The 279,907-nt window shown below is 34.7% G+C and overlaps 41 protein-coding genes across 55 annotated transcripts in view; 25 read left to right on the top strand and 16 right to left on the bottom strand.

Annotated features, from left to right (window-relative positions):
• The window catches only part of LOC137827022 (brefeldin A-inhibited guanine nucleotide-exchange protein 1-like), a 15,838-nt gene extending 14,616 nt beyond the window's left edge, over positions 1-1,222 (top strand). For both annotated transcript variants that reach the window (XM_068633212.1, XM_068633213.1), the window contains exons 10-11: positions 1-193; positions 426-1,222. The exon at positions 1-193 is cut by the window's left edge and continues 490 nt beyond it. In XM_068633212.1, coding sequence (XP_068489313.1) covers positions 1-193; positions 426-1,034 — 802 coding nt within the window. In that variant the 3' untranslated portion in view covers positions 1,035-1,222. The remainder of the gene's footprint in view (positions 194-425) is intronic.
• Positions 1,223-2,756: 1,534 nt separating this feature from the next.
• Positions 2,757-8,254, top strand: LOC137824388 (protein FAR1-RELATED SEQUENCE 5). The gene is made up of 2 exons (XM_068630024.1): positions 2,757-5,296; positions 7,964-8,254. Exons 1-2 carry the CDS (start codon positions 3,119-3,121, stop codon positions 8,135-8,137), a joined length of 2,352 nt encoding a protein of 783 aa, XP_068486125.1. The 5' UTR covers positions 2,757-3,118; the 3' UTR covers positions 8,138-8,254.
• Positions 8,255-9,105: 851 nt separating this feature from the next.
• On the bottom strand, positions 9,106-15,579 carry LOC137824088 (chloride channel protein CLC-e). Of its 4 annotated transcripts, none has more exons than XM_068629542.1 (7): positions 14,884-15,579; positions 14,393-14,807; positions 14,097-14,297; positions 12,261-12,727; positions 11,463-12,014; positions 10,587-10,789; positions 9,106-9,436 (listed from the first exon to the last, which is right to left on the bottom strand). In XM_068629542.1, the coding sequence occupies exons 1-7, from the start codon at positions 15,232-15,234 to the stop codon at positions 9,400-9,402; spliced, it is 2,226 nt and encodes a 741-aa protein (XP_068485643.1). In that variant the 5' UTR covers positions 15,235-15,579; the 3' UTR covers positions 9,106-9,399. The 4 variants fall into 4 exon arrangements, with proteins under 4 accessions (XP_068485643.1, XP_068485641.1, XP_068485642.1 ...); XM_068629540.1 differs by having other exon boundaries at positions 11,463-12,026; positions 14,884-15,331; XM_068629541.1 differs by having other exon boundaries at positions 9,106-9,430; positions 11,463-12,026; positions 14,884-15,331.
• Positions 15,580-16,533: 954 nt separating this feature from the next.
• LOC137824366 (CMP-sialic acid transporter 2-like) lies at positions 16,534-25,137 on the bottom strand. Its single transcript, XM_068629998.1, has 15 exons — positions 24,873-25,137; positions 24,717-24,771; positions 24,564-24,639; positions 24,378-24,489; positions 24,157-24,236; positions 23,805-23,880; positions 23,581-23,681; positions 23,164-23,235; positions 21,393-21,441; positions 21,256-21,297; positions 20,789-20,910; positions 20,473-20,532; positions 19,267-19,315; positions 17,072-17,166; positions 16,534-16,762 (listed from the first exon to the last, which is right to left on the bottom strand). Exons 1-15 carry the CDS (start codon positions 24,897-24,899, stop codon positions 16,711-16,713), a joined length of 1,068 nt encoding a protein of 355 aa, XP_068486099.1. The 5' UTR covers positions 24,900-25,137; the 3' UTR covers positions 16,534-16,710.
• Positions 25,138-27,594: 2,457 nt separating this feature from the next.
• On the top strand, positions 27,595-28,454 carry LOC137825842 (uncharacterized). The gene has a single exon (XM_068631627.1). It carries the CDS (start codon positions 27,789-27,791, stop codon positions 28,239-28,241), a length of 453 nt encoding a protein of 150 aa, XP_068487728.1. The 5' UTR covers positions 27,595-27,788; the 3' UTR covers positions 28,242-28,454.
• Positions 28,455-45,325: 16,871 nt separating this feature from the next.
• LOC137825507 (calcium-dependent protein kinase 26) lies at positions 45,326-54,164 on the bottom strand. 2 transcript variants are annotated; one of them, XM_068631189.1, is made up of 9 exons: positions 53,867-54,164; positions 52,899-53,748; positions 52,493-52,636; positions 52,260-52,412; positions 51,725-51,840; positions 51,297-51,464; positions 49,816-50,040; positions 47,938-48,085; positions 45,326-45,737 (listed from the first exon to the last, which is right to left on the bottom strand). In XM_068631189.1, the coding sequence occupies exons 2-8, from the start codon at positions 53,656-53,658 to the stop codon at positions 47,963-47,965; spliced, it is 1,689 nt and encodes a 562-aa protein (XP_068487290.1). In that variant the 5' UTR covers positions 53,659-53,748; positions 53,867-54,164; the 3' UTR covers positions 45,326-45,737; positions 47,938-47,962. The 2 variants fall into 2 exon arrangements, with proteins under 2 accessions (XP_068487290.1, XP_068487291.1); XM_068631190.1 differs by having other exon boundaries at positions 52,899-53,743; positions 53,867-54,112.
• Positions 54,165-54,927: 763 nt separating this feature from the next.
• LOC137825506 (monosaccharide-sensing protein 2-like) lies at positions 54,928-59,255 on the top strand. Its single transcript, XM_068631186.1, has 6 exons — positions 54,928-55,297; positions 55,408-55,546; positions 55,636-56,202; positions 56,619-57,532; positions 57,902-58,089; positions 58,698-59,255. The coding sequence occupies exons 2-6, from the start codon at positions 55,468-55,470 to the stop codon at positions 59,146-59,148; spliced, it is 2,199 nt and encodes a 732-aa protein (XP_068487287.1). The 5' UTR covers positions 54,928-55,297; positions 55,408-55,467; the 3' UTR covers positions 59,149-59,255.
• Positions 59,256-60,626: 1,371 nt separating this feature from the next.
• LOC137824188 (homoserine kinase-like) lies at positions 60,627-63,159 on the bottom strand. Its single transcript, XM_068629673.1, has 2 exons — positions 61,758-63,159; positions 60,627-61,027 (listed from the first exon to the last, which is right to left on the bottom strand). Exon 1 carries the CDS (start codon positions 62,879-62,881, stop codon positions 61,787-61,789), a length of 1,095 nt encoding a protein of 364 aa, XP_068485774.1. The 5' UTR covers positions 62,882-63,159; the 3' UTR covers positions 60,627-61,027; positions 61,758-61,786.
• A 1,204-nt stretch (positions 63,160-64,363) lies between these two features.
• Positions 64,364-68,461, bottom strand: LOC137825738 (glutamate receptor 3.2-like). The gene is given in 7 exon segments (XM_068631494.1): positions 64,364-64,831; positions 64,833-64,865; positions 65,687-66,081; positions 66,180-66,211; positions 66,292-66,569; positions 66,653-67,998; positions 68,082-68,461. Coding segments are annotated over 7 exon segments (2,748 nt in total). The 5' UTR covers positions 68,344-68,461; the 3' UTR covers positions 64,364-64,429.
• Positions 68,462-70,268: 1,807 nt separating this feature from the next.
• LOC137826988 (uncharacterized) lies at positions 70,269-79,954 on the bottom strand. Its single transcript, XM_068633158.1, has 13 exons — positions 79,586-79,954; positions 78,257-79,406; positions 77,761-77,970; positions 77,395-77,621; positions 76,669-76,743; positions 74,988-75,059; positions 74,807-74,905; positions 74,619-74,690; positions 74,417-74,531; positions 73,395-73,463; positions 72,316-72,703; positions 71,619-71,748; positions 70,269-71,052 (listed from the first exon to the last, which is right to left on the bottom strand). The coding sequence occupies exons 1-13, from the start codon at positions 79,724-79,726 to the stop codon at positions 70,624-70,626; spliced, it is 3,177 nt and encodes a 1,058-aa protein (XP_068489259.1). The 5' UTR covers positions 79,727-79,954; the 3' UTR covers positions 70,269-70,623.
• A 2,257-nt stretch (positions 79,955-82,211) lies between these two features.
• LOC137823368 (probable serine/threonine-protein kinase PIX13) lies at positions 82,212-85,419 on the top strand. 2 transcript variants are annotated; one of them, XM_068628472.1, is made up of 6 exons: positions 82,212-82,801; positions 82,884-83,242; positions 83,715-83,880; positions 83,971-84,110; positions 84,483-84,606; positions 84,774-85,419. In XM_068628472.1, the coding sequence occupies exons 1-6, from the start codon at positions 82,732-82,734 to the stop codon at positions 85,193-85,195; spliced, it is 1,281 nt and encodes a 426-aa protein (XP_068484573.1). In that variant the 5' UTR covers positions 82,212-82,731; the 3' UTR covers positions 85,196-85,419. The 2 variants fall into 2 exon arrangements, with proteins under 2 accessions (XP_068484573.1, XP_068484574.1); XM_068628473.1 differs by having other exon boundaries at positions 82,215-82,801; positions 83,715-83,850.
• A 3,119-nt stretch (positions 85,420-88,538) lies between these two features.
• Positions 88,539-109,859, top strand: LOC137823310 (uncharacterized). Of its 2 annotated transcripts, none has more exons than XM_068628391.1 (39): positions 88,539-88,853; positions 88,942-88,997; positions 89,079-89,178; positions 89,264-89,371; positions 89,937-90,053; positions 91,358-91,508; positions 91,972-92,216; positions 92,407-92,598; positions 92,996-93,072; positions 93,139-93,256; positions 94,619-94,702; positions 96,023-96,118; positions 96,225-96,326; positions 96,521-96,589; positions 96,903-96,998; positions 97,071-97,178; positions 98,608-98,721; positions 98,865-98,951; positions 99,446-99,574; positions 100,853-101,051; positions 101,199-101,336; positions 102,695-102,738; positions 102,909-102,992; positions 103,091-103,159; positions 103,238-103,314; positions 103,589-103,658; positions 104,799-104,948; positions 105,194-105,259; positions 105,382-105,526; positions 105,630-105,694; positions 105,787-105,852; positions 106,972-107,065; positions 107,614-107,650; positions 107,749-107,806; positions 107,923-108,033; positions 108,294-108,361; positions 108,712-108,778; positions 108,858-108,926; positions 109,518-109,859. In XM_068628391.1, exons 1-39 carry the CDS (start codon positions 88,818-88,820, stop codon positions 109,620-109,622), a joined length of 3,867 nt encoding a protein of 1,288 aa, XP_068484492.1. In that variant the 5' UTR covers positions 88,539-88,817; the 3' UTR covers positions 109,623-109,859. The 2 variants fall into 2 exon arrangements, with proteins under 2 accessions (XP_068484492.1, XP_068484493.1); XM_068628392.1 differs by having other exon boundaries at positions 88,653-88,853; positions 89,264-89,375; positions 89,941-90,053.
• A 1,217-nt stretch (positions 109,860-111,076) lies between these two features.
• On the bottom strand, positions 111,077-113,899 carry LOC137826636 (protein NLP2-like). Of its 2 annotated transcripts, none has more exons than XM_068632691.1 (4): positions 113,679-113,899; positions 112,973-113,593; positions 111,910-112,894; positions 111,077-111,781 (listed from the first exon to the last, which is right to left on the bottom strand). In XM_068632691.1, the coding sequence occupies exons 2-4, from the start codon at positions 113,585-113,587 to the stop codon at positions 111,204-111,206; spliced, it is 2,178 nt and encodes a 725-aa protein (XP_068488792.1). In that variant the 5' UTR covers positions 113,588-113,593; positions 113,679-113,899; the 3' UTR covers positions 111,077-111,203. The 2 variants fall into 2 exon arrangements, with proteins under 2 accessions (XP_068488792.1, XP_068488793.1); XM_068632692.1 differs by having other exon boundaries at positions 112,973-113,590.
• Positions 113,900-119,159: 5,260 nt separating this feature from the next.
• On the top strand, positions 119,160-119,841 carry LOC137825461 (zinc finger protein ZAT3-like). Its single transcript, XM_068631125.1, has one exon. The coding sequence runs from the start codon at positions 119,160-119,162 to the stop codon at positions 119,754-119,756; it is 597 nt and encodes a 198-aa protein (XP_068487226.1). The 3' UTR covers positions 119,757-119,841.
• Positions 119,842-120,781: 940 nt separating this feature from the next.
• Positions 120,782-122,811, bottom strand: LOC137824451 (uncharacterized). Its single transcript, XM_068630100.1, has 6 exons — positions 122,635-122,811; positions 122,482-122,562; positions 122,238-122,366; positions 121,966-122,028; positions 121,572-121,696; positions 120,782-121,135 (listed from the first exon to the last, which is right to left on the bottom strand). The coding sequence occupies exons 1-6, from the start codon at positions 122,716-122,718 to the stop codon at positions 120,943-120,945; spliced, it is 675 nt and encodes a 224-aa protein (XP_068486201.1). The 5' UTR covers positions 122,719-122,811; the 3' UTR covers positions 120,782-120,942.
• Positions 122,812-122,881: 70 nt separating this feature from the next.
• Positions 122,882-124,439, top strand: LOC137824450 (isocitrate dehydrogenase [NAD] regulatory subunit 1, mitochondrial-like). The gene is made up of 4 exons (XM_068630099.1): positions 122,882-123,388; positions 123,470-123,709; positions 123,796-123,874; positions 123,959-124,439. The coding sequence occupies exons 1-4, from the start codon at positions 122,882-122,884 to the stop codon at positions 124,231-124,233; spliced, it is 1,101 nt and encodes a 366-aa protein (XP_068486200.1). The 3' UTR covers positions 124,234-124,439.
• A 486-nt stretch (positions 124,440-124,925) lies between these two features.
• On the bottom strand, positions 124,926-131,183 carry LOC137824449 (protein DETOXIFICATION 45, chloroplastic). Its single transcript, XM_068630098.1, is given in 16 exon segments — positions 124,926-125,187; positions 126,213-126,228; positions 126,231-126,270; positions 126,814-126,935; positions 127,016-127,111; positions 127,205-127,321; positions 127,475-127,546; positions 128,105-128,268; positions 128,500-128,600; positions 128,686-128,782; positions 129,650-129,785; positions 129,947-130,122; positions 130,204-130,350; positions 130,437-130,576; positions 130,660-130,954; positions 131,040-131,183. Coding segments are annotated over 15 exon segments (1,731 nt in total). The 5' UTR covers positions 130,908-130,954; positions 131,040-131,183; the 3' UTR covers positions 124,926-125,128.
• Positions 131,184-134,766: 3,583 nt separating this feature from the next.
• On the top strand, positions 134,767-139,955 carry LOC137824448 (protein ROOT HAIR SPECIFIC 17-like). The gene is made up of 10 exons (XM_068630096.1): positions 134,767-135,477; positions 135,579-135,656; positions 135,746-135,836; positions 135,970-136,046; positions 136,320-136,408; positions 136,529-136,712; positions 138,091-138,272; positions 138,497-138,599; positions 138,683-139,014; positions 139,258-139,955. Exons 1-10 carry the CDS (start codon positions 135,310-135,312, stop codon positions 139,706-139,708), a joined length of 1,755 nt encoding a protein of 584 aa, XP_068486197.1. The 5' UTR covers positions 134,767-135,309; the 3' UTR covers positions 139,709-139,955.
• Positions 139,956-145,235: 5,280 nt separating this feature from the next.
• On the top strand, positions 145,236-150,684 carry LOC137824447 (protein ALTERED PHOSPHATE STARVATION RESPONSE 1-like). The gene is made up of 4 exons (XM_068630095.1): positions 145,236-146,606; positions 146,688-146,878; positions 147,158-147,381; positions 149,280-150,684. Exons 1-4 carry the CDS (start codon positions 145,457-145,459, stop codon positions 150,019-150,021), a joined length of 2,307 nt encoding a protein of 768 aa, XP_068486196.1. The 5' UTR covers positions 145,236-145,456; the 3' UTR covers positions 150,022-150,684.
• A 3,247-nt stretch (positions 150,685-153,931) lies between these two features.
• LOC137824091 (serine/threonine-protein kinase BSK1) lies at positions 153,932-161,119 on the top strand. The gene is made up of 8 exons (XM_068629546.1): positions 153,932-154,152; positions 154,285-155,381; positions 155,470-155,709; positions 155,803-155,888; positions 156,543-156,731; positions 160,103-160,321; positions 160,404-160,517; positions 160,615-161,119. The coding sequence occupies exons 2-8, from the start codon at positions 154,865-154,867 to the stop codon at positions 160,864-160,866; spliced, it is 1,617 nt and encodes a 538-aa protein (XP_068485647.1). The 5' UTR covers positions 153,932-154,152; positions 154,285-154,864; the 3' UTR covers positions 160,867-161,119.
• LOC137824096 (AP-1 complex subunit sigma-1) lies at positions 154,961-198,816 on the top strand. The gene is made up of 8 exons (XM_068629551.1): positions 154,961-154,974; positions 196,559-196,623; positions 197,063-197,149; positions 197,658-197,749; positions 197,851-197,959; positions 198,075-198,110; positions 198,320-198,406; positions 198,502-198,816. Exons 2-8 carry the CDS (start codon positions 196,621-196,623, stop codon positions 198,571-198,573), a joined length of 486 nt encoding a protein of 161 aa, XP_068485652.1. The 5' UTR covers positions 154,961-154,974; positions 196,559-196,620; the 3' UTR covers positions 198,574-198,816.
• LOC137824093 (UDP-glycosyltransferase 82A1) lies at positions 165,407-168,312 on the top strand. Its single transcript, XM_068629547.1, has 2 exons — positions 165,407-165,946; positions 167,114-168,312. Exons 1-2 carry the CDS (start codon positions 165,481-165,483, stop codon positions 168,064-168,066), a joined length of 1,419 nt encoding a protein of 472 aa, XP_068485648.1. The 5' UTR covers positions 165,407-165,480; the 3' UTR covers positions 168,067-168,312.
• LOC137826091 (uncharacterized) lies at positions 171,913-177,141 on the bottom strand. 3 transcript variants are annotated; one of them, XR_011083408.1, is made up of 9 exons: positions 176,946-177,109; positions 176,632-176,725; positions 175,850-176,320; positions 175,549-175,720; positions 174,687-174,984; positions 173,934-174,006; positions 173,209-173,307; positions 172,448-172,527; positions 171,913-172,358 (listed from the first exon to the last, which is right to left on the bottom strand). XR_011083408.1 is itself a non-coding variant. In XM_068631940.1 (9 exons), exons 1-9 carry the CDS (start codon positions 176,966-176,968, stop codon positions 172,194-172,196), a joined length of 1,467 nt encoding a protein of 488 aa, XP_068488041.1. In that variant the 5' UTR covers positions 176,969-177,141; the 3' UTR covers positions 171,913-172,193. The 3 variants fall into 3 exon arrangements, 2 of the variants coding, with proteins under 2 accessions (XP_068488041.1, XP_068488043.1); XM_068631940.1 differs by having other exon boundaries at positions 173,209-173,299; positions 176,946-177,141; XM_068631942.1 differs by having other exon boundaries at positions 173,209-173,299; positions 176,937-177,084.
• On the top strand, positions 180,496-180,999 carry LOC137825460 (calmodulin-binding protein 25-like). The gene has a single exon (XM_068631123.1). It carries the CDS (start codon positions 180,496-180,498, stop codon positions 180,997-180,999), a length of 504 nt encoding a protein of 167 aa, XP_068487224.1.
• Positions 182,308-185,899, bottom strand: LOC137824082 (choline-phosphate cytidylyltransferase 2-like). Its single transcript, XM_068629535.1, has 8 exons — positions 185,563-185,899; positions 185,247-185,360; positions 185,048-185,143; positions 184,888-184,930; positions 184,643-184,798; positions 184,406-184,486; positions 182,881-182,991; positions 182,308-182,778 (listed from the first exon to the last, which is right to left on the bottom strand). Exons 1-8 carry the CDS (start codon positions 185,697-185,699, stop codon positions 182,560-182,562), a joined length of 957 nt encoding a protein of 318 aa, XP_068485636.1. The 5' UTR covers positions 185,700-185,899; the 3' UTR covers positions 182,308-182,559.
• LOC137824095 (zinc transporter 8-like) lies at positions 191,723-195,271 on the top strand. Its single transcript, XM_068629549.1, has 3 exons — positions 191,723-192,406; positions 192,927-193,076; positions 194,764-195,271. Exons 1-3 carry the CDS (start codon positions 191,789-191,791, stop codon positions 195,064-195,066), a joined length of 1,071 nt encoding a protein of 356 aa, XP_068485650.1. The 5' UTR covers positions 191,723-191,788; the 3' UTR covers positions 195,067-195,271.
• Positions 198,817-199,614: 798 nt separating the features above from the next.
• On the top strand, positions 199,615-201,439 carry LOC137824094 (anthocyanidin 3-O-glucosyltransferase 2-like). The gene has a single exon (XM_068629548.1). The coding sequence runs from the start codon at positions 200,045-200,047 to the stop codon at positions 201,434-201,436; it is 1,392 nt and encodes a 463-aa protein (XP_068485649.1). The 5' UTR covers positions 199,615-200,044; the 3' UTR covers positions 201,437-201,439.
• Positions 201,440-203,877: 2,438 nt separating this feature from the next.
• On the top strand, positions 203,878-205,723 carry LOC137824090 (anthocyanidin 3-O-glucosyltransferase 2-like). Its single transcript, XM_068629545.1, has one exon. The coding sequence runs from the start codon at positions 204,184-204,186 to the stop codon at positions 205,573-205,575; it is 1,392 nt and encodes a 463-aa protein (XP_068485646.1). The 5' UTR covers positions 203,878-204,183; the 3' UTR covers positions 205,576-205,723.
• A 1,002-nt stretch (positions 205,724-206,725) lies between these two features.
• LOC137825579 (pentatricopeptide repeat-containing protein At3g22150, chloroplastic) lies at positions 206,726-209,951 on the bottom strand. The gene has a single exon (XM_068631280.1). The coding sequence runs from the start codon at positions 209,811-209,813 to the stop codon at positions 207,405-207,407; it is 2,409 nt and encodes an 802-aa protein (XP_068487381.1). The 5' UTR covers positions 209,814-209,951; the 3' UTR covers positions 206,726-207,404.
• A 309-nt stretch (positions 209,952-210,260) lies between these two features.
• LOC137825580 (uncharacterized) lies at positions 210,261-212,259 on the top strand. Its single transcript, XM_068631281.1, has one exon. It carries the CDS (start codon positions 210,261-210,263, stop codon positions 212,046-212,048), a length of 1,788 nt encoding a protein of 595 aa, XP_068487382.1. The 3' UTR covers positions 212,049-212,259.
• A 98-nt stretch (positions 212,260-212,357) lies between these two features.
• Positions 212,358-215,928, bottom strand: LOC137825581 (oxygen-dependent coproporphyrinogen-III oxidase, chloroplastic). The gene is made up of 8 exons (XM_068631282.1): positions 215,192-215,928; positions 215,035-215,110; positions 214,459-214,553; positions 213,837-213,920; positions 213,278-213,365; positions 213,062-213,186; positions 212,870-212,968; positions 212,358-212,767 (listed from the first exon to the last, which is right to left on the bottom strand). Exons 1-8 carry the CDS (start codon positions 215,726-215,728, stop codon positions 212,699-212,701), a joined length of 1,173 nt encoding a protein of 390 aa, XP_068487383.1. The 5' UTR covers positions 215,729-215,928; the 3' UTR covers positions 212,358-212,698.
• A 1,845-nt stretch (positions 215,929-217,773) lies between these two features.
• Positions 217,774-221,236, top strand: LOC137825577 (uncharacterized). 2 transcript variants are annotated; one of them, XM_068631278.1, is made up of 4 exons: positions 217,774-217,905; positions 218,092-218,246; positions 220,425-220,550; positions 220,821-221,236. In XM_068631278.1, exons 2-4 carry the CDS (start codon positions 218,093-218,095, stop codon positions 221,036-221,038), a joined length of 498 nt encoding a protein of 165 aa, XP_068487379.1. In that variant the 5' UTR covers positions 217,774-217,905; position 218,092; the 3' UTR covers positions 221,039-221,236. The 2 variants fall into 2 exon arrangements, with proteins under 2 accessions (XP_068487379.1, XP_068487380.1); XM_068631279.1 differs by having other exon boundaries at positions 217,847-217,958.
• Positions 221,237-222,801: 1,565 nt separating this feature from the next.
• On the top strand, positions 222,802-224,546 carry LOC137825576 (chlorophyll a-b binding protein 8, chloroplastic). Its single transcript, XM_068631277.1, has 3 exons — positions 222,802-223,211; positions 223,306-223,367; positions 223,738-224,546. Exons 1-3 carry the CDS (start codon positions 223,059-223,061, stop codon positions 224,351-224,353), a joined length of 831 nt encoding a protein of 276 aa, XP_068487378.1. The 5' UTR covers positions 222,802-223,058; the 3' UTR covers positions 224,354-224,546.
• A 1,500-nt stretch (positions 224,547-226,046) lies between these two features.
• Positions 226,047-228,936, top strand: LOC137825575 (transmembrane 9 superfamily member 12). The gene is made up of 2 exons (XM_068631276.1): positions 226,047-226,168; positions 226,507-228,936. The coding sequence occupies exon 2, from the start codon at positions 226,563-226,565 to the stop codon at positions 228,546-228,548; it is 1,986 nt and encodes a 661-aa protein (XP_068487377.1). The 5' UTR covers positions 226,047-226,168; positions 226,507-226,562; the 3' UTR covers positions 228,549-228,936.
• Positions 228,937-229,706: 770 nt separating this feature from the next.
• LOC137825574 (phenylalanine ammonia-lyase class 3) lies at positions 229,707-232,754 on the bottom strand. The gene is made up of 2 exons (XM_068631275.1): positions 232,184-232,754; positions 229,707-231,736 (listed from the first exon to the last, which is right to left on the bottom strand). Exons 1-2 carry the CDS (start codon positions 232,570-232,572, stop codon positions 229,993-229,995), a joined length of 2,133 nt encoding a protein of 710 aa, XP_068487376.1. The 5' UTR covers positions 232,573-232,754; the 3' UTR covers positions 229,707-229,992.
• A 2,992-nt stretch (positions 232,755-235,746) lies between these two features.
• Positions 235,747-242,815, top strand: LOC137825573 (uncharacterized). 3 transcript variants are annotated; one of them, XM_068631273.1, is made up of 21 exons: positions 235,747-236,007; positions 236,148-236,896; positions 236,982-237,047; positions 237,184-237,324; positions 237,415-237,536; positions 237,737-237,901; positions 238,066-238,171; positions 238,511-238,616; positions 238,707-238,817; positions 239,146-239,309; positions 239,436-239,553; positions 239,887-240,111; positions 240,222-240,430; positions 240,642-240,809; positions 240,893-240,998; positions 241,086-241,223; positions 241,384-241,542; positions 241,722-241,928; positions 242,019-242,213; positions 242,305-242,376; positions 242,470-242,815. In XM_068631273.1, exons 1-21 carry the CDS (start codon positions 235,960-235,962, stop codon positions 242,626-242,628), a joined length of 3,534 nt encoding a protein of 1,177 aa, XP_068487374.1. In that variant the 5' UTR covers positions 235,747-235,959; the 3' UTR covers positions 242,629-242,815. The 3 variants fall into 3 exon arrangements, with proteins under 3 accessions (XP_068487374.1, XP_068487373.1, XP_068487375.1); XM_068631272.1 differs by having other exon boundaries at positions 237,181-237,324; XM_068631274.1 differs by having other exon boundaries at positions 235,836-236,007; positions 236,107-236,896; positions 237,181-237,324.
• Positions 242,816-251,659: 8,844 nt separating this feature from the next.
• LOC137824269 (E3 ubiquitin-protein ligase ORTHRUS 2-like) lies at positions 251,660-255,205 on the top strand. The gene is made up of 8 exons (XM_068629831.1): positions 251,660-252,323; positions 252,439-253,097; positions 253,579-253,678; positions 253,796-253,857; positions 253,925-254,027; positions 254,143-254,287; positions 254,409-254,623; positions 254,845-255,205. Exons 1-8 carry the CDS (start codon positions 251,922-251,924, stop codon positions 255,040-255,042), a joined length of 1,884 nt encoding a protein of 627 aa, XP_068485932.1. The 5' UTR covers positions 251,660-251,921; the 3' UTR covers positions 255,043-255,205.
• Positions 255,206-264,678: 9,473 nt separating this feature from the next.
• Positions 264,679-265,704, top strand: LOC137826598 (uncharacterized). The gene has a single exon (XM_068632621.1). The coding sequence runs from the start codon at positions 264,827-264,829 to the stop codon at positions 265,421-265,423; it is 597 nt and encodes a 198-aa protein (XP_068488722.1). The 5' UTR covers positions 264,679-264,826; the 3' UTR covers positions 265,424-265,704.
• A 1,145-nt stretch (positions 265,705-266,849) lies between these two features.
• On the bottom strand, positions 266,850-270,262 carry LOC137826415 (putative pentatricopeptide repeat-containing protein At5g09950). Its single transcript, XM_068632374.1, has one exon. It carries the CDS (start codon positions 270,013-270,015, stop codon positions 266,923-266,925), a length of 3,093 nt encoding a protein of 1,030 aa, XP_068488475.1. The 5' UTR covers positions 270,016-270,262; the 3' UTR covers positions 266,850-266,922.
• Positions 270,263-271,181: 919 nt separating this feature from the next.
• Positions 271,182-271,965, top strand: LOC137824407 (uncharacterized). Its single transcript, XM_068630045.1, has 3 exons — positions 271,182-271,369; positions 271,501-271,570; positions 271,671-271,965. The coding sequence occupies exons 1-3, from the start codon at positions 271,192-271,194 to the stop codon at positions 271,813-271,815; spliced, it is 393 nt and encodes a 130-aa protein (XP_068486146.1). The 5' UTR covers positions 271,182-271,191; the 3' UTR covers positions 271,816-271,965.
• Positions 271,966-272,322: 357 nt separating this feature from the next.
• Positions 272,323-275,267, bottom strand: LOC137824406 (SNF1-related protein kinase regulatory subunit beta-2-like). 2 transcript variants are annotated; one of them, XM_068630043.1, is made up of 5 exons: positions 274,967-275,267; positions 274,654-274,832; positions 273,814-273,980; positions 273,570-273,732; positions 272,323-272,808 (listed from the first exon to the last, which is right to left on the bottom strand). In XM_068630043.1, the coding sequence occupies exons 2-5, from the start codon at positions 274,828-274,830 to the stop codon at positions 272,482-272,484; spliced, it is 834 nt and encodes a 277-aa protein (XP_068486144.1). In that variant the 5' UTR covers positions 274,831-274,832; positions 274,967-275,267; the 3' UTR covers positions 272,323-272,481. The 2 variants fall into 2 exon arrangements, with proteins under 2 accessions (XP_068486144.1, XP_068486145.1); XM_068630044.1 differs by lacking the exon at positions 274,967-275,267 and having other exon boundaries at positions 274,654-274,960.
• Positions 275,268-279,907: the final 4,640 nt, after the last annotated feature.

Genomic DNA, 279,907 nt, shown 5'->3' with positions numbered 1-279,907 from the left:
GGGATTCATGAAGGTCTTGAGAACCATGAATAATATCGAGGTGGCTCACTTTTCACAGCCTTCCACTGACTTGGAAAGTTCTTCTGATCATGACTTGACAAATGATGAATTTGATGATGACAATCTGCAAACAGCCACCTATGTTGTGTCAAGAACGAAGAACCATATTGCTATGCAGCTACTTATTGTACAGGTTTACTTCTTGCTCTTGTTGGATGTATATAAGTTAACAATTAAAACACGAGCACTAGATTTCCTAATATTCAATCTATCTATGCATCCATGGAATTTAAATTGTAATTCACTCATTTTTTTTAGTTCTTTCCAGAATTTTGTTTTTGGAGACTTACGTAGTGCAAGCTTGATATGAGTTTCACCGCAGGACGAGTTCATCTTGATGGTATTTTTTGGTGTTCCATTTGCAGGTTGCAACTGATCTGTACAAAAAGCACCAGAAATCCTTGTCTGCAGCCAGCATCAAAGTCCTCAATGAATTATATTCATCTATTGCTTTACATGCTCGGGAGATGAACAGAGAGTCAATTCTGCTGAAGAAGTTGCAGAAAGCTTGCTCCGTCTTGGAAATATCTGGCCCTCCCATGGTTCATTTTGAAAATGAGTCCTTCCAGAATCACCTCAACTTCTTACAAAATTTACATCTCCGGGATCATTTTGTGTATAATGAGATAGACCTGGAAAAAGAGTTAGTTGCTGTGTGTAAAAACGTATTGGATATATACCTAAATTGTGCTGGTTCTTTTTCCACTCTTCACAAGTCTGATACCTTGCCTGCACCACACCGAAAACTGCCCCTAAGTTCAGCAAAGAAGGAAGAAATAGCTGCTAGGACGTCTTTAGTCATCTCAGCATTGCAAGGGTTGACTGGTCTGGAAAAGGATTCATTCAGGCGGTTCATTCCACAGTTCTTTCACTTACTGGTTGATCTTGTAAGGAGCGAACACGCCTCTGGAGAAGTTCAACATGCCCTGAGTAATATTTTCCGTTCATCTGTTGGCCAAATTATAATGGATTAGGTTTAGTTTTGGCATACTTTGTTTTTTGGATGTTGCTGAATATAAATCAGCATTTTCCGTACAAGCTACAGAACGAGCCAATACATGGTCATATCTTGATTTACTCACCATTGTTGTGTAGTTTTATTCTTGGTTTTTTGTGATTGTATGTGCCATTAATGTAAATGAGAAATTTATTTCACGCTGAATATTGAGGGACCAGGTTTACTCAACGAGCTGTCAAGGACCAAGACTTCAGCACCTTTTATCTTTGTCCAAGGTAATAATGACATAGGAGTTAAGATATATAATTAATATTCTGACTCTTTAGATTGTTATAGGATTTCTGATATATGTCATTTACTTAACTTATTGATTAATTTATCTACAATTTATTCTTCAATTTCTATTAGATTCCATGATAAATTTTTAAAATAATTAAAAGATAGACAAAGATATAGATACAATTTAAACAAAATAATATATATATATATGTAGTAAGATAGTTTTATTTGGAGAAAATTTGTACATGTGGAATCACCACGAAGTAAACTATCCTAATTAAATGCTATCTATTTACATAAAGATAATTTAATTTAAATTTAAATCTATACAGCTTAAATACATTAAGACTGATGTTAAGGTTTTTAATATTATGTTAACAAATTATTATTTGATATGACAAGCATTATTGAAAAAAAGTATAATTGTAATATAATATTTTACTCTCAAATTAAATAAATTATGACAAAAACTAGATTGTAATATAATAGTTTATTATTAAATTAGCATTTAATATAAAATATGCATGACAGAAATATAAATAACTTTCTTTAAGTTCAAATCAATCCATTTTCAATATTTTAATTTAATATAAAACAGATTATAATAAAAAAAATTGAAAAATGATGTAATTTCTATCAAATTAACATTTGATATAAAAAAAACTAATAAAATAAATAAACGTGGTTATAATATAATAGTTTGTTATCAAAATAACATTTAATATAAATATATTATAATAGAAAACTTGAACATCACTATAATATAATATTCTACTATTAATTTATCGTTTAATATAACACAAATTAATAAAAATTAATGTAATTGTAATATAATATTTTATTATCAAGTTATCCTTTAATATGAATAAATTATAATAAAAAATAAATATAATTATTTAATTACCATTCAATTAAAGTTATAGTTAGAATTTATTTTTTTGTCATTTTGAAGTCCTATTCTATAAATTGATTTTCTTTCTGCTTTATGATTTCTTATGAGATAATTTAAGGAGGAGAATATATCACTTTGAACCTTTCATTTCAATCTTTAGTGTCTTTTACTTCAGTAAAGTAAGATGGTCAATTCCAATCTCTAACTCTTTTAATTTGATATATGAATAATAATTTCTTTTATATAATTTTTTTTTATTAAATATCATTATACAACTTAATAATGCAATTTAAATCTTTATTATATATATAATTATAATTATTATAAATTTTGGACAATTTATACCTTACCGAACATCATTCCAAAAAATAATCAATATAAAGTATGTCATTTGAAATCCATTTATGTATAAATCGTGTAGTGTTTACACTACTTTACATAAATTTTGGGATTTATTTTTAATTTGACAGAACTTTATATTTTTGGTATTATATTAATTATAAATAACGATAATTATAAGAAAAATACTAAGAAAATGTTAAAAGTTTTAAAGTTACAAACAAATTTATGGAAATTAAAATGAGACAACGTAATATTTGCAAGTGATTCCAATAAATTGTTTTATATATATAATTAGAACTTTTTGTTAAAGATGATGATTGTGGAGTAAGCTTATATGGAAGAGAAAGCATTTCCTGGTTCTGCAATTGTTGAGTATAATTTCTGGTTAGCGTATTCTCCAATCCACTGGCGGAGCCCTTCTCAGTGTCTGTCACTCAAGTCGACGACGGTTAGTTTCTATGGTATGCTAAATTTGTAGTTGCTCTGATTTCGCTGTATATGAAATCCACATAATAGTCCTGATTCAGTGATTCCTGATCGCACAAGTTGTGAGTAGTGGTGATTGTGGTAATTGGGAGATTGAATTGATGATGGATAACGAGGTGTTAGAATTTGATATTGGGTTGGGAGGAGGCGAGGGAGAGTATGACGATGACGGAGGGGACATCGAACACCCAATTGAGGAGGATGAATTGGGGGATAGCAGTGGGGGTGGCGCTGTAGCCACTGGAATATATCTTCCCGAGGGAGACCTCTCAGATCTGGAACCTTCCGAGGGCATGGAATTCGAGTCTGAAGAGGCTGCTAAGGCCTTCTACAATTCCTATGCCCGTCGTGTTGGGTTTAGTACTCGTGTGAGCTCATCACGTCGTTCCAGGCGCGATGGAGCTATCATACAGAGGCAATTTGTTTGCGCTAAGGAGGGTTTTCGCAACTTGAATGAGAAGCGCACGAAGGATAGAGAGATCAAGCGCCCCCGAACCATTACTAGAGTCGGATGTAAGGCTTCTTTGTCTGTCAAAATGCAAGACTCTGGCAAGTGGGTCGTGTCTGGGTTTGTTAGAGAACATAATCACGAACTGGTTCCCCCTGACCAGGTTCATTGTCTTCGCTCTCACCGCCAAATATCAGGCGCTGCTAAGACTCTCATTGATACTTTGCAGGCTGCTGGGATGGGTCCTCGTAGAATTATGTCAGCACTTATTAAAGAGTATGGTGGGATTAGCAAAGTCGGCTTCACCGAGGTCGACTGTAGGAACTACATGAGGAATAATAGGCAGAGAAGTTTAGAAGGTGACATTCAACTTGTTCTCGATTATTTGAGACAAATGCACTCCGAAAACCCTAATTTCTTCTATGCTGTGCAAGGGGATGAGGATCAGTCCGTCAACAATGTTTTCTGGGCTGATCCCAAGGCAAGAATGAATTATACATTTTTTGGTGATACTGTTACTTTTGACACTACATACCGATCTAATAGGTATCGCTTACCATTTGCTCCCTTTACCGGTGTAAACCATCATGGGCAGCCTGTTCTTTTCGGTTGTGCCTTCCTAATTAATGAATCTGAAGCATCATTTGTGTGGCTTTTCAAGACTTGGCTTATGGCCATGTCTGGACGTCCACCAGTGTCAATAACAACTGATCATGATTCTGTTATTCGATCAGCCATTATACAAGTGTTCCCGGATACCCGGCACCGCTTCTGCAAGTGGCACATCTTTAAAAAATGCCAGGAGAAATTATCTCATATTTTCCTCAAATATCCAAATTTTGAAGCTGAATTTCACAAATGCGTTAACTTGACTGAGTCAATTGAGGAATTTGAGTCTTGTTGGTCAACACTTGTAGATAAATATGATCTCAGGGACCATGAATGGCTTCAAGCAATATATTCTGCTTGCAGGCAGTGGGTACCTGTATATTTGCGAGACACATTCTTTGCAGAAATGTCCATCACTCAGCGAAGTGATAGCATGAACTCTTACTTTGATGGATATATAAATGCTTCAACCAATTTAAATCAGTTCTTTAAGCTTTATGAGAAAGCACTTGAAAGTCGCAATGAGAAGGAAGTGAGAGCTGATTATGACACAATGAATACTTTGCCAGTATTGAGGACCCCATCTCCAATGGAGAAGCAAGCATCTGAGCTTTACACGAGAAAAATTTTCATGAGGTTCCAGGAGGAGTTAGTTGGTACACTAACATTCATGGCATCCAAAGCTGATGATGACGGGGAGGTCATTACATATAATGTAGCTAAATTTGGAGAGGAACATAAAGGGTACTATGTTAAATTTAATGTTTTGGAGATGAAAGCAACTTGTAGTTGCCAAATGTTTGAGTTTTCAGGCCTTCTTTGCAGACATGTTTTGGCAGTCTTTAGAGTTACCAATGTGCTTACTCTCCCATCTCATTATATATTGAAACGTTGGACAAGAAATGCAAAGAGTAATGTAATATTAGAAGAACATTCTTGTGATGTATATACTTACTATTTGGAATCTCATACAGTTAGATATAACACCCTTCGACATGAGGCCTTTAAATTTGTTGATGAAGGCGCTCAGTCTGCTGAAACTTATGATGTTGCAATGGATGCTTTACAAGGAGCTGCAAAAAGAGTTTCTCAGGCAATGCAAAATGAGGGAAGAATTCCTATCAGTAATGGAAAATTAAGGAGTCATGTGCTGAATGATGAAAGTCGTGTTAATTACACAAGTGCATGCCAGGAAGAATGCTTGAGCCAACATACGTCTAAGGTCAGATTTATTTTTTATGAATATTATTTAACCTCTTTAATGATGGAGGTATTGAGTGTGGTTTACTATTTTATCCACCCTTATATGAAACCAGTCTTGAACCTTCACCTAATATGAAGGTATTATGATATAAATCTTCATCTAACTAATCTTGTATATCGAAATGGTCTCACAGCTACTATGACCAAGTGATTAGGAGTTTGATCCCTGCCACTCCCATTCTTATAAATAAAGTTCAATTACATCACAAGATAGAAAAACATGTGTTGTGCGTTACCCTAAGGAATTGGTGTGATGGGTCCCATATTGATTAGAGATATGACTAAACTGTACTATACAAGTGAGTGCAAATCTTACCTTGCAAACCAATTTTGTAGTAAGTTTACTTTCTAAGATGATATTGGAACCTATCTTAGCAAGGCTTGTTGAGCCTATAGTGTTACCTGTTATTGGTCGTTATTGGACCACCCATATATATTATTCCCATACTCGAGATGTCCAGTTCTTGGTACAAGGGAATATGTTGGAGATCCTACATTATTAACTGGAGATAAGTTATATAAGTTGACTATTTAAGATTGAGTTAAGTTTAAATTTCACTTTTTAAGGATAAGTTGTCTTAAACCTTCTTCTAACACTACAATATTTTAAGAAAGTTGGTCCTTGACATAACCTTTTTAGCTCTCACAGCAAGGCTAGTTACTTTATACTCTTAATTCTTCAATCACCTTTTGTTATTATAAGTGATTTTGTGTGTTTTCTTATCCCGATATATAATCATTGCAGTATTTGGAAGGAAGCTCCACTATGAATTACAGGTCATATAAGTAACGAAGATAGTAAACAAATTTAGGAGCCTAAACTTGAAACGACTAAATCGAATAATCAAATAATCTGAACCGATTAGAATCTGGGGGGTTTACAAATAATCCTTTTAAGGAAGGTAAATAGACAATATTACAGCTAGTCCAACTTTAGAGAACCTGGGAAAAATAGAATCAGTCTATTATGGCTGATTGCTATATTCAAATTATAGGCAGTAGTCAACACTCCCCCTCAAGCTTGGTGATAAGTGCTTGGGAACCATACTCAATTTGGATCTTGGTTTCTCATAGTTTGATATTGGAAGAGCTTTAACGAAGACATCTTCTGTTTGAAGGGGTCAATAAACATGACCAAATGTATAGATCCTATTATGATCTTTTCTTAACATGGTCAGTCCCTTACATCATCATGTTGGATTAATGAAAAATGATGAGATGGTTTAAATGATTGAGTTGGGTAAGAGTGATTTTGTATATATTTGAATGGTTGGAAAATTAAGCATTAAAATGATTTGGAGTTTGTATTGAACAATAAAGGGAATAGCTTCTCGAGGTGTGCAAAAATAAGGTGTCCAAAACGGTAGGTACGTACATCATTTCTAGTTAGGGATGGGGCTACATTGGTGTATTTAGCTGCCTCATGTAGTCATAAACTTGAAGAAATAGAATGCTACACATTCTTCGACATTGATAGTCCTCCTCTTTGGATCAAAAACTTAACTTGGAGGAAGCACAATCCTACACATTCCTTGATATTGTTAATCCTCCTCCTTGAATCCGGAGCTTGAAATTCTCACATGAGGAGGGAATTTAATTATACAATTAAGGTCCTGTGTCAATTTATTTATGCACAATAAATTGCAATACAATGTACTTAGTCAACAAAACAGATTCTAAAAGGCCTATTTAAACCTAAGACCTAAAAGGGGCTCTAAGCCCATTACAATTAAAGCACAAAAGATGTAAAATAGAGTGCTACAGGGGCACCTTGATTGGGGGCTCCCCGTGGCCAAGCGGTGAACAATTCAACCAAAGTTCCTTAAAGATGTAGATAAATTTGTCTTCAAATTTTAGGCAATGATGCCGTTTTGATTCCCCCAACTCAATATATGTTCAATACACTGCACCTATGTCTAGGTATCTCGACTGAGTATCATCAGCTTTAACCTCAAGGTGTTCCGATGAAAAGTAAAACTTGTTCGTTTAAACTTTCGTAGACACTAAAATTACCTCAATCACATTATTTAAGCCCAAGTTATTATTAATCCATTTTCTCTTGCTTCAATTCATTCCACGAGTAATCTTTTTTCCAATATCACAAAACACAACCTAATTCAGTAGAAAGTTTTTAAAAAGAAAAGTTAAGCAAGTTATGATGGATTTAAGCCTAAACTAACACTAATGCATGTAAAACAACCCTAAAAATTAATGTGAAGGACACACCAAGATTCTATTTCCTCATAGACCAAGTCAATAAAGGTAAGCCAGTGTTAATTCGTCATGAACAGGTGGTTGATATTTTAACAAATCTTCTTAAGGCTAACTGATTCAAGTTGTTTGGAGAATTGATAACGGTACAATCTATTGCTGAAGTATGGTAGATAATTTCGTTAGTGGTTATATGTTAATTAGTTAGTTTGGAGAATTGATAGAAAATCATCCTGATTTTCTTAATATTCTTCCCCTAGATGTACTTTCTCTTATTTTTTTCAGATATTATATTATTTCTTGGGGGTGGGAGAGGTGGGAATCTTAACAGACTTTATAGTATCATTGGTTTAAATATCCATTCACGCTCAAGCATGCTTTGTTTATTATAATTCCATTGCTTTATGTCCTGCAGGATGATTTGGATACAAATATTAGAAAACTCCTGAATGAGCTTGAGTGTGCAAATCGAAAGTGTGAAATTTATCGGTCCAACCTGCTTTCAGTTTTGAAAGCCGTTGAGGATCACAAGTTACAGTTGTCTGTTAAGGTGGAAAATATCAAAATAAGCATGAAAGATGGCATCTAAAGGCTCTATGGAGAATTAACGTTGACCGTGAGCTGTAACTTTAATCAAGGAGGTATTTGTTAAAGGATAATTTTTTATATACCAATAATCATGATCGCTGAAAATCATAAATTTCAAGAGTCACGATTTCTAAGAATCATGGATCATGCTAATCATGATTTATGGGAATAACTAAAATCTATTAGTTAATCATAGACACTCCTGAGAATATTTATACTTGTTTCCTCGTAGATAAGATTCGCATGAATAAAACGTTTTCTTGTTTGTTTAAAACTCTTCTAGTTACTTATACATTTTTTCACAAAAATTCTTAGAGAAATTATTTTAGTTAAAGCACTTCTTAAAACCTTATTATTTAAAAAAAATACCTTTTGATTTATCATGAGATTATTTAGTATTAGAACAGTTTTTAAACAAGAACAAATATTGATTTTTTAACTCAACTGGAGTATTTTCTTAATCATACATATCTTCAAGTGTAATGATAAATCAAATTTATTTAATTTTTAGTTTTTTTTTTTGGGATTGACTAATTTTAGTTGCGATAATAATTTTATGAAAATGCCAATGAAAGCCATCTGTTTTATTTTAGAAATGATAAAATCTTACTAAGTTGTCATGTTCCAAGCATTCTCAAATAAGATTTCCCTAATAACCAACGAAGAAATGGATTCAAAATTATTACTAAAAGCCTGTATTTTGATATGCAAAATTAAGAGGATAGTAATAAACTGTTTTTGCGTGGACTGAGATAAATTTTATTTTCCTTACTAAATTATTTTAGTTCAATCTTAAATAATTTATATAAATACTTTAAGAAAATGTAGAAGTAATATTTATAAATAACTAGCTATAATTTTAATTTTAAAATCTAATTTATTCAAATTATACATTTGTACACATTTAGTTGTAAAAATATTTTTCATAAATTTTAAAATGATCAAATATATCCAAGACTCTTTAAAATGTATTATAATATGTTGCCGGACCAACTTGATCACTGTAAATTAAATATCGAATAATATGTGTAGCTTTATCAGATTACAAGAGTTCTTTCTTAGGGATCTACCTATTCTTTCATCCACCAATAACTAAACACAACTCAATTGAGCCCCTTTTGTTTTACGTATAAACACGGAGAATTGACGTGTTAAAGAAAGATAATCGAATTACCAAAAAGAATTTCATAATTGAAAACCAAAAAATATCAGAAGAGAGCAGTCTTCAGCCTCCTGAAGGTAATTAAGTGGTAGCGTGGAATATTAGCTGAGGGTTTGTCTGGTGGCCAAAGCACTGCAACTTGACAAAAATAAATAATTACGTAAAGGCGAAGTGGAATAACTCAACTCACATGTACAATTAAGAAATAATATTTATAAAAATAAATAAGTAAAAAGTGCTAACTTATAGAATTCGACAATAATCATAGAAAACACTATTAAACATGTCTTAAAAAAATCAAAATGTTAACCTACATAGTTAAAATTAATAAATAATTATAATAATAAAGATTTGTTGTTAAGAAGTCAATGATCAACCAACCTCCAATTTAGCTCAATTCCATTTAACCAATAAAGAATAGTGCTAACAATTTAGTTTCTATTTAAAAAAGAATTATATTTTTTCTAACCCAATCCAGTTTGAACTCGTGGTGAGCCAACAGGTTTGAACAATTTTGACATACCTACATGCACATGACATGTTACTTCCTGATTTTCTTATGTTTGTCAGATATACGCAACAAAAATGTAATATAATTAAAGTTAATATATAGTATTTAAATAATTTGTTCAACGCATTTAAATAACATTTATGTAACATTTTGAATTTCTTGATACTAAGGAGTAATCAAAAGTCCCTATACACATTTAAGGACTTGAAATGCTATTCAGCGTATTTGTAATGTTGTAACACATAAGTAAAACCTAACGAGCAACATAATTTATTTTTAATCATATCTCACATTTTGACTTAAAAGGAAAAGAGGACAAAACAAAAGAATAACTTTAACTTATTTCTATAAAATAATGATTTTTTTTATAAAATTATATATAAAAATAACATTTTATTCCCTTTTTTATTGTGGGTCTTTGGTAGTTACACTTGAGGATTATGTTGGAGGCTATATCAGTAAGGAATGTCAGAATAATGTCTTTCAGACAACCAAGAGATATTAGTGTGGAAATAGAAAATGTTTACGTAATTTCTCACTTTCAAGAATAGTTAGGACCTATTTGGAAAAAAAATCATAAACTAAAATTAGTTTATGTACGAGTCAGAAATTAGATTTTGGAAAAGCTTTTACAAAATTAGTTCATGCATTACTAATTTTAACTTATAAAACAACTGATTTCCCTTTTTTTCTATATTTTTTTCTCATCAATATGTTTATAGATATTCCTCCAAACAGGTCCTTAGTGAAATTTAATATTCGAGAAAGTAATAGAACCTGCATGTTAGACTGATACTCTCAGGGTCTATAATGCCAACTGGATATGTTCTTTCATAGATATTCCTCACGACTGGAACTTGATTGAATCCGCGCTCCTTCATAATCATTTGAGCATAAAGAAGTTCCATGTCAGGTGTAGCTGTCCATGGTACGTTGCATATTTCTCCATCTAAAAGGCATAATTCAGAAACTAAAAGCCCCTGTAAGAGGAAGAATCAAATAATCAGATTTGTGAAGCAACAACAAAGTAGTTTAGTTCAGCACTTGCTTTAGCCGTATCTACTGATTTTTGTAAAGCCAACACCAAATCCTACTGTAAGCATTCCTCCGACTGATTTAGCTTGAATCAAACATTCTTAAAATGGTCAAATTTTCATGCTTTATGGAGCGCAGATAGGTAGCTATTCTTTCCCCCCGCTAATATTTACTTGTGCTACCAATTATCTACAAATGAAACACAATAATGCAAAGCAGGGGCGGGGGCACATATAATACCTTCAAGCAATTCATCCACAAGGCACTTTTAAAACTATAGAACCTATATTTGTTCTTTCTACATTTGTGTAATGAATGCTGATTTTTAATCAGTGACTGGTTTTGTGGTAATAGAACTTAGTTCTCAACTAACGTATAATGATAATTGTCAATCAACTGCAATTGATGGCATAGAATTGCAAGCTCAAAATTAAGATACAACTTCAATAGCATATCCATCACCCGTTATCAAGGGATCTATAGATTCAACAAAATTTGGGACTATTTTATTCCTCATTGCGATATTTAGGTCGTAACTGAAAATAATCTAGATTACTTCAATTTGAAAGAAATATATAGATTTCACGACCAATTAATATTAAACTTGGATTCGTGTACCTTGTGTTTTTTGCTTCTTGCTTTTGCAAATTTACCATACTCTTGAATGTCTCTAAGTGTCAAGAAACCGATTAATGTATCATCAGTATCAACAATTACTGCACAGGACTGTTTCTCTGCAATCATGAGATCTATTACTTCTGTAAGTAGTGTGCACATTGAAACCGTCACGTATCTCGTCTTCATGGCTTCTGAAACAAATGTTTTCCTTACAATATATGTTGTTTCAACAGTATCATCCTCTACACAAAGAGAACTTTCCACTTGACAAAAATTAGTCATATATGGCGCAGCAAAGGTATTGCCAGCAGATGACTCAATTGAACTAGGAGAGGATATTTCAGAAAGTGAAGTAGAATTTGAATTTTCCAATTCAACCTTTTTTGCCCCTCTGTCATCTCTTTTTGTCTGTACAGATGAAATCCACGAAGACAACCCTACAGCTCCAAGCAGTGGCAGAACAATCCGATAGTCCTGTGTTAATTCAAACAGAAGCAAGACTGCAGTAAGTGGCACTTGACAAACTCCTGCAAGAGTTGCAGCCATTCCAACCTGCAAAAGAAACTTTAACAATCATCTTTGCAGTAAACCTTACTGTCCCTGTATCGAAATAAAATTCTGAAATGTTAAAAACTCGTGATTAGGTACAGACAGAAAAGAAAGTTCCACTGGAAGATGGCTCGTTTGTATACCCATGGAAATCATCTTGGAAAGATACAGTTCTTTCGCAAAATGAACATGGCAATCATAAATTACTAAATGGTAAATAACATATAGCCAAAAAGAAAAGAATAGTACCAGGCCATAAGCTTGTGGTGATGCCACTTCCAACACAGAGAGGTTAATCATGGGATTAGACTCAGCAAAAGCAAAATTAATTAATTTTCCATAAGCCATCCCAGTTGCACCACCAATAAAGAGAGACGGGGCATAATACCCCCCCACTAATCCAGAAGCCCTGCACAGAGAAGTTGCAACTATCTTGACGGCTATTAGCTGAAGCAATAGATCAGTGGAAAGGCCTTTAACAAATGGCCGAGATTCTAATAAAATGTCAACATTCTCAAAACCCCAGTAGAGGATTTCAGGATATATCAATGCTATCAACCCAACCGATAAGCCTCCCAATAAAGGGAATGAAGCTCTTGGAATGCCAGTGGCCTTGTGCAGATTGTCAACAATAGTCAACATATATGACGTACACCTAGATAGGGCCAATGACACCAGGCCACATAAAATACCCAGCAATAGATACAGCGGGAGCTCTGAAATCAAGTTCAATACTCTCACTTTAAATCTTACCCATCAGATTAAGAATAACAAGAAATGTTCACAAAGAGGCATTACTCAGTTTCTTTTGCAAAGAAATGTCAACATCAGCTTTTGCTTTCTTGAGTTTCAAAATAATAGAATGTATTACTCAGTTTCTTTTGCAAAGAGGCTTAAATATCACTAAAGAATATACAATACCAAACCTTAATTTCTATAAGCAGTAATTACAAACGAAATCACATTGAACCACACCAGTAACTTTTTTTTTCATTTTTAAGTTTAAAATCTTGCAAAAGTAGGATAAAGGTAATTCCATTAATATTTTGCTTGGCTTCCAAAATTTTGATTGCCAAACTAGGAGATTCTGGAGGAGTGAGACTATGCACCTGTGACTCTTGTAGATTTGGAAGCGGTACTAACAATTCTTTAACCAATTAGAACAAAAATAGCAGCAGTGGCAGCAGCAATGTTGGTAATAAAAGAATATTTTTAGCAGTCAAAATGGAGGAACTGTGAAGAAGCAATAGTATTGGCTTGGCTTACCTGGCAGAAGAATTGTCAACAACAATGACCATAGTAACAAGATGACTATAGTGAGAGACCATCAATTGATGACGAGCATAGTCCTTTCTAAGGAATTAATGCCAAGATGTTCAACAATCCAATATGACACCCTAAAAGGATAATTTACTTGTAATTGGTTGCATAAATTAGCATTGTAGGAGAAAATGACTACTTTCCTAGGGGCTTCCACTTATTATTAGTATTACACTTGACTAGATTTAACCAACTCTGTAAGGAAACACCCAGGTACTGCAATCCTTATATGTATGTTTGTAAGACAGGCTCAGTCAGTTAAGTCAAAAGTGATTTGACAAACCAATTCAGTAAACATATTACACATTAATGCCTTGTTTGGTTGAGGAGATGGGAGAGGATGAATGAAGATGGAAATAAAATAGTGGAGAGAAAGAGGCGAGAGATAATTTTAAAAATGGTGGTACACGCTGTATTTCACCTATTTCTATTCATCTTTCTATCTCTCTTCTTATTTCCTATCAAAACTTCCTCTTCATTTCTCAATTATTTCTACTCTACCAAACAACTAAACATTCAATTTTACTTTTGACCTATTTTTGTTTTCTCAACTCATTTCTTCTCTATTTCCATTTCATCTTTTTCCCTCCCAAAAATCAAACATGACATAAAAAATGGCCCAACTTCACGTCTTGAAATACTTTGGTAATCTACGGCAGGGAAGAAGGAGGAAAGCAATGAGCAAGTGCCACATATGGAAGCAGTGAAAACAGTAATCATGTGAAGTTATAAATTATTTCAAAGAAAAATCCCTTGATGACTTACCACCGGGAGACCGGAAGTCATAATCTGGAACTTTAAAGGCTGGTTGAGAGCCAAGGCCAATCTCAGAAACAACAGAAGCTATGACAGCACTTAGTATGACCATGGAAGTATTATTTGTAAGTGGTAAAGATGCATTTGCAGGCGATGGCCACAAGACAGACTCGACAGCAAAAAAGCAACCGGCAACAGCAGCATTGAAACCTGACAAAAAGTATAAACTAGAAATGAGAATAATGTGACTCACAGAAAAGTGATGGAATTGGTAAAAGCAACAGCATAGCATGTAAAATAGATACCGGCAGAGAGGCCAGCGGCAGATCCAGAAGCGAGAAGGGAGAGCATTCTGCCGGAACTCTTTCCATTGTTGTGAAAGAAAGGACCGAGGCCTTTGGCAATGGAAGTGCCAATGTCGACGCTGGGACCCTCCGGACCCAAGGAATTGCCGGTGCCTAAAGTAACAGAAGCTGCCATGGCCTTTAGAAAAGGGCGGGAAGCAGACTTGAGGTAGGCAGAAGGTGTTCGGAGTAAAGGATCTTGTTGGAGAGAGGAATCAAAACGTGTACGAAGGAGGTTCAGCACAGACACGGTGGCGCCTCCGAAAGCAGGCACTAGTACTACACGTGCCCATGTTGTCTCAATCGGCGCTTCTCTCAACCATGAGGCGCCTCGATTGGGAATCCCATCCCAGAACAAATCACGAATTTCATGGACCTTACATGAAAATAGGAATATGATTGAAGAGCATAGTAGGAATCAAGTATCTATCGCATTCGGCGAGTTAACTTACAGCATAATTGAAGAGCACGACAGCGACGCCGGTGAGGAGACCGACCAAACACGAAGAAAATATTCCGGAATCTCCAATCCTTCTGCTGAGGAGCTTCCACTCTAACTCTAGTCGCTCCCAAGTAGAGCTTCCCTCCTCCCCACCGTCTCTACTCTCAGGCAAACAACACGGGCGCCTGGGCCTGGGCCTGCACCGATGACGAGTCTCGTATCCAGAAACAGAGAACAAGGAGCACCACCGTTTTACTTTTACTGCTTCTTCTTCAGATTTAGAAGAGATAATTCGAATTCGATTATGCAGCCAGCTGGGGTGATAAACTCCTACTCCCGCCATGCATCCTATGCCAACCATTTCTCATGCTATTCCCACCTCTTCCCACCCCCACTAACTAATAACTCATTCCCCCCTCTAATTGAAAATTAAATTAAATATACAGGTGTCAAGCCTCAATGGAATGGATAAACACCAAAACAAAAGAAAGAAATAACTTTTTTTTTTAATTTTAAACTTTTTTTATTAACGGAATAGTATTTGAAAATTAAGTTCATGAATTCACCGCTTGCTCGTCCATCACACCTAAGTTCATAATTTGTTTCCCAAATGCAAACCTTTGATGTTGAATGCCACAGCCCCCGAAGTACTTTTTCACCAATATTCGCTTCCCCCAAATTCTCTATTCAAACACTCATTGTTCTTGAAAATGGAGTGAGAGTTTCAAGGTGAATAAAGAGATTATTTCTCTCTAAGTCAAGCTCTTTTGATACTGTCTCCTACAAAGAGAAACTGGTGATCTACTTGTAAAATATTATCTAACTCAAATTGGTATGGATATAAGATAATTGTCAGAAAATAAAAATTACCTTAAAAGAGTTAAAAATTTCTTTAATGCTCAAGTTGGTAAAAATATAAAATATAGGATATTTGTGAATATAAGAAGTATATAAAATTGAGTGAGAACACACTCCATGGAAGTTATCACCTATTTATAAATGTTATTGAGTTTATATAAATAGATTTTAGTAACTTATAACCAATTTGTAATCTAATTTATAAATTTTAAATATTATATTAAATGAGTATGAGCAATTATTGATGTTAATGTATTGCGGTTAATGTATTTTGAGTATGTACACATTTAAAAAATTGCTAAATTGGAAAAAAAAAAGGTACTTTGTGCTATTAACTTTATTTTTGTGAAACTTACATGAAAAAGTTTCAAGAGTAAATTCTCAACAGGTCGCCAAAATATCAAGAAATTCGGTGGACCAATTTAACATTGGAGGGAAGAAATGCACAATCACACTTGTCTCTATGCCAAAGACTCCCAGAAAGAAGATTCTGGAACAGATTTTAAACCTTTTCAGAAATGTCATTCGGGAACAATGAATTTATGTATTGTTTCCGGATGAATAATTCAAAGTAGCAAAATTTTAATTATGAATTATATGTTCCAAAACTTGTTTTAGATTCCTCATTCCATAATCAATTTTTTTGTAATGCGTAATCCAAAAGTTTTTTATTACACTTTAGATAGTATTTTTCAGAAAATGTTGGGATTTTAAATGGTTATTTTGATGATTCCAAAAAGCAGTAGCCATAGTTTTTTTTCCCGTTGGAGGATGGCAACATCTCACGCATCAAGAAGCACAATGAAGACAACGGAACCGAAGTCTGGTAACTTTCGCGTTAAGATACACACGAAAATAAATTTCAATGTATACACTATTACAATGAACTAATAGGTTCAACATGTATTCGCTTGCTCGAGGCTAAACAACAAAGAATAAAAAAATCCAGTGTAGGAAAAACAGAAGGCGGAAGTCATGCTTATCTTTGCGTCTTCCCAACAGAGTGTAGATAAATTGCAACAGAGACAACACTGTAAACATAAGTTAACACTCGTATTAAAGAGAAGGAAAAGGTTATAGAGCAATTTAGGTGAGACTACAGAATGAAGCATTAAATGCAACTGCCCGGTGGCATGCACATCAAAATGAAGCATTTCAAAATGTAACACGAGTTATCATTAAGTGCCAAAGCCATAAAAGAACTAAAAACTATTCAACATTTTAATTTCAGTTGCTGTACAATATGACGTATTCGTGTAAGTGCAATACTTGGGGTCATGGGAAGAAATACACGATAGAACATGGCAAACACATTCATGGTATAATAATAAGTAACTTACACTGTGCCCAGGAAGAAGGCGAGGGAGAGATGGAAGCCAAAAAGGAACACAGAAACAACTGCTGTAAGAAGCATTGCAACTGAAGTAGAATACACCTGTGTCAATGGGAAAGTTAACTATAAACTTGAATTCCACTTCAAAGGTTTGTGCTTGGGAAAATAAAAGGTGTCGTAACGTTTGAATTAACAATCAGAAGCACACATATAGACCACATTTGATGAAAGCATTATCAATCATCATAATGCAGCTCTGATTCTAAACAGTAGGTACAGAATAAAACCTTTGTGCAGTTAATTTAGTGAGCTCTAAAACTATACAATCATTATGTATGACAATGCGTTCAGATTTCCAACTCATCAAAGCTCTGATTGTATCCTATTGATATTAATTTTGTTTTGTAAAATTTCCGGAATAGATAAATGAAGCACCTAAAACTCCAATGAAGATGCTTTCAATGCAATCAAAAGTTAGAGAGAAAAGCAAAAGATGACTACAATTTATAGCTCCATGTTTTTGTCTGTTACACTAATGGAGCAAGTTTTCTAGATCCCGATTAGAACAAACTTAAGTCACTTTATTTCCAACAGCAATACTCAGATGGGAAATGAAACAAATTGACGTGGCCTGCAGAGCAATCAGGCCGGAGGCTCAAAATGAGCATTTTCAAAACCCATCATACATCTCCTACTCTTGTCCAGTCTCGATGGAATTACTTAGATATTAGTTTCAGTCTCCTAAGCCAAAATTAGTTGCAAATTCTGAAAGATTTAGAAAGGCAACCAATCCCCGCATAGTTAATGCACATTCAAGTACAGCAAAAAATATGTTAACACACTTTCTTACAGACTTCTTCTACCACATACTCTATTGGTTAAAACTTATTATAAACTATAAAATCGTGAGTGGAACTCACTAAATAAGAAGTGAGACCCACCAAATTTGTGAATTCAATAAATTTTATCTAATATTTAAGAATGTTTTAATGCGTCTGTCACTAAGATAACATCTTTCTTTTCAATTTGTATCACGAGTGTGTAGGCTCAGTCTTGTCATTGAGCTGAAACATTCTCATCATCGTTTTCTCTATCAAAGTTTATTCACGCTCCATCGGCAGAAATTTGAGCTATCTGCAACTTTACCACTTCCCTTTGTTTCATTAGAGGAGTGACCTAAAGTTATTTTATTCATACCTAAAAAGCCAAGGTGATATCTCAGCACAGTCCAAGATTGGACATCTAGGGCATGCAGATTTTATAACTGTTTTATTTATATAGCATTGGGAGAGACATGAAGCTAGGTAGATTATACTAGTAAAGTTGCAGGCGAAGTATATTTTTTGAAAATTGAGGGTGGTCCATTATCAGATCTATAAGAAGTTCTATAACATGAATTTGGATCCACGTAATTCAATCCAAAAAATTAGCTCAAGAGGTGAGGATTGTCCAATCCTTCATAATCTTGATTTTGGCCACATTATGAGATATCGTCACAGAAAACACAAAATTAATTGTCAGAAAGTATATTGCATTCAGGGATAAATATCTCTTATTTAGGGGCCACACTTTTGCTGTTAATGATTAGGATGTGATTTGTATATATTGATATTCTGATTTATTTTCTTGTATTTCTAGTTTCCTTAAATAAGAGTTTGTAAATCACATTATATACTCAGTCACACTGATAATTTCCTCATGTAATTCAGAAATCATTTCTTCCTTTTCAAGTATGATGTTTAGAAAAGTAATAAAATAATATCAGAGAGTACATGACGATTAAACAAGTTAGAAATTTTAATATTTTTTCATTTAACAACTTTAGAAACTGAGAGCAATTGTCTAAGGAACATCGCTAAAAGTGGGGGTCTGCAGTAAGTAATAACATTATCATACACTCTAGGCAACAAGAGATACCGCAAGAACGTGTAATTCTAATCTAACATAGTTGCACAATTTTAGTCATTTCACCATTTTTATATTCAGTACCTGTGACCATAAAATCCAGACACAAACAACAAAAAGTTTATCGAACAAACAAATAATAAAAACTTATTTTGGATGTAGCATGTTTAATCATATGAACAACTCCATTTATAAAAAAATCCCATAACTTAATTAAACTCATGAATGTTTAGAATTATATTGATGCAATTAAGTGGAAGAAGTATCATATAACATAGTCATAAACCCAAGTCTTACTTTGACAATGTTGTCAGCATACTTCATTACCATTGATACAGCAATTCCACTGCAAAAAGAAACAACCATATAAACTCACAACATTAACAAGAAAGTGAAAACTTCTGCTAGTGTTCACTTGGAAAGAGATATATTCGCATTTTTTTGTGCAGTTTATGAGGTAAGACATTTGAGACAGAAAAGTAGAGGACTAGATGAGTAAAAAGAAAATAGCTTAAAAATGACAACAGTTGAAAATAAAATCACCAAAGATAAAGTGGAAATAAGGACTGTTTCATGCAATTGGCAGATGACCCTTCCTGAGATTTGCTTGTTCACAGTTTTATCAACAGTCAAAATTTGTTGTTTCATCCTTTTGCCTCTCATACTCTGTGAGTGTACAACTCCTTTAGAGTGTTATCTTTTCTTATTGTATTTTTTATTGGCCATTATCACTTGTCATTAGTTATACTATAGCTGATGACAGTTGTCTCTGGAGGTGATTATAATGGTTTCAGTTTGAAAAGTGAGCTTTTGCGTATATGTATGTGTATGTAAACAAAAGCTCACTTGAGTTGTTCAATTTCCTCATATCACAGTTCTAGTTCTTTTAATCTCTCCATTTTTCTTCAATATGGTATTATTATTCATTTATTTCCATGGCTTCCCAAATTCCTCCTCCTCCTCAACCTCCACTTGTTCTGTCTTCTGCTCCTACAACATTCCCTCACCAAACTATAGAAAAACTAGATGATAAAAAATTTCTACATTGGAGGCAACTATTGAATGTAACAGGCTTAGCCCATAGTTTCTATTATTCTGTAATTGTTTCCATCTTTAAATAAACAACCCTATATGCATATTTTACACAAGAGATATTACTCCTATATTTATTTTCTTTATTCTTAATGTAGTATCTAGAGCATGGGGAAAGTGAGAAACAGTGGTAAATTTAAATGGTGATATACTCACATGGTATAGTCAATGCCTCAAGTCCTCGAGCCAGTTATGTATTTCTTTCACTCAAAAAGTATTAGTTATATATATTAAATTTACATGTTATGCATATTGAAATTTATTTATTTTTCACTAAAAGTTTTTATTTTGGGTCTGGGCCTCTCATAAGACAAACTCATGGCTCCGACCCAACCAACAACTAGCTACACAAGAATAGTTAGTAATTAGGAAAAAACTTCCAGCCCTCAACAAATTTCATGTCGTCATTACCTGAGTGCATGGTTGAAAATCATGAGAACTGTAATGAGTGAATATCCATGGAAGAATCCCCTGAACAAAGACAACATAGGGCATAAGTATATATTAATCATTTGACAGTTTATGCCTTATAACTACATTAACAATAAACATATGGTTTTGCAATGCTTGGTGCTGACATATGTGATCAAATCATCAAACAACATATATTACGCGTTACCCATTTGATGAGAAGATTTTCTTCGTATATGATCACAATAAAATAGGAGTAAAATAGTGAGCAATGATAAAAACAATGACAGCAAAATCAAAGAAAAGATCAAATTACTTGTTCATCACCGCATCAAAGTCTTGAACCAACATTGCAACACAATTGAAGCACATGCCAAAGATATACAACCAGAAGTTCTGAACATTTATGTTTCGTGAAGGACGCTTTTTAATAATTGCCTGCCAAGAATTATGTACAAAAATTACTAAGCCACGAATTGATCGCTAAGAAATATTACTCAATGCTATAGTAATAGAGCTCATATATCTTACTTTAAGCAGACTGGCAGATCCAGAAAGTCTAATAAAATTTAGCTCAAGCATTAATAAATTCAGATGGACTGATTAAATAATTTGAATTAATCCAAAAAGGTTTGAATGTGAAACAATTTTTAAGCAGCATATTCCACCAGTCAATAATGGTCAACAGTACAGAGTATAATTTTGGCTGTACATTGAGTGGAGTGGAGTGTCATTTCATGAAGCCTCTAGGGTATTAATGTAACTGCTCCAAATTAAAATTACCTCGGTATATACTCCTGCAAAACCACTCAAGAGAGCCATGACCTAAAAGGAAAATTTTCATGATCAGTTTCAAGCCATAAATTCAGCCTATATTTTATATTACTAACATGAGAGCACCACAAATCTTAACAACTCACGATTGCCATCACCCAACCTTGAAAGGGAGTTTGAAGAACATTATCAGAACTGAAAACACAATACAATTTTTTCTTCAGACAAATATAACATAATTATCAAAAAAATGTAAAACTTCTGTAATAATTCTTTTTCGTAGAAGTGTTCAAATAATAGAATTTAAGATAGCAGAAGAGGAGAGAAAAGAGACCCAGACTAAAAGGACACAACCTGACCTGGTTTATCATGATATGATACAAAAGACGAAGCACCACTTTAGTTTACAGTAAGAATTAGGTTATGTACTACAATAACATTAATAAACTAAGGGAACAAATAATTACTTTTATGAAGTAGTTAAGGCTTAACTCAATCCTACAAAACTGGCTTGTAAGGCGAAGATTCCCTTTACTTATATGTTACATTTTAACATTATCTCTAGTTTATGTGGGACTTGAGTTTTTTCCAATAACTAATAATGGGAAGATAAAATCCTTAAGAATAAGACAATGTTCCTAAACACATACCCAAGGTGAAATTAACACAATTGACCTTAAAATAACAAACTATCTGCTCTATCACAGATCATTATCTCCCCCTAAAGGTACTTTGCAGATATTCTACCACTCCCTCTCAAGCTATTAGCCTATTAAGTAGATTTAAGTCATAGTTATTTATCAATCCCAAATCTCAACAAAGAATGCCAGACCCCAAGTACTCTATAGCAAGATGGCAACTACAGGATAACTGCTATACCAAAGATTATAGATACAAGTAAAAGAATTTGTACAATAGACAAACAAATTCTAAAATATTATTAATAATCCAAAACTAAACATTTTCATAATTAACAAGTAATTCATACGTATACACAAAATCGTCATCAATATAAGGCACAATTCATAATGGACAAGTCAATAATAACTTAAGTCAGAGGGCATAAGGGGAAAAAAGAAAAGATGATGGAATTAATCATCTAAAAAAACCTCATTAGATGAAAATTTGTGGAATGAAGTAAGCAAAATTGAAAAAAAAATTAAGACTAGCAACAAACTCCAATCTTCTCTGCCAACGTATCTTTATGGAAAAATTCAATAATTGGAAAGTCGTATCAGCCACAAAAACCACTAACCAACCAAAGCACAGAGTTCTCAAAATTACTGCCTTTTGCAAACACCCCAACATACTATTGTTCTGGCAGCTTCTCCACACACACACATGAGAGGTATGAAGCCTCCTTCAGTTACCAGATTTCTCAAGTTAACTCATTGTCCCATCCTCTTTTCCAAGCTCACCTTCCTTCGCAAACCAAAACAACCCACCAACCCCAGCTCTCTTCTCTTTTGTCTATTATAGAAAAAAGACACCCTTCCCATTGAGACGTCAGAACCTCTCCTTTTTACCGTTTTCCACTTTGAAATGATAGAGACAAGGGAGAAGCATCCCAAAAAGAGAATGCCCCCCTATGAAACAGTCTTCTCAAAACCAAATGCCAAGAACCATAAACTTCTTGAAAAAATATATAAACAAAAAACCAAGTGTATGCTTTGATCCCTACAATTTATGCCTGATATTGATACAAGAAAGGAGCAGTAACTGTAAGAGTCACATTTTTTAGCAGTCAAACTTGCTAAATTACTAACCTATCATTTATGATTCATTTGTTCATTACATCATAACTTGTAAATAAAAACTTTATGACAATGTTTATTACTAGAGAAAATCTATACGACATTTATGGGAACATACAAATACCCAAGTGAAGGCCACATGTCAGGCTTGAATTATTCTTACTTTGAATTCAACTGAGCAGTAGTGCACCCAGCAGTGAGTAGAACAAAAGCAGCCCACTGAATCTCGCTTAACCTGAAATGTAACAAGAACACAGTGCCAAACAGATTGGAGAACCATGAATTTTGGTGAATTCAACTAGATGACATAAGTCATTAGGCTTAAAATAATTAAATATCTAAAATAAGGAATAACAGAAGTATGTTCATAGAACATTTCATAATACAATGAGCTATAAAACAAGCAAAAGTGAGATGGAAGGAGGGTGCTTTTTCCTGCTCATTTTTGCCCACTCAAAAGTTTGGCATACAGAGGATATGACTTGCATTGATCCTTCACTACAATTCTCATGGTGAAAGGATTAACAACAATTTTTCTTTTTTTTTTGTGCATTTTAAGAATAGAAAACAAAAGACTTACTTCTTCTTAAGTATAATTCTGTATAGGACACCAGTACTGATAATATTAAAGTTCTTTAATATTTGATAGCCTGGAGCATCTACATAAGCAAAGATGTAATACTGCATTAAAATTGAAAAGAAAGTACAATCAGATTTCAGAAAGGATTAATATATCAGTTGCAATAACAAAGCTGTAGAACATTCCGATTCCCACCATAACAAACATAACCATCCATCACCAACCTGAAGCAAATTTTTGACAAGGTATAGTACGGCTGGTATAGGATACACTATAACTTCATCCAAGGTTGAAGTCAACCTAGGTCCAAGGAAAAATACACATCAAGTTATTTAAAGGTTATTTCCTCAGGAAATAAAGAAGTCCGAGAGTTTACAAATGCAATTAACAATCGAATTAATCCAGTTCAAAAAGTGTCCAAAAGAATGGATTAAAAATCTTTACAAACATATATATAGAGACAATGCACTGTTAACTATTAATATACTCCCTGACTTGCTCCTCATTATTGCATAATAGTTTGGGCATAGTAGTACTTAAGAACTAAGAAAAAAAAAACTTGGGATCAAAGAGCACCTATTATCCTCATTGACACCATCTTTTTTCCATATTCTTCCCAGGGCCACCAGGGATATAGCACATTTTAAAGTCTCCACCTATAACCAAAAGAGTAATCAAATAAAAATAAATTAAAAAGTTCTAAACATTATCACTGTAAGAAAATAATAAAAGTAGAAAGAAGTAAAAGAGATTAACAGAAGGAGCGTTTGGGATATGAGGATGTTGTATATCCTCACCATAAAGTTAGCAGTAGTGACACTGTACTCATACTTGCCAGCTCTCTTGGACCAAACTATTAGAATGGCTTGTGAACTAGTAAGAACAGTGAGTGCAAGTGTAACAACGGACCTATACCAACAGGGGTAATTATTAATTAAGAAATCAAACAAGTATTCACTTATCATATATATCAATTCTTATACTTGCGCTTCCACTTTGCCTTGGTCCTGTGGATGTCAGTTTTGGTTTCTCTCCCGGAACTCGAGGTGTTATCTGGCACTGGAAGTGGAGAAAATGTTTACACAGACAGTGGAAAGCCGAAATGGATTTTACATTAGAGGAGCGACATAAGGTACCTGAAAGCAAAAATGATTTTTCAACGTCTTCAATGGCCCCATCCCTAACTTCATCCTGCAACAATACACCAAATCAAAATCACCATTAATGGAAGAAACCAATCTGTTGACGGAAGAAATATGCTAACGAAATCTTCATGAAAGCAGTCACCTCACCTCGTCTTTGATTTTCCTGTACTCCATTTATTTTGCCTATATCACAGAGATCTACGCTTTACTCTTGTGTGCATTGGAAAAACAGACTTCAAATTCTAAACTCTTACTTTCCCAATCCTGGATGCACCCCAACCCAACAGATCTCTCTCCACTGCTCACCAAGGCTTAATTGATAACCCAGCTGCTCTTTCTTATATCTGTATGCCACACATAAAATTCTAATTCAAAAACTGTATTGAATTTGGAATAAGACTTTATTACACGGAAAAAATTTATGAAAATGTTTACATTTTTATAAGAGTACAAGGGGAGTCCACTCTCTTTTTTTATTGTATTTTTTTATTAATTTTACAATATTATAGTTACATTATAAAAACACTTATAAATTTCTATTAGAATAAAGTATAAATTATAATAAAATATGTATAAGAAAATTAGTTATTAAATATTTTAGCTTTTCTTTAAAAATGATAATTATAATTATACAATAAAGACGCTTTCAATTTTTATGTGTAATAAATATAAATATACAAAGGGTAAAAGAGATAAAAAAATTACAAAATTCAATTCCCTTGTTAATTATTATAGATAATAATTTCTTAAATATTTCCTTAAAAGACTTTTATGATTGAGATTTTATAATATATATATATATATATATTCCAAATTGTACTAAAAAAAGATCATGACTTTTTTACAATTTTAATGTAGTGTTTTGAAAAGGTACAAAATAAATTCTTTAAGTAAGATGATTTTTTTAAATGGAAAAAATATTTAAAAGGACTCTTAACACGATAATAAATTTAGAGTAAAGTATTGTCAACACTTTAGAAGAAAATTTGGTCTTAAAAAAATATTTTAAAGATTAAAAATGTTTAAAATATGAAAATGTTAAGTTTAAGGTAATGTTAAAGCTTAAACTTCCTTAGTTACATATCTTAAAGGATTTTATTTGAGTGGTTGTGGATAGATTTATTTGCAAAAATGATAAATTTCATATTATGTTACTTATTTTTTTTTATAGTGTTAGTCATGCATTAATCTTAATGTCTTGCTTCTTGTAGGTTATTCTAATTTTAGTACAAATCCTCTTAAAAAAAATGTAAAAATGATATGATCATAAACCATTGAGAGTCAATTTAAAGAGGAGTTGTAATTAAAATCAAGATTGAATCAATAGTAAGGGAATAAAAAGTCCTAAAAACGACTTATAGGAAAACCATGACTTAAAAAACTAAAAAAGTTAGAGGAAGAACTCAAAGTTAAAAGCATTATTTTGATATCTTTAATATAATTTAGTTTGTAATAAATCTTTATTATATTCATACTTTGGTTTTATATAGACATTAACATTTTACTTGTATGTAGCTATCCTTATTTTATTTTTTATTTTTTTTTTATCACCAAGTATCCTTAGTTATTGTTTGTTTATTTATAATGTTAAAGAATACAAGTGTTTAACCCTTTTCCTCATAATGTATTTTTTTTTAATAAAGAAACTAAATGTGAACTTGACATTGCTAATAAGAATTCTAAGGTGGATGATATTGGGAAGAATGTGACAATTTTCTTTCCTTTGTTTATCTAAAGATTTCAAAGTTTATCATTGAAGTTTAAAGTGAAGCAAATATCTAAAGATAATATTTCTTCGTTCTCTAATTTCTTATCCTAACATTTCTTGGTTTCCTATTTTCTTGTTGCCTTAAGCTTTCACAGATCACATTCATCCTTAAACACCAATAACCACCTCATTAGAACAAAATACCATCATATTGTTGATCTATTATTTATCATTAGGTAAAAAATTATAACTTGTGATCAAAGTGCAACTATTTCTACTATCATAATTCGATAGTGATGTGACCCACCTAACTTCTATCATAGAAAGATCGATGTCATATGTAACAATCTATTCCTTAACAATTGTCATGTTGAAAATGGAACTCGTGCTTTAACTTTTAGTATGAGTTATTTGAATAAACACTCATCAATATGTCAAAAGTTATATAACTTATAGTTAGAGTCAAATTTTTTCTATTTAAAAACATAATAACTCAAACATCATAATTTAATTGTAATTTGATTCACCTAACTTCTAACACAAACAATTGGTATCATCCGCAACACAAGCCAACACATGCCTTACAATAAACAATTCAATTTTGCCATATTCCAAGAAAACATTTCTCATGAGTTTATGTTCCTACATCTAACTTCCTTGATTCATCACCACCAAACCTTATTCTTCCTTTACTTGAGCTTACACGTCCTTATGCTTGCTTTACTTTGGGTGAGACCCAATCCATGGTTCAAAAATCCTTCACTAATTAAAAAAAAAAAACCTAATCTCTTCTTTGTGTTTTCCAACCTATCTTTGTGCTTACCTCCAAAAACCAATAAAAAAATTCACCATAATCGTGACCAACCCAAATATTGTGGAAGAGAAAGATAGGTAAGAGTCTCAATCTTTCAAAAGTTATTAGGAAGGTAGAGAGAAAAGAAAGTGTTTTATAATACATATAATTAGTACAAATGATATTATATTAGGTACAATATGATATTTAAAATTCATAGTAATTGTTATATAGATTATAAGCGGTGTTTAAGTGGGAGAATGTCGAAAATAACCCTTGAAATAAAACAAAGAAAGAAACAGAGGAAGCATTTTTACTGGTGGTTTGATCTGGATCCAGTTGAGAATGAAAAGACCTGAGCAAAGCGTAATAAGAAGAGACAACTGGAAAGCGGAAGAAAGAAAGAAGAGAAGAGTAAAATAGCAACACATGACCCAATGCTGAGTGACCCCACCAAAGGAATAAAACAGGCTGTGGAAGAGCTGTGTGGTGTGAAGCTTCCATTTTACCTCTCTACACTTGTTATTGGGCTTTCATTGGGAAGCAAAGAGTTGTTGGAAGCATGGGTGTGGGTGAGAACCGGAGCTTCTTCGCCACTGGAAAGCCATCGCTTCCAGTCTCTAACTCAAACTCAAACCTAAATGAAGGAGGCATTCGCCGACGTCTTTCCTCTCTGTCTCTCAAGATCCAAGCCTCCACGGCGGCAGGCGGAGGCGCGTCGTATTGGTCGTTTCCCAGATCCAAGTCCCTTTCATCCATGGGCGACTATGCCGGCACCTCCATCAGGAAATGGTGGGACTGGACCTGGGCTTGGATCCTCTCCAGGAAGCCAATATTTGCTGTGGATCTCGAAATGAACCACCAGGAAACCAAGCTCCTTGGTTCCCACAACAAGGGCACTTTGAGACATGTTATCTATAAGATGCGCTCTGAGATCCGAAAATTCGTAGCTTCTTCTGATCACGCCACACTTCCTCAAACCTACTCCTCCTCAATTCCCTCCTACAACGCTTAATGAGCACCCTCGTCTTTCAGATCCACCATGCAAATCTATGTTTCTGCGATTCCTTTCTTCTTTCTTTTTCACTTAATGTGTACAATTTTAGTCTTCATCATGTTTCTTCATTATTCACACTAAGCCTGTACGAAATTACGTGCATGTATAATCTATCTATATTGTGCCTTCGCTTCCTATGTTATATATGTAATATCTTATTTTTGGCTGCAATTGCAGTTTGCCTAATGATTGGTGATGCAAGTTTCTGCTCCCAACTTCTTCTTTCTTTCCTTTCATTTTTTCTACCATTTCTGTGTAACTCCTCCTGTCGGTGTGTTGCGTGTTATGTGGCGGTTACGATTCAACAACACACTCACACGCTTCCATCCCCCACACCACCCTACCTTCTTCTGTCGGTGCACTATATTTGTACTCTTTTCACTTTTTTGCTAAATCTCTCACTTCTATTTTACATTCCTTTTAATAATAAAATATTATATTTAATTAATAAAAATAAAATTATAAAATAAAATAATAATATTATTGGTTCTTAAAGTGAGAGTTTTGAAAAAAATTAGAATGTCAAATATCATTTTCCTATTATTCATATGCTTCCAAGCTGTAGCCAGGACGAGAACGCTGTAAACAAAATAACAAGGAAAGAAATTAACTTTATTTTTATATTGTTTTTAAATATTATAGCACAGAATAAGGCACGTAATTTGGTACAGTAAGATATGCTTGACTTTTTACATAACTTTGTTAGAGTGAAGATAAACAAAAATAATATTTTTCTTAAAAGATACTTTTTTAAAAAAATATTAGAGTAAATATACGTAAGTACCGAATTTAGTAGAATAATACATAATACATTTAATATTTTTTTATAAAGAGTAACTTTTGAACAGATATCCTCCTCTTAGAAAAAACAAACATTTTTTCGTGTACATATAAAACCTTTATTCTGTAACTTCTTTTTTATGTTCTCTTAGAACCACTAATTTCCATTTTTTGTGGACCGTGTGAGTGTGATAGACAGACCAAACCAATCATTTAGTATGCTTTCAAATTTGACCAATGAACATACTCTGAAATGACTTGTTTGTTACTTCGTCCCTAAATGTAGATTTATCAAATATTAGAAAAGGTTAAATATGTTTGATGTGTATGCAATATAAAATTTGTTTTCCATTTCTAAGTCTAAATTAATAGGTATTTACAATAACCAAACTATTTGAATTAAACTTTCATTATTATTATTATTATAACATATTATTGCTCATGTTAAGATGAAAGTAGAAGAAATAAAATTAATTTTAACTTTATTTTTTTTATAAAAATGTTTTATTTATATTAAAATATGATCTTATAGTTATAATAAATAATATAATTAATATAAATAAGAATAATTACACCACACATTTCTTTAATATGAAAATATATATTTTTTCATTTGAAAAGAATTTTAAAGATAGAAATTTAAAAGATATCCTTAAAATTCAAATTCAAGAAAACAAATTTGCAAAATTATGAAAGGTAGAAAAAAATGTAATCAATTTTGGTATTTCATACTCTTAATAGCATTCATGAAAATATTTAATGGAATAAATACTTAACAAAAATGGATTAAGATTAAAAATTTGAAAAAATAGGTTGGAGATTTCATCCTATTTTAATTCTTATGATTTAATTATATTAATAATATTTTTTAAAGTAATGAAAAAAAATGGTGAAGTATTTGACCGGAAGAATGTATCCCTCTCCCTCCCTAAAACCTTGAGAGCGAATCAGGGGTGCAAAGGGCCAGATTTTGATTTGGTGAGGTCTTGGTTGTAGCGAATCTATTTAATGGCAGAGAAGATGAAGGATAGGAGAGAGTTGGACCCTGCGGGCGACGGGTAGTGGGAGGTAGCGACAGAGAACAAAAATGACATCGGTGGCTCTAAGGATGAGTAGGACGATGACTACAAAAAGACTGATGGTAGAGATTTGATGAACGTCCTGACTTTTCTTCCCTATATTTAATTTTGTGATTTGTTTATGGACGTGTCTCCTTAGTTGGGTGCATACAACATATGAAAGTACTTGTGTGAATTGTTTTGGAATTTTTCAACGCAATATGGACCAACAATAAAATTGCAGAAAGTAATGCAAAATTTCACAAATTTTGAAAGATGATAGCCTTAGTTTGCACAAAATTTTTGAAATTTTTTCCAGAAATAATTTTTTGTTGAAATTCCATGTAGAAATCTCGACTGAATTTGAGACAAAACGCGACAAATTTCAGGTCAAACGAATGAATATTCACCTAGGAAAAAAGATCAAACTCTACCACACACAACCTGACCTTCTTTTCAGCCCAACCAATGATGAGTAAAAAATTTATTGCAAATCTTGTGGGATGAATTTTGGGCTTAAATCTCAACCAAAACTCAATACACATAATAATGAATATCTGGTAAAAATTTCAGACCAAAAGGCCAAGGGATATAAGGCGTAATAAGTCCTAGACCAAGAGTAAACAAAATTGGTTTTCCGAAAAATAATGTCCTGACTTTTCTTCCCTATATCTAATTTTGTGATTTGTTTATGGTTGCAAACAACATATGAAAGTACTTGTGTGTTTTTTTTTTCGAAATTTTTCAACGTAATATGGACCAATAATAAAATTGCAGAAAGTAGAGCAAAATTCTAGAAATTATGAAAGAGGATAGCCTTCGTTTGCAAAAAATTTCTGAAATTTTTTCCAGAAAATTTTTTTTCCTTGAAATTTCATAAAGGAATCTCGACTGAATTTGGGACAACACGCAACAAATTTCAGGTTAAACGAATGAGTATTCACCTAGGAAAAAAAATGAAACTGTTTCACACATAAACTGACCTTCCTTTCAGGCCTGACAGTGATGAATAAAAAAATTATTGCAAATCTTGTGGGACAAATTTGGGGCTCAAATCTCAGCCAAAATGTCTGGTGAAAATTCCAGACCAAAAGGCCCAAGGATATAAGGCGTAATAAGTCTAAGACCGAGAGTGGACAAAACTGGTTTTCCGAAAAATAACGTCCTAACTTTTCTTCCCTATATATCATTTTGTAATTTGTTTATGAATGTTCTTCCTTAGCAGATAGCAGGTAGCAAGTAGCAGGTAGTAGGTAGCAGGTAGCAGGTAGCAGGTAGCATGTAGCAGGTAGCAGTTAGCAGGTTGCAGGTCGCAGGTAGCAGGTCGCAAGTCATAGGTTGCAGGTCGCAGGTAGCAGGTTGTAGGTAGCAGGTCGCAGCTAGCAGGTAGCAGGTCGCCGATAGTAGGTCGCAGGTAGTAGGTCGCAGGTAGTAGGTCGCAGGTAGCAGGTAGCAGGTCACAAGTAGCAGGTAGTAGGTCGGAGGTCATAGGTTGCAGGTAGCAGGTTGCAGGTCAGAGGTTGCAGGTCGCAGGTAGCAGGTTGCAGGTAGAAAGTAGCAGGTAGCAGGTAGAATGTCGCAGGTAGCAGGTTGCAGGTAGCAGGTAATAGGTCGCAGGTAGCAGGTAGCAGGTCGCATGTAGCAGGTCTCAGGTAGCAGGTAGCAGGTAGCAAGTCGCAGGTAGCAGGTTGCACGTCGCAGGTAGCAGGTTGCAGGTTGCAGGTCGCAAGTAGCAAGTCGCAGGTAGTAGGTCGCAGGTCGCAGGTCGCAGGTCATAGGTTGTAGGTCGCAGGTAGCAAGTTGCAGGTAGCAGGTTGCAGGTCGCAGGTTGCAGGTCATAGGTTGCAGGTCACAGGTTGCACGTTGCAGGTCAGAGGTTGCAGGTCGCAGGTAGTAGGTCAGAGGTTGCAGGAAAAAGGTTGCAGGTAGAAGGTAACAAGTTGCAGGTAGCAAGTACCAGGTCGCAGGTAGCAGGTTGCAGGTCGCAGGTAGCAGGTAGTTGCCTGATTGCAGGTAGCAGGTCGCAGGTAGCAGGTTGCAAGCAGCAGGTCGCAGGTAGCAGGTCACATGTAGAAGGTAGCGGGTCGCATGTAGGAGGTATAGCGGGTCGCTGGTAGCAGGTCGCAGGTAGCAGGTAGCAGGTCGCAGGTAGCAGGTAGCAAGTAGCAGGTAGCAGGTAGCAGGTTGCAGGTAGCAGGTCGCAGGTTGCAGGTAGCAGGTCGTAGGTCGCAGGTAGCAGGTAGCAGGTCGGAAGTAGCAAATAGCAGGTTGCAGGTTGCAGGTCGCCGGTTGCAGGTAGTAGGTAGCAGGTTGCAGGGCATAGGTTGCAGGTTGCAGGCTGCAGGTAGCAGGTTGCAGGTAGCAGGTTGCAGGTAGCAGGTTGCAGGTAGCAGGTTGCTGGTAGCAGGTTGTTGGTAGCTGGTAGCTGGTAGCAGGTTGCAGGTAGCAGGTTGCAGGTCGCAGGTAGCAGGTTGCAGGTTGCAGGTAGCAGGTTGCAGGTAGCAGGTTGCAGGTAGCAAATTGCAGGTAGCAGGTTGCAGGTAGCAGGTTGCAGGTAGCATGTTGCAGGTAGCAGGTAGCAGATTGCAGGTAACAGGTTGCAGATAGCAGGTTGCAGGTTGCAGGTAGCAATGAATCCTAGAAACCCTACAAATCGTAAACCTTTTAAAACCCTAAGGAACACTAAGAACCTTAAAACCCTACGAAACCCTTACGAACCCTAAGAACCTTAAAACCCAAGAAACCCTATAAACCTTAAAAAAACTCTAACGAACCCTATAAACCCTAAAATCCGTAGAAACTTCTAAAATCATAAAAACTATAAATTCTAGGAACCCTAAAACCTAATAAATCCTAAAAACTCTGGAAACTCTACGAAACCTTAAAATTTCCTAAAAGTCCCCAAACCCTAGAAATCGTAAGAACCCTAGAATCTGTGAGTATCCAAAAACCGTAAGAACCCTAAGTATGAGCTAGGGTTTAGGGTTTATTGCAAATCTCAACTACAACTCAATACACAATAAGGAATGACTGGTAAAAAATTCAGATCAAAACACCAAAGTAATAAGGCGTAATATGTCTCATCTGACTTCTTTGTAAAAGTTATAACAATTTGAAATTTTTCATGCTAAACTCTAAACCCCAAAGCCTAAATCCTATAATCCCTAAACCATAGAAACACTAAAAAACCTAAAACCCTAGAAACAATAAACACCCTAAAAGTTGTAAAACATCTAATAACCCTAAAAACCATAAAAAAAATCTAAAAACCCTTAAAAACCTAAAAACCCTTTAAACGCTAAAAACACTAACAAACCTAAAACCCTATAAACCCTAAACAAACTAAAAAACTCTAAACCTTTAACCTTAAAACCCTAAAAAACCTAAAAACCCTAACAAAACTGGTATTTCGAAAACAAAACGTCCTGACTTTTTTTCCCGTACCTTCTTTTTGTGATTTGTTTATGGACGTGTCTCTTTACCTGGGTGTAAACAACATATGAGTACTTGTGTGAATTTTTTCGGTGCAAAATATCAAAAAGTAAGGCGAAATTTCGTAAGTTTTGGTTTGCAAATTTTTTTTGAAGAATTGTCCCGAAATAGTTTCTTTCTGAAATTCCACGTAAGAATCTCCATTAAATTTGGGACAAAACGCAACAAATTTCACGTCAAATGGATGAGTATTCACCCATGAAAAAATCAAATAACTTCACACACAAACGAACCTTCCTTTCGGCCCTGGCAGTGATGAATAAAAAATTTATTGCAAATCCAGTGGGACGATTTTGGGGCTCAAATCTCTGCCAAAACTCAGTAGACACAATGACGAATGTCTGGTAAAATTTTCAGAACAAAATACCCAAGGAGAAAGGCGTAGTAAGTGTCAGACCGAGAGTGAACAAAACTAGTTTTCGAAAACAAAACGTCCTGGCTTTCCTACCTCGTATCTTCTTTTTGTTATTTGTTTATGGACGTGCCTCCTTACCTGGGCGCAAACAACATATGACAGTAATTGTGTGAATTTTTTCAACGCAATACGGACACAGGATAAAATTGCCGAAAGTGGGGCGAAATTTCACAAAATTCGGTAGTGGATTGCCTTTGTTTTCAATAAAAAATTGTGAAAATTTTTCCCGAAATAGTTTTTTCCTGATATTCGACGTAAGAATCTCCACTGATTTCTGTGATCTGTTTATGGATGTGCCTCCTTACCTGGGTGCAAACAACATACGAAAGTACTTGCGTGAATTTTTTCAGCGCAATACGGACCCGGAAAAAAATTGCAGAAAGTAGGGCGAAATTTCACAAGTTTTGCTAGAGGATAGCCTTGATGTTCACAAAATTTCTGAAAAATTCTCCCGAAATGGTTTTCTCCTGAAATTCCGCGTAAGAATCTCCACTGAATTTGGGACAAAACGCGACAGATTTCAGGTCAAACGGATGAGTATTCACCCAGGAAAAAAGTCAAACAGTTTCACACACGAACGAACCTTCCTTTCAGCCCGGGCAGTGATGAATAAAAAATTTATTGCGAATCTTGTGGGACGAGTCTAGGGCTCAAATCTCAGCCGAAACTCAATAGACACAGCGACGGATGTCTGGTAAAAATTTCAGACCAAAATACCCAAGGAGTAAGGCGCAGTAAGTCCCAGACCGAGAGTGAACAAAATCGGTTTTCCGAAAATAAAACGTCCTGGCTTTTCTTCCACGTATCTCCTTTCTGTGATCTGTTTATGGACGTGCCTCCTTACCTGGGTGCAAACAACACACGAAAGTACTTGCGTGAATTTTTTCCGCGCAATACGGACCCGGAAAAAAATTGCATAAAGCAGGGCGAAATTTCACAAGTTTTGCTAGAGGATAGCCTTGGTTTTCACAAAATTTCTGAAAAATTCTCCCGAAATCGTTTTCTCTTGAAATTCCGTGTAAGAATCTCCACTGAATTTGGGACAAAACGCGACAAATTTCAGGTCAAACGGATGAGTATTCACCCAGGAAAAAAATCAAACAGTTTCACACACGAACGAACCTTCCTTTAACCCCGGGCAGTGATGAATAAAAAATTTATTGCGAATCTTGTGGGACGAGTCTGGGGCTCAAATCTCAGCCAAAACTCAATAGACACAGCGACGGATGTCTGGTAAAAGTTTCAAACCAAAATAACCAAGGAGTAAGGCGCAGTAAGTCCCAGACCGAGAGTGAACAAAACCGGTTTTCCGAAAACAAAACGTCCTGGCTTTTCTTCCACGTATCTCCTTTCTGTGATCTGTTTATGGACGTGCCTCCTTACAAGGGTGCAAACAACACACGAAAGTACTTGCGTGAATTTTTTTAGGGCAATACGGACCCGGAAAAAAATTGCAGAAAGTAGGGCGAAATTTCAAGGTTTTGCTAGAGGATAGCCTTGGTTTTCGCAAAATTTCTGAAAAATTTCTTGAAATGGTTTTCTCCTGAAATTCCGTGTAAGAATCTCCACTGAATATGGGACAAAACGCGACAGATTTCAGGTGAAACAGATGAGTATTCACCCAGGAAAAAAATCAAACAGTTTCACACACGAACGAACCTTCCTTTCAGCCCGGGCAGTGATGAATAAAAAATTTATTGCGAATCTTGTGGGACGAGTCTGGGGCTCAAATCTCAGCCAAAACTCAATAGACACAGCGACGGATGTCTGGTAAAAATTCAGACCAAAATACCCAAGGAGTAAGGCGCAGTAAGTCCCAGACCGAGAGTGAACAAAACCGGTTTTCCGAAAAAAAACGTCCTGGCTTTTCTTCCCCGTATCTCCTTTCTGTGACTGTTTATGGACGTGCCTCCTTACCTGGGTGTAAATAACACACGAAAGGACTTGCGTGAATTTTTTCAGCGCAATACGGACCCGGAAAAAAATTGCAGAAAGTAGGGCGAAATTTCAGAAGTTTTGCTAGCCTTGGTTTTCGCAAAATTTCTGAAAAATTCTCCCGAAATGGTTTTCTCCTGAAATTCCGCGTAAGAATGTCCACTGAATTTGGGACAAAACGCGACAGATTTCAGGTCAAACGGATGAGTATTCACCCAGGAAAAAAATCAAACAGTTTCACACACGAACGAACCTTCCTTTCAGCCCGGGCAGTGATGAATAAAAAATTTATTGCGAATCTTGTGGGATGATTCTGGGGCTCAAATCTAAGCCAAAACTCAATAGACACAGCGACGGATGTCTGGTAAAAATATCAGACCAAAATACCCAAGGAGTAAGGCGCAGTAAGTCCCAGACCGAGAGTGAACAAAACCGGTTTTCCGAAAACAAAACGTCCTGGATTTTCTTCCCCGTATCTCCTTTCTGTGATCTGTTTATGGACGTGCCTCCTTACCTGGGTGCAAACAACACACGAAAGCACTTGCGTGAATTTTTTCAGCCAATACGGACCCGGAAAAAAATTGCAGAAAGCAGGGCGAAATTTCAAGGTTTTCTAAGGATAGCCTTGGTTTTCACAAAATTTCTGAAAAATTCTCCCGAAATGGTTTTCTCCTGAAATTCCGCGTAAGAATCTCCACTGAATTTGGGACAAAACGCGACAGATTTCAGGTCAAACGGATGAGTATTCACCCAGGAAAAAAATCAAACAGTTTCACACACGAACGAACCTTCCTTTCAGCCGGGCAGTGACGAATAAAAATTTATTGCGAATCTTGTGGGACGAGTCTGGGGCTCAAATCTCAGCCAAAACTCAATAGACACAGCGACGGATGTCTGGTAAAAATTTCAGACCAAAATACCCAAGAGTAAGGCGCAGTAAGTCCCAGACCGAGAGTGAACAAAACCGGTTTTCCAAAACAAAACGTCCTGGCTTTTCTTCCCCGTATCTCCTTTCTATGATCTGTTTATGGACGTGCCTCCTTACCTGGGTGCAAACAACACACGAAAGCACTTGCGTGAATTTTTTCAGCGCAATACGGACCCGGAAAAAAATTGCAGAAAGCAGGGCGAAATTTCACAAGTTTTGCTAGAGGATAGCCTTGGTTTTCACAAAATTTCTGAAAAATTCTCCCGAAATGGTTTTCTCCTGAAATTCCGCGTAAGAATCTCCACTGAATTTGGGACAAAACGCGACAGATTTCAGGTCAAACGGATGAGTATTCACCCAGGAAAAAAATCAAACAGTTTCACACACGAACGAACCTTCCTTTCAGCCCGGGCAGTGATGAATAAAAAATTTATTGCGAATCTTGTGGGACGAGTCTGGGGCTCAAATCTCAGCCAAAACTCAATAGACCAGCGACGGATGTCTGGTAAAAATTTCAGACCAAAATACCCAAGGAGTAAGGCGCAGTAAGTCCCAGACCGAGAGTAACAAAACCGGTTTTCCGAAAACAAAACGTCCTGGCTTTTCTTCCCCGTATCTCCTTTCTTGATCTGTTTATGGACGTGCCTCCTTACCTGGGTGCAAACAACACACGAAAGCACTTGCGTGAATTTTTTCAGCGCAATACGGACCCGGAAAAAAATTGCAGAAAGCAGGGCGAAATTTCACAAGTTTTGCTAGAGGATAGCCTTGGTTTTCACAAAATTTCTGAAAAATTCTCCCGAAATGGTTTTCTCCTGAAATTCCGCGTAAGAATCTCCACTGAATTTGGGACAAAACGCGACAGATTTCAGGTCAAACGGATGAGTATTCACCCAGGAAAAAAATCAAACAGTTTACACACGAACGAACCTTCCTTTCAGCCCGGGCAGTGAGAATAAAAAATTTATTGCGAATCTTGTGGGACGAGTCTGGGGCTCAAACTCAGCCAAAACTCAATAGACGCAGCGACGGATGTCTGGTAAAAATTTCAGACCAAAATACCCAAGGAGTAAGGCGCAGTAAGTCCCAGACCAGAGTGAACAAAACCGGTTTTCCGAAAACAAAACGTCCTGGCTTTTCTTCCCCGTATCTCCTTTCTCTGATCTGTTTATGGACGTGCCTCCTTACCTGGGTGCAACAACACACGAAAGCACTTGCGTGAATTTTTTCAGCGCAATACGGACCCGGAAAAAATTGCAGAAAGCAGGGCGAAATTTCACAAGTTTTGCTAGAGGATAGCCTTGGTTTTCACAAAATTTCTGAAAAATTCTCCCGAAATGGTTTTCTCTGAAATTCCGCGTAAGAATCTCCACTGAATTTGGGAAAAACGCGACAGATTTCAGGTCAAACGGATGAGTATTCACCCAGGAAAAAAATCAAACAGTTTCACACACGAACGAACCTTCCTTTCAGCCCGGGCACTGATGAATAAAAAATTTATTGCGAATCTTGTGGGACGAGTCTGGGGCTCAAATCTCAGCCAAAACTCAATAGACGCAGCGACGGATGTCTGGTAAAAATTTCAGACCAAAATACCCAAGGAGTAAGGCGCAGTAAGTCCCAGACCGAGAGTGAACAAAACCGGTTTTCCAAAACAAAACGTCCTGGCTTTTCTTCCCCGTATCTCCTTTCTTGATCTGTTTATGGACGTGCCTCCTTACCTGGGTGCAAACAACACACGAAAGCACTTGCGTGAATTTTTTCAGCGCAATACGGACCCGGAAAAAAATTGCAGAAAGCAGGGCGAAATTTCACAAGTTTTGCTAGAGGATAGCCTTGGCTTGGTTTTCACAAAATTTCTGAAAAATTCTCCCGAAATGGTTTTCTACTGAAATTCCGCGTAAGAATCTCCACTGAATTTGGGACAAAACGCGACAGATTTCAGGTCAAACGGATGAGTATTCACCCAGGAAAAAAATCAAACAGTTTCACACACGAACGAACCTTCCTTTCAGCCCGGGCAGTGATGAATAAAAATTTATTGCGAATCTTGTGGGACGAGTCTGGGGCTCAAATCTCAGCCAAAACTCAATAGACCAGCGACGGATGTCTGGTAAAAATTTCATACCAAAATACCCAAGGAGTAAGGCGCAGTAAGTCCCAGACCAGAGTAAACAAAACCGGTTTTCCGAAAACAAAACGTCCTGGCTTTTCTTCCCCGTATCTCCTTTCTGTGATCTGTTTATGGACGTGCCTCCTTACCTGGGTGCAAACAACACACGAAAGCACTTGCGTGAATTTTTTCAGCGCAATACGGACCCGGAAAAAAATTGCAGAAAGCAGGGCGAAATTTCACAAGTTTTGCTAGAGGATAGCCTTGGTTTTCACAAAATTTCTGAAAAATTCTCCCGAAATGGTTTTCTCCTGAATTCCGCGTAAGAATCTCCACTGAATTTGGGACAAAACGCGACAGATTTCAGGTCAAACGGATGAGTATTCACCCAGGAAAAAAATCAAACAGTTTCACACACGAACGAACCTTCCTTTCAGCCCGGGCAGTGATGAATAAAAAATTTATTGCGAATCTTGTGGGACGAGTCTGGGGCTCAAACTCAGCCAAAACTCAATAGACGCAGCGACGGATGTCTGGTAAAAATTTCAGACCAAAATACCCAAGGAGTAAGGCGCAGTAAGTCCCAGACCAAGAGTGAACAAAACCGGTTTTCCGAAAACAAAACGTCCTGGCTTTTCTTCCCCGTATCTCCTTTCTCTGATCTGTTTATGGACGTGCCTCCTTACCTGGGTGCACACAACACACGAAAGCACTTGCGTGAATTTTTTCAGCGCAATACGGACCCGGAAAAAAATTGCAGAAAGCAGGGCGAAATTTCACAAGTTTTGCTAGAGGATAGCCTTGGTTTTCACAAAATTTCTGAAAAATTCTCCCGAAATGGTTTTCTGCTGAAATTCCGCGTAAGAATCTCCACTGAATTTGGGACAAAACGCGACAGATTTCAGGTCAAACGGATGAGTATTCACCCAGGAAAAAAATCAAACAGTTTCACACACGAACGAACCTTCCTTTCAGCCCGGGCACTAATGAATAAAAAATTTATTGCGAATCTTGTGGGACGATTCTGGGGCTCAAATCTCAGCCAAAACTCAATAGACGTAGCGACGGATGTCTGGTAAAAATTTCAGACCAGAATACCCAAGGAGTAAGGCGCAGTAAGTCCCAGACCGAGAGTGAACAAAACCGGTTTTCCGAAAACAAAACGTCCTGGCTTTTCTTCCCCGTATCTCCTTTCTGTGATCTGTTTATGGACGTGCCTCCTTACCTGGGTGCAAACAACACACGAAAGCACTTGCGTGAATTTTTTCAGCGCAATACGGACCCGGAAAAAGATTGCAGAAAGCAGGGCGAAATTTCACAAGTTTTGCTAGAGGATAGCCTTGGTTTTCACAAAATTTCTGAAAAATTCTCCCGAAATGGTTTTCTCCTGAAATTCCGCGTAAGAATCTCCACTGAATTTGGGACAAAACGCGACAGATTTCAGGTCAAACGGATGAGTATTCACCCAGGAAAAAAATCAAACACTTTCACACACGAACAAACCTTCCTTTCAGCCCGGGCAGTGATGAATAAAAAATTTATTGCGAATCTTGTGGGACGATTCTGGGGCTCAACTCTCAGCCAAAACTCAATAGCCGCAGCGACGGATGTCTGGTAAAAATTTCATACCAAAATACCCAAGGAGTAAGGCGCAGTAAGTCCCAGACCGAGAGTGAACAAAACCGGTTTTCCGAAAACAAAACGTCCTGGCTTTTCTTCCCCGTATCTCCTTTCTGTGATCTGTTTATGGACGTGCCTCCTTACCTGGGTGCAAACAACACACGAAAGCACTTGCGTGAATTTTTTCAGCGCAATACGGACCCGGAAAAAAATTGCAGAAAGCAGGGCGAAATTTCACAAGTTTTGCTAGAGGATAGCCTTGGCTTGGTTTTCACAAAATTTCTGAAAAATTCTCCCGAAATGGTTTTCTACTGAAATTCCGCGTAAGAATCTCCACTGAATTTGGGACAAAACGCGACAGATTTCAGGTCAAACGGATGAGTATTCACCCAGGAAAAAAATCAAACAGTTTCACACACGAACGAACCTTCCTTTCAGCCCGGGCACTGATGAATAAAAAATTTATTGCGAATCTTGTGGGACGAGTCTGGGGCTCAAATCTCAGCCAAAACTCAATAGACGCAGCGACGGATGTCTGGTAAAAATTTCATACCAAAATACCCAAGGAGTAAGGCGCAGTAAGTCCCAGACCAAGAGTGAACAAAACCGGTTTTCCGAAAACAAAACGTCCTGGCTTTTCTTCCCCGTATCTCCTTTCTGTGATCTGTTTATGGACGTGCCTCCTTACCTGGGTGCAAACAACACACGAAAGCACTTGCGTGAATTTTTTCAGCGCAATACGGACCCGGAAAAAAATTTCAGAAAGCAGGGCGAAATTTCACAAGTTTTGCTAGAGGATAGCCTTGGTTTTCACAAAATTTCTGAAAAATTCTCCCGAAATGGTTTTCTCCTGAAATTCCGCGTAAGAATCTCCACTGAATTTGGGACAAAACGCGACAGATTTCAGGTCAAACGGATGAGTATTCACCCAGGAAAAAAATCAAACAGTTTCACACACGAACGAACCTTCCTTTCAGCTCGGGCAGTGATGAATAAAAATTTTATTGCGAATCTTGTGGGACGAGTCTGGGGCTCAAATCTTAGCCAAAACAAAATAGACACAGCGACGGATGTCTGGTTAAAATTTCAGACCAAAATACCCAAGGAGTTAGGCGTTGTAAGTCCCAGACCGAGAGTGAACAAAATTAGTTTTCTGAAAATTAAACGTCCTGGCTTTTCTTCCCCGTATCTTCTTTCTGTGATCTGTTTATGGACGTGTCTCCTTACCTGGGTGCAAACAACACACGAAAGTACTTGCGTGAATTTTTTTAGCGCAATACGGACCCGGAAAAAGATTGCAGAAAGCAGGGTGAAATTTCACAAGTTTTGCTAGAGGATAGCCTTGGTTTTCACAAAATTTCTGAAAAATTCTCCCGAAATGGTTTTCTCCTGAAATTCCGCGTAAGAATCTCCACTGAATTTGGGACAAAACGCGACAGATTTCAGGTCAAACGGATGAGTATTCACCCAGGAAAAAAATCAAGCAGTTTCACACACGAGCGAACCTTCCTTTCAGCCCGGGCAATGATGAATAAAAATTTATTGCGAATCTTGTGGGACGAGTCTGGGGCTCAAATCTCAGTCAAAACTCGATAGACACAGCGACGGATGTCTGGTAAAAATTCCAGACCAAAATACCCAAGGAGTAAGGCGCAGTAAGTCCCAGACCGAGAGTGAACAAAACCGGTTTTCCGAAAACAAAACGTCCTGGCTTTTCTTCCCCGTAACTCCTTTCTGTGATCTGTTTATGGACGTGCCTCCTTACCTGGGTGCAAACAGCACACGAAAGTACTTGCGTGAATTTTTTCAGCGCAATATGGACCCGGAAAAAAAATTGCAGAAAGTAAGGCGAAATTTCACAAGTTTTGCTAAAGGATAGCCTTGGTTTTCACAAAATTTCTGAAAAATTCTCCCGAAATGGTTTTCTCCTGAAATTCCGCGTAAGAATCTCCACTGAATTTGGGACAAAACGCGACAGATTTCAGGTCAAACGGATGAGTATTCACCCAGGAAAAAAATCAAACAGTTTCACACACGAGCGAACCTTCCTTTCAGCCCGGGCAGTGATGAATAAAAAATTTATTGCGAATCTTGTTGGACGAGTCTGGGGCTCAAATCTCAGCCAAAACTCAATAGACACAGCGACGGATGTCTGGTAAAAATTTCAGACTAAAATACCCAAGGAGTAAGGCGTAGTAAGTCCCAGACCGAGAGTGAACAAAACTTGTTTTCCAAAAACAAAACTTCTTGGTTTTTCTTTCCCGTATCTTCTTTTTGTGATTTGTTTATGGACGTGCCTCCTTACCTGGGGTCAAACAACATATGAAAGTAGTTGTGTGTATTTTTTCAACGCAATACGGACCCAGAATAAAATTTCCGAAAGTAGGGCGAAATTTCACAAGTTTCGGTAGAGGATAGCCTTGGTTTTGAATAAAAATTTTTGAAAAATTCTCCCGAAATAGTTTTTTCCTGAAATTTCACGTAAGAATCTCCACTGAATTTGGGACAAAATGCGACAAATTTCAGGTAAACGGAAGAGTATTAACCTAGGAAAAAAAATCAAACAGTTTCACACGCAAACGAACCTTCCTTTCGGCCCAGACAGTGATGAATAAAATATTTATTGCAAATCTTGTGGGACGAATTTTGATGTGATTCCAATAGCCACATAGAACAAGATTCTTGACACTTTGAGGAATCACCTTGAGCTGGAAAATATAGAGGCACTTTCTTAGAAGTTGGATCATGGTTCTAAAATCAAGAACTCACCAATAACAAGTACCAAATCCCAAACTCATTTGGATGAACCAAATATTGTCAAATTGAATCAACAAAGGAAAAAAATAAAAAGAAGAGACCGAACAGAATTGAATCAACAACAAAAGTACCGAACAGAATTAAGAAACAAACAGAAAATAGGTGCTGGAAAATTAGAGGAACCGAAACAACAACAACTCAAAACTCAAGGCAACATGAACAAATTGAAGAAGAAGAAAGGAAGGAGAAGAGAATGCTCATGAAGATGGAAGATAGGTTGGATGATCACGCCACTAGAAGTATGGATGCTCCTAGATGAGTGTGCAAGCCGCCACTTGAGGAAACCATGGTCCTTCAAGATAAGACTAGAGTAGAAGCTCAAAAGCTCTCCAAATGCTCACTCCAATTTTGAGTATAGTTTCTTTAGATGAATTCAAATCTGAATTTTACAAGGAAGGCACCTCTATTTATAGCCTAAGGTGCTGAAAAAGAAAGCTAAAACAATTCAAAATTCCCTCCCAAAACCATCTAGAACCGGCGCTAAAAAGCAAAGCAAGGAAGGTGTGATCCTTTCCTTCACTTTGGCACCCCCTATTCTACTCCTACACCTATCTACTAATACACCCCCCTAAAGCTCCTAACTAAAACCTAAAAGATGCTATAACAAAAGAGGTTTCTAAGGTTTCCCTCTAAGCACCTTCAACTAAAGACACTACAAAAAGAGAAAATAAATGTCCTCTAGCTCCCAAGGCTTTGAACATGCTTCTTGTAATCCTTTGAGGTGGACTTTGACCTCCATGGGCGTCTTCCATTTGTGCCTCCACCTCTTCTTGAGCTTGATGAGTGGTCTCCATGTTCTCTTGGGCTTGATCTCCATCAAATTTGGTGCTCAAATTTCAGCCAAAACTCAATAGACACAATGATGAATGTCTGGTAAAAAATTTAGATCAAAATATCCAAGGATTAAGGCGTAGTAAGTCCCAGACCGAGAGTGAACAAAACTGGTTTTCCGAAAACAAAACGTGTTGGCTTTTCTCCCGTATCTTCTTTTTGTGATTTGTTTATGGACGTGTCTCCTTACCTAGATGCAAACAACATATGAAAGTACTTGTGTGAATTTTTTCAACGTAATACAGACCCAGAATAAAATTACAGAAAATATGACGAAATTTCACAAGTTTCGGATAATACCCCCAAAATGCTTCGTGATTGTTTATTTCGAAAGGTATTTCCATAACCCAATTTTCTGAAAGCACTGCCTTAGTTATTTCATCTCAACCCATCTTCAATTACTCATTCTTATCTCAATCACCTATCTCAGAAAGCACCTTGGCCATTTCATCTCAAACTCATTCAATCACTCATTCTTATCCGAATCACCTAACTCAAGCTTTTAATCACAATCACAACCTCCATTGCACCTTGCCTCCACCTCCATTGTAATCCACCCATCACACTTCTTCTTTTCAAATCCAAATTTTAAGAATAATTTTGACATTTTAAAAAATAGTATATATCGCAAATGATTTTGTTGAGGAAGCAGAAGCCTTCTAACGCAAATGATAATATCTATATTTAGTGATGCTAAAATTGCGAAATATGTTTATTTGACTAAATGTTATTTTGTGAAGTATTTTACATCACAATTAAAATAAATTATATCTTAAATAGTTGATCACCTTTTCTACCTGTTTTTACTTTAAAAAAGAAAAGTTGGATCAAACACATTTATTTTGGTTGTGATTTTATTTCTTCTTTTCACATTAGTTCATGAGAATGCGAAAGGGACTAAAATATACAACTAACCTTCAAAAACTAATGCAAATGACTCTTTCAAAAGATAGTTCCCTCTTCTTTTATACAAAAAAATCTCCTTGACTTTTTAAGAATTCTACTTCAACCTTTTTATTTGGCGGTTATTTGTTTAGGAAAAGGGAAGCCAGCTGGAAAATAATATACTTCCAATGTTACTTTAACATAAGACATGTTCTCTGACATAATCCACAAAGGCTTCTTAGTTTGCCCAATACATCATGTCACGCGTGTGAAACTTTACATTCGTGAAATCAAGAACCTGAAAGGTCAAAATCCTTCTACTTAAACTATAGACAGAATGCCCCTACATGAAAGCACAGAAAAATAGACGACCAACTTGAAAGAGCTGCAACACCCAACACTGAGGTTTACAAAGAGAAATAATTTGCATTCATACAGGCACATAAATGTAACACTTGATGGATGCTCATGTGAAGCAACCACAATCCTGATTGTTCTTCGTGGATTGACCAGCCAGCAGGATATGAACAACTTAAGATTTATCCATTGTTTTTCTCTTTCTGGCTTCGCTGCATACAACCTGCCAAATTTGTATACCCGATTACAAGAGTGACGTTAACATTTAGAGCAACACAAAGTGAACAGCTATACACCTAATACTTGTCTTAACAAACTGCCAAGTTATAAACTATCATGCAAGACACACCTTGTTGGAAATTATACAAGAGACAACTCTGGATGCATCATTCAACAGAAGAATCTAATTTAAGACCTTTAACAAGAAGCAAAACCAAGATTTATGATCGGAACGATATTTATTTACAAATATGTATTTACATGTTCACTCCCACCCAAAGTTTGGCCTTGGGGTTACATCTTTTTATATAACTACTAATATAATATACTACTGCCATATATAAAATTGCTAAGGTTCGTTAGCCAGTTGGCTCACGTACACCTCCAAATGTATGCCAATATGCTGCCTTCTTCAATTTATACTTTCATGACTCAAGCCAACCTAAAACCTCAAAATAATTTATTTTTTTCATCGGGAACTTATACAAATATATATTGCATGGTATATACCCTATAGACAAGGCAGCCCCAGACTGCTTGGACATTCTATTTCCCACACAGGCACATTGATTATGCATGCTTGCACCTGCATCTTAGTTCCACCCCATTCTTCGACAGAAACAATACTTCGTAAATTTTCAAATTCAAATATCAAACACGTGTAACCTCACACACAAAATGTTAGAAATAAAACACTGCAAGAATGTCTGTTTTGTTTCATCATCGTCTACTTCAGAGCCTTACCAATACAGAATTATGTTTAGTTTTTCATCTCTAATGGAAGCAACGAGTGATAACTCTTTTATTAATAGATACTAAGATGGTAAATTCTTACGATTTGACTTCTCTAATGTAAAAAGTGCATGAAAAGAGGGGGAAGGTGAAGCTATAACCATTGAAAGACTTTAACTTTATAACTGTTATTCATGTATAACCATTGAAAGACTTTAACTTTATAACTGTTATTCATGTATAGATATTTTATCACAATATCAACCATTGATTTTCCAATAATGGTTATAATTCCATACTTCAGTCTTGGTGCAGCTGTAACTTAAGAGAAGCCAAAACTAAATTTTTACTTCAGTTCCTTCCTCCCCCTCATGCTCTTACCATACACAGAATGTGAATTCGTTTCTTCCATCTATATTCGTAATAACATCATTAACCTTTCATTCTTGGTCCGTATCTCTAAACACCAGCAACATAAAAGGTGCTATTGTAAGCAGCAGGTGCACTAGCTGAAGATTAACTGAAATAAAGTATTAATTTTGAGCCAGAGAAATTAAAGTTGTGGGACCAACCTAGCCAGTTCAATTAGAACTTGGTGGGCCAAGTTGATGATCAAACCAGAAATATGTTTCACTTGGTCTGAGTTTATTCTTTTATCTATTTTTAATATATATAGTCTTTGGAACTTGTTTATAAAGTTGCATCACTCATTCTTTATTTATGGATTTAACTAGTTATTAATAACTTTATTTTGGGTATTGGTTACTTTACCATGACAATGTTTTGAAATATGAACTATGTGATCACATTGTCTTGAACTTTATTTGTTATTTCATATATTAATACTTTATTATGATAAAAAATTTAAATTTAGACTAAAGTTATCAAATTATGTTAGACATGTATAATATTTTTTTATTGTAGATCAGTCAACTAGTGACCCAAACCCAACCATCTGATCATTGACCTAAACTTAGACTAGGTCAATAACCAAACCGATTTTCACAACACTGGACAACAGAATCCGGCATTTCAACTTCCAAAACTTCAAACTCAATTCAACAGCCATCTAAGCAGGATGCTTTATTGTGGTTGATGTTAGAATGAGAGCAGATCACAAGAAAATATTATGTACATGTACAAATAAGACTCAAAAGTGGGCAATAAGGCTTGAAATGTCATGAACCGATTAGTGAAGGTCACTCGGGTCCTTAAGGTTCATGACTTCTTGCTATCAAAGAGTCGAAAGTCTAACTTCAGAGCAAGAGACTAGCATCTATTGTCTATATGTATATTGCAACCACTAGAGATGGTCTACCACATAATATTAGAAGTATGCTGGTGGTTACAAGACGTACCATTTGTGAAGCCTTTGGACCTTTTAAAATCTTAAACATTCATAAGTGCATAAAATGGGCAAATAGAATTTTATAAAGGTGATGAAGCTCTATTTTACCCAAAGATACAAGTACCTGTACATAATGAGTACAATTGAAGCTATTGAGCACTTGATGCATCTCTCATGCTTAAATTCAGACTGTTGCGCATAGTCCTCCTACCAATTCCAACATTGCCTTTTTGCATCATGGCAGCAAATTCACCATAATCAATCCTTCCATCCTAAAACAAAAGATATAAACATAATAATGAAGCATAATTTCACAAGAGGATGCACGAACTTTAATTCAATTAATATTTATATGCAACAAAGAATCATACATGTCAAATAGTTAGAACTCAGGCATTTGATATTTAAAGAGTATTTAAGGTACTCCATTTTTCATAAATACAACATTTTCGATAAGAAAAACATTTAATGAATAGATCAAGCATAGGTTCTAACTGCCTAGTACATACTTCTGCATGGTGTGAAACCCTATTAGCCAAATAGGAACCTGAAGACATATTGAAGGAAAAGATCTAAAATTCCCTTTTCCACTGCCTATATCAAGATATCATAGCCCCAACAGAATACTCAAAACAATAAGCATATCCATAATGTTTAGAATATAAAATATTACTATAATTACTCCTATTTTTGTTTTGAAGTTATCTAGGACTCTGAAAACACAATTATGAAAACAGACATAGAAACTTCACTTACGTTGAAAAGGATTATTGACAAAAAGTATCAGAGGATTGTACCACTCTACTACCATATTAGAAGAGAGAAACTGAGAAAGAATATAATGAATTATTGTGTTGGGTACACACATGAGTATTCTATTTATAACAAAGAAGAGAAACGATAATAAGGAACAAAATCAATATTTAATAATGGGAAATATTTGGTAAGATATTTCCCTATCAGATCATATCATATCTCCCTATTTAATATAATTAAATCAAATCTCTAACACTGCCCCTCAAGCTAGACCATATGTACCATATGAGACAATTTTGATACAAAATGTCAACACAAGACCCCTTCCTTGAGAGACAGTAAACATGTTAGCTAGTTAATTGTCGAAGTTGCCAAGGTAAATAATGACAAAGCAAGTAATTTCCCGGACATGACTTTCTCTCTGTCAAAGTGACATTCAATCTTCAATATACTTTGTCCTTTCAAATAATATTTTTAACACTCCCTCTCAAGCTTAAACATATGTATCATGAGTCAAAACCTTCCACACCCCACGCGGGATTTACGGATTGTATCCTTCCAGTCAGTCCATAAGGATCAGACACCCATATTCCGGGACCATACAATCCTGTTACATGAAATGCGCCAAAACCAAAACAAGCTACTCCCGCAAGAAATAAATGAATTCCAAAAATTTTTGGCAAATCCAAAGAAGGTTTTCCAGTACGTTCATAACAAAAGATTTCTAGATCCCAATAAACCCAATGCCAAATAGCTGCTAAAAAGCACAAGCCTGAAAACACAATATGTGCTCTAGCCACACCTTCGTAACTCCAAATACCCGGATTCGTTATAGCCCCTCCTGTGATATTCCAACCGCCCCACGAATTAGTTATTCCTAAACGAGTCATGAAAGGAATAACGAACATACCCTGTCTCCACATTGGATCAAGAACAGGGTCAGAGGGATCAAAAACTGCTAATTCATATAGAGCCATCGAACCAGCCCAACCAGCAACTAGAGCTGTGTGCATTATATGAACAGAAAGCAAACGGCCCAGATCATTTAATACAACAGTATGAACACAGTGGTAGATGACATAGTGGCAGCCAGAATGCAAAAAATGCTCAGAGAACACAGTGGCTGCTTGAAAGCAAAAATGCTCAGAGGATGCAGCATTTGCCAAAAAAGAACTTGTGACAGTAACTTTTAACAGCCTACACTGATTTTCAATGTGGATATATAGCACGGGTCAAAACAACTTACATTATCTTGATCAACTTCTCTAATAATATCTTCAAGAAAAGCATCAGTCATGTTATGTTCTGCACAAGCTTGTTGAAGTTCATCAACTGTAATATAACCACTGCCATCCTTGTCAAAATATTGGAATGCTGCAATAAGATGTTCTTCACGTTCTAGTTTGTTGAGATGAACTGTGGCAGCAATAAACTCCCCATAATCTATGGTTCCACTTTTGTCCACATCAGCCTGAAAAAGCTCAAACATTTTAGCTGGATGGAACATGATCAAAGATTATTTATTTAACATGAATACAAGATGAGACTCAAGAAAAATGGCAGTAAAAATCTTTTCTCAGATCAATTGTATCTGTTTGTTATTTTATTTTTATTAAATAGGTGCGAAAAAATTCAGAAGGGGTAAGGATGAGGTCCCTCAAGAGTTGAGAAACACTAAACGAACAAAAAAAAAGTATAAAAAATATAACAAGGAAATTAAGAATGCATTAAAGAAGCCCAACCCTTTTGCATACCAGACACGGCTAAACACTTCAAAAAATCTTGGGCAGAGCACAACAGAGGTCAAGAACATTGCCCAGTCCAAAGAAAATTTTAAGGGCAAGGGGATGTCTATGTGCATTAAGCTCAAGGCAAATGCACCAATGAACAGAAAATCTCAGTACCATGGTATTTTAGCTTCCTGCCCTTACTTGCCTAAACTTTAAACCGTAAAAAAAATTCTCAAGCATAGTGGCATACACAGTGCTATTCAAAAATTCTAAAAATGATTTGCTGCAAAGAAAGGTTAATATATTGCAAAAAAAAATATCTAAAGCATTTTTTAACTTCAAATACAGATGAAACCTGTGTCAAGGGAATGAGTATGGGGTCTATGAACCTGTAGCAGATCAATCCTGTTAATAACTGCTGGCAAGACAAAGGAAATAGTCTTATGAGGGGATTGTGGATTTCCAGAAGGGCTTTTTCAGGAACTTTTTAAGCAGAGGTAGGAACACACCAAGCAGCCATTGCGGGGTCTACAACTTAACCTTTCTTTGGCCTAGTGGCAACCTAGTCTATTTATCAAACAAGGCTTGCTTAGGCTTCTAATCCTACTCAAGGAACTAGGTAACACTTATATGCCTTCAAGAATGTCATTTGACAAAATTTGGTAGACTATTTATTTGTCATTTACACATACAATAATAATAATGTATTATATAGTTTACCAATAATATATTGATATGAATTATTTATTTATTTTATACACTATAAAATATTTTTTAAGGTAAGTATTTTTCCAACTTTCTAAACCCCTTCGCAAGCCATGGTCTGGTCCTTTAAGAATATTTACAACAGAGTGGACGACAAAGAATACAATACAAACATACAAAGTACAAGGAAATTTAAAATATTATATTTGAAAAAGAGTATCTAAATAAAAGTGGATGCACAATCACAAGATACAAAAGGGAACTTTTTTCACAAACCAAACCAACAACCTACCGCTTCCATCAGATCACGTATTTCTATATCTTTAAGGGTAGACCCGTATCTTCTTAGACCAGCTTTGAGTTCATCAAAAGTGATTGCACCACTGTTATCGGTATCCATAGCCTGAAACATTTCTCTCAAACCAGCAATCTCCTCTTCGGATAGACTTTCAGCAATCACCTACAAAAATATTATAATAAGCAACTATAACTATTAACTACAGTTACTTAGTTTCCAACATCAAAAAGATAATCGATGAAGAAGTGAAAACAGAGTAAGTGTGGAAGCCCAATAAGGTAAGGTTCATTTGGCATTCAAGAAGTGCATAATAGTAACTTGACTCCACATATCATCAATTGAATGAGTTATCTATTTCATAGTAGTGTATGAGCTACATCCATACATAATCTAATATCCATTCATCGATCAGCTTCACTTACCCGCAATGCCATCTTCTTTAGCTTATTCATTGCAGAAAACTGTTTAAGACGAGAAAGAACAGCAGGGTCTATTGCCCTGTCAGGTGCAACTCCATTTTCACATATCCAAGGATGACCTAAACAGGCACATGAAATAACATTTTCAGACAAACACATTGAAACACAACGTTTGAATATTTGTAAAGTTTAACACCTAAGGAAGTTAAGCTGGAATTTGCTTTAGGAAACATCAGCATCCCAGTAACTTGTTTAGATAGGATGACTCTTTCCTCTTGGGCGAATCTGCTATGGATGTTGCAAGCCCAGTGAAACTTTAATCACCTAATGCATCTTTATAATGAAGATAACTTAAGAAGTTTAAGTAGCACTGGAAAAGCAACTTTTTAATGCCCACCCCCCTCAATTTACAACTAAAATAGCTTCCACTGAGTAATCATAGCAAGTTAGCGACTCCAAAAAGAAAAAATGACAGTTCTTTTGATGTATGGACGGTCCTCGATTATAGTAGAAATAGTAGAAAAAAGGATGAACATACATAACACTTGATGAGCACTCAACCGTTCTGAAGGCTGAGAACACAGCATCTTTCTGATCAGATCTTTTCCACTGTCGGATATTAGAGGCCAAGGTTCTGAGTCAAAATCTATATGTCCCTTCAATACTGCATCAAATATACCCTGCTGGGTCTCTGAACTCCAAAAGGACAAGGCATTCAGTGATTATACAGATGATGGGCAGGAAATCAAGAGTGTTGGCATTGAGATATACCTGCCCAAAATGGTGGCACACCACTAAGCAATATGTACAGTATGACACCTGCTGTCCACACATCTGCTTCAGGCCCATAATGCTTGAGGAGAACCTCAGGAGCAACATAGTATGGGCTGCCGACTACATCAGTGAAAACTTGACCTGAGGCAGATAGGTTAAATGAACAAACACTGATTAGTATTAAAATGTGTCCCCTAGACAATAAATACTAAACATCCTGAATGGGAATGACAGTAAAAGTTAAGGAAATTCTAATTGGAAAACAGGGATTTTCCCAAATTCAGAAGCAATAAAGATAAAAAAAAATGGAAAAGGCCATACAAATATATTCAACGAAACAAAAGTAATGGTGTTCTAAAAAAAAGAAAGTAGAGGGATAAAGCAAGTAAGGAATATTTGTTACCGGGTTTGAAGAAAACGGAGAGGCCAAAGTCAATTGCTTTAAGAGAGAAATCATCATCTTTATTGACCAACAGAAAGTTTTCAGGCTTGAGATCTCTATGCATGACCCCAAGGGAATGGCAAGCCTCAACAACCCCAACAATAATTTTGGTCAACTCCGCAGCCTTCCTCTCGGTATAGTGGCCCCTCTGGATGATGCGATCAAACAACTCACCCCCAGAACAGAGTTCCATGACAATATGCACATAGAGAGGATCCTCGTAAGCCCCCTTAATGGTGACAATGTTCCTGTGACCAGCTAAATGATGCATTATCTGAATTTCCCTCCTAACGTCCTCAACATCCTCCTTGGAAATCAACTTCCGTTTGGAGATGGATTTGCAGGCATATTCATTGGAAGTAGAATTCTCGGTGCATAAATAAGTGGTGCCGAATTGCCCCTGTCCCAATTTGCGGCCAAGAGTGTATAGATCACGAATGTTGGGAGTCTTATGGCCCAAGACATAGTAAGCTTGGTTGTCAAGGCCGCGGCGCATGATGGAGTCTTTCTTGGAGGCAAAGGGTGGATTATTGTTGTTGTTGTTGTTGACAACGATGTTGTTGGTGTTGTTTTCTGAAGAATTGATATTATTTTGTCTGGCTGAGGAGGGGTGGTCGGAGTCGGGGCGATCAGAAAGGGTGGTGCGCTTGGAGTGGTCTTCGGGCTGGCTGAAGCCCTGAATATATTTCCCTTTCAAAGATCCGCGGCATGTGTTGCCCATCAAACAAACCAATTAAGATATATTCATCAAACGATCTCTCTCATAAGCTTTCCCCTCCCCGTTTTCCCCTGTTCTGTGCTGTGCTCTGCACTGCCAAGAACAAATCAAACGTCAAATCCCATTCCCTATTCATTTCACATAACATCACATCGCCAAAACATTTAACAGCAGAAAACCGAATAAATAAGAGATAAAGAATTGAGCGTACCAGAAAGAAGCAGAAGGTGAACGTCAACGAATGGAAAGAGGATAATCGCTTTCCTTTCGCTTCTTTCTTTCTGTTCCCACAGATCTCCACAAATTTAGTTTCTCAAAAATATTTCTATTTTTTCTTTTCTTGTTAATTTTAGGATGTGATTGTATTGGTTCTTGCCGAGAAACATCGGAGGTCAGTGCTGACCAGCTACACCCACTTCTCTCTCAACATTTTTCAATTAAATATCACGCGGCTTTCTTTTTCTTTTTCCTTTCCTTCTCCAATTCAATGCACCAAAGCCCATTTCACCACCTTCCTTTTGCATCCCTCTTCTTATTAACTACACCCTCCATTCTAAATTCTTTATAAAAAATAAAAACATTTCTAACTTCTAAACAATACTTTCTCCCTTCATCCTTTTCCGTTAACATCAACTTCCAAAACTAATGTATGGAATGTATAATTATATTGTGAAAAATAGATTATCAAATATAAAAATAATTAAGAATGATAGATAAATATATATGCATTATTTTTTTAATTCTTAAAACAATTATAGTTTAGTTGGTATTCTATTTTTTTTTTTTGCTATTTATACAATTAAAGTTGTATTTTTTATTTGCAATGAGACTCGGACACTCCTATTAGATGGTGTATCTGTCAAATACACTAATCGGATACCGACACTCGTACAACACTCGTAGAACACGTATCGGTGAAGTGTCTAATTCAAAAAATATTTGTTGAATTTCTAACCATTATAGCACGATTTTAATATAATTTTAAAAAGAATAAATACATTGATTTTCTAAAGACTCAAATTTATTGTATAAATTCTTATTATAATTATAAAAATAATAAATAAACCATTTTGAATCAGTCATAAAAAAAACATCTTTCTGCAACAAAAATAGTGAAACATACATATACTTGTACATAAATTTTTATTATTAATTTATATAATTCATAAATATATAATATATAAATATGTCTCTATGTATTTTAGATTACATTATAAAATATTATACTTATTTTCGTGTTTATATTCGTGTCTATGGTTCATATATTAAAAAATTTTGAAGAAAGAGGTGTGGCTAGAGGAAAGAAGTGTAAAATTGAATTCCGCCAATTTTGCTGGTTTAAAATTGGGATAGAAATAGTAAAATATTAAAAGCATTTGTAAGATGGAGCAGTGGTGATGATAGAAACGGGTAGAGCAACGTGAGCTTTAGAATTTGGTGAGTGAACAGTGAGTGTTTGAAAGGAAAGGAAATTCTGATAGGGAAGAGAAGAAGAGTGGAGGAGATTGATTTGATTGTGTTGCAAAGAAAGAGGTGTTCTTCATACTGTTTCAGTATCAAACGCTTCTCTTCATCATTATTTTATTTACAGAACAAGAATACTTCCAAAAGCAAACAAAGAAAGAAAACCCTCCTCCACCTGGTCTGGCACCAACCTTCCTTTTTAATTATTATTATACTTTTCATGTCCTTTTATGCATTCAAGATTCATTTTTATACTCCAAGCCTGCAACTTCATTTTCAATATCTCAGCACCATTAGGGATCCCATCTGCCCAATTGTTTCATCTTTCTCTGCTTCAATCCTCTGCAAATGAGTGGAGCCGTTCTTGTTGCCCTCGCTGCTGCAATCGGCAACTTCCTGCAGGGATGGGATAATGCCACCATTGCAGGTTTTTTTTCTTTTCTTCTTTGGTTATCAATGGCATAAGCTTCAATTTCATTTTTATTGAACTGGGTTGGGTTTTGCCTTGTCATGCAGGATCTATTTTGTACATAAAGAGGGAGTTTCAGTTGGAGAGTGAACCCACCATAGAAGGTCTGATTGTGGCTATGTCTCTTATTGGAGCCACTGTGGTTACCACTTGCTCTGGGCCCATCTCGGACTGGCTTGGTCGGCGACCTATGTTGATCATCTCCTCCATGCTTTATTTTCTTAGTTCTCTGGTCATGCTGTGGTCTCCAAATGTTTATATTCTCCTCTTTGCAAGGCTTTTAGATGGATTTGGCATTGGTTTGGCAGTTACTTTGGTTCCTCTTTACATATCCGAGACCGCTCCAACTGAGATTAGGGGATTGCTCAATACCCTTCCGCAGTTCACTGGCTCTGCTGGAATGTTCTTTTCCTACTGTATGGTGTTTGCTATGTCCCTCACCCCCGCCCCTAGCTGGAGACTCATGTTGGGTGTTCTTTCAATTCCCTCTCTCGTTTATTTTGCACTCACACTGTTCTTCTTGCCCGAATCACCAAGATGGCTTGTCAGTAAAGGCCGGATGGTGGAGGCCAAGAAGGTTTTGCAGCGACTTCGTGGCAGAGAAGATGTCACTAGTTAGTTTTCTTATGCCCTTTTTCTTTATCAATTACCTATTTCCCTGACTCACCCTATTGTTTGTTTTACTACCTTGGAGTTCATTTCAGATCTTAAGTAACTGCCTTCATTCTAAGCCTGTAGGATTGTTTTAAACTCACTTAATCTCTGAACACAACCCTGCTTATTGGGGATGTTCTGTTGTTCATTTTCAGAACTTTATTTAGTGATTGTATCCTGTGAGCCTATCCTGCCGCATTTGGCAAAAACTATGTGCTACATTCATTTGTGTTTATGCAAACAGAGAACCAGATTTACTTAATGAGAATATTACTGTAGGTGCAAGTTCTTGTTGACTTGCTTTTGATTCAACTGTGGCAACTAATTTGTTATATGCATGATTTGGATGGTGATGTCTTTTGGTGGTACTGATCAGGTGAGATGGCTTTACTTGTCGAGGGTCTTGGAGTTGGGGGTGATACCGCTATAGAAGAGTACATAATTGGTCCAGCCAATGAATTCAGTAATGCAGAGGACCCCTCGGCCACAAAAGAGCAGATCAAATTGTATGGGACAGCAGAAGGTCTATCTTGGATTGCTAAACCTGTCACTGGTCAAAGTTCCATTGGCCTTGTATCTCGGAAGGGAAGTATGACAAATCCAAGTGGTCTGGTGGACCCTCTAGTTAAGCTCTTTGGTAGTGTCCACGAGAAGCTCACAGAAACAGGAAGCATGCGTGGAAGCACACTTTTTCCACACTTCGGAAGCATGTTTAGTGTGGGGGGAAACCAACTTAGGAATGAAGATTGGGATGAAGAAAGCGTTGCCAGGGAGGGTGATGATTATGACTCTGAAGCTGCTGCTGCCGATGATTCTGATGACAATTTGCAGAGTCCATTGATCTCACGGCAAGCAACAAGTGTGGATAGGGACGTGCCTGCTGCCACCCAGGGTAGCATGAGGCAAGGTAGTCTTGTGCAAGGAGAACCTGCTGGAAACACAGGGATTGGTGGTGGATGGCAGCTGGCATGGAAATGGTCTGAAGCAGATGGCGTTTTCAAGAGAATATATTTACACGAAGAAGGTGGTCCTGGATCTAGACGTGGGTCTCTCATTTCCCTTCCAGGTGGTGATCCACCAACACTAACGGATGGTGAGATTGTTCAGGCTGCCGCTCTGGTGAGTCAGTCAGCCCTTTATAACAAGGAGCTTATGCATCAGCACCCAGTTGGACCAGCTATGATCCATCCATCAGAAACAGCTGCAAAAGGGCCGAGTTGGAGTGATCTTTTTGAGCCTGGAGTGAAGCATGCACTGATTGTGGGGGTGGGGATTCAAATTCTTCAGCAGGTAATGAATCTTGTCAATATTTTTTATTTTATTATTTCTATGCGTTTACACTGTCCTTCTGTACTTTTACATTCATGCATTGCCTTGTTTCCAGATAAATTTGGAGTTAAGAAACTGAGTAGTAATGTCTCCAGATAAAATCTTTTTACTAAAAATGACAATTAAAATGTCATTTTTTGAAAGGATTATATACTTCCGTAAATCTAACTTCGATGAAATTGTCAGGAAACTATAGGCATAGGATATATTTTTATTTCTCAACTCATTGAGTAGGTGATTATTCATTAACCAATCACTGATCATCTTAACCAATTGTATCTGTTAAAAAGCTATACTGACTGTGATCTAACTACTCTATGAACATTGCAGTTCTCTGGTATAAATGGAGTGCTCTACTATACACCTCAAATTCTTGAGCAGGCAGGTGTTGGGTATCTTCTTTCAAACCTGGGCCTTGGTTCTACTTCTGCGTCTTTTCTTATTAGCTGTGTGACAACCTTGTTAATGTTACCTTGTATAGCTGTAGCCATGAGGCTCATGGATATATCTGGCAGAAGGTATGCATCTTTCTCTTTTCATTTTTTGTTGGTTACATAGGGCAGTAACTGTTGGATAATGATGTTTCAACGTCAGAAAAAGCGAAGTGTGTTAAAGATGAGAATGCTGGGGGTGAATGAACTGACATATATGAAAAGATAAGAATAGGAATCTTTTTATCCCGGAGAATGTTGAAGTTAGCATGCATAGATATGGAAACTCATACAAACTAGGTTGTTCGAAGTTCGATGAAGGAACTAGTGAGAAAAGTTAATCAAATCGAAGTGCTCTGATTAAAAGACAGTAAACTTAGGAAAACATAAGGAGTAGCCAATATATTTTTAAAAAAAAATTGCTCTAATTTTTTGTTTTAATTTTGGTTTTTGATTAAGCTCAGTGGTGTTCGAAGATCCATGTATATTGACTCAACCTAGTGAATAAGGCTTTGTTGTGGTGGAGGTGCTGTTTTGTTTTGTATTTTGCTTTTTGCATTTAAGTTCCTATATGAAAGTTCCTATAGAGATTGTTTCCTTTTATATTTGATATTTGCTGAGTTATTCTGCTTTGTTTTTTTAACGGATTCTGCATACTTCCCCATTACTTCTTTTTGGTTTTTTTCTTGATTCAGGACCTTGCTGCTGACTACAATCCCCGTCTTGGTAGCATCTCTTCTGATATTAGTAGTAGGGAGTCTTATAGATTTCAACAGTGGTGTGAATGCTTTCATCTCAACTTTGAGTGTCATTGTCTACTTCTGTTGTTTCGTCATGGGTTTTGGGCCAATTCCTAATATCCTTTGTTCAGAGATCTTCCCTACTCGAGTTCGTGGTCTATGCATAGCTATATGTGCTCTTACATTTTGGATATGTGACATCATCGTCACCTACACACTCCCAGTTATGCTTAATTCTGTGGGCCTTGGTGGTGTTTTTGGTATGTATGCGGTGGTATGCATCGTAGCTTGGGTGTTTGTCTTCTTAAAAGTTCCAGAAACCAAAGGCATGCCATTGGAAGTGATAACCGAGTTCTTCTCTGTCGGGGCAAAGGCAAAGCAAGCTGAAGCTGTCAGTAGTAGCTGAGTTAACATTATTGGAACTTTTCTTTTAATACAAAATTAATTTCAATCTATGGTTATCATGTTTTGCTCCTCTTTCGAAATTTATTTTATAACCCTTATTTCGTGATTTATAGAGTGTTATTTACTTTTTTTATTAAGCAAAATAATAATACTTAGTCTTTAGCAGTAGCGTGAAACATTGTGAAAATTTTAATTTTAGGAAGTGAAGCGAGTATTTATACATAGCAACGTCTTCATTTTTAAACACGGTGTTATGTGGAAGGGATGTTAGGGAAAGTAGGAATTTTGGGGATGATAAAAATAGGAATGGGATTTTTTGGGTAAGCAATTGCGTAGGTGTTATAAATGTTCCGAGAATGTTATTATTTTAAAGATGACGAAAATGCGGAATATAATTTATGATATATGGTCAATATTATTTTTTATAACATTATTGTCATAATAATAAACTTTATTTTTGACGACTAGTGAAATTTTCTAATTTGACTACAGACAACAATATATAAAAGGGTTTAGCTTTTCCTTAGTACAATTTTCTTTTTTAAATTATGATTTTCGATAAAAACAAATTTTTTTATAATAGTGGATAAGTTTTACATTATATGGATGACTTCAATGGGAAAGTCATACTTCATAAATATAATTTTAGATTGAAAATACCACATCAATATAACTTTGTCAAATCTGAAATTAACTTTAATTGAATCTAAAATTAGCTTTAACTGAAATCGCTTTAATGAAATTTGAAATTAACTTTAATCAAACCTGAAATTAGTTTTAAATTAATTTTAGAAAAAACCACCTTTTAGTAATTATGGGTTGCAGAACGCAATAGCTTTCTTTTTGTTATCAAATTAATTTATAGTATCAGGAAAGAGTTACTTAAGTTCCTTCAGAACAACTCTCCCTTATAAATAATAAATTTAATTACATATCACAGTTAAATATAAAATAATGAGTTGTTTGAAATAGTTTAAAAAAAATCACTGGAACGAAATTGAATAAGTTACTGCCATATGATATCACACTATCGGATTCACGTTTCACACGTAAAACTCATGATGAGACCTTGCCCCTAGTTCTTTCATTTTTCAAACAATTTATTACTTAAAAAACAAAATAGTAACAAAATTTATTGTTATCATTTTACCCATTTGAAAAGAATGAATAAAGTTATATTTTAAATTTTTATGTAATTAATTTAATAACTGTGTTGGGATGCAATAATACTATAATTTTGTAAAGGTCTAATTTAACAGCAAAATATTTTAAATGATTAATGTGATTACTACTTATTTTTTAAAAGATGATCTAGAGGGTTTAACAATTTATTTTATAACAGAAGCAAGTTTGGATATTTATATTAAAAAATGTTAAACAAGCACGCTTCAGCTCATCATAAAACAATCATTCCAAGAGCAGCCATACACATCTAGCTTGCAAAACCCCTGATAAAAGTCTCCACACATTCTTCAAGGGTTAACCAAGAAAAAGTAAAATTGGCATTGAAATGACAAATAAAATTGCTAAAGAACAATTAATGAAAAACATTTTACATGTTATGAAAAGCAAGATTAACACAATGATACGGGGAAGGACTAGAAAGACATGTTGAACGTTCTCAAGTAGCAAATAGAAAAAGAAAACACAAGCAAAGAAAATCCAAAACCTGCCTTTTAGCTCACTATACCACTGACCTGATCTAGTTCTTTCATAATTATTCATCTACTTTAATTTTCGCCACCCAAATGCAGCTCCCAGCTTGGTTTACGTTACTCTTTTTATTCAGCCATCCACACTAGATTGCTGTTTTTCTTTTATCATATACACTTGATGAGCCGGCACTTGTAGTGTCACCAATTTTTGAAATCTTCAAGATTCTGGTAAGCATATTAAGTTAGAATTCATTCAGTGCTAGATCAACTCGCTGGTTACAAATAACAAAAGCCGAGCCATACTCTATGGAATTTCAGTCATGCAATGCATTTAAAAAGGATACGCAATTCAAAGCCTGAAAAAAAAAATTAACTCGAGAATATCACAGCAATTTCAAGAAGCTTGGAACATAAATGGTGGGGTTGGGAACAAAGTGTGTCTGGACTTGTCCTGACACAGTATGAAGGATGATATGAATATCTCCAAAGGGAAAATAGATCAGCAAAAATCTGATCTGAAAAAGTCTTCATTTTATACAATATCATCATGGTTTTGACATGAAGGAGAAAAGTGGGGAGTTGTAGATTAAGGATGAGGCCAATGAAAAACATCAAACCGGTTTTTTATTTGACAAAGAGAATCAGTAGAGTGATTCATCAGAACAATTTTAGAAATGAAAACTGTGCAAGAGAGTAGTCCAACAATGCAAAAGGATGTGAGAAGCATAATGCTAAAATGGTGGTGTTAGAGAGTAATAGAAGCAATGATGGAAAATGGATGTTAGATAAGAAATGTTATTGGGGTAATCAAACATAGTAAAGTGCTTTATTTTTTCTTTTATTTTTAATAATATTTTTTCTTGTTGAATCGATATATCAAGTAGTTGCACAGTGAAACATAAAAGCTTGGAAAAAAAATAGAGTTGAGTGGAGCATGGAAGAAGAGTTAAGGTACCATAGAAAAGGAACGCATTGAGATAGAACTCAATCTAGAATGCGTCTAGCACCAAGGCGATCAAGCTGCAACACTTTTGCAGAAGCCTTCAAATTGCCATGGTGGAGGAATGCGTGAATCATGTGTTCAGCAATGGCATTTCCGGCGAGCTCATCATCAATGACAGCAACGGCGGTGGGGCCAGCGCCGCTGATGGTGCAGCCAAAGGCCCCAGCCTGAAGGGCAGCCTTCTTAACAGCCTCCATGCCGGGAATCAAGGGGGCACGCCGGGGCTCAACGATCTTATCAGAGGACAAAGCCTTCCCCAACCCAACCACGTCACCCTGCAACACCGCCGCCACCAGAGCGCCAGCCTGGCTGCAATTCCAAACGTGGTGCGCCATCGCAATCTCGCCGGGGAGCGCCGCCCGCATCTTCTTCGTTGGGGCTTCGAACTCAGGACTCACCAGCACGAAATACAGCTCCTTCTCCGCAGGAAACTTCAGCTCTATCAACCGCAGCGGCTCGTAGCTCTGAATCAGCACGAAACCCCCCATGATCGCTGGGGCCACGTTGTCCGCGTGATACCCCGACACCTTCTCTTCCGATTTCAGCGACGCCACAACAAGATCCTCCACGCTCAATCTCTTCCCAAACATCTCATTCACCGCTACGGCCGCCGCGGCGGCGCTGGCGGCGCTCGATCCCAGACCGCTTCCCAGAGGCAACCCCTTCTGCAGGGAGAGCGAGAGGCCGACGGACCGAATGGCGAGCATTTTCATGACTTCGATGGCGGCGATGCCAGCGCAGTTCCAGAGAGGGTTTGTGCTGAGCTTGTTGGGGGCGTGGCCGGTGATGTCGGAGATGCGTATCTCGCCGGGGCGAACCTCTGGGTCGACCCTGACGGAGACAATGTCCCCGATTCCGTCGACGGCGCAGCCTAAGAAGTCGAAGCCGGGACCGAGATTGGCGACGGTGGCAGGAGCGAACGCTTTGACGAAGGTGGTTACGGGTTGGGGCTCAGTTCGAGTATTGAGCGAGACGCTGTTGGTGTTGCTACTGCAGCATCTGAATCTTGCTATCGGCATTTCAGTGCCTTTGAAAGTCGCCGGAGACGGACAGAGGAAGGACATTGCCGTCGCCATCTCCACTTCCACTTCTTCTTCCCTCTTCCCACTACAATTCACACTTACAAACCTAAATTTAATAATAAATAATTACTATATCTGTGTCTGGCTCGCAGATTGAAATTATATTATCATTATTGTTATTATTATAAATGTATTTCAATTAAATTTCATTTTCCTTTTTCTCGTCATTCATAGATCAAAACAAAATACTCCTCTATTTTGAGATGGTACAAAATAATGGTAATTTGATTGGGAGCTCTTGGTGAGCATCATTGGACAATGTTTTTCACGTCAACGTTGCAACCATTAATTACCATTATATTAACCAAAATTCTCCATTCACCTCTATAGTAAGCCACAGAACCTAAAACTAAAAGAAAGAAAAAGCAGCAAGTACAAAAATAAGTATAAAATTCAACAAGAATTATCTTCAGCACTAAGAAACCTCTAATACTGAATATTGAATTGTTATTCATTGTGAGACTTAAATCAATACTTTATGCAATTATGGTTTCCACAGTTTCCAAAATTTTAAATTATCCTAGTAAATCTAGGGGTGGCAAAGCGGCCAGCCCGCCCCGCATTGGCCCGCAAAAATGTGGGGCGGGTTGGTCTGTCCCGCAAAGTTATTGTGGGTTAGACTTTCTGATCCGTCCCGCATAAGAGCTGGTCCACGGATTTGCGGGTCAATCTGCGTTTTTTTTTTAAATTAAATATTTTTTTTTTTTACATTATGTTTGTAAACTTAAACCTATATATTTGTTACTATCAAATCTAATTTTTTCTTTTCTTTTCAAACATAGTCAAACATCAAAAAATTAAACATTAAGATAAATATTAAATATCATTATTCTTCCACTTCCAAAACATTAAACATACCTAATTCCAAAACATTAAACATAAACATTAATTAAAAAACATTAAACATAAACATTATTGACATTCTTTCGTTTCAATAACATTGAATGTCGCCTTAGAAGAACTTTCATTCATTTTTTCATAATTATAATCTTTTCCGTCATCTGCACACATTAAAATAATGACATTTTTTTTTCTTACGGGTTAGCGGGCCAGCCCGCCCCGCCCCGCTGCTGGCCCGCGCGAGCCGCAGAGTAATGCGGGCAGACTAATACGGGTTAGCAGGTTGAAAAGGTTAGCCCGCCCCGCGTTTTTTACCTGTGGGCCGCGGGCCAGCCCGCATGGCCCGCCCCGCTTTGTCATCCCTAAGTAAATCCATAATAGATAATTGCGTTTGGAAATAAAATTTTCATAAAATCCCATTCTAAAAAAGCAATTAGATAAAAATATTCCGAAGATTCAAATCCAAAAATATTCTAAAGATACTTTTAACCCAAAACTTTTATTAAGGTATTTTTGTCATTTCAAGATGGAGCACATGATAAAGAAGTAATTTGCTTGTTGTATTTTTTTTTTTTTCTTGTAATGCGATTTTAATTTTATAGTTCTGATTGTTAAGCAATGTGCAATTTTGATGAGTTAGGAGAAGCAAATTAAGAAAGTTTGTATTTGTAGAGAGAATGAATGACATAAGGAAGCAGCTTATTAGGAAATCTCCACTTTCTGACTCCTGCTCTTTGAAATGCTCCTCAAACGATTTGATGAAATATATTCAAGTTTTCTCTTTAATTTCCTCGGAGATACGTCTTCTTTCTCGTCCACAAAATCTAGAAATGTTTGAATGCGTGCAGAACGCGAACTGTAACGATTCGAAGGACCAACTTTTTCAGGGGACTTTTTGCTGAATTGGTGTATCATTGATAGAAAGTATATGAGAAGTGCCACGAAACATGTTATTCCACATATTAGAAACAAGCCTCGGAAGCTATTTAATTGAAGCTGTTCATCCTCAGTGCTGTGATGAGCACAGGCCTTTTCTGAAAGCCACTTTTCATGGATCCTCTGAAGTTCACCGTTCTCAGATAAAGTTAGAATCGCCGTTGACAATATCAACTGCAAAAGGAGAGTCCCTCGGAAATGCCTGTCACCACACCAAACAAATTAACATTCAAATTCAATCCTTCAAATTTATTACCTGCATAAATTAATCAAGACAGCATAAAAATTTGTCTGTGCATGAATTGCAGTCGCGAATCGTCTAGTATTGAACTCGACCAAAAGTTGTGTTCAACTATTGTACCGCATGATCGAGTCCGAAACCCGATCCAGGCCGACCGACGTGATTAATAACGAAACTAATCTATGATCTAACATCAGTTAATATGTTTTTATTAGAAACTAATCTATGATCTAACATCAGTTAATATGTTTTTATTAGGTCCAATAACAATAAATGATACAGAATAATTATATAAATAAGCACAGATCTCAAATGATCATGTACGTTATCACCCAATACTAAATACTGAGTATTAAGTGTCGAAGTTTGACTTGAGTGTCAGAGTACCTTTTGCAAGTACCATCCGAGTTCGGAGTTCACAGATAGGAGAACTGGAAGATCAAGAGTGCAGGAGTTCATCCCAGAAGAAGAAGTGAGGTGGAGACGAAAGAGTGATTTAATAGTTCTTTTGATTATAACCCGATTTGAGAATAACTATATCAACATAATTTTCTATATTTCACCAAAAAAAGCTAAAGGAAGCCAATTAAACTAGCATGGATGTTTTTGTTTTGAAATTCTCAATTTGTGATTTCTTACCTCCCCTTTTATGAATTTTCACACCTTTTACCATTGTTCTGGCTTTTGCATTGGTGGTTATTATTGCAACAAATTACATAAAATATTACACCCTGAGAAAAGTACCAGTAAATTCACTTTATACCAATGCAGAAGATACTCACAAATCCCCATCCACTTTTGGTGAACTCTTGGCCCCTGATTGAGAATTTGCAGTGGTTTGAAAGGAAGAGTTCTACATATGGCCGTTCATCCACCACAGCTGCAACTATCCCTCTTTCAAGGGCAATGACATATTCTTCTGGCGAGCCAAGAGGAACAAGTCTATGTTTGGGGATGTTGAGTTGCTCAGTTAGATAGTTTGCAGCAAACGACCCTACTTGGAACCCTATACGTTCACTGCTGGACATCAAGCTATCAATTCCTGTTATGGGTGAAGACAGCTGCTGCACTGTCAGAATTGATGTCAAGCTTGCAGTGTAGCTTGAATTGATTATCAGAACCACAAAAAGCCAGATTATCAGCACAATTCGACCAAGTGGACTAACTGTGTTTTCTCCTGAAATAACAAAGAACCTTATTTGTTTCTACCAACAAAGATAAACCAGAACATGTTTCACAAATACGACAAGAACCTGCCAAAAGGGGTGGACTTACTGTGCGCAAAGAACATGGTTGAGAGACTAAACCTGCAACAGCATACGAAGATGATGAGTTATGTCAAGATATGTACACAAGCTACAAGATATGTACAAAGTTCAGTACTTACCAAAGAACTGTAACTAACTGTTCCTTTGGCAGCCCCCGAAACTCATCGTTCGTTCTATGTTCAAGAATCCACACCACTGCTCCAACAAAAAGGAAGAAAAAAGCAGTAACACCCCACATCATTGGAGTAAATGGTCGCAAGAAAGCCCAAGCATGTGACTTCAATTTTTTTACCGGAGCAACCACAACTAGCCCAGATTCTATATATGGTTGAGTAAAATCCGCAATCTTTGTTCGGTCAGTGACAATAGCAATGTCACCCACAGCAGCATCGAAAACCTGTAGATGCAAGCGAAATAAAATCAATAAAAGCAAGACAATTAGCATATTTGTAGTAAAAGGATTGTAATTTTGTTGGTTACATCAGAAGTAATCATGTTGACAAGATCATAGTAGCTTGGGTTGTTTTTTCCATCTCCAAACAGAACGAACTCATACTGAACTGCATATGGAAGAAGTTTTATGGCAGCTAGGAATATATCTATGCAATATCCTTGAACTGCATTGGAGCCATTTATCTGTGAGACTATGGCTCTATAACTGATCCTGTTTGGAACTCCAATTCTCAGTTGTCTCCCATTGTTTGGGAAAACCCATCCACGAGGCTTTTCTAGAGTATTTCCAGGCCATATCACATGCTTCAGATTCTGGCTTGAAATTGAACGATTTGCAGGCTTCAACTGAAGTTTCTCAGGAGTTATCACTGACAGACCAGAGTAATTAGACCAGTAACCAATGCTGCGAAAACCTGAAGCAATTACATTAATAATGTCATATGATGGATGTGGAGGAGATCTATCTGAAGCAAAGTGAATAGGCCCAGTTAATCCAGTGATGTTAATGCGCAAAATGGTATCAAGAAGTTGCTTCCCTCCATCAAAAACACTCAAAGCACCCAGATCCAGAGTCTCTTCCCCAGTACTGCTTAAATTTGTGTTGTTAGAAAATGAAACCGTTCCCTTCTGAGCAAAAAACAAGTTCAGTGCCTCAGCAATCATCCACACAGAATCATACGCATAGAGTCCGTATGGATTTAACCCAACTGAGCCATTGCTTATGTGTTTCCACCTTGAGATAAAAGCCTGTTTTTTAATGGATTGGGGGGTGTGAGGGCGAAGGGTAAGAACTCCTAGAACTGAGGTAGAAATGTTTGAAGGTAGTGGAGCAGAAGCTGAATCCAAAACAGTGGATAACCAAGTTGTAGATATCCAGACATACCCTTTGGTCATCATTCCTAGTTTCTGAGCCATGTCAAAAACCAAGAGACCAGTTTTGGCGAAGGTGTGTAGAACGATTATTCGAGACTCCATGCTCTTGATCTTCACTAACTGAGTGGTGACAAAGCTTGGAGTGGCAGTTTGATCAGGAGGCAGTGCTGCTTTGTAGGACAACTTACAGCTTCTCTCTGCAAGTTTATCTCCCAAAATAGTTACCCCATTTCGACTAGGATCATCATCACTGAATATTGCTATCACCTCTCTCCAACCATAATAGCTAATCATGTCTGCAATTGCTGACATCTGGAACTGATCGTTGGGTGCTGTTTGGACAAAATAAGGATACTGGAGAGGTGTTAGGGTGGGATCCAGAGCAGTGAAGGAGAGCAGGGGAACATGGAGCTCATTTGCGAGATGCGAAAGCACATGAGCCATTCCTGAAGTTTGTGGACCGATTATGGCTACTGTGTCGGTCATCAAGAACTTCAGAGCTGTGATCAAGTGCACCAGTTAGCACCAAGCAACAAGAAAAATAAGAATATCAAAGAAGCAAGAGATAGAACTGATACCATACCCCCAATGAAGCCAAGAAAACCACTGAAGTTGGAATCATGGAAGTTTATGGACAATTTACGTCCCCCCAGGATGCGAGGATCGGAATTTACATCCTTTTCAGCAGCTTGGATGGCAATTTTGGATACTTGTCCGTTTGTAGTTTTCAATGTGAATATGGCACCGATTTTGACGACACTATCGTCATGTCTGGAAGCTTCTTCTCTTGCTCTTGATCCATGCAATAGGAGGATCAATGTTAATGCAAGGCATAGCAGATTCATCAAGAACCTATAGCAAGCTGCACAATTATGTATTTATGAACTAATCAAAGGAGAGAGACTACCACTGCTGTTACTGAATTTAGTCTGTGATAGTCAAAGAGAGACATCTATTATTATAACTATAGCGGGGGACAGTGAAAGCAGAAACCCGGAGGTGGAGGTGTACCACCTCTCTGATATAGATATATGTGATAGAAACACGAATGTATATATTATATGATTATAAATTATATAAATTGATAACAAAAATTTATGTGTAATGTTTCAAATTTTGTTGAAAAAACATTTCTTACTTTTGTACGTGTTAAGCGTTACTTTTGTACGTGTTAAGCGTAGTACAAGTAGCGATGTTTTATACATGTGTCTGACATCAACACGATATTTAAGAGACAAGAAGTGTCGAATCTAACAACTGGACCACTATACCAGCAGTGTGTGCTTAGTACCAAGTGGGAGTCAGAGCACAGCACCATTTAGACATGAATGAGTCCAAATGGCAAAATGTGCGGATCAGATTGTGACGTTTCATCAATGGCAATTTAAACGTTAAAATGTTGCTGTGAGGATGTGAGAGTGTTTTGTATGGCATTGTCTTTGTCTGTCTAATCCATGATGCAGTGCTCATAAACTAACGCACTACACATGTAAATTATACGCTTTCTTCTACAATAATATCTCTCTCCTTCCTCACAAATCGCATATTTGTATCACGCATGCCAATGCCTTGGACCATGGCTTGTAAAGTGGATAACTTCATCATGCCAAGACGAATTTAGCAGTGGTCACAACAGGTCATGTAGTTATAATGAACTGAAATTGCAAATATAGACTACATCCATGCACTCTACAATTACTGATTCACCATGCTTATATTCTACTTTATTTTTTTTATTACTGATTCATCCTTCGATAATACTTCCATAAAATTAAATAGATTAAGATAAGTCTAGAATTTACATCATAATCCTGAGTTGAGAGTCAGTCGAATTTGTTTTTCTTAATCAGTAATTTGAAATTGAAAAATGACTTCCATTAAATTGTTGTAAAATCAATTTTTTTTTATAAAAATTATCATGTTAAACATTATTATAAAATTATTTGACATCTCAATTAGTTTGACACTTCAAATATTAATAATTATAAATATTATTAAAAAAATATAAAAAAAATTATAGAATAGTGTATACCCAAAACTCTTAAAAAAACCTAAAAATACAATACTAATTTATACCTATTAATAAATATAAGAAATTCTAAATTTTCTCCAGATATTTACAACACAAAGGCAAAACCACATTATTTGTTTTTACTTAATTCTTTTATGCTGATAAAATAACTCAATATATTTTAATGCTGATAAAAAAACTTACTATTGTTTTTATGCTTTTGTGTTTACTATATAATAACTCTACGATGATTGCGTTATGATAATCAAGGAATGTCATGAGCTGAAAAGGGTTGATTTCAAATAACCCATAGTTCTCCCACAAGATTTCTAGAAAGTTTTTATGAATATTTTTCCGGATAAAGCGTACAGAAAAATTTTAAATTTGACGTTCTAGAAATAAATTTTAAATTAAAGGAGCACTATTTCATAATCAAAATTATAATAGAATATTTTAAAATGATAGATATAGAATAACTATGCAAACAAACAAATCAATTCGATTCCACTTCCTATTAATTTGAAATTCTCTACCCAACTTCAACATAATTGGATAATTAATAAATAAACACTTGCCGCAAAATCAGAACCATCTCGAGTATTGCTATGCAATTAGATTGAGGAGGAATGTTAACAAATTTCAGACAAATAATTACGTGAATTTACATAAATGTGAGTTAACAAAAAAATAAATTGTGAGAAAGTATACTGTGTTTACATTTCTCTAAATTTAATTGGACAAATTAGGTTCCAGTTATAGTTGAGAAATGAAAAAAGAATTATAATAAAATTCCGGTGAGTAAACATCACTCAAATGTGATAGTCATGAATACCACAATCTCTTCTGGAGGAGTATGGAAAATTATGAACCAACAAACCAAAAATATAGACAGGCTTTGAGTTTGAATCAAGGGAAGTGAGATTGGTGGGAGTGGAGACGATGCCAAGCCCTTCCCCAACAAAAAAAGTGAGGAACAAGAACAAGAACAAGAACAAGGAATACACAGGATAAAATAAAGAAATACATTACAGATTATAACAGGTCCAAATAGTAAGACTGAGAGACAACCCACTCCACCAAAACTACAAATAATGCATTGGGTGAATTTGCTAAGCTAAAATGCACTCCAATTATCAGATCCTCTTTTTGGAGTTTGACTATCTGATGAAGTCCTAAACGGCCCAGAGCCGAAGGGATCCGAGTCATCAAATGCTGGAAATCCATGAACTTGATCAAAATCCACACTGTTGCGTACTGAATCAAATTGTTCTGTCGCATCCCGAGCAGGGAGAGGTACACTATCATGTGTTCTGAAAGAATCAAATCTTGAGAAGTCGAAAGCAGTTTCCAACCACTCTTTTGGCCTTTGTGGAGAGCTACTTGAGCTGAAAAGTGGCGTGCTTGGAACAGAATCATCAAAAGTGAATCTAGTGTTCCTCTGGAAGAGATCACCAACCCGTGGTGAACCTGTTTTGATGGGGTTTAAGCCCAGGTCTCCAGAATCAAAGAAATAATTGTCCCCACCTCCCTCAAAGTCTCTCTCCTGTAAACAATTTTCTAAAAGTAATTGGTAGATTGCTACATAAAAAATAACCATTGATCAAACACGCTAAAATCGTACATTAACAGAAGGTTGGGTTCAGAAGAATAGGGTGTAATTATGCTGTTTTTCATCATTCCTCGATTATATTCAATTTATGTACCTTAGGGCAGCATATCTAAGCTCATTAAGATTATATAATGCTTCCTCCTCTGATCCAATCAATCCTTTGCAAACTAGCTTCAATACTTTTTCAACGAACGACACGTTTATCCCTTTGATTTTATGACACAATCATAGAATTCGTACACCCGATCATCATATCATGGCTTCATATTCCCTCACAAGTAAAATGCAATGTAACTATTCACACCTCCTAACGTTAAGTGGGTTGACTGTTAACAAGATGAGGGCATACTCATCTTCAACTAGAGGGAGGTGTTACAGTATTAGGATGATCATTATTGTTACAGTATTACACAACACATATACAAAACTGGAAACGCATGTTTTGAAATAAAAAAATAATTTAGCCAAGATAATACTTTAAGGTAAGAGAATTGGCATACCTCCTTAGTGGTGTTATTGGCATTGAATGCCCAAACTGAATCAATATCATCATTAGTGTCAAATGTTCCCCAATTTGGTTCATCAAAACTTTTGTCTCCAGAAAACACAGACTTGACACCACCACGATCGCTACATATGCAAGAGTATATTTAAATTATGTTGCATTGCATCATCACAAATATATGCGTGAAAATTTCATGGAGCATATTTTGTGGTTGCATAATAAGAATGGGATATGAGAGGATTTCTGATTTCATGGCTTATTGTTTGTTTCTTAATTTAAAAACATTCTCACATGTTCTCTCTCAACCCTTGAATGGTATGGTGTATATCCCATTTTCATTATGTTTCCCTACCAGTTTTTGCAGACCTGCAATTAATTTCCCTTTATGATTACTTAAGTAAAAAAGAGTGATTTAACTAAAACCTTGATTTTCATGGTTGTTGAATCGATATCTAAATATTCAACTGTAGGATTAATAAAATTTAATATAAACCAAAAAAGTTATCAAAGAGAGTAACTTTACCAACTTGATCCCTTCAGAGATAAAAAAAATAATAAATTATAAGTACCATGACCTTTCAAAGGCACAGCGAATATTAATGAACAGCACAATAAGAGGACATCTAATCACGTGGCAAAATGGGCAATTGGCCAGCATTTGGGAAACTAATGTAAATATCTTAAAAACCAACCTTTGGGTTTCTTGAATGTTATGATCACGGGGTGAGCTATCTTCACCAGCAGTTTTTCTAAAGTCAGAATCAGCAAAGTCCCCATGTGGGCTTCCAATGGCACTGCCTGCAAATGGACTATTGGGAGCACTTTTTGCCGACCCATCTTCACTTTTATTATAAACAGATCCATTGCCAATTCCTTGTTCATTGGTGGTAGTCTGTGGCTTTTCTGACTTATCATCACTCTTAGGAGAAGCTGCAAATGCAGGACTGTCAGGGTTCACAGCTTCTGTGTTTACAGTTTCTGTGTTCGCAGCTTCTGTGTTCACAGCAGACGGCAACTTTTGCTTTGGAGGCGCTATAGTGTTTTGGACATCAAGAGTAAGTTCTTTGACAAATACAAATTCTGCAAGCATAGTGAATAACCAATTTATGTAGCCATTTCCAAAATATTATTTAAAAGTGAACAGGAGCAGTTAACCATTATTTTAATTAAAAAAATATCATAATATCTCTTAAATGTACACATAGTTTTTGGAATGTACTGTCTCCAGAACTACATAACTGTTCATAATCGACCCCTCACACTTAGATAAACAGCAGTGCTGACAAAATAATGGCACAACAAAATCAACTAATTACAGTTCATCCACTAACAAAGAACCAAGTGTAAGAGAAACATGGATACAAGGGAGGTGCAGGCAAGCAGAGAAAGTGACAGAAACTAAGTTCTCTGGGTACATACAAGAGAGCATTTTACAAATAGATAAAGACTGGCATATTCCTACAGGTTCTTTCAATGATGCACCCAAATGTAAAGCTAAACTGAGTACCCCCTTTCTTTATCCCTAGTCCATTAATTATTTAGTTGCTACAAGGTGTGTAAGACCTGACTTGGATCAGTTTGCTTGGTCTTCGAATATTATCATTTTATTACTGCTAATAAAAATGCCAGTGTTATGTAGGCATTCAGCTCTTACCTAAATGTCGTGATTTCTTCTCTAATCTGAACAGATGTCTGCATTTATTTCTTTAATTATCATCTATATATTCTTTCCTTATTTCTATTTGTGAAATCATCAAACAGGTTGAAATACCTTTATCTTCAAGCTTATCCCAATCTTCATCCCAGTCAGCAGCTCCTTCTTGGATTCCGGGTTGCCAGCCTTACAGGATAAAATTAAGTGAGGCCACAGAATAAAGAACAAACTCAATATGAATATAATTACTACATTATTCAATATTTATAAATATATATTAGACAGAAGCACCAGGGGTTTATTGGCAGGGCACCACAAAACCACAAAGCAAAGAGAAATAACAGAAGACACAAGCAAGAAAACTAGATAATTGTATCAAGAAGCCAAAAATGCAGTTAGCTAGAAAGTGAAAAAAACGAAGCAATTTAAGTTAAGAAAAATGAAGAGCCAACTTGTTGGCTATAAACAGTTTATTGAGCTACATTAAAATAATGGTAGACAAATGCAATCATACAGATACCAAAAACCAACAACTAAAGTTTTCTGTCAGAACAATCTAAAATATAAGCACTAATTTATAGAATGCTATCAACAGCAATAAAATAAATGTACTGAAACTGAATAGCATATCTTGCATACTGTTGTAAGAAACATCAGAGTTAAGGTTTCCCTCTTCATAAAATCAACATTAACCCAACATACGATAGCAAGTACAGTAGCAGCTATTACAAAGAACCATATAAATATAAGCATCATGATACTGTATTGTAAATTGATCTCCAAAAAAATTGCATATGAGAAAAGATGCATAATAAGAGACATGAGTTTTATAAATTATTGTATAGAGTCTGTCCAAACAGAGTTGTGCAACCAAATCAGTTATAAAGGTCACAAAAGCTGAATAAACTGAATATATTGATCAGGCAACCTGTATCAAGTTGCACTGGCTCAAATAATTTATTGCTGATTCAAAACCAGTAGTTCAGCAGCCGAAGGCCACTTCCTCAAACTAAAAAGCAAAGTTGATATCTAAACAAATGCACTAAATACCATATAAAGAAGTAATAGATTATAGACATGAAAAAGATTTGAGAACAACTGAAAGGATATCACAGAATCAAATACAAATTTGAATTTACCAAAGGGTAGTTCCAGTAATGTTGTGGGCTTAGCATGTAATCCATACTTCTTGCACCGCTCATTCAGAGATTTCACCAGCTCATCAAGGTCCGATTGGATATGATCAACATGAGCCTTAAAAATTAAGATGATAAATGAGATACAGAAGTTGATCACAATTTGTCAAGATGGATGCACCAACCTGGTAATATTAAAATATACCTGCAGAGTTGCATCACCTTTTCCATCCTGTTGAATCTTTACAATTGCTTGATACAATTCAATTTTTTTCTCCTACACACAAATAAACCATTTGACAGCAATGAAGCAAAACAGGCAAAAGAAAACAAACCATTTAGTATATATGCTAATAACCGATCAACTGAAGAAAAAGTCATATTTCATTGCACCTGTATGTCACGAAATGTGGCTTCCTCAGTAGTTAACTTGGATGACAAATCTCCTACTTGCTTATATTTAGCTTCATATTTCTTTGCTAGAATCTCAACCTGAAATTAATATATTGAGCAAATAATAAAGATTATGATTATTGAGGTAATAAAGAACACATTCAATTTTAAAGAAAGATACCTCATGTTTATCAGCTGATATTCTTTCTATGACCTCATTAAGCCGATTGTCACATCTGCTTTTGTACAGAACCTTTTATGGCAAAAGAACAAGAAATTTGTTGAAAAAGGGTAAAAGAAATAAAATAAAATTAACATGACACTATTAACCATAAGAAGAACATTAAAGCCGGCTTTTATAAGCTTTACTCTTTTCTACCTATTAAATATACAAAAGGTGAAAATAAAAAGAAAAAAATTCATAAAAAATTCTCATATTTGCCTTCATAAAAACCATTTATGCACAAAAAACAACAAATTTGTTAAGAAAGTTGAAAGTAAAAAGAAAAAGAAAATTCTAACATGATACTCATAGTTAACATTCCTGGGTAGCAAATGTGGAGCAGCCAGTTACAAAAACCGCTATAGCAAGATGGCGGATATTGAGATGACCTCTAATTTGAATTTATCATATGCCTTATTTATTTTTTTGGTATCATTCACTATAGTTTGGTCTGTATATTATATGCTATGGTTTATTTTATTTATTATATTAAATTAAATTAAACAATATTTTGTTATGCTTTAAGTAAAAAATATAAAAACAGAAACTAAGCTGGACTCAAATTCAAGCCCAACAAACCAAAACAAATGAAACACTAACTCTGTAGCACCCATCATGTGAAACCCTAACTCCTTGAGCAGCTAGCTAAATGCTGCACATGCTAAAAATTAAAAGGCAGCTTTGCATTTGGCAAAGAACGTGCATATGTAGTGGGTGGTCAGTGGCAATAAGAGGGAGGTGTGGCTGTCCAGCAATGGCGAATGCAGGAAACACCTTATGCTGCTATGTCTCCATGATTTAGCCAAAAAGGGGGTCATTTCTCCCATGACTGTATACCCATAAGGCACCAGTCTTTTGTGTTCCCTTCTTCCAATTCCACAACATTAACCAGTGAATCTCCGTTATAACTACATATATGAAGCTATTAACCATAACAACAAGAAAGGTAGCTTTTATATGCTTTACTCTTCTACACAATTAGTACAAAAGGCATTACAATAGAACATGTCTGTTTCAGATGTTTTTTAGAACCTTTTTCCCAGTAGTTTCTAGGTATCAGAAGAAGCAGAGAAAAGCTGAAAAGAGGCGTTGTAACATCTACTAATAAGTAACAATTAAATAAAAGACCTTTCCAGGTCCAAGAGCCTCTTTTTCACTTCCTTAAAATGAATAGGAGAGGAAACCCAACAGGTAGACATGTGATCATGCAATTATGTTTAGCAGACCTATAGTAAGAAATTATTAGTTTTGTTAAGTCAGTACTTCTGTATGGTGTATAGCTAAGCCTGCAAATCAACAAACAGTATGTAGACAAATCCAATATCAAACCAGAAAGGAGAGTTAAAACGGAGCAAAAATGAAATCCAATTAAACAGACTAGAGTTTTAAAGTTCTTTTATTTAAGCCTTGTTTATTGAAGAAAATTTGTTTTTTTATTCAAATGGCATGTTAAAAGAATTTATAATGATTATATAAGATTTTGGAAAAGGGAAAACTTTAAACATACTGCTCTAGTTGTTTTCTTAGAAGCAGAAAACAGTAAATCTGAAACAAAGCTCTAAAAAAATCCATCACATAACTACTTTCTATAAACAGACCTTAATAAGATAAAAAGGAAAAGAGCAAGGAAAACACTAACGAGTTCTTGCATTTTTGCGCGATAGAATTCTATTTTCTCTTTGGACTCCCCAATTTCTTTCTCAAGTTCTTCCACCTTCATTTAACAAAACAAATGAAAAGATGAGAATTGACTGTGTTCGTTGAAACAAGAATTTTATCAAGTATACATGGACTGCAGTAATGATGTGATTCACCCAAATGGCAATCTAGACCATGATATTTCCATGAATTTTCAAATATACCAGTAACAGCTAATAATTTTTGTATCGATAAGTTCCAATCATCAGCCAAAAACAGTGTGCATACTTCAGGGTTTAAACCAAAAATAGCTTACAATGTCATCTCAACAATTCTCAAATTAATTGAGCTTGAAAGATTACCATAGATGACACATTCCCTATAAATAGTTGCTTAATATGAAACTAAAAATCCAATGAAAATAAGCCATTGCAATTGATAAATATACAAGAAAATACAGCAGCATATACAAACGACAGGTAAACATATGCAAACATTTCAATCAAAATAAAAACAATAATCTGCAGCTATGGTGTATTCTTTATAAGGACATATTAATGCAATACCTATCAAGGATAAAATTATACAAAATTTTGTTAAGGTGTTTTAGACAAGTATAAAAAATTGCTGAAGGAACCAGAGAAAAGAGTAGATCGCATTTCTTTTAGCCCTATAGTACGTGTAACAATAGAAATGATGCAAAAAAATAAACAAAATAAAGAGGTACCTTCTTATCAGCTTCTGATGCTTCTTGAAACTTTGAATTAATTGAATTTTGCTCATCTGAACTCAGCTGATTTATGAGGTGCTTCTCCAATACTGGAATTTTAGATTTCTGTGGTTTGTTCTGAGGTCCTTCATCAGACTGAGAGACAGCAGCTGGCCTTGGCGGCCGACCTGCAGCAGGATTCACTTGTCGAGCCCCGGAACCAGTCACCCCTTGTTGTTGAAAACCTTCAAAAGACAAAATAGCAAAAAGACACAAAAACATAATTTTAATTTATATGAATGGTTATACTAGAAATGTCTGATAATAGTAGTACTGGGGTATTGGTAGCAGTAAAATAAAAGCTGCTAATTATTGGACACACACCTGATGGATTTCCCCAAGGTACGGCACTGTAGGGAGCAGCCGGTTGACCACTAGTTGGTAAATCAACCATGATATTACTAGGAAGTACTGCTGGAAGAGCACGTCCTTCTCTGTGTCGCTCCATTAGGTACAATGCAATACAAAACTCCCTGAGAGAAAGCATGCTATCATTATCTTGATCGGATAAGTCCCAGACCTTCTGTAAAACCTCTGAAAAAATATAAAACATGGCATACAGATAATGTTCAGGAAATTAGCTAGGCATTGACAAATAACACTCATGTAGGGTGTTAAAACTAAACAGACACCCCTCCCCTTCCAATAAACATGCATAAAAGCAAATGTCATCAAAAACAAAATAGTCCTTCAATTTGTGTAATTAATCATATTTAAGTTGATTTCCTATTGTATGTAGAGCTAGAGAACTAGAAAAATAAAGATAGCCTTTTAAGCAAGCTGTCCAAGAAAAAAGGGAGTGAAGTAAGAAGCAATATACCTCTTGGCAACCTCCAACTAAGAAACAAGTTCCGTGCTTGTTCCCCAGTGATTTTGCCGTCTCTATCTGTGTCTACTTCCATGAATACTCTCATATATTTCTGAACATCGGTTTGTGCCATCTTTGGCCATGGAGACTGGGGCTGACTGGAAGAAGAATCGTGCAATCTCCCAGGAAGTCCAGATGAATTCGGCATGTTATGTTTTTGAACTGGGACATACTGGTCCTGTTTTACCACAGGTTGAGCACCAACAGGCTGGGCTTGCTGAAGCTGAGCACTCACGGGCTGGGCTTGCTGAAGCTGAGCACCAACAGGCTGGCTTACAAGTGACCCCTGCAAAGAATCAGGGGCAGTAGTCCTAATAGAAGGCTGGTTTCCTCCGGGCACAGGTACAATAGCTGAAGAAAGCGTTGAACTGCCAGAAGAATATCCTTGTGGAGCAGAAACTTGCTTGGGCTGAAATGAACTAGCTGAAAACAAATCACCTCCAAAAAATGAATCGGGATTACCATTAACAGAAGGGCTGACTGGTTTAGAATCCTTAACCATTTGATCTGACGGCTTTATGCTGGAGGCAGGATATTGACCAGGGGGCCGTGCCACATTTGATCCAGAGGTTGCAAGCCCAAACCCCTCCTGCGTTGCTTGGGGACTACTTCCTCTGACTGCTATCTGAGAGGAAGCTGCTCCTGGAGATTCACCCATCTTACCAGCAGACCCGTAACCTGACATATTGAGGATTTCAGGTCGTGCTCCACCAACTGCCATTCCTTGAGTTGCAACACCAGGTGGTAGATTAGAAGCTGGAGGCCTCCCTAACTGACTTCCCAGAGAAGGAAGGTTTTGTTGGTTAACGCTCGGATTTGGAACTGCCCCCCTTGGTCCAAGATTTTGGTGGGATAAAAGATTAACAGGACCAGCCTGTGGTGCAGGTGCAGGTGCAGGTACAGATACAGGGGCTGCAGCTGTGGCACTGAAATTAATTTGAGGTGCAGGAATCTTAGATGCAGCAGGGCCATACAATGCTGCTTTTACCATTTCAGGAGTTAGTTCCCGCCTACTTTGTGCCACGGTAACAAGCTTGAGGGCATTGTAAAACTCTGCTCGGCCAAGGAAACCACTTTGGCTTTGGTTTGCAAATGCCCAAATCTGCAGCACAAGAAGACGGGTGAGTGTGATCTCTCATGTATTTAGCATTAGACTAACGAAATCATGAAGCAGCACCCAATTAACTCAAATGCTTAATCACACTTATAATGGCAGGATAACGAGTAAATGAAATCATGAGCAGAAATTGAGAATCAAGAGTGTGTGAGAGAGATAGTGACCTGCGCAAGGACCTGCTTGGGCAAACCGGAGCCTTGGAAGAAGGAGACGGCCTCGGCGCCGCTGATACGGCCGTCGCGATCCAAATCGGCGCGGCGAAAATAAGCATCGAAGAGATCGACGTTAGGTGCTGCAGATGCCATTGCAGAATTCAACAGCACCGCCTGATTTGAATTGATTGCACAGTTTTATAGATCACACCATCTAAACAATTAACCTCTGATTCACTCACCAAACCATCTCCACAACAGAAATTGATTAATCGCTTCTCTTCTCTCCGCCTCCACTCACCCAACAACAATATTACAGATCATCCCTCTTTCCTCATTTCTCTTTAATCCTCTCCACTTACCAAATTTCAAATATACCCCTCCCCTCAACATTTCATTTATATAATTCATTCATATTAAAATAATAATCCACACTTAATAATCACAATTATAATATAGTAACTAAAATTCTAACAATAAGCTATTAGTGAATAAATCATTCATATTTTAATTACATATTTTAATTCTTATAAATCATTCATATTGTGGAGTTTGACACTTGGTTATGATATTTCGGTCTGATGGCAAAAACCTCTTGTATGTCTTTGTTTGAGGGTGTGACATTTTTAGTGGGTTAATGTAATTGTATTTGTTGGGTTCTTATATTTTGTACTTATTGTTGGATCATTAGTTGGTATGGTACTAGAATATTTGTATTTGGAGTTTTGTATAAAGGTTGGGACACCTCTGAACTGTCTTTTTTTATTTTTTTTATTATTTGCTTATAAAAAAAAAGTTCTTATAATTCTATTAATTTTATTTTTTATTCACTAAATTTAAAGATCGTCATTTTGATTATCATCCATGCTATTTTAATTTCTTTTTAGTTTTTATACTTATAATATTTAATATATCTAGTCTTTGGTGTTTAAATTTATGAAGAGTAAAAAAATTAAAATTGATACTTATAAGAATTGAAATAAATAAATTTGAAATATAAAAACTAAAAGTTAAAGTGGATCCAAATACTTAATTAAACCTCTGATAAAGTTTATGTCATGTGTAAAGGAGCGGAATGAATGATGAGCCCGAAGAACAGCTTCAACCCGTTTCCACCAAAATCTCTGTGAACTACTTTTTAACCATGGCACTTCAAAAAAGAAACATTGTTGATAGTTTTTAGATAAGAACTTTCACAGACCATATCACCCATTAAAACCTCCTCACACACCTTGTTTCTGTCAACAATAATGGCGGAATCCATTTCCCACGCATCAGAAAAAAACAAAAAATTTCCTTCGAGACCAAATCAAATTGCTTTTGGTATCTAGATTCATGTGTCTCTCCCACTGCATACAAGTTATCTCAAATGATACGATGCATACATAACGCACAAGTTTTAAGGTTTAAAAGGTTTAGCTGGTGCCACGTGCATAAATGGTAATTTAAGGTGAATATTTATAAAGCGATTTCTCCGTCCACCATATCATTAGCCAATTTCTCCGTCCCCCATATCATTTAGACATCTACTCAATACAAAATTTAAAACACAATATTGTTATTAGTTTGTCGTAAAAGATTGTTATATGCTCCAGATTTTGATATTTGAAAGTTTATTTTCGTAATTCATTTAAGTTTTTGGATCACTATATCTAAAAGTGAGTTATGAGTTATGAATTTTCATATCTGAAATGGTGTGTTGTAGATGGTGTGAGGATCGAGATCCAGAACTCATTTATGTTTGCTTACAAATTTTGACATCTAAAAGATCATTTATACTTTCAAAGTAAGCTTCTGGATGGCAAAATCTAGAAGTGACATATTAGTTCTGAATTTGTATATCCAGAACTTTGTGATTTGACTTACGGATGTGAATTATGGAAGACAAATTTTTTAAAATCATTAAGGGGAAAACGAACATTTCACGTTAGTGTGTTGGATGCGTATTTGCATTGTTATGGTATGGGTAGAATCAACCTTTTATAAACATGTAAGAGAGAAACATTAACTTATGGGCTAGTTCTCCCTTTACCATATCATTTCAGATTGACACTCAATATCTCCATGTGAAATTATTATAATACTCTTAACGAAGTAGAAAGTAGGTTAAATTTAAGTGCACCCAACAACAAAGAATAGTGAGTTTTCATTCTTCTAGATGTAGCAATCCGTAACTCTAAAAATCATTTCGAATATTCATATTGGTTAACTTTAAACTTGTTGGAGATCCCACATCGACTAGAGATTAGAGCCTTTCATTGTATATAAGTGGGTGCAAACCTCAACCTCATGAGTTGGTTTTATGGAATTAAATTAAACTTAAAGTCCACTTCGTAATAAAACTGGAAATCAAATTACCTTCCGAATTCATGCATCTGTAAGTTTATATCCAGACAGACTTTTGAATATCGTCATTCGGAACAGCTGACTAAAAAAACACCAAACTCCTATGCAGCTTTTTTTCAAAATAAAGAAAACAATGACAAAATTGGATTTAAAAAATAGTGTAGGGAGAAATTGCCTAATTTATGTTACTTGTCTCATAATTACATTTTTCAAAGTAAAAAACAGATAATTAACGTGGTCAATAATAATATCAACAACACAGTTATATATCTGCAATCGCAAGTGTATATATGTCCACGGTGATATTCAAAGGCGCCACTGTGGTGGAAATTGGTGAAACCATTTCACACCGCAACACAACAAAGCAAGCGCGGAAGCGAATGGCGTGTGTTTCTAGAGTCAAACATTTGTTTGGTGGATGAAATGCGAGAAAAGATTGAATTTATAAGTTGGTTGTTTGAAATTGAAACGGGAGAATAGAGGCGTGTGCGTGTGCGATTTGTTTGAACAGAGGGTGTTTGTTGATTTGACTCAATATAATAAAAACTTTCCCTGTCACGATAGTTGACTTGAAGACTAAGGATGGAGCAGAGTTAGATAGAAATAGAGAGAGAGAAAGAGAGAGAGACTAAGTCTATGTGACTTAACTTGTCAATACCATAACAGTTAACAATTCATTACTTTTGCTTTTTTCATCGCACCCCATAGGCTCTGCCAAAGCTATTTTCAATTATTGGACCCAAAAGAAGTAACAAGAACACCATCATCGATCGGAGAAGGAGCCTCTGAATTCTTCTTTCTGCGCCGTTCTAATGGGAAACTGCTGGCCTTCTCAGCCTCACGGCGGCGTAACCCCAACAACCACCGGTAACCTTAGCACAGGTTTGCTCTTTACCTTTTCCTTTCGATTCCTGTCATTTTCCACATGTTTTCGTTTCATTTATGCTTCCCTCCTTTCGTTTAGCCACGGCGGATACATCTCAGACCATCAGCAGCAGCACCACCAGCTTTACCACTAGCACAACCACAACTACTACTTCTGGAAGTGTGAACAGCTCCATGAATAGCAAGTTCTCGGTGGCAAGCGGTGACCAACCTTATCCAACTGGGCAGATCTTACCCGCCTCCAATTTGAGGATTTTCTCCTTTGCTGACTTGAAGGCTGCAACTAGGAATTTCAGGCCTGATTTAGTTCTTGGAGAGGGAGGTTTTGGAAAAGTCTTCAAGGGTTGGCTTGAAGAGAAGGGCAATTCCAAGAGTGGAACAGTCATTGCCGTCAAAAAACTCAACTCTGAAAGCTCACAAGGAATGGAGGAGTGGCGGGTAATAATCCTTCATGCCATGTGGATAACAATCAAACCCCCTTTACCCTCTCTAACATATCTTTTATCTTTTATGTAATTTCTGCCCCAGAAGATGAAATTTTATGCATCTGCTGCTTGCTCCTAAAGTTTTTTGCTAGCTAGTGTCAGTGTCACCTTCTCCAGCCCAGATCCATGCAAACACATGCTCTATTTGGAACTATAATTAAAATAATGTTAAGTTTAACTAAACGATAACTGTATCATTCATGCAATTTTCCTTCCCTTTTAGGATAAAGTCTAAGTGTGGCAGAATCAGCATACTGTTTCTTACCTACTTGACAGTTAACTTCTTTACGAAACAAAACAAAAAGTCTAAGATCTCAAATTCGTATGGGTGCATTAAACTCTTGTTTTGCTACTTGTTTCATCAAACTGTTTAATCCTAGACTTGTAAATTGCTATTAAACTAATGGTTCATTCATTTGGTGCAGTCCGAAATAAACTTTCTAGGACGCCTTTCCCATCCTAATCTTGTTAAGCTATTGGGCTACTGTTTGGAGGAAACAGAGCTTCTTCTTGTCTATGAATTTATGCGAAAAGGAAGTTTGGAAAACCATCTATTTGGAAGTGAGTGCTTAAATAAATACCACTTTCTTGGCAAGTATATTATCGGCTCAAACATGAAATGAAATGGCAAAACAAATGTATATTTATTTACAACTAAAAGCTACGTTATTTTGATTGTAGGGGGTTCTGCCGTTCAACCACTTCCCTGGGATATCAGGCTTAAGATAGCAATTGGCGCAGCTCGTGGGCTTGCTTTCCTTCATACATCCCAGAAAGTAATTTACAGAGACTTCAAGGCCTCAAATATATTGCTTGATGGGGTGAGCTTCGCAACACTCTGACAAGTCTTAGCAAAATAAGTTTATATATATAGTAAAAATAAGATTGAAATTTCCATACGTTAAAATTAGCATATGCATAAATCAAATTTAGAAGCTCTCTTCTAGCTTCTTTAAATTTTTATTTTTTAACTTGTACATAAACTAATTTTAGCTTATGTAAGTATTTACCAGAGAAGTATGCTTAGGAAAGCATTTACCAGAGAAGTTTGTCTGAACACACGTATATATTTACTGCTGCCATGTTATCACATATTGACACAGTGAATGTTTCACTCATTTTTCTTCAGAAATCGTTTTAGTTTGGTATGTACCATTGGGTGCACAACTTAATTAGTTTCTGTAATGCTACAGTCCTATAACGCAAAGATATCAGATTTTGGCTTGGCAAAGTTGGGTCCTTCAGCTAGTCAATCTCATGTCACAACAAGGGTGATGGGCACATTCGGTTATGCAGCTCCTGAATATGTGGCCACAGGTAATGTAACTCTATTCTAATATTAGAGCATATTAGGTAAAACTTTTTTTTTTCTCTTTTCAAAACTCTTTGGGTAATGTGATGTTATTTTGTGCAACTGTATTGGGCTGAAAATGTAAATTGATCATTAAAGTACTGCACCTTGAAATCGTTTGTTTATGATACAGGGCATCTATATGTGAAGAGTGATGTATATGGGTTTGGAGTTGTTTTGGTGGAAATACTAACAGGGCTACGAGCACTTGATCCCAACCGTCCAAGTGGGCAACATAATCTAACAGACTGGGTGAAACCATACCTGCATGACAGAAGAAAGTTGAAGGGCGTTATGGATTCTCGATTGGAAGGAAAGTTTCCATCAAAAGCTGCATTTCGTATAGCTCAGCTTGCTTTGAAATGTCTTGCAACTGAGCCCAAACAGCGACCATCAATGAAGGAGGTATTGGAGAGTATGGAGCGAATTCAAGCTGCCAATGAGAAACCTGTGGAGCCTAAATCACGATCTACTAATACTCGTCAAGCCCACCAAGCTGTGCACCATCGTTCTCCGCTTAAAGACAGTAGTTACTTCACCAAGCTGCTGAAGTAACTAATCATTGTTTGTTTCCCCTTTGGTTGTGTTGTTTTGTTTCCATTCAAGAGTTTGCCACTTGTTCATTTATAATGTAATTCTTCAACTCAGAAATTTGTACGTGTAAAACAAACATATGTTAGTACTGTAAGTTGTAAATTATGGTTTGTGTTCTGCTTAAACAGATGTTGAGGTCCAGTATCGGAAAAGTGACTGCATTAAAATTTATGAGTTTCTTGATACCAATGTCTATCATTGTTTACACACAAATTATATATATATATATATATATGTGTGAACTGGGGAAACAAACAATGATTAGTTACTTCAGCAGCTTATACACAAGTAATTGTTGATGGAGAATCGGTAATAATTGAAAGTTATGTTACAATAATTATCTTTAAGTCATTCTTGCAGTAGTTGATAGTTGAAAGGGAAAATGATGTTTTGATAATCCTAAGAGTTATATATAATTTTTTATGTGACAAATTTGGAGTTTAAATATAAATATATATAATAAAAAGTAAATTTATAATTAAATAATATGATAAAATATTAAAATAATAGTATTAAGGATTGTCACTTAATATAAATTGTCAATTATCATGATCGAGTTGAAAAATGTAATTTTTAAAAGGTTATTAAGACTTCACGTTTTATACATTATTAAACTGTTAACTAATTAAAATGTATTATGAATAGAACTATTGGAGCAATTATTGTAAAACAAATTTTTATTCACATTGATTTATATAATATTTTTAATTACATGAACGATACACAAAAAATTTTAAGAAAAATCAACAGGGTTTAGTATGATTTACTTAATTACATAATAGATATTAATTTGCAAAATTTATGACGGAAGGAAACCACGCGTTAGTACACCAATATAAATCTTCATATTTATTTTTAATTCTTTATTTTCTTGTGTCAAATTTGTGGTTTCAATTGTTGCAAAATCAATACAATTAATTGGCAATTTAAGATGTGAAAGACTTTTTCTACGGCAAAGAATGAGTTACTTGTTAAGAGAGAGAAATATCATTTAAATTAAAGATAAAGTATGTCCTTAAATAAATTTTGACTAAACATTAAATAAAAATATTATTTAACAAAAATATTTTTTGAATAAGAGAAATTAGTGTAGGTGTTCACACAAAATTTATAACGTGTACCCTGTTACTTGTGACTATATAGAAAGAAATAATATTTTAACTATCTTTTAACACGCACACGTATCACATGATTGTAAGAATTAAACAACACTAATTCTAGTATATGAAAAATGAAGCTATTTAATTTAAATAGTTCAAATTTACTTTTTTGAAAATAAATGCATTGATGCATTAGCACATTGATGTTAAACTTTTTTTTGTATACATTTATCAATCAAAGTTGTGGTGTGTTTGGTACTGATGGTGGATGGTAGGACTGGGTTGGCGGTTGGTCATTGCTGGTGTATTTTAGTGAGTAACTATTTTTGCATTTTAAATTTCAATATCTGATTTTGCAATTTAAAGACATTTGAATTATAGAATTTGTAACTATAAGTATTTAAAACTCCCTAATATTGTATATATAATTATTATTTAAGTACAAATTAGGATTTTTTTTTTTTGAAAAAAAAGAAAAAAACCTGGGATTGGTTGAATTTCAAATATTCCAATTTACTAACAGAATAGACTTGATTAAAAGAGAATAATAATCATAACATAACCTTACATATCAATATTTTACATATTTATAATAATTATTATTAGAATATTAATAACTATATAAGTTTTGCACAATAATAAAAGTCTTTACATCGGAATATAAAACTACCTATATATTTAAAATATTCTAAATTTTTCATGAGTCATCATTATAGAAGATCTCTCAAAATCTTACTGAACAGTTTTTATTAAGCGGGTATGTCTCTATTTATACAACAGGTGCATATTAAAGAAAAACACAATAATGGATGAGGTCTTTGTAACCTTAAACATCAATCTTAATAAACTTAATATAAAAGGCAAACAAAGATGTCTAACCTATGACTTGATTAACAACCATAAGGCTTAATCTCACTTTATGACATATATTCCACTTTTTGTTGATACACTATGAACATTAAAAGTTACTTAAAAAGTGATTAGACACTCGAGTAGTTCTCATAAAAAATAATGGTATAATCATAATTATTTTTTTCTCAATAATTTTAGTCATCTGCCAATAAAATAAGATATGCACTAACTACCAAATATTGACGATGTTAAGTAGGTATCAACAATCCTAAATTTGCACCACTACATGTATCCAGCTGTACAAATATATGCATTATTCATATAGTAATATAAAAATAAAACAACCTCAACAAATTATGTACAATATTTTCCTGTAAAATCCTAACATAACTAATCAACTGCTTTTTTTGACAAAGCAAAATCTCCTAACTAGTCATACTATGTGTTAATGTAGCAGCTTCCCGCACATGCAAACTATTAAACTATTGCAAGCACAACAGACTAATTGATGTCGTACTTTTGTCAACAAATATTGTGCATCTCATAAGATGAAACATGTAAGTCCTCACAAAAGATTTCCATATTTGGTAGACACAACACTTCTCATATACCTCTTAGAGCAAGCTAAACCTCACATGTGGACCACGATAATGCCTCATATTTATTGTGACATCACCTAAATCCACCCTTAACAACTCAACTAACATTGTTGAAACTATTGTAAGATCTAACATTACATACATACAAAATTATCCTTTATAATATGCATCATCCAAAGTGATTGTCATCTCACTAACATGATATGGAGATAGTCTCATTAACAAATTTAACATAATTAACAAAAATAATTTTGCGTAATCAAAATTTTATGAATTAACTAAATATATTTTAGAACTCATTTTTTCTAGTACTCTTAGCTCTCGGTCTCTTGAAGCTATTTTATAGTATTTTAGATTATCCAATTGAGATGTAAGAGCCAAATTCCTATAAATAGAATTGATATTGGGTTAGAGATAACACTTAAACTCATTGACTAAAATTTACTCTAATCAAAATATTACCTAATTAATTAAAGAAGGAAAGAGAAGCAAAGAATGTAAAGAGAGAAGAAGATATTAATACACTGTGTTTAGTTACGTTACACATTTAAACATTGATTTTGGATTTTAGGAAAATTTGATATATTTTTGTTAAAAAAAAATTCGGGATGTTTTTGTTTCTCACAACATAGAAAAAGTGCTTTTGGATTTATAATTAATTATAAAATAAAATGAAACAATTTAAACTTTTTATATATTGAGTTCAGTGCTAATTTACTTTTAAATAATATTTAAATATATGATTTGTAATTCATTTCATAATTTTGTCACACACAACAGATCCCACACACGATACCACGAGGCGGAAAAAAAAAAGAAAACCAGAGAAAAATATTGGTGGAAAAACAGGGCCCACATAGAATAACTGGCCTTGTAGGTTCCGTTTGGAGGAAGAGGCAAGAAAGAAGGCACTAAGGAATGAAGTCACACAATTCTCGTGTACCGTGAGCGAGTACTCAGTAGCAGCAGGATCCTCGTGTGATATTCATCTGCGTGCGTTGCGTTTCTCTGCAATCTCCACTCAACCAGAATATGGATTTCATCTTTTCCGTTGCTTTTCTGTTACAGGCAAGTATTCATTCCTCTCTCTCTCTTTATCTCTCTCTTCGATCGCTTCGTTGACTTGAGCTTGGACTACGCTGCCATAACTACGTAGGTGTTCCTGCTCTCTTCGCCTTCGCTCTCAGCTGCTTCACAGCATGAAACGTACAGGTACGGCTAAATCTACCATTGGAGATGATCATTCACGCTTTCCGAGCTACTGATTTGTAATAATAATTTCATTTCTGTTAGGGCTAAGCATTCTGAAGAATACTGCGCAATGTATGGTATATGCGCGCAACGCAGTGATGGGAAGGCTCTTAATTGTCCCTATGGTTCCCCTTCGGTTAAGGTAAGTCATTCATCTCTTATTTACTACTTAATGCCGCACCAGCTCCACCATAACCGCTTTCTGCTGCTTTGGTTTCTAACTTCAGCCTGACGAGCTATTATCTGCCAAAATTCAAAGTCTGTGTCCCTCCATTACTGGAAATGTTTGCTGTACGGCGGATCAGTTTGACACGCTACGAGTGCAGGTTCAGCAGGCAAGTTCTCTTTCTCTATTATTGAAGTCTCTGGTTCTATGTGGTTGTCTTGATTAAATGTGAAATACAAGAGATGCATGTGCTTAGTGATTTTTAATGTGGACAGTTGCATTAGCTTGCTCTTGGTTAAATATGAGGTTGTGGTATAACCTGTTTATGTTGGAAACTGCTCTTTCCATTTTGTCTTGATTAAATGTGAAATACAAGAGATGCATGGGCTTAGTGATTTTGAATGTGGCCGGTTGCATTAGCTTGCTCTTGGTTAAATATGAGGTTGTGATATAACCTGTTTATGTTGGAAACTGCTCTTTCCATATATGATAAAGTACTTCATTTATTTATTCTTTGTCCGGGGTATCCCAAATACTTATTTAATATGCAGGGGTAATAAAGAGGAGACAAGGGAGGATATGTACAGCTTATGCTAATTATTTTGTGAATATTCTCTTACTACTCTCATTAATCATCTCACTGACATGACATATTCACCAAGCAACCTTTCCTTATATGTATTTTGTTTATTTGTGTGCGTTATGAAGTAACAGAAATGTATTCTATCTTGCAGGCAGTGCCAATTCTAGTGGGCTGTCCATCATGCTTGAGGAATTTTCTAAATCTTTTTTGTGAACTTTCTTGCTCTCCCAATCAGAGTTTATTCATCAATGTGACTTCTATTTCTGAGGTCAGGCATTTCCTTTCCAAACTTGTTTTTCCGTAACACTGTTTTCTTGACATTTAATGTTTTTGGATGGCACTTTTATGGTTACGAGAATGTTTTATAAATGACTAGTATGTTGACTTGTGCACTTTCATGGTTGTGTTGGTCTTTAAGTGTGTACAAGGTGTATGACTTGTGAATATAGTAATAATTTGCCATTGTATTGCTAGTGTGAATTTCCTTCTTTTTACTTAGCCAAAGTAATTTTCTTGTTTGCATAAGGTACAACATTTTTGTCTTTTAGTGCGAAACAAAGGGTTTAGGCATTATGAAGAAGACCATTGGAAATATTAGAGGAGAGTGGATTGCATGGTTTTTAGCCTATTATAAGGAGGAGAGGGGAGGCTAAAGACATTGGAGGAAGTCATTAAGAAGAAGGGATCTAATGGTTAATAATATCTGTGAAGATTTGGACTTTAATCAAACTGACCAGCATTGTGTGATCCATTTAGCAGACCTCACCGAATGGGTTAAGACTTTTGTTATCTATATTTTTAGAACAGAGAAACAAAATTTTTATGAACATGCTTTATTAATAATTCCATCCAACCAAATTAATTTGTTCACATACAACAGTCTAGAACCCAAGAGTCCTTACATGAAGTTTTAGAAACATTAAAAGAGGAATTGGGGTTCTTACTAGTCATGGTTAGAGAGCAAGTACTAGAAGATGGTTTACTAATAATAGACTCCATGAGAGCCTTTAGACGTTCAACTTCAACACGTAGAGCAAACATTCCTTCTTCAATTGAAGAGGATGAAGGAGTCTGCCAAAATTTTCAGGATCGGAAGTTACCTGATAAATCTTCCTGTACAATTGGCCTTTTAGTTCTGCCAGATGAATGAGAGTCTTCTCCTTTCCATGTAACATGAAGCAAGTCTCCTTGGTGTGACCAAATTTCTTACAATGAGAGCAACAACGATCCTCCTTCCCTTTTGAGTTGAGTTTTATATTCCCAGGGTTTGAGATCCCAGTTTGGAAGCCTTTCCAAAGAACGTGGCAGCTCCTTTAGTGGAATGATTTATCATGATCATTCGATGAGTGTCCTCACCTCGGATAATATAGAAGACTTACAAAAGGGAGGGAAGTCTTTCCTTGCTATGGATTTGTGCTCTAACTGCGTCATATTCAGAATTCAGGATTACTATATCTTCTTGTATATATTATAAAGTATTAGAAAAATCACTTTTTTTTTTCATGTGGTTTAGTCTTATAATTACACTCTAAACTATATAAACTGATATCAATCATCTTGTGTTCATTTCAGGTTAATGGTAATATGACTGTGGATGGCATTGATTTTTATGTAACTGAAACTTTTGGAGAAGGTCTATATGAGTCGTGCAAGGATGTAAAGTTTGGGACAATGAATACAAGGGCCATAGATTTTGTTGGGGCTGGAGCTAGCAATTTTAAAGGTGATCCATTATAATATGGGGGAATTTATTGTATGAAATTTATGAACTCTGTTATGTACCATCTTAATTAGAACAATTCCCCCATCTTGTATTCATAAGTTCACTGTGCACGGGTCTTTATTTGGGAGTGGATATTTAGTTTTGCACATCAATAAATGGGAAAATTGGGAGATTAAGTTAATGTTAGCAAATAATCCTCCTATATAGTGGACTTACTTTTGTCATGTCTGTAGTACTGAGGTAGACCGCAGTTGTACAGGTTTAGCCATGAAAAAATACACAAAAGATCCTCCTATGTAGATATGGACATATTTTCTTATTCATATTTTGGTACTTAGTTGCTGCTTCTGATACATTGTTTTGCTTATCATTGAATATTTCCCTTTCCCTTTATCTCAATTCTGAATGTATTATATTTTCTCTTTTTCTGCTAATGTGTTTTGTGTCTGATTATCATTGCCAGAGTGGTTTGAATTTCTTGGTCAGAAAGTTCCTCCTGGACTTCCTGGTTCTCCTTATTCTATACTTTTTAAGACAGCCACTCTTGATCCATCTCCAATGAAACTTATGAATGCATCTGTATATTCGTGTAATGATACTTCACTTGGTTGCTCTTGTGGTGATTGTCCTTCATCATCTGTTTGCTCGGCTCCTGAACCTTCTCCACCGAGCAAAGATCCCTGCGCCATTAGAATTTGGTCTTTAAAGGTTGAAACAGTAGAGACATATCCTTTTTTATGATTAACTTTCATTTGCTTTATGACTGAATAAATTCTGCCTTTTATTCTAAAAATTAATGTGTCACTGATCTAGTGCAACATTTAGTTGTCTACTGAAAAAGCTGTCATTCCTCTTTGATGCGTGTCATGAAACTGGTTTTTGTATAATGATACTACAGGTTAGGTGTGTGGATTTTTCATTGGCCATCTTGTACATTGTATTGGTCTTCGTGTTGTTTGGGTGGGCATTGCAGCAGGGGAGTAGAGGAAGGAGGAGACCTGAATCTAGTGTGGAACCACTGTTGAATGATATGGTTGGTGAAGGGAGTAGTCTTGCTGACCTCCAAAAGGATGGAAATCATCCTGTAGAGGTATGTGCAAAAGCTTGTTTGGTATCAGCCCATCTGTTTTGGAATTCAGAATGAATATTTCAATTGTTGTTGTTATTATTATTGTGGAAACCAACTGTCCAAAAACTAGTTGTTAGTTGAAGTGAAATGAATGATTTTTATACCTTAACAATCTACATATCTATTCATGCAAGACCTTATTGGGTTTAAATTGAAACATAGATAACGAGCGAAGTTTTTTTTTTCTTGGTTTACCTGTGAGACCTAATTTAATTTTTTAAATATTGTTTCTCAGTTTACCTCTTCCAGTTCTACTTCATAATGTGTGAAGAGTTAAAAGATTTATTGCACATCTATAATGAGCAGTTTTACTCATTACTCATTGGGATATTGTTGATTTTGTCTTTACAAATAAAAGGTGCAACAGCTAGATCCTCAAGGGCAGAATGTGGTGCAATTTTCTTTTGTTCAAGGATGGCTATCTAGCTTTTACAGGTCAGTGGTTCTAGTTGTTATTGTTAGGTTTATAATCCCATAAACTTTCTTTTGTTTTGCATCCAGGACATATGGAAGATGGGCTGCTAGAAATCCCACAATTGTGCTTTGTTCCTCATTGGCAATTGTTGTTTTGCTTTGTTTGGGTCTGCTTCGTTTTGAGGTGGAGACCCGGCCTGAGAAGGTACCATATTTTCAGCTGTAGCATCTGCACAGTTTGCTATTTTGGATTTGCTTCTGTAACTTTTATATGCAAAAATTCTTTATCTATTCCCTGCCTGAAAAATAATATTTGGGTTTGATCTTTTCTAATCTCCCCTTAAACATGTTTGGATGAACTGTTGGAAAAAATGTTAAGCCTGAATCCATTTTTTGGGTTGTATTGGGCAGATAGTCCAGCAATTTGCATAGGCCTAAAATTTGGAGAGTCTACACTAGGAGGAATAGAAGGGAAATTGGAGGGGATGGATAGGTGGCAGAGAGAGAAATGAAAGATGGGTAGGTAGTTACCAAATAGGTAAAGAGAATGAGAGTGGGATAATTTTGGAGGAAATTAGTTATGATTGGAATGAATATAGAGAAGAAGTAGTTCTCTGTAGGAGCACTGTTCGGAAGCAATAGAATCATCTTTCTGCTGTAATCCTTCTATATCAGAAATAATGCTCGTCTTTTCTTCTAATGGTTGAGTTCTGGTTTCTGGTTTGTTTCATTAAGTACATTTTCATAACAGCTAAGTAAATTAAAATTGTTTTACACTGCACATAGTATTTTTTGTTTAAAACTCATGTTAGGCATCATAATGAAACCTGTTATCTTAGCTAGACTGACACATGAGGTTCCAACTATCATATGCCATCACATGAAAGATAACATAAAACATAGGGGGACTAGGCCAAAACCTATGCTGAAAAACAAGAAACTCCCAAAAACTATACAAAGCGAAACATGGGGGGAGTGTAAACCTGTTATGAAAGAAGTCTAAAGAAATGCTGGGAGGCAAACTAATATACCAAACAAACACCACCCTATCATCAAGTAAACCTAAAGAGACAAGTTTATTAGCACAATGAATCTTTACTGATAAATAATGTGATGGAAAATATTTTCATGAGGGATTGTAGTACAACCAAAAAGTGCTCTAAACAAAAAAAAAAACCATCCAGGGGTTGATGTGATGTAAACAACCTTTCTTTCTGCTTGCACTTTTTGGAATATCTGGGCTTTAATTCTTGAACTTTTAAGAATTTGTGATTTTTTATTGAAATTTTGTGCTTGTTTTTCTTGTTCTTTTACTTGATGAAGGACATTTATTCTCTCAATGAGTTACTTGCCCTCACTGCCACTTTGAGAATAGGTTTTCTTTAATCCTCCCTCATCATAATTTAAAATATTTTCTAGTACTTAATCTAGAGTCACTAAATAATGGTAGTAGGTTTCAAAAGAGGTCATACTAATAATGAGTTTCAAATGAGTATATATACTCGTAATACTTATTTTCTTCTTGAACTTGAAGAGTATTGGCTTTGCTTTCTTCTTTGTGTTGCAGTTATGGGTTGGTCCTGGGAGTAAGGCAGCTGAAGAGAAAGATTTTTTTGATAATCAACTTGCTCCATTCTACAGAATTGAACAGGTTTCAGTTTTCTTATAGTTTGTTTTACTTTTTCTATTTGGTCTTGTAATTCAGTGCATGTTATCTATATTAGTACTTTTGTACTAGCATATTAAGAAGGGGTATCATAGTCAGCTAGATTCTATCCTAGCGAGATTTTGTTGGACTTATTAGACCACCTGCTATCAGGTTGCTATTGGACCACCCATAAATATGTAGTTCAATGCACGGGTTGGTAGGTCTCGGCGTGAGAGGGGTGTGTTGGAGATCTCATATCGACTAGAGATAAGGATATTTTATAGTATATAAGTGGGTGCAAACCTCATCTTATAAACTAGTTTTATAAATTGAATTAGGCTTAAAGTTCACTTCTTAATAGTAACATTAGCTGAGATTTCATATCGATGAAGGGAAGGTGAGAAACACTTATACCCTTTTGAGAGTAAGAGAAACATAAAAAGACACATTTGTGAGACTGAGCAAACAAGTTATCAAGCCAAGGAGCAAGAATATGGATAGAACATGTAAACTTGAAGACTTGACAGGGTAATGGGTGGAGAGGTTGAAGAGGAAATAAAATAGAATGAGGGACTTGGTTATCTAAAATCGAGGATGGCGATTGATGAGATAGCACGCGGTGAGAATAACATTACCCCAAAATTGTTGAGGAACTTGGCCATGAAGTGAAAAGGCTCAATTTATTTCATTAAGATGTCTATTCTTGCACTTAACAACCCCATTGTGTTGAGGCGCATATGTGCGGGAGGTCTGATGAAGAACATTGTGTGAAGAGATAAAAGTCTGACAAGAATGAGAAAGATACTCACAAACATTGTCATTATGAAATGTTTGAATAAAAACACCAAATTGATTTTTAATTTCTGTGTAAAAAGATTGAAAATAGAAAACAATTTAGAGTGATTTTTCATTAAGAACAAGCAAGTACATCAAGAATAATCAATAAAAGTTACAAAATATTGAAATCTTAAAAGTAGACTTAATATGACTTGGTTCCCAAATATGAGAGTAAGGCAAATTAAAAAGAGACAAAGCTACGTTGGAGATACTCTTTAGAAAAGGACTACGATTATGTTTGCCTAATTGACACCATTCACAAGATAAGGTGGACAACCTAGACAAATGCACGACATTTTGGGTTCTCATTCTGTTCAGTGTGTTTCAATTTCAAAGAAAGTTTTCCCTGTCTATCCAAACATACTACTTGGCAGAGAATATGAAGTCAACCATAGTTTCCTCTTAAATTTATTGTTATGTTTCCTTCTTATTTCCTACTATTATTCAGTTTGAAGTAAATGATATTTTATAATGTGTACATTTCAGCTCATAATAGCAACAATTCCAGAATCTAAGCATGGCAAGCCTCCAAGTATTATAACAGAAGAAAATATTCAATTGCTTTTCGAAATACAGGAAAAGGTGTAGTTTCAGTTCTTTTCACTTGCTAGAATTGAAATTTAGCCACTGTATGCTCAGTGGAACATTTTTATTAAAAAAATACTTTTATGTTTCAATATTCCAACAGGTTGATGGAATTCGTGCAAATTATTCTGGTTTGTTAGTATCTCTGAGTGACATTTGCTTGAAGCCTTTAGGCGAAGATTGTGCCACTCAAAGCATTTTGCAGGTCTAACCCACTACTTTCCAAACTATTTCTGTTGTACTTTTGAATTGTGTATTGCAAATAATAATTAATTGGCTTCTATTGTCTGTAAGTTGTACAACCAACTGGCTTTTTCTATTCAGTTCTATTTCAATTTACTATTCTTTTCTTAATCCTTAATTTGATTTGCCTTTTTGTCATTATTTTTATTCTATTAGTATTTTCAAATGGACCCTGACAATTATGACAACTATGGAGGTGTTGAACATGCTGAGTACTGTTTTGAGGTAAACTTCTAGAATCTGATTATGAGTTACCCTTGTTTTTCAGAAGAGTTTAATTTAAAGCAGTTTACTTATTTAGCAGACAAGAATTTTAAAGCAAAAGGATTAATGTTTTAAAAAGCAGTAAATTCCAATAGATATACTAATTCAAGTTAAAGTGCTTGTGTTTGTATGGATGGATTGCCTGCCATCTCAATTTATTTTCATAGGTTGTACGAAACATATCCTCCTCGCATGTGTATAATTAGACTTGAAAGGGTTGTTTGTCTCTATGTGATATATGTGGGCTCTAATTATATGATTTTGTCGTTTTCAGCATTACACTTCTACAGAAACATGCTTTAGTGCATTTAAGGCTCCTCTTGAGCCAACTACTGCCTTGGGAGGGTTTTCTGGAAACAATTATTCTGAAGTGAGAATCTTGGATTTTGCATAGATGCCTTTTTATGCATTACTTTCTGCTATGCTGATTATCCTATTCTAGGCTTCTGCATTTGTTATCACGTACCCTGTCAATAATGCAATTATGAAAGTTGGAGATGAGAATGGGAAGGCAATAGCTTGGGAAAAAGCTTTCATCCAATTAGCCAAGGTATGACTACTAAAATATATACATTGCAGTTATTAATTCTTGTGTATAGCTTATATGCACAGAATCTTTATTTTACATATAATTCTTGTGTATGCCTTATGTTGCAGTTGTGCTTTTGATTATTGAAAGAAATTTGGTTGTCTTTGGTGGTATATTTCACTTAAAAAGACAGTCCTTATAATTAACTGAGGAAAAATGGACATTTTGTTGAGGAGATTTTTGGCCACTTATTTTAAGCTAAGGATCAAATTACCAAAAATAATCTCTTAACAATTTTGATAGGTAAACTGTTCCCGGCAAACGAGGTACCGGATTAGTGTGACTCTCCCAAGAAGTAACCTTAGGATGATAAAGATCCTGGAGTTTTGTGCTGTTGTGACTAATATCTACTGTGCTTAATCAAAGGCTGATAAAATGCTTGAGAGCATGTGTAATTAGTTTATTAGGAAATAGAAATAACTGAATATTTTTGAAGAATTGTCCCTCATCAGCATGACTATCTATCATCCCAGAAAAATGACCCTATTTATCTCTTCATTCTTCCCACAGAAAACCTTGAGAAATGTTTTTCAGCTTTGGCTCCAAGAGTTTAGATCTTTCTCCACACACCAAACTTCTGTCAACACATGTTTGCTGGGATATTTATAGAGAATTTTTTTTGGACCCTACTCTATATCTCTCCCTGAATCGAGTCTTTTGGATAATAAGATGTTGCCTCTTTTGACTTTCTAGTTTAAGCAAGTAATTTGTATAACTTAAGTGAGCTAATAGCATAAGCAAGCAATTGGCCTAGCTTAAGAGTTGCTAGAATAAATGAGTAGTTGGCCTAGCTTAAGCAGCCTTCTTTTAGCAAATCTATGTTTTCCCTTGTCTAAAGGAGTAGTAAGCCTTGCTTAGGCAAAATTCTTTAATTTATTTACCTGACTCTAAGGAAACACTCACAAAACATATTAGAATGCTCAATTATTTATTTTCCTAAATAAATTCTTTGAAAACTCAATTTATTTAGCTTTTTAGGAGAATAGGTCCAAAAGCATAGGCTACGTGTTCGATTGTCATTGTTTATAACTTGATTGTCAACTTTCACCTTGCTAGTTAGCATTAATACAAGTTGTATATTATAATCCCAACAATCCCAATAAATATTGCTCTAAGGAAGTTTTTCAAAACCTAAATAAGATTTTACCAGAGATCAATATTGTCTTAAAAGTGAATAAATAGATTGAGCTTACTTTGGATTGTAGGCAATATATTGCTATGAAGATAATGTTGATCCATCCATTGTCAACTTTTGAAATAAGGAAAGTGCATGAGTGGTTTTGCATATTTTGAGCGAATGTGCTTTTCCATGTTGCGTAATATAGCACATTTATCTTTTCTTCTTTTTACTGATCCATACACATTTTTTGATCCAATTTACATCTGGAAGGAGGAATTGCTGCCAATGGTGCAAACTAGTAATCTTACCTTGTCATTTTCAACGGAAAGTTCAATTGAGGAAGAACTAAAGAGAGAAAGTACTGCAGATGTCATAACAATACTAGTAAGAAATTTTTGTTTCTCTCCTGAATGTAAAAACATGATTGTGTCATGTGTAAGCTAATGATTTTCTTAGTTTGATTGTGGCTTTATAAAGACATGCTTTATTGGAACATTCAATAAATTTCTTCTCCAACATATTGTTAGGTGAGCTATATTGTGATGTTTGCTTATATATCGGTGACCTTGGGAGATACACCTCGTCATCCATCTTCTTTCTTCCTCTCATCTAAGGTATATTTTTCTTGAAGCTTGCAATTGTCTTTTTTGCATGACTGCATCAAGTATATGTTCTGATATTGAATTGTTTGTGCATATTAATAAGTGCCAATATGTGCTAAATTGTACTTCTTGATATAAATATTCTCGGCTAATTCTCATTGGGATTCCCAGCATCTAAACTACACACTGGAGATGAAGTGTAGTCTATTAAGTGTGACGTGAGAGCTGAAGTGTTAAAATGACAAATATTATTAGTTTGTTTTGTAAGGTTGAGGTAGTCATAAATCTACATTCCATAAGGGACTAACGAATGAAGTTTAGGTATAGAGATTCATAGGTAAAATTTGCAGAATTATAGGGACTATAAAAGTAATTAACCCTTTTTATACTCTTTTTTTCTCATGTTGAAACGTGCTAGATATTCATTTTAACTTTTTCAAATGTTAGCAGCGTCTTCAAACTCTGATTATTTTATACTTCCCATTCTTCAACTTTATGTTTTTCAGGTATTGCTTGGTCTTTTGGGGGTTTTGCTTGTTATGCTTTCTGTCCTTGGATCAGTTGGATTCTTCAGTGCTATTGGAGTAAAATCAACACTAATCATAATGGAAGTTATACCTTTTCTGGTTTTAGCAGTAAGTCTTTATGTTTTTATCATTATCAAGTTTATTTTTTGTAGTATTATGCACATTCAATGATTAAGTGCAGGAGACATGAAGTGCCTGTTTGGTTGCCTCCAAACTCACATGAAGTTGGGGGTACCAAAATCAATTTGATAGTACCCATGCTTGTAAGAGAATATATGCAGATGCCAATTTCTTTATTTTTCATTTTGTTAGTTGACTGTTATTCTCGGTTAGGAAGTTATAGCTGTCATCATGACATTTATAAATGAAACATCTGTCACCTCATGGCTATAGTGTTTGGTTAGGATGTTTATAATTCTCTTTGTACACAGAAAGTTTAGCATCTTTTGCAATCTTTGAGTATTCAGTAGTACAATAATACAATATGACAATTTCTTCTTCTCATCTTTTTTGTCAGTATATTCAATATCGTATCAAGAATGTATAAGATCTTGGCTTTTTTTTTTGTCTTGGCAGACTCTTCGCCTTCCATTCTTAACAATGCCAAACTCTTGGTCGATACATGTACCTAAGTTACATGCATTGGAGTATACATTACCTGCCTACTGTTTTTCTTTCAGTTAGGAACTTTGTAACTAACTAGGAACTGCGTAGCCAACTCTCAATTAGTTACAATTTGTTAGGTTTTCCTTAGTTAGCTTTACTAATTGTAGTTATGTTATGTTATGTTACGGTAGTTAGATAGACCTATGTAAGGCTATATATTGCAGATTGAGGATTTCAAGTGAGGTGGCTTTTGTAATCTCTCTCATCCAATGAAATAATCTGTTGTCTAGATATCATAAATCTAATAACATGACATAATTATTCCTGTTTTAGTGAGCTACTTTTAACATTTTCACCAACATTCTTTGAGGTCCTTGAATTAGTTATGTATGGAAACAGCTTGTTGCATGACTCCTATGCAACAACTTTAGAGAGAGTAGGTAATGTTACTGTAATTATAATTATAAGTATTAGAGTGTTACAAAGTAAACATTAAGTTGTTATATTTGGTTCATGCATCCTTCAAGCAATAGTGTCATAGGAAATAGCTTGAATTCATTGTTATTGTCTTGAAAAATAGTTGTATTTACTATTTATGCTTTGAATGTATACAAATATCATATATGCTGACTACTATTTTCTTAAGCTAATTCAGAATCCTTCCTCTAAATTTGGGTCATTAACTAAATGAATGTTTTATTAACTTTTGTCACCTTCTTGCTTTCTTTTCTGCAAGTTTTGTGAGATTTTACTTCTTTTGGATTTTCATTTTTTGTTCAGGTTGGTGTTGATAACATGTGTATAATCGTAGATGCTGTGAAGAGACAACCCTCAAATTTATCAGTTGAAGAAAAAATAAGCAATGCAATGGGTGAAGTTGGACCTTCAATAACGCTAGCCAGCGTATCAGAGATTTTGGCATTTGCTGTAGGATCATTTGTTTCTATGCCAGCATGCCGTGTTTTCTCCATGATTGCAGGTTAAAGAATTTTCTCTTCTCACCTTTTATTTTGGACTAACAGAAAACTGAACTGGAAATTTTCACCCATACATAAGTAAAGCAGTTGAAAAAATACTTTAGGTTTTGGTAATGTTAGTGATTTCTGCTGACTTTTCTTTTCTATAGCTTTGGCGGTTCTACTGGACTTCCTTCTACAGATTACTGCTTTTGTAGCTTTGGTTACATTAGACTTTGTGAGAGCTAAGGACAACAGAATTGACTGTTTTCCATGCATAAAGTTGAATCGGTCCTCCGAGAATGAAGGTACATGCATAAAGTTAAGGCAGAAATACTTTGGTTTACTGCTAAGCTTGCATCTTACAATTTAGGCTCTTGGGTATGGTTGGTTTTCAAAATGGTATAGCCTTTATGATCATGTTGTCAATACTTTGATCATTTACGTTCCTATCTTTTTTGTTATAATTATAAAAGAAAGGAGGAGATCTGATGTAGTTAAAATTATATAAATAAATGTAGATCCTATATAATCAGAAATATTGTTATAATTATAGAAATAAAGAGCTGATTCTATATAATCATAAATATCTAAATTATATATGTATAAATTATTTGGAACTTTTTTATTTATTCCTGTATCATATGCTTGTTATTAGAGAATACCAAATCTCCTTTATTTATTGTATTGGTTCCTTTCTCTTGATATAAATAAAACATTCGTGCTGACTTAGAAACTCATGGTTTCAACTCAATGTTTCTCTCTTCCTTAGAGTTTAACACTTTTTATGCATCTATGATGGGTCCTTTTTCTTTGTCTGCTCTTTAAGCTCAAAGCTATTTTGCATGAGGGTTTTATTTAGACCTGTTGGAGATCCTACATCGACTAGAGATTAGAGCTTTTCATTGTATATAAGTGGGTGCAAACCTCAACCCTATGAGCCGGTTTTATGGGTTTGAGTTAGGCTTAAAGTCCACTTCTTAACATGGTATAAGAGCCATTTCGAGCCTATCCTAGCGAGTGTTTGTGTTGGGTCTATCGTGCCACCCGCTATCGGGCCGCTATCGGACCACCCAAAATATATAGTCCCACGCACGAGTTGGCAGTCTCGGCGTGAGGGGGGTGTGTAGGAGATCCCACATCGACTAGAGATTAGAGTCTTTCATTGTATATAAGTGGGTGCAAACCTCAACCCTATGAGCCGGTTTTATGGGGTTGAGTTAGGCTTAAAGTCCACTTCTTAACAACCTATAAATCACACTTGCTAATGTATAAAATACTAATAGGTTAAGCCATAAACTTATAGGATCAAGTGGTCTTTGACATGATATCAAAGGCTTCCTGTAGTGCTTACAAATTTGATCCTTTGTTGTTTGTTTAGTCTAGGTGAGATTTAATTTTGGAACAAGGCATGATTGTTATGTCCTTTGTCAATGCTTCAATTTGAAAGACCCTCATAATGAAACATCAAACATGTCAAGGATATAAGCTTTTACCTTGTGGATTAAAATTTTACCTTTAAATTGATCTCGATAATTGTTTATATATCTTATAGTTCTATTTGAGAATAATCATGAGTTATTTTCAGCTTCTGTTGGTAGTTTGCATGTTAGACTTTTTTTTCTTTCCTTGCTTATATGGTTCTAATCTATCTAATCAAGTGTAGGCAACAGGCAGGAAAAAGATGGATTACTGACGCAGTATATGAAGGTAAACTTATATTTAGTTCATGGGCTGATTATGTGTAAACTTAAATAAAATTCATCTTATTTCCCTTGTTTTAGAATTCAATTTTGTTGTTTCCTAGGTATTTTGATACTTATCACCTACCTGTCACTTTACTGATTAAAATTAAATCTTCTATCATTGTGTGAATGTAGGAGGTTCATGCACCATTTCTTGGACTACGGGTAGTTAAAATCTTGGTCATCGCCATCTTTGTTGGATTTACCTTAGCAAGCATTGTAAGTTTCCAGGGAAATGAGAAAATATTAACTTTCAGTAAGACCCTTTTGAGAACTGTCATTCTATTTGTGTTTTTTTTTTCATTTTATTTTGACAGGCATTATGCACTAGGATTGAACCTGGTCTTGAGCAACAGATTGCTCTTCCACGAGATTCCTATCTTCAGGTTTAATTTTCTATTTGTTTCTTTCGCATGTTCCATTCTGTACTGTCCAGTCTCACGTTCTTTCTTTTGTCTTTTCAGGGTTATTTCAGTAACATATCTGAGTACCTTAGAGTTGGACCACCATTATATTTTGTTGTAAAGGATTACAACTACAGGTTTATTAATTTTATTGTTCTAAGTGTACTTGTCTCTTTATTATCTAATTGTCTTTTAATAAGACAACTAAGTTTGTATTATTTACAAACTGAAATGATGTATTAAGCATGCAAGATGCAGTTGAATAAAATAGGACATAGAATTAGTGGGAAGAAAATTATGTATATTATTATTTTCCTCCACTGTACTGGCACGTCAAAAATCTCATACAGATGTACGATTGAGTGTATTATTTGAACTTTTGAACTGATTTCCTGTGAGTCTCTTGTGCAGTTTGGAATCCAAACACACAAACCAGTTATGTTCCATTAGCCACTGTGATTCAAATTCTCTTTTAAACGAGGTAATTCAATGGTCATGTTCATAAGTATTGCAGTATGATTTTACTCCTTGTTATTGTACCTTCTTGTCGAGTAGATTAGCTTATTCATATTTAACCAACTGACAATTAGTCAGATACTTGTTACTCAGATCTATATAACTGATAGTTAGTCAATTACTTAGATCTGGAAATATAAGAATGTGATGCAATTCAGTTGTACTTGGGTTGAATTCATTTTGCAAAACAAAATTTCCTATTCTACCCTAATATTTGAGATGGTATCAAAGTCTTTCAGAGCACATCATAGTCAAGTTCTTTGGATGCTATTATGCCACCATTATCGGGATCTTGTTAGACTACTCATAAATATCTAATCTCATGCTTGAGATATTTATTTCTCGAGGGTGTGTTAAAGATCTCACATCAACTAGGAATAAGGCCGAATTATAATATATGAATGATGTGTAATTTTCACCTTGCAAACCAGTTTTATGAGGTTAAGTTAAGCATAAACTCACATATTAAGAAGTAGACTTTAAGCCTAACTCAATCTCATAAAACCGGCTTACAGGTGAGGTTTGCAACACTATTTTTGGGGTTGTCATGAGACTGAAGAGAAATGGTTTTTTCTCAAACATGGTGGGGAAAAAATTGAAACAGATCTGCATTTGTAATAGCTGTAAAAGAGGAAGTTTAGGACAAATCAACCCCCAGAGACATAACAAAAAGTGTCCAGGGACCTGTTCTGTGGTGGCAGCAGTATGTGGTGTGCACACAATTGAAATGTGTAGCCACTGGTTGTACATGAGGTGGAATGGCAGATTTGACAGCTGGAACTTTGGTTTCCGGGGCATCAGCATTGCCTGGTTTTCTGAGGGGATATTTGCTGTAAAAATCCACTGGAAACATATTTCAGCAACAGCACTGTTGTCTGATGGCAGTAGTTTCTGGGCCCCTTTGGATCAAGAGTCTAATACCTAGTTGATAAATGTAAAAGATTTGAAAGGAAGTGGTTACATTCAGCTTATAACAAAGGAGGATTACTACTCCTATATATAGACTTTTAGTTTGTAATTGTAGAATTTGTACGTAACTACCCTTGTAATGTATTCTACATTTTTATGTTTGCATATATGAACATTTGGTTCTATAACATTGCAGATATCTAGAGCTTCATTAGTGCCAAAATCAAGCTACATAGCCAAACCAGCTGCGTCATGGCTTGATGATTTCCTTGTATGGATGTCACCTGAAGCTTTTAGCTGCTGTCGAAAATTCACAAATGGCTCTTATTGTCCACCTGATGATCAGGTATGTGGTTCTTTGTATGTTGTTGGATAAAATTGCATGCAGCGTGCTCAACTTCTCTTTTCTCCTACATGTTTTGAACTTATATTCATGCAACATGTATATGTTGTGATATTCTGGTTTCATTTTTTCTTCGGCCTTGTTTTTGTTTCTAAATCAATTGTTTATATGATTAATCTAATTAAATATTCCTTGATGTATCTTTGTGTATCTTTTCATTTGTAATAGTAAGTATCTGTATTTTTCAGCCACCTTGCTGTTTACCAGATGAAGGACCATGTGGGTTGGGTGGAGTGTGCCAAGACTGTACAACAGTAATATACTTTTCTCCCTAAGTTTTTTGTTTATTACATAGGATACTACTTGCCCAAAAATTGCAAATATAAACAAAAAGGTTGAATTGGTAAAACAACTGACCGCTGTGGTTGATTCCTAGTGTTTCCTCCACTCGGATTTGGTTAATGATCGTCCATCTGCGGCACAGTTCAGAGAGAAGCTTCCCTGGTTTCTTGATGCACTTCCATCAGCTGATTGTGCAAAGGGTGGTCATGGAGCTTACACGAACAGTGTAGATCTGAATGGTTTAAAAAAATACTCACTCCCCACCTTTTATTCTGTTCCCTTTGTATTTGCTAATATTCTTAAAATCTGATGTACAGATTTTGCTTATAACTGAGCTTGCAGGTTATGAGAGTGGTGTCATCCAAGCTTCTGAGTTCCGAACTTATCACACCCCACTTAATTCACAAGTAAGCAGAGTGATAAGTGATGATCTTATTTTCCAGGCTTTGGCAAAAATTTTCACACATTTCTCTGTTTGATCTAATCAAAATCTTGTTAGGGTGACTATGTTAATGCAATACAAGCTGCAAGGGATTTTTCGTCAAGAATTTCTACTTCTTTAAAGGTTTGAGATTCAATGGCATTGTGCATTTTTACCTGAGCTGTTTTTGCATTCAGGATCTAAGAATTGTTTGTAATATGGTCTTCACATACTTTATTCTCCTTGTAATTTTTATTTTTTTTAGAACTGCATTTATGAGCCTTTTGCTATGATTGACTCTATAACTATTATGACTTAATTCTTTCTCTTTTTGTTTGATTTGATCCCTCTTTCTTTTTTATTTTTTGCTTTTGGTTTCTGAAGTTAAATTCCTTGGTTAAACCTGACGGGGATGACATCATCATGAAGTCATGATGATGTCATCACCTGTCACATCAACAAAATGACCAAATTAGTGATGCTGTCGTTAGTCAACAAAAGTGTCACATAAACATATGATGTCAAAATAAAATAAAAATGTGATGTATCTGTGGAGAATAAAATAAAAAATTAACATATTTGTATCAACTAAAATAAAAAATTACATATTTGTAAGGACTAAAAACAATATTTAATCATATTCTTATTGTTAGATATTTCTATCTATGTAATGGGCTTAGCCCATATTTTTTGTATGTTTCTTTTTCTATATAAACATAACCCTACGTGTTCAATATACGCAAGGATTTATCCTATTTTTCTTTTCCTTTATTTTAATACTCGTAAGAATATTCAACTAAAAATTGACACTAATGACCAATAATTTAATGATGATAAAGGCTAACAATCATAGATAATTTTGTAATAGAAGACTTGACTATTTTGAGTTTTCAATAATAATGAACATTATTATAGTTGAATGAGATGAGAAGGGTAAATTATATTAATGCTAAAAGGGACTGATTTAGTGTTATTATTGTTATTGTTTTTGTTGTTGTTATTATTATTATTATTTCTGTCTTTTACCAATCTAATATTTTACATGGAAATGTTGTCCTTTTTTCTCTTGACCTTTAAGTACCATGTTTGTTGGTATTGTTAACTCATCACTTTTTCTTAGTATGTATTTTTGGTTATATTAAGTTTATAACAAAATAGAAGTTCATATGATTATAGATATAATTTCCATTTGCTCATCTTTATGGACCGTTTTGTGGATTCTTTTAACGATCTCCACTTGTTGACTAAGTTTATCTCATGCAGATGGATATTTTTCCGTACTCAGTGTTTTATATCTTCTTTGAACAATACCTGGATATATGGAAGTTATCTTTGATCAACATTACCATAGCACTAGGTTGGTATTCCAAAACCAATTAAATAATGCATATGCACGCAGAATGACATACTCATGTGTCAACCTTGTGTAAGCTGGACGGTCTGTTTTGATCCTTCATTTTTCCTTCATATGTACTTTTCACTTTATATGTTGAAATTTTAGCCTTTATTGAGAAGGCTTATACTCGTGTTCTTGGCTTCAAACTTCTAAGTTCTATGTATATCGTTTTTTGTGAAGTAGTTTTTGTCATCTTAACAATGTCAAACCACTTTATTTCTGTCTCTTGAAAGGATATAGAGCATCGTCTGTTGCTGTTTATGTTTAGTATTGGGATTTAAACTACATATCCATGGGTAATACATATTTTCTGTCCTCTTAGCATTTCTGATTGGACCAAAATTGGAAAGTAAAAATCTTATTCACGTCTACCTACCCATTTTGTCCACGTTTCGTTTGCCCTTTGTCCTTGACATAGATTCTTCAATTATTACTTGTGTGAAAATGTATCATATCAAGTCTATCTTTCCTTAATCAAATTCATTGAATAACTTAAGGTGATATCGCAGGTGCTATTTTTGTTGTTTGTCTGGTCATCACATCCAGGTATACTTAAGTCTTGCATATTTACAGTTAAAACTATAAATATATTCTCTCCATTACAGCTATAGGTATTTCTTTTCTGTGTTTTCTATTCAATGCAGCTTGTGGAGTTCAGCAATCGTATTACTTGTTCTTGTCATGATAATTTTGGACCTCATGGTATCATTTATCTTACAGCTGCAAATTTTGTTTCATCTTTCATTTGCTTTCCTTTTCATATCCTTTTTAATTCCTTAGTTACAGAGTGAAACAAACGACCTTTGTGACTCCTGCAGGGTGTAATGGCAATTTTGGGTATCCAACTCAATGCGGTGTCTGTTGTAAACCTTGTTATGTCACTAGGGATTGCTGTGGAATTTTGTGTGCATATAGTCCATGCCTTTACGGTTAGTATGATCCTCTGTTCTATAAATTGACAGGTCTTCCCTGTAGGGTATGATTGCCTTTTCAAGGAAACAATGATATCTGTCTACTTCCTGTTCGTTACGGACAAGATGTTATGGGGAATACTAAAGCATGTGAAATTCAACCTGCTTTGGCACTAGGGGAACATTGATCGTTTGATTAATTCAGAGACTTTATGCAATTGAACCAACTCTATTGGTGATTATGCACATTCTCTGATCTTGTATACATGTTTTCACAGGTAAGCTTGGGGGATAGGAGCCAACGAGCAAAGACAGCATTGTGTACCGTGGGGGCTTCTGTATTCAGGTTGACTAAATATTGTTGCATTTGGAAATGCCATGGATTGTAATATTTGTAGCCTTGTACCGAGTGTAGCTCTCTGCGTATATAGCAAAAATAACTAGTAAGAACTGCTGTTGTTTGGTACTTTGAGAACAACAAATTACTACAAATCATATATGGATCTATTAACCATTCATGTATGACTGTATGGTAAAAATTTGTTGGGATGATAACAATTGACGACAAATCTGAGCTGATATGCCCTCATTACTGAATTACAAAAATTATTTGGATGATGGTTGAATTATTAACGTGTCTGCACTATTATTTTGTTTGACACTTTTCTTTCTATATTATTTATCTTTGTTTGGCAGTGGAATCACACTTACAAAATTAGTCGGAGTTATAGTCCTTTGCTTCTCTACATCTGAACTTTTTGTGGTATGTGCATATTGCCCTTGGCTCCAATACTTGATTGTCTGATCAATAAATGTTAAAAGTAGTTTTTGGGCCTTTGCAGGTGTATTACTTCCAGATGTACCTGGCCTTGGTTATCATTGGCTTCTTGCATGGTCTTGTGTTTCTACCAGTAAGTCTGTGGTGTTTGGTGTTACTCTACAAATGACTAGCTTTTCTTGACGTCATGAAATAGATTTTACTCCGTTTCCATTTTTGAGTTTTATTGGTCACACTTGACTTTCAAGTGGCTTAATCATTAATCCATACAATCACCACTTGGATTAGTGATGCACTTTACCTTTACGGCTTTGGTTCAATTCCTACTTGCTAGCACTCACCACCACTGTAAGCCCTTGCTGAGGCTTGTGGTATGTTTTGACCTTAGGATAGCCTAACTTCCCCCTAAACCTTTCTGTACCCAAAAAATATATATGCACAAAGATTAATCATACATTCTGTTCTTATAATTATATACATTCTTCTTTTAGATCTTTATACTTAAAAATATTCATTTTAATCCTTACACGTATAATTTTAATTTTTCTAGTCTCTGTATGTACATACCTTTTTAATATCTTTTAGTTCCTACTGTCTAAATTTATAAAGATTAAAAATAGTATATATAAAAATTAAGACAATTTTTAAGTATAAGATTAAATGAGTAACTTATGCACAGTAACTAATTAGGACACATCTCACGTTTCCTGGCCTTTCTTTTCAGGTGTTATTGAGCTTGTTTGGTCCTCCGTTGAGATATACAGTCATTAAGGAGCAGTTAGAAGACGACGTGCCTTATGAGCTTCATCAGAACAGAGCCTCTAATTAGATTTTAACTACGCTTATCACATATTGAATGAACAGTAAAATTATCCTGATAAGGATTAATAGCATCTTTTCTTTTGACTTAGATTGAAAAAGCTCATTGCTTATATATCTGAACATGTTCACGGAGAAACATCTGCTAATTTCTGATGATTGGTAGGTTTGATCATCACAGTTACTATAGTGTGTATATAATTCCGAGAACATTTGCTGATATTTGAAGCAAACATCCGTTTATAAATTGAGAAAAAGTGCTATGCAACGATAATGTTAGGGTATCTAACTTACCATAATACCCACAACGATTCTGATAATAACCCTAACATCAATTTTCAATGAAAGATTTTCATTATTAGAAATTCTAGAGAATCACGTTTAAAAGTATAAAGGGAGTTACTGCTGATAAAAAAAAGAGTATAAAAGGGAGTTAAATATAAATTTTAAATATAAAATTAAATAAATTAAATACAAAATTAAACAAGATATATTGATATATTTTTTAAATATTTAAAATAAATTATAAGTTTGGTCTCTCTAACTTTTAAAATTTGATTTTAGTCTCAAAAAAATTGTTCATCCTAATGTTTCACTTGACCAATACATATATTAAATTATTTTTCATCCAAATATTAAAAAAATACAGGACATGGAGTTTTAATTATTATTATTATTAAAACATTTGAAATTGCAAACTTGTTATCATTGGTTAAAATATATTGAAAATACACTCCCTAACATTTTCTTAAATTATGTAATCTTGCAAACTTGCACAAGTACGTTAAGTACTAATTGCTATCTTTTTTTAACTCTTTAACTATTTAATTAATTTTGAGTTAATTATAGGAAACTAAGCTTATAAATTAAATAGGAAAGACATATGTAGGCTCTCCCAACTTTACAATCTATGTATTTTTTTTTCATCAATTACTTGATTCTCCCAATCAAAGCTATTCTTCACACTTGCAAGTCTACAAGTTGACTTCTGTTGAAACAAAAGTGTTACCTTATTAAGCTATCCTTTTTTTTTCTTACAAACATATATATACCTTTGATTATAGTACTTCGAACGAATTTGAGTATAATAATATGTTAATTTTTCTACCAATCACTTCATTTTTAATAATGCTTTTTTGGTATATTTCTACGAAATTACAGACTATTATATTTGGCAGGTCAAATAAAGATTACCATTTAAGGGAATCTAACTCAATTAGTTGAGCACTACTTGTCGTAAATCTATGACATGCTGTATTCTAAAAGAAAAGATCCACCTTTTATCAGTAGTTAAAATTTATTGAAAAGTAAACAATGGTGTTTGATATTCACAAAATTTTGTAATTTTCAATAAATAACATCAAATAGTAACATATATTAAACCTGATGGATGCATAATGGTGACATGTTATTAGCTATGTTAGCAGTAAGTAGCTGAGAAAATTTTGGAGATAGCAGAAAATGTTGGAGAGAACTTAAAATTTATTCAGAAGGAAGAGATTGTTGATCCAAATGTTAGCATTTGAAGGAAGAAAGGAGATGTAAACAATAAATAAAATGGTTGTATGGTAAGAAGAAGGTAGAAAGAAGGTTAAGGAGAAGAAGAAGGTTGAAATAGGGCAAGTCTAATGGTGCGGCTCTCATAGGTTGTGTGCAAGTCTTTGCATTCCTCCAGATCACCATCGCAGGCTAAAACAACCCACTCTCCTTCATCATCCAAATACTTCACCACCACCTTCCCCAAATCCTTCACATTGAAACGCCTTCCAATCTCAACCTCCAATTCTCTGAACCCCCACTTGGGTTGCAGGCTGAAACGGATCTTTTCATCCCCAAAACTAGCCTTCACCCTCAGAGGTGCAGCCGTGCAACTTGTTTGGGAGAAGTGTTGGTGTTGAGGAGGGGCGGTGGAAGGAGAGGAGGAGGAGGGTGGAGAATGGCCGTAGAAGGAGGAGGAGTTGTTGGGAATGGATGAGTGAGAGGTGGCAGAGCTCAACTCTGGAAAACTGTTGTAGAAGGAACCGATCTTAATGGCACCCTCGGCACCCTGCACTGAATCGATCACAAGCTGAAGCTTCTTCAAAGAGTGCCCTACCTTCTTTATCTTCCTCGAAGGCCACCTCGTGATCCCGTGCTGTCTGCATATCCTTTTCAGAGTTGTGGGACACACTGCATGTAGATTGTGCATGCATGCATGCATTCAGTAATAATTCAAGAGAAGAAGAAGAAAGTAATTGATTCATGATGATAGAAGTGGATTTTAAGCCATACTATGAAATATCTATATAATATCTCACCTCCGATGCTCTTTGCCGCATCTTTCAGGCTTCCGGCGAAGTACTGTCTCAGAACTGGCAGACTGATCGTCTTCTCCGCCTTCGTACGCCTCTTCTCCCCGGACTTTCTGCCACGCCGCCCACCAAAACTCTGAGTTTGAGTCTGAGATTCATCGCCAAACACCTGCTGCTCGTGTAAATCTGCTGCCTCGTAAGCACCACCGCCGCCACTCTCCCACCTGCACTTGCCTGTCACTTTGAACTCCTCTTTCGCCTCTTCCAGGTATTCCAACGACACGCACACTCCTTTCCCCTTCTGTTCCTGAGCCTGGGCCTCCATCATGTGCGCAATCCACGACCCGCACGCTTCTGCCTGCCACTGGGATTCCAATTTCTCACTCACAACCATTTCCTCTTTATTACTAAGATATTGCTGCGGCGGTGGCGGCGGTGGCGGCGGCGGCGGCGGCAACGTGAACTCATCCCCCATGACAACATGCAAGTTCCGACAAGACTGCTGAAGGAGCAGGGATATGGAGTTGAGGAAATGGTTTTGGTGTTCCCTGTCATGGCAGTCCTTGGGAAGGAAGAACTCGACGACGAAGTCGGCGTAGAGGGTCCTTAGAGGAATGGCGACGGCTGCATGGAGGCCAAAGATGTTGGCGTGGTGCGCCAGAGGATATTGGGCTCTGCTGAAGGCGGCTATGTCGACGGCGAAGCAGGGCTTGGAGGTTGTGAAGGCTGTGCCTACGATTCCCTGTCCACGCAAGAGGTGATGCTGAGAGCATGCTTCCTTGAAGGGAAGTGCTTGGGCTTCCCCCACAAAACACGCTCTCTCCACCGTTGAGAAGTGAGTCTCGGTGGAATGGCCATAGCCACACTTCCCTCCCTGTTGGATGCAACAAGGAGCCCATGTGAGAGCCAATGCCACATTCTGCGCCCTGCACACACACTTCATCACCTCCGCCATCTCATTCACTGCTGCTTCGTACACCTCCTCGAACACCTGTTCCAATAATTCTCACTAAACATGCTATGGTATGCCAGAAAAATATTGTTAAGATTATTGTTAAGAAGTAGGTACCTGGAAAGAAGAATTGCAGAGAAGACTATTGTTAAGAACTTGGGGGCAATAGTTGATGGTGTCACAGGGAGGCATTAGAATGAGGATGACACCAAGGCATGTGTGGGTGCCTCTTTCCAACACAGGGAGGGCTAAAGAACCAGGTACGTCCACATAATAAGGAACACGAGGGTACTCATGGCTTCTGTAGAACCGAAGGCTTACGTCCCTTGCGCTGTTCATGTTCATGTTCATGTTCATGTTCATCTCAACTGAAACCCACTCATCTGGATGATTTCTTCTGAGGTTATTCCCAGGCCCACCCACAAGCCCACTCCGTAAGGGAACCCACACCTGAATCACCACGTTGGAGTTCTTCGTGCATTCCCTGATATAGCCCACAGCCACCACCAGTCTCTCTTTCACGGAGGAATTAGCCTCGGGTCCAATCCACCATCTCTTCCTCATGACCTCCATCTCCATCTCCGCTTCTGAACTTCCCATGTACTCACCCTCGCAACTCCCAACTCCACTCGCCTCCACCCAGCAACCTTCCACCAGCACCTCCTCGATCGAATCTTCTTCCCACGCTGAACCACACTCCCACAAGCTCCCAAACCCACCACCATATTCCATGCTCTTCTATATGATTTCACATTACATATAACAAGTAAGCAATTAAAGCAGCGAGAGAGAGAAAAATAAGCATGGGCACTGACTCACTTACCCAGATAAAGCTTTCTCCGGATCCAAGATTATAGAGAGTAAGATGAAGAAATTGAATGAAATTGCTTCACAAAATGAGTACCTGATTCAACTCAACACAACTCAACATGCATATATATATAGAGAGAGAGAATGAACAGAAAAGGAAAAATTATAGTTTTGGAGTGGGACCCAGGAGGAGCAGAATAAGCAAATGCGGAAAGTGAGGTTACTCTCTCTGGTGCCTCTCACGGTGGCCGCCGGTGTTTATTTATTGGAAAACTTTAGTAAAAAAATTATTAATTAATTATGTAGGAGCAATAAATAATAATATTTATACATATTATTTTGAGATAATAAATAAGAATATAAATATGCAGAAGAAGAAGCGGCTGCATAATAGTGGGAGATCATAACCCTCACTTCCTCGCTCTGCGCCACGTGGCAATTCCATAGCAAACTATAATACATGGCACCATGTTTCATATATACTATACACTCTTTTTTTTAAAAAAACAAAAACATTCTTCTCTGTTTCATTGCTTAATTAACATCACAAATATAACATATTCATTTTATAATTCTCATAAGTTTTAAATACTTATTCATGATTATTACCTTTTCAGAAATTTTTACTCCTATAGGTTAATGGATTTCGCATTTCCACATCACAAGTCAACATTAATCATTAATTACTTTTGTTTATAACATTAATCACCCTTTACACACATCATTTATTCATACATTTCTTCCAAAATAATACATAAATTGGTATACGAAGAAGCATTTTTATTCTCACATCTGTCATGAAATGGACTGCATTATACTTTTTTTATTCTTTTAATTTCTCACTAATCATAAATTATCATTTTCATTATCGATGCCTTCTTTCCCCTAATTATTCCCATTGTATGAATACAAGAAACAAGGTAATTGTTGATGGATAGCACTTGGTCCACTTTAAATTTCAGAATTCGAAAAAAAAAATAAAAAAAAAAATAAAAGGAGTATGTTGTGTGTTTGAAGATTGGATTTTATATTAGAAAGAAAGTGAATTGTGGTCTCTGACAATAAAATAAAATAAAATAAAGTGATTTGATTTGATTTTTTAAAATAATAAGAGTGGTAATGAATTATTAAAATAATTAATTCCTTAACGAAGTGTACTTTGTGTTGAGGTGGATGATGGTTAATGGGCTTACGCATGCACAGTAATTAGTAATTAGTGATTGAACGAAACAAATCCCTTTTAACAAATAGGTCGGCGAAGGAATCTTCTTTCAATTTCTAACCAATTAAATAAATAATATCAAAATAGTGACATAGATAAAGAGAATAAAAAAATATTAAACAAAATTAAATTATGGAACACTCTAGAAGAGTGAGCCTACCCTACATTACAGTAAATTTTTATTTTTATTTTAATTATATTTAAAACAAATTCAGCCGCCTCTTCATTTTGGATAATAAAATACACAACACTATGGATTCCTTTTTATCTAATTAACATTTTTTTCTGACTAAACATAAAGAAAAATAATTAATTTATATGTTAATTAAAAAATTGAAGTGTATCATAATTTAGGAGAAAAGTGAGGTTGAAGTGATTTTACTTTTAAAAGGGAACAGAAAGCCTAACCTTATATTAGTCGAAGTTGATTAAGTATTTAATAATAATCATAATGATTGATGTTTGATATTGATGGAGGAAAAAGTGTGAATAGTAGTGTTGAGTGATAGATAGTAAATTCAGAAAGGAAAATAAGAAAATATTTCAAAGTGGAAAATCGTCATCCAATATAATATTGACACGTCATTCAATCCCTAAAGTTTCTGTCTTTCCCTGCTCCACTCACAACTCCCAATAACTAATTAAATACACCAATTAAACCATTTTTTTCCATAATCAATCATTTTTTTAAACGTCTCTCGTTAAAAAATATTTAATTATTAATAAATGAAAAATAAGAGTGTTTATCAGTAATTATTAAATTTGGATTAAAGTTGTCTTTTCCACAGTTGAAAGTTAACATCAAATGTCTTCACTTCGCCACAGCTTCTCACCTCTCACGTCGCGGCTACTAGTCGGACTGCACGGTGGCGCTACTTCATGTCACTCCTTTCAACGAGCACGTTTCTCAAATGAAATATTCATGTTGAAAACACCTATTAAATATTGATACTCGTATAATAGTTAAGATTGAAATATATTAAATTTTTAAAAATTTAAATTTATAGTATAAAATTTTATTGTGACTATAAAAATAAATAATATTATTTGAATTAATCATGAGAAACATCTTTTTATTATAAAAAAATTGAAACATACTTATAAATATAAATTGTTATTATTAATTTATATGATTCATAATTATATAATATATAAATTCATGTACTCGTATTTTAATTTTAGAAATTGTTACAGTTAGGGGGATGGGACCTAGAGAACTATTGAAGTCTTTTTCTCCTTCCTTCAATCGGGCAGGTGACTGGGTGATGAGCTGGGATTCTTCTCGTCCTTCTGCTTCTCCTTCAGCACTCGGTCGTCAGGCGAACACCGAATGGTGGGGTACCTGCGAAGACACTCCAACGATCAAGTCAGTAAAGCGGGTGATGGTGTTGTGGTAGGTAAACAGTAATAAATTACGTACCTTACTCCTTGGATGCATGTTATTTATATTATTCTAATGGGTCTACCTTGTTGGATCCGTTTATCGAGGTGGATACCTCTTAGGGTTGCATTACCTAATTCTTAACGATTGATTAGTTTCGTTGACCTTGGTTTGAGCGTTAAGGATAATCGGGACTGGTCGTCGGCTGTCGGCCTTACGTACGAGTCGGCCATCGGCCAGATTTGCTCACTCTTGGTCGTCTCGGCCGAGTCTTCGAAGGTCTCGGTCAGTTGGGTCGTCGGCCAAGTCTCTCAGATTTTGGGCAGGATCTTGGTCAGGTAGACCCGGTCTCGGACAGGAAGACCAAGGATCGATCTCGCCTATACCGATACAGAAATTATATGTATATCTTTATTCATATTTGTATATGTGTTTATGTCATATTAGTGTGTCTCTATGCGACATAGCAAATAACAATGATATTTGACTTCAATGACTTTAGCAGAATCAAGATCCAATGACGTTAGGGTTTCAAAGGAGAAGGAAAAAATGGAAATGGGAGCTAACTCAGCACAGGAAGAAATCGGAAAAAGAAGAAAGAAAACAGTAAACAAAAGTAAAAAATCTTGAATTCTAATAAACAATAATAAGCAAAAGATTTGTTAAGGTCTTTCTTTCATCATGCAACTTGTCATGTGTTTATATAATAATTGATTTTAACGTGTTAACAGTTTTCAATGGCCACTACAGTGAATGAATAAATAAAAAGGTTTAAAAAGGAAATCTAAAGAGAAAAGCAGAATGGGATTCAGCTTGCCCTAATTTTATATTTGTATCCATATCCAAGTTTTGTTGAAGTTATTGTATTTTTAAACCTAATTCTAGTTTATTATATTATTATTAATGATAAGATGGGTATTTATGTATTAATGATGGAGCATTATTAACGATGATATCTTTTTGAGATTGAGTTTTCCATTTGCATGTTGCAGTGATTTGACATCTAACCTATCGTTTATCTTCACTGACGTTAGAACCCTAATTTCTGCATTATTTTATTACCTACACATCTTCACCCATATTCCCATGCTTTAACTTTGAATACTTGATTCATTAATTAATAAATGGTGTGTTTCCTTGGGATCTTCCCCTTCACTTGTTTCTCCTCCTCGAGTTCCAAATTCCCTCGTAGACCAACGGAGATTAGGCTCTGCAATCTATAGATTTGACATTAACACATAATCTTAGTTTAGTATTTAAACAGTGATGAAGATGAAGATGAGTTTTGATGGCAAAGCAACATGTCTCATAAACAGGAAACCAAATTGTACCGGTAGGGTCCACACTACCAAAACTTGACAACTGATCCAGATCAACTATGATCGATAGCAAAACTGATTAATGATCCAACATTTATTAATTTACTATTTATTAGGTTAGATATGTAATCATCTAATACTAAATACTGAATGTCGAGTTCGAAGTTTGACTTGAGCATATGAGTGTTGTTTGTTTTTACCATCCAAGTCTGAAGTTAATATAGAGTAGGAGTGCGAGAGTAATAAGAATTCGTCCTAGATGAATGAGTGAGGTTATTGGAGATCCCACATCGACTAGAGATTAGAGTCTTTCATTGTATATAAGTGGGTGCAAACCTCAACCCTACGAGCTGGTTTTATGGGGTTGAGTTAGGCTTAAAGCTCACTTCTTAACAGAGGCGCTAACCGATCGAATAGTAGATTAATCGTTTTCTTGGTTCTAATATCTTTCTTCAATAACAGAAATTAAATAAAAATTGAGCATGGCATTGCCGGCAATGAATGTGAAGAGGATCCTAAATAGTAATAATATAAACAAGAATTGTGCATGGTTTGGAGATAGGCAATCGTAATGGTTTAGATTCTCGATTGCATTGAATCATTGATACAGTTATGCTATGTTTTGGATTTCCATATCTCAACAATTCTCTTTTATTCAATCTTCTCTTTCATTACCAGTAACAATACAAAAATAACTATTATCTTCATTCAAACCAATCATTATTTAATGCATGTTGCCTTCATACCCTCCACTGCAATTCTCATCTCTACAATTTCTATAATTCAACTCAAAACTATGACCTTTTTTCTGTTGAGAATTTTGTGAGTCAAACTATGTAGAGAAAGAGTTTTTAAAATTTGAAGTGTGAATTTTGGCATATAGTAGAATAAAATTTGAAAGGGTCCCTGGATAGATCTGAACGAATCTGCATTGCATCTGCATTAGATATTGAGTCTACGTGATTGATTTCATTCATATTTTATCCTTAATTAAAAACTCCACAATGCATGAGATTAACAAGAATTTAATAGATTTGAATTTGAAGGATATTAATTATGGAATAAAATGGTGAATTTGAAGCATATAGATTCGAAATGAGTGTATTCATAATCGTATCCTTCATTGCTTCAGTTTTTTTTATGATATGATCTTTTTTTTTTATGTTAAAGAAAGAGAGAGAGTGACGATGGTTGGTAGTATGAAGGGAACAGAAGTTGGTGATATTTGGGCTTCAAATGGGCCCATTCAGTGGTTGGGTTTGAAAAAACAACCCATTGGACCCTTCAGTTGATAAGATGGACATTTGGGCTTCAAATGGGCCCCTTCAGTTGATAAGATGTTAGATGTGTGAGTTGTTTTTGGTGGTGTCATTAGCACGAAGAGATGAAGCAGAGAGTGGGCAAAGACGCATGCATGCATGCACGAAGCAACGTGACGTCACAAGTAACTGATTTTTTTTGTTTTTAAATAAAAAAATATTTATTTTGTAAAAAAAAAAAAAGGTAGATGCATGAGAAACTGCTAGAGGAGAAGTTACAAAAACTGTGGAGGTGGAAAGATAGGGCATCATCATGAGGGAGGATTCTGAGTGCGGTGAAGAAGCGGAGAAGAAGCGGAGAAGGTCAACGGTGTCAATGGAAGAGGAGCGTTGGAAGGGGAAGAGACCCTCGGAGCCACGTCCCTGCACGGAGTGCGGCAAGAAGTTCTGGTCTTGGAAGGCACTCTTCGGCCACATGCGCTGCCACCCTGAGCGGCACTGGAGAGGGATCAACCCTCCCCCCAACGCAAGAACACATCAGCGGCAGCAGCAGCGGCAGCAGCAAGAGATGAAGATGATAATGACCCAGGAAGACCACGAGGTGGCTGCATGTTTGCTTCTGTTTGCCAATTCCAACAAAGAGAGAGAGAAAGGAAAGGAGAAAGAGAAAGAGGAAGACGTTGATGAGTGGCAGAAGAAGGTGAAGGGGTGTTTTGCGAAGATGAGTGGTGATGGGCACAAGTGCAGCATATGCATGAGGGTGTTCTCCACAGGGCAAGCACTTGGTGGGCACAAGAGGTGTCACTGGGAGAATCAGAAAGGGGAGAATCTTCTCCTTCTTCACTCACCTGACTCCTCCATCGACTTGAACTCTCCTCCTCTCACTCTCGATTTGAGGTTGGGACTCTAGTTCATCTTCCTTCTTCCCAATAAATCATATTTCTATTATAGGAATACCATCTGCTCCAATTATATATCATATTATTAACAAAGATGTGCACTTTCTTCAGTTATATTTTGTATATATATCTCTCTCCCTTCTGTCTTTATGCACTTACAGTTCATAATAACAGTATTCTGATCAATGTAATATTATTCATTGAAGATATCATGAAACCTCCCTCTTAGTATCAAATTTATGGTTTGTATGAAATTGTGACATGATTAATGGATACCTAAGAAATTGGTATGCTTATCTTCCAAGCAGGCTTTAGGCTAGAGGTGAAGTGGGTTGGAAAGCTTCTCTGTATATTCTAAAAGATAAAGAATGTGTCCATAAACCAAAACCAAGACCATTATAAATGGTTTAAGTTAAACTTGCAACAGAATTCTCAAATGGTTCAACGCAATCACCTGATATCCCAAGACCATTTTAAACTTTCAACAGACTTCTCAAACGGATCAATGCAAACACCTGATATCGTCTATTTTATCAAGTTTGTTAGAATTTATAAAGTTTTAGTAGTTTTATTTCTCATTTATTAATCTTTAGTAAGTTTTACTTAATCGTAACATGTTTCAGAAAAAATACATTAAAATGTTCTTTTAATATTCTTCTTATTTTAGGTATTATATTTAAAGTATTTAATTTAAAAATTATAATGAATTCTAGACTTAATTTTATGGATATAATATTTATATGAATAATAAGTCCAAAAATGGTATTACTCGCTTCAATTTGACTAAATCTCGTACATTTGTTTAAAGCCCTATTAATATTCTACCACGATTGGTGAGTTGGAGGGAAGAGCGTGGTGATCAAAAGAGACCTACCAGATTAGAGGGACTTCGATGGTTGGCAAAGAAAAACGAAAAATGCGTACTTTCACCTCACAGTGGGTGAAAAATGCTGGATTTTGTTATCAACATTTACTGGGAAGAATGTGCTAAATGTTAGGGAAGCATGGACTTAGTGACATGTTCAGTCGTGAGATCTTGTTTGCAATTCACATCAGATGCCATGTTTATTTCTGATTGAAATTATTTGCTGAATAATCAATAAAGTAATAAACGATATGGGCGCTGTTTGTATTTTAAAATGAAATCATAAATGGATCTCACATGACTCTTTTTGTAACCATCAGAGACCTCAAAACTCAAATGATTGCCCTGAGCTCCCCAGTTTGCAGCGCATATTTGCGGTGCTGGGACAAGATGGGTGCCACCTGAACTTCCTTTACTATTGATGCTAGGTCATTATAGGTGGGTTCCTTATGTTGATTAGCTGCATGCACAACTGCTTGCAGTATTTGCAAGGGATCTCCATGGCTGACAACCAAAATTGCACATCTGCAAGATGTAGACAGAATTATATTAGCAATGAATAAAAATACCAAAATATACTCAAGGAAGTAAGAATGTCTCCCTATGTTTAGGACAAGAATAATATTTTGTATAGCACAGATGAAAGAACTACCTTTTACCTGTTTGTTTTGACATTAGAATATCAGTTTACACACTGTCCAATGTCTTGTACACGTTTCTATATAAAGATTCAAAATTAAATCTACAAAATCAATTTACTTAACTTCAAAACAAAAGGGCACTGTCTCAGATCAAATGTCATAACAGAAATTAAGTTTTCTAAATTCTGAATGCATTAAAGTGGTCTTTTTGGCAGCTTGAAAAACTGCAGATCTTCAATAGATTTGTTGCACACATTCATGCTGGAAAAAAAAGGAATACCAAAAGACTTTCTAGAGGCATCTAAGACAGAAATCACCACCCTTCAAATTCTGATTCAATACTGGCCATTGCTCTTGCGAGTCGACCCGCAACATCCTTGACACTTTCCCCTCCTTCGGGCCCAACAAGTGGATCTTTTTCATCTATATCCCAAATCTCTCCGTACTGTTGATGAATGGAAAGAAGAAACCAATGAGTTGGAAACTAAAGGGTTTGAGAATACTTATATGCGCCAGAACCTTTAAATGGAGGCAACGATAAGCTTAATTAGAACCTGACAAATGTTCCAAAGATAGAAGATTTCTATAACCAAAAACGATGCAGAGAATAGATTAAAGGCCCTTCGTATATAAATTTCATTTTAATGTTCTATACAAATTAAGGCGAATTGCAAAAAAAGGCAGCTGAAGAAACTGGCGTTGAGCATGGCTTACTTTATCATGCGACAAAAGTTCAAATGAGGGACCAAAATAGCGTTCACGAAGATCTTCAATCACCTGCTTAGTAAAAGAGACTCAATTGATGAGGCAAAATAATAGATGAATAGGAAAACAGATACAGATACACAATAGTGACAGATGAATAAATGAAATTTGAAGGATAAACAGTGAAGGGAAATTAGTGGATGAATGAAAAGGGAAGTGCAGAATGTGGATTGACAAAAAGAGGTTGTTGCAGTTGTGGTGGCTGAGTTGTTCTGGCTTACCTTACACTGGGGACCATCCAGAGGAAGATTGAGGAAGGAAGCAACAACATTTGCGGTGTGTCTTGTTCTTGAAAATGGAGAATAGCAAATGCGTAGTTGATCAAGCGGTATATTTTTGGCCTCCAGTTCCTGCGAAGAGTCCGATAATAGAGTGAAGTTGAGGTTAGAGTATACAGAGAAAACGGCGGCGCAATGAATTGACATTGGCGAGGTTTTGGAGACGATTTGGGTTTAGGGTTTATACCTTTTGGAATGATTGTGCTGCTAGTTGTGCCTGGTGAACACCTTCGGGGGCCAATTGGAATTCGGAGCGAGTCCCATTTTCCTGAAATTGAATGAAAGATGAACAACTAGGAAAGCGATGGAAAGGAAAGGATTTAAAAGGAATGGAGAAAACCATGGAGGAAACGATGAGGCCTCGCTCGTTGGGAATGCTCTTTCCATGCCTCAGAATCCAGTACCTGTTCTTCGCAATTGACATTTGATATTCTTCCCCTAATTCCAATCCTCTTTTACTTTCACAATGAATAACCTTTTATTTATTTACCTCGGGGGGCATGAATGGAAATTGCAAAGAGGGCCTTTGGTTTTGATTGTTGTTAATTTGCTTTGGTGGAGAGAGAGAGAGAGAGAGAGTGAGAGAGATGGGGGTGAGAGGTAAGGTGAGAATGTCAGTGTCAGTGGTGAAGGCGGCGATGAAGGAAATGAGACGGAGCGTGACGTACATGCCTCGACCGGGGGACGGAACGCCGCGGGGGGTGACGCTGATACCGGGGGACGGAATTGGGCCTCTGGTGACGAACGCGGTGGAGCAGGTGATGGAGGCCATGCACGCGCCGGTTTACTTCGAGAAGTACGAGGTGCACGGGGACATGAGGCGTGTGCCGGAGGAGGTTCTGGATTCGATTCGGAAGAACAAGGTGTGCCTGAAGGGTGGTTTGAGGACTCCGGTGGGTGGGGGAGTAAGCTCCCTCAACGTTCAGCTCAGAAAGGACCTCGATCTCTACGCTTCCCTCGTCAATTGCTTCAACCTCCCCGGCTTGCCCACCCGTCACGATAACGTCGACATCGTTGTCATTCGTGAGAACACCGAGGGAGAGTACGCAGGTCTCGAGCACGAGGTTGTTCCCGGCGTTGTCGAGAGCCTCAAGGTCAAATCAAACTTCTCTCTCCACTCTTTGAATTTACCATTATCATCCACATTCTGATTCTGATTCTGATTCTAAGCTCAGGTTATGTCCAAGTTCTGTTCCGAACGTATTGCAAAATATGCCTTCGAGTATGCATACCTAAACAACAGGAAGAATGTCACCGCCGTCCATAAAGCCAACATCATGAAACTCGCTGATGGTCTCTTCCTAGAATCTTGCCGACAAGTTGCAACAAAATATCCTGGTATCAAGTACAGCGAGATCATTGTGGATAACTGCTGTATGCAACTTGTCTCCAAACCCGAGCAGTTCGATGTTATGGTTAGTTCCAAGTGAATAATACTACTATAGAGCAGTACTTTCTAAGCCATTCTAAATCTTGAAATCTTGATCCCATTTTATCTTAGGTGACTCCTAATCTGTATGGAAATCTAGTGGCAAATACGGCAGCTGGAATTGCTGGAGGCACTGGTGTAATGCCTGGAGGTAATTGAATGCTTTCAATGAGTATTAATGTTTATATGGTTAGAAGAGAAAGAAGAAGAAGTAAGTGAGTGTTTGAGTGTGTAGGAAACGTTGGGGCTGATCATGCTGTGTTTGAGCAAGGAGCTTCAGCTGGAAATGTTGGAAAGGAAAAGATCTTGGAGCAGAAAATGGCAAATCCTGTTGCGCTGCTTCTCTCCTCTGCCATGATGCTGAGGCATCTTCAGTTTCCTTCATTTGCTGACCGACTCGAGACTGCTGTAAAGCGCGTGATTTCGGAGGGGAAGCACATGACTAAAGATCTTGGTGGAGTCAGCACCACGCAGCAGGTTGTTGACGCTGTCATCGCCAACCTCAACTAGACCACACCCATCCTTCATCTTCCTCTCTTCAGCCGGTTTCTGTAATACAAGTTAAATTTCTTTTTCTGTTTTTCACCATGGTTGAGGGTTAACTTACTTCCCCCACCCTCTGTTACTCGAAGAATAATTTGAAGCCCACCTTATATGGATACTTGTCATGTCACGTTGTTTGCTCAATCAACCAAATATGTGCATTTTTTGTAACACATTCACTGTTCCCCGTCTATTGCTTCCGACCAATTTGTGAGCCAACTGAAAGAATATTGGATTAACATTCGGTGAATAATCAAAGAGTACACTCAAGAATCGCATTTGACTGCAATGCGACAAGTCTCAAGTTTCATGACTTTGATTCCACCTAATGAAATTCGTCCTTTGTCATCCTCTCAAATGTCAAGTGAAGAGAATAAAACTGGGTATTTAATACAGATGATCTTAGTCCGGACAACTATGCTTACAACGAAATAAGAACAAATGCGATTAGATAGTGAAAATTATGCAGTTTCGTTTGACACACTCCATGGCTGATCGCAGATGAAGCATACCTTAGATTGATGTAGAACGTGGCTTTCAACTGAAAACAAGTACGGAAAAGTCGTGTCTATAACCGGGACATCTGCTTATCTATATAACATTTGACAAAAATAAAGATGTACCTTGCATGCGTTTTTGGGTTTGGCAGTGGAAAATACTGAACTGAACCATTTTCCTTTACACGGTAAACAATGACTGCGAAAACTGTACTCAACAGAGAGTTCTCGTATCTATATATGACTAATTTCATTGCGATAACATACATAGTGCTTCTTAAACTACCTATTCTCTACACGGGTACAGCGGAAAATCCCTTTATATGTTAACATCTCAATATAATAACCTACGGAGAAATTCGTCTTCAAAATGTCACATCCAGTGTGTCATCCATATCCTCCATGTTAAGACTTATGAGACCACCTGCAAACATGAGTTACAATATTAAGATAAAGTAGAATGAATATCCATCCAGAATGTTAAGATAAAAATATCACAAAATATTAATCTAAAAAGATCAAATTATAAATTACAATCTGTTTTCCTCAATATCTGAGTAAAGCTATGAAGAAAGTCGTAGTTCACCAATAAACTCACTAAGAAGCAAAATTTAACTCTTCATAAATGGGCTTACTGCCATGATCATGCTGTCTAATATTATCTTTTGCTCTTTCCGGTGACATTATGAAACGGAACAATAGGCTATATCGACATCCTCGTACACTTTGCAATTTACTGTCAAAATCATTTTCAATCAGATCAAAAGTCATCTTGAAACATTTAAAATGAAGATTAACTAAAGCTCTCTATTTGATAGAGACAAAAGAAATAAATGGAGTAGAAAATAAATATGAAATGAGTGAAAAGAGAAGGTATGTAATTAAAAAAGAGTGAAAAGAGAAGGTATGTAATTAAAAAAAAGTGAAAAGGGAGATTTTTTTCAATTAACTATTGATAATATTATTTTCTTGAGTATTCATTAGTATTGCAATAAAGAGCACCATTGGTCTTAAAATCCCCAACTTCCACCACCAAAATATTTTCTGGTCACATTGTAATCGCAAATCAAGCCTATTGCCTAAAACACTTCTATTTCATGCGACCATCTTAAACCCTGTGTGTATACCCTTCAACCTCTGCAACTTCTCATAACTTTGTAAGCTAGATCCAATAATCTTGAACCGCACAACTTGTGGTACGATGTAGTCCCCAACTTAGATCCCGAAAACAATACTAGCTTGCTCACACCTTGTTGCACTAACATTTAATACACTCCATCAAGGAAAAAAAATTCAAGAGATAAACAAAACCAAAGGCCGAAAAGGTACAAATAAAAACAATATTATTTTCATAATTACAGAAAAAATAAACCCCTGCAATGATTTTAACTATATTTCACTCGATCAAAAAGAAAATACATGTTGGGAATTGTAGAAATAGACACTAACCTCTACAATTTGTAAATCCCTGTGTAGAAACCACCAAGGACCATTCTTTGAGAGACATCTGAAAATGTACAAAAAAGCACAAACGATTCAACCAAAAAGGAAAAAAAATTGAAAGCACAACCAGACAATTCAATAGAAGAGCCACACTACATAGCATCAGTAAATCGACTGAAAGGACAGGTTGATACACTCAATTACTCTATTTCATACTGTCAGCAAACACTTCAGAATTTCACCTGAAGATATAATAAGCCATGTAAAAATGTGAACTTTAGACACTGATTTTCAAACAGCAATTTAACTAATGATATTAAAGCCACGTCACTTATACGCTATTCCACAATGAAACTATAATAGTATAGTATGCTCAATCATGCATACTTCTTTCATATATATATCATTAGATCCATGGGTTATTATCGTTAGCCCAAGATTTATTGGAAAATATTATAATCAAAGAAGGATACATAGTACTGTGAAAATTAAAGTAGCCATCTAGACATCTACAAAGAGTGAGCAAACTATTTTTATTTTAACAAGATAGAAACATTATGCAACATTTTTTCCCAACATACACATACAGATTAATGTGCCATTTTACCTGACAGCGCCAGCTACTGCACGAAGAGCCATGAAGAGAACTAAGCCCAGCCATACGCCCTGGAGGCCAAAAAGTGGAGGTGCAAACAACAAAAATGCAGAAGAGACTGCTCCCACAAACATCTACGAAGCAATTACCAAAAAGGTTAACCACAAGAAGCATATGTACCACAAAAGATACATCATAACAAATTCAGACTTACCATGGAGAAAGCAGCATATCGGAAATCAGAAACACCATAATGGAGACCGTCAAAAATATATGCCAGTGCATTAAATGGTTGAGAAACACTGACAAACTAGCAACAATCATAGATAACAGTGGAATTACTAGGCAGACACAGACAAATGCAAACAAATACTGACAAATCAATCAGCAGCAACATACTTACCAACACTAATGATCTGACCACCTGCAAGACTTCAGAGTCCTGAGTAAAAATGGTAGCTAGAGAACCAAACGATGCACCCAGAATTGCAGTCAAGCAAATACCCATTACCAGTCCAATCTGGAAAGTCATAACAGGTTCTCAGATAATTCATAAAACCTCCTTGTATGACATAGTTAAAAAACTATAGCTCAACAAAAATCTGAAAACAACTAATGAATGAAAGCCATTAACGGCTCAAAACTCAATGGGTAAAAAATAATTAACGCTTACCCTTAATACAAAACTCGTAATCTCCTTCACAACTTTGTATTCATGTTTGGATACAGAACTTGCAATAAGGGCCTATAAATAATAATACAAAACATAAAAGTATAAGAAAAAAGGGCATATACAACAAGAAGACAGTATTGAATTTAACATAATTGAAGACTTTAAAATGTAAAAAGGTGTCAAAGTCAAACAAACTGAAAATTTTCCCAAGAAGTTCAGCAAAAGCTGTCTAATTAACACCCCATTTGGTAGAGAGGATGAAAATAACATTGGGTGCTTGGCCGGAGAGGAAAAGAAAATAAATCATTTTAAAAAATGTTAAGACCCACTGTACTATTTCTTACCTATTTCTACTCTCTCTATCTCTTCTCATCAATCAAACACCTTAAATTTTTCATCTATTTCCACTCTAGAAACTTATTTTCATCCAGAATATTATTTCCTCTCTCTACAAACAAAGGGCAAGAGTTATGACTACAGCAGAATTATGTTGGCTTAATTTGTTTCATTATAGTCTAGCTCTGTTGGCTTAACTTGATTCATTGCAAGACAGCATAGTATTATTACTGGATCAAAAGAAATTTAAGAAGTCGTACTACAAGGAAAAAAATGTTAAAATGATTCATTTACCTGACCAGATGTAGCCAACGCATCTGTAAGAAGGGAAACGGCCAACCACACTTGCATACATATCTGATGTGCAGCCATAGCTACTGGACCATGTCGAGCAGCCATTGATGTCCCCAATGTGATGGTTGAAAGAACAGCAAGTGTTCTTCCAAGAAGGAAACCACCTGTGGCAGCCCACAGATCAAAACTAAAACAACTAAATTAACCTAACAGAAAGCTAAATAATATACAGAGTAAAACACAAACAAGAAATGTGCCCCTGCCATTATAGTTAAACCACCGTTTGAGGAATATAAAATCATTTTAAGAAAAAGGTGAAACACGTTCTTTCATCTCAGGGTTTAGTAACACATAATAATGAAACAGAGACAAGCAAGAAATAGACAAATCCTCACCAGATTTAATATAACTGCCAAATTGCAGGTTTCCCAACTTTGGAGGTAGTAACTCAGCTCGTTCATTCAGAAACCAGATCATCAACACGGTCCCAATATATCTGCGGTATTAAAATTCCATCATAATTAGGATTAAACCCAATCAAGAAATAGAAGGAAAAAATAATGTTTTTGAAAAGGAATTACTGAGAGATAACTGTGGAAATGGCTGCACCAGTTACACCCAACCGAAAGTAATACATGAGTAAGGGACATAAGAAGACAGATGAAAAGTTGCCAATGCCTGCAATTTCATAGAGAAATTAGCACAAACTTACAACAGTATAATGAAAAATATTTTAAATTTTGAAAGAACATAAAACAAAGAAGAACACTTAAGGTATCAAAATCTAAACTTAATTTTCAAGATTAAATTACAGTGATAATTTTGTTTACTAATTACAGTTGCATGTACCCTGATAAATGTTGGGGGAATTATCCTTAACAAAACAGCAAGAGCAATATCCAGTTTAAAAGCTGTAAGCATAACTTCTGTTAGCATCACTAGGTGAACTTAATGCATTAATTTAGATGGAGTTCTGTGATCTAAACAAACATGCTGTAATTCAATCGAACATAGTGTTGACATCTTGTCAAATCATGGTTCCAATCATTTACAAACAATTCACTATTAGCGGCCAACTTTCCCAATAGATTGTCATTAACCTCTCATTTGATAGAAAATATCTTTTTCTTGTCACTCCTTAAAACCACACGCAAGGCATTTGCAATAGAAAACAGCAGATAGTAAGGCCACAATACTGACCGTAAGCACGGAGCTCATGAGAAAATTCAAATTAATCAATTTCTCAGGAATCATGACCATGAGAAAGGCCATCAAAAGGCTAAGACAATGTCAAATATTGAAGGAGATTATTGGCGAAGCAAGAGATGGACGCAGTGATGGGAAATTTAATTTTCAGTAATTTATTTGAGCAAGTTAAAATAATGTTCATAATAATGTATTCATGAATTTGCAAGTATAATATCATCCTTCAAAAGGTATCAGAGTACATGCAGAAAAGTACAATAGACAGCAAAAAAAATATAAAACAGTATTGAAAAGGTGAAATTAACAAAGAAACACAAACTTGAGGTGTCAATCACTTGCCTAGACATATAACAGGAGTTTTTGTATCCTTAAAACCACGGAAAATGCCTTGAAGAGCCAAAGAAAGTACAACTGCGGGAGCACCAACAGCTCTTAAAGAGAGAAATTGTCGTGCAGGAGCAAAAGTTGGATTTTGCTGTTGAAAAAAAATTATTCAAAAAGGAGATTATAACTCACATGCTTTGACAATAGTAATAAGCACTACAAAATGTATCCCAAGTTTAACTGCGTACAATAAATAAATGCATAAACTGGAGTCAATGATACGGTGGAGTGTGTGTTGAGCTGAAAACATACCGTTGGCAGACCGATTAAATGTAGAAACGCTCCAGCTCCCAGGTACAGAGCCAGAGCCTCAAAAATGCCAAGCCCGAGTGCTAATAGCAAAGCAGTGGAGACAGAGGATAGCTGTTTTCTCTGGGGAACTGTTTTCAAAGGTTTACCGTTGCCAGTATTTTCTGGAGCACCCTGATCTGTTGTGAAATTAACGCATTAGACAATGATGTGAGTGAATGAATACACTGATAAAGTTGGAGAGGTAAAATAGAATCAACCTGAATCAGAATGTTGAGTAGAGGCAGCCTTGGCCATGTCCTCGGCAACAAAGGAGGTGGCGACGCTTAGAAGGGGAATGTTAAAAAGCTTAGAAATGATGTTGAAGATGGATACGGAAACGCCGGCAGAAGCCAATTCGACGGTGCCTGAGAAAGCAATAATAGATAACATAACACAGAAGGGGGGTGATGAAAAAGTAGTGGAATAGGAATTGGGAGGGAAAGGTGCAAACCGAGTCGACCAATGTAGGCGGTTTCCATCAGCTGAGACAAGGGGTCAATTGCCTGACCGGCAAGCGCAGGCACAGCCAGCAACAGAAGCTCTCGTTTGACATCCACATAGGGTTTTTCATTTTGAACGAGTGGCAACTCACTGCGAAGGAATTGAAGATGCAATTATGGCGTTTGTTGTTGAAGAAGGAGCATGCATGGAGAGGAAAAGAAGAGCGAACTTACACGGAGGAGGGATTGGGGTGAAGCTGATGATCCTCGTCGGCGTGTTGGTGTTCGGAGGTGAAGTGAGGGAGGGAAGAGGATTTGGCGCGAAGCGTTATGAGCGGCGATGAGAGGCTTTGCGATTGGCGCAGAAAGCGAGGGCAATAACCGTAACAGATATGGTTGCGCTTGAATAGGAAGGGTCTTCTTCTGGAAAAGCCCTGGTGTTGAGAGACTGAAGAAGAGGAAGTGAAATGGATTGCTTCCATGACCGTCACCGTCACCGCCACCGTACCGCCACCACCACCACCTGCACCTAATTCAAATCCAGAAAATTCAGTTCAACGCATCTCAATTAATTAATAAATAATGATTATAAAATTATAAAACTCCATGAAAACCTGCAATGCGACCCACAGAATGTATAGGTAACGCCGCCAGAAAACCTCTCTGTCGCTCTCTCTCACCGCTGTGTATGGCCTTTTGCACTACACAAACACTCACATTATCTCTCTCTGCACATCTTTCTAGATCCCTCGGACGTTTTAAACATTTTCAGGGCTACACGCCAATCCCATCAATGCATTTTCTTCTTCTTTTATAAATTCAATCAATTTTTAATCATAGATTTATTTTTTCTCAGTTTTCTAAAATTATAGTTTACTATTAATATATTATGATTTTTTTAATTGTTTACGGAAAATATTATAGGTTTATAAGTGGTGAAAATATCAATAATTTATTTATCTAATATATGAACATGAAGTTATTAAAGTTATCTATACAAACACGGATACTAATATGATGGAAATCGGATCTATCCTTATTTTTTAATCATAGGATAAGTTTATACAATAAATTTAAATTTTTAAAAAATTAATGTGACGTTCAAGTTTCACAGATAATTTTAAATACATATTGTTCTAGAAAATATTGTAACACTTTTTATCATTATTTATATAAATTTTATTTATTTTTATTTTTGTTATTTGCTTTTAATCAATAATAATATTTTGTGTTGATAACTATAAATCATCAAATTTAATAGTTGACAATGTAGGTTAATTAAAATAAATTCTGTAATTAGGATGGATTTGAAATAATTTATTTGTATTTATTTTATGACATAAAAATTCACATAGTAGAAGAGAGAATTTGTAAAATTAACTTTTACTCTTTATTAGTGGAAACACTCTTCAAAAAAACAACTTTGTCTACTGCATGCAAATTCAGGTCTGGAGGAAGTGGTGGGTATAAGTTGAACCAAAATTCTGTTAGCTCAATAACTGACCTATCAAGAAAAAAAATCATTACAGCACATAGTTTTTAGTGCAAATAGTGCAAATCTCACTTCATTGTTAGTTTTTTCGTGTGTATCAGCATTTTCTTTACTTTTATTATTATTATTAATATATGTATATTATGTATGTATTAGTATCTTATAAATATTAAATGTCGCTAAAAGTAAAAATAAGATAGAAACAATTTTTTCTCATCATCTATTAGTTTCAACATAAAATTTTAATAATTAAGTTAGAAGGTAAAATACTAATTTTGACTTGATATAAAACTAAAAAAAAAAGAATATAATAATAATAAAAAAAAGAATAAGATGAGAAACTCCATTAGCAAATTCTAAAAAAAATATTTTCTAATTATTTTCCTAACGCGTATGTCCTCCTCGTCGACATCCAAATCAACAATCAACAATGACATCAAGATAACATGTGTAAAAATCTGAATGTTATGTATTTAAGTAACAATTTGGGATATTATGATTCTCTATTTTCTTCCTCTTATGTCTTCATTGTACGAAAATGAAAAGCAGATTTAAAGAAATAAAAACGAGAAACATTAACAATTAAGCAAAAGACTAACTTGGGGTGTGTGCTCTTATTCTGGATATTGTCCTGAAGAATGAATATTTTTTTATCGGATATCTCTTTTTATCGGATGGAAGTGATATGGAGAGAGAGAGAGAGAGAGAGAGAGAAATAAGAAAGTGGATTATGAGGAGTGTGTGTTGTGCTTAGAAATGTACATTGGGACAAAAAAGAAATGTGTGAAATGAAAGACTATGTTAAGAGTATGTACATGAGACACATAGAGATCATGAGAGTTATCTTATTGGTTCTAAGATATTTGAGAAAGAATAAGAGAGATAAAATCATAAATAGCAAAGAGAGAAAAAAGGTAATCAAAATCCTAAAATTTCAAATTAAGAAAAAACCGTGAAAACTGAGAAAATAGATATATTTTCAAAAAATTAAATTCAAAACTGTTACTTCAAAGTCTCCATATAACTGTTTTAATATTTACAAAATTACAAAATAAATAAAATAAAACATTAATATAAAAATAAAATTAATATATTTCAAAAAGAGTAGGTATTGATAAATTTTTTTCATCTTATTTCAATAATATCTTCAAAATAGCTTATGAAACTAGTTTTCAATTTATATATAAAATCAATTTAATTATGCTTTCTCTTTAGTTTAGAGTTTACAAATAAGTGTCTATATGATAAACACTTATTTAATGTGTTTGTTATGATAAAATTTGATTTATAATCTTTAATTGTTTGGTTCTTCAACTCTGAAATGACAATAAAAAATCAAAGTAAAGATGTTTTTCTTTTAAATAAAGATATTATAAAAAAAATTGTTCAAAAGCATTAAATTGATATTATAAATATTTAAAAAAAATTACCACTTTTAAAAAAGGTCTATACTAAGCCCAGGTTTGGTATAACCTGTTTTTTAGTAAATAACGGTTTATTTATCAAAATATCTTCCTAAGAGATGGGAAAAAATTAAACGCATGACTTGCGGTTAGGTTGACTAATTTTTTTTTACCATATTTTAGTGTATTTCATGAATTAGTTATAAACATTACTATTTCTATTAATCATGTATTTTTTTTAGAATCGTGTATTTTAAAATAGAAATGAAGCTATTACTTTTGTTCGTTGCTTTCAAAACGTATAATATAACATTAAATTTTAAAAAAAATAAGAAAAGCCATCGTATCTTTCGATTTGTTTTATAGTATACAACTAAAAGATTATTGTTCTACTATTATTAAAAATGAATTCAAATATTTAAAGCTTTAGAGAGGGGGAAAATTTGTGAGAAATTGTTTATACGACATAAATAAATATGAAACATGTATTTTACTAATAGTTAAAATTAAATTTAAATATGCTTTTAGTTGTTGTAAAAAGAAATATCTAATTATAAATACAATTTACACAATACACAGTATCCACTAAAAAATTAGAAATATAATAATATTTTCATCTTTCTCCTTTTGTTATCACTTTTCACTCGTTCCATTTTATTTTCCATAGATATGATAGCTTCTTCTTCAACTCCTTTTTTGTTAAAGATTTTGTCTCCAATTTTTGTTTGGTAAAGAAAAATGAAACGCATATGAAGAGCGACCAAATTTTTTTATGGGATTTCAAAAATAAGTAGTAACTAATAAAGTTAGGGTTCAGAAAGAATAATATGTGCCTTAAATGTTCATCAATCAATATAAGTGGTTGTTACGTGTTGGCAATGGCCACGTATACGTTAAGAAACCAGTTTCTTTTCAGTGGTCATATTACAGAAGAAAATAAGTGTTAGCATAAATATATAAATATATGTATCCGAGACTAATATTTATATGACATTTGTAGTATACGTATCGGTAAAGTGTATAATTTAAAAAAAAATTGTTGAATTTTTGACAATTTCAGTCTGTTTTAACGTAATTTTAAAAATGAAAAATACATTAATTTTCTAAAAACTCAAATACATTGTATAAATTTTAGTTATGATTATAAAAATAAGGAACGAAAATTTTTAAATCAGTGATGAAAAATATCTTTTTGCTAAAATAAAATGGAACATACTTGTGCAGATAAATCTTTATTATCAATTTATATAATATATAGATTCGTATATCTGTATCTTACATTGTTATTTGTATCTTCTTGTCGTGTTTGTGTCTGTAGTATCTGTGTTCGGGAAGCAACATACATCAGAAAAAATACTACTCAATCTTTATTATTAATTTATATAATTCGTAAATATATAATTACATATAGTATCTTACATTATTATGTGTATTTTTTTTGTGTATGTGTCCGTGGGAATTTTCTGTTCGTGTGAGTGTGCTACGTAAATTAGAAGTAGTAGTCTCTAACAATGGTGAGGTAGAAAGGTATGGGTAGAGAAAAGGAAGAAAGTGTTGAAGAAAGGCATAAGAGAGTTGAGAGTTGTAACAAACAATGAAACAGTTTTAATCTAACAGACTCTGAATTCTTAATTTAGGTGGGTTGATTGGGTAGAGTGAGTGAGGCATCCAACAAACTTGATACGCACGAAATCAGAATCGAAATGGAGATTGAAATTGCGATTTGGTGATAGAAATTGTGATTTGGTGTGAGAGAGTGAAATTTGATTTGTTGGGAGGTAGAAGAGAGAGAAAGTAGGCGTTGTTTTTTTGTTCAAAGGTCCTCTTCTCCTCTCTAACTTCTTCCTTCTATTCTTCAGAGCAAACACAAGAAAAGGTCACAAAATGGAAAACGGGAGAAACGGCGTCGTTCCTGCAAACGCGCTTCTTCTTCCTCCTCCTCCGGCCAACAAATAGCACCGCCGCATTGAGTTCGAAAATTCTGGTGTGATGGAAAGAAAAAAGCATCTCACAACGCGCGCAGACAAATCCAGAATCATTGGACTCCTCATTGCCAGCGTCCTCCGAAGTCGCTTCCCCCACCGCACTCTCATTTCCGCCATCTCCGCTTCCCTTCTCCTGCTCTTCGCCCTATTCTCTGTGTTCGTTCCCTCGCCGGTAAATGCAGAACCGCACTCTGTTTCACTGCTCTCTTCTTTTCTTCTTCCACTAAATTCAATCCTCCTTTCTTCCTTGCGCTCCATGCTGCTCTGTGTTAGACTCCGCCTCACGCTCACAATAACGTCCAAGTCCGATCACTACTGGATGCTCATCAGGATTCCGTGTTCGGTGTTCCGGTAAGCTATATATGAAACCGAACTCCATTTTTGCATTTTCATTTTACTCTGTTTTTTTTTTTAATTTCTGTGCTGTTTGGACTTGGAAGGCGAGTGGAGGAAGTTGCAGTCATGATTTATGGAGTTCAACGCAGTCACGCCTTTTCTCTGGTTGCAGTAACTCCGGTGACAATTTCGCAAGTAAAGCCAATCCCTATCACCGCAACCAATTTATGCATTTGCTTTTGTAGTTCAAGTTAAACAAAACTTGTTCATTCGTGTTTCGATGGACGTGCAATTTGACTGCGAAAATACGTATTTCTTGCACTTGCAGAGGCTAATGTGAAAACTGATCCAGATCGGTACCTGTTAATTGCCACTAGTGGAGGTTTAAATCAACAGAGAACAGGGGTAGGCAAGCTCCTTCACCAACTAACAACTAGAGTGCAATATTATGTTTAGGGTTGTCTTAATATCACTTCATATGCACTCCTTTTAATCAAATAAAAATTCAAAGAGGAAAACGCATTCGATTCACTCCTTTCTGCATGCAACCATCACTATTGCATGACCATGAATGGTTTGATAAACGGGTTTTGTCTGGGCTGCCCAGTTTCACGAGTGGTTTGAGGATATACTGAATCGAGCCACTTGGTGGTGTTCAAATGCTGCTTGTGGCTGCAGATAATCGATGCTGTCGTGGCTGCATATCTTATGAATGCTACACTTGTCGTTCCAGAGTTGGATCATGCATCTTTCTGGAAAGACACCAGGTCTGTCTTTGCGTTGCACTTGCACTTCTATCACTCATCTCTTCATCGTGTGTGATAGTGAGCAAAATTAATCGTCTTTTCACCTCTTAATTTGCAATGGACTAAGTGCTATTTTTGCAGCAACTTTTCTGAACTATTTGATACAGACTGGTTTATAACATTTCTGCGGAATGACGTGAGCGTTGTAAAATACCTTCCGAATTTGGACGGGAAGTTCGTGGCTCCATATACGCTTCGTGTTCCAAGGAAATGCACCCCCAAGTGCTACGAGGATCGTGTTTTACCCATGCTGGTCAGGAAGCGAGTAAGTCTTGTTTTAAAATCTTCAGTTAACAGCTGTATATCTTCATCAAAATTATTTGCACGCCTTTCTCCAATTAAAATCTGGCATTTAAGTTTTACTCTTATGATGTAAACCAGTCTGTATCAAATATTTTTTTCCCTAAATTGTGTCAAAAGTATAATTTGCCATTATTGTATTTGTGATTCAAACATCTCTCATCCATCATTAATGTACTGTCATCGTTTTTCCTCCCCTGTTTTGAGCCTAACTAGCTAGTCATCTGATGTTGTATGCTCTTTTGTTTTTGCTCTTTATGTTATTTATACGCTTCTTTTATGGAACATAGTCTGTTAAATTTATAACTTCATATACACATTCAATAGTATAAATTTTTCAAGTTGCTAGTTTTGGGAACTTTTTCTCTTAAAAACTGAAATCTTGGTTTCTTTTCGTCAATAAAATTTCCGGGGACAAAGTAGTTTTCTATTTTGATGTTGTATGATTTGCCTCAATTATTATTATTTTTTATTATCAACTAGTGCATGTTTGGTTGATTATATATATATATATATATATAATATTGGAAACTAATTGCCTTTTTTGAAAAATAATCAGAGAGATGTAAATAAATATATTTAAAAATAATTTCATTTAAACATGCGGACTGCTGTACTGAATGTTGCGTGACTTTTACCGTGGAACAAAAATAGTAAATTATCCTGAAAAGGGACATTGGACAGATTCTTTTTAAATTCATATACAAACATACAAATTCAAAAATATTCAAGAGGAAAATATTTTATTTACAAATATAAAAATGATATTAGTTTTGATTAAAGAAAAAATAATATTATAAAAGCATGCATAATTTATTAAAAAATTATAGTAGAACTTTAAAAGAATAAGTGTTGAGAATGATGTTACTTTTGAAGATAGGGTGTACTGAAAGGTTTTTAAGTGAGTTTTTTTTTATCGACTATATAGATGCAAATTAATTGAAAATACATATGGCATTTGACATACTTACGTATAATTGCAACAAAAAAAATTATTAAACATACAGGAATAAGAAAATAAATGAAGAATTGATACATTTGATACATTTATTTCCTAAAAATTTATATAAAAAAAAAAACAAAAAGCAACTGATTGTGTTACTCTGAAAAGATTATGTATTGTTCATTATTTTCAATGAAATAACATAAATAAAATCATCGTAGTTAGTGAGCAGTGTTTATTTAGTGAAAATTAGTGAAAAGTGTATGGGAAATATTCCTTTTTTTAATTCTTTTTTCAAAGCTACCACTATGACAATTGCTAATTTTCAATTAATGTAATACGTAAGTTACGGTGTTGTCCTTGATTCCATGAATGACATTTACATGGTGGATACACGCAGGCTGTTCGGCTAACTAAGTTTGACTATAGACTTGCTAATACGTTGGATGAAGATCTACAAAAGCTTAGATGCAGGGTTAATTATCATGCTCTCAAATTTACGGATTCCATTCAGGGGATGGGTCGTTTGTTGGTTGAGCGGATGAGAATGAAAAACAAGCATTTCATTGCTCTACATTTGAGGTAAAATTTATTAATTTTAGCCGAGCTTTATTCCCCGGTTTCTCTCCTTTGCATTTAGTCCCTGAAATGCAATTTGCCGCGTGGAACAGATATGGCGGTCAGAATTTGTGATCATATATTCTTGTAAAAATTAACTCACATTTTGTACTTGAGACGTCCGATCTTTTAATTTTTCTTATCAAAGTTCAATGTCAACTTTGATTTAAACTTATGTTTTATCACAGATTTGAACCAGATATGCTTGCATTCTCTGGTTGCTATTATGGCGGGGGAGAAAAGGAACAAAAAGAACTTGGTGAAATTAGGAAACGGTGGAAAAATCTACATGTAAGGTTTTAGTAGCATCTGAGAAATCAGCTCCACATCTTTTAGCATATATGAAAACTGATATATTTGGAAATGAACAATAGGCAAGCAATCCTGACAAAGTTCGAAGACATGGAAGATGTCCACTCACCCCAGAGGAAGTTGGTCTTATGCTAAGAGCACTTGGTTTTGGAAGTGACATTGACTTGTACGTGGCATCTGGCGAAATATATGGAGGTGAGAAAACGTTAGCTCCCCTCAAAGCTCTTTTTCCAAACTTCCATTCAAAGGAGACCTTAGCTACCAAGGAGGAGTTGGCACAATTTGTGCCATTTTCTTCTCGCATGGCTGCACTAGATTTCATAGTTTGTGACGACAGTGACGTTTTTGTTACAAACAACAACGGCAACATGGCCAAAATTTTAGCTGGAAGAAGGTAAGCTACATCTTTAGTGCCGTGATTAATTTTTTCTGTAACACTAGCTGTACCTGGAAGTAGAAAAGTTGCTTAGTTGGTACAGAAGCATTTTAAATTTAAAAGATTTGAACTACAAACTTAATACATAGCTACTATCTTCCAAAGTAATTGACCATCCAAAGCAATTATGATATTTCGATATTTCTTGATGCTGATAAAGTAAGTTTTTTTACCTAAGCATACTCATTTTCTCTGTTGCAGGAGATACTTTGGTCATAAACCCACCATCCGCCCAAATGCAAAGAAGTTGAACCAGTTATTCATGAAGAAAAATAGTATGACATGGGAGGAATTTGCCTCTCGAGTTCGAACTTTCCAGGTAGGCTTTATTGGAGAACCAAATGAGTTGAGACCTGGCAGTGGTGAGTTTCACGAGAATCCATCATCTTGCATATGTCAAAACTCATCATCGGAGTCAGGGGTAGAAACTGGGGGAATTTCCTATCCCCAGAATCAAACACCTGATAACTACGAAAGCAATAAGACAAAAAACTGGGCTGAAGAGCAGTTTACAGAGGAAGAGGTGGAGTGGTCCGAGGGAGAATGTTTGCACAGTAAGAAACAGAGTAGGCTGAAAGAAACTAAACTTGATTCATTTCCTCTTCTAATTAGTGCGGATCAAGCTGAATTGCAAGAATTCTTCTCTGATTAGATAAAGATTAAATTCCATATCTAACTCTGTTATCAACAACTTTTCCCTGCTTTTCCAGTGATTGTTGTCTGCTTCCACAGATAACTTGAGACATTTTTACATGGAAGGTATTGGAAAATTAATGTTTAGTACATATTCAGGTTTCGTTCAAAAATGTAAACTGTAGCAGTTGTATAGACTATTTTTAGAGTTTGAAGCTTCTATAACTGAAACTTACGGGAGAACTTCACAAGCCATTCTTTTGTTTTCATGTACATTTTGTCCCTTCTTTCTGTTAGTGATCAAACAACTAAATCATACAAGTATATATACACTTCTCTTCAAAATAATGTTAGTGATATAAATGTAAAACAAATCACAAAAGTAATATGTGAAATACAAAAATGGTAAGAATATCTAGTAGGAAATACAAAAAACATCGATTTAAGTATTACATTTGTTTTTTGTCTTCTTCGTGAAATCAAATAGGAGAAATATCTTATTTTTTCGCTGAATGATGTAAAAAGATGAAAATTAAATAAATGGAGAGAAGGTAAATAAAGAATGTTTGAACCATTAAAGACAAAATGACAAACAATAATAGAATTAAATATTAACTCAAAATAATAAAATTATTTGGTTTGTTAAAAAAATCATTTTGGTAAAAGAATATATAAAATAAATTTAATAATTTGGTTTAAATAATTAAAGATCATTGCATGTGCTTTGCACGTGATTCCTGGAAAGTTAACCTCTCTTCTCTCTTTTCCAACCGACCAACCAAAAAGTGAAAAGGCAAGGGAATGAAGAAAAACAATGGTGATAATAATAGGGTTTCCTTAAGTCATAATTGTAAGCATAATCGAAAACCTATTTAAAAGATTTAAAGAGAATGGTATGAAGTGAAAGAATGAGTAGTGAGATGCAATAAAAACTCCAAATTTTTTTTATACAAGTACATTATAATTCTTATATTAAGAATTATATACAAGTATATTTTCCATAAATAAATAGGATTGGAAGAAAAAGGTGAAAAAAGGGAAATAAGAAAAGTGGGTGTGTGATGGTGATTGAGAGCATAATGTGTGTATATTGATTTGCAATTAATTTGGAAGGGTCCAACTCCTAGTGGAACCCTTTCTCTCTCTCTCTGTTATAACTTTTCCACATTCCTATAACAACATTATGATGAGTTGAGGTGAGTGGCTCTCTCATTTCTCATTTCTGATTCTAAAAAGGTTGGTAGGCCTACTCCATTGCATATTCCCCCTCTTCTTCCATCCTCTCTTTACCCCCCTTTTCTCTTATGCTGGCCTTATAATTCACTATGAAAAATGTTGGACTCACTTTGCTTTACTATTGACATTTTTGCCCATACATAACTTTGTATTATATAACAATTTTATTTTTAAAGTAAATTTGCAGATAATCACAACAAAACATATTCTACCGGTCGACATCAGACGACCGAAAGGTTTACGTTAAATGACTTAATTAAATAAAGAGCATGGTTACACGTGAAACGAGCAGTTATAACTTTCGCTGAATAAGTCAAGCACGTCCTCTGGAACACTCTCTGGATTTTAGGAAACCATCAAGCACGACCCAGAGACCACTAAGCATGTCTCTAGTCATTAGTTGTTTGGCCCACATGGTCAAGGCCTAAGTCAACCTACTAAAGGGACTTCTGAAATGGGGAAAATGTACGTTTTTCATAATATCAGAGAATTCTCATTGAACACCATCGTTGACTTGAGCGTCGGAGTGCAATCACATGTACCTCCACCGGCCGGGGCACGCGAAGAGAAAATAAAACTTGAAAAATAGGACAGCCAAGAATGAGGTAAACATCGTGTATCGACGTGGATCAACATTACTCAGTCCCAATATCCATACAGGTACACATACATCTTGAAATTGATTTATAGATTTTTTATATAAGTTATAGAACAATCAAACGTCTATTAATAAAAGCATATATCGAAAGATCGCCGATATATATGATTTTTGTGTTTATAATTAGTTTGTACGTGTTTCATACTTAATTACGTGATTATCTTGCATAGTAAAAACAATATTTCTAGAATTTAAGATTTAGTATTATTTATGTATTGGTTAGGCATAAAGAAGGGATAATTTGGACATAAATTATAAGTGTAATTTTTTCTTTATTCTTATCGTACCAAAAAAAGAGGTAGCAATTAATGCGGTGAGTTTATTGGTGAATAATGGAAAATAGAGAAAACAAAAGTGGAACTGTAGCAATAATTAGGTAAACAGGGATTTGGGTATGATTGGTAAATGCAAGAAAAAGAAAGGTCTCCAATGAAAAAGTGAATAATGATAAAAATAAATGATTGGATTATTAGAGGTACCATATTGCAAAAATACTTTATAAGCATAATCATTCCTTTCTTTGGACCACCCACTTTCAAATCAAATCAATAGCCTCATTATTTAATTTCACATTCTCAAAAAAATCAAAATAACAACTACAAAATTATATTATTATTTACAAAATGTCTTCCAAATATCAAATACTCTGATTATAACTAAGGATAAATAATAGTTTTCCTTAAATATTGTTCAAAATAAAATATAAAAGACTAGTCAAACTAAAATGAACATTAAAACTGTTACAACAATCTTTTAACGTACTAAATGAAAAAAACATTACACATTTTTGTGTGTATTAAATATATTATAGATACGAAATAATAATCATAAAAGTTAATAAATTTATTGTATATAATAATTTGTAACTAAATGAGTATAAAACTCGTATAATTTTTCTTAAGGGTATTACTAGTGTTATTGTTATACGTTAATATACATACATGTATATATACACACGTGTGTGTATTATTTTATCTTGGAGAAGGTTATGATTCTCTTGTCCCTACAATGGGTTACTCTTTGGTCACGAGGAGAATTAAGCTTAAAGTTTCTTTTGATTTGAAGATGGAATTGATTTAATGAATTTGAAGTGAAAATAATGGAGAAATAAACTTATTTAAATTAAAACTGTTGTTAAAATTAAATTAAATCAAAGACGATTAATTTTTTTTTGTATAGACAAATTATAATTTATTGAAAAATATTTTACATGGCACATATATTTCACATAAATAAAATTGTTAAATTATTTAATATTTTATTTAAATATAAATATAAATTTTACTCTTTTAATATTTAATTTAAATCTATGTTGTTGTTTTTACACTTCACTCCCTTATTACCTATGATATCTACCAAGTCGCAATCCATCACCAACACCAAACCACCATCTTGATCTTCACTTCAAATGCAGATAACCATTTAGTAAAAATAAGAACATTTAAGTGATTTCACTATGACCGACATGATTTTTCACTCATTTTCTCTTCACAACAATGAGGAACTTCCACCAACATTTCAAGACATTTCATCATAACAAAGGAGTTGGACAGAGGATGTGCGTGCGATGGAGGAGGCGAAGATCGGGATCGATGGAGGGTTGCGTCGACGGTGCGGGGGCACATGATTGTTATAAGGTAATGAAGAGGGGGAAAAACTTATGGTTCTTAGGTGGATAACACATGGACTTAACACGTGAACTCCACCTATGCACAACTATCCCACATTGTGTGCCACATCATTAGAAGTTAACGTAGTTGGTGAAAATTTAACAAAAGGGACCAAATTGCATATTGTTTTAAAAACTTTGGGACAAAATTGATATTTTTTAAAACTACTGTAGTAAATTGAATATTGACCATAAGTATAGGGATCAAAATGATAATTATACCAAATTTAATTTATTAATCTCAAGGACAATTGCAAAAAGAAGGCCAATAGCAATAATAGATAGAACAACAATGATAATATCACGAACAATAATGGGCAAAAAATAACAGCACCACAATGCTAAACAATAATGACAAAGACATAATATTACAAAAACAACCTTCGAAAAATAAAAAAGACAATACAAATAAAACAATTTTGAGTTTAAAATAAAATCATTTTTAATCTAATTGTCATCATTTATTTTTAATGACAATAATTTTAAGATTAATCATCATCAATTTTATTTTTCGATAACAATTTTAAAATTAATCATTGTTAATTTATAATTTTAATTATAATTTTTAATTAACTATTCTCTCACACTTAATTATAAAAATGTCAATATATTTCTTACCATAATGATTAAAAAAGTCACTAAAATATTGTAAACAACTAAAATTACACCTATATAAAATATACGTGGCAATACAAAGTTGTTTTTAAAAAACACCAATTTTTAATTTAAAAATATTGATATAACAAATAAATGAAATAAAAAAGCTTAAAAAACTACAAATTTATTTCATTAAAGATACCTTTTAACATAATTTTATCTTGTATTCAAAATAACTTGACCATAAATGGATTCTTAAGCAATGGTTAAAAAACTTGCACAACTATCAAAACATAGAAGTCTTTGCTTTGGGTTAACACACTTAATTAAGCATTAAGATGACAATCTACATTTGAGAGGGTGACCTCACTTATACAAAACCCAACCACACCAAAACAAACAAATTCTTAAATACCCTTTAATACAAATTAATTGCAATGGAAATAGGTTCCTTTTTTCAAGTAACTTACGAATTCAGCAACAAATGATTCAGACGAGAAGATGAAGAGTTTTTTTTCTTGGAAAATGTTGATTTGACGATCTTAAACTTGTATAAAAATTTTATGTAATGAATTTAGAAATAAATATATATAATAAAAATAAATTTGTAATTAAATAATATAAAAAATATTAAAATAATAAATTGTTGTTAATGTTTTTTTTTCTGTTTAAGGAATTAGTTTTGGGAGTTGAGTGTGGTTTGGTGCAATATTAATTATCTGCTAATACCTTTCTCGGATGCTTCACCAAGTACGAACCCTAATTAAAAACTCTATTTCAAACAAACATTGGTCTTTTTTTCCCCTTTTAAAATTAACCCTATTATTGGTTAGATCGTGTGCTATATTTGTTTTCTTTTTAATTTCAACAAATCAACAATACCACTCAATAATTAATAATTATCCTTTCAAGTACACAATTTGATCTTTTGCTGTTCATTTTCTTATGTATATTTTTCAATAAACCTGCAAATTTGACTAGACCTCACAAAAACATTTAATACTTTTAAACCACTGTCTTTTTATATTTTATTTCGGTCCTATCATTAATTAATTTAGATTAGTTTAACATTAAAAACGAAAAATATTAATTATATTACATAAACAAGATAACTATATATTAATTTTGTTGACCAACCGTTTATTTTATTTCTATTAAAAGTCTTTATATTTTGCGTAGACGAAATAGCAAGTAATTAGAAAGAGAATGGTCTTTGGTGTGCGTGTGGATTTTATATAATAATGAAGGAATAAACAAATTATTTAAAATGTTTTATATTTGGAGTAATTGAAATTATGATTTTGAAGGTTTGTTGCAGTATTTGTGTAAAATAGTTAATAAATAAATAAAAAGAGTTATTAAATAAATAATAAATAAATAAAAAGAGAAAGAGAGAGGAAAAAGCATGGTTTGAGTGGGTGAAGAAGAGAGAAACTGAAAAATGGTAGAAACGGACGAGGAAGTCCTTGCTGGCAAAAGATTCCCTTATTCATGAACTCGTTGTTTTTGTTTTGGTGGGGGCACTCACTCTGTTACCACTTCTTCTTCTTCTTCTTCTTCTTCTTCTTCCTATCTCCATTTTTCTCTGCAATTCCTAAACCCTAATTATGGGTTGTGCCAGCTCCAAGCTCGACGATCTACCTGCAGTGGCTCTGTGCAGAGATCGCTGTGTTTTTCTCGACGAAGCAATCCACCAGCGCTACGCTCTCGCCGCCGCTCACATAGCCTACATCAACTCCCTCAAGGCAATTGGTAACTCCCTTCACTCCTTCATCCACCACGACGCCATGAGACCTGCTCCTTCTTCTCCCTCTCCGTCTCCCTCTCCGCCTCACAAAACCCACCAACTCTCCAAGCACCCTTCTCCCTCCCACTCCGATTCCGGCGGCTCCCACCTCCACTTCCACTCCGAATCCGATGATCTCGACTCGCTCCACCATTCCCCCCAATCCTCCCCCATTCGTCTCCCCGCTTTCTACGACAATTCCCACCCGCCGGATCACCACCACCTTCACATCAATTACATGAAGAACAAAGCCGCGCCTTCAATTCACTACGAGCAGAGGCCACTCAGTCCCCAAACGGCCTACGTTGGAGAGTCTTCTTCCTCGTTCTATCCTTATCCCTCTTCCTATCCCTACGCCTACGATCCCTATTCAGCTCCTCCCTACATCGGATCTTCCCAACCGCCACCGCAACCCCAGCGAAATCCCGTCTCCAAGCCCCCTCCACCGCCGCCCTCCCCTCCCCGGGCCTCCACCTGGGACTTCCTCAACTTCTTCGATAACTCCGACGAGAAGTACTATCCTCAAGCTCACTACACTCCCAGCCGCGACTCCAGGGAGCTGCGGGAGGAGGAGGGGATCCCCGATTTGGAAGACGAGGAATACCACCACGAAGTCGTGAAGAAAGTTCACGGGGATCAGAAGCTTGTCGACGCTAAGCCCGAACCAACACCCCCCCACCACAACCACCTCCACGATGAGGAGGAAGAGGACGAGGAGGAGGATGAAGGTGAGGTGGAGTATGAAGTGCACGTCGTCGATAAGAAAGTGGTTGATGCTGATAATGATGGCAGCAACAAGCCCAAGGACCACGCCGCATTCCGCAGCCGCCGACCTGGTTCCCGGAATCCCCTTGAGGTTGCTAAAGAGATTCAGGATCTCTTTCAGAGGGCTTCTGATTCCGGTGCCCTAATCTCCAAGATCCTTGAGGTGGGCAAGCTTCCCCACAATCGAAAGCACGCCGCGTATCAAGGTGAGTTCGGGTAACTTTTGCTCTGCCCATTTCTCTTTATTCTCTCACATCGTTCACATTTCGCAACTCTTGTTGTTCCAGCTTCTTCCAAGATGTTACAAGTTGTTTCTCCCTCGCTGTCTCTTATTTCCTCCCTACCTTCTACTTCTAAAGATGCCGAATCCGCCTCAAACACGGGTCTTGATGTTGATCTAACTAGTGGAGCACGCAATCTTTCCTCAACACTGCATAAGCTCCTACTTTGGGAGAAGAAACTCTATAATGAAGTTAAGGTATGTCAGTCACTCAGTCTTGTATCGCAAAGTCGCTAATCTCGTTCCCTTGGTTTTTGTTTCACTTTTAAACCATTTAATTCTTTGCCCGTTTAGAAAAATTTCAATGTTAAGGCGGTTTAATCCTGCTGCATTCGCTTCGCTTCTTGTGTGTCCTAGTACAATCCGTGCTAATAATTTGAGAAAAATAAACTTCGGACTAATTCTAGATTCCACAAGTGAAAAAACACTGTTAACCCGTGTTTGCATAGAGGTTTTCCAACGTTCATTTGTTTGCAGGCTGAGGAAAAGATGCGGGTCATCCATGATAGGAAGTGTCGCAAGCTGAAGCGTATGGATGACAGGGGTGCTGATTTTCATAAAGTTGATGCGACTCGAACTCTGATTAGGAGCCTGTCCACAAAAATAAGAATGGCAATTCAGGTTGTTGATAAGATTTCTGTGACTATAAATAAGATAAGGGATGAAGAACTGTGGCCACTGCTGAAGGAATTGATTCAAGGGTATGTGATGCTAAAAACTTACCGTTCTGGTTATTTGTTCAAGTTCTAAATATCATTCTGTTCATGATGGTGGGCTACATATGCGTGGATGGCAAAACAAGCCCATATCTATAATCCAATCCAAGCCTTCCATCTCCCCGTGTTCTGCAATACATTGGATTATTAAGTTATTGAAATTGGAACAAGTGTTTCTTCCTATTAGGTTTGAAAGCCAATGTCTTCTCTACTCTACTGCCTATTTACCACTAGGTGATCCACCCATAACAATCTTGCAAGTTTCAATTATTAACCATACCTTTTTTTTTAAATATAGCACCCTTTTAAATGGATGGGTTGAATTTGTTTTAATTAAACGGGTCATGGATGGATTGGACTTCTACAATACATTTCCATGGATCATAGATAGATCATGAATTGTTTTTTACACATCAATTATAATCCAACTCAATTATCCAAACTAGGGGTGTTGATTGGTTTAGACCAGTCCAATTATTTCAAGAATCCAAACCAATTGAATTTGGTTCATGTTTTTAGCTTGATCGGGTTCAACCCGATCGAAACCACTCTATAGTAGTGATTGATTCTGGTAATAGATTTCTAATCTACAAATCTGATGAACCTTTATGGTACGGTACACTCATGTTTTATTTTGCAACTTTTGCTAATCTTTAGTTACTATAAGTCAATTACAATAAAAGACTTGTTTACCCCTTTAAAAATAAGACAATTTGTTTTTACAAAATACAATTTTGCTCATTTGCATAACACTGTATATGATTAATGAACTAAATGAACCCATGTTGATTTTTTGAAAATATTTGAAAAAAGTTTAGGGTCAAGTTATGTGTTCTCTGTACAAAATTTGATCCGTTTATTATCGCGTGGAAACCTGAAGACCTGTCAGCTGGTAGTGTCAGTATTCTGTAGTCAAAGTAAAACAATGCAGGCAAGGCAACCATGTCTAAAGGGGTAAAAGTTAAGAATTTGTTCTCATTGTATAATGAATAATCTTGAATTTTCAGGCTTGTTCAGTGGTACTTTCAACTTTTAGCTTTATGTATATGTTTCCAATAACTGAACTAAATATGTCCCGTAAAACATTCACTAAGTATTTAATGAAAGGGATATTGATTATTGAGGTTCCATTCCATCGGCTTCATACCCTCTATATTTTAACCCATATGAAATGTTGATGCATGGTTCCTCATAATTCTTTGATAGCCACGGTGAAATGAATATCCCGAGGAAATTCAACCAAGCCACCTGCAATCTGCTGATAGCCCAAATACTGTTCATCTTCTAAGACCTTTTCTGATAATTTTGACAAATCTTGCCATTTATTCTTATGCATGCTTATATTTTCCAACCATAATGTATATAATTTGGTGGCTCATCTGACCTATTATTAGATCATTTTGTGCTTGAGCTGTCATCTAGAGGAATAACCCCCCCTTTACAAGGAAATGATGCAACCTCCCAAGAGTTTTTCTTAAAAATTATTACTCCACAATCTGCAATAGGAACCTGTAAACCTTAAAATATACATACCCTGTCTGTCCTTGTTCTAGAGGATTGATCACTTGAATTCAGTATTAGGTGTTTCTACATCCAGTTTTTGGTTGCACACAAGTTGTGATGTTGTCGCCCATGCCTCTTTTTTCTCTTTTCAAGTTTGTGTCTTGAATTAATTCTCTCTTTTTTTCTTTTGAAGTAGCTGACATTTTATACATGTTCTTTTCAATAAGACATGCATGTGAGATATCCATTCATACATAGTATGTATGGGATACACATTTTGCCTTTTCTCAGAGTGATGTAATTATCATCCGAGGATTTATAGGATGCCTGTGCATAACATTCCGTGTTTGTACGATGCAATATGACATTCTTATTTTCAGGTTGACCAGAATGTGGAAATCCATGCTTGAATGCCATCATAATCAGTGTGAAGCTATTAGAGAAGCCAGAATACTGGGTTCCGTTGGATCCAGGATAAAGAGTGGTGACAGTCATCTTCAAGCAACCAAGCAACTTGAACAAGAGCTCATCAATTGGACCTTCCAGTTTTCTGGCTGGATAAGTGCCCAGAAAGGTTATGTTAGAGCATTGAACAATTGGCTGCTGAAATGTCTCCTATATGAACCTGAAGAAACACCTGATGGCATAGTCCCCTTTTCACCTGGTAGGATTGGGGCTCCGCAAATATTTGTAATATGCAATCAGTGGTCCCAGGCTTTGGATAGAATATCTGAGAAGGAAGTAGTTGAGTCCATGCATGTATTTACGATGAGTGTGCTTCAGATATGGGAACAAGATAAGCTAGAAATGCATAGGCAGGTGAATCAGAACAAGGATCTTGAGAGAAAAGTGAGAAATATAGATAGAGATGACCAGAAGCTGCAGAAGCAAATTCAAGCGTTAGAGCGAAAGGTGGTTCTGCTATCTGGGGAAGGTAAAGGTCTCTCAGTTTCTGAGAATATCATTTATCAGAGTGACAAAAGCAGTAGCCTACAGGCTAGTTTGCAGCGCATTTTCGAGGCCATGGAGAGATTTACTGACGAATCTGTGAGAGCTTATGATGAGTTACTGCAACGGAGTGAGGAAGAAAGTGCCGCCCGAAATCGTGAGAGAGTTTCATAGGGTGTAGTTGGAATCATATCTTTGCCATTTGCCGAGAATAGAGACATGCTGCTCTCCTTCTACTAACTCTTCTTTACAGCAGAGCCTTGGGAAGAGGAATTGGGTTTGACTTCTCATTATCATGCTGAGAGATGCGTTGGTGCTTTAGATGCTGGGATGGGACAGGTGAATTTGTAGTCAGACAACAGAAAGAGAAATTTGAGGTGTGTGGCGCAGAGTTGCTTTTTTGTGGGTACTCAGTGCTGTAAGGCTACAGGTGAAGTTGCGCTTACTAGCCATAGAGGTTTGAGCAACCAAAAATCAGGAGAGCCCACAAGTTTTAACATCTAAAGTTGAATTGTCTTCTTCCTTTCTACATTAGAAAATAGCAGAAATATATGGTTTGATGAAGGAGGAAGTTTCAGGTATATAGAAAGCTGTGTTCAAAGTGAAGCTGTGCAATGGGGAATTTTACTGATGCGCAATTGGAACAGGCCTCGTTCGCGCGATGAACGTAGCTAGCTCTCTCTGCCCACTGGAGTGACGCATGTCACTGAATGCATGGGTGTTTATTGGTTCCTGTATAAAATTATGCTCATTTCGTAAAAAAATATTCGTTTTCAAGTTAAATTATTGTATATATTATCTATTAGAAGGCTTAATAAAAAAGCATTCACCATAAAATATTTTTGATAGCCCATTTGAGATTTATGTTCCTCAACTGAAATAAGTCGGTGAGATTTGTTCAAACTTGAAAGAATGAAAAGAGAACACCGTTACGCAATTGCCATCAGTGTTCATGACCAAATTTGCTTGTGATAAACCATTCAGCAAAGAAGAGAGATACTTATTTATCATGGTTCTGTTACAAAGTGGGTCCAGAACTCAGAATTTAGTTTACGAAAGTGGCAATTTGTTGAATTTTTTACTTCTAAATATATATTTTATTTACAATTTAATATCTGCGGAGCTGAATCTATCAATTTGTTGAAAATATTTTTCCATTTCTTTTACTGAAAAACATTATCTTTTGTTATTTTAGGTACACCTTACCTAAACAAAGTATATTTATTTAGGTATAAAAGTTAAGAAAGATGAAAGAAATGTGGAAGACAAGTTTAGTAATTTTTGCATGGGGCGTGTTTGGTGTTGTAAATTATTGTGTACGTGTTTTAACCATTTCTCAAGACACGGGTCCTATTTATAGACTCTCTCGGTCCTAATGGGTGTTCAAAATTTCCTATAAAGACATTTCAACCACATATCTTTATTCCATTTCTCTCTATTTACACTTTAAAATAGTTGGTAATTACATTTGTGAGGTCATGGGTCAATCTTGGAAGACTTTAAAAGTTTATTAGTCTCACCGACTTATATGAGGTTGAAAATCTAGGAAGTCATGGATCGATCCCGTAATCATAGCAAAAGGACGAAATTAATGAAGATATCGTCTTTATCATTAGGAAGGAGAATTATGGTGATTGACAGGTATGCGGGATAAAGCCGTCATAATGCACAATAAATACTAGGAAACGAAATGGAAGAAGACTCAATATAAGAGGAAAAGTCGACCGATCAAGAAAGACACACAATTAGATTGGAAACCACGGTTTATAGTTATACTTGATGCTCTAATTAGGAGTCATCTCTCTTTGCTAAAACAACATTCTTCATAAACACAATACCTAGGAATGAATAATTATGATTGAGTAAACCTAAAAAACCATCAATAAATACAATAATGATAGTTTATAATTTAGTTACTTACACATCTTTCTTTTCTTTATTCAAAGTATTTTTCTTTGTTTTCTTTTTGTAACATTATTTGTAGAATTTATACTTTATTCAATGTTGTGAGATTTTAATTAGTTTCAATTGGAGTATTATAATCTTATTTGTAGTTATTATACCGAGTCATTTGTGGACTTTATCACCTCCAATATTATAAATCATAAAATGTAAAAATTGAAGAATTACATTGTAATTTTTTCTGAAACATTTCTAAGTATAAATAACACATTCAATAATGGCTTAAACTATTCAACTTGAAATATAAGGATATCAGGAGATATGTTAGGATGAATTCAATTTAAAAATGGATCATAGTCGAATAATTCAAATGAGTTTTGATTAAAGAAAAAAAAACTATTACAAATGAAGAAGACCAATCAAATAGTTAACTTTCCTTTTTAATTAAGTAACATGTCTTACTATGAAGTATTCTTCACCACTCTATACTTAGCAAGTCTTAAAGCTTAACTTTGATATACTTTATTTTCTTTGTGCCTTAGTTTCTTTATTATAATAGAAATTCATGTTTCAAAAATTAGAAATAATTAAGTTTCCAAAATACAATGATCATGGTAAAAAATTGTAAAAAAATTGTCGGGTGTCTAATAATTATTCTATGGAAAAGTCCAACTATTAGAATTATTTTTATTCTATAAAAAATTCTAACAACTAGAGTCGTTTAAATAAATAAGTTCAAAACTAACTAAATTGAAAGGACTTCTCAAATAGATATGGTCCAAATATAATAATATTTATTTTTAATTATATTAATTATTTTTCGTCTAAATTGGATGAAAATCAATCAATATTAAAATCTTATAAAACATGCAATTAAATATTTTAGTAAATAGTTTCAATTAACACTCATGATTGCTATAAATACAAGATCAACATGTTCTAAAAATCATAAATGCTAAGAAAATTTAAGAAAACTATTGTTACATTTGTATGTTATTTTTCAAGATGCTTTTAAGTTAATGGTAAAATTATTTAAAAATTTAAATACACTCATGCTTTTAGTCATGATATATCATATTGATTGAACATAATTTAAACATGTAGTTTTCATTAAAATAACATTCATTGGCCTAAAATATCTTCAATCTCAAAAAGGGTAAGAATGGATGCTACATTCCTTTTATAAGTGTTTAGCCTTTTTTTTCTTCTAACAAAACAAACCTTCCCTCAAACATGCTAGATTCATACTTTAATCAAAGTGAAACTCTTTTTTTTTTTGTTTTTAAGAATTTCGATCCTTTTTAATAGTTTTTCACACTTTTTTTTGTTCTCATTTCTCTCAATTTTTTTTATATGGGAGTCTTATCTATGTAACAGAGACACACTGATATGTATATTTTATAAAATTAAGACACAGATTTATATATTATACAATTACAAATTATTTTAAATTGACAATAAAAATTAATGTGAATAAATATGTTTTAATTTTTTTTACTAGAAAAATATTTCTAATGACAAATTTAAAAAGATTTATTCTTTATTTTTGTAATCATAATAAAATTTATAAAATAAATTTAAATTTTAAAAAAATTAATGTAAATTTTTTAAATTATGTTAAAATCAAACTAAAATTATAAAAAATTTAATCAATATTAATCAATATTTTTTAAATTAGAGAATAGGTATCATATATGAATATCGATCTCTAATATTTTTATATACATTTTCCCCCTTATTTCAGTTTTCAATGCAGTGAAGGTTTATTTGCCATTCATATTTTTGGGAGAGTTTTTGATTCGGAAATAAATGTAAAGAAAGAGAGCATTAATGAAGATTGCATTTTGTAGGCCCATAATGAGAAGTGCAGAAGTGTTTTCAACAAATAGGACTGTGACTGCTGCAATCTACGTCCCACCCTACACAACTCAATTATTTTTACATCATCTTTCTCTTTTTTACCTTTTCCAACCATTATTCACACACACAACCTAATAATAAATATTATTATTATTATTATTATTCATTTTCACAGGGTGGGGTGCTTATTGCTTACCCCAAACATTACTACTTTTCCTTCTCCTTTTTACCCTTTCTAAACAAATTTCAACTCTCTTTTACCAAAACCTACAACATCACAAACTCAGATTTTGCTCTAATCATATCTACAATAATTGATCGCAACATGTGTATAATCATTTATACAATGCATATTTTATGACTCTGTCTTGTTTTATTTTATGATTATAGCAATGTAAATTGTGAGTAATATTTATGGGACGTGTTGTACGCTGCACTCCAATTCAAGGTACAAAAGTTGGTGTAAAGCGTACGATAAATTGGTGATGGAGTCGTAGGATTCCATGTTGTCTAATAAACGTAAGAGACAGGACAAAACACAACGTAAGTAATTTGGTTATGTTTTTTTTTACCCAAGGAGTTAGAACAGTTTTTGTTGTGGAGTTAAAGACAAATTTCGTGGAAAACAAAGTTATGTGTTTTTGATTTTTGATTTTTTTTTTCCTTATGTTGTAGGAAGAGTGATTGTAGTAACAGGAAGGCAATAAAAAGAAGTGAAGAAAAGGAAAAAGCTTGACTTGGGTAGAAGATGCATCTGAGTGTTTCCCTAAAAAGGGGCTGTGAAAGGAAGCACGTGATCCATGGGGTGGCAGAATTATGGAGAAGTGTTTGAATGCAAGCTAAGTAATGGAATTTGCGAAGAAGGTTCTTCACGTTGACCCCTCCTCCTATGAGCATGAAAGTTGGAGCAATGAGAAAATAGGGGAATTAGGGTTTTTGGATGTGTTATTATAAATATAAGAAAAAAAAAGGCATTGATTGGGTTGGTGCGAAGGAGAAAGAGTAGATAAAGAGAGAAAGAAAGGTGAAAGGTGAAAAGGGTAATGTTTGGGATAGAATAGAATAAGTGGAGGGAGATGCAGTGTAAGAAGTAAACAGTGACTAGTAATTAAGCAACAGTGGTGGAAGAAGGGATGCGTTGGATAGAATAGAATACAAAACAAAGGAAGAAGAAGAAGAAGAAGAAGAACCAGAGAGATACGAGATCTGATGATCGGTGATATTTGGTGAAGAGAAAGAGAGAGAAAGCGTGAAGATGGGTTGCTGCCAATCGTCGATGCTGCTGAGAGTGGGAGAGAGAGAGACGCACCCTGAAAAGGAAAAGGAAAGGGAAAAGGAAAAGGAGAAGGAAAAGGAGAAGGAGAAAGACCAGGGCTACGGAACCCATCACAGGGCTTCTGCTGGAGGAGACTCTGCCGGTGACCCAGACAAAGAGGGGGTCGATTTCACCTTCGCCGAGTTCTCGCTGCCGGAGCTCAAGGCGGCCACCAACAATTTCAGTTCAGAGTATATCGTCTCCGGGAGTGGCGAGAAGGCGCCCAACCTCGTCTACAAGGGTCGCCTCCACAACCAGAGCCGTTGGATTGCCGTCAAGAAGTTCAGCAAGGCTGCGTGGCCGGATCCCAAGCAGTTCGTCGAAGAGGCTTCCGGCGTTGGCAAGTTGCGCCACCCTAGGCTCGCCAATTTAATCGGTTACTGCTGCGACGGCGACGAGAGGCTCCTCGTTGCCGAGTACATGCCCAATGACACTCTCGCCAAGCATCTTTTCCACTGTACTTTCTTCTTCTTCTTCCTCTTCTCATCTTCCATTATTTGTATTCCTTTTTAAGTTTTCTCTTATCTCTTACTTCCTTCTTGCAGGGGAAACTCAGACTATTGAGTGGGCCATGCGGTTGCGGGTGGCTCTGTACATCGCACAGGCTTTGCATTATTGCAGTACAGAGGGGCGCCCCCTGTACCACGACTTGAATGCTTACCGTGTTCTGTTCGACCAGGAAGGTGATCCTCGTCTCTCTTGTTTCGGTTTCATGAAGAACAGCAGGGATGGCAAGAGTTATAGCACCAATCTTGCTTATACGCCTCCTGAATATTTAAGAAACGGTAACTAACCACCTTCTCCCTGTTTATTAACTCTCACCAATTACGTTTCTCTCTATTCAAATTATTCATTCTTTCTGTATTCTGTTATTGCAGGAAGGGTCACCCCTGAAAGTGTCATTTACAGCTTTGGAACTGTCCTTCTAGACCTCCTCAGTGGCAAGCACATCCCTCCCAGTCATGTAAAACTGCCTTCTATCCTTTTACCTTTCTCTTCACCTTCTGCATAAATAACTGTCAACTGCTAATTCTCTTGGGACTATTTCTTACCCTATCAAAATAGCTTCCCTAGTAGGATTCACTGTAACCAATTAATGGCTCTATACATAGGCAAATTGTTGAATTTGAGTATATCTTTCATTAAGCCTGCTTAACTACCAAACTTAGGATGGACAAATCATTAAAAACTGCAAATGAAACCTCCCTTCCCTGAATCAAGTTGCCCTTTTCATCACCTGCTGATGTATAAATTGTCTAATATTCCCACATATCACTAAAAGCTTTAAATGCTTCTATGTTTTTGATTGTGGCATTTTAATCTTAACATGTAATTCGTAGTTTCAGTGTTTTCCCTACAGATCTTGGCTGTTATTGTGTTTGCAAGTGCTTATTATATTACCTTATAAATGATATTATAATATTGTACAATAAATAAACCATGAACATTTACTAATGACAACTCAAGGTATGCAAATCTTTTTCTTTGATTGATAGCTAAAAATGGAACTTGCGGATGCTATTATAGGTACCTAAGTTTAACATCAATTATGGTTGCTGACTTGTTCAATTAGCTTTTTTGGTTGGTACCATATGGAGTTATCTTATTTTGTTTGCAGGCACTTGATATGATACAGGGGAAGAACAATATGCTCTTAATGGATTCGCATTTGGAGGGAAAGTTTTCAACAGAAGAAGCGACAGTAGTTGTTAATCTTGCCTCCAAATGCTTGCAATATGAACCGAGGGAGCGGCCTGATACGAACGATTTGGTCACAACACTTGCCCCATTGCATACAAAACCCGATGTACACATTCCTTCTTTAACATAATAATGAAGCATATTATTTACTGAATAATGAGATTGAAACTTTGTTGCTTCAACAACCCTTCCAAATATTCCATCATCCACATGAATTAGGCTTTATGTTGGATGTTAAAGTTCCTAAATGTCTAATATTCAAATTTTATCATTCTTGATATTTAATATTTCTTTCTTTGATTACTCATTGCATAATGAAATCTACTTGGTTGGTGTCACTTAGCTCACCATCCTCAAATTACATTAAACATGGCAATCCAAATATTAGGCTGTTACAAATGTTCATTTTGACTCTGATTAGGATTTCTTTATGCACTAAACTTCTCCTCTTGCTTGAGATGATATAAGATGGTAAGCGTTTTGTGTATAAGATAGTTTATAGATGTTTGACATGTCAAGTTCTCAAACTGCCAAAGTAATTGGTTTATTGTTCTAGCTGATTGAGAAGTTCAGTTAGTAAAGAATTAGTCATCTTTGTTGGTTTGGTCCTTGTTTAAGAGTTATTTATATCTATTTCATGCTAGTGTTATTGTTGTTCAGTATCCACCGGCTTCACTAATGACTAATTGCCGCTCAAGAACCTAATTGGCCACCTTTAGTGGGTTTTCCTCCCAAAAAACAAAGCTTTAATGTATTACTATTAGTTTGTTAGTTTTAAAGGATAAAAGAATTTTTGGTAATTTTTCTGATGTGATGTTATCTACAAGTATACACCATATGACCTTAAAGAAACCTGATCTTTGCATACATCTGTCTCATAGAGAGCTTAGTCAGAACGTTTAATCTATATCTAGTTCTTGTAATTTGGGCTTAGGGCTTAATATAACTGCGTTAAAAAATTGGTTTTTAAGTATAGGACTGTTAAATCCTTATATGTATGGACTACATTGACTATATTTCGAGTTGATAGGCCTTCTGAGGATAGATCCATAGCTTCCTCAAGTAATCATCTACTATCGTCACGTAGTATCTAGTACTAGAGTGTGATAGAGTTGAAGACGGTCTCCCAAGTCCACATGAATGTATAGTCTAGAGATCCCTTTGTTCTTTGTTGTCCTACATTAAACTGTACTTTGCAAGCTTTACCTTGGATGCAGTGTCCTACATTAGTCTAGAATTCCCTTTCCAGACCTTTAAGAAGGCCTTGTTAAACCAAAAGAGGACACATCTTAGACTGCCACAATCCAAAAATCATTCAAACCAGTGGATTTCTCAACCTCATACTTTGTGGAAGTTATGATGATTGAATTTCACATTCATCACACGAGTTTGTTGTGGAATAGCCCAAACAACTTCACTGCTGAAGCATCTACCAACACAAACACTAATTTTATAACAAAGATGAGACTGCAAAGGTAAAGGTAGAAATTAAATGAAGGAAGAACAAGACAGAATCAAACACAAAAATAACGTGGTTTGGTTGAGGTATTAATGAACTTCATTCTACCTTCACAACAAAATTTACTATACTCAAAGACTACAGCACGAACTTTCTCTCTTAGTGAACTCTTGGCTCAACTCTCACAGTTTTCTATTTTTACAGTTGAACTCACAACTTACTTTTTTATCAATTAGGTTATTGTCTATAGTATATAACTACCGTAACAAAACACATTGCTCAATACTGCAATTAGGGCAATCCCCAAAGAAGCTGCAATTAAGGTGGGTTTCGAGTGAGTGATTTCAATTAAGGTGGCTTTCTAACACTCTCTTCATGCCCAAGGCTATGTAGGTGATGCAAAAATGAATATAGGATAAAATATCCAAGCCTTACTAACATTACTTTGGCCATATTTATGTGGAATCTTAACACCACATGGCTCATCATCGAATAACAAAATCCCTTCACATCTAAGAATATACATTTAGACTATGGACAAGTACTGTTGGCCCACCAATGAATTTATGATAGACTCAAGGTTGCAATAAAGGTAACTCATAAATCCTCACACTCAAGGCTTTGGCTTAAGAGCATTACAAGGTAGGTGGCCTAACGATGAGTCAAAATACCATCTTAGAAAAAAACCTCCTTCATACCTAGAAATAAATATCTAGATTATGTAGAAATACAGGTGACTAAGTAACAAATTTAGGATAGATTGATACATCTTAGAATTCAGGTTTAGGGCATAATGGAATCCCCGAAGACACCTTGTAAGGTGAGGATTGCTCAAGCTTTAGAAATTTTAATCTCTATTTAAACTATACCTCTACGTGACTTGAGACTAAATACACCCCCTTCAAGGCTAAAATTAAGATAACCCCAAATAGTTCAAAAGACAAGCCAAGGGTAATCACAATTAAGGTGGCTTTCCAATGCTAACAAACAAATTTTAATTCATTATTCAATCATTTTATGTATAGGACAATCTAGTACACAAGAGTCCTACCTAATGGAGTCTTGGGAGGATAGATGTGTCATGCAAACTTACCCCCGCAAGTGGAGAGAGGCTATTTCTTGAATTTGAATATTTGACTTTAAGTCATAACGCACAATCTTACTGTTGTGTTAATACTTGTCCTTTCTCACTATAAGAAAATCATTAAATAGAAACTAATTTTAGAGAAAAAAAATAATTAGTTGTTATAGTGACTAAATTAGAGACCATTTTAAAAACTAAAAAAATTATTGTTTTCTAAATTAGTTTTTATTATTGATAAATAGTTTCTAAATTGGTATCTAATTAGCTACCAAGGTTTTTGCTACCAAATTTAGAATCTAAATAATTGGTAGTTAAAACCTTTGTAGCTAATTAGATACCAATTTAGAAACTATTTATGAATAATAGAAACTAATTTAGAAACCAATAATTTTTGTAGTCTTTAAAATTGTCTTTAATTTAGTCACTATAGCAACTAATTCTTTTTGGTTTCTAAAAGTGGTTTCTATTCAATGATTTTCTTGTAGTGATTGTAGTTTATAAATATGAAAAGGATGACCTAGGTGTTAGACTTGCATGATTTGGAGGTTTGAACTTATGTCATACACCTGGTTGAATGACATTATGACTGGGCCAGTACAATGATGCATATCTTACAAGAATGTGTTCAAGAATGAATAGTGCTAAAGCCAAGCTAATTATATGCAATGCTGAACGTGACTAAATAAAGTTCTTCCACGCATAGTATTTATAATTTGTCATGCATGAAATGAAAGTGTTTTATTGTCTTTCCCGGTTATCATGTATTTCTCAGTGTACTAAAGTAGAAAAGGATTTGAAGGTGCATGTTGAGCTGTAGCAATGCCAACATCATCTCTCACTTGATATGCAAATATATCCTTGTTAAATGGAAATTTAGTTACATGAATGGGATAAAACAGCAATAATTCTAGTTGATTATTAATATGTGTTTCAGGTTCGTTCTCACATCATGCTTGGAATTCCAAAGCACGAGGAACCTCCATCAACCCCACAACGTCCTCTTTCAGCAATGGGAGAGGCCTGTTCAAGGATGGACCTAACCCCACAACGTCCTCTTTCAGCAATGGGAGAGGCCTGTTCAAGAATGGACCTAACTGCAATACATCAGATCTTGTTTGCGACACACTACAAAGATGATGAAGGAACTAATGAGGTAACTGATGGGTTCAGTGGTTTTAAATTACTTATTTTGTTTAAGCAATAAACAATACGGTTTTGAATATGGATTGGTTCAGCTGTCGTTCCAAGAGTGGACTCAACAAATGAGAGATATGCTGGAGGCAAGGAAGCGTGGAGACTATGCATTCCGTGACAAAGACTTCAAGATAGCCATTGATAACTATTCCCAGGTGCAATTTAGCACTTGTTCCACATTTGCAAATGATTGTAGCTTAGCTATGTGCATGCTAATCATTGAGTTGCTTCTGCATTGTTCTACTTGTGCAGTTTATTGACGTGGGAACGATGGTCTCCCCAACTGTTTTTGCAAGACGCAGTCTATGCTATCTGCTATGTGATCAGCCAGATCCGGCGCTACGCGACGCCATGCAAGCACAGTGTGTTTATCCAGACTGGCCCACGGCTTTCTACATGCAATCAGTTGCTCTTGCAAAGCTGGACATGCACAAGGATGCGGCTGATATGTTAAATGAGGCAGCTGCATTGGAAGAGAAGAGACAAAAAGCGAAATTATTATAATTTTATGCAGTTAGCTAATTTGAGGGTGCTAAGTTCTGTATAAAGGTTGAGCTGGGAAGCAAAACTAACGTTTGAATCTGAGTTTAAGATGTGTCAGAGAAATACAACACTGGTGGAGTAGATGGCACATGCACTTTATTTCACCATCTTATAGGAATCGGTCACAACTTGAAAACTGTGCTTAAGCACTCTGAATTGGGAAGGAATACCGGTAATTTTTCCATTGTTAATGAAATTGATTGTTTGATGCCTATTGGGTTACTGTCAACCAAGTGTTTATTGAGGTTATTCTAACTCTTCACTTCTCAAGGCCTCGGTGTTCATAATAAAATCTCATGTCTGCATAATCTGCATAATATGCAATCTCTCTATTACGTCTTCTATTCGTAATATCAGTTGTTGGAAGTAACACACTCTATTTTAATTTCCATAATTGATAGATTCGAGTGAGAACATCGTTTCGTTTCACTCACTATATTTAAGGTGGTATTGTCCGTTTTAAAGATCGATATTATGTTACGATATTATTTTTAAAACTCTTCGATGCTTCCTTACCCGATCTTGATGCCGAATAAGGGACAATATTCAAGTTATGGACATACTATTATCAGTCACTATATTTAAAGTGGTATTTTTTGTTACTATATTTAAAGTCACTATATTTAAGGTGGTATTGTTCGTTTTGAAGATCGATATTCTGTCACGATTTTATTTTTAAAACTCTTCGATGCTTCCTTACCCGATTTTGATACCGAATAAGGGACAATATTCAAGTTATGAACATAATATTATCAGTCACTATATTTAAGGTGGTTTTGTTTGTTACTATATTTAAAGTCACTATATTTAAGGTGGTATTGTTCGTTTTGAAGATCGATATTCTGTTACGATTTTATTTTTAAAACTCTTTGTTGCTTCCTTACCCGATCTTGATACCGAATAAGGGACAATATTCAAGTTATGGACATACCATTATCTGTTTACCCTGGTTCAGCCTTAACTATGATCATTAGATGCTGTCTTAATTCAGTTAGTATATTCTTTGTCATAAATCAGATCCCATTTTTTCAATATTCCATTAAGGTTGAGCAATTCAAAAGGAAAGTGTTTTTCATTACTTAAAAAGAATAAAAAAAAATATTTGGATTAAAAGAAGCTAAGAGAGAAGTTGGTATAAGATTTGATGAATGTGATATAATAAATTTAATTACATAGTATTTTATGAAATAGTTTTAAAAGATAATTTAATATAGTCTCATGAATGGTCTGCAATCATATTTAATTGGTGTGCAATTAATGGAAAAAGATGATGGAATGATTGTTGAAGTGAAGAGTGAGTGGATGTTGCAATTGATTAATTGCACGAGAAACACGTGCATTATGATTTTCCAAATGCGAAATACGAAATGGTATGTATTGTGAAAGTGAGTACCAAAATTCCACTAGGAAGGTACAACACCAATTGCTCCATCATATCATATAATAAATATATAAATAAATAAATAATTTGAGAGTGTTAAAGCTTCTTCTTTTTCTTTTTCCTCTCTGTCTTATTCCAACTTTTCCTATGTCTATACATAGCACAGTGTTTTGAGTTCTCACCTACATTTCAACGTCATGCTCTTTTCTTCATCACCTTTCAACTCACATTTCATTATCTTAATCATCTTTAATTTATTCCTTAATGCCACTCTACTACTCTTTCTAAGCACTTTTTTTCTTCTTCTAAAAACATCAACAAATACTTACCCTACCACACATAATCATATACATTAAAAAAAATTATCAAATAAAGACAAAAAATAATTAGTTGCTATATTAACTAAATTAGAGACCATTTTAAAAATTAAAAAACATTTGGTTTCTAAATTAGTTTATATTATTGTTAAATAGTTTCTAAATTGGTATCTATTAGCTACCAAGATTTTAAGTACCAGTTATTTAGATTCTAAATTTGGTAGCAAAAACCTTGGTTGTTAATTAGATACCAATTTATAAACTATTTAACAATAGTAGAAACTAATTTAGCAACTATTTTTTTAGCTTCTAAAATGGTCTCTAATTTAGTCAATATATTAACTAATTATTTTTTGTTTCTGAAATTGGTTTCTATTCAATAATTGTCTTGTACTAAAATAAAAATCCAGACAATAATTTTAATTAGTTATTTATTTTAATTGATGTTGTTTTCATTATTTTATAGTTGATGGAACATAATTAATTCACAGAAATAATAAATAGCACAAGATATGTCACACAATCACAATACATTCATTTACATGAAAAAAGATAAAACAATATGAATTGAAACCTCTATTTTTTTTAATTAATTATTTCCTTGCATCATAAAATTAAACAAGGTTATCACGTTTGTTTATTCTCAACTAAAAACTCGAATGTATACATTTTTTTTATAGATTTACATAATTTTAAAAGTTTATAAATAAAAAAATCACTAATGTTTTAATGCCTTAAGTTGGTTTTTTTTTTCATTTTAGGTAAAAAAACTATAATAGATTAAGTTTAGGTAGAAAACAATTTTATCAATTTTTTTGAATAAAAACAACATTTTGAGTGTTTTATGTAAAAAACTAACAAGAAACTAAGTTTATAATTAAAAAAAATAAAAAATATTTTAAAAACAAAATTAATTATGCACAATGAAGGTTTGATTGAATTGAATTCAACTTATTTGATTGAATTGGGTATTGTCATTTATTTTACTATCAAAACACAGATCAATTGTATTAATACCTGAAAAGCTATATTTGTAGTGTTTTAAAAAACTATTGTTATTTTGAAAATATTTTCTTAGCTGAAAATTTTTAATTTTCAAATAGGAGAACCACTCATTATTACACGATGCTTTTAGAATGAAACCCTAAATATTATAATAGGTAACGTAATAATATAGTAAAGGGAGAAAAAAATATTAAAAGTTAGTGTTATATATATAATAGTGCATAATGTACTTTTTATTATTATTTATTTTCCAGTTTAATAGAGGCTAATATTTCGCCACGGAAGTGAGAACTTAGAATAATTTCTTTTGTAGAGTTGTTACAATTTCATTATTGTAGTCACAATCTTTACAAATATTGTGTTACTCTTTATAATAATTAATACATGTCACATGTAAAATAAAATAAATAATTTTACTTTTTCATATAATATTTAATATAATTATATTATATTCATTTACATCCAATAATTAATTATTTAGAGTCGAAATCAATAACAATTTAATACATTCAATACTTACACTAAAATCAATTACCATATAAACATATTTTTTTTCCTAATTTTCTCTTTTAAAGATGAAATCATAATATAGAACTATTTGTTACAGAGTGAACTTAAACATAACTCAACCCCACTTATATATAATGAAATATCCTTAAATGGATGAAACACCAGATAGATGAAGACTAGAAATTGCTGAATCAACTGCTCCTCCAGAATGGCATGTTACAAAGTGGACTTTAAGTTTAACTCAACTCTATAAATCCGGTTCTTAGGATTGAGGTTTGCACCCACTTATATACAATGAAATGTTCTTATCTCTAGTCGATGTGGGATCTCCAACACTACGAGACAATATATAAAATATTGATGATCTGAAATATAAAATTTAGGTTGGAAGAGTTTTGATATATGTGAAATGTGAAGGTTTATAAGGGTAGTGGTTAGTTATTATAGCAATGGAGGAGTTATATTGTGTAAATAATGCATATAAAAGTAGGGTGAGTGTTGTAATTATGGTATATATAATAAAAAATAGGAAACGGGCGTGGCGATTAAAGATTTTGATATGATGCAAAAATGGATTGATGCCTAACCTACGTTATCTAGTTGTTTCCACCCCACCAAACACATCATTTCAACTTTTTCATTTTCATCTAATCATAAACTCTCATCACACATCACTGACCTTTTATCACCATTACTATATCCTTTTCGTTTCTTCTTTATCAATGTAAAAGGACTCAAATTTTCCATACAATTTTAACATTTTCAAAATCTAACTCACTAAGAATGAGAGTGAGAATTATAATTAATGTGTATATATGATGTATAGTTGTTTGAAAGATATTGTGATGTATATATATTTATTTTTTGTTGATAAAAAAAAGTGCATGTTTTCTAAGTGGCCACTAAAACTCTACTATATTCTCACCTTATTCCATTCTCCACTTAATAGCGTCTAACATGTGTTGTTTTAGGTATCTTAGTTTACAACAACCCTAATAAATAATAGCTAAAGAAAGGTGTTAATGATTGGATAATGGGTTTTAACTGTGCATGACAACCCATATTATTTTTTACACAATCATTAATGCTATTATTTTAATATTTTCTATATCATTTAATTATACATTTATTATTTATCATATGTTCATATTGAAATGTATGACATAAAAACTTAACTTAGTTGTATAGAAGTTAACTTTGATGATTTGCATTTATAATGGTTATGGAGTTTTTGAGGCACATGTGCATTTGGCGCAGTGCACTTCACACGCATGCAGCAGCTTGCATTTGAAAAATAATATAAATAGGTGTGATTGGATTGCAGTGAAAGGAAGAAGAAAGAAGAAAGAAGAAAGAAGAAAGATGAAGGAAGTGAAGAAGGAAATAGTGATACTGGTTCCGTATCCGGCACAGGGACATGTAACTCCCATGCAAAACCTGGGCTGGGCCTTCGCGGCCCAAGGATTTCACCCTCTTATTGTCCTTCCCCGCTCTATTCACCGGCAGCTTCACGGCGAGGAGGAGGAGGAGATGCGGTGGGTGGGCCTGGGAGATGGAGTGGGCCAGGAGGAAAGCCCGGATTTCTTTGCGATGGAATCTGCGATGGAGAAGAGCATGGGGAGGGAGTTGGAAGGGCTGATAGAGAAGGTACGTGGAGAGGGTGATGAGGTGGCGTGCGTGGTGGTTGACCTGTTGGCATCTTGTGCCATAGAAGCAGCCCACCGCTGTGGAATCCCTACTGCTGGATTCTGGCCCGCCATGTTCGCTACTTATCTCTTCATTGCTTCCATTCCTCTCATGCTCCACCGTCGCCTCCTTTCTCACACTGGTCTTTCCTTCACCTTTTTACTTCTTTCTTCCATAAACAATGCAATACCAAACACTTTTTTCTTTTCTGTTACACCATCAAATTTCATGTTTACCAGAGAGATTACGATATTTTATAGTATATAACTAGATATAAAATACTCTTTTTCTCCAGTAATATATATAACTGAGTACAAATCTCATCTTATAATCTGATTTTACATAAACTATATAACTGGGTGCAAATCTCATCTTTAGTTTTAATCTGAATATGAATACAATATCACCTGCAAAAATCGCTTTATCTATAAACTTTATTCATATCATATCTTCAATTTATCCTACCTCCTACAACCACTTTATTAATTTAATTCAATATTTTTGAAAATATGGATTTTGAAAATAGTTTTTTCTTAAATTTTATGTCTGTAAAAATTACATGAAAGTGATGTTTATGTTTTTTTTATTGACGAGGAACTGTGATAGATAAAATAAGATATTAATGACACTTTGCTACCTTTTGTCCCTACATCTTGTTTTGTTTAAGATTATATACAAAGGTTATTAGTGTTTTTTGCACTCACTCCTTTCCGTCCAAAAAATGAGATTCAGACTCAATAATTTGCAGTTGTTTATGATTGGAAGTCCGAGGTTGTGCGTGCTGATAATGACATGAACAGCAATAACAGGAAATAGTGTCGGATACTGAGATGATTCCTACGCAGTCAAATGAAATGTTATTTTGAAGTCCCTGTTAGCCTAGCACTGTTTACCAAATGAATGAAGATTACATACATATACATAGATACATAGATATTCTAGCACTGTTTATCTCACACTCTAAAACATCAAGTTTAATCAAGAAACAGTAGTTTCCGACTCAATAGTTACCTCTCCTCTTTCTTATACTAAGTCATCCTTCTATCTAATATTTTCTTTAGTATTTATTTCATCATTATTCTCTATTCTAGATATCCAACTTATTCTCTTTATTAACGTCTTTCCCCATGAGATTCTTCCCTTACTTATTCAATATCCGAGCCGTTTCACCCTATTAACAGGATCGGCCCTATGATCTCACAGCAAACAATTTTTATAGGATATTATTTTCTATCTATCTATCTATGTATTTTATACCCTTGGTTCTTGCCAATAGATGGTGATCTTGCCCTGTGTTTTTCTCTTGCAGGACTTCCGCAACGTGAGGGGAAATTTAGCCTTCATCCTGAGCTACCGGTGATTTCAACTGAGGATCTACCATGGCTTGTTGGAACAGAAGCTGCAAGGAAAGCAAGATTTAGATTTTGGAAAAGAACTTTGGAGAGGTCAAGTGCTCTGAAATGGCTGCTGGTGAATTCCTTTCCTGATGAAAGCAAACTTGAATTGGCAAACAGGAAGTTGAGTTCAGAAGGTTGTCCACGCGTGTTGCCAATAGGCCCTATATGCAGGAATGGCATAAGAAAAAGTGTGAGCTTTTGGGAGGAAGATTTGAGCTGCTTGAAGTGGCTGGAAAAGCAGAAGACCAAGTCAGTGGTGTACATCTCATTCGGCAGTTGGGTGAGTCCAATTGGGGAAGCCAAGGTGAGAAATTTGGCAGTGGCACTTGAAGCTTCAGGTAGGCCCTTCATTTGGGTATTGAGATCGAGTTGGCGTGAAGGCTTGCCAAATGGATTCTTGGAAAGGGTTGAGAAAGAAGAGAGAGGCAGAGTGGTTAACTGGGCACCCCAGAAACAGATTTTGCAGCATAACTCTGTGGCTTGTTACATCACACACTGTGGGTGGAATTCCATATTGGAGGCTTTGCAGTTCGAAAAGAAATTGGTGTGCTACCCTGTGGCAGGGGACCAGTTTGTGAACTGTGCTTTTGTTGTTGAGGTTTGGAGGGTAGGTTTGAAACTGAATGGGGTGGAGGCAAAGGATGTTGAAGAAGGAATTGCAAGGGTGATAGAAGATGAGGAGATGGATGGGCGATTGAAAACACTGAATCAAAGAATCATGGCTGGTAACAACAACACCGGAGCTTTCATCTTCAAAACCTTCATAAAAGATCTCAAGAGGGCATCTTCAACAACTGCTGTTACTCAAGATGCAACTCAAATCAATATTCCTTGTTATTCCTCCAACAACAAAAATGTGCTATAACTACATACATTGGACTGAAACGACTCGACTTTTCATCAAACACTTGGACTGCAGGGAGGAATGCAGGCCTTTGTGAAGGGACCCTCACCCAAAAATTGAGTTGAGGTGGAGAGTTCTGAAACTATCCACAATGTTATATTTTTCAGAAGGAGTCCTTAGGCTCTGTGATGCCCATGGCTACTTCACTTCAATCTATGTATATTTTTAATGGAAGAAGTATAATGATAATTTCCCCTTTTGTGTGTATTATAGGATATCACCAAATTTTGATTTCGCTACACTCCTTTAAGTCCTGAGCTGAGTGGTGTTCCAGCATATAAAAGAATTACTCTATCTTAAATTTTTGAACACTCAAGATAGTACACCCTCAACTGCTATATAAGAGATGATATTTTTTAATGGTATGATATTGATAAAATTCACCATAACTTTTTTTATATTCTGTCATGATTCATTCAAAACTAGTTAATTTAAAATCCCTTAACATTCCTGGTGTTATGATTCATAAATCGACTATATAATTGGATCTAGATCCATCACCTACAAGTGACTAAAATAAAAAGCACTTTTAACATGCAAATGCAAAGCTGAATTAACATGTATCAGTAAAGAGAAGTAAAACTGTGATCTATATATATATATATATATATATGAAAGTCTGTATCTGGAGACTAATATTTCTTGAATGAAGAAGGACTCTTCCAACCCAGCATCATATATATAAATATAAAAATTCACTAATTTTTGTGATTGTTCCTTTGAGAACTTTTTCGTTTGTTTCTCCTCTGCAGAAAATTCTGAAGTGATTTCTTTATGGAGAGGTGTGGTGAAATATGTACTAATAATGCTTCAGAACGCAAGCTGCTGTTTTCCACCATTTCTCGACTTGCCAACCATATTATTGCTCTTGCCTGCATTATTTTTTTTATCAATAATAAACAAATAAATAATAAAAATATTTCAAAAGTACTTTAATCATTATATAAATAAGACATCAATCTGAAAAAGAGCATAAAGCAGAGATTTTAAACAGAAAATTTAACAAATTCTAACACTATCTATCTACCTAATGCTTTTTGACTGCATTTATATATTTTCTTTTTAGACTATGCATTTGGTTTAACCACAATCATTTAATTTAATTAACAACAAATTTAATCATTATTTTCTCCCATTTTGTGAGCTAAATGCCCATTCAATTATTTTCCAGATTTAGAGAAAAGATAAAGCACACTTCTTTTAATACAATTATCAGTATGGGAAGAGAACAAAAAGCACATTTCAAGAAAGAACAACTCAGTGACATAAATTTATTATAAAACCAGAACTTTTTCATAAAAAAATTAATTAACCAATGTTGAAGGGATACAGGATTGCAAAAAAACAGTTATATTTTTTTACCCAGGAAAAAAGGCATGATATTTATTAAAAGGGTTTACATTATTCAATTCATCTGTGGCTTGATTATTAGTAGAAAGAGAATACAACTATTTTAAATGCAATGAAATACAACATGTTTACTTACAATCTAAGTTATTTATTCCTTTTAAAAGGTAAATCAAATTGCATGAAAAGGACTTTGAAAAAACAAGCAAATATTTCTTTAAAGCAAGTTAATGAATAATACCTGAAGTTCAGTAGTGTCAAAAATGCAGTGGCGTTCATTATGCAGAATAGCTGCAAGTTTATTGTGTATGTTGAACGTCCCATTCCTACAAATATCTTGCAGAAAATGAAGAAATTAGTGAACAAGAAAGAAGAAGTGGATACTGGTGAGACATGTAATAGACAAGTATGAAGGAAAAAATTGAAAAGAAAGAGTGGAGGTTGCTTGCATTGAAGGATGAGAAGAGGAAGAATGAAGAGGAAGATGGAGATAGCAGTTTCTCTTCATATATTGTTAACTGGAAAAGTGAAAAATGGAAGTATATTGGAGAAGTGAAAAAAGACAGGAAGAGACAGAGATTTGAAGGTTAGAGAAATATATAGATATAAAAGGGAAAGAATGAATTAGAGTGTGTGGGAAATGAGTTACACATGGGAAAAGTATTGAATATGGTTAGAGAGATTAGGTAGGATAGGTATTACACATGTGGCTTCTATAACATGACACCTACCATTGTTGCTCTTCCAAACTGCATTCTTCCCCAAATTGGAAATTAGGCTACTTCCTCCACCTTACTTACTTGCTTTTACTTTCTATGTGTTTTCGTGTATTCTACCATTCTTCTGTGTTCTTTCCGTTCTAACTAAGAGAGATGTCTTCTTCCTAGAACATACAGATTAGTTAGAAATAATGGTTTTTAACCTTGAAATATTGTCTTTTGATGATCCATCTCCACTGTTTTTTATGTAGGAGTTTCTTTCCGTTTCTTCGTCACATATCTATCAATTTGATCTCGCATATCTATCAATTACCATGATTTTCTTCTCGTATCCCATAAATACCTTGATTGGGAAATATAGGCTCATAAGTACCGATGAGCTCGACTCATAACCTTACAACCACTCAACCCCTAAACTACAGGTAACCTTCGATTTATAAACTTTCAATAAACTCGGTCCATAATCTTACAACCCCAACCTTACAACTACTCATCCCTAAAGTATAGGTAACCTTCGATTTATAAACTTCCAATAAACTCGATCTATAATCTTAGAACCCTCAACATCTAACGAAAGCCAATAAAACTTAAAAACTAACAGAAACCTTCGATTTATAGATGCCAAGAGACTCCACCCATAATCCAACAATTTCAATATCACATTTTTAACTATTTCCTTCCGTTCTCAGTTATCATATCCACCACCCAATCCCTGTAAGTCGTACTTTTGTAATTTTTGCTATCACATTCTTCATCTCCAATTCTCTCTTTTTGTTGAGATATGATAGAAGTGGTGTGAATTTGAAGTAGAATCGTAGTTTGTTAAAAGTGAAGAGAGTAGATAGTTTTGGTGGTGGCATGTGAAGAGTGTGGAAGTGTTCTCATGTGTCATGTTCCACGTGTGTGTTATGAAGTCGTGCATGGTTGTTCTACTTGATGATCAAGAGAGAGTGAAATATCTAAGAATCATGTGCTCCACTGTGTCGGCCTAATGTCCTACCAAGATATTTTCAGCCTATGGATATTTGTAGCATCTAGGCCTCAATTTCATACTTAACTATTTCACTTAATGGGTTACTTCTATTCACTTATTATTATTTTATCATTAATCATTAAATTTCAACAAACATACGGCATACCAATCTGTCAACTAACTTCTTTTACAAAAAGATGCTGGCATAAATAAAAATGGTTCTTTTAACACTTTCATAGTTTTGTGTTGGTATAAATTTCTATGGCTCGGATACGCTTATTGTATTCATGTCAGATACATATATCAGAAAGCAACACTCATAGAACACGGTCCAATTCAAAAAATATTTGTTGGATTTCTAACAATTATAACATGATTGTAACACAATTTAAAAAAAACATTAATTTTTTAAAAATTCAAATTTATTGTATAAATTTTTATTATGATTATAAAAATAATGAACAAATCTTTTTGAACTAATCATAAGAAAGATCTTTCTGCTAAAAAAACTAAAGCATATTCATAAACATAAATCTTTATTATCAATTTATATAATAGATAGATATGTATCTCTGTATATTATATTTTAGAGATTATACGTCGTATTAGTGTACATGTACATTGATAAATCCTTTTATTGTCGTAGGTTTTCCTTTATATTTTCCAATTTAATAAATATAAACCAGAACTGCTTACCTGAAATTCATGCATTCTAAGACACCTAACGACTTTTTCCTTTATTTGTCATACGAGTAGCTTTTCCTAGACTTGCAAATTTTCATTTTATTCACACACTCAAGGGTGTTCCATTAAATTGGTTGAATTACATTATAAGATCGTTTGTGAGTAAAAGGAAAGAACATAGTATACGAAAGTCACGTTTAACTATGTTAATGGACCGTTCAAATCTTGGTTCACACCTTCAAGTGGAAATCCTGATGTTTGAATGTAGTGTAAAAAAATAAGTTAAAAAAGAACAAAAATCTTGGCAGTAATTGTCAGTTGAGGAAGACTGCTATGATGCTGCAATGTTCTCCTTGATTTTGCTGTCAATGCTGCTGCTGCCTTGTCATGTTCACATTCTCCATGGAGGATTGAATCCTCCTACTCTTTCTCCATTCAATAAATTCCATAACCAGATGATTCATACCGATTGCAATCCCAAACCCAATGAACGAGGAAAGGAGAATCGAGAGAATTGCATTTAAATTGAGCTACAAAAGTGAAAAAAAGATGCATGTCAAAATATATTTATTTATTCTCACCGAATTCCAAATATCTTCAAGAAGTTATATGATCTTACAATTGTATAAAATACATGAGCTAAGAGGATAAGAATTGCAAACTGGAAGCAGGCATAGGCCCAAACGAAACTTCTGCTCACTGCACCACAACATCACTTGTGTTAATGAGAAAATAATGACTAGGTATCATATGGTCTACTACACAGGGATTGATTCAACTTCAGAAGGTCCAATGAGCGGGAAAATTAGAGTATGGGTCTCGTTCTAATCAATTTTAATGTCAGAAACAATGGACTATGTCAACTTCGTTTACCATTTTATCCATTTTATAAAATCCTAATCAGATATTGCGGGAGATATAAATTTTGTATCTCTGAACTCACCGGACTTGGCTGTATTCCCCCATTTGCCAAAACCCAAAAAAACTGTTTCTTTGAACTCACCAGACTTAACTGTAACCCCCTTTGCCCAAAGCCAAATACTTGAAAATGCATTCTTCCTTGATAAACCACACTTAGACACTTGGGGTGTTTGGTTGGTAGGGGTGTTCTTTTTAAGTTTCCCAACCAATCTTAGGTTGAGAATGTTCAACTCCTTTGCACAGACCTTATTACTTTTTCAATTCTTTTGGTGGTAGGGAAAACTCACATAAGGTATGACATTTACAGGTTTGTACTTCAATACAATTCATTTTCATGCTTCATAAATAATATAAATAAAAACCAGCACAAAAATGAAAGCAAAAGGGAAAACTAAGGAAACTTAAAACATAAAATGACTTTGAAATGCTACTACGGAGGACAGAAGAAAGCAACTTTACCCATAGTTGATGCAATCATAGATGAAAGGAAACCTAAAACACAGGCGAAAGGTAATGAAATGGCAAGAGCACGGGGGCCCAACTCTGAAACCTGGTAGACTAGAAACCATTGGGTCAGGCATACATTTCACACGTTAAAGTGTTAACAAAGGAAGACAAAACTAGAATAAATAAATGAAGTATATACAAAATGATATCCAAGTGCTCTCATACAAAAAGTATTATACGTATGGCCTTCAATATTAGTAGTAAGTAATAAATAGGCAAAGAAGCAATATCTCCCTTTTTTACTACCCAGAACACACACAGGTACAAAAAATGAATTATATGCAAATGCAATAATTAACGAGTAAATTGAACAAAATAATAGAATGCAAAAAAAAAACATTTGTTTAAATTTGGTCCTACAAACTACCTAAAATATAAAGCACTTTTTTCCACTCCTTCAGCACCAAATATGTGCTCCGTGTTCTTTATGCTCCAAAATAAAGAAATTTTCCTACATTTGTTAAGTGAGAAAAATTCTATACTTACAGTAAATGAGTTAATGCTTTTAAATCACCAATTGACTACTACAAATTGGTGAAAATAAACTTTCATAAGTAAGTTTCTCGTGTATATGACAATGTGACCATTGGATGCAACAAGCCCAAAATCATAACTTGATGCATGCAGCAATTAGCCAGTCACCATAAACTTCATTGCAGGTACAAAGAAAAGCATACCAGTAGTTGCTCTAGGAAACAAAAGTAAGCAAGCATGCTGACCAAGATCAGTACTGGTATATCCTGCCAGATCCTGTCATGCGTGAAATAGTCAGAATTACAATTAAGGAAATTCACTGGTGATTTGTCATATGTTGCTCTATAATACTTTGGTATAGTGGAGAACTCTTGGGTGAGACTTAAGGACCGAAACTAGACTCCTTATTTATTTCTAAGTTTATGTTTTATTTTGTTAACTTATAAGGGATTAAGGGTTCTGGACTTACTTTCTATATCTACTTTTTGGAAATTAAATGTTTTGCAATCAAAGGTTTAGCACTAAACCTTCTTCAAAAAAACTCAATTAACCTCCCTCAAGAGTTATTGAGGTCACTTGGTTAGCATTATTTTTTGTAATTCTTTCCTTGTATTCTTTCTTTTCCTTAAAACGAAAAGAGGATGCCAAACAATAAGACCATATCTTAATGCAACCGACTCATGTGTGCAAGTAAACTGAAGCTGCAGCATTTAACAACCCCAAATTGTTAAGATCTACAACTTTATATAGTTTATAATCAGCCCAGCAGCCCTAATAACATAGATAAACCAAATAAGATACTTGGGACTTCTAGCCTTGTATATTCTAATAGAAGTCAAAGTCTGGAACACAAGACCTATCAGATAAACATGACAATAACACTTTAGGTCTCTTATATGTCAGTTTAAGTGCTAATTGAACACACAAATGACAAACACAGACATAATTAATCATACCTGTAATAAACTACTTCTGTCTGCGGTGGCACATTTGATGTCTGTCTAACAGTAGTTTGACGATTGAAAATTTTCAACAGTGTTACTGGGAGGTTTTGGACTTCCTGCTTGCAGACATCACAGGTCCTGTTTCCCTTTATACTAAACCACTTCACTGCACATTCCTGGTGAGCAAGTGCAAGATCACCTTTACAACTGCATTCCATCTTAAGTGTATTCCCTCCTTCCCCAAGCTCCACCAAACAAATCCTACAAACTGCTTGTTCTTCTGGAATATCCTCAGTGGCATCTTCAATGGCTGAAAAGGAAAGAACAGAGTGAAAAGACACAATGGAGAACCAGGACAGATTTAAGCATATGCTTAACAATACCTAGATAACAATGAGAATAGAAAATTGATTAAAAAAATTAATCATGGTATAAAAAATTCCACTCCCTTATTAACCTGTTTCTATTTAAATATCAAGTAATCCTAACACAGAAAAAAGACAATCTAACCTTTAAACTAAACCCTAAAATCAAAATTGTAAATTATAATTAACAGCTAACATCATTATAAACTTCAGGATTATTATTTCTTTCTTTAATTGGGAGAGTCCACTGCAATAAAATGAAAGGGATTTCTTTAGATTATTATATATGTCCAGGAAACCTCTATTTCCTTTCCTCTATATTAATGTTGCTAATTTCATTTAATTTATGGTTTAGATTATATGGTTTTAGTGCTCAACTCGATATCAAATACTTGTTGATTGTCAAATGACACAACATTTCATATTACGCATAATGTTGATCAGGAAATTTACAAAAAAGGGACATTTAGAAGAAAACTTTGTAAATTCCATATATTTTGTGAAATTACCGATCTCTGGAACAAAACCACCATCAGTTGAGTTTATACGAACAGTTTGAAGATGTGGCTTTGCTGAAATTACACGAATTAAGCCCTTGGAATCAGTAACCCTTAAACCAGTGGTTTTGCCATTAGCTGGGACTGAAAACGATCGAGTCAAATGCGGATGAACGCCCGTTTTCTACACAACAAGAAAAAGGCATATAGTAAGCAACATATGTTTTTTTTCACTTACAAAATGTTAAAAAGTAAGTACAGTGTAAAAGTAGTTGTTTTGGTCTTGAGACAAGAATGAACAGTGGAAACATACACTTGAACCAGAATCAGACACAAAATGTCCTCCATCTGCCTTCTCTGAAGCTGAAGTTGCAAATGGAGTAACTGGTAACGAGTGTGCACCTTTTGTTGATGGGGAGAAGACCTTACTTATAAGAGACAGATGAATTGAATTGGAAGGTTTATCCGAAGGAGAATCTGACGAGGGAGTTTTAGGAACTATTAGACCTGTCCTTTCAATATCCTGGGAAGAAGTATTTGTCTTAATGCTCCTCAGAGGAAGTGAAGTTCTCATTGAAGACCTGACTTTGGCTGAATTTGGCCTTGGAGGAAGTCCTCTAGTGGAACCAGGACTTGATCGTGAAACTGAAGGACCATCAGTCTTTGCAAAAGTAGATAATGCAATATCTAAGGACCAAGCTGGTATTTGCAGTGAGGATAGATTAGGTCGTCTGGGCTGAGTTATCTTGGACACCTTGTCACCCTCTTCATTTCCACTACATCTCTACAATGCCATGAAATCAAACTAAATTCAGAGCTGAACCTGTTTCTTTATATTCCTTTAACGATGCCATGCTATTATAATTAATCAATACTTTACTCTATCCAGTTAACACTAAATGGCTAAAACAATGGTAATCTAATGCTAATCAATCCCCAAAAAACAAATAAAATCAGATTATTTTGCACTGCCACACCCAGAAAAAAAAAAATTCTGGAATGAAAAACAAAACGCAGAATTAAGTCAGCAGTGAGATTACGATTATTCAGATCAAACCCAAACCAGGGTGAAAAATAAAATAAAATTAGAGTAACCTGGGAAGGATCCGGAACAAAATGAGCGTGAAATTGAAGATCAGCATCAGCACCGTCACCTCTATTTTCCATCCAAAGAAATGCTTTGGCAAAACTGTTACAGTTTCCGCATCAAATGCCCAAATGCCATAATGCGTGTTATATTTTGATTGAATTGTGAGTAGCATTATAATAATGGAAGGAAAAGGAGGTGACAATGATGATACCGATCGGAAGAAGGATTAGGGTTCCTTTGATTCAAACAATTAATTAATTAATGAACGAAAATGAAAAGATTAAACACTTTTTTGGAGTTGTTAACTCACGATTATTACCCGCCAACTGCAACTCGTGACATGCCAACTTTATGATCCTTCCACTTCTCCCACGATTCTCCATTTTACGTTTTTTCTCTGCACTTTGCTCACACACACTTTTCTTCCACTCCTCACACGCCTCTTTCAATTCCTTCTCGTCTTTTTTCATCTCACAGATTCAATAAATATACATAAACAATCAAACGCCCCTTTTCCTCATTTTTTCTTCCATGCATCTTCATGTGAACAACTTTTTTGAAAAAAAAATAAAAAATGCTTAAATGTTAATAATAACTTTTGCTTAAAAAAGTTATATAGTTTAAATCCTATGTATTATTTATTTATTTAAATAATAAGAATTTTCATACTGTGATTTAACTATAGTGTATAACATAAATTCTCATTTATATTTGTTTTTGTTTTGAATAAAAATAATTATTCCTTTTAAATATCAACGGTATGTTTATTAAATTTCAAAATGTTAAACGCCACATATAGAATGGGTTATGTATTATAAAGAGATTTTATATAATATTTATCTGTTTAATAATTATTTTAAAAATATATTAATGATGACTTCTAATTAGTTATAAATTAAATTAGAAATAAAAACAAAACGTCTTTAACATTTAGTTACTGTATTTTAAACTAAGACCATCTAACTCTTCTTTTTATTATTATTTAAATGAATATTAACTCAATATAAAGTAAAAATGTCGAATTGGTTACACATTCATTTTCAAGAATTTTTTGGATTTTCATTTTATCATTCCATCATACTATTTTTTAGGTAGTTATTATTAATTAAGTTTACAATTTTATCATATTGTATAATTGTTAATCCAACTAAATCAACAAAATAGGAGTTTAACTGTATTTTTGTTCCCCTTTTTCAATTTTACAAATTTGCCTCTCTAATTTTTTTTATGAATTTGGTCTCAATATTATAATCTTACAAATGTGGTCAATTGATAATGATTATTAATTATCATCGCATATATATAATTTATAAATAAAATTATTGGGAAACTAATATATTTATTTTCTATGTTAGAAAATTATTTCTATGGAACTAGGTTCTGACATCTTAAACTGTGAATTTCAACTTGATTTTGGAGATAATAATTAAGTATAATATTTTCTTTGATATTATAATAGAAAATAATGGGCATGATTTTAATAATTGATGAAAGTTAGGTTTTTAACTTATATTAGGCATGTCAGGGTATAAATATTAAGAATTTATGTTTTTTTATTATTGTTTCTAGTTGTTTTTAAGTAAGGAAATGTGTAATAATTGGTTATTAAATTTATGTCACTTAAGAGTATTGTGGTCATTCCAATTGAATGATTTTAAGGGATGGAAAGATTCGTAGGTTCAAATCATTTAAGATTATAAATATTGGAAATTTATGCCATAATTTTCAATCTTATTTTTGATTATTGAAAGATTATTATATTTTTATCTTATTTTTCTTTTAATCACTTATTGAATATATTTTACTCAAAATTATATTATTTTAGATAAAGATGTTTAGTAATATCATTGTAGGTGTTTTAGTATATTATTACAATATTCTTACCATCTCACTAAAATGAGATTAATTTTTTGAAAATTATGAATTAAATGTTAGTCGTAAATCAAAGTGACATGATTTCTATCCTATCAAGATAAAATCATACCAAAGTGACAAAATTTTAATTTTAGAGATAACACGACTTTTTTAATAAAATTGTATTTGTAATTTTTAATTTATAATTTTCACAAAATCAACTCTATTTCAATGATTTGGTTAAAAAAATTCTTAGTATAATGAAAAAAATCTACCAATATCGTTATACGAATAAAGATTCATAACATTGATTAAAAAAAACAACTAGAATCTTTATTTTATAATGTGTTTTATATGATGTAACTTAGAACTTAGTTGTAATTAAATTTTTTTTTTGTGCTCTTATATTTCCTTGTTTTAAGTTTAGGTGTACCAAATAATATTATATAAAAAAATATGATGTATAAACATTAGTTATAGTTATATCGTGTAAATATTGTTTAATTATTCATATTTGTTAGTATATACATGTTATTATTTCTTAATTTGATTAAGGTGATACACATTTTAGTGTGAAAGAGGTAGAGATCCTTCCATACATAACATTATAAATTAATTAGGTCAAATTAGTACTTGTTGAAAATGTTTTTTTTTATTGCAAACTAGTTGAATTTTGTTTTTGTTAGTCTTATGTTTCCTCTATAATTGAATTATGTATAATTTTTCTGTGTATAACTGATTTCTTGTAGACAACTTTTCATCTTCTTTCTCCATTATTTGTTGATTAATGCAATTGTTTTGTTTTTAGTAAAATGGAAAGGAAAATGAAAAGAAAATGTATTGAATTGATGAGAAAGGTAGAGGAAAGTGGTGAGAAGAAGGTGGTGGGGAGTTTCATGTCTGCGGAATTTGAGTTTGGTGGAAGACTCCAAGTCACCCACACAACACCCCACTACTTGCTTCTTCCTCGATGCATCCTCAAACTCATGCATTGCACTTCACTCACCACACACACTTACTAATTCAACTCATCATCCAAAACTCACTAATTTCACTACATCAATCACATCATCAAATTATTCATTTCCGCTAAAAACCAAACACTCATCAACAACATTATTTGTCTATCGTGGAACTCCTTTTTCATACTACTCAAACCATGCATTCTTATTTTTCATACTACTCAAACCATGCATTCTTATGTAGATTCTTCAAACCAAGAGAATCTAGATAGTATTTGAGACTGAATGTATAATTGCTGACATGTTGATGATGTTGTGATTCTTTCTTTTAAGTCTTCTTCCACAAATGTTGATGCTCGATTGGGATGACCTAAAAAAGACACTCTTACAAGTACTTTCTGTAAAGAGTGTATATTGGTAATTTACAAAAGCGTACCTTACACACCTCTGTATACCTTATCCCTTACGTACAATTGTTGACGTGCCAATGATGCTTTGATTCCTTCCTTCAAGTCTTATTCCACAAATGTTGATGTTCGGTTGGGGTGATATGAAAAAGGTATTCTGACGAATACTCTTTATAAAGAATATATATTAGTAATTGATAAAAGCGTATCTTACCTTACGCATGCGTAAGGAGATATAGATATATTTAAAGAATGTCTTAAGTACTCAGCTGATTTGTCAATGTATCCCACATATTTCGAAAGGTTAATATAACTTATTATTATTAAATGTCACTGTAAGTATCACTATTATCATCTATTGTATGTCTGATCATCTATTATGTCTGATGATGTTCTTTTGTCACCTAGACTGAGACTAGTTCGATCGATACCGGCCGGTACACCATTTGAAAAGGTTAAGTATATTTTTTTGTTTATTAATAGAATAATAATTAAGTTGTCGTTGTAGGAGAGATGAACACGTGGTCCCTAAATGAAGGGCGAGGATGAGCAATTGAAAGCAGCATAAATAGCCCACCATTGCACATTTTTCTTCCTTCCTCACCAAACCAATCTGTGTTTCCCTCCTTCCACCACTCATCACACCATGTCTGCCTCTGTTCCTAACCATCGCTTCCCAAATTACTATCAACAAACCCAATTCTCCGGCGGTCAAGAGCTGCTCCCCTCTTCAGTTTCCGACGCCACAACCGTCACAACCACCGCGGCGCCGGCCCAGTTGAGCCCAGAAGGCCGAGTGTCGAAGCCCATCAGGCGGCGTTGCCGGGCCTCGAGGCGAACTCCGACGACTCTTCTTAACACGGACGCCACCAACTTCCGGGCCATGGTGCAACAGTTCACCGGCGCTCCTTCTGCGTCTGATCTGTTTGGGCCGCCACGTCCACTCCCTGTGAACCCTAATGGGCTGATGTTGGCCCCTTCTCACTCTCTTCAGCAGCAGCAATACCTTTATCAGCAGCAGCACTACCCAACAGCATACACAGAAGGAGGAGACAATGGTTTGTTTCAGAGAGTGAGCAACCCAACAGCAACAAATGATGGAGGTGGGGTTTTCATGGAGGAACGTTTCTTGCCAACTTCGTCTTCTTGATAGTCCCATAGGAATGAAAGAGATTAGAAGTTTGTTCCCACTGAGACAGAGAGAGAGAGAGAGAGAGAGAGAGAGAGAGAGAGAGAGAGAGAGAGAGAGAGAGCGACATGTGCAAAGCAGAACACAAGTTTGGATAATTAGGTGCTAATTTGTTGACCAACCCCATCGGTGTCAACGTGAAATGGAAGTTTGTATGTGTTTCTCTGGTGCAGAAATCCAGCTTTGTTTTTTTCTTTCTTTTTCTTTTATTATTATTTGAATGATGATGATGATGTTGTTGTACATCTCCTAAATCTGTGTATTTGTTTTTGTTTTTTTATATGATCCGAGTCCTACCCCATTATATTTAGTTTAATTGTTTTGGATATGGAAAATAATGCTTTGAAAACCTCATAATTGTATATAATCTGAACAATTTATAGATATAAATATATATATATATATATAATAAAAGATAAATTTGTAATTAAATAATATAAAAAGGTATTAAAATAATAGTATTGAAGTGAAAAAATGTGGGTTGTGAGTCTATATTACTTTTTGAATTTGATTACTTCTTCTGCCAACCAATAATCTTTTACGTATCTTGACTTGCTTCCTTATTATATGTATCTCTCTCTCTCTCTCTGTGTATATATATATATATATATATATATATATATAACACAACCTTATATATATATAACACAACCTTATTCATACACTTAAGTTTGATGTGTGTGACATGGAGTTTCAAATATTATACTACCTACTTTTTTATATTTTCAATTAGTTTTCGGGAAAACCCATGGCAAGAAAAAAGTATATATAAACTTCAAGGGAAAAATCAAATACGCTTCAATTTTTTTTAAGGATTAAAACTATTTTTAAGTTTTATGATTGTAGTTTCAATTCTTTTATAGCGAATTTTACATTCAGATAACTTCAATTTATGCATGAAAGAAAGATTATATAATCCCTCAATAAGGATTAGTTTCTAAATTATATCCTTAAAAATATAAATAGATTACGTAAATTCGTAATTAGTTTCCACTTATAAAAATATCCACGTTATTCTACATTCAAGAAAAAAAAACTTTTAGTTTTGGCATTATAAAATTAATTTGATATCAGTCAACGATTAAGATTAATCTAAACACTATGAATTACGTTTAAATTCATACCATGCATTTTGCTACAAGAAGGCATGCAATTTTTATAGTATATTCTCTTCGTCTTTTGTTAATGGGCAGAATCTTGATAATACATACAAGTACTCTCTCAAGTCATGATTACTACAGAAGAAAGCGAGTGACAAGATAATCAAAATGTACAATCCAAAATTAAGTTAATATAAAGGTCATGGTATTTTTCCCATCTAAAATTAAGCATATGCACAAACAACACTTTCACGTATACCACAATTCAACACGCAAAATTTTTACCACACCAGCTAAATGAAAGTTTCCTTGTGCAACTCCAAATCCACTATCCAACATATAATGCATATAATGTTACAGATATTGCATGGACAGTGCTATTGACATTCTGCCGAGAACCAAACAATCCATCCAAGTATACCTACTTTTGGTTCTCATCTTTTCCATTATTTTGAGGATTAAGCTCATCATCATCATAATATTCTTCAAAAAATTCTTCATCACTGTCATCCTCCTCATCATAATAATACTCCTCTTCGTCATCATCGTTATTGTCCTTGCCGTTTTCTAGAAGAAGTGTGCCATCACCTGACTGCTGACCTCTTAACCTCTCTTGAATACGATCCCTAATTGCTGTTCCCTGTTTTGTAAAACCAAGTGATAAAAAAAAACACGATGAAGTAAACAAGTAGTTTACATACACCAGAAGAGTTACATAGCTTTTTCACATAAATTAGCTCACCATCTTGTGGCAACCTTCTTCAAACATTTCCAGAAATCCAGCAACCCAACGATCAGCATTTTCCACCCACTCATTCCTATGCATACCAGCAGTCTTTGCAACAATTTGGATCTGGATAAACCACACAAATATACGCTTCTTTACCGTAATTCAATTAAAAAAAACAGATAATTGTTAAGGTAGGATACTATTATGCATACATAAATGTTGAAAGGAGAATACTTAGGTCCACAGGACAATAAGTATTGCCTTTATAATAGAAAAAACCTAGGCTTTCTCATGTTCCTTTCTTACGGAAATACATTTAGCAAAATCAATCATTTGAAAAAGCTGCTTCCCAATACTGATTTTTGAAACTATTGTTACAGATCTTGTCGTATTGACATGTAAGGTGTCAATGATATTTTTCCTTTTGCAAAAAGAACTATTAATAGAGACAGACTCATAGACAAAGAGAGAGAGAGAGATGCAATAATATTAAAATAGTATCAAATCTCTATTTTCTTTTACAAGACAACTACAGTAAGGCCAGTTTTTTCACTCTAGTCTTTTCCATGCACACACAAGAATCTTAATGTTGTACAAATATTAACATGACCTTAGCAAGGTCATGGAGAAAAGGCGAAACAAGTAATATTTGGATATAGCTTAAAATAGGGAATTACGCCAAATCAATCAAGCAACTGACTGATATTGGTTTCATGGCAATGAATCATACAACCAGTAATTTACCAGTGAAAGTGTGAAACAGAGTGATCTAGGATACTCGTTAGTGAAGGTTTGAGAAAAAAAAGGTTAGGAACTGAGAGCAACAAGTCAAAGTTATATCGAGAAAAAATATAAATTACATAAACTTAGCATGTGCTCAAAGGCTTGCCATCCCCGCCTCTCCACCCCCATGGCCCCCTTCTCTAATTACAATAGCAATCAAACATCAACAATATCCAGGAAGTGGCTAACCAACAATATCCAGTAATAAAACATACAGAAGATATGGAAACAAAGACATATGAGGAAATATATCACAATATGAGGAACGCAATGTTTGAAAAGGTATATTCAATTAATTTGGTAATACTAGGAGTCCATGCTTCTGAATTAAATAATACTGCATAATTCTAAAGAATAGTTAAACAATATAACCATGCGTCAATTTAGATAGGGTTTCTATATTTTTTTGTTGATTTTACTCCTTAATTATGTTTTTGTCCTTGACAAAGCACCCAGAAATCCTCAGATGCAATACTTCGACAAAACTGTGAAAATAAACCATTGAGTCCCAAAACCTGTAGCACATGTCCAGCGTCCCATAACAGTTTGAATCACAACCAACCAAGAATAACTATGGAAATTTTCAAATAACTTTACTTGACATTCTCACCTCCTACTTCAATGATGATTACATTACATTATACATGCCTTTTCATCCTACAACACTTCCATCCCATTTAATTCAAATAATTTTGCCTAACACAAGTATTAATTTGAATTGATTAACTAAATTATATCTGGTAGCAATACATACCTTTTCACCAACTTTTTCTTGATGTTCTTTCACTTTCTCTTGTAATGTTTTCAACCTTCTATTCACCCTCAGTCGCTTTTCCTATTTAAGTCAAAACAATGAAAACCACAAGAGACAAGAGTATTCACCAAAGGAACAACACGAGTAACATCAGTATAAGCACAAAAATTCGCTGAAAGAGGTATCCTGTTAAATTTTTAAGTAAAATATATCAGAGTGATTTATGCCAAATCATGCCTTCACATAGCTCACGCCAAGCTCATTTCTCGAGTAGCCACGATCCAAGTTCCGCAACACATATTGATTATAATCTTTGACAATCCTCATTATAACATCTGACGTGGATATTCCTTCAGTCCGTTTTGTTTCCTTAAACCTCCCAACAGATTTAACCTACATACAAAATTCACGGCTTATAGTACAAGCGAAAGGGGAAATTTACAAGGAAATAATATAAAAAATAAACATTTTGTCATACATACAAATTCATAAACATCATTGGCAGCACCACTGGCATCAGCATAACTGTGGACAATGGGTTGAGAAATGCAAAAGGATGATTACATTATGCATACATATGCAATGAAATGAAAGGATCCAAGTTACTAGATTCACATGTTGATGTTGAGATATTATTCTTACGGAAGAGAGTCATGAGCCACATAGGCAATGTTGTGCTTGTCAAGAAACTCTTGGTTAATAACCCAAGGGGCATCAGGAATAACTTCATCCACCCATCTGCTCTCAAAATGAAACCAAATCGAAATTGAAATTGAGATTGAAATTGAAATTGAAATTGAAAGAGTTGAAGCAACAAGGTTGTGTAAACAAAACATCATACTTGCAGTGGCGAAGGGATTCATATCGTTCAGCCTCTGTCATAACAGTTTTGCCTTTGTATTTGTGGGTGACTTCATCGTTGCAGCACCCAACCAGTAAATACGTATTCGGAAACCTAAAATTCGAGGGTAAGCAACCATGGCTAAACACTTCCTTCTTCTTTGTTTACCAATCTTCAATTAATTTGTTAATTTTTCATTATTAATGATTTCACATAAAATGCATAATTGTGCTTGATGAATCAGATCTCGGAGGGTGATTGGCACAGAAGGCATAAGATTGAATGAAGTAGCAAATTAGGAGGAAATGATGCATACGATTTCTTGGCTTGCTCGAGGGAGCGAGCGTGGCCAAAGTGGAAGAGATCGTAGATGCCGTCGGCGTACACCCGAATGGGACGGTCCTCCGGAAGCGCCGCCGTGTCGGAATTCGACTGTTCGCTGTGATCTGCCATTCGCCTCTTCTCCTCTGCTCCTCTGCTCCGCCCCTCTTCTCCTTCGTTAAACCGTAATTTCGCGAATGCGTTTTTTCCTTCTTCACTGTTTTCCCAAAATCCTTTTTCTTTTTTCTTTTTTTCCTTTTTTCTTTTTATTAAATACTCAAATGTTCTTCTTTTCCCTCCTCCAAGAAATTTTTTTCTAAACCTTTAAAAGTAAAAAGAGATAATTCATATATATATATATATATATATATATATTATTACTTCATTATAAATTATATATACACATTTGGTAAGTTTTTCCTATAGGATAATTTCATTATAAACCATTAATTATAGTCACATAAACATATTAAACTTTAAAATATTTTTCACGTTGTATTATTAACTATATCTAACACACTTATCATTAGTTAGAATGTTTAAATCTAAAATCATATTATCGTTTTCTCAATAACTAAAAATGTGTATTGCAATATATATTAGCATTGTCAAATATAATTTCGATAAAAATAAACTATTTATCATAAACCCGATTTAAAATTTATATGTTCAGAAATATTTATTTATTATGAAATTTAGTCTTACAAAGATTTTAGCGTATGAATTACAAGATACATTTTTATTTTTTGTATTAAAATTATATGATTCTTTTTAAATATGTAAATTGTATTATAATTAAATTTCGTAACAAATAAGCTATTTTCAAAATGTGAATTATATTTGAAATTTATAATAAGTAATGCATATTGCAATTATTGATATTTTCTAACTCAAAGATTATTAAAATTTAATCTACAAAGTACAGATTGAAAAATATAAAAAATATATTTAAAGATAAAAAGTAGCTTGATAAAGAAATTATAGACACAATTAAAGAATGTTTGGTTCTTATTTGAGGCATAAATTTGAGTGATGTTTTATTAGCAATAATTCACATATTGAAGTGTGGTGTCCTAAGATAAAATAAATTCTGAATACATATTTTTGGTTTTCTTAGAATGTAATATGTAACTATGAAGTCGAAAAACTATTTTTAAAAGACGTGTTGGTATTCGATACTCATCCTCTATCAAGTGAGATTTCGCTCTACTTTCCGAAATTGTATTCTGGGTCCGTATCGCGCTGAAAAAATACACACGAGTACTTTCATATGTTGTTTGCACCCAGGTAAGGAGACACGTCCATAGACAAATCACAAAAAGAAGGATACGGCGAAGAAAAGCCAGAACGTTTTGTTTTCGGAAAACCAATTTTGTTCACTCTCGGTCTGGGACTTACTACGCCTTACTCCTTGGGTATTCTGGTCTGAAATTTTTACCAGACGTTCGTCACTGTGTCTACTGAGTTTTGGCTGAGATTAGAGCCACAGATTCGTCCCACAAGATTGACAATAAATTTTTTATTCCTCACTGTCAGGGCTAAAAGGAAGGTTCGTGTGTGTGAAACTGTTTGATTTTTTTTCGTGGGTGAATACTCATCCGTTTGACCTGAAATTTGTTGCGTTTTGTCCCAAATTCAGTGGAGATTCTTACATGGAATTTCAGGAAAAAACTATTTCGGGATAATTTTTCAGAAATTTTGTGCAAACCAAGGCTATCCTCTACCAAAACCTATGAGATTTCACCCTACTTTCCGAAATTGTATCCTGGGTCCGTATTGCGCTGAAAAAATTCACACGAGTACTTTGATATGTTGTTTGCACCCAGGTAAGGAGGCACGTCCATAAACAAATCACAAAAAGAAGGATACGGCGGAAAAAAGCCAAGACATTTTGTTTTCGGAAAACCAGTTTTGTTCACTCTCGGTCTGGGACTTACTACGCCTTACTCCTTGGGTATTCTGGTCTGAAATCTTTACCAGACGTTCGTCACTGTGTCTACTGAGTTTTGGCTGAGATTTGAGCCACAGATTCGTCCCACAAGATTGGCAATAAATTTTTTATTCATCACTGCCAGGGCTAAAAGGAATGTTCGTTTGTGTGTGAAACTGTTTGATTTTTTTTTGTGGGTGAATACTCATCCGTTTGACCTGAAATTTGTTGCGTTTTGTCCCAAATTCAGTGGAGATTCTTACATGGAATTTCAGGAAAAACTATTTCGGGATAATTTTTCAGAAATTTTGTGCAAACCAAGACTATCCTCTACCAAAACCTCTGAGATTTCGCCCTACTTTTCGAAATTGTATCTTGGGTCCGTATCGCACTAAAAAAATTCACACGAGTACTTTGATATGTTGTTTGCACCCAGGTAAGGAGGCACGTCCATAAACAAATCACAAAAAGAAGATACGGGGGAAAAAAGTCAGGACGTTTTGTTTTTGGAAGACCAGTTTTGTTCCCTCTCGGTCTAGAACTTACTACGCCTTACTCCTTGGGTATTCTGGTCTGAAATTTTTACCAGACGTTCGTCACTGTGTCTACTGAGTTTTGGCTGAGATTAGAGCCCCAGATTCGTCCCACAAGATTGACAATAAATTTTTTGTTCATCACTGCCAAGGCTGAAAGGAATGTTCGTTTGTGTGTGAAACTGTTTGATTTTTTTCGTGGGTGAATACTCATCCGTTTGACCTGAAATTTGTCGCGTTTTGTCCCAAATTCAGTGGAGATTCTTATGTGGAATTTCAGGAAAATACTATTTTGGGAGAATTTTTCAGAAATTTTGTGCAAACCAAGGCTATCCTCTACCAAAACTTATGAGATTTCGCCCTACTTTCCGAAATTGTATTCTGGGTCCGTATCTCGCTGAAAAAGTTCACACGAGTACTTTCATATGTTGTTTGCATCCAGGTAAGGAGGCACGTCCATAAACAAATCACAAAAAGAAGATACGGGGGAGAAAAGTCAGGACGTTTTGTTTTCGGAAAACCATTTTTGTTCGCTCTCGGTCTGGGACTTACTACGCATTACTCCTTGGGTATTCTGGTCTGAAATTTTTACCAGACGTTCGTCACTGTGTCTACTGAGTTTTGGTTTAGATTTGATCCCCAGATTCGTCCCACAAGATTGGCAATAAATTTTTTATTCATCACTGTCAGGGTTGAAAAGAAGGTTCGTTTGTGTGTGAAACTGTTTGATTTTTTTCGTGGGTGAATACTCATCCGTTTGACCTGAAATTTGTCGCGTTTTTTTCCAAATTCGGTGGAGATTCTTACGTGGAATTTCAGGAAAAAACTATTTCGGGATAATTTTTCAGAAATCTTGTGCAAACCAAGGTTATCCTCTACCAAAACTCGTGAGATTTCGCCCTACTTTCCGAAATTGTATTCTGGGTCCGTATCGCGCTAAAAAGGTTCACACGAGTACTTTCATATGTTCTTTGCACCCAAGTAAGGAGGCACGTCCATAAACAAATCACAAAAAGAAGATACGGGGGAGAAAAGCCAGGACGTTTTGTTTTCGGAAAACCAGTTTTGTTCGCTCTCGGTCTGGGACTTACTACGCCTTACTCCTTGGGTATTCTGTTCTGAAATTTTTACCAGACGTTCGTCACTGTGTCTACTGATTTTTGGCTGAGATTTGAGCCCCAGATTGGTCCCACAAGATTGGCAATAAATTTTTTATTCATCACTGCCAGGACTGAAAGGAAGGTTCGTTTGTGTGTGAAACTGTTTGATTTTTTTCGTGGGTGAATACTCATCCGTTTGACCTGAAATTTGTCGCGTTTTGTCCCAAATTAAGTGGATATTCTTATGTGGAATTTCAGGAAAAAACTATTTCTGGAGAATTTTTCAGAAATTTTGTACAAACCAAGGCTATCCTCTACCAAAACTCGTGAGATTTCGCCCTACTTTCCGAAATTGTATTCTGGGTCCATATCGCGCTGAAAAAGTTCACACGAGTACTTTGATATGTTGTTTGCACCCAGGTAAGGAGGCACGTCCATAAACAAATCACAAAAAGAAGATACGGGGGAGAAAAGCCAGGACATTTTGTTTTTGGAAAACCAGTTTTGTTCACTCTCGGTCTAGAACTTACTACGCCTTACTCCTTGGGTATTCTGGTCTGAAATTTTTACCAGACGTTCGTCACTGTGTCTACTTAGTTTTGGCTGAGATTTGAGCCCCAAATTCGTCCCACAAGAATGACAATAAATTTTTTGTTCATCACTGCCAGGGCTGAAAGGAAGATTCGTTTGTGTGTGAAACTGTTTGATTTTTTTCGTGGGTGAATACTCAACCGTTTGACCTGAAATTTGTCGCGTTTTGTCCCAAATTCAGTGGAGATTCTTACGTGGAATTTCAGGAAAATACTATTTTGGGAGAATTTTTCAGAAATTTTGTGCAAACCAAGGTTATCCTCTACCAAAACTCGTGAGATGTCGCCCTACTTTCCGAAATTGTATTCTGGGTTCGTATCATGCTGAAAAAGTTCACACGAGTACTTTCATATGTTGTTTGCAACCAGGTAAGGAGGCACGTCCATAAACAAATCACAAAAAGAAGATACGGGGGAGAAAAGGCAGGACGTTTTGTTTTCGGAAAACCAGTTTTGTTCACCCTCGGTCTGGGACTTACTACGCCTTACTCCTTGGGTATTTTGGTCTGAAATTTTTATCAGACGTTCGTCACTGTGTCTACTGAGTTTTGACTGAGATTTGAGCCCCATATTCGTCCCACAAGATTGGCAATAAAATTTTTTATTCATCACTGCCAGGGCTGAAAGGAAGGTTCGTTTGTGTGTGAAACTGTTTGATTTTTTTCGTGGGTGAATACTCATCCGTTTGACCTGAAATTTGTCGCGTTTTGTCCCAGATTCAATGGAGATTCTTACGTGGAATTTCAGGAAAATACTATTTTGGGAGAATTTTTCAGAAATTTTGTGCAAACCAAGGCTATCCTCTACCAAAACTTATGAGATTTCGCCCTACTTTCCAAAATTATATTTTGGGTCTGTATCATGCTGAAAAAGTTCACACGAGTACTTTCATATGTTGTTTGCATCCAAGTAAGGAGGCACATCCATAAACAAATCACAAAAAGAAGATACGGGGGAGAAAAGCCAAGACGTTTTGTTTTCGAAAAACCAGTTTTGTTCACTCTCGGTCTGGGACTTACTACGCCTTACTCCTTGGGTATTCTGTTCTGAAATCTTTACCAGACGTTCGTCACTGTGTCTATTGAGTTTTGGCTGAGATTTGAGCCCCAGATTCGTCCCACAAGATTGACAATAAATTTTTTATTCATCACTGCCAGGGCTGAAAGGAAGGTTCGTTTGTGTGTGAAACTGTTTGATTTTTTTCGTGGGTGAATACTCATCCGTTTGCCCTGAAATTTGTCGCGTTTTGTCCCAAATTCAGTGGAAATTCTTACATGAAATTTTAGGAAAAAACTATTTCGGGAGAATTTTTCAAAAATTTTGTGCAAACCAAATCAGATATCGATATTATGTAGGACATGTATCCGTTAAGTGTCCAATTCAAAGAGTATTTGTTAGATTTCTGGAAAATTCTAATACAGTTCTAACACAATTTTGAAAAGGAAAAATATATTAATTTTTTAAAAATTCAAATTTTATTGTATTAATTTTTATTATGATTATAAAAATAAGAAACAAATCCTTATGAACCAGTCATGAAAAACATCTTTTTGCTCCAAATTTTTTTTTACAATATACTTATACACATAAATCTTTATTATTAATATATATAATTCATAATTATATAATATATAGATATGTGTCTCCGTGTCCTACCTTTTAAATTTTTTTATATATTTCCAATGAAAGTATCCATGTCCGTGTGCGGTATATAATGTAACACAAACATTAACCTGCAAATTATACCATATAAAGAATACCACACGATACAAAGTTAGAAATTCAACAAATTGAACATTTGATTTGATTTGATGTATCTAGAAAATATCATATGGTAACTTTAATTTCGTTTTCTATGATATGCTTTATGTCATGGCTTGTGGACATGCGAATTGACCTTGAGAGAGACTGATTAAAAGTCTCCTAAGAAGAATAAATAAATAAAATATAATTAAAAGTGTCCTAAGTTTAAGTATATAAAACATAATTCCTATAATTCTTTATTCATTCATAGCCATCCAGCTTTCGGAGAGATAGGGTTTTTTTTTTATCTTTGTTCATCCACAAAATGAACAAAACTCAACAACATTGTGCACGTGACATCACGTGGATCTTCCTCCTTCTGCTTCTCACTCTTCTCCTTCTTCCGTGCACGGTTGATGGCGACGGTGCCGGCGAGTGTAAATGCAAAAACGACGACGAGGAAGGTGGAGAGAAGGGTGTAGACAAGGCTCTGGCTAGGAATTACAAAATCGGAGCTCTGGTTTCGATTCTGTTAGCAAGTGCAATAGGTGTGACGCTTCCACTGCTGAGCAAAATTTTCCCTGCATTGCATCCCGAGAAGGACTTGTTCTTCATGGTGAAGGCCTTCGCTGCAGGGATCATCTTGTCCACTGGTTTCATCCACGTGCTACCCGATGCTTTCGAGAAGTTGACGCCTCCTAGTCTCTGTGGTGATCCCTGGAAAGATTTTTCCTTCGCAGGATTTGTGGCAATGGTGGCGGCCATTGGAACGCTTATGGTTGATTCTCTGGCAACTGCGTATTTCAAAAAGTCCACCGTAAGGGGCATGGATGGAGTTGTTGACGAAGAAGATCTGCATAATCACCATGCAACTCATTCTCATGCTCATGCTTCCATGGCTTCTCCTTCAACGGAACTCCTTCGCCATCGTGTTATTTCTCAGGTAATTTAATTATTCAACTTCAGTGACACTCCTAAGTAACAATAATGCATTATATTTTGTCCATATATCATTATCCAAATACAGTGGGTTCTCCTACTATCTGCCACCCAATTTTCACTTCAATTCCTTATCTCTCCTTCATTATTATTCCTTGCATGTACAATCACTTTTTCCTCTATACTTTATAATATATATAAAATTTACTTAGAATTATAATTTACTTCTTAATATAACTCTCGGACACTCTTCTCCTCTTAAATTGTGTGTCTGTGTCGACTTTTCTCTTAAATTGTGTGTTTGTGTCGACTTTATTCTTAAATGGTGTGTCTGTGTCGAACACACATTGAAAACCGACACTCATTCAAAATGTCTAATTTAAAAAATATTTGTTGGATTTTTTACATTATATCACGATACTTATTTGTTGGATTTTTTACATTATATCACAGAAATATATTAGTTTTTTAAAAAGTATATTTTGTGTGTATATAATTTTGGTTTTGATGTTTAAAAATTACAGGTGTTGGAGTTGGGGATTGTGGTGCATTCTGTGATAATAGGGATCTCACTGGGTGCATCTGAAAATCCTAAAACTATAAGGCCTCTTATAGCTGCTTTAACCTTCCACCAATTTTTTGAAGGCATGGGACTCGGTGGTTGCATCTCACAGGTATTGTATATTCAAACCAAATATCAAATTTATTTAATTATATATTTAAGAGATAAATCAGTCCTATTTCTAATATATTAACATGTAGGATAAATGTATATGAATAAAAAAAAATAGTAAGAGTATTATATATCTAGCTTTAAAATACTCTCTTCACTTAAAACTCTTTTGTTAAAATTAATGTCTAAATTCCCTAATTCATGTTATCGTTTATTTCATTAATTAATTATTATTCAACCCTCGAAATCCTACATAGATAAGCATCAACTTCCGTAATATTAAAGCAAATAAACTGAATATATCGAGTTTAACATTCTTGTTTTTTAAAATGTCATTGTAATAGGTTTTTGTACTTAAAAGTTAATTCAAAATTATTGTTGTTTTATATATAGATTTCAAATTTCTGATGAAAAGTCAATGTTGTTGGACAAGTAATCGTGCGTGTCTCCTTCTGAACCATGCATGTTCTTCTCAAGTTTTCGTTTTCAGAATGCAACTTGGCCATATATATATATATATATATATATATATATATATATATATATATATATATATATATATAATATTAAAAGGAATTTTCTTAAAATTGTATACGGTTGAAACTATTTAAGGTCCATATATTTTATATATACGATGAATTTAAGTCTAAAACTTGAAAAAAAAGTTCATTTATAATATATTAACTTTAAATTTTTAAAATGAGAAACTAAATCGATTATCGGTATAAACTATAAGAACTATTATATGTTTAACAAATGAAAAATACAGAAACTAAAAGTACATTTTTTTGTGTGTAAACAAAACCTGACTTAGTATGCGTTTGTTTGTATGACTATATATTCACACTTTTTTTTAAACACAAAAAATTAATAAATATATTTTAAAGATAATATTAACTTTTATACAAAGTCAATGTGAAGCATCTTTCTTCAAAGCTTCTTACATAAATATAATCATAAGAGACAGAAAAACAGGACTTTTAATTGAAAAGAACCCATAAAAATTCCACTAAAAAAAACACACCAATTAGAATTAGACAAACTTATTCTCAAGTTTTGAAAATCATCCATTTAAATGCATTATAGTGAAAATATGAATGTGATCTACCCTATGGAATATATATAGATTTAACTGGTTAGAAACACATTGTAATAAATGATTTTTCAAAAGCAATATTGAAACAAGTATGAACCATGTCGGTACTAGCATGTAACATCTTTCATTTTCAATGCTTTATCTTTCCTGACGTATGAACATGTGATGGTATTGGATGCAAATCACTTGGCTTGAATAAAAACATAGCAGAGACCAACGTGTAGATATGGTGAGACCACTGCGAAAAGATATTCTCTTGAATCCGAACATTCAAAGTTGAAGGTTGTGGGTTTGTCATTGGAGTGATGGTGAGAAGTGTTTGCACTGCTAAGAGGGAATTTTAAACCTAATTTAACGTGGAGTCACAGTTTGTACGTGTGATAACATATTATGACGGATGATCTGATAATTCACTAAACACTTGCTAGGATAAACTTTAAATGACTCTATATCAATATTAAGAAGTAAACTTTAAGTCTAACTCAACCTCATAAAACTGGCTTATAAAGTAAGGTTTGCATCCACTTATATATTATGAAATGTTTTAATCTCTCCCAGTGTAGTAAGCAAAGTGATGGTGTTTTTTGTTCAGGCAAGATTGAAGAGGAGAGCAGTTATAATTATGGCATTGTTCTTTTCACTGACAACACCAGTGGGAATTGCAATTGGTATGATAATTAGTGGCTATGAGGAGAACAGCCCAAGGGCTCTGATCGTGGAAGGCATTCTAAACGCAGCATCTGCAGGTATCTTGATTTACATGTCACTGGTGGACCTTCTTGCACCAGATTTAATGCATCCCAAGATCCAAGCAAGTACCACCCTTCAGATCGGAGTTAACGCTTCTTTGCTCATTGGAGCTGCCTTCATGTCAGTTCTAGCCAAATGGGCCTAGAGCCCACTCTTTTCTTCTAATACTAAGCACTAAGTTCATATGTTTTGTAAGTAAATATGTGAAGATGTCTCATATGATAACATGAGAATTTAGAAAAAAGGTGTAAAGAAAGTTTGGTATGTTCGGATTGAGTATACTAGAATGAATATGTAAACAAAGTTATTAAACTGCATAATACAGTGGTTATAAGGGTATTTTAGATTTACTTTGTTTTCATAGATTGATGAATTTAAGTTTAACCTTTTTAAGTAAATAAATAATAAATGAATATCATAAATACTTATTTTTCTCTTACACTCACAAAAAGACAAAGATATGTAGAAATTACATGTTCTTACAAGGTCGGGTTCCTCTCAGAATGATTATTGTACCTTCCGTCTTCTCGTCCTCGCGGCTCCTGTGTTCGGCGTCTCTCCGTCTTGCAAGTCCTTCTCCAAGAACGACGAGGTGGGGTACCTGCGAATCAAGTTAGTCCGGGTATAATATGTAGGTGTGTTAGAGATCAAAAAATTACCTATGGCACAGGGTTCCCTTTGGTATTTATAGTCTTGTATTGGACTTCAGCTGTTATGGGCCTGCCCTTGGATTTCAAACGAGGACCCAATTGTGCTTTAACCATAGTTTATAACTAAACTGGTTTAATTACAGTTAATCATGTATTTATTGTTTGTTCTTAAGTTTATTCAATTTTATCGACCATTCAGTCTCTCAACCATCCGGTAGTACATTTAGGTTTATTCGGCCTCCTGACCATCCGGTAGTACATTTAGATTTATTCGGCCTTGCCGACCATTCAACCATGTCGATCATTCGAACTCTTGACCATCCGATATTATATTACATAATATTGTATACACTATGAGAGTGAATACAATATATTCATATTTAAAAAAAAATAAGAATGTATTTTAAAATTAATTAATTCATTAGTTTGAGACCAAAACGAGTCTTAAATTAACCTCAAATCTCATGATATTTTTTTTCAAAGAATCATATAAAAATTAAATATAAAGGTTAAACTGTATTTTTAGTGTAATCTCGCTAATATATATACCGCTAGGTTCTAAGATGTCGAGATTTTTTTTTATATTTTTGTCAATTGCGTGATTAATTTTTTAATATGGTAATTAATAAAGGTCAATAAAAAAATAATTCACAAAATTAATACAACTTTTATAAATAAGTATATTATGAAGTTAAAGAGTAGTGGATCTGTAATTTTTTACTTTTATATACACCTTTTGTTCAGATCAAAATTAATTTGAGCATGAGAATATAATTGCAGATAACAAAATAGTGAGACACCAAGATTAAGAGGAAGAACACCAGGAGATCCAATTTTGAAGAAACAATATATATTTGATGGGCCGGGCCCATTACGTAGGGCGTGGTAATGCAAGGGGTGGAAACAGAAAAGCAGAACCCGAAAAGAAAGAGGAACAATAAACTGAAAGTTTAAATTTATAATTTATTTAGGAAAAGACAAAAGTGAGGAGAAGGAGAAGGAGAAGGAGCGTGATCCTGTGAGCGGAACGCGCGAGCGAATCGAGGGAAATGGTAAAGTTTCTTCCGAATTCTACGTACGCTATATTTCCGATCCACCTTACTCATTCTTCTTCACAGATCTTTCTCTTGTTCCTACTTTCTAGATTCAATTCTCAGATTTTGCATCATACCACGATTTTAACTATCCATGTCCCAAAATCCATTAAATCTCGACTTCATTGTTCATGCTTTCGTGTGTAATAGCATGATTAACGCTCTTTTTTTGTTTCCGCACTGAATCATGAGATTCTTCTTATCGCCTATTTTATATATGTATTAGATTTTTGTGGTAATTGTGATAATTGTACCTCTTTCCTCATTGCGATTAGGTTACTCTCATAACTTGTGTTATCATCCATGTTTCTATGATCTACACCTTGCTGGCCATGTTTTATTCTGTTACTATCGCATTCTTTTTTTATGTATCTCCAATTTCATTAATTAAATGTAGATACAATTTGTGCTGCTCATTAGTCGTCAAGGGAAGGTCAGGCTCACAAAATGGTATTCTCCTTACTCGCAGAAGGAGAGAAATAAGGTAAGGTAACATCCTATTGCCATGTTTGGATAGAAATTGCCAATTCCACTGTGCAAATTGAAGAAGTAAGAAATTGAACTTTTGAGAGTAGAAGAAAAGTTTTCTCAACTGAAATGCAAACCTGTAATTAGTTATTTAGTTCTTCAAAATTTCACAAGCTGCTCGTTCTAGTGGTATTTGTTATTTTCATGGCCGACTTCTTATTTTTCTTTAATTTTGTAACTTGGGTAATGATACATATAGAATCCAATATTTTATACAATCACATTGCAACCCTCAATACTACTATTTTAATATTTTTTCATATCATTTAATTATAAATTTAACTTTTATTATATATATTTATTTCTAAATCTATTATTTCAAGAATTGTCAAACTATCATTTTCTTTCTTTGTAACTTTGTATTGTATGCACAGTGATGGATCTGTGCATGATTGCTTACTGTGTCCCACTTAAATCATCCTTGATTGATACATATATTTTACATGTAATTTATTTTTGACAAGGCTATCCGTGAGATCAGTGGATTGGTTCTTACACGTGCTCCCAAGCTCTGTAATTTTGTAGAATGGCGGGGACATAAAGTTGTTTATAAAAGGTAATTTAACAAGAGTGTGTGGCCGTTTGTCATATACAACTACTTACTCCTTTGCTAGAAACTCTTCTGTCTGGCTATGTTATAACAATTATCTGCTGCAGATATGCAAGTCTTTATTTCTGCATGTGTATGGATGAGGAAGACAACGAATTAGAAGTCCTTGAAATAATTCATCATTTTGTAGAGATTCTTGATCGGTATTTTGGCAGTGTGAGTTCTGTTCAAAGCTTTGACTTTTGGAGAGTACTGCTTTATTCACCTATGAAAATAGTTCCATTCTTTCTGGGAAGGATATAAAGATTAATGGTCGCTTCACCGTTTGCAGGTCTGTGAACTGGACTTGATATTCAATTTCCACAAGGTTTGTCTGCGCATCATGTCATGATTTATGCCCAAAAGTTGAAACAAATGCTACTTTTTAACATTTAACCTGTTGCCATTATGAATTATTTTTCCAAGCTGAATCACCTTAATTGGGCTTTAATAATTGATCTTTTCAACTGCCTCCTTTTCTTGGGGTCAACTAATTTCTCTTCTGACATATGTTCTTAATTTGTTTTATCATGGAAGGCCTATTATATACTTGATGAACTTCTCATTGCTGGCGAGCTTCAGGAGTCAAGCAAGAAAACTATTGCACGGTTAATAGCTGCACAGGTATGCAAGGGTCCTTCACGTTCAGAATGTTTCGGTCAGCAGTTTCTTCCTCGAGAGTTTTGTCTGATGCAATTTTATATGAAATTGGGTTTCAGGATTCATTGGTGGAGACTGCCAAGGAGGAAGCTAGTTCATTAAGTAATATAATTTCCCAAGCCACTAAGTGAGAAAATCCCTTGTTCCAGTTGGCATTTTGGGGCATGGTGTTTCGTATGATCAAAGAGTGAACTTTTCCTGTTAATATATATTATGACCAAGCCCCGTTTTTATTTCTGTTATGCTGAACATTCGATTTTCTCTCCTTGATTATGTTTTTTTTGGTACAATGGACTAGTATCAGGAAGACACGATCTTCTTTGTCTGAATTCCATTAAGGTTCGCAATTTCATGCATATAGTTTTTTTTCTTCAGGCAAGATTGCATGAACGTGTCTTCTTATACCCTCAAGAAGGACATTTAATTTTGAAAGACATTTAGTTAGTAGAAGACAGTTTTTTCGCTGCACCGTTTAGTCGGCGTGACCTACCCCGTGAAAGGAATTTCTTCCTGCACCTCCATAGTTTTTTTCCTACACCCCATAGTTATTGTAATTTCATTGTAATTTCAAAACTATTCTTAATTCGAATTTTAAATTTTATAATTTGAAATTTATTTTCTGGATTCAAAAGTAACTTTTTAATTGTAGAATTTGAAATGCAAACTTGGTTTCCAAATTTTACAATTCAGAATTCATTTCTGAATTCATAAAATAATAAAATTTGAAAGTAAACCTTGTATTTCGAATACTACAAAATATGTAGTATTTTGAATCCAGAAAATAAAAAATATGTAGTTGCAGGAAGAAATTTATATTCTGATTTTTATAAATAAGAACTTACTACTTTACTTTCCTGAAATGTAAATTATATTTTGAACTGGAATTCGAAAATCATTAAATGAAAAACTTATGGGAGTGCAGGGACTTAGGAGTCCTTTTTTTATTTCATTAAGGATATAAAATACACTTTTTCACCTAAAGTATTAAAGGTGATAGAGCTGCACCACCTTTGAATGGCTAGTAATCTGTAAGCTTATAAGCTTGATGAATACTTTGAAAAATATATTTGTGTAAACCATTTATTTTTTATTCCTCTTACTATTAACTCTCCTGTTTAGTATTTATCTCTTGAAAACATTAGTATCGGACATTGAAACCAGTTGCGTTTCAAAATCCTCAAATTTGTATCTCCTGTGTTAAACTGTTAATAATAGGAAAGTTAAGTTACAGAATGCATATTACTACTTTTCACTACAACAAAGCTTCCCAAGTCAGATGAAGTGTTTTGTGGGATCCAATGTTACAACTCTTTGTTGTGAGGATATTCCATTAAGTGCAATTACTCTTTTATATTTTCTGCCATTTAAAAAAGATGACATTTGAAAAGTGGAGAAGGAATGATTGGACTGGCATGAGAAGAAATTTATGACATGCACTCCTAAGACAACTGGGTGAGAAATCCATAGCCACAAATGAAGGTATCGTACAATAATGTTAGCCTACGTATGTTTCTTCCCATAACATTTCGCCTTATCCTTCTAACCACTTCCATTTCAATAATTCCACACACACCAAAGCTACCGAGTGAGTGAGTGAAGACGATGAACAAAGCTGCACGTCTCGTCTTCATCCCTTTTCCGGTCACCGGTCATCTCATCTCCACCATTGAGTTCGCGAACCTTCTGATGGAGCGCCACCACCATATCTGGATCACTGTCTTGGTAATCAAACAACCACCTCACACCACACCTGCTTACACCGATTCCCTTCACTCACACCGTCTGCAGCTCATCAACCTCCCCCAAGTTTCCTCCAACTCCCCACCAAACCTAATGCAAGAAATACTACAACTGCAAAAGTCCAACGTCAAAGAAGCCGTCGCCAACCTCCCCCCCGCACCGCCACTCGCCGCCTTCGTCCTCGACATGTTCTGCACCACCATGATCGACGTCGCCGACGAATTCCACGTCCCTTCCCTCGTGTTCTTCACTTCTGGTCTTGCTTTCCTCGGTTTGACGCTTCATCTTCACACCCTGAAGGAAGAGGAGAACGCCGAGTTCACGATCTCCGACGCCGAGTTCATCACCCCTAGTTTCGCCAAGCCCCTCCCAAAGCCGAATTTGCCTTCCTTAGTGCTGAACAAGGAGTGGGAGCCAATATCCTTGGCCTTGGGGAGGGGCCTGAAGAAAGCCCATGGTATCATAGTAAACTCATTCGAGGAGCTAGAGTCCCATGCGGCCCACTACCTCCTTAACGGGCCTCAGCCCATTTATCCAGTGGGGCCCATTCTGAACACAAAGCCCAATGTTAATCCTCGCAACGGTCACATCTTGGATTGGCTTGACCAGCAACCTCCTTCCTCTGTTGTATTCCTGTGCTTCGGGAGCATGGGTTCTTTTGGTGAGGATCAGGTGAGGGAGATCGCACGTGCTCTTGAAAACAGTGGGGCCCGCTTCCTATGGTCCCTGCGGAAACCTCCACCCAAGGGTTCTTCTCTCTCGGTGCCACCCTCTGATTATGCTTCCTCCGATTTCCCCTCAATTTTGCCCGCGGGCTTCTTGGATCGGACGGCGGGGATTGGAAAGGTCATCGGATGGGCCCCTCAAGCCCAAGTGCTGGCCCACCCCGCCATCGTGGGCTTTGTTTCCCACTGCGGTTGGAATTCTATCCTTGAGAGCGTATATTTTGGTGTGCCCATTGCCACGTGGCCGCTCTACGCGGACCAACAGAGTAACGCATTCTTACTGGTGCATGAGGTGGAGATTGCTTGCGAGATTTCGTTGGATTACAGGGTTGAGTTCAAGGATGGTTCTGCCCCTCTTTTGAGTGCCCAGAACATAGAAAAAGGGATACGAAATGTGGTGGAGATGGATGATGAGAGAAGGAAGAGAGTAATGGAAATCAGTGAAAAAAGTAGGAAAACTTTGTTGGAAGGTGGATCTTCCCACTCTTCTTTAGGACGTTTGATTGATTATATAATGGATCAGGTTTAGGTATCATTATTGTAACACACTATTGGACACTATACTATTAATATATTAATATATTAATTTAAAAAATATTTGTTTATTTTAATAATTTTAACATTTTTTTATTATGGTTACAAAAATAAGAAATAATTTTTTTTAATTTGTCGTTATAAACATCTTTCTGTTATAAAAAATAACAAAAATTGTGTATTTTCATATTTTACATTTTAAATTTTAAAAATTATACATATCTTTCTATCTAAATCCGTATAATAAAATATATGCATACTTCATGCTTAAGATAATGTGGTTCAAAAGATCATCAAGAGTGTTGAGAACAAACTATCATGAGATCAATTATTATTGAAAAAAAAGGTTATGCATAGTCCCGGTCTCAGATCAAATTATCATTGTAACAAAATTTCTAACTAAGATCAAGCGATCATTAGAACAATTGTTTACCAAAATCAAACGATCATTGAAAAAAAAGCTATTCATAATAACTATTTGATATCAAACGATCATCAGATTAAAACTATACAAGATAAATTATACGTATCTTTGTATCTAAATCCATATAATAAAGTATATACATACTTCAATTGTTTCCTTTGTAAAAATTCATTCATGTTTCTTCGATGGTAAAACCAAAACTTATGCTTTTTTTTTATTTCTTAAAATAATTAAAGTAAAATAAAAATACATGTGCAAATATCACTTAAAACATGTTTTTTTTCAAGCCAACCAAATATTTCAAGACTATATATTTGGAGAGTTTCTGCCAATGTTGGGAAGCATGAGATGTGTCTCAACCTCAAAAAATGTTTTTCTAATCAAACTATCATTAGAATAATTACTATCAAAGGCCAAACAATCATAGAAAGAACACTCACCGTTGATAAAAAAGATCATCAAGAGTGTTGAGAACAAACTATCGTGAGAACAATTACTATTCAAGACTAATCGATTATTGAAAAAAAAGGTTATGCGTAGTCCCTTTCTAAGATCAAATGATCATTGGAACAAAATTTCTAACCAAGATCAAACGATCATTAGAACAATTGTTTACCAAGATCAAACAGTCATTGAAAAAAAAACTATACATAATAACTATATGATATCAAACAATCATCAAATTAAAAGTATACAAGATTGTTATTCGAGATCAAACAACTATCGGAATAAAACTATACATAATCATTATGTGAGATCAAATGGTCATCATATCAAAGTTACACATAATTGTTATGCAAAATCAAACAATCATCAAAATAAAACTTTTACGGACTATAGCATCGAAGAATCTTGTACAGGTGAATCTCTTATATTCCTTCATATAATCCATATATTTTTACTAACTTGACCGTCAAATGATTTTATATAGTAAAATCTCCCTTTATTATCTTTGACAACCTCAATGATCTTATCTTAAGTCATAATTCATCTTCACTTTCTTCCTAACTCGAGAGACAAACGCTCTTATTAAGAACATACATCATGAACCTCGTAAACATGTTCATGAAATAGCATCTCCATTATCATACAAAACACTTCGTTTTCGTTTGGCATATGGCTTGAGTTGAAGAACTATACCTCTATTGAAGTAAAAATCACACCGTTTCTTGAATCAGGAGTACAAAGTATAGTCAAACTTGTGTCACTATTCAGCTGCACAACCGTACTATGCATGAATTGAAAGTGTTGTTCATCAATGAAATTTTTTTCAAAAGAATGACCAATAACAGCTATAGTCGTGGATGAACTTATGCAGGTATCGTTGGTTATAATCAAACCAAACCCACACCTCATTTTTATAAAGTTCAGCATAACTTATTAAGTTCAGTCACTAGATTCCAAAATCCTGTTTAAATTTGAATTGTAGCTTGGCATGTAACCAACATCCACCATGTCTAAATTTTATAAAAGACATTCCTAAAATGTGAACTATGTTTGAATTATATTTTGAATTATGTGGGCTTCGACAAAGTTGTAAATTCTATAATTAAAAAGTTTATAAAGTACATTCCTGAAATGTGAATTATATTTTCAACTGTGGAATTCCAAAGAAAAGAAAAACTTATGGAACGCAGTGACTTAGGAGTCTTTTCTATTTCATTATAAAATAGACTTTTCACCTAAAGTATTAAAGGTTATAAAGATGCAAGAATAACCTCCCACCTTTGAAGGACAAGTAATGTGTAAGCTTCATGAATACTTTGAAATATATATATATATATATATATATATATATATATATATTTGAGAAAACTTTTATTTTTTATTCCTTTTTACAGTTAATCTCTCCTATTTAGTTATTTATTTATTGAAAGATTATTATCCGACATTGAAACCAGTTGCGTTTCAAAATCCTCAAAATTGTGTCTCCTGTGTTAAACTATTAATCATAGGAAAGTTACGTAACAGAATGCATATACTTTTGACTAAGCAAAGATTCCCAAGTCCGATAAAGTGTTTTGTGAGATCCAATATCACAAGTCTTTGTTGTGAGGATATTCCATCAAGTGCAATTATTCTTTCATATAATTTGTGATTTAAAAAAGATGATATTTGAAAGTAGAAAAGGAATTATTGGAATGGCATGAGAAAAAGTTTATCTCATGCACTCCAAAGACCAATGGGTGAGAAATTCATAGCCACAGATGTAGATATCATACAATAATGTGGCCTTACGTTTCTTCCCATAACATTTCCCCTTATCCTTCTAATCACTTCCATTTCAAAAATTCCACACACACCAGTGAGTAACAAAGATGAACAAAGTTGCACGTCTCGTCTTCATCCCTTCTCCGGGCACGGGTCATCTCCTCTCCACCATTGAGTTCGCGAAGCTTCTGGTGGAGCGCCACCACCATATCTGGATCACCGTCTTGGTAATCAAACAACCACCTCACACCACACCTGCTAACACCGATTCCCTTCACTCACACCGTCTTCAGCTCATCAACCTCCCCCAAGTTTCCTCCAACTCCCAACCAATCCCAATGAGAGAAATACTCCAACTGCAAAAGCCGCACGTCAAAGAAGCCGTCGCCAACCTCCCCCCCACACCGCCACTCGCCGCCTTCGTCCTCGACATGTTCTGCACCACCATGATCGACGTCGCCGACGAATTCCACGTCCCTTCCCTCGTGTTCTTCACTTCTGGTCTTGCTTTCCTCGGTTTGACGCTTCATCTTCACACCCTCAAGGAAGAGGAGAACGCCGAGTTCACGGTCTCCGACGCCGAGTTCGTCACCCCTAGTTTCGCCAAACCCCTCCCAAAGCCGAATTTGCCTTACATGGCGCTGAGCAAGGAGTGGGAGCCAGTGTTCTTGGCCTTCGCGAGGGGCCTGAAGAAAGCCCGTGGTATCATAGTAAACTCATTCGAGGAGCTAGAGTCCCATGCGGCCCACTCCCTCCTTAACGGGCCTCAGCCCATTTATCCAGTGGGGCCCATTCTGAACCCAAAGCCCAATGGTCATGCTGACAACGCTCACATCTTCGATTGGCTTGACCAGCAACCTCCTTCCTCTGTTGTGTTCCTGTGCTTCGGGAGCATGGGTTCTTTTGATGAGGATCAGGTGAGGGAGATCGCACGTGCTCTTGAAAACAGTGGGGCCCGCTTTCTGTGGTCCCTGCGGAAACCTCCACCCAAGGGTTCTGCTTTCACGATTCTGCCCTCTGATTATGCTCCATCCGATTTTCCCTCAATTTTGCCCGCGGGCTTCTTGGATCGGACGGCGGGGATCGGAAAGGTTATCGGATGGGCCCCTCAAGCCCAAGTACTGGCCCACCCCGCTATCGTGGGCTTTGTTTCCCACTGTGGTTGGAATTCTACCCTTGAGAGCGTATATTATGGTGTGCCCATTGCCACGTGGCCGCTCTACGCGGAACAACAGACAAACGCGTTCTTACTGGTGCATGAGGTGGAGATTGCTTGCGAGATTTCGTTGGATTACAGGGTTGAGTTCAAGGATGGTTCTGCCCCTCTTTTGAGTGCCCAGAACATAGAAAAAGGGATACGAAATGTGGTGGAGATGGATGATGAGAGAAGGAAGAGAGTCATGGAGATTAGTGAAAAAAGTAGGAAGACTTTGTTGGAAGGTGGATCTTCCCACTCATCTTTAGGACGTTTGATTGATTATATAATGGATCAAGTTTAGGTATCCTTATTGTAATAATAAACCTGAAACACACTATCCCACCCTATACCACACATATATTCGTATTATCCTGCTAGAATATATATTGGTAAAGTATCAAATTTAAAAAATATTTATGAAATTTCTCATGATTTTAACATGATTTTAACACTTTTTATTATAATTACAAAAGCAGATATTTTAAACTAGTTATAACAAATATTTTTCTGCTACAAAATTGAAACATACTTATGTATATAAATATGTATTATCAATTTATAAATAATTTATAATTACATAATATATAGATGTGAATTTCGTTTCTTACCTTCTAAATTTTAAATATTATATGTCCTAATCCGTTTAATCATGTATATATATATACTTCATGCTCAACATAATGGTGTTCAAAATCAAGTTGCTATAAAATTCTCTAGTTATCAACTGGTATGTATGATATGACTGAGGCAGTGGATGTGAACTCCATAAAGCTATTCTTACGATTTTCTCATCACACTCGTAAAATCTACAATGAAGCTTCAATGATAAAGGCACTGGATATTCTCATTTGGAATCAAACATGATTAAGAGTTGAGCCAAATCAAATATGATTTCTTCGTCGACATATCTTTACTATAATTAAGAGTACGTTTGTTTCCTAAACTTCATTCAGGTTTCTTCAACGATAAAACCAAAACTTATGCTTTAGAAAACATAGATTAAGAGTGCATATTTAGATGGACTTTTTTTTTATTTCCTAAAATAACTAGAGTAAAATGAAAATACATGTGCAAATATCACTTCCCTGAATAAAATGTGTTTTTGTTCAAGCCAATCAAATATTTCAAGATTATATATTTGAAGAGAGTTTTCACAAATGTTAGGAAGCATGCGCTTCAACCTCGAAAAATGTTCATCATGGTCAAAAAGATCATCAAGAGTGTTGAAAACAAACTATCATGATTACAATTATTATTCAAGACTAAACTGTTATTGAAAAAAAGTTATACATAATTCTTGTCTGAAAACAAATGATCATTGGAACAAAATTCCTAACCAAGATCAAATGATCATCAGAACAATTGTTAACCAAGACCAAACAGTCATTAAAAAAAACTATACATAATAATTATTTGAGGTCAAACGATCATCGGATTTATACTATACAAGATTGTTATTCAAGATCAAATGACTATCGAAATAAAACTATACATAATCACTATGTGAGATCAAATGGTCATCATATGCATAATTGTTATCCAAGATCAAACGATCATCAAAATAAAGCTTTTATAGACTTGAACGTCAAAGAATCTTGTGCAAAATGAATCTCTTATACTCCCTTATATAATCCATATGTTTTTACTAATTTGAGTGTAAAAGAATTTTATCTCCCCTTATTATCTTCGACAAACAAATTTATCATATCTTGGAATCATAATTCAACTCCACCTACTTCCAACTCAGGAGACAAACGCTCTTATCTAGTAAGAACATATATCATGAACTTGTACCTTGTAGACATGTTCATGAAATGAAATAACATCTCCATTATCATACAAAACACTTCATTTGGCGTACCGCTTGAGTTGAAGAACTATACCTCCATTGAAGTAAAAATCACACCGTTTCTTGAACCAGGAGTAAAAAGTTGAGTCAAACTTGTGCCACTACTCAGCTGCACAACCGTACTCAGCATGAATTGAATGTGTTGTTCATCAACGATTTTTTTTTTCAAAAGAATGACCAATAAAAGCTATAGTCGTGGATGAACTTATGCAAGTATCGTTGGTTATAATCAAACCTAACCGACACCTCATGTTTATAAAGTTCGGCATAACTTATTAATTTCAGTCACTAGATTCCAAAATCCTGTTTAAATTTGAACTGTAGCCTGGCTTGTAACCAACATCCATCATGTCCCTAGTCAATTTGTCCAAGATATAATATATCTCACCACTTAGAGGGTGCTTCTCATCTCTAGCTACAAAGTAGTTCACACGCCCAGCAATTTCAACCCAGCTACATGCCATTTCCTTTTGCAAACCTTTTTCCTTCATCTGATTTCTCACTCTATCAACATTTTCCCATTCTCCTTCCTCTGCATAGATATTTGAGAGCAGAACATGATATCCAGCAATCCTTTTTTCCATTCCCATTTTAAGCAACTTTTCAGCAACAACTTTTCCCAATTCAAAGTACCCATGATTTTTGCAGGCTCCAAGAATAGATCCCCAGATTTCTACTGCATCACCTTCCTCACCCAGTCTCTCAACAAACTCATAAGCCTCGACCACCCTCCCAACCCTCCCCAGCATGTCTGCAACACAACAATAATGCTCCGTTGAGGGCTTGATTTTATGTATTTTGTCCATGGACTCAAATATGTGAAGACCCTCTTCAACCAAACCACTATAACTGCAAGCAGACAAGATGGCAATAAAAGTAACTGCATCGGGCTTAATCCCGCTTCTCAGCATGGAATCATACAAGGCAAGGGCTCTCTTACCCATTCCATGCTGGCCATAGCTCATTATCATTGTTGTGTATGTGACAGAATTCTTCGCCGGTGTTCTGATAAAAACATTTTCCGCATAACTGATAGCACCCAATTTTGAATAAGCGTCTACTAAAGCAGTTCCCACATAAACATTTCCGTCCAACAACTGACGTATGGAGAATCCATGAAGTTGCCTAGCAATGGCCGTGCTTCCCATGGAACTACAAGATGGGAGAATCGACGCTAATGTCACTGCATTAGGCGTTACCTTGCGCATCAATGCCTCTCTGAGAATGAGAATGGCTTTGTCACTGAGCCCATTCTGAGTATAACCAGCAATCATAGCGTTCCATGAGGCCAGATCTCTATCACTTGGGCCGTTCTGCTCAAACAGCAACTCAGAAGTCGTAATCAAGCCAGATTTAGCATACATGTCAATCAGATAACTCTCCATACCCTCAAACTGTATCCCATGGCGAATTAGATATGCATGTGTTTGCCTTCCAATGTACGAGTCCCTCATGTTAGAGGCCGCAGAGAGTAATGCCGTCACAGTGACAGAATCGATGGTAAACCTCTGCTTCTGCATCTCACACACAAGCATCAGTGCTTCCTCATCCAAACCATTCTGCACAAAGGAAGTAATTATCGTATTCCACGAAACACCATCCCTTTCAGACATCTTTTCAAAAACCTTAAAGGAAGTATCCACCGAACTGCATCTGGAGTACATCACAATGATTGCATTGACAACAATAATGGGAGTAACCGCCAAGCTTTTCAGAACAAATGCATGTATCTGCTGAGCCAATTTTATTTGCTGCAGCTGGGAAACAGCGGAGATAACCGACAGGAAAGTGACGTCATCGCAAACAGCCTCCTCTGACTCCAAAGCTCGCACGAACACATCGATCCCTTGAAGTGGACAGTTATTCTGAACATAACCGCCAATCATGGTGTTCCAGACCTCGGTGTTTTTGCCGGAACAACGGTCGAATACCACCCTGGCGTAGTCCAAGCAACCAAGTTCAGCAAACATAAGAATTGCGGAGCTAACAGCAAAGACGTGATTGACATAGTCAGCACCGTGTTTAAGAAGAAGCCCATAAAGCATAAGAGCGGTTGTAGGATGAAGAACAGCGGGGAAGACATTGACGAAAGTAACTGGAGTTGGCGTGAGAGAGGCTTTGACGAGGGTAGCAAAGGCGCGAAGAGCATGGAGGTGCCTGTGGGTCTTGACGAACCAGGAAATCAAGGTGTTCCAAGCGACGACGTTTCGTTTGCGCATAACGTCGAACAGTTTGAGGACGTAGTCGTGTTGGGGTTGGGTGGCGAAAGGGGGCAAGCACGCGGAGTACATGTTCAAGAGGGAGTTGTAGACAACTCGGGAGTTGGATTGGGAGCGAAGGAAGTGGCAATGAAGGGCCTTGCCGGCGATGAGGTTTTGGGTGAGGGCGCAGGCCTTCATGGTGGAAGAGAAGGTGTACCCATCGGAAGCCGTGTTCCGCCGCCACTTCATTTCCGCGTATAATTGCAGAGCTTCCAATGGCATCTTGTTGCAGATGAAGCCGATGATGACGGTGTTCCACACGGCGGTGGAGGCGCGTGGAAGGCTGTCCAGAAGATGGCGAGCCAGCTGAGGCTGCCCTTGTTGGCACAGTTTGCTCAGGCGAGTGCGGATGGTGACGCCGCCGCATGGGTTTCGGGCCACCACCGGATCGGTAACGGGAACGGGAACAGGAACAACGGGAGAAGCCATTTCTCTCTTTTTTTCACACTCACATTGTTAACTCTTCATCCAAAATATCTTACACCTATCCACAACATTTCACAGAAATAGGATAAAGTTTCTTTCAATCATCTATGCTCCATACAAAATTTTACACCTTTACATTTCATAATTCGTTGCCTTCATTTTAATTTTAATCTCTATAATTTTTTGCAAAAAATTATTATTGCGATTCTATTTATTTCGTATGTTATGCATTACATAATTTATCAGCATTATATTATAGAGAACTCTGATTTACAAATGAAAAAATATAAAACAATAAAATAATCATTAAATTTAAAATATAAATAAAGAAATAAATTTAAAAAAATTGGAAAAGAAAAAAACTATTTGTATTCTGTATATTTATGATTTATAAGAAAATTGTATATAAAAAGATGGTGGACATATTTCCTTCTGGAATATACTACTGAGATGGCAGTGGTGTGGAAGAATAACAAGGAGAAAATAAAGGCATTCATATCGCATACTTGCTTTGCATTGAGAGTGAGAAGAATCTTGATCCAGAAGAACATGGAGGAGATGCAGCAACTCCTCAGCATGGGCTTCCCCGACGAGTTAGCCGCCCAAGCCTTGGCCGCCACCGGCGGCAAATCCACCTTCAAAGCCACCGAATGGATTCTCACTCACAAAACCACCGCCGCCAACCCCTCCGCGTCCACCTCCACCTTCCAGCCCAAGCTAGATCGCTTCTTCCATTCTTCCCAATCCCCCACACCACCACAATCGCAGTCGCAGGAAGAAGAAGAAGGAGAAGACGAAGAACCTTCCAAACGTCGCAGGCCTTCTACACATTCTGCACAGCAGCAACCACAACAACAAAACTGGCCCACTTTCTCCTTCAAGAGCGCAGAGAAGAAACACGCGAACGCTCACATTCACCACCAACCGTTGTACGAGCGCTTGCGTCCCAGAACCCTCGACGACGTCGTAGGACAGGACCATCTCCTCGCCGCCAATTCCCTTCTTCGCTCCGCAATCCAACGCAACCGCCTCCCTTCGATCCTCCTGTGGGGTCCACCTGGTACCGGTAAAACCACCATCGCGAAATCCATCGTTCAGTCCTCGACCTCCGCCGCAGTTCGTTACCGGTTTGTCTCCTTGTCCGCCGTCACCAGTGGCGTTAAAGACGTCAGGGACGCCGTTGTCGAGGCCAGAAAACTCAGACTTAAATCCAACCAAACCACCGTTCTGTTCGTGGACGAGGTTCACAGGTTCAACAAGTCCCAACAGGACTCGTTCTTACCCGTCATTGAAGATGGCAGCATTGTGTTCTTTGGGGCCACCACTGAGAACCCTTCTTTCCATTTGATCACGCCTCTCTTGTCTCGCTGCCGTGTCCTCACGCTCAACACTCTCCAACCCCAACACCTTGCCTTGCTTCTCAACCGCGCCGTCAGCGACACGGACAAAGGGTTGATGCAAAGCGCGGGGGTTGAAGTTGATGTTCAAGAGGGTGTTGTTGATTTCATAAGCAACAACTGTGATGGGGATGCTAGGGTTGCCCTCATTGCTCTGGAGATTGCAGCTGTTACTGCAGCAGCGAGGGTACAACATGGTAAAGAAGGGGTGGACGATCTTCACACAATCGAGGAAAACAAGGTTGCTGCTTCTATTGCTGCTGCTGTTAGTATTGATGATGCAAGGGAGGCACTTCAGTGCAAGCATCTTGCTTACGACAAAGCTGGGGAAGAACACTATAATCTGATCAGCGCGTTGCACAAGTCTATGAGGGGAAGTGATGCGAATGCAGCTATTTACTGGTTGGCTAGAATGTTGGAGGGAGGTGAAGAGCCTCTTTACATTGCACGCAGACTCGTGCGATTTGCAAGTGAGGATGTTGGTTTAGCTGACCCGTTAGCTCTTAATCAGGCTATTTCTTGCTACCATGGTTGCCACTTCGTGGGAATGCCCGAATGCAATGTGATTCTTGCACAGTGTGTTGCTTACTTGGCCTTGGCACCTAAATCTGTTGCAGTTTATCGAGGTTTAGCAGCTGCACAGAAGGCAGTGAGGGAATCTGCTGGACAGAATGAGGGGGTGCCTCTCCATTTGAGGAATGCTCCAACCAAACTAATGAAGGACATTGGGTATGCTAAGGGATACATCTACACTCCGGACAACCCTTCAGCCACACAAACCTACTTGCCACCATCACTTCAAGGCTACAAGTTCCTCGATTGGCCCCACAGTGTTCCTTAGGATGGATAAGAGCATTGAATCTAAGATCAGGAGTTCTGTCAATTTTTATCTTTGTTATTGGGATGCATAATGCATAAGATGTTGTATATTTTTGCACCATCGCTAAGAAATACATTCACGATGGTGGGGGTGGGGGATCCGAAATGCTGGTGGAATGCATTATGTAAATTTTGAAACGATTTAAGTCTCATTTCGATGAGTTTTCTTTGAATTTTCTTTTATTCTTCAGCATTGCAAATCAGCTGAAAGGTATTATTGAATAGTCTTATTCAATAATTGTTCTGAGTGAGTACATTAAAAGCAAATGCATCACGGAAATTTTAAGTGCCTATATTTAAATTCAATTACACATATTTCTGAGCCAAAAACATTATCCCCTCAAACATAACTTACTAAATTACTAGTCTGAGTGAGGTGTACTACACTGGCATTGAAGTTATCTGGTATGAGGAGGTGCTTATGGAATAACGGTTGAAAGTGAGTACACTACATTACATTTTTCTGCATTTCACGCTTTACACAGATGACTCAATCGAAACATGCGATTTACAATCCATCTACAACAAGCTAATAGTTGTGATGATATACACCGAAAAAGAAACAAACTCTCTCATTATTAGTAAAAGCTGAGATTGGGGTCAACTGATGAATTAGATCCATTCCTTCGGGTTGATGCACGCGTCTAAGAGTTTCCATTCTTCGCTTCCTTCTTCCGGTTTCTGCATACAAAATACCACCACTGTTTCAGTAACAATTTCATAAATGGAAAATTAGAGGTATCTAATATCAACTTGTCTAAAATAAAGATTCCAAAATCATACATGATCATATTCCCACCGAGAAGTCAGTGGGAGAGAAACAAGAATGCTCTCTATTCTGCCCCCTGTTTTCAGTCCAAATGTTGTACCCCTATCATATACCTGTGGCCGAAAATTGTTAAATAACACATTTAATCCTGATCAAAAAAGAGCAGAGCAATACACTTTAGCCTATAGTTGGATTAAAAAGTGTACCAAATTGAATTCAACATATCGTCCCCTTCGCAATTGTTGCCATGCTTTCTGTTGTTCTGTGAAGGGCAAATCCTTCCTTTTCTCTATGATAGGTAAATAAGCAGGAATAACAGAATTTGCACATTCTGCAAGAAATCATTGTTTAAGCAGAATGAGACAGTGACAATTAGATTTCTTTCCGGTGTGAAACATCAAACTTATAATGCAAGCAGTCACCAGTAGCAAAGGAAAGGAGCATCTCCTGATCATAGTCGTTCAGATCATCAAAAAATATCCCTCCAAGCCCTCTTCTTTCACCTCGATGCTGGATGGAGAAATAACAGGAAAGTAAGGGAAAAGAAACCAACAGCAGCATGTGTCCATTCACCCAAGTTCAATTAAAAATATACTTAAAATGAATCCACTCCAGTCCTTTATGAACATAGCAGATGGCATCCATGGAACATCTACAAACCACATGCAGAAAATCTCTACAAACTATTGCCAAGCCACTTCATTTATATTCATGGCTTCTTGATACCCCTGCATCACAAATTTTCTTCCATTCCCATCATCTTATTCTCAACGACAGTCCTTTCTGTTAGCCTGATACCCATTTACCACCATTTCTTTCTAGTTTATTAATTATAATACCCTCAAAATCGTCATATATTAAATTCATCAAAATTAACTATAAGTTCATGATTGTTAAGTTTTACTTTTATGAAACAGGCCCAAAAGCTATTGAAAAATACAGTAATATCTTCACTGTGTGAAAAATGGTGAAGAATGATACCTTGATATAAAAGTAATCATCACACCATTTCTTGAATCGGGGGTAAAAAGTAGGCTCAAACTTGTCACAGGCACGTTTTTGAACCTACACACAAAATATGATAGAAGTACATTCAGCGAAACATTTCCTCTCTAGAATGCATCCAATAAAATATCATAGAATCACTTGTAATGATCAACTACAGCTTAATGTTTCCCAACAAACATTTTTCAAACAAAAATGAAGAAAGCATCAAATTGATATTTTATGTTTCCATTTCAGGGTTTAATCTAGGTCGTGTAGACAGTTTGAAAGACTTCACGCGACCCTGATTCAAGAGTCCTTGAGCATTTGCAGAAACCTTTTTATGGAAACACAAAGAGAAAGTAATTCTGCTTGTAACATTTCACTGCCTGTCATTTTAAAAGAACCAGCTTCATAAATTAAACTCAATAAAATCTACCCACAACTACAAAGATATATAAAGTACTCACAAAAAGTACCAAAAACATCAAGATATGGTAACATTTTAACACAAAGAAAAGTAATTTTTTTTCAATCTTTTTTTCCAACAAAAACGTCAGTAGCCTTTTATCGAAATCATAAAAACAATATAAACTGATATTTGCGCTAAGCAACGTACTGAGTGGAAGTGCTTAACATCCTCCTCAAAAATGTAAGCTGGTGTCAGGTCAGTTCCCCCACCAAACCACCATTGTCTAGGTGCTCCAGGAGCATCTGCAGAAAGCAACAGCATGACTATCGATACTAGAATCACACTCAATAAAGGATTCAATTGAACAACTTCATGTTCTCACGTTAACACCTGTTTGCTTTCATATTATTAGAAAATAAAAGCCGTCCCAATATTTTGAGAATAAAAAAATAATTGTGGTTCGATATCAACAGCTGATAACAAATAAACTATAGAAAAATCTCAAACTGGGACCTCGGGTAACGGAGCTGGGGAAATACTCACCAGATAGCTAAACATTAGATCAGACAAAGACTAGCTGCTATAAAGGATTAAAATATCAAACAGTTCCAAGCACAAAAATAAAAAACCCAAGACCCAACAACATCAAGGAAAAAGACAATCATAGTATAAAGAAAAACTTACGAATCAAATCACATTTGCAATGACTAAAAAGTGATGAAATCAATACCGCTAGACTGATACAGAGAGCACTTGAAAAGAGCAAAGCATAATGCAGTTTACCTTTAGGAGCATCGGTTTCAAAGTAGCGATAGTTGAAATGTAGCGTAGGGGCAAACGGGTTCTTTGGGTGCAAAACCTGAAGAGAAAGACAAGGAGAGAACATTAATCACTAAAAAAAAATGAAAAACAACAAAATTGAGTTAAGATAGGAACTTACGGAGCTGATTCCAGCAGCGAAGAACGGCACGGGACCAGGTTTTTGATCGGTGGGAGCACCCTTGGCAGCACGATAAGCATCAGGTGGCATGACACCATAAACGACAGAGACATTAACCCCAGCCTTCTCCCAAACGGCGCCGTCTTGAAGAACCCTGCTAATGCCGCCGCCGCCGCCGGGCCTGGACCAAACGTCCTCCTTGAACTGGGCCCCACCGTCAGCGGCCTCAAGGGCAGTGCACACAGTGTCCTGGGCCTCCCTAATCATCTTCTCGAAGCGGGCCCGAACCGAGGAGGAAGAATGGGCCTCGTCCACTCCCCGGAGAAACGTGTCGGGACGCTCTGCCTCCGGCGTCTCTTTCTCGATCGAGACGGTGGCTCTGACGGCGCATTTTCGGAAGCTTGCGGCGGCGATTCGAGGCTTCGAAATCCGTTTGGTGAGAGATATCGAGGTGGGAGAGATGGAAGAGGTGGCGGCGGAGGAGGAGCGGAAGGGGAAGGCGGAGGAGGGAGCGGAGACAATGGCGGCACAAGGCATTATTGCTCCGATTGGAATTTGATTCAGAGAAAAGGCCTCTGAAGTTTGTTTATGATAAGGTCTTCCTTTCAAATAACTCCAATTTTGGCATTTTTAATCTTTTTTAAATCATCAATTTGCAGTGGAAATTCTAAATGCCTTTTCCACGCCCACAGATAGCATGCGAATCCAACTACGCCAATGGATCTCACTTCTTCATCTTCTATACTAAAATACTAACATTATAAATACCTTCTAATTACCACCAAAGGTTTACTACAACACTTTTCTTCTTGAAGAATCTAAATACTTTTATTACACTAATGTAATAACCAATGAGGTTAGTACAATTATCAAATACATGTATGGACATTATTTATAGGAAATACATGTATCGGACATTATTTGTAGAACATTTATTTATCTGTAAAGTGTTAAATTCAAAAAATATTTGTTGAATTTTTTATAATTCTAGTACGGTTTTAACACAATTTTTTAAAAAAATACATTAATTTTTTAAAAACTCAAATTTTTGTTTAAATTTTTATTATGATTATAAAAGTAAGAAACAAATCACTTTTTTGAATCCGCCATAAAACAAAATCTTTCTGTTCCAAAAATATTAGAAGCATACTTAAACTAGGAAACGTATGCAATGACTTAAAAAAAAAATTGAACGAGGAGTCATATGAAGTGAAAATCTCATATACAGTTCTCTAGAGTGACAATAAGGGTGACTTATGTGTCGACTTTTCCACTATTACACCCAAAAAAAACAAACTCTATCTTATGTAAAATTGTCAGAGTACGTTTACATAAATTTTTTATTAATTTATGTAATTCATAATTATATAATATATAAATTTGTATCCCAATATCCTACGTTTTATAAATAAAATTACATGTATCTCTGTGTCATCTGATACATAGTTAATAATTATCCTGAGTTTATACACCCAATCTGGATGGTTTTAATGGAAATAAGCTTCTCAAACAAACTATTTATTTATTCATATCCTTCTTTTATTCATATGACAAACTATTAATATAAAATTAAAAAAAATATAAAATTATGAATTTCATGCCAAAATTTAAAAATGTATAGTTTTAGAATAAGCACAGTCAAATTCCCTCTTCTGACTTTTTTTTTCAATTTCCTCACTTTCATTTATGTCTCCTCACCCACAAATTTCCTTACCACTTCAAAATGGGAAATACTGCCTAAATTTTGGCAATATAATAAAAAACCTATTACAAAATATGGTATAAAATATTTTAAACATTATCAAACCAAAAGTTAAAAGTGTTTAAAAAAACTAGATCACAAAACAATCAAGTGTACTTTGCCTCTTGTTAGCTTTTCGTGAAAATGAAATGGACAAAAACAATACAAAAAGTTATTAAGTTTTTATTGTTCAAAATAAGGATTGAAAAGTGAAGTTTTCCTTAACTCAGAAAGAATCCTTAGTTTTCCATAATGTATGATACAACATTAAAATAATAAATAATTTAATATTAAGTAAATTTTGGTTAAAATTAATTTATGTATACTATTCTTTTAGTCATTATAATTAGAAGGAGAAATTAATTCCATTTTTTATTAATTTAATAACGCATATTTAAACTCATTATTTTCAATTTTTAATATTTATTTTAATAGATTAATTTATTTTTTTCTGTACTACAACACGATTTTTTTTCTCTATTTAAACTTTAAACTAACAAAGATTATTGAAATAAATTATTCTATATATAAAATGATTATATATGAAATGATTGTTATTCAATTTTTATTATTATTTTGATTGTAAACCAATACACGGATGAAGTAAAATACTAAATTAAATTAATTTCACATATAAAGTAATCTATTTCAATTATCTTTCTATTAAGTATCGGGATAGTGTAAATTTTGAAAAAAAAAAACTAATTTCGTGCTATAATAAATGAAAAAAAAACACATATTTAACCCTATTTTTTTTATTTTTTTTCATGATAAAATCCAAAATTCTAAAATTTTAATTTATAGTGTAAAATCACATACTATATAATAGGATTTTTAATTTGAAAGTACTAGAAAAAAAAAAGTTGGGAAAAGAAAAAAGAAATTGTAAAAAGTCAAAAGAATCCCGGGTTCTAGGTTTTCTCTTTCGCCCACCGCCACGCCACCCTAACTCTCAGATTCAAACGTTTCCGAGGTGAGGCCAAGGCTGAGCCACCTCTCTCTCTCTCTCTCTCTGCGAGAATCATAGTGCTTTTCCCGTTTGATTTCAATTTCTCTCTCTATTGGAGTTCGATTTTGGTTTCAGATTCCTTTCCCTGCAACACCACCTTCTCTGTTTTTGCTGATAAACACAGTTTTTTTTTTTAATTCCTTTCTGCAGAATGGGAGCTGGGCGTGAAGTCTCTATCTCACTTGATGGAGTGAGGGACAAGAACCTTATGCAACTCAAAAAGCTCAATCTCGCTCTTTTCCCTGTTCGCTACAATGACAAATACTATGCCGACGCTCTCGCTTCCGGCGAATTCACCAAACTAGGTTCTTTTCTCTGTTCTGCATTTTTCTCATTCTTCGAATTTGCTCTTTATTTCACACTCTTATTCTTGCAGCTATTACATATTTCTTATTTTATTAATTTACTCCTCGCCTGCGTATTTCTGAAAAGGCTACTCTACTGGGGAACTCGTCTGAATGAATAAACTAACTTATGTTTCGATTATTTATTTGTTTATCTCCAAAAATATGAGTGGGGGATGATAATTTAGCAATAGGTTGGTTGCCAAAAGATGCACTTGGTAGATTTCTCTTTTTTTTTTTTTTAATACCGGAGCATGAATTTGTACATGTTTATATCTTGGCTTGTGTATTCCCTTTTAGGTTTTCTTAAGCTATTGCAATTGAGTTCCTGCTCGCTTAAGCAATTTAGCTTACTTCAGATGTTAAGGTTAAATATTCTAATTGCACTGTAGGATAGGTCTTATAATCCATTTGATATGATCACCAGGGGCCAATATAATTTTGGGTTTTTTCTTTATAGTTTTTAATCAAGTGGTTGAATGATCACATGGAAAGATAAAAAAAAAAAACAAGATGAATCATTCGTGAAATGGTAGGAAATATGACACTTACAGTAGAATTAAATATAGCACTTGTGGGAGTTAAATATTAGTGGACATTAAAAGTTACTTAGTAAGGATTAATGTGGAATTTAGTCTCCTATAAAATAATGTACTTGAAATGCAATCAGGAGATATATAAATTCTGAAAGAAAATTGGGTTTTGTCTTTGTGAGAATTTTGGGAGTTATGAGTTATAAGAACCCAAATTTGTTCTTGGCCATCACCCCATAACTTATCACTCACCTTCTCATCTTTCTTTTTCATCACCATTTCTAGCCATTTCTCTATTTGAAGATTCTTTTAATCTGGGTGTTGCTATTAACCATTGCTTACAATTATTAATTTTTGGGCAATGTTTTTTTTTGTCTTAAAAAATATCTATTGACTAAACCACACATGCCCTCTTGGAATTAATAGCAGAACTTTGGTTTTTATTTTTTTTATATTTGTTTAATTCAATTTTCACTTGATTTATATTTTAACCGTACTGGAATGATGCTGTTTGATGTAGCTGTCTCACCTAATGAGATAAGGCTTTGTTTTTGTTACTTCTTTAATTGATTCGAGTTTATTGTACATTCGGAATTCCTATTTCCTATCTTGTGCAATTTCCTTCGTGCCTTTCTAACTTTGTTGATTAAAAATATACCCTAGCAACGGGTAAATGAAACTCCTTTTCAAGAGTTTTGACTAGGACATATGAACGTATAGGATCTCTTAGTTTTTCTCTTGGTAGATATTCCCAATTGCGAATTAGATCAAAGGTTTGCCTCCTTGTTCCCGTGTGTACTCTCACTCAAGTAACCTTAATCTCATTCTCTGTTCTATCTCTGGTCTCTATTGTTTCTGTTTTTTGCTTCAATTGACCATCATCTCTGTTTCTGCCCTCAAAGCTTTTTCCTTAAAAGTTCAAGCTTTGTGCCTCACATCTTTTAAGCTTCTATTTTTCTGCCCATGCTCTGTTATAGATTGGTATTAAGGATTACTTATGTAGTTTATTATCAGTTGTATGTAACCTTATGATTATGAATTTTCAATTTTAGTTAGTTAAATGTGATTTAGGTTACTTTTGTTATCTGTCATTTTCTATGCACACGTATATGTGTAAGTATAATTTTGCATTTTTTGTAGAATCTTATGATTCGTGTTATGACCCTTGGATATATGATTTTCTACTCCCTGGTCTGAGCTAGGATCTTCATTTTGACAACATTGGATATGCTGACGTTTGGAGAGCACTTCCAAATTTTTATTTTTCTTTTTCTGCTTTCTTTAATGAAAATATGTGGTCCCTCTTTGCATTTGATAAATTTATCCGCACCCAAAAGAAAATATACAGAGTCATCTTTATTGGAATACCGCACAAGCCTTCTTCAATACTAATAATATATTACATTTGTGTTCTTTGGAGTTCTGAAAGCTTTTTGACTTAGACTTAGCATTAAAGCATTGAGATTTTCGTTAATCGAATTAGCTTGTTTGATGTCTCTGTGCTTGATAATATGGGTGATACGCAAAGAAGGGATGGGTATACAAGGAACATGTTGAATGTGTCTATCACTTGCCCAAGATTGATTGCTTTGCCTTTGTCTTTCAGCTTACTATAGTGATATTTGTGTTGGAGCAATTGCGTGCCGGCTGGAAAAGAAGGAAGGAGGGGGGCAAGTTCGGGTTTACATCATGACATTAGGCGTTTTAGCACCTTACCGTGGACTTGGTATTGGTAAGAAAGAAACTGAATATCTTTCTCTGGTGATTTTAACTTTAATTGATAATTTTTGTTAAGGACTACTTGGTGTGGATACTTGTCTCAGTACCACAAACAAAAACAGATGAATGGTTTGTCACAAGGTGCAAGCTTCATATTAGGAACATTTTAATTTACATCTAGCAACAGTCATAGTTTCAAATTTCATCACTTCCTTTTAAGGTTGTTATGTACGTTCTTTTATAAACTATGCAAGTTTTGTGATGTATTCTGGGGGTTTTGCAGGAACAAAGCTGTTGAATCATGCTCTTGATCTTTGCTCCAAGCAAAACATTTCTGAGGTGTACTTGCATGTGCAGACGAACAATGAAGATGCCATAAATTTCTATAAGAAATTTGGGTTTGAAATTACAGAAACAATCCAGAACTATTATACAAACATTACACCGCCAGACTGCTATGTTCTCACAAGGTATACAGTTCCAAGCACAACGAAGAAATAACATTTGAGCCAGTTATTTTGAGGGGAAGTGATCAGAGATTGTTGCATTATTTAATGGGTTTTGCCATGGATGTATTACACCAAAGTTTTTTCATGTCCAATGCTAGATTTTAAACAGTAAAGTTAGCTCAAAAAAAGAAGCACTTGGAGATCTCTTGCTAAGGTACAATCTATGCTATTTACCCCATTTTCGTCAAAATACTATTAAATTACAATTCGGTACAAGGATATCTAGAAACAATTTAGTAAAAGTTCACTGGGTTTTTGGTTGAGGAGAAAAAGGTATGGTTTTATTGTGTATAGTTAAAAATGGATGACACACAAAAAGTATAAAGATAGTTGAGAGAAAATGTAAAGGTTTTTTAGCAACTTGAACCATATATTAGAAATATTAGCAAACCAAACATTAAACTATAGTTTTTGTCTCCATATGTGTGATTTTGTTTTTCTAGTTTTATCTATTTGTATTTAATCCCATTGTTAATATGCTTAAACGGTTAAATTAAGTCTTTTATAGAAAAAAAAAATCAAATGAATAATGTAAGTGTGGCATGCCATTTATTTTCATATATTTACAAAAAAAATGTAATATTTTAAAAATAATCAAAAAATGGTTTCGAAGTGCTAGTTCTAGAGTTAATTTTTACATAGTCTATACTTTTTCTTTATTAATTTATATAGATTAATGTCAGTTTACATTTACATTATATTTTAACAGGTTTTATTTTAAAATTTATAAATTAATCTTCATTTGATAATTAATAAAATAAATGGACACGATAACGAATATAATAACTAATTAAGTCAAGATTAACTTATAAAAACGACATTTGCATCAACTATAATCAAAGAAGTTAGATCAAACCACATGATTACACAACAAACATTTTATTAATAAGAAGGGCATTACAAACCATGTTAATTAGTCATGGAGAGACACATTGTTCTGCTAATCGAAAACAAAAACAAAAATACAACAAAAAAATATCCAACACGTAAAATTATGTATTATCACTATCAAAATTGAGTCATGATTTATGTTAAGATAATAAGATTTTATATAGAAATATAAAAGAAAAAGAACTAGTGCATGATTTGGTTCAATTTGTATAATAATAAGAAAAGAAATTAAACCAAATAGCAATAAAAGTGTGCATTTCTCAAAAAATATGATTAAATTACTTTTTAAAAATAAATAAGATTAGATTTCTGCTCATTTATATAATATAAAATATTTTTTGATGGGTAGTTGAATGGAATGTTGATCTTCTTAGCTTTTTAAATCTACTATTAAATATATAAAATTTTCAAACTTTTGAAATGTAGATATTTACCCACTAAGTCCCATACTTGTACGTTAACAGAAAAGTATATAAATTCATATATTATATCATAATAATATTATTTTTAAAAATAAATAAATTGTCCTGATACAAAGAAATATATAATAGAATAAAATGTAAAAGTATGGAAGAATCCATAATTTCATACTAAGGCAGAAAAGAGAAAAAACATAATTTTTTTTATCAATAGAAGAAGCATATGCTAAAGTTTTTGTATAAATTATTATATAAAGCATAACATAAAACAATTTGAATTGGCAAAGAAGAAACAAACAATTATTTTGACAATTGAATGTAACACAGGGATCCTAGGTGTCATGTTTTTGTGAAGTGTTGTGTGTGTTAAAACACATGGGAAGATATTATCCACAGGAGGTGAAACAGGAAATAATATCCATCCTTATCCGATTCATAACATTACGTGTAGAGAGTTGGTTGGAGAAGAAGATCATAATCTCATCTTCACTGAACTGTGCCATGCAATCTCCACCATGAGTTGGATTCTGGTGGTACATGAGGGCCAAAGTAGTGGCTCATATCAGATCTTCCACCCCTTTGGCTTTTTAGTGGTTGCAATACATATCATTCATCTCTAACCTTCAACAACAACTTCTCATCTTCAACATTACTCTCTTCTGCTGCACCAATTGCAAAGCAACAAAAGGAGCACTGACCACCATGGCTGCACAAGCTCTGCTACCATCTTCATCTCTTGTCTTCTCATCTGAGTCTGCAAGACAGAGTCTTGGACCAAGATCACTCCAATCTCCCATTGGGTTCTCCCGAAAACAATCCTTCATTGTCAAGGCAGCTTCTACTCCCCCTGTCAAGGTCTCTTCCTCTCTCACACTCACTCCTTTTTTTTTTGTGTCTTATTCATCTTCATGATGTATGCTTATAAAAGTTTCTTCCTTTTGGAGTTCAGCAAGGAGCAGACAGACCCTTATGGTTTGCATCAAAGCAAAGTCTTTCTTACTTGGATGGCAGGTAAATCACCTATAGCATAAGAGAATAAAACTGAACTGCTAAATTCCACTTCTTCTTAATTAACATGTTATAAATTCATTTAAAAGTTTATAGAGTTTGTTGAATGTATCGTGTGACCTGTCACCTATTATCGGATATTAGACCATCTATAACTCTTGACTGTATGAGGTCGACGGCATGAGGAATGGATTGGAAATTAGAGTATTTCACAGTATATAAGTGTTACAAACATAGTCTTATAAGCCAATTAAAACAAACTTCTTAATAAAACAAAATACTTTGAAATTTAAGCAATTTAGAAGAGTGAAATAATAGATATATAGTATGAAGGTGGTGGAATTGACTTTGTTTGGCATCATTTGGTTTGCAGTCTTCCTGGTGACTATGGATTTGACCCTCTTGGGCTTTCAGACCCTGAAGGAACAGGAGGGTTCATTGAGCCCAAATGGCTAGCATATGGTGAAGTCATCAATGGTCGTTTTGCAATGTTGGGTGCAGTAGGTTCCATAGCACCTGAAATTCTTGGCAAGGCTGGTCTGATCCCTGAGGAAACAGCACTGCCATGGTTCAGAACCGGTGTGGTCCCACCTGCAGGAACCTACAACTACTGGGCAGACTCCTACACCCTCTTTGTGTTTGAGATGGCACTGATGGGATTTGCAGAGCACAGAAGATTCCAAGATTGGGCAAAACCAGGCTCAATGGGGAAACAGTACTTCTTAGGACTAGAGAAGGGTCTTGGAGGTTCTGGTGAGCCAGCATACCCAGGAGGACCTCTCTTCAACCCTCTTGGTTTTGGGAAAGATGAGAAATCCTTGAAGGATTTGAAGCTGAAGGAGGTGAAGAATGGAAGGTTGGCTATGTTGGCAATTTTGGGTTACTTTATTCAAGCTCTTGTGACAGGTGTTGGGCCATACCAAAACCTCTTAGATCATCTTGCAGACCCTGTCAACAACAATGTCTTGACCAGTCTCAAGTTCCACTAAGTGTATCATATGCTGTTACATATTCTTTACTTGGTTGTTGTTGTAAGCAGTTACCAAAACTCAGTCACTTTTCTGCATCCTCTCTTTGCTCTTTGGTACTGTATCATCATCATCATCTTCACCTTGCTTCATGGCCCTCTAAGAAATGACTGTAAAACAATTACAAACATGGGAAACTTCTGTTATCTCTTCACTAGCTAGATCAAATCTATAATCTATATTATTACTATATTTTTCTTTGTCCTCGTGGTCCATAAATGATATTTTCTTAGTTTTCTTAAAATGATTACTTAACTTCCACATAAAATCTATATACAGTTTAAAATAATTTTGGAAGTGTTTCAATCTTTTAAGTTGATTCAAATAATATCAGATGAATCATTGGATTTGATATATATATTTTTTTAAAATTGAAAGTTTTATTACGATTTTATTTTTAAAAATAATAAGTTAAATTGCATTTATATATTGTTTGTTTTAAAATTTGAAATTTTATCACGATTTTGATTTTATTTTAAAAAGACAATAAGTTAAAGAATAAAGAATGTATAAACTATCATTTCCATTCACTCTTAAACAATGAGAATATTAGACATGCGAAAAGAAAAAAACATATTTCATTAGAATATTCTAAATAATGTGATATCAATATAAATTTACAAACTATTACCCTAAAGGATCAGAAATAATCTAATGATGAAACTTTCAATTAGAGTTTTTGAAAATAAGTTATTTAATTAAAAGTGTAAGCATTGATGCAACTCATTAATTGTTTTCTGTCAGATAAATATATGATAAGAAAAAGAAGGCTAATGTGGTCAGAGATGTGAAATGAAATTATTGCTTAAATATTTAATTAATTAGTTAGAGAACAAAATATTAATAAATATTAATTTAATTATAATTAAATACTATATATTATAAGGAGAAAAAAATTTATTTTCTCCAATAATCTAGTTAAGGTAGTAACTAGTTGCACACAAGTCCAATAATCTTGTGCTACCAAAATGATCCAACAATAGTTTATAAAATAAAATATTATAATAAAGAATAAAGTTTATTTTACACTCTAATACTAAAAACAATATTATATTATAACAAAAAAATTAAAAAAAATCAATCATTACATTATTTTGCTAAGTATACATTGAAAAGATTATATTAATGAGAGCTACAAATTCTTATCTCAGTATCAAATATTAGTTTCCAATAAATAAATGTATCTTTGAATTATGCTAGTTCATCACAAGTTCTCTCGTTATTAAGAAAGAGTTTTCGTCTCCACTCCAATTTAGTCATGGAAAAAATTAATTCATGTCAATTATAAATGATAAAATGTTAAAATCAAAGTTTATTAAAGAAAGTAAGAATATTTTCGCGAGTAAAAAGCATATATTTCACATTGTTTATAATAATATAGTAATATTTTTAAATTAAAAAATAAAAATAAAAATAAATAAAATATCAACATCCCTTTCTATTCTCATAATTTTCACTTGTGGAAATACAACCCATATTCTAATTATATCCTTAAATTATATTTCATAACGTGCTCTATTAAATTTTGAATATAATTTATTTTGGATATACTTAAAAAAAACAAAATGAATTTTTTAATACGTGATAATTTCTTTCCAGAGTTAAAAAGTAACGAAAATAATACATGCAATATTAATATTTATCCAAAAGTAAAAAAAAAATGAATGCAAAATAAATAGTTATATATCTTTCATTTGCATCTGCATTTGCATCTAATCTCCATTTTCATCTGCTGCGTTGTACTGAACATTGAGATCTGTATCGCCAAAATCCATGGTAACCTCAATGCTCTTCTCCTCTCTCATCAGATCTCTTCATTTTCACTCTGCAATGTGTTGCTGGTTATGCTTTTTCTTGCTCCCGCATCGATTGATTTCAGATTTCTCATGTTTTTTTTTTGCTTCTCGTGTTGTTGTTACTTGCTAGCTTTCTCATTGGAGCTGTTTCCTGTTGTAGTTTATTCTTGTAATCTGATTCTCTGTTCGTTTAGCACATCTACATTGCTGCACATTTAATGGATCTGATTTCAAAATGTTCATATCGTGTGTTTGCATTTTATTGTTACTTGTTTAAATTTCTGGCGTCTCATGTTAAAGTGTTTTATTATATTGTAGATTTCGATTTGAATGCATCGTCTGAGTTAGGTTAATTTTTGGACATTTGGTGGATAATGGAGGTATCAACCAGGAGAAAACCGGTGATCTACTGTGTTTGCCTTTTCTTCATTGTCAATTTTTTTCTTCAAATTAGCGATGCATTTTATCTTCCGGGAAGCTACATGCACACTTACTCAAATGGAGATCAGATATATGCTAAGGTTAATTCATTGACCTCTATTGAGACTGAGCTTCCCTACAGCTACTACAGTCTCCCTTACTGCAAGCCGCTTGGTGGCATAAAGAAAAGTGCTGAGAATCTTGGAGAGCTCCTCAGGGGAGATCAGATCGATAACTCTGCCTACCTTTTCCGCATGAATGTTAATCATTCAATCTACCTCTGCACTACACCCCCATTGACTGAGGTTGAGGTGAACCTACTGAAACAAAGGACTCGTGATCTGTATCAAGTAAATATGATCCTTGACAATTTGCCTGTTATGAGGTTTGCCAATCAAAATGGGATGAAAATCCAGTGGACGGGGTTCCCTGTTGGGTACACCCCACCGGATGGTACTGCAGATTACATCATCAATCATCTCAAATTCAAAGTATTGGTTCATGAATATGAAGGGAATGGTGTTGAAATCATTGGGACTGGGGAGGAAGGTATGGGTGTTATTTCTGAAGCTGACAAGAAGAAGGTATCTGGATATGAAATTGTTGGCTTCCAGGTTATCCCTTGTAGTGTTAAGAGGGATCCTGAAGTCATGACGAAACTCCACATGTATGACAGTATCGCTTCGTCAAACTGCCCATCTGAGCTAGACAAGTACCAACCAATTAAAGAGCAAGAGAGGATATCATTTACATACGAAGTTGAATTTGTGAAAAGTGATATAAGATGGCCATCGCGTTGGGATGCTTATTTAAAGATGGAGGGTTCCAGGGTGCATTGGTTCTCTATCCTAAATTCACTCATGGTGATTTTTTTCCTAGCAGGTATTGTCTTTGTCATTTTTTTGAGAACTGTGAGAAGGGACTTGACACGGTATGAGGAATTGGACAAAGAGGCACAAGCACAGATGAATGAAGAGCTCTCTGGATGGAAGCTTGTTGTGGGTGATGTTTTTAGAGAACCGGAGTGTTCAAAACTTCTATGTGTGATGGTTGGGGATGGGGTTCAGATTCTCGGAATGGCTGCTGTGACAATTGTTTTTGCTGCCCTGGGTTTCATGTCACCAGCTTCCAGGGGAATGCTGCTGACAGGGATGATAATTTTATATCTTTTCTTGGGAATTGCTGCTGGATATGTCAGTGTACGTCTGTGGAGGACCATTAAGGGAACTTCAGAAGGGTGGAGATCAATTTCCTGGTTATCTGCATGCTTTTTCCCCGGGATTGCTTTTATTATTCTCACGGGACTGAATTTTCTTCTGTGGGGCAGCAAAAGTACTGGTGCTATTCCCATTTCTCTGTATTTTGAGTTGCTCTTCCTCTGGTTCTGCATTTCAGTGCCACTTACTCTCATTGGAGGATTCATGGGCACAAAAGCTCAGCAAATTGATTATCCTGTGCGAACTAACCAGATACCAAGGGAGATTCCTGCACGTAAATATCCATCATGGCTTCTTGTTCTTGGTGCAGGAACTCTTCCATTTGGAACCCTTTTCATTGAGCTTTTCTTTATCCTTTCCAGTATCTGGCTTGGGAGGTTCTATTATGTATTTGGTTTCCTGTTGGTTGTTCTTCTACTGCTTGTTATTGTTTGTGCTGAAGTGTCAGTGGTCCTCACATATATGCATCTTTGTGTGGAAGATTGGCGGTGGTGGTGGAAGTCGTTCTTCGCTTCAGGCTCTGTTGCTCTTTATGTCTTCTTGTACTCCATTAACTACTTGGTTTTTGACTTGCAGAGTTTGAGTGGACCTGTCTCGGCTATACTTTATCTTGGCTATTCATTGCTCATGGCAATTGCAATCATGTTGTCAACTGGAACCATTGGCTTCCTTATGTCATTTTACTTTGTCCACTACTTGTTCTCATCAGTAAAGATAGATTGAAGTTTGCTTTGCTATCTCTCACCAACTAAGCAAAAGGCATGCTGGAAGAGGGATTTCTCTTAATTGGTATAACTTTTGCGTAATTCTTTTTGTAGTTTCATTTCTTTGCAGCATATTGAGTGGGGAAACGGACGTCTTGCTGATTGCAGTAAATAGTTATCACTCGATCTTATGTTGCTATGCGAACTACTGTTTCTTCCCCTTTCTTCCTGTGTCACCCGTAAGTGGTTTACTCATTCAACTAGTGTTTGGTATCATTTTGTTTCATGTGATTTAGTTTGGTAAAGTTGCTTGAGGAAGTTGTAATTGCACGGACGGTCTCATTCCTTATTCATTCAAACGAATACTGATTAAGAAAAATCAAATGGGTTCTTCTAGGTTTCTTCAAGATTTCTACCACTTTTGGTAGTTCGAACTGTTTGTGTTTAAGGGTACGAAAGTGACTTTCTCTTCAACAGTAGATTTCGATTAGTTATCTATGTATCTAGCTTAGTATTACAAATTAGCCACTGCTTGATATTCCTAGTGGATGTGGAAAATATTAAATAAATTATATATGTTTGAACATTACATGCGAAATTTTAAATAATTGGTGTTTCGGTTTTATAAACAAATTGGAGATGGGTCCATTAGTAACTCTGTTAAAGACAAAACAAGTTCAATGGATCCTATACAAATAAGCCGAGTCTTATTTTAATGTGGGCTTCTGTATCTTTTATATTATGAGAGAGAACGTTCGAAGATAAATCCAATTTCAGTCGATACCTGGCATGGGGAGGAGAAAATATTAATGAGGCACTACGTGAGAGTTGAAGTTGAGAATTATGGTAAATCCAAAGTTTATCTTGTTTGGCAAGATACATGAGAAATTCGTGGATAGATTTTGTCAGCATAAGTTACGTAGGGAAATTGAGTATATATGCAAAATTATTTTATATGTTTAATAATGACATAAGTTCGTGAGACACGAGTACTTCATAATTAAAATTGATGCATTTATTTTTCATTAATCGTATACGTGAAGTCCATATTAGTTCCTCAGAGCTAGTTATTCAAAATTGTAGTATCATGGATCGAGTCCGATTGTGTGGGTGAACAGATCGTCTTCTATATTGATATTTAAGGACATTAATTTCTGTATCAGCAAAAATTAAGAAATATTGAATAATTAGTCTTTATTATTAAATTAGGTCAATAAAAAGACCAAATACATGAAAGATAGGATAGAAACAAGAAGACAGATAGGATAGAAACTCTAGTATATATAAAAGAAGACAGAAAAAAGAAAGACAGATTACACACTCAACTAAGAGTACACTTGTTCTTAGCTATATTGAATGTTCTGGGATTGAGATACTCTTATCTAGAAAAAAAATAAAAACGCAAATCATAACACAGAAAAATCTTCCTGGCTAGTTATTGTGAAACAATATTACATTAAACACTATATTGGGATGGGAACCCCGTTCCAATCTTCTAGACATTCCAGAATTGGATCAATTATCTTTGCTTGACACATGGCTGTATAAACCTTTTCAAATTCCTCATCTGGAGAGAGAGCTTTTTCGCCGGTGAGCAACCGTATCCCTAACTCCTCCCTCACAAATTTGTACAGTGGATATGACCTGCACTCCTTGATTCTGTTTGGAGTTGCTGGATTACCATTCTCATAAGCTACCCGTGCACTTTCTACTTCCTTTGGCAAGAGAGACTTCAACTCATCCTCAAAAGCTCCAATCTTCTCAAAAACCAACAAACTCACATTCTTGTCATTAATGACACTGGTATGTGCTTGCTCATAAAGTACCTGCTTTAGTTTTGGCATCAATGGGTACCTTACATTTAAGGGATCATCAATGTATGAAAATACATATTCTCTATCCACCACTTTAAGCAGTTCTTCCTCACTGAATCGAAATGGGTTAGTTTCTTCTTTGTCTTCAGTAGTTAATGTTTTCAGTGCAACTCTGCTCACAGTATTCTTGACAGTGTTCTTGAAAATTTCCTCCAAATGCCTCAAATCAATAGCTTGGCAGAGTGCAACCAGATAAGTGGAAGACATAAGCTTTAATATCTCTATGGCTTCCACAGTTTTCAAAGCCGAAATTAAGCCCAAAGAATTCACATCTTGGTTGTGCTGCTCAGTACTTTGCACATGGCTGGTTACTGGATTTGCTAGATACTGAAGTTCAGAACAATAAGCAGCCATGGCAACTTCAGATGCCTTGAACCCATAATCCAGACTTGGATTTCTACCAACAGAGAGGTTTGATGGTAGCCCATTATTATACAAATCATTGGCTAGTTCAGTAAATTGTGCAAAGATGAGTTTGCCAATTGAAGCAACAGCTAAACGTGCATTATCCATGGAAACTCCAATTGGGGTGCCTTGGAAATTACCACCACTCACAGCCTTGTTCCTTGTGACATCAATCAAGGGATTGTCATTTACTGAGTTTATTTCCCTTTCAATTGATTTGGTCGAAAACCTGATGATTTCAATCTGTGGACCAAGCCATTGAGGAGAAGTTACAAGAGCATAACGATCTTTTCTAGGCTTCTGCAATGGATCTGGCTGTTGCAGTTTAGCATTCTTGACATAAGAGCTTCCATCTAGAATATGTTCCATAATAGCAGCTGCTTCAATTTGACCAGGATGGTACTTCAGCTTATGTATAAGGTGATCTGTGAACTCTGGCTTTCCCTGCATCACTTCAGCAAAAACTGCTGATAGAACTTCTGCCAATAAAGCTAATATGTTTGCCTCAAAAAGCACCATAGAAGCTACACCAGACCCAACGGCTGTGCCATTTACAAGGGCAAGACCTTCCTTAGGCTTCAACTCAAAGAACCCACCATCTACACCTGCTAAGTGGAAAGCTTCCTTAGCATTGAGGGACTCTCCAGAGGGTCCAACAGCTTTACTGTTTCTTCTACCAATTAGCAATGCAGCAATGTAGGACAGAGGAATCAGATCACCAGAAGCAGTGATTGTACCACGTAAGGGCAAGATGGGGGTGACATTGTGGTTGAGGAGTTTGGTGATAGCTTCTAGGATTTCAAATCTAATACCTGAATACCCTTGAAGAAGGGTATTAACCCTCACAAGCATTGCTGCTCTGGTTGCTGATTTTGGCAGTGTATGAGATAACTCCGTTTGGTAGCCAAATATGGCGCAGTTTAAAAACCTTGGGAAGGAAAAGAGGTAAATCCATGAATACATCAACCAAAAAGAAGAATTATATATAATCAATGCAGTTTCGTGTTGTATATGAAGTGATTCTTTTATCAGTTGAAAGAGATAAGTTGATGATACAACTTACAAGACAAAAGAGAAAAGTGATAATCTCAGAATAATTAGTGTTTTCACTATGAAGTTGGATAATTCCTACAGACTAGAAAAATACATCTACGTAGCAAAAACAAAGAAACAAACACTGGTACTGACAAACACTGATACAAACCCTGTATTTTTTTTTAAAAATGTGTTTTAAATTACCAGAAATTCAACAAATATTAAATTAGACACATCACTGTTCTACGAATGTCGATATCCGATACATATGTCGATACAGACACGACATTTAAAAGGAGTGTACGACTTCACAAGCAAAGCAGAGTTGAGTGATCCTCACCTAACCATTTCCTTCTGAAGAGCAAGGCCTTCTTGAGTTTGCCTGTTGGAGTTTGCACCAAAACCAGTGGTGACACCATAAATGGGAATGCCTTTGTCGATGTTATCCACGATCCACTTGCAGCTGGAGTCAACGCCTTCTCTTGCAGACTCAGAGAGGTCAACCTTAGCCTGCAAGTACTGGTTTGCAACAGCAGCCACCTTTGATACAGTAAGTGTCTCCCCTCCCCCCACATGGATCACTGCCTCCCGGTACTCCGCCACCATCCCTTTTACTTCCTCCAAGTGGCTACCCTTCAGTGACTCCACTGCATTACCCCAGTTGAGGGGGTCTGTGTTGCTCACACCCACCTCACTTTGGCTACCCTTTTGTGGAGTAATGGTTGCCATGTTTACAAACCAGTGAAGCTAGCAGTAGGAGAGATCAAAAGTTGTACAAGAAATGGAAATTTGGAAGCTTTAAGTAGAGGGCAGAGTTGGTTGGTGAGTACCTATGTGTGCTGGGGTAGGTGGTTTGGTACCTCTTCAACTTTGATACATCAGGATTCGTATTCATTGTAGATGACCCAGTCATTTTGGCAGCTTACAATCCTTGTCATTAGTAGTACTAAAACAAAAATAAAGAGCTTAACAAGAAAAAAACTACTTTGACAACTTGAATTTTCTTTTGGCTGATTCTCCATGGATCACATTAATGAGAATATGTACCCATCATATTGATTTGAAATGTTCCATAAAGATGTGAAATGTCATGATTTAAAAATTGTTATCTTCTGAATATTTATATTTTTTTAAGTTATATCAAAGTTTTGGATATATAAGTCTGAAATTAATATGTCATTTTTGAATTTGATCATCTGGAAGCTTATCTGGATAACATAAATGATCCTCCGGATCTCAAGATCGGTAAGCAAACATAAATAAGTTATGGATTTTGATCCTCAACACTATTTGTAGCACACTATTTTAGATATGAAAATCTCAAACTCATAACTCACTTTCAGATATGGTCATCCGTAAACTTAAATGAAGTACGAAAGTAACTTTCTGAATATCGAAATCTAGAATATATAATAATCATTTTCGGATTTTTTCATCCGTAAGCAACAATGTTAGGTTTTAAATTGTGTTTGATGCATATGTTAAATGACATGGTGAAGAGAGAAATGCCATTTTCTTTTACTTATATCTTCTCATCTCCAATTGACTTGTCAACTCTTTTTTTTCTTCTTTAATCTACTTTAACTATCTGGTCAATTCACTTTTTTTTAGATAACAAGTTAAAATTGATAAGTTAGAGATAACAAGACAAAATTAATGATCATGTCACTTCTAAATGACAAGATTAAACACTAGAGCACATAAAAAAAATAACAAATATTTTAATCATTTAATAAAAAAACAATTTTTAATAAAAAATAATTAAAAATATAAATATAAAGTACTTAAATTTAATTATGCCAATATCTTAATTATATTTTAAATATATTGCATATAAATAATAATATTCAAAGTATTATTATCACTTAAAATGGAATGGTTAATAAATTATTCTGATCACTTTATAATAATTGATATCTGATTGAGAGAGATGTAGTACAATATAATTTATAATATAATATCAAAATAAATCTTACAATAAATTTTAATTTAATTATGCTATAAATTTGAAAAGGATTTTATATTAAAATTGTCAATCAGTTTAAACTAAAATGTTTATTACTGATCAAAATATCTAAATTATGATTGATTACTGATTAATATATCACACAAAATCAAAATTTATGATTGTGATTTTTTTAAAACAAATTAATTGTATGCTGATAAAAAAAAGAAAAAAGAAACATGGGATAATATTAGTAATGATACGTCTGAGAAGACAATACTGAAAATAAGTACAAATTTGAGAATAAAAACTATAATTATTAAATTTTAAAGTATTAAAAAATGTAGTTTTAAAATTGATCACGTGTTCTTGTGATTGGTTCATTACATAATATTATTTTATTACACATGTATTTATGTGGTTGACCTTTTCCTCTCTAAAAATAACTATAAATTTAATTCTCAAAATTTGACACGTAACATTAAATTAGGGTCATAATTCCCACAATAATTTGTCTGAACAGAGAATATACATTCTTTTTTAAACGTAAAAAATAAGAACTCTTCGTAAATATTTTATGACATAATACAAAAGGTTTATTGACTTTAAAAATAAATTATATAAATTGAATAGAAAGAAAATATTTATTATCGTTAATATAATTAAATATGACTTTTAATCATATTTTTTTTTAAATAAAGATGCATATATAAAAAGACATAAAAGCATCTTGATTGGACATTCAAAATTCAGTTTGTAATTTTCAGACTTTATTTTCTTTACATTTATTGTCATAGTTAAATATTGTGTAACAACAATTTGCACGTTTTTTTTTAAATCCTTTTTTAAAAAAAATGAGTTTATAATGAATTTAGTAAATGATACATAAAATTCTTAAATATGATATAATAATTTAGGATTTGAAAAATGTAGTTGAAAAACATGAATAGTTTTCTTTAAAAAATGTTTGAGGAAAGATGTTAAAAGAAGAGCAAGAAAATTATATTAATGTATTTGATTTCTTTTAATTTTTACTTATGTGTAAACGTATATAAATAATTAAGTAAAAAAAATAGATATTATATAATAGATCGATTGAGTTAATGGATTCAATATTAAAGTACAATACTCAATCCAATAAATAATAAAATTGATATAGTTGAGTTTGACCATAACACTTCTTTCAAAATATTTAAGTTGAACTTGATCAATTTGAATCCATACATAACCATTAAAGGTTATATAATAATTGAATTGGGTAAAAAAGTGAGATTCGGACATGCCTTTTAAATGGTGTGTTTGTGTTGAACACTCGTATCGGACACTAACATTTGTAAGACACATATGGATGAAGTATCCAATTCAAAAAATATTTATTGGATTTACGAAGAAAAAATACATTGATTTTTTAAAAATTCAAATTTATTATATAAATTTTTAATATGATTATAAAAATAAAGAATAAGTTCCTTTTAACCATGAGAAACATCTTTTTGCTTATACACATAAATCTTTATCATCAATTTATATAATTTATAATTATATAATACATAATTTCGTATTCTCGTGTCAGGTAGAAATTATACATATTTTTGTGTGTTGGTATCCATATCGTATAATTGTTCGTGTTAGTGTTTATTGTTAGTGTTTATGCTATAGTAAAAACATATATTAATCAACTAGAGGCTTTTTCATTTTGAATTTTATATTGGGAGTGAAAATTACTTTAATTAAATTAACCACTTAAGGAAACTGTGATATAATTAGTTTTTACTAATTACTAAATTACAAATTACTTTTCATATTTTTCGTTAGTTTTGTTTTTTTATTTTAAAATACTGTGGGAATTAATTAAAAAGATAATAATATTTTAGGATTGAAATTATAGTTTATTTAAGGAAATGTAGTATTATTTTTATTTATATCTTTATACAGAATATATATATAAAGAATTATTTGTGACCCAAGAAAGGTTTGAAAAATCAAAGTAGCCGTTGGCAGGGACGAGCGTCCCCTGTTTTAGTTCTACTCTGCACTCTCCTTCACTGAATCACTGTCACTCATATCACGCTCCTTTCCCTTTTCTCTTGCTCTGTTTCCTTTTTCTCTTGCTCTGTTTCCTTTTCATTCATTCCTTCATTCATTCATCGTTTCTCTCTCTTACCTTCGCCATGTTCACCGAAGGTCTTGACGAGAGCGCAATCCAATGGATCAACCAGGTCTCATTCTCTCTCTCTTTCATCTCTCTTCTCTCTTCTTCCTTCTTCCTTCAGATGCCAACTCTTTCCTTTCTTTTTTTTCATCACTCTGTTTTTTAGGGATTCCTTGACCCCTTTTCCAAGTTCAATGTTTCCTACAGGGATCCAAACAACAGCTTCAAGATCCTCCTTCTTCTCTGCTACGCTCTCCTCTGGCCGAGAAAATCACCACCAGCGATCGATTCCCGAGATCTCCCATTTTAAGCTCCGCCAACAGTCTCAATTCCCCTGTTCTTCCTCCCCTGAAGTTCCACTCACTTTTGTTACAGCCGCGTAACCTCGCCTTTGGCTACGGCGATCTCCATGTCGAAGACGAAAGCGACGTCAGTATGGAGGATGACTTCTCCGACGAAGAACTGTCTGCTCCCAGCAACATTGATTACTCCGACTCGCCGATTCCACACAACTACGACGAGGAACAATTGTTTGGATCCAAACCCCAAGTTCAAGGGCGCAGCGGAATTCTCAAGACGGGTTTATCCAATCAAAACCTCAGCATTCAGGTTCCCTGTAGTGTCAGAAGATTCACAGATGGTGAAGTGGGCTTCAATAAATGTGTTCAAAGGAAGATCACTCCGGTTGGCGGCGCTGCTCAGATTCAAAAGAAAGCTCGACGCCGCAACGTGAATTGCCCTGATGACACCGTTGGATTGGGTACTCCAAGTGCCCCTCCCATCATTGATGCTGATTTTTCAACAGAGAGGGATACAGAGTACTCTGTCGGGAATGAAACAACTGACCCTGCATCTTGGCCTTCAAGGGAATCTGTGGATTACGACGGCTCCAAAAGTGAGAGTTCAATTGAACAAAAACCCAATACTGTTACAACAACCACTGATTCTGGGGAAAGGTATTGTCATTTACTTCTCAATTTCTCTTTCTCTTTTTATCTGTTTGGAATTTTGACATTAAACTTTTGACATTGAACTCTGCAGATTGGACAATACTTTTGCAGATGACACAGAAAGACAGACCCCTCATTCACCATATTACAACACCAGGTGCCCTTAATCTTTAACTTTGAATCAACATTAATACTTTGCTAACATAGTTAAATTTAATGAATATACTTCACAATGCCATTTTGGAATTCACATTTGAATGCCCTCTTTCTTTTATGGTATGTTATCTCAGCAGTTGCAATAGTCAATATGCCTGGCAAACCCTTATCACCTATGACGCCTGCATACGTTTATGCCTGCAAGCATGGGCAAAAGGCTGCCCAGAGGCCCCAGAGTTTTTGAAAGATGAGTGCCTGGCTCTCCGAAGTGCCTTTGGGTGGGTTTCGTGTTGTTTAACATGCGCACTTCTCTTGGCTTCTTTTATTTATTTCTCTCCTTCATTTCCTAAAGTTCACTATTTCCTTAGATTGCACGAGTTCTTGTTGCAACCTCGAGGTGTAAAGCCAACTGAAGGAAGAAGTGCAAGAAACTCAGAACAAACAGTTCCCCTGAAGATTAAGAAAGTTGTAGGGAAAATAAGAGTAGAAGGTAATCTTGCAATCTCAACTGATTTTTCTCATTCAAATACTATGAATGTAAATGGGATTATAATAGACATATTTAATACTTTCCTTTTTGTAATAGACATATTTTAATACTTTCCTTTTTGTAATTATGTTTATTAACATTGGATCTCCTTCAAACAACTTGAGAATCGTGTAATATGACTTCCTATGTGAAAATTGCAGTGAGGAAGCTCCGAATTATACCTAGACAAAAACTTAAGATCACAAAGTCACAGAGGGGATCACAATACATGCAGGCCGGGGTGGAATATGTCCGGCATGTTTCATCACTGGTGAAAACTGGCATAAATTCTATGAAGTCGGCCACCTTCTCACTGGCATCAGAAGGTTAGTTCATCTGATGGAAGTATTTGGAACTCTTTCATTTTATAGTTTAGAAACCTTTTAACCTTTGATATGAGACGTATCTCACTGAAACATTTGTATTTCTTTTCTTCGTGAACACCAATCCTGTGATTACACAATAAAAGTGGTCTGTTTTATTCTTGTAGAGCCACTACATTGTTTGATCCAAATTAAGAGTACAACGGAAGAAAATGAATCAGAACCATCTTCTTCAATTCTTTTGCGCCCTGGAACTGGAGATTACCATGATTTGTAAGTTTGTTTCTTTTTTTTACTTTTATGTTTTAACTGGGAGATGTTCTTCTGATTGACCTGCTGTCAGGCTCTTGGAAAATAGTGAAGCATTAAAGTCAGTGAAGGTTTTGTAAATGCATTTTAACAGGATATAGTTGCAGACAATTGATGAAAAACCAATCTTAACTGTTGAAGATCATACACTATTCATTAAGTTCTGATTTTCTGCTGGTACACAGCTTTTAAGATGGAAAATTACATTGTATATTCTTTGAGAAACTACAAATTACAATAAACATCTTGATTTCTTCCATTGTTGAAATACACGTAATAATCGTGAAGATATTGTAATTTCAGTTTCCCATTGAGCCAAGGGGATGCTTTAATTGTAGAAGTCCAAGATTCAAAAAAGGCAGTCCATGGTGAGGCCAGGATTCCAATTTCATCTCTCAGTGATAATGCTGTATGAATTCCACCCTTTCATTGTCCATAATATTACTCCTCTACCTTTGCACCATCCACATTCACATAATGAATTATCTTGAATGAGCAGAGTGACCGAATTAGGTGGTGGCCAGTATATCATGATGAACGTGAATGTGTTGGCAAGATCCAGCTCTCTATCGGCGGCACAATGACGAGCAACGAGAACACTCACATTAAGGTTCTGTCTCTATCAAAATTTAGTTCATAAATGTTGTTTTTTCGAGTAGAAATTGTCCAGTTAGTTGATGTAGGATCATCCTCCAAGTTAACATCTGTGGATAAAGGCAAAGAAGTAACAGTTTATCAAACATCTAGATGAAATATTTCAGAAAAAAAATATTCTTAAGGACTGGATTCTATCTTGAATTAACTATGGCGATGCTCATCATGATTTATTTGTTATTTTATCTTAAACTTGATCGGTAAACACCAATGTGTCATTTCAGGCTATGCCGTTCTGAGCATAGATTTTTGTTTTCATATGCTAAGTTTCTACATTTCTGCAGAGTTCGGCTGTTGTGGAAACTCAAGCTTATGATTTATTATTGGAGGGTGCCATGAGTGCGCAACATTTTCACTCCCGAAACTTGCGTATAAATGGGCACTGGAAATGGTTGTTAGATACATTTGCAGACTATTATGGGGTTTCTAATTCATATGCCAAGCTGAGGTATTTGAATTTCATTTGGGTGCCCTAAAAATATGGAAAAAATGGACTTTTATGTTCTTTACACTGCTATATGATTTGTTTATTTTTTAATTCATTTTTCTTCGCTTACCTTCGGTGGTCTTGTAGATATCTACTACATGTGATGAATGTGGCAACTCCTACCAAGGACTGCCTAGAGCTTGTGAGAGAATTGCTTGAACCCCTAATAAAGGCAAGAAGTGAGAGGAGTTTGACCAGGCAGGAAGTAAGTTATATATTGCTCTGTTTCCCATAGCAGTAACTTCCCAAGTCATGTTTTTCTGTTGTTCCAGCTTCTCATCATTTTAATATGCCATGTTAATGAACTTGCTTACATTTCAGACCACATTAATTCTTGCTATAGATGTCTTTGCACTTGATAAAAGAAAAACGATAGAACAGAAAACATGCTAAAAGTATAATGAGCAATTGCTTGTATTTCTTTTACCTTGAGAAATCTGTTATTTTTTATACCTTATGCTTTCTCTGTCTAACCAAATTTGCAATTCATTTTGAAATGGATAATGGTGTAACAATTTTCTCTGTTTATTTCTCACAGAGAAGTATGCTTTCAGACTGTGAAACTCAAATTGAAAGTCTTCTAGCAACTGTTTTTGAGAATTACAAATCGCTAGATGAAAACTCGCCATCAGGTTTAACAGATCATTTTGCCCCAACATTTGAGTCTGCAGCACCAGCTTTGGATCCTGCCGTTCAAGTTTACACTAGTCTTCATGATATACTAACTCTAGATGCTCAAACTATTCTAAGAAACTATCTTCAGGTAATTAAATTTTGCACCATTAACTTGAATGCTTGAAGCGGATTTAGTTAAGGCTGCATGTAAAGCTTTTTTTCTTTTTTGAGTCTAAATGAAGTGTTTACTGTCAACAGACTGCAGCAAGAAAGAGGTGTAGAAAACACATGATGGAGACTGATGAATTTGTGTCAAGCACCTCTGAATGTTACCTAATGGATACCGTTACCATCTCAACGGCATACCTGAAGATGAAGAATCTTTGTGTTTCTATAAGAAATGAAATTCAAGCAGACATAAAGATCCACAATCAGCATACGATCCATGGCCAGCATATATTTCCTAGGTATTTGGCTGGAACAGCTCCCTTTCATACTGTTAACTGTGCTTTCAAGTGGCATTTCAATTCCTCGTGCATGAAATTACAATGAGGGATTATATTTATCTATTTTACTACTGCATAGGAGAGCATTACACATATTACCACACCTAATTTCTCCGAACATTTTTATTTTGGTTCGTAGATGATTGTCTGAGATCTATTTTCCAATTTTCAGTTCAATTGACCTCACAAACATAACAGCGGCAGTTTACAGCACAGAGTTGTGTAAAAGGCTGAGAGCTTTCCTTTCGGCATTGCCACCATCGAGTCCACATGCACATGTAAATGAGCTTCTAGTTGCGACTGCAGATTTTGAACGATCTTTTGAGTCATGGAATATAAGGTTTGTAACATACAAATACAAATACTTTAGCTTCCCTGAAGTTAAAATCTACTTTCTGACATGCAATACGCTTCACTTTTCAGTCCTGTGCAGGGAGGAGTAGACTCCAGAAATTTGTTCCACAACTATATCATGGTGTGGATACAAGATATGCAAATTAGTTTACTAGATTTATGTAAAGCAGAAAAGGTAGTTGTTATTTCAGCTGTTTTATGTACAACATAATACTTGTGCCTATAAATGAGTTGACCTCCCCAATACAAACAAATGATACAGGTGCCATGGGCTGGAGTAATCACAAATCACTCCACCTCCCCATTTGCGGAGGAAATGTACGAGAAAATCAAAGACAACCTTACCCAGTATGAAGTAGTAATCAATAGATGGCCTCAATACTCACTGTATTTGGAAAATGTAAGTTAAAAACTAGACATATTTCTGTTTTAAGCCATAAGGCATTCAAAAAATGTCTTTTTCTAGTGTTTCTCTCTGCTCTCATGCATACAAATAATCCCATCTCCACTTTACAAATCATCCTTGAGTTTGAGGTGCTTACTCTTCTTCTTTCTGTAAGGCTGTTGCAAACATTGAAAGGGCAATTGTGAAATCCCTCGAGAAACAATACAGCGATACCTTAACTCCTTTAAAGGATAGCATACCAAAGAGACTTCACTTGCAAGTTCAAAAGATAGCTAGAAGACAATCAACTACAGTTCATTTGCTTCCTAATCAAGTAAGTTTTCTGAATTCTTGCTTTTCTCCAGATCCCAATATCCACTCAGATTAAATACTCAAAATTTTAAGCTCACACATAAACTCTTGTGGCATAATAGAAAGCATGCAGGACTGATGTCTATCTATAATGTGTTTATATATATTGAAATATTTTCTTACATTTTGTTTTATCCACAGTTAGGAATATTCTTGAATACCCTCAAGAGGATTCTTGATGTCCAACATTGTAGAGTGGAAGACATCCTAAATTCATGGGCCTCCTGTCTACCTGTCATGGGAGATAAGAAGGCACTGTTTGGGGAGCAAATGAATGGAATAACTGTTCTCTTGAGAACCAAATACAAAACTTATTTGCAAGGAATAATAGGGAATCTTGTCAACAATGTAAGATCATTCAGACTCCTCTAGATTTCAAAGTTACTGTAAAGGAAACCTGCAATATTTATTTAAATTTGATGCAATTGAATTGTTCAGATGCAAGCTAATCGGAACACAAGGCTGAAAAAGATACTTGAGGAAACAACAGAATCCGATGGAGAAGCAGAAGTCCGTGAAAGAATGCAGTTGTTGAATTCACAACTAATTGATTTCATCTCCAACCTGCATGAGGTCTTCACCAGCCAGATTTTTATAGCAATATGTCGTGGATTATGGGATAGGATGGGACAGGTATCCAACTAAAACTCATATATATGTTTGTTTACATTGTTGGTTCAGAATTTTCTTGGATCTCACTTATTTTGATTCATTTTTGTGCTAGATTATTTTGAAATTTCTGGAAGGAAGGAAAGAAAACAGGATATGGTACAATGGCTCGTCCTATGCACTTGGGGTAAGTCAATAATATGAGATTATGTGCATAGTCTTCTAATGGTGTTGATTGCAATATTGTATATTGTATAACATGGACTGTTTCACTTCGTAGATATTGGATGATACCTTTGCTTCTCAAATGCAAAGATTACGAGGAAATGCCTTGCAAGAGAAGGATATTGAGCCTCCACGCTCAGTGATTGAAGCTCGGTCTATTCTTTGTAAAGACACAGCAAATGCAACCGATCCATCTAGTTACTTCTACATATAATTTACTTAGCTTTAGCTATAAATATATATTGCCAAATTTCCCTGCTATTGTAGAAAAGGGTAGGATTCATTTCATTCTTTGCATGTAAATGTAATAATAATAAGGTATGTACTCTTTGTTCAGGCTTCAGAAGTCTGCATTCATTTTATTCTTTTGCATGTAAAATGTAGTAATGTATTCTTGTTCAGTCTTCAACCTCTTCAAAATAAACAAGGTAACCCTACAAGATAATAGTCATATTCCATATAACAATCAAACTAAACAGTAATTTTTTTTAAAAAAAAATACTTCATAAATAACTAAAATTAAAAAAATATCAAAATTTAATAGATACTTAAAATTTAATTAAATACACTTGTAAATATCCACATGACCACAATCAATCACGTATACCATTCCTGTGTACTAAGGACCCTAAACCACCAAATATGCTTTACTTAATATTTGAAAAGTACATAAATATTAAATCAAACCAATGAGAGATTTTAGATTTTAATGCAGTAGTAAAATACAACCATTATTGCGACAGTGAAAAGGATTTTTTTGCAACAGTACATGTTCCTGTAAGATTTTAGCATTGTGGAAGAACTTCTGTCTTCTGCAAAAAGTATGGCTTCTACATGAATTCGTGCACCTATAATTCGTGGGTTAGGCACACTCCTCAACCTCATCTTTAATCAAGATATTCTTTTAGGGTAGGTCTCATTTATAAATATTACTCATTTTTACCTTTTTCTGAATTTAATTTTTTATAAATATTTTTTTTCCAATTCTCATGTTTTATGTTGTGTTTGATTCTAGGGTTTTACTGTTAGTGAAAATGAATGTCTGACATTAATTGTGTTTGTTTCCACGAATTTAAATTTAGTAATGATATGTTGAGAATTTACTCTAATATATAACCCTTGATTGATAATATGAAAAACATATTTTTGTTATTTTAAGTAAAAATTATAATTTCATACAGAGAAATGAGATTCTAAATTATTGCAAATTGTTAATATATTACTTATTTGATTAGTGTGAAAAAAGATATATTTGAAATGATTTCTTATTAAGTTTTTGTTTTTGTCTTAAAAGAAACAAAGCTTGTCATGCATAGGGGCAGAGGGCATCTTGACCACTGCATCAGTGCAACACTGTATATTTCTGATCACAATAACTCAAATGGCACTGCTCAATTGTGATGTAGACTATTCATGTAAAAAATTTATGTAAAAATTGTAATTTCATACAGAGAAATGAGATTCTAGATTATTGCAAATTGTTAATATATTACTTATCTGATTAGTGTGAAAAAAGATATATCTGAAATGATTTCTTATTAAGTTTTTGTTTTTGCCTTAAAAGAAACAAAGCTTGCCATGCATAGGGGCAGAGGGCATTTTGACCACTGCAACAGTGCAACACTGTATATTTCTGATCACAATAACTCAAATGGCACTGTTCAATTGTGATGTAGACTATTCATGTAAAAATTTTATGTAAAAATTGTAATTTCATACAGAGAAATGAGATTCTAGATTATTGCAAATTGTTAATATATTACTTATCTGATTAGTGTGAAAAAAGATATATCTGAAATGATTTCTTATTAAGTTTTTGTTTTTGCCTTAAAAGAAACAAAGCTTGCCATGCATAGGGGCAGAGGGCATCTTGACCACTGCAACAGTGCAACACTGTATATTTCTGATCACAATAACTCAAATGGCACTGTTCAATTGTGATGTAGACTATTCATGTAAAAATTTTATGTAAAAATTGTAATTTCATACAGAGAAATGAGATTCTAGATTATTGCAAATTGTTAATATATTACTTATCTGATTAGTGTGAAAAAAGATATATCTGAAATGATTTCTTATTAAGTTTTTGTTTTTGCCTTAAAAGAAACAAAGCTTGCCATGCATAGGGGCAGAGGGCATTTTGACCACTGCAACAGTGCAATACTGTATATTTCTGATCACAATAACTCAAATGGCACTGTTCAATTGTGATGTAGACTATTCATGTAAAAAATTTATGTAAAAATTGTAATTTCATACAGAGAAATGAGATTCTAGATTATTGCAAATTGTTAATATATTACTTATCTGATTAGTGTGAAAAAAGATATATCTGAAATGATTTCTTATTAAGTTTTTGTTTTTGCCTTAAAAGAAACAAAGCTTGCCATGCATAGGGGCAGAGGGCATCTTGACCACTGCAACAGTGCAACACTGTATATTTCTGATCACAATAACTCAAATGACACTGTTCAATTGTGATGTAGACTATTCATGTAAAAATTTTATGTAAAAATTGTAATTTCATACAGAGAAATGAGATTCTAGATTATTGCAAATTGTTAATATATTACTTATCTGATTAGTGTGAAAAAAGATATATCTGAAATGATTTCTTATTAAGTTTTTGTTTTTGCCTTAAAAGAAACAAAGCTTGCCATGCATAGGGGCAGAGGGCATTTTGACCACTGCAACAGTGCAACACTGTATATTTCTGATCACAATAACTCAAATGGCACTGTTCAATTGTGATGTAGACTATTCATGTAAAAATTTTATGTAAAAATTGTAATTTCATACAGAGAAATGAGATTCTAGATTATTGCAAATTGTTAATATATTACTTATCTGATTAGTGTGAAAAAAGATATATCTGAAATGATTTCTTATTAAGTTTTTGTTTTTGCCTTAAAAGAAACAAAGCTTGCCATGCATAGGGGCAGAGGGCATCTTGACCACTGCAACAGTGCAACATTGTATACTTCTGACCACAATAACTCAAATGGCACTGTTCAATTGTGATGTAGACTATTCATGTAAAAAATTTATGTAAAAATTGTAATTTCATACAGAGAAATGAGATTATAGATTATTGCAAGTTGTTAATATATCACTTATCTTATCAGTGTGAAAAAAGATATATCTGAAATGATTTCTTATTAAGTTTTTGTTTTTGCCTTAAAAGAAACAAAGCTTGCCATGCATAGGGGCAGAAGGCATCTTGACCACTGCAACAGTGCAACACTGTATACTTCTGACCACAATAACTCAAATGCACTGTTCAATTGTGATTTAGACTATTCGTGTAAAAATTGAAATTTTATACAGAGAAATGAGATTCTAGATTAGTGTAAGTTGTTAATATATCACTTATCTGATCAACGTGAAAAAAAAATCTCTGAAATTATTTCTTAAACTCACATTAGGTTTTCGTCTTTGCCTTAAAAGAAACTAAGTTTGCCATGCATAGGTGCAAATGACATCTTGACCATTACAAGGGTGCAACTATACGAGCACAGTAACTCAAATGACACTGTTCCCTTGTGATTTACTCCATCTAACCTTCAATTTGAGACAATTGTGTCACATGAAACAAAAGTTTTGTGTTTTCTCTGACAAATATCAAACCATACAAGTGTACAGTATGTCAAACTATAAAACAGTGTACAATATGTCAGACTATAAAACTTCTGATAAGCCATAATAAATACATAAAATCAAGTTTGACATATTTTAAAAAATATTTTTGAAACTTGTGACTATATTACAGCTGTATTACATAATAAATACATAAAATAAAGTTGACATATTTTAAAAAATATTTTTGAAACTTGTGACTATATTACAGCTGTATTACAGAAGATGTCTCTTCCCAAAAATAACTGTGTAAACAACAACCTTTAAATATTTAAAATGAATAAAATTTCTTAATAAATTCTTTGATAACCTATTTTGCACAAAACTCTTCAAAACTTCTCTTCTCATTTTTATCAAATATAGTCACATTTTTTCTCTTATTCTCATCAACTAAAGACACAACATATATTGTCACCAAGTGAAACAACCTCAAAAAAACATCATAATGCACCACATATAATACATCTAATGATTTGTGTGAATTGAAATAATTTATAGGTTGTTCATTAGTACTCTGGATTGCACAAGTCTTGTTAAACACAACCATGTTAAGTAATCACATCACCATTTTCTTAAATTGTAATTGACTTAAATTTCTAAAGTTTAAATGGTCAAACGAATCATTTTGATGAAATATAATTAAATATTATATATAATCAATTGTTTTCTTTTCCATAGTATTAATATATTATTATTATATATGCATTTATTTTATTTAAATAATTGTTTTCGAATACAAAAGATAGAAGGATTAAATATCTTCGGACAACAAAATCACGTCTTATATTAACCATAAAATTATATTTTAAGTAGTTTAATATCAACAACACAAAGTAATATTTGGATATAACTAAATAAGATGATCAGACAAGTTAACAGTCATATTCCAAATAACATTAATATTAAACGACAATTAAAAAAATATGATTTTTTAAATACTTAATAAGTAATTAAAAATTTTAAAAATATAAAAATTTAATAGATACTTAAAACTAATTAAACCCACATGACCACACTCAATCACATATTCTCTCTATGTACTAAGGACAATTCAAGCAAACCACTAAATATGCTTTACTTAAAATTTGAAAAGTACATAAATATATATTTAATAAAAACGTTACCTATTATTAAATCAAACCAATCAGAGATTTTAGATTTTAATGCAGTAATAAAATACAACATTATTGAGACAGTGAAAAGGGTTTTACATGTTCCTGTAAGAATTTAGCATTGTGGAAGAACTTCTGACTTCTGCAAAAAGTAGGTGCTTCTACATGAATTCATGCACCTATAATTGGTGGGTTAGGCACACACCTCAACCTCATCTTTAATCAAGATATTCTTTTATGTGTTAAAGGTAGGTCTCATTTTTACCCTTTTCTGAATTTAATATTTTAATAAATATTTTGTTTCCAATCCTCATTTTTATGTTATTTTTTTTATTTAATGTTTGTACTCTTATGTGTGAGAGTAATTATGTTTGCTTCCAGTAATGATATATTGACAATTTGTTCTAATATATAATCTGATGATATGAAAAAAATAAAAATATTTTCATCATTTCATGTAAAATTGAAATTTCATATAGAGAAATGAAATTGTGGATGAGATTTTAGATTAGTGCAAGTTGTTAATATATCATTTATCTGTTCAGCATGAAAAACACATCTTTAAAATAATTTATTTAACTCACATCAAGTTTTTGTTTTTGCCTTAAGAAAAACAAAACTTGTAATGCATAGGTGCAAAGGGCATATTGACCATTAGAAGGGTGCAATACTCTATACCTGTAAGCACAATAACTTAAATGGCACTGTTCGGTTGTGATTAGTCTATTCATGTAAAAAATGAAATTTCATACAGAGAAAGATTGTAGATGGGATTTTATATTGCAAGTTGTTAATATACCACTTATCTTATCAGCGTGGAAAAGACATCTCTGAAATTATTTCTTTAACTCAAGTTAGGTTTTTGTTTTTGCCTTAAAAGAAACAAAGTTTGTCATGATAGGCACAAAGGGCATATTGACCATTACTAGGGTGCAACACTCTATACTTAGAGCACAATAACTCAAATGACACTGTTTGCTTGTGATTTAGTCCATCTGACCTCCACCACAAGACAATTGGTGTCACATGCAACAAAAGTTGTGTTTGCTATGACGAATATCAGATCATACAAGTGTACCATATGTCAGACAATAAGAATATTGATCAACCATATACATAAAAATCAAGTTGACACATTAATAAATAATATTTTTGTAACTTGAGTCTATATTACAAATATCTTCTCTTCCTGAGAAGAATTGTGTTAAACAACAATGTTTAAATATTACTAAGAAAAACGGTGTTAAACAATAATGTTTAAGTGTTAAACAATAATGTTTAAGTGTTAAACAATAATGTTTAAGTGTTAAACAATAATGTTTAAGTGTTAAACAATAATGTTTAAGTGTTAAACAATAATGTTTAAGTGTTAAACAATAATGTTTAAGTGTTAAACAACAATGTTTAAATATTTTTGTCATTTCATGTAAAAATTGAAATTTCATACAGAAAAATAAGATTGTGGATGAGATTGTAAATTAGTGCAAGTTGTTAATATATCACTAATTTGAACATCATGAAAAAGACATCTTTGAAATGATTTCTTTAACTCACATTAAGTTTTCATTTTCATCTTAAAAGAAACAAAGATTGTCATGCATAGGTGCAAATGGCATCTTGACCATTACAACAGTGCAACACTCTATACTTGTGAGCACAATAACTCAAATGACATTGTTTGCTTGTGATTTAGTCCATCTGACCTCCACCACAAGACAATTGGTGTCACATGCAACAAAAGTTGTGTTTGCTATGACGAATATCAGATCATACAATTATACCGTATGTCAGATAATAAGAATATTGATCAACCATATACATAAAGTTGACACATTAATAAATAATAGTTTTGAAACTTGAGTCTATATTACAAATAACTTCTCTTTATGAGAAGAACTGTGTTAAACAACAATGTTTAAATATTTATTATTAAGAAAAACTGTGTTAAACATCAATGTTTAAATATTTATTATTAAGAAAAATTGTGTTAAACAATAATGTTTAAGTGTTAAACAACAATGTTTAAATATTTTCATCATTTCATGTAAAAATTGAAATTTCAAAAAAAATAAAAATGAGACGTGAATGAGATTGTAAATTAGTGCAAGTTGTTAATATATCATTGATCTGAACAACGTGAAAAAGACATCTCTGAAATGATTTCTTTAACTCACATGAAGTTTTCATTTTCGTCTTAAAAGAAACAAAGTTTGTCATGGCACAAAGGGCATCTTGATCACTACAACGGTGCAACAACACTCTATACTTGTGAGCACAATAACTCAAATGACACTGTTTGCTTGTGATTTAGTCCATCTGACCTCCACCACGAGACAATTGGTGTCACATGAAACAAAAGTTGTGTTTGTTATGACGGATATCAGATCATACAAGTGTATCGTATGTCAAGCAATAAGAATATTGATCAACCATATACATAAAAATCAAGTTGAAACATTAATAAATAATATTTTTGAAACTTAAGTCTATATTACAAAATAACTTCTCTTCCTTAGAAGATTGTGTTAAACAACAATGTTTAAATATTTTTGTCATTTCATGTAAAAATTTAAATTTCATTAACAAAAATGAGATTGTGAATGAGATTGTAAATTAGTGCAAGTTGTTAATATATCATTGATCTAAACAACATGAAAAAGACATCTCTGAAATGATTTTTTTAAACTCATATTAAGTTTTCATTTTCGTCTTAAAATAAACAAAGCTCGTCATGCATAGGCGTAAAGGGCATCTTGACCATTACAACAGTGCAACACAAGTTGACACATTAAAAAATAATATTTTTGAAACTTGTGTTTACATTACAGCTATATTACTGAAAACGTCTCTTTCCGATAAAAACTGTGTTAAACAACAGTGTCTCTTCCCCAGACAAAATGTGTTAAACAGCAGTGAACTGCGTTTAAACATTTATTACAAATAAAAATTGTGTTAAACAATAACGTTTAAATATTTATTAGGAATAAAGTTTCTTAATGAATTGCAATTCTATTTTTATACATAAATCATTTTTTTTTGTTGCAAACCTAATTAGGGGAGTACTATTTTATGAAGAAACTTAATGCATGGGTCACGATTTCATACTTATAGAATGTGACAATTACATAAAAGTGTTGCAAACTACACATTTTAATTTCTTAGTTGAACTTGTCATTTGATGTTTACAGTTGAATAAATTTAACCTTTTAAATTATATACTCATTGATGATCTCTTTTCTTTCTTTTTGCTTATTATTATTATCTTATGTATTTTTTTTTTAATTTTAAGTATTTTGAACTAAAATAAAAGGAAATATACGTAAAATAACTAATAAAACGAGTAGTTTCTACACGTAAAAGAATAAAAATGAATAGCTTTGAAGTATAAAAATTAGAAAGGTGAAATAAATTGAATAATAATGATTCAACCAACAATTTAACCTATTTTTTTAGTAAGAGTATGATTCATTGTTTTAGTTTCTTTGCTTTGATATTTCAAATTGAGAAAACTTAACTGTTTTCATGTAATCTAACAATGAAATTATGCAGCATGTAACTGTAAATCCAGCCATTAAAACTAATAAATTTTCATTTTTAAAGATCTAATCATATTAGAAATTAAACCCACTTATAAATTCTACAATCTAGCATATATCCTCTTTATATTTTGTTTGTTTGAAATATTTAATAAAAACGTTACTATATTGAATCAAACCAATCATAGATTTTAATGCGATGCTAGAATAAAACGTTAATAATCTCAATTTCACACCCCGTAATATGGGTAATGATACATTCACAACTCACATTTTTTATATAATTACGTTACAACCTCTAATATTATTACTCTAATATTTTTTCATATCATTTAATTGTAAATTTACTTTTCATTATATATATTTATTTATAAACTCATCATATAAAAAATTATATACAATTATGTGACGAATCGGTTGAAGTTGTTTGTTTGATAGATAGACATAGACATTTCGTGTTATAAATTAAGATTGATCCACCCTAAAATAAATCATATTTATTTATTTAATTTTTCTTACACATAATTTTTTTTTTTATATATAATTGTAAGAGTTGTAAAAAAAAAACATTTCCTTATTTATATAATGAACGAAAACAATTTTAAAACGGTTAGTAGCATTCACTTCGGAAAAAGACAAAACTGCTTGTTTAATTAATTTAAATAATGAGAAGTAAAGAGGAATAAATTTGAGTGGATTAGTATTAATGAGTGATTAGATTATTAGTGTTGTTGAAAATGGAACGCGAAAGGGTGCGAGCGAACAAGGAGGAATTAGTTATTAAAGTGATTAATGAATAATTAGTGATAGAGTTTTGACATATTAACACAATGAACAGTGAAAAAAAAATACATTTAACAACTATTTATAATAATATATAATAATATTTTAAATTAAAAAGTAAACCAAAAATAATTAAAATACTAATTTATTTATATATAAAATGTTTGTTTCACTGTTCAGAGTGTTAATATATGAAAAGTGTTGGTAATGATAATAAGAATGAGAAAGGGGAAAAGGAGGGAAATGGCGAAAGGAAGGGAGGGAGAGAATTAGGGTTAGAAATTGGAATCAGAAAATGGAAAATATTCAAAACCCTGATTCCCTCGCTCCACCAATTAGAATTTGGGATTCCATTTTTTTTTTGCCTATAAAAGGAAAGAGCAAGAAATGTGAATAGTCATTTTTTTGAGTGAGTGATTCAGTTCATTGGTTCTGAAGAGATGGCACAGCTTCCATGTGACTCCGATGGCCTCTGCATGCGCTGCAAGGAGAAGCCTCCTTCTTCCCAAACCCTCTCTTGCCGCACATGCGCCACTCCATGGCACATTTCTTGCCTCACTGCTCCGCCGGTCTCCGTCTCCGACCTCCACTGGGACTGCCCTGACTGCTCCGACCTCTGCAGTCACCCTCCGGTCGCTTCCTCCGACGACATTGTCTCCTCCATCCGCGCTATTCAGGCGGATGAATCCCTCTCTGACCAGCAAAAGGCCAAACGATGCCAAGAGCTGCTCGCCGGTTCCTCCGCTTCATCATCGGATCCGTCGAAGGACAAAACTGCTGATATCTTCGATGACAGCTTCAGCTGCTCCATTTGCATGCAACTACCTGATAGGCCTGTCACGGTTTGTTCTTCTTCTTGTTCTTTTTTTTCTGGGTCAATCTATTTATTTATTATATATTTGTGTTTTGTTGTTTTGTTTTTTGAGTGTTTGTTGTTTTTTTTTGTTGTTGTTGAAGACGCCTTGTGGGCATAATTTCTGCTTGAGATGCTTTGAGAAATGGATCGGTCAAGGAAAACGCACATGTGCGAATTGTCGAGCTCAGATACCTGCGAAGATGTCGGGTCAGCCGAGGATTAACTCGCAGTTGGCTATGGCGATTCGAATGGCGAAGTTAGCGAAGTCTGGGAGGGCTTCTGGGCCACCGAAAGTGTGTCACTTTATGCGGAATCAGGATCGCCCAGATACTGCTTTCACCACAGAGAGAGCGAAGAAAACTGGAAAAGCCAACGCTTGTTCTGGGAAAATCTTTGTTACTGTGCCACCCGACCATTTTGGTCCGATTCCGGCTGAGAATGATCCCAAGAGGAATCGGGGTGTTTTGGTTGGTGACACGTGGGAGGATCGGATGGAGTGTCGTCAATGGGGTGCTCATCTGCCTCATGTTGCGGGTATTGCTGGACAGAGTAGTTATGGTTCCCAATCTGTTGCCCTTTCTGGTGGCTACGTGGACGATGAGGATCATGGGGAATGGTTCCTTTACACTGGCAGTGGTGGAAGAGATTTGAGTGGTAACAAGCGCACCAACAAACTTCAATCCTTTGACCAGAAGTTTGAAAACATGAATGAGGCCTTGCGACTCAGCTGCCGAATGGGTTACCCTGTTCGGGTTGTAAGGTCAGTGCCCTTAATTATACCTTATAATTCAATTATATTACTATGTAATGCACACCCTTTAGCACAGTTATTGTAACATGTTACCTTAATACATAAAATAAAATATTAGTAGAATAATTTCACAACTTCGATGTTTTATACAACTAGATATTATTATTATTATTATTTTTACTACTATTATTATAATTTTATTTACATTTATTATTAACAACTAATTTTAATCTTTTATCACTACAATGTTATTAATTAATTGTTTAAAAAAAAGGTGGGTGTCAAAATATCAGACTTTATCAAAATTTCATACTCATTGATTGTGATTAAAACATTAATGATAGATTTTCTTAACATGGTCGTTTTGCATTGCTCTTTTTATTGGTCAACTAGGCAAATGTTCAATTAAAGTAGAGTAATTTTTTTGTTTAGCATATGGTTGAGTCGTGTTGGTGTGTACTTTGTACTGAGCTTGGGCTATTCTGGTCAGGTCTCATAAGGAAAAACGTTCTTCTTATGCACCCGAATCTGGGGTGCGTTATGATGGGGTCTATAGAATAGAGAAATGCTGGCGCAAAAATGGAATACAAGTAAGATGCTTGTAATTGTAGTCATTGGTTTGATTGAAGGGCATTTAATGTGGTCTGGGATCTTTTTTTCTTCTGGATTTTCCTCTATATTAACGGAAAAGCTTTGTTCTTTGATAGGGCTGCAAGGTTTGTAGGTATTTGTTTGTGAGATGTGACAATGAGCCAGCACCGTGGACAAGGTTTGTTGCTTCTTTCTTTGCATCCATTTGTGTGTAGACTTGTTTGTTTGACCTTTTTTTTGTGCAGTGATGAATCTGGAGACCGTCCACGCCCACTGCCTAAGATTGAGGAGCTAAAAGGTGCAATTGATGTAACTGAAAGGAAGGGCGATCCATCGTGGGATTATGATGTAAGTGCTGTTTTTGTCATCTACTCCTATTTGTTGCTGTGTTTAATCTCTTTTGTATTCAACCTTGTTCTATATACTTAGAAGGATCTCACTCAGTTCTTTTGATGTAATCCAGGAAGACAAGGGGTGCTGGTTGTGGAAGAAGCCTCCCCCAGAAAGCAGGAAAGCAGTGGACGTCAATGAAGATGGGACAACAGTCAGAGTAAAACGGAAAGCGGAAAACCTGACTGAGGAACAAAAGCAAAAAAAGCTATTGAAAGGTATAATGCTTAGACATGCTCAAATGATCTATCCTGCATCGACACCCTAAAGCTTTTTATTCTTTCGATTCATTATTGTTTTTTAAAGCCATTGTTTGCTTCTTATTGTTTTTTTTTTCAGACTTTGGTTGCTTAATATGCCACAAGGTGTTGGATTTCCCTCTTACTACACCTTGTGCTCACAACTTCTGCAAAGCCTGTTTGGAGGGTGTCTTTTCTGGCCAAAGCCTCATCAGGGAAAGGTCGAGAGGTGGACGCACTTTACGAGCACAAAAGACTATTATGAAATGCCCAGCATGTAGTAATGACATTGCTGATTTTCTTCAGAATCCACAGGTACTACTAAAAAAGACCATTTCGTTTTTTAATTGCACCAACTATGCATTCGACCCTTATTTGTGTTCTGATATACTTTGGAGTGCTTATGCCCTAATTTGCCTTAGTTTACTTTATTTCGAACTTGGGTTACTGTGCTTTATCTTAGATTGGAGTATTCTGTAGTTGTTAATTCACCGGATCCAAATTTTTATTTTGTCATTTCTCTTATTTCATTACAGGTTAATAGAGAAATGCTGAATTTCATAACAAAATTTGGAAAGAAGCCTGAAGAAGAAAAATCTGAAGAGTCAAATGAGGAGGATAATGATGAAAGTCTGCATAATGCAACTGAGCTTTCAAAACCTTCTGATTCTGGTGTTGTCCTAGAGGAAATTAAGGACAGTGATCTGAATCAGCAACATAAGCGAAGGAAATAGTCAAAGCCTCCTGAATTTAGTGTTAAGGTTCTAGGGGAAAAAAATTAAAGACAATGATCTGAATCAGCAACATATGCGAAGGAAATAGTGAAGGATGGCTAGTTATTTTTGGTCTTTTGGATTATGGACTTTTATTAATTGAAAGGCAGGAACTGATGTTGTACTTTTTTGTTGTTGTCAGCATGAATTGCTGGATATGAACTTTGTATTTGCTTTTCATATTTTTAGTCTTATGCATTTTTTTAAAAAAGTGTTCGATGAACTATTAAAAAACTCTTTATGTTTTCTTAAGCATGCAATAATGACTTTTTGGTTGGTGAAAGGACCCAAAATCCTTACACGGTATTTTAAGCAACAATAAATGTTCCAGTAGGATTTTACAGCATTCTGCTAAAAGCTCTGCAAAAAGTAGGTTAGGCACACATTTCAAAGTCATATTAAATCAAGATCCAAGATCTTTTAAGTCTTAAAGTAGGTCTCATTTATAAATATTACTGATTACTTAGATTTTCTAATTTAAACATTTTTATAGTTATTATTTTTAATCGACATATCTAAGTATCTCTTTGAATCCACAGTATAATTATTGAAGTAGAATTGAGGGCAAAAGAGAGTTAATTGTGTTGATTTGTATCAGTGAATTGGGTAATTTGTACATACTATGTATAAAGGAAAGTTCGTTTGTATACTATTATATTTTTTTTAGTTGAATACTCGTTTGTTTCATCTTATCTCAAAGTAGAGATAATTGGAGATAAAACTATTTTGAAATAATTTTTTAGAAATTTTGTACAAAACCAAAGCTATCCAATAACAAAACATGTAATATTTTGTCATATTTTTTGTAATTTTATTTTAGGTCTGTATTGCGTTAAAAAATTTTACACAAGTATTTTTATATGTTATTTGCATCCAAGTAAGAAGACACTTTCGTAAACATATCATAAAATGAAGATACAAGTAAGAAAAATCAAAACGTTTTGTTTTCGGAAAACCAGTTTTATTCATTCTTAGCTTGAGACTTACTACGCCTTACCCATTGGTTATTTTGGTCTGAATTTTTTTCCAAACATTCGTTATTGATTTGAGCCCCAAATTCATCCCAGAAGATTTGCAATAAATTTTTTATTCATTAGTGCAGAGCTGAAAGAAAGGTTTGTTTGTGTGTAAAACTGTTTGATTTTTTTCTTAGATGAATACAAATCCGTTTGACTTGAAACCTGTCGCGTTTTATCCCAAATTGTATCGAGATTCTTACATGAAATTTTAGAAAAAAAAACAATTTCGGAAGACTTTTTCAGATTTTTGTGCAAAAACCAAGGCTTCACACAAGTACTTTATTTTGGGTCCTTATTGTGTCTAAAAAATTCACACAAGTATTTTAGTATGTTTTGGGCACCCAGGTAAGGAGGCACGTCCATAAACAAATAACAAAAAGAAGATACTGGGAAGAAAAGTCAGGAAGTTTTGTTTTCAGAAAACAAGTTTTGTTCACTCTCAGTCTGAGACTTACGACGCCTTACCCATTGGGTATTTTGGTCTGAATTTTTTTCCAGACATTCGTCATTGTGTCTGTCAAGTTTTGGCTTAGATTTGAGCCTCAAATTCATCCCACAAGATTTGCAATAAATTTTTTATTCATCACTACCACAACTTAAAGGAAGGTATGTTTGAGTGTGAAACTGTTTGATTTTTTTTCCTAGGTGAATACTCACCCATTTGACCTGAAAACTGACGCGTTTTGTCCCAAATTTAGTAAAGATTCTTACGTGGAATTTAAGGAAAAAACATTTTCGGGAGAATTTTTAAGAAATTTTGTGCAAAACCAAGGCTATCATCTACAAAAATGTGTAAAATTTCGCCTTATCTTCTGCAATATTATTCTGGGTCTGTATTGTGTTGAAAAAATTGACACAAGTACTTTCATATGTTGTTTGCACCCAAGTAAGGAGGCACGTCCATAAACAAATCACAAAAAGAAGACACGGAGAAAAAAATTCAAGACGTTTAGTTTTTGGAAAACCAGTTTTGTTCGCTCTCGGTCTGGGAATTACAACGCCTTACCCATTGGGTATTTTGGACTGAAATTTTTACTCGACATCTGCCATTGTGTCTGTTGAGTTGTGGCTGAGATTTGAGCCCCAACTTCATCCCACAAGATTCACAATAAATTTTCTATTCATCATTGCCAAAGCTGAAAGGTAGGTTTGTTTGTGTGTGAAACTGCTTGATTTTTTTCCTAGGTAAATACTCACCCATTTGACCTGAAAACTATCGAGTTTTGTCCTAAATTTAGTCAAGATTCTTAAGTGAAATTTCAGGAAAAAACTATTTCGGAAGATTTTTTCAGAAATTTTGTGCAAAACCAAAGCTATCCTCTATAAAAACTTGTGAAATTTTGCCCTACTTTCTACAATTTTATTATGGGTCCGTATTGCGTTGAAAAAATTCACACAAGTACTTTCATATATCATTTGCATCCAGGTAAGGAGGCACGCCCATAAACAAATCACAAAAAGAAGATACAGGGAAGAAAAGTCAGGACGTTTTGTTTTCGAAAAACCACTTTGGTTCACTATCGGTCTGAGACTTACAACGCCTTACCCCTTCGGTATTTTGGTATGAATTTTTTACCAGATATCCGTCATTGTGTCTGTTGAGTTTTGGTTGAGACTAGAGCCCCAAATTCATCCCACAAGATTTTCAATAAATTTTTTATTCATGACTACCATAGCTAAAATGAAGGTTCGTTTGTGTGTGAAACTTTTTGATTTTTTTCCTAGGTGAATACTCACCCGTTTGACCTGAAACCTTTCGCGTTTTGTCCCAAATTCAGTCAAGATTCTTACGTGGAATTTCAGGAAAAAACTATTTCGGGAGAATATTTGAGAAAATTTATGCAAAACCAAGGCTATCCTCTACAAAAACTTATGAAATTTCACCCTATTTTTTGCAATTTTATTATGGGTTCGTATTACGTTGAAAAAATTGACACAAGTACTTTCATATGTGGTTTGCACCCAGGTAAGGAGGAACGTCCATAAATAAATCACAAAGAGAAGATACAGGGAAGAAAAGTCAGGACGTTTTGTTTTTGAAAAACCAGTTTTGTTCACTCTCGGTGTGAGACTTACAACGCCTTACCCCTTCGGTATTTTGGTATGAATTTTTTACCCGACATCCGTCATTGTGTCTGTTGAGTTGTGGCTGAGATTTGAGCCCCAAATTCATCCCACAAGATTTTCAATAAATTTTTTATTCATGACTGCCAGAGCTAAAAGGAAGGTTCGTTTGTGTGTGAAACTTTTTGATTTTTTTCCTAAGTGAATACTCACCCGTTTGACCTGAAACCTATCGCGTTATGCCCCAAATTCATTCAAGATTCTTATGTGGAATTTCAGGAAAAAAACTATTTCGGGAGAATTTTTGAGAAAATTTATGCAAAACCAAGGTTATTCTCTATAAAAACTTGTGAAATTTCACCCTATTTTCTGCAATTTTGTTATGGGTCCGTATTGTGTTGAAAAAATTGACACAAGTACTTTCATATGTGGTTTTCACCCAGTTAAGGAGGCACATCCATAAATAAATCACAAAGAGAAGATACAGGGAAGAAAAGTCACGATGTTTTGTTTTTGAAAAACCAGTTTTGTTCACTCTCGGTGTGAGACTTACAACGCCTTACCCCTTGGGTATTTTCGTATAAATTTTTTACCCGACATCCATCATTGTGTCTGTTGAGTTTTGGCTGAGATTTGAGCCCCAAATTCATCCCACAAGATTTTCAATAAATTTATTATTCATGACTGCCAGAGCTAAAAGGAAGGTTCGTTTGTGTGTGAAACTTTTAGATTTTTTTCCTAGGTGAATACTCACCCGTTTGACTTGAAACTTGTCGCGTTTTGTCCCAAATTCAGTCAGGATTCTTACGTGGGATTTCAGGAAAGAACTATTTCAGGAGAATTTTTGAGAAAATTTATGCAAAACTAAGGCTATCCTCTACAAAAACTTCTGAAATTTCACCCTATTTTTTGAAATTTTATTATGGGTCCGTATTGCGTTGAAAAAATTGACACAAGTACTTTCATACGTGATTTGCACCCAGGTAAGGAGGCACGTCCATAAATAAATCACAAAAAGAAGATACAGGGAAAAAAGTCAGGACGTTTTATTATCGAAAAACCAGTTTTGTTCACTCTCGGTCTGAGACTTACAACGCCTTACCCCTTGGGTATTTTGGTCTGAACTTTTTAACCGACATCCGTCATTGTGTCTGTTGAGTTGTGGTTGAGATTTGAGCCCCAAATTCATCCCACAAGTTTTTCAATAAATTTTTTATTCATGATAGCCAGAGCTAAAAGGAAGGTTCGTTTGTGTGTGAAACTTTTAGATTTTTTCCTAGGTGAATACTCACTCGTTTGATCTGAAACCTGTCGCGTTTTGTTCCAAATTCAGTCAAGATTCTCATGTGGAATTTCAGGAAAAAACTATTTCGGGAGAATTTTTGAGAAAATCTATGCAAAACCAAGGCTATCCTCTACAAAAACTTGTGAAATTTTACCCTATTTTCTGAAATTTTATTATGGGTCCGTATTGCGTTGAAAAAATTGACACAAGTACTTTCATACGTGAATTGCACCCAGGTAAGGAGACATGTCCACAAACAAATCACAAAAAGAAGATACAGGGAAGAAAAGTCAGGACATTTTGTTTTTGAAAAACCACTTTTGTTCACTCTCGGTGTGAGACTTACAACGCCTTACCCCTTGGGTATTTTGGTATGAATTTTTTACCAGACATACGTCATTGTGTCTGTTGAGTTGTGGCTGAGATTTGAGCCCCAAATTCATCCCACAAGATTTTCAATAATTTTTTTATTCATGACCGCCAGAGCTAAAAGAATGGTTCGTTTGTGTGTGAAACTTTTAGATTTTTTTCCTAGGTGAATACTCACCCGTTTGACTTGAAACTTGTCGCGTTTTGTCCCAAATTCAGTCAGGATTCTTACGTGGGATTTTAGGAAAGAACTATTTCGGGAGAATTTTTGAGAAAATTTATGCAAAACTAAGGCTATCCTCTACAAAATCTTGTGAAATTTCACCCTATTTTCTGGAATTTTATTATGGGTCTGTATTGAGTTGAAAAAATTGACACAAGTACTTTCATACGTGATTTGCACCCAGGTAAGGAGGCACATCCATAAATAAATCACAAAAAGAAGATACAGGGAAAAAAGTCAGGACGTTTAGTTATCGAAAAACCAGTTTTGTTCACTCTCGGTCTGAGACGTACAACGACTTACCCCTTGGGTATTTTGGTATGAATTTTTTACCCGACATCCATCATATTGTCTGTTGAGTTGTGGCTGAGTTTTGAGCCCCCCATTCATCCCACAAGATTTGCAATAAATTTTTGATTCATCACTGCCAGAGCTGAAAGGAATGTTCGTTTGTGTGTGAAACTTTTTGATTTTTTTCCTAGATGAATACTCACCCGTGTGACCTGAAATCTGTCGCGTTTTGTCCCAAATTCAGTCAAGATTCTTATGTGGATCTTCAGGAAAAAACTATTTCGGGAGAATTTTTCAGAAAATTTGTGAAAAACCAAGGCTATATCCTCTACAAAAACTTGTGAAATTACGCCCTATTTTCTGCAATTTATTTATGAGTCCGTATTGCGTTGAAAAAATTGACACAAGTACTTTCATACGTGATTTGCATCCAGGTAAGGAGACACGTCCATAAAAAAATCACAAAAAGAAGATACAGGGAAGAAAAGTCAGGACGTTTTGTTTTCGAAAAACAAAATTTTTTGACTCTCGGTCTGAGGCTTACAACGCCTTACCCCTTGGGTATTTTGGTATGAATTGTTTAGCCGACATCCGTCATTGTGTCTGTTGAGTTGTGGCTGAGTTTTGAGCCCCAAATTCATCCCACAAGATTTTCAATAAATTTTTTATTCATGACTGCCAGAGCTAAAACGAAGGTTCTTTTCTGTGTGAAACTTTTTGATTTTTTTCCTAGGTGAATACTCACCCGTTTGACCTGAAACCTGTCGCGTTTTGTCCCAAATTCAGTCAAGATTCTTACGTGGAATTTCAGGAAAAAACTATTTGGAGAGAATTTTTGAGAAAATTTGTGCAAAACCAAGGCTATCTTCTACAAAAACTTGTGAAATTTCGCTATATTTTCTGCAAGTTTTTAATGGGTCCGTATTGCGTTGAAAAAATTGACACAAGTACTTTCATACGTGATTTGCATCCAGGTAAGGAGACACGTTCATAAACAAATCACAAAAAGAAGATACAGGGAAGAAAAGTCGGGACGTTTTGTTTTCGGAAAACAATTTTTTTTCACTCTCGGTCTGAGACTTACAACGCCTTACCCCTTGGGTATTTTGGTATAAGTTTTTTACCCGACATCCGTCGACATCCGTCATTGTGTCTGTTGAGTTGTGTCTGAGATTTGAGCCCCAAATTCATCTTAAAGATTTTCAATAAATTTTTTATTCATGACTGCCAGAGCCTCGTTTGTGTGTGAAACTTTTTGATTTTTTTCCTAGGTGAATACTCACCCGTTTGACCTGAAACCTGTCGCATTTTGTCCCAAATTCAGTTAAGATTCTTATGTGGAATTTTAGGAAAAAACTATTTGGAGATAATTTTTGAGAAAATTTGTGCAAAACCAAGGCTATCCTCTACAAAAACTTGTGAAATTTCGCCCTATTTTCTGCAATTTTATTATGGGTCCGTATTTCGTTGAAAAAATTGACACAAGTACTTTCATATGTGGTTTGTACCCAGGTAAGGAGGCACGTCCATAAATAAATCAGAAAAAGAAGATACAGGGAAGAAAAGTGAGTTCGTTTTGTTTTCGAAAAACAATTTTTTTTCACTCTCGGTTTGAGACTTACAACGCCTTACCCCTTGGGTATTTTGGTATGAATTTTTTACTTGACATCAGTCATTGTGTCTCCGTTGAGTTGTGGCTGAGATTTGAGCCCCAAATTCATCCCACAAGATTTGCAATAAATTTTTTATTCATCACTGATAGAGCTGAAAGTTATATAAAAATAAAAAATATAAAAAATTAAAAATTTGTTCATATTCAAATATTTTGTACTGCAGTAAATATGGAGAATTTTTGGAATTTGGATTAGGGAGAGATTTGGAATATTCAAATTAATAAGTTCATTCATACAAAGCCTTCTTACCTTTCACACATATTTATTCAATTTTATTTTTCTAAAAGTATAAAATGGAGTAACTTAGAGAAATTTAAATTTATTTACCAAAAAATATATTAATATTTAAAAAAAATCTGTAAAAGTAACTGATAATTAGTGTATAATTAGACTAATTAATAGGAAATTTGTGAGAGATTAAGTTAGAATTAGTGTGTGTGTTAAGATTAGTGTGATAGCACAATTTGTAAAATGAAACTAATTTGGGTCAAATCCAATGGTGAGGTCAGTAGAAACAAGCCCAATATAATACATCACAAACCTTTTCTCTTTTGTTATGGTTATAAATAAAACTTGTTTTAAATTAATTACAATTTTATCTATTCTAATTTAACGAAATACAATTTTTTTGTAAATCAATCGCTAACTTTTATTTTGTAATTCTAAAATATTTACGAAAATAGACAGAGAATGTTAAATGATTTATATATTATGTTAGAACATTTATTATCTTAATACTTATCACTAATCAAAGCTAGACTATTTAAATTTAAGTTCTGGTTTTAGATTTAAATATTGAGAATATAAATACTCAACACTAATTTTATTATTTATAATGATTTATTTGAAAATGATGGTATATACTATATAACACCGACACGAAGATACATATAATCTCTAAAATGTAGGTTACAGAAATACATATCTATATATTATATAATTATTAATTATATAAATAAAGATTTATGTGCACAAGTATATTTCAGTTTTTTGAGCTAAAATATGTTTTTCATAACTGATTCAAAATGATTTGTTCTTTATTTTTATAATCATAATAAAAATTTATACAATAAATTTAAATTTTTAAAAAATTAATGTATATTTTTTTTAAATTGTGTTAGACTTGTACTAGAATTATCATAAATCCAACAAATATTTTTTGAATTGGAAACTTCATTGATATGTGTCCCACAAGTGTCGATGTTCGATACTGTGTCCGACGTAAATACATCATTTAAGAGAAGTGTCCGAATCTGATAAGGTATATAAATACTTAAAAGAAGAAAAATAGTTAAAATAGTTATGTTTTTGTGGACTTTAAGGAATGCAGAATCTCCACCAGAATAAAGTAAAATTAGAAGAAGAAAAAAACATTTGAAAAGGTGAATCTAGAAGACATTAAGTTTGATTATTGCATCAGTAGTTTCAGAGAATTTTCTCACCAAATCTACACTTTCTAACCTTCTTTATAAAACAATATATGAAAATCCCAAATCCACCAAGTAAATTAAATAAATATGGGTTTGGATTATTTGTCTCAATCATAACTCTAATCATGTTTACTAATTCAATATTTAAATTTAATTAAAACAAATTTAATATAATTTTTTAAAAATTATTTACATAATTGTTAAGATAATAATATTAAACAATTTAACATTCATGTTCAAAGTTATAGAATCTAATTGGTAGTTGGAGTACGAAAACAATTTCTGAAAGCGCGTTACTTAATTGTCCCTCTTTTGTTGAAAGATTAAAAAAAACATTAAAACCTTTGAATGTATTATTTATTATATAATTAATAATTCAATGCAGATTTTATATTTTAAAAATAACATGTGATAAGGTGCATCCCACATGATGTGATGTGACACATTTAATTGTTTTTATCTTATAATAATTAAAAATAATAGTTGACTGACTTTGGGTCGTTTTACAAATTATCCCTTATTATATAAAAAAATATTATTTTTACATAAAATCAGAATCCCAATGTAAAAATTATATTCCGGAATAGATTTAACTGACTAAATTAATAATTAATCGTGCTTTGGTGACATTTTAGAAAACATTATTGAGATCGATATTGATAAATAAAATATAAAATAATTGCATACAATTTTGTTAAATGCATACAATATTGATAATAAAAGATAATAATATGATATTTTTGATTCAATAATAAAATTGTCAATAAGTAAATATTAATCATTTTAGTTTACTCATAATGTAACTTATAACTAAAAGATAATAATAATTGATGGAAAAATGAATCAAATATTTATTAGTAAATAAACAATAGAAAAAAGGTAATTAAATATTTAAGATATAGCTTTCTTTAGTTATGGAATAAAAAAATATGTTTATGAGGAAATCCAATTATTTATTTTCTGTCAAAACCCTATTTACATAATTACAAATAAATTTAAAAATAAATTAGAGAATAGGACAAAAAAAATGGTATTGATGGCTACTATGAAAAGTGACATAGAAAAAGTAAGAGTAAAGATTCAAATGATAAGATGTAAATTGTAAAGAAGATTCTGCGGTTTCTTCTGCATAACTTCTTAAACACTCTCACCTCATAAATAAATAAATAAATATATATATATATATATATATATATATTTCTTTCTGCATAACTTCTTAAATACTCTCAGTATATATATATATATGTTCTTTCACCAAACACAACACTCACTATCTTCGTTCACAGAGCACATGCGATAAACTGAATATCAGAACACAGGGCATAGATTATTTGAAGCATCCAAACTCTGAACTTCATAATCACTTACTATCTCACAATCCCACCAAGAGAATGAAGACAACAATCCAGTTTCTGGTTTGTTTTTCTCTGTTCTGTGTTCTGGTTTCTTCACTTCCTCTGTTCCTTCAATCCATGAAGCCATTCCTCATGGAGTTCTTCAGCTACATGGTTGAAAAGAGCTTCATGTTCCTTCTCTGTAATGGCCTTCTTGCTTTAATAGCCATCACCTCTGGTCTAGTTCATTCCTCTTCACCACCAACCACTCATCATCAGAGTATAGAACAGCCTGCAGCAGTTGTTCACTCAGAGAAAACTATACTCCTAGACTCCAAGGAATCAGACATTGCAGTTGCAGCACCAATTGCAGGTGAGGATACTGAAACCCCACAAGAAGAAGAAATGATTTTGGTGAATGTAGAACAAGAAAATGTGGTGTCATCATTAGATGAGCAAGGAGAGGAAAATGCCCTTGCTGTCATTGAAGAAGATGATCATCTTGGTGTGGATGACAATGAAGAGTTAAACAAAAAATGTGAGGATTTTATCAAAAGGATGAAGGCAACGTTCTCTTCCAATAACTTGGAGCTAAGAGCTGTGAATAGTTTATATTTTGCAAATCAGAATTCGCTGGTTGCTGCTGTTAATTAAGTAGTGGTTTATCTCAGAGTTTTTCTTCTTTAGAATTCATGACTTTAACTAACAAAAGATGTCATAGTTTTCCAAGTTTTTGGTACTTCTGGGCGCACATATTTTTGCTTGTAACAATCTCCACTGCGTGGTTGTGTCAGACGATGTTGTATGTTCTGTTTTTTGGACGATGTTGTTCTGTTTTCTGGACTATGTTGCATGTTCTGTTATCTGTATTGTGCTCCAATGTGTTATCTTTGCTAATTCTAACATATTACAAATAAATAGTTGTTTTGAATTGATTTGTAGAGTACGTAATCTCTTCACAATACAAGGGTTGATTGAACTTTGTCGGAGATCTCATCCATTAGAGATTAAGACATTTCATCATATATAAGTGGTGCAACCCTCACCTCATTGAGCCAGTTTTATGAGATTGAATTAGGCTTAAAACACACTTCTTAACCAACTTCATAGAAGATTATTTTAATATACTAAAATAATAAACTATACTTTAGTTGAAACTCAAATTATGTTATCCTATACCTTCAAAGATCTCAACACCAATCCTTGACTGAATCCACTTTTATTTAAGTCTTAATCATCATCAACTTTATATTGAGTATTACCTTTTATAAAAAATGATTTTTTTTCAGCCAATTTTTTCTTGTTTATAAAATCATCAACTTTTTTTGTCACAAGAATATCTATAATATAATAATCCTATAAAAAAAATCAGAAGAGTATTATACGAGTTTAAATGAGATTGATTCCACATTAATTTTGAGTATTTATATTTATACTGAAGATTGGAACGTTGTGCCCTACTAATTTGAAACGGTCCTTCTGGTTGGCAAAGAAAGTACGAAGCAATTGTTTACTTGACTTGGGTGAGTCAAGTCTTCTGAGAAAGCCAACAAAATCACAGGCCATTGTTTTGAAAAGGATAGAGAGACCTAATTTTCCACAAAAATCAATTCAACTTTACGAATGTGGGCCTAGCTTCTTTTTCATTCATAAACATGGTTCTCAATTTCAACTTCTTCTATTTTTAAACCAATCAACTTTTCCAAGACACGTTTATATGCAAAGAAATACAACAAAAAAAAGAACAAATCAAAGATTGTTACTTTTTACACCATTATAATCAAAGTGTAGTTTATATTTAAAATCAATTACATAATTGAAACTTACTTTCATTGGGTTGTTTTGTTTCATCAATATTTAACTTCAACATGAAAGCATTTATATTTTGTGTTTGCTGGATGAGGACAGGAACACACCTTTTATATCTTCCTTTTAGGACTTGGTTCAAAGTTACAGCAAGAAGGCACGTATGAACAGAATGAACACAATTGAATTCAGGTGTGAAAACAAGACAATTCCATAAATCTGCTTTATAGTTTGGATAACTGATTAATTTCACAAGTTCAGATTAAGAAAAGAGTTCAAAAAATGGCACCTATTCCTATATTTCAATAATCTTACACCAAAGAATTTCCATAATTGTTTTGCATCAGTCACCAATAATCCCCACAAGAACATATGCCATCATCAAAATGGTGAAATCTATTTGAATCTCGTAAAATTATCTTTCGATTAACAATCTTTGATATGTATTTGAAAGCAGTGTGACAGTCACCACAAACCCGAAGGTTCTTCATTATCCTAATTGGTAGCTCAGATTGGCGTGTGAGAACAAAAGCAATCGCTAGTTTCTCACTGTGATAGCTGATAACCTCTTCTTTGTTTTCATGTTCAAGATCATGGAGTGCATATTTGGTTTCAGGCACATATCCCACACCCCTCATTTTGTTCATCATCTCCTTGAGTTTTTCATAGATTTTTTCTTTTTCTGGGTGTGTTTGGTCTCCAGCCACAAACACATGAACTCCATCCTTCATGGTAACCCAACTACACCCAGCTTCCTTCTTCGCTGCTGCATTCCTCATTGCTAACCTTGCCTCTGCCACATCTTCCCACTTCCCACCAGCAGCATGCATGTTAGAAACAAGTACATAGTTCACACCATTCTGTGGCTCTAACTGAATAAGCATCTTGGAAGCCCTCCTACCTAGCTCTGTATTACGGCTATTAGCACGACAACATGCTACCAAAATTGTTCTCCAAATAAGGGCATTAGGATCCACTGGCATTGTTTTGATGAATTCCTCTATCTTATTAACATTACCTGCCCTCCCAAGGAGGTCCACCATACAAGAGAAATGCTCTATTCGAGGGGCTAGTCCATATATTTCACTCATTGATTTGAGATGCTTAAATCCTTCATCAACCAACCCTACATGACTACAGGCTGATAGGACACCAACAAAACTGACATGATCTGGTGATTGGCCGTGCTGTTTCATTTGTCTAAAAAGCTCTAGAGCTTTTTCTCCATGTCCATGGCGTGCATAACCACAAATCATTGAATTCCAAGAATATATGTTCCTCACAGGCATCAATTGAAAGAATCTCGATGCATAATCTATCTTTCCACATTTCGCATACATGTCAACTAGTGCACTGCCGACAACAACTTCAGATTCTAAACAAGCTCTTATTGCACATGCATGAACTTCCATACCACGCTCTAATGTTGCAACCGAAGCACATGCACTAAGAACAGTGGCAAGTGTGAAACCATCCAATCTTTGGCCCCTTTGCATCATAAACCATACCATGTCCATGGCTTTATGCAGGATGCCATTGTGAATATATCCAGAAATCATTGAATTCCAACTGACTTCATCCCTTCGCTCCGACATTCTAGAAAAGATAATCTCACAGTCCTCAGTCTGCTCACACTTCCCATAAAAAGCTAGAAGCGTATTCTCAATGGCATTGTTATCAGCAACGGAGTATTTTAAGATTAAAGCATGAATTTGACGGCCCAGTTCAAGAAGAGAGAGAGAAGAAACTGCTGCTAAAATATTTATAAATGTTACTCTGTTTAGTTTCCATCCAGCTTGCATCATCTCCAGGAAATATTTTATTGCCTGTAAGACTGACTCGTCTGAAGTTGCTAGTGCACCAATAAAAGAATTCCAAGAAACTTGGTCATACTTTGGCATTAGAAAGAATACTTTCTTACACTCGTCCATGTAATCAGTTTCAGCATACAACGTTAGAAGAGCATTCGAAACTGAAACATCCAAATCTAGCCCATGTTTGATCCCTTCAGTGTGTATTTGTCGTCCTAACATGATCCAACCCAAACTTGCACACGAACTCAAAGTACTAATGACTGAGAATTTTGAGGCCACCATTCCATTTCTCTTCATTGTATGGAAACAGGCAACTGCTTCATCAAATCGTTCATTGTGGTCTAGGCCAGAGATCATAGAGTTCCATGAGACAGAATCTTTACTGGGCATGAATTGAAAAATTGAACGAGCATTATCAATAGCGTTGCACTTTGCATACATATTCACAAGTGCGTTTCCAATCAAAATCCAGACATCAACCAAGGCATTTCGAATTAGATAAGCATGAACCTCTTGACCCTTTCTCTTCCCTTCTTTCAAATCTGAAAATTCACTAAAAGAACTTAAAAGAACTGCATAAGATGATGCATTTATTTCAACCAAATTGTTCATTTGCTTGAATATCTTAGCTGCTTCTTCACCATGGTGCTGCTTCGCAAGTCCGACCATTAACCCATTCATAGTCACTGCATTACGATCACTCATCTGTTCAAAAATCATTTTAGCAGAATCTATTAAACCATGCTTTGCAAACCCACTGACCAATGCACTACCAACATATAAATCTTGTACGAAGCTAGATTTTTCAATCCTCGCCAGCATCTGCTCTAGCAAAGTCAGTCCACGGTCAACCAGAGAGCATGCAGCAGTTACTAAGCTACAAAAGGTATATTCATTAGGCCTGCAGGTTAATTCTGTAGCTTCCCTTTGCATGCTTGAAAATAAATTAAAAGCAGAAATTGCATCTCCCGTACGACAATAGACCGAAATTATAGAATTCCAGGATGCAGAAGTTTTAATTTTTATTTCATCAAAAACACGACGAGCATCGTCAATGGAGGCCGAGCAATGTGAATACATGGACATTAGCACATTAGACAACACCATGTCCGAAGCATAAGGAGATTTGGAAATTAAGCCATGAATCTCCATCCCGAGTTTGAGCTTATTTGGACCAATCTCTTGGCATGCTCGAAGAGCACTACCAATGGCATAGTGATTTGGCAAGAGACCAGTTGAAATGACCCCTTTGAATAAAACACATGCCTCATCAGGCATGTCATTCTGTGCATACCCAGAAATTAAACAAGACCAGGAAACGAGGTTCTTTTGCGGCATTTCATCAAACAGCTTCTGTGCGGAAACCAAGTTGCCGACTCTGACATAGATGTTGACAAGAGTATTACACCAGAAAACATCATTGATAAGCCCATATTTGTAGATATGCAGATGAAGCTGATGGGCATCTTCCACGCTACAAGAATCTTTGTATCGATGATATTCCAAATTCAAAGTTGGAAATTGGAGGTGGTGATGAGATATGTTGCAGTGATATACTGATAAAGCTAACTGGGCAGAAATAGCATGACTTGCATTGTGTAACAATCGCCTGTAGCAGAGAATCATGCTTTCCAAAACTCTACCAAGCCATCATTAAACAGGATTCTTCTTCATATCAAAGTTTGCTGCTTTTCAATCACACAATTTTCTAGCTCCTAATGCTCATACCTCTTCAAAATTTGTGCCCAATTTTATCACTTTCACTTTGTAGTTAAACACTTATTTAGACAATATGATCCACAAAATATTTCTTAAAGTGAGAGACACTTAGTTTTTCATCTTCTTCTATTCTTATTCTATGTAGATCTTTTCTACCAATAAATTTGGAAATTTGACTTCTCATTCTTTCAATTATGTATATATATATATTTTTTAATATCCAGAAATGTATTTCACACTATTTCTATAACTAAAATTTCTTTATCCAATAGTTTTAAATTACTATTCTGTTATCTTTATCCAAAGCATTGTCATTCTTTATCCAAATAACCTTTTTATTTTACAATATTTTATCTTTATCTCTAAATTGAATATCAATAATTAATTTTAAAAATCATGTTTAAGACAATTACTTATTATAACTTTTAATTATTTTTTAAAATACTTATTTATTATTGTTATTACATGACTTAGAAACAATTAACTCCTTCTCTCTCGGCTTCTCGGTCACTTGCTATTAACTTGGACTTTCGGTTACTGAATCAACTAGATTGGACTCTGATATATAGGCTTAGACTTGTTCTCAACTAATGAATCTGAACCATCACTCAATTATTAAATTTGGTTCAACTCTCGGCTTCTAGGTCTAGGATCACGGGTGGGTGTGTATCGATAAGGGGCTCAAAGAATAAAGTCAGAATCAATTTGTTTGATTATCAGACAAAAACACTCTACTTGCATATTAAACATATCACTTATTTATAGAGGTTGTTGTTGGGTATTAACTTGATTGAACTTTTACTTTTCACACCTTACAATTACTAAGTATATTTTTAGTGTTTTTGAACTTATTTATTAAACTTTGACACTCTCTTATTTTATTCTATTATTTATTTATATATTTTAACTTTTAATATTCTAAGTACAATTATAAACTTTAATTTATAAAAAGAATAGTTGCTAAAGAAGTAATTAGAAAGAAAAAGGTAAATTACAATAAAGAAGTGGCTGCATGGAGGCCAGGTCATTGATCAGTCGGTGAGATAAGGGTAGGATCCACACCAATATCCACAACACTATGTGATGGATTCCTCATCACTTTGCATTGCAACACACACACACATCAACATGGCTGCCAAACTCACTCTCTCTTCTCCCATTTCCTTCAAAACTTCTTTTCTGCCAAAATCACTCCCACTTTCTCATGCTTTATGCTCCCCAAGAACTAATATTACTGGTGTTAAAGTTCATGCTAAACTAGGTAACAATCAATCACTCACTGTCACCTTCTTTTGCTTCACTTTTATGTAGTTATCATTATAATTATCATCCTGTTTCCCATTCTGGTGAAGTGAGATTGAGATGATAAACTTGGGAATGTGGCTCTATTAGGTGGTGGAGATGAGGAAGTCAAGAAGGGAGACAAGAAGAAATTCATCACCAGAGAGGAAGAACCACAACAGTAACACTTCCCGGTTTCTTCACTTCATAAGTTTTTTTCCCTTTATTTTCTGGTCATGTTTGTTTCCCAAATGCTACAAAAAGGGTTTTGTGTGGAGCAGGTATTGGCAGACAGCAGGAGAAAGGGAGGGAGAGAATCCCATGAAGACCCCTCTTCCTTATATTATCATATTTGGTATGTCAACTCCTTTTGTAATCTTGGCCATTGCTTTTGCAAATGGTTGGATTAAGGTACCCATTCGATGAGACAACACTTCGTTGTCTACTCTATTTGTTAATTCTCACCAATTTTAAGCACTTTACTTCTCAAACTACAGCAGAGAATTTGCTTACTTTTTCACTTATGTAAAGACATTATGTCTCGTATTCATGATCAAGAGTTCACTCCTACCACTATGTATGAGCATTATGTTACACTTATAGATAGAAATTGATGAAACTGAAGAAATGTAGCATGGTCTGTGGAATTTCAACCAATATGAAAACAAGGTTAGTCTTGTCTATCAGAAAGAAAGTGGTGGAAAGAAGAGAATATGGACACATAAGGAAGGTGTATACTCACATGGTAGTGCTATAATATGCATAGTATGTTCATTGGCGTGTCAAATTTAGCTGTGGGGAGGAAGAAAGTCATAGTTCATGTGTCACATTATTATATGCTCGATTAATCATTGAATTTTCATCACAGCATGTGCAGTAAGCATATTCAATTTGGAAATGTTAGTCCTTGAAAGCAGGACAATAGTCAACCACTATGAAAATATGTTGTATATATCCCCTGAAGTGTTTTTTACAAGGAAAGCAATATTTGATTTACCTATTCAAATCAATTCTCTACACATCAGATTAAGGACCTTAACAAATGTTCTCATAAAGGCAAGTACAATAGAAGACAAAATTCATACAGCTTCATCATCTTTCCCTGCGCAGGGACTTGTACAATTCAGCAGTAATATATTTGTGTTGAAACTTGTATGTTGATCGTAGTGCCACAAATTGAGCACTTTCAGTTTTGTGTATGAATAGATGATTCAATTCCAGATGAGTAGGCCTATGGATAACACGACTACCACTCGTAGATGAAGGCTCATGTCTCATTGCCAGTGGTAGTTGTGGTGGTAATTCTGGTGGGGGCTTGCTGAACTCCTCTTCATTTAAGTATGAGTTATCATAACTCGATGGTGGTGATGGAGGATCTTCAAAATCGGATAAGTTTGCAACTATTTCTGGTATATAGTCCTGAAAATGGTTAATCATAAAGCTGTAAGCATTAAGCATACAGAAAAGGACATTGAAAATGCATGTCACTTCAATAAATATATCATATAGTTTTATGATATAAGTTACATGAAGATTAAATTGCAAGAGTTGAAAGGATTATAAGTTACGACCATGTAATTCACTCAATACTCTTGAATACGAGCAATACATTCTACTGTGCAAACAAAATTTTATAGCAATGGATAGAAGACTAGTGAAAGCAACCTAAACTATCAGAAGTTACAACCCTACACTTTGTACTAGCAAATTCATTCTAGAGCAGAGATACTCTAACGAAAATACCACATGAAATTCAGCTTTAGCATGTAACTATCCATGGTTCTATGGTTTCCTCACCAGACAACAAATTTAAAATGAGAAAGTGATATATTGACAACTTGCATCAGTCTACAATCTCATTTCTTTGCCTAAAATTTCAGTTTTTTTACATGAAGTGACAAAACTATCCTTTCTTTCTATCATGAATGAGAAGTTATATATTGGAGCAGGTTGTCAATGTTTCATTACTGTGTTAAAATAATCCTTGAGCACGTGACTTAATGGATTTAGTATATTATTGAATAGATATTGTCCTCATGCATAAGCAAACATGGTCTCAAAATAAATGTCAACTGAACTGATGATCCTGATAATGGTTATAGTGAAAGATAAGAGTTGTGAAGATGCAATAAAGAGGAGATCATCTACATTTCCTGAAAAATAAAGTAGCATGAAACTACCTGCAAATCCAATATATTGTAGCCATAACCTGACTCGTCAGAAGCAGATGGAAACTCTGGAGCATGTGTCAAATAGCCATCTACAATGAAACGATAATGGTAGATACCTATTGGGAGTGTTTTAACAAGGAGAAAATTTTGATCTACTCTCTGCAGGGGCTCCCTGACAAGGTAAAATTTGTCACATCATAAGATGAAGTAAAAGCAGAACTCTGTTTGGAATTTAAAAGTTGTAGATGGTTACGTGGTCTCCCAGTTGTCCCATGATCCTGCAATAGCAACATTGGTGGCTGCATGATTCCACATGATCTTCACACTTTTCAACCTTTCATAAATCACAGATTCTACATATCCATTTTGTGGCAGGGGTTGCGTTACCACAGCATGTCCTTGCATGGCAACCACAGGTACCTTGAAAATAGCCATTTTAAATTTGGTGTTTCAAGGTAAACGTCCATTGTGTTGATGTGTTGTTGTACCCCTCAAGATATTTATGGTCACAATAGCTTAGCTTCATTCAATGTCACTTTACTCTTAACATGCAAGTTCTTCATCAGATTAAAAACATTAAATCCTTGTTGTATTTGCAGAAACTTTTATTCATATACCTGGGAGTGAACTAATGTTGCAATGGCATGCATGTATCAAGTCTCAGATAATTCAATAAACCTCATAATTCCCATTAGACCAGCATTATTTCTCATTTGAATGGCAAACAAAAGTAGAATTCAAAATAGTAAATCCACCTTAAATTTCTATCACTTGAAAGATTACTCTAATCTTTGTTCTATGAACTAAAATCCAACTTTAGCTGTACCATTCCACAAATCATTATTAAACAGTAAGTGGAGTCAAGAAAATGCTTTCTCAGCATCCCACTTTCATAAGATGCTTATTGCTCACTACTTTGATTAAATTTCACTGTATCTATCCCCTCTTAAAGCTAAAACCCAAATGAATACACTTTATAAAACTACAACATTAAACATTAACCTATACTTTTTTAAAAGAGAGAAAGAAAAAGAACAAACCCCATAATGTTTTTTCAATGAAAGAAATTAAGAAAGGATCATCTAACTCTGACCTGGGGTTGTATGAGCAAGGGAGGTAACTGAACCAAGGGATCTGTGAATCCGTTGGTACTGCGAAAGAGAGCTTCAGGCTGCACAAATTTCATGTCTTGTTCATGCTCATAGTTCTCTTCATCCTTTTTAACCCCAGAAGAACCTTCACCATCCTTTCCTCTGCTGTTACTTCCCATCACTGAAAGTGGATGAAACCCAAATTTTGATGCAAATCACTACTACCCTCAGAATCAAAACACAACACAAAAACTCCAGCACAGAAAGAGAATAGGGCAGATAAAGAAGAAAGAATTAGAAAGCAATCTGGCATACCCTTTTCAGAGCATAAATAGAACAAACCCTTGAAAGAAAACCAGGAATTGACTCAAGGCAGCAGAGTGGCATTGTGGTTATAGAAAAAAAAATAGTTTTTTATTTTTGCTTTTTTTAATATTTGATTACTCTCTCTCTCTCTCTCTCTCTCTCTGGATGGCACTTTTCCCTGCCTTAAAGCAACTGAACAAATATACAGAGTTTTATTCTCCAATGAATTTGGAAGATTCCACAGGGAACTAATAATCATGAGTCTGGTTTAAAGGAGAATGTTCCCCTGCTATCAGGAACAACCAAACACTGTCTAATGAAACTGTACATACTTTTTTCATAGTTTCTTGTCCTTGAGTTGGTCAATTAAATTAAACTAATTTCTGTTTGTAAAGCCATCAAACATTATAGAATATTGATTCGGTACCATAATGGATTACAGCAGCTAAACGAGCTTGTTTTGAGAGTAATGGAGTTGAAGTCAAAAGCTAGTGGAAAAGTGAAACGACATGTGAAAGGAAAAGGTTCGAAGTTGGTACTTGTTATTTAACTAAACTCATAAGATGGTATCTTCAAAAAATAACAAAGAAAAAGAAAATCATAAAATACCATTGTCTTGTGCTTCTGGTCTATGCAGAAAAGCATGAGTGTTGATTAGATTTGACATGTTAACTTTGTCTTTTTTCTATTTTGTCTGCAGCTTCTTGTCTTGCACAATAAAGTTCAATCATTTCCATACCAGTGCATTTCTTTTGCCAATAACAAGGCAACCCCAAATCCACAACCCATCACATGGATGCAAAAATTGGAGAGATTCCTCTGGGTTGAATTTAGTTTAACTCAACTATATTGAAAATACTTTGATGATACTAAAATAATATTTTTTAGTTCAACCCTGTTGTTAATTATTTTGGTGCAATATATGTATCTTTTGAGGAATACTTTAAGTTTTGTTGCAAATGATGCCTTTGAGCCAAACACAGAATTTGAAATCCATGTTTGTATGTTGTGATTTTTTTAGTCTGATAAGCTATTTTATATTATGCAGTACATCGTATCAGATAAACAATGCATAAAGAGGGTCTTCTTGTATTACAATTCACTAGGCTCTTGTTATCGAATCCAACGACAGATTTTTTATCTTTTTCTAATGCATCTGCTCCCTTGAAACGAACAAAAAATTGCGCAATCAGGTGCTAACAAATCTCTTTTTGGAGGATTATGGCTGTGTTAGAGGACTCTTTTAAGTTACAATATACACTTAGTTTAAGGGTGTGTGTATAAATAGGTCACTTGAACCTTCTTTTTATCTGTCTACAATTGTAGGCAAAAAATCACTTTCAAGGGGCATTTTGTAGTAATGTATAATAAAAAATATTGAATCAATATTTTTATTTCGATACCGTCAATATAATTTCACATCGCTCAAGAGGAGGTCAAAGGCAGTTTATATACTTCTTTCTCTTCCAACTCCTCGAGACGTCTTTTAAGGACAAAATTGTGACGGAACACCGACTTTCAAAGCGGACAATACCTCAGATGCAGTGATTGACCTTAGTGATGCTACCTCTCCTGCTTGAGGTCGGAACATTGGCGTCATGGGCGTGAAAATATGTCTTTTAAGGACAAAATCGTGACGGAGCACCGACCACTAAAGCAGAACATTGTATTTTAACCACTGGCACAAATGATCCTTTCTTTGACTCCATTGTGGAGCCAAAAAAATACATTTTAAGGACAAAACCGTTACGGTACCTCAAATGCAGTGATAAACCCTAACGATACTACCTCTCGAACTTAAGGTCGAAACAGTTTTCATTTTCTACCATTCTCCTATAGCGTGATTAAGATTGATGCATCCTCTAAAGTATATATGCTAAGTGAAGGTTGTGAAACCCAAATAAATTCTCCCATGAACAAAAGTAGACACTTAAGGATCTTTTCCATTAAATGTCTGCTTTTGCGAATTTAAGATGCAACATTAGCATCCCAAGATTCCAAAGTTGAAAGAAGCATGTGAAAAGCTAAGTGAAAGCATGAATAGATTCTTGTTTAGGCCTTTGGGAGTTAAACAAGTAGTTTCACCCGTTCATGGACTCAACCCAACTTTACCAACCAAGTATCTATCTATCTATATCTTCCCATGTGGTTTGTTTTATATTTCCAAAAGGAGTGAGCATAATAGGTAGTAGTTGAGCATGTCTTAATCCACTAAAGCTCTTGAGAGCTAATTATGGAGGAAGTGGGCATCTTCTTTTAAGCATCCAATCAATGATCACAAGCTAAAGTAGAAGGAATGGTACCCCATTTTAATACTTTCATTCTTTGTTGCTAGCTAGGTGTCGACTGAACATTACTAAATAATCTAACAAGTAACAAGGATCATATTCAAATCTAAACAAGAGATTAAAAGAGTCGGAGATTAAGGAGAATTAGAGAATATATGTAAAATTTTAGAACTTAATTAACATAATACTTATGCCTAGCATAGTTTTGGTACTTGTTTGATGTATGCTCAAGAATAATATGTTTTGTTTTGTGTTTTTATTTGTAAAGCAAGCTCACAATTTAGGGAATCGTCTAACTGCAACACGATGGAAAAATATCAGGAACTGAGAAAGTAAATGAGAAATATATAAGTGTACTTACTTACTAGTCGAGAGACCGGAAAGAGACCGAAAGACTATTAACGTATTAAAAGATGAATAAAGTTAAAATGATATAAATAAATAATAAATTACGATAACACTGTATCAATGCCCAACAAATATGTTCAAAAGACTAAAAATACATTTAGTAAGTGTAAGGTGTGAAAAGTAAAAGTTCAATCAAGTTAAAGGCCAACAATGAGCACTATGAATAGGTAATATGTCTAACAGGTATAGTGTTGTTTTGTCTGATAATTAAGTAAACTGATTCTGATTTTATTATCGAAACACCTTGCAGATACACATCCAAACAAGAGTGAGTCTGGACCCAATAGTCGGGAACAAGCCCAAACCTACATAACAAAGAGTCCAAGTCAATTGATCTAGTAATCGAAAGCTCAAATCATCAGTCAAAAACCGAGAAGTCGAGTGAAGAAGAAGGAGAAAAAAAGTTAACTATTTCAAAGACCCAAAACAAGAAGAATAGAGTGCAAAATACATTTTTTTTTGTGATCATTAAAATAATTCAAGACTTTAAATTTAAAATTTAAAAAATATATTGAAAATATGATGTAACTTGTTTTTCTCGATAAAACATAATAGTTTTTTTTTTTTTTGTTATGGAATCACACTAATTTGGTGCATGATCAGTAATTAAGAACATAATCAGTAATTAAGAAAAGAAGGGAAAATACGCCAAACCATCGTTATCTTTGCTTATATAATAAACACCTTAAACAAGATGTTAGCTTTCAGGCAAAGTCATCCAAATTTATTTTATTTTATTTTATAATCTATTCCTTTGGGTTAATTTGTTGTTAAAGTCTTCAAAGGGCATTTGCATCTTAAGAAGAAAAAAAATGTGAGGTGCAACATGAAGAAAACAAATTGGTTTCGCAATTTGCACTGTGAGATGCTCAAATTTGCATCTTAATTATATTATTATTAACAAGTTTTTTAATCATTGGCACTTAATTATGTTTTTTTAATTAAAAGATTCTTTTCAATACACTGTTTATAAAATTTAATTCAATATTCATCCAATAATTTATTGTTACCTCATTTTCATATTTTTATACAATTGGTGAAATATTAAGCTTGTAAATTGGTAGGTAATACATCATTAATTAACATTTTCAATACATAAAATCAACTTATTTTAATAATGGATCTTAGTGAAAGCTGACACAGTAACTCAAAGTGATTACTTTTTTTTTTTCACACGTGGCTGAAGATAAAATTTAGTTAGGTATTTTACTTTCACTTTATGATTTTTAATTAAAGTTTCGTACATGCTGACAATTAAATTTACCTAGGTACATGTATTTTACTCTGATTAAAGAATTAAAATAAATCAATGCAATAAATGTTAATAATTTTAATATTCATGTATCTGCGCGTATGGTATTATTCTTTTCATAATTATTATTTTTTACTAAATGCTTGAAATTTTACTTTTCTTAGACATATTATAATTTTAAATTAATGAAGTTATATGTACTCTTGCAATACAAGCTTCTTTGTAATTAATATTCTAAGTCTGGTCAAATTTTCCATACAAAATGAAAGTACATAAAGCCCAAATAGGCTCAAATTGAGAAGCCAACCCATTGAGGCCTCAAGCCCGTTGATATTTTCTTTCTTTAGGTTATTTCTTCCTGGACCTCGTAGCTTCTTTTGGCACCCCCATAGGTTAAGGGAAAATACCATTTTGTCTTTAAAAAATACATTTTGGACTTTACAGTCTAGAAATGTGTTTTTTTTTCCTATTTACACCTCCCGGGATTGTAAAATTCATGTTATTTTCTATCAGATTCTACAATCTGAAATTTTTTTTCTATAAAAAATATATTGGGAATTACAAAATCTCAAAGGTATTCCAGATCTAAAAGTACTTTCTAAATTTAAAAATACCTTCTAAGTTCTATAATTCAGAAATACCTTCTGAATTTCATAATCTAAAACACAGTTTTTTTTTAAGAAACTCATACGCATTTCACCGCTCGACTGGAAATTCCCTCTGCCCATACCGTACTCCAGCTTGGTAGTTTCCACCGCCTATCCAGGGTTGAGCCATGAAATTTGACGGCGAACTTAAAAAGCCACCTAAACTCATTCTAGATTATAGAATTCCATAATTCGAAAATACCTTCTAGATTTCATAATCTGAAACGTAGTTTTTTTTTAAGAATCATTATGGATTATAGAATTTAGAAGATATTTTCAATCCAACAAATACCTGAAAGAGTTTATAATTCAATTTTTTTTCATATTACTCATTTGAAAATGAAAAACATTGGGA

This window comes from Phaseolus vulgaris, chromosome 8 (genome assembly GCF_000499845.2).
Source record: "Phaseolus vulgaris cultivar G19833 chromosome 8, P. vulgaris v2.0, whole genome shotgun sequence".
Classification (NCBI taxonomy): domain Eukaryota; kingdom Viridiplantae; phylum Streptophyta; class Magnoliopsida; order Fabales; family Fabaceae; genus Phaseolus; species Phaseolus vulgaris.
Note: the sequence above shows the minus strand (reverse complement) of the source record. Positions and strands in the feature narration are given on the sequence as shown.

Bases quoted from the DNA above. Each gene is read 5' to 3' on its own strand.
- LOC137824388 (XM_068630024.1), top strand. From the start codon at position 3,119: ATGATGGATAACGAGGTGTTAGAATTTGATATTGGGTTGGGAGGAGGC. The intron at 5,297-7,963 runs GTCAGATTTATT...TATGTCCTGCAG, and splicing joins TGAGCCAACATACGTCTAAG to GATGATTTGGATACAAATAT.
- LOC137824088 (XM_068629540.1), bottom strand. From the start codon at position 15,234: ATGGTTGGCATAGGATGCATGGCGGGAGTAGGAGTTTATCACCCCAGC. The intron at 14,298-14,392 runs GTATCTATTTTA...ACTTTTTGTCAG, and splicing joins TGCCGCTGGCCTCTCTGCCG to GTTTCAATGCTGCTGTTGCC. The intron at 10,790-11,462 runs GTACACGAATCC...TTCCTCTTACAG, and splicing joins CAAGAAGCAAAAAACACAAG to GGGCTTTTAGTTTCTGAATT.
- LOC137824366 (XM_068629998.1), bottom strand. From the start codon at position 24,899: ATGGAGTACAGGAAAATCAAAGACGAG. The intron at 23,682-23,804 runs GTTGGTGATGGA...ATTTTAATGCAG, and splicing joins TTGTCAAAAATTTGCTTCAG to TATTACATCTTTGCTTATGT. The intron at 20,533-20,788 runs GTAATTTGATCT...GTCTTTGTTCAG, and splicing joins TTTGATGCGGTGATGAACAA to GGGATTCTTCCATGGATATT.
- LOC137825842 (XM_068631627.1), top strand. From the start codon at position 27,789: ATGGGTGTGGGTGAGAACCGGAGCTTCTTCGCCACTGGAAAGCCATCG.
- LOC137825507 (XM_068631189.1), bottom strand. From the start codon at position 53,658: ATGGGCAACACATGCCGCGGATCTTTGAAAGGGAAATATATTCAGGGC. The intron at 52,637-52,898 runs GTAACAAATATT...TATCTGCCTCAG, and splicing joins CTCCGTTTTCTTCAAACCCG to GTCAAGTTTTCACTGATGTA. The intron at 48,086-49,815 runs GTAAGTTGTTTT...CTTTTGTTTTAG, and splicing joins GAGAAGTTGATCAAGATAAT to GATGGAAGGATTGATTATGG.
- LOC137825506 (XM_068631186.1), top strand. From the start codon at position 55,468: ATGAGTGGAGCCGTTCTTGTTGCCCTCGCTGCTGCAATCGGCAACTTC. The intron at 57,533-57,901 runs GTAATGAATCTT...TGAACATTGCAG, and splicing joins GGATTCAAATTCTTCAGCAG to TTCTCTGGTATAAATGGAGT. The intron at 58,090-58,697 runs GTATGCATCTTT...TTCTTGATTCAG, and splicing joins ATGGATATATCTGGCAGAAG to GACCTTGCTGCTGACTACAA.
- LOC137824188 (XM_068629673.1), bottom strand. From the start codon at position 62,881: ATGGCGACGGCAATGTCCTTCCTCTGTCCGTCTCCGGCGACTTTCAAA.
- LOC137826988 (XM_068633158.1), bottom strand. From the start codon at position 79,726: ATGGCATCTGCAGCACCTAACGTCGATCTCTTCGATGCTTATTTTCGC. The intron at 74,691-74,806 runs GTGCAATGAAAT...ATTTGTGTGTAG, and splicing joins CCACATTTCGTGACATACAG to GAGAAAAAAATTGAATTGTA. The intron at 71,053-71,618 runs GTATGCCAATTC...AATTGTTTACAG, and splicing joins CCAATAACACCACTAAGGAG to GAGAGAGACTTTGAGGGAGG.
- LOC137823368 (XM_068628472.1), top strand. From the start codon at position 82,732: ATGGGAAACTGCTGGCCTTCTCAGCCTCACGGCGGCGTAACCCCAACA. The intron at 83,243-83,714 runs GTAATAATCCTT...CATTTGGTGCAG, and splicing joins AAGGAATGGAGGAGTGGCGG to TCCGAAATAAACTTTCTAGG. The intron at 83,881-83,970 runs GCAAGTATATTA...TTTTGATTGTAG, and splicing joins AAATAAATACCACTTTCTTG to GGGGTTCTGCCGTTCAACCA.
- LOC137823310 (XM_068628391.1), top strand. From the start codon at position 88,818: ATGGATTTCATCTTTTCCGTTGCTTTTCTGTTACAG. The intron at 104,949-105,193 runs GTATGTGGTTCT...TGTATTTTTCAG, and splicing joins ATTGTCCACCTGATGATCAG to CCACCTTGCTGTTTACCAGA. The intron at 108,034-108,293 runs GTTAGTATGATC...ATGTTTTCACAG, and splicing joins ATATAGTCCATGCCTTTACG to GTAAGCTTGGGGGATAGGAG.
- LOC137826636 (XM_068632691.1), bottom strand. From the start codon at position 113,587: ATGGAATATGGTGGTGGGTTTGGGAGCTTGTGGGAGTGTGGTTCAGCG. The intron at 112,895-112,972 runs GTACCTACTTCT...TTATTGGAACAG, and splicing joins TCTGCAATTCTTCTTTCCAG to GTGTTCGAGGAGGTGTACGA. The intron at 111,782-111,909 runs GTGAGATATTAT...ATCTACATGCAG, and splicing joins TGCGGCAAAGAGCATCGGAG to TGTGTCCCACAACTCTGAAA.
- LOC137825461 (XM_068631125.1), top strand. From the start codon at position 119,160: ATGAGGGAGGATTCTGAGTGCGGTGAAGAAGCGGAGAAGAAGCGGAGA.
- LOC137824451 (XM_068630100.1), bottom strand. From the start codon at position 122,718: ATGTCAATTGCGAAGAACAGGTACTGGATTCTGAGGCATGGAAAGAGC. The intron at 122,563-122,634 runs GTTTTCTCCATT...ATTCAATTTCAG, and splicing joins GCCTCATCGTTTCCTCCATG to GAAAATGGGACTCGCTCCGA. The intron at 121,136-121,571 runs GTGGTGATTTCT...TACATCTTGCAG, and splicing joins ATTGAATCAGAATTTGAAGG to ATGTGCAATTTTGGTTGTCA.
- LOC137824450 (XM_068630099.1), top strand. From the start codon at position 122,882: ATGGGGGTGAGAGGTAAGGTGAGAATGTCAGTGTCAGTGGTGAAGGCG. The intron at 123,389-123,469 runs GTCAAATCAAAC...TTCTAAGCTCAG, and splicing joins GCGTTGTCGAGAGCCTCAAG to GTTATGTCCAAGTTCTGTTC. The intron at 123,875-123,958 runs GTAATTGAATGC...TTGAGTGTGTAG, and splicing joins CACTGGTGTAATGCCTGGAG to GAAACGTTGGGGCTGATCAT.
- LOC137824448 (XM_068630096.1), top strand. From the start codon at position 135,310: ATGGAAAGAAAAAAGCATCTCACAACGCGCGCAGACAAATCCAGAATC. The intron at 135,657-135,745 runs GTAAGCTATATA...TGGACTTGGAAG, and splicing joins ATTCCGTGTTCGGTGTTCCG to GCGAGTGGAGGAAGTTGCAG. The intron at 135,837-135,969 runs GTAAAGCCAATC...TTGCACTTGCAG, and splicing joins CTCCGGTGACAATTTCGCAA to AGGCTAATGTGAAAACTGAT.
- LOC137824447 (XM_068630095.1), top strand. From the start codon at position 145,457: ATGGGTTGTGCCAGCTCCAAGCTCGACGATCTACCTGCAGTGGCTCTG. The intron at 146,607-146,687 runs GTGAGTTCGGGT...TTGTTGTTCCAG, and splicing joins AAAGCACGCCGCGTATCAAG to CTTCTTCCAAGATGTTACAA. The intron at 146,879-147,157 runs GTATGTCAGTCA...ATTTGTTTGCAG, and splicing joins AACTCTATAATGAAGTTAAG to GCTGAGGAAAAGATGCGGGT.
- LOC137824091 (XM_068629546.1), top strand. From the start codon at position 154,865: ATGGGTTGCTGCCAATCGTCGATGCTGCTGAGAGTGGGAGAGAGAGAG. The intron at 155,889-156,542 runs GTAAAACTGCCT...TTTTGTTTGCAG, and splicing joins AGCACATCCCTCCCAGTCAT to GCACTTGATATGATACAGGG. The intron at 160,322-160,403 runs GTAACTGATGGG...GGATTGGTTCAG, and splicing joins ATGATGAAGGAACTAATGAG to CTGTCGTTCCAAGAGTGGAC.
- LOC137824093 (XM_068629547.1), top strand. From the start codon at position 165,481: ATGAAGGAAGTGAAGAAGGAAATAGTGATACTGGTTCCGTATCCGGCA. The intron at 165,947-167,113 runs GTCTTTCCTTCA...TTTCTCTTGCAG, and splicing joins TCGCCTCCTTTCTCACACTG to GACTTCCGCAACGTGAGGGG.
- LOC137826091 (XM_068631940.1), bottom strand. From the start codon at position 176,968: ATGTCACGAGTTGCAGTTGGCGG. The intron at 173,300-173,933 runs GTATGCTTTTCT...CTAGTCTACCAG, and splicing joins GTTTCCTAGAGCAACTACTG to GTTTCAGAGTTGGGCCCCCG. The intron at 172,528-173,208 runs GTAAAGTTGCTT...GTTGTGGTGCAG, and splicing joins TATGATTGCATCAACTATGG to TGAGCAGAAGTTTCGTTTGG.
- LOC137825460 (XM_068631123.1), top strand. From the start codon at position 180,496: ATGTCTGCCTCTGTTCCTAACCATCGCTTCCCAAATTACTATCAACAA.
- LOC137824082 (XM_068629535.1), bottom strand. From the start codon at position 185,699: ATGGCAGATCACAGCGAACAGTCGAATTCCGACACGGCGGCGCTTCCG. The intron at 185,361-185,562 runs GTATGCATCATT...CTCGAATTTTAG, and splicing joins CTCGAGCAAGCCAAGAAATC to GTTTCCGAATACGTATTTAC. The intron at 182,992-184,405 runs GTATGTATTGCT...TGGTTTATCCAG, and splicing joins AAGAAAAAGTTGGTGAAAAG to ATCCAAATTGTTGCAAAGAC.
- LOC137824095 (XM_068629549.1), top strand. From the start codon at position 191,789: ATGAACAAAACTCAACAACATTGTGCACGTGACATCACGTGGATCTTC. The intron at 192,407-192,926 runs GTAATTTAATTA...TAAAAATTACAG, and splicing joins GCCATCGTGTTATTTCTCAG to GTGTTGGAGTTGGGGATTGT. The intron at 193,077-194,763 runs GTATTGTATATT...TTTTTTGTTCAG, and splicing joins TCGGTGGTTGCATCTCACAG to GCAAGATTGAAGAGGAGAGC.
- LOC137824096 (XM_068629551.1), top strand. The intron at 197,750-197,850 runs GTAATTTAACAA...TATCTGCTGCAG, and splicing joins CATAAAGTTGTTTATAAAAG to ATATGCAAGTCTTTATTTCT. The intron at 198,407-198,501 runs GTATGCAAGGGT...ATTGGGTTTCAG, and splicing joins CACGGTTAATAGCTGCACAG to GATTCATTGGTGGAGACTGC.
- LOC137824094 (XM_068629548.1), top strand. From the start codon at position 200,045: ATGAACAAAGCTGCACGTCTCGTCTTCATCCCTTTTCCGGTCACCGGT.
- LOC137824090 (XM_068629545.1), top strand. From the start codon at position 204,184: ATGAACAAAGTTGCACGTCTCGTCTTCATCCCTTCTCCGGGCACGGGT.
- LOC137825579 (XM_068631280.1), bottom strand. From the start codon at position 209,813: ATGGCTTCTCCCGTTGTTCCTGTTCCCGTTCCCGTTACCGATCCGGTG.
- LOC137825580 (XM_068631281.1), top strand. From the start codon at position 210,261: ATGGCAGTGGTGTGGAAGAATAACAAGGAGAAAATAAAGGCATTCATA.
- LOC137825581 (XM_068631282.1), bottom strand. From the start codon at position 215,728: ATGCCTTGTGCCGCCATTGTCTCCGCTCCCTCCTCCGCCTTCCCCTTC. The intron at 213,187-213,277 runs GTGACTGCTTGC...GATTTCTTGCAG, and splicing joins GCTCCTTTCCTTTGCTACTG to AATGTGCAAATTCTGTTATT. The intron at 212,768-212,869 runs GTATGATTTTGG...TTTTGTATGCAG, and splicing joins CTCGGTGGGAATATGATCAT to AAACCGGAAGAAGGAAGCGA.
- LOC137825577 (XM_068631278.1), top strand. From the start codon at position 218,093: ATGGGAGCTGGGCGTGAAGTCTCTATCTCACTTGATGGAGTGAGGGAC. The intron at 218,247-220,424 runs GTTCTTTTCTCT...TTTGTCTTTCAG, and splicing joins CGGCGAATTCACCAAACTAG to CTTACTATAGTGATATTTGT. The intron at 220,551-220,820 runs GTAAGAAAGAAA...GGGGTTTTGCAG, and splicing joins TTACCGTGGACTTGGTATTG to GAACAAAGCTGTTGAATCAT.
- LOC137825576 (XM_068631277.1), top strand. From the start codon at position 223,059: ATGGCTGCACAAGCTCTGCTACCATCTTCATCTCTTGTCTTCTCATCT. The intron at 223,212-223,305 runs GTCTCTTCCTCT...TTTGGAGTTCAG, and splicing joins CTTCTACTCCCCCTGTCAAG to CAAGGAGCAGACAGACCCTT. The intron at 223,368-223,737 runs GTAAATCACCTA...TTTGGTTTGCAG, and splicing joins CTTTCTTACTTGGATGGCAG to TCTTCCTGGTGACTATGGAT.
- LOC137825575 (XM_068631276.1), top strand. From the start codon at position 226,563: ATGGAGGTATCAACCAGGAGAAAACCGGTGATCTACTGTGTTTGCCTT.
- LOC137825574 (XM_068631275.1), bottom strand. From the start codon at position 232,572: ATGGCAACCATTACTCCACAAAAGGGTAGCCAAAGTGAGGTGGGTGTG. The intron at 231,737-232,183 runs GTGAGGATCACT...TTCCTTCCCAAG, and splicing joins CTTCAGAAGGAAATGGTTAG to GTTTTTAAACTGCGCCATAT.
- LOC137825573 (XM_068631272.1), top strand. From the start codon at position 235,960: ATGTTCACCGAAGGTCTTGACGAGAGCGCAATCCAATGGATCAACCAG. The intron at 239,310-239,435 runs GTATTTGAATTT...GTGGTCTTGTAG, and splicing joins AATTCATATGCCAAGCTGAG to ATATCTACTACATGTGATGA. The intron at 240,810-240,892 runs GTTTGTAACATA...TTCACTTTTCAG, and splicing joins TTTGAGTCATGGAATATAAG to TCCTGTGCAGGGAGGAGTAG.
- LOC137824269 (XM_068629831.1), top strand. From the start codon at position 251,922: ATGGCACAGCTTCCATGTGACTCCGATGGCCTCTGCATGCGCTGCAAG. The intron at 253,858-253,924 runs GTTTGTTGCTTC...TTTTTTGTGCAG, and splicing joins GAGCCAGCACCGTGGACAAG to TGATGAATCTGGAGACCGTC. The intron at 254,028-254,142 runs GTAAGTGCTGTT...GATGTAATCCAG, and splicing joins ATCCATCGTGGGATTATGAT to GAAGACAAGGGGTGCTGGTT.
- LOC137826598 (XM_068632621.1), top strand. From the start codon at position 264,827: ATGAAGACAACAATCCAGTTTCTGGTTTGTTTTTCTCTGTTCTGTGTT.
- LOC137826415 (XM_068632374.1), bottom strand. From the start codon at position 270,015: ATGATTCTCTGCTACAGGCGATTGTTACACAATGCAAGTCATGCTATT.
- LOC137824407 (XM_068630045.1), top strand. From the start codon at position 271,192: ATGGATTCCTCATCACTTTGCATTGCAACACACACACACATCAACATG. The intron at 271,370-271,500 runs GTAACAATCAAT...TGGCTCTATTAG, and splicing joins TAAAGTTCATGCTAAACTAG to GTGGTGGAGATGAGGAAGTC. The intron at 271,571-271,670 runs GTAACACTTCCC...TGTGTGGAGCAG, and splicing joins AGAGAGGAAGAACCACAACA to GTATTGGCAGACAGCAGGAG.
- LOC137824406 (XM_068630043.1), bottom strand. From the start codon at position 274,830: ATGGGAAGTAACAGCAGAGGAAAGGATGGTGAAGGTTCTTCTGGGGTT. The intron at 273,733-273,813 runs GTAACCATCTAC...TTACCTTGTCAG, and splicing joins TGGGACAACTGGGAGACCAC to GGAGCCCCTGCAGAGAGTAG. The intron at 272,809-273,569 runs GTAGTTTCATGC...AACCATTTTCAG, and splicing joins ACAATATATTGGATTTGCAG to GACTATATACCAGAAATAGT.